The following is a 283862-nucleotide window of genomic DNA, read 5'->3' as shown; positions in this document are numbered from 1 at the left end:
AAAATCAGACATAAAGGCCACATGATGTCTGCTTTTTATGATATTTGGTGTGGGGGAAAGCTCTAGAAATCTAATCAGTGTTCGCCAGGACTTGGAGTAGAGAGAGGAGTGACCGCAGAAGACACAGGGAGCTTTGGGGGGTTACAGAGATTCAATGTCTGGACTGTTGTGGTAACCATACAACTGTGTATGTTTGTCAAAATTCATAGAATGGTATACTTTAAAAGTATGAGTTTGGCCATATATAAATTATACCTCAATAAACCTGCCTTAAGTAAAAAAACAAATTTTTAAATAATTAATAAAAAACTAAATTAGCTCCAATGCCCTGATGACATATTCCAAGGGTTAGTCTCAAAAGAAAGCTGAGTATGGTGCCTCCTCTCTGAGGCTGCCCAACCTGCTTTCTTTAAGTGTGTACTTTTAAATAAAGCTTTCTCACTGCTCAAAAGGAAAAGCATATAACAACAAACAATTTAAGAATTCTGATCATTCCAAAAGCAATAATTCAGTAAAAAGTAGAATAAATTTTGAATAGAAGTTTTAAACAAGGAAGTAGAAATTAGTGAATTAAGTTTAAAACCAGAGAAGTAAAATAAACTGTTTTTTTTAATCAACAAGTAAATGAATCACAAGTCAACCTACTTTTTTAAATGGCAAGACCATTTAAAATATCCAGATCTTTAAATATCCAAAATAAATAATGACAAAATAACAATTACCATCAGAGGACATTTTTAAAAATCATGAGACTGCTTTACACAACAATAGGAAAATAAACTTAAAACCCATTTGAAATGGATAATTTTCTAGGAAAATATAATCCACATTGACCACAAACAAGATAGAAAGTCTAAAATTATTAGGAAAAGGTTTGAAGAACTTCTTAATAAAAGACACTTGCTGTATTAATCAGGGTTGTCCAGATATATACAGAACCAATGGGATATGTAGATTGATAGATGGATAGGTAGGTAGGTAGGTAGATGACAGATTTTAAGGAATTGGCTCATGTGATTATGGAGGCTGGGTGGGCTGACAAACTAGAGACCCAGGGAAAAGCCAGTGCCGTAGTTCAAGTCTAAGGCCATCTGCTGGCAGAATTATTCTTGCTTGGAGAGGTCAGTCCTCATTCTTTTAAGGTCTTCAGCTGATTAGATGAGGCCCACCCACATTATGGAGAGCAATCTGCTTTACTCAAAATCCACCCATTTAAATGTCAATCTCATCAAAAAACACCTCACGGAAACACCCAGAATAAGTCCTGACCACATATCTGGGCATATGGGCCCAGAAAAGTTGACACACAAAATGAGCCATCACAAGTCCACCTCTTGTCAGCCTGTCACCCCTACACATCTTAACTCATACTTAATCCACAAATAAGGACAATAACGGCTATAATTCCACCCAACAGGATATAACTGTCCTGCATACAACCTACCAGAATGTAGGAAAGTGCTCAAAGAATGAGGCAGACATGTCAAAAAGATACAAAAGTCAGTGTGAAGGGACTATCGCTGTTCACATCTAGGATAATCTCATCATTGATAAATGATCAGACTAACAGATTACAACCCACTGAATAAAATAACGTTCATGAGTCCATACTAATAAACAAATGAATGAAAAAAATATACGAGAGAAGGGAATGTAGAATGCCAACAAATGAATGTAGAAGGGATGGTGGAAATGGATCATGATAGGGCAATCATTACGGATGAAGGCGGGCACATCAGTGGAGGTAAGGCTGCTGGTGGGTGTGCGGTGAGGCCCAGGATACTGGTGTAAGAGCGGAGTACCCACAAGATGCTAATCAAATACGAAGTTGAAAATGTTGACTAGGCAAACGCCACCTTGACCGGCTGGCGGGTCACGTGACCGGCAGTGGCCCAGGAGGACATCCTGCTTCCTGGTGTGACCCGCGGGGAAGAGCACCCCCCGGAGCTGAAGCCTTCTTGCCGAGAGCTCAGGGCAGGGCTGGCCTAAGGGGCCAGGGACTGGGCCAGGCAGAGGGGTGTCCTGCGGAATAGCTCGGGTTCCGTAAACCCGGTAAGGACGCCGGAGGCCCGGGGACGCTGGGAGGCTGTCCCGGACCGGAGGACGCTGGTGCAACATGGCACCCCACCCGCACCCCCGCACCTGGGGCTCCTAGAGAGGGGGCCCTGGGCCGGAAAGGAGGCGGCCGGGAGCTCTCCGTGAACGCGAGCCCCTGGCGGGAGGCTCACAGGCAGGCTGGTGGGAGAGGCCCCCCTGCTTTGTGGGGTGTCCTCGCGAGTTTGGAGGCGGGCTTCCCATCGGAGGAGGAATCTGGGTGGGGGGCGTATGTGGCCCGTGAGGTGACACAAAGCCAGGGGCTGTGGTGTCAGAAGCCAGACGTTTGTCGGTTCCTGAGCGCAGAGAGGGAGCGGGGAGCGGCCGGCCAACGCCGCCGGGATGGGCAGCACCAAGGCCGCGGCCGGACAGACGCGTCCCAGCGGCGGGAGGGGCGGGCGCCGCGCCGGGTGGGAGGCGCTTGGGGTCGGGACAGGACGCGGGACCCGCTGGGGGAACCCGGCCCCCGAGCTGTGAGAGGGAGATGCCTGAGCGCGTCTGCGCACGGACGGGACGAAGCGCGTTCCCGTGCCGGCGCGGGGCTGCGGCAGCACCGGGAGGGGGTTCTTCCACCGAACAAGGTCAGACGCCGCTTTAACGTCGGTCATCACGTCGATACACACGCGTGGTGGGCGGCCTCCGTCTTCTCGGGAATTAGGAATGTCCGACAGAGCCGGGGTCGTGAACCTCAAGGGCAGCCGCAGGCGTGATTTCCCGGGAACCTGCCCCCTTCCTCCAGGACGGGGGTGTTTTCCAAACCTCAGGGACTGACACCGCTCTCCCCGCGCCTGCCCTTTGCAGCCGTGGTTGATGACCCAGAACCCGCGGGAGGTACCGGCATTTCCTCCGGCCAAAGGAGGGGACGTGCTCTGTGTCTTCGGTCGGGTGTCCCGGGACAGCGTCCCTCCGAGCCCCGCAGTGCAGAGCAAGACAATACCGTAATGCCCCCGAGAGCCGCGACACGTGACCCCGGCGCGGGGCCGCCTCCCGGGCAGCTTTCTGACGGGGACTCTAGGGGGGGAAGCTTCTGGGGACCAGACAGACCAGGGCGCATCCCAGCACCCGCTCCGGGTCGGCGCTCTCCTCGGAAATGCGGATAGGGATTCAGACCTTGGGGCATTTGGAGCTTAAATGATCCCTTAAATCAAGCCGCGGCCGCTCGGCGGATGGCGCCTGCTGCGCTCTTGCTAACCGCCACCGCGCCTCCCACCAGGAGCTCGGGCTCCGAGAGGGAGAGGCCCGCCCACTGCCCGTTAGCAGCCCTGCTGGGGTGAGCTGGTCGTCTGCGGGTAGAACTGTAATATTTCCAGAATAACTCGCCTGGCTTTAGTACATCTGCATATCAATAGGCGCTCAGAGGTGGACAGAAGTATGGCTTTAGTGCATTTGCATCATTCCTCGGGGGTGGAGAGAAGTTCATCTCCATATCAATGGGTTATTACCTGGGCTAGGAGGCCTTGTCTGTACCTGAGAGTTGAGGGGAGGGCCGGTTTTGCTTCTGGGGGAACAGGAAGGAGAGAAGGCCCGGGACTGCAGTTTCTGAGCAAATAACGGATTCTAAAATTTATTTCTCCCTTTGACTGATTTCGGTTTTTAGAGGTATTTTGCCCCGGGATTTCCTCTACCCGGAATTACATCGTCACCAACCTAAGAAAGAAAGAAATGCAAGTCACAGCGGGGAGGGGAAGGAAAGAGGCTTTTTTTTTTATTTTTTGAGATCTAAGCGACTTTGGGAAGCAATTCATGAACTCTTAACTAGCAGAGAGACATGCTGCCGACAGCATTTTAGTTTATTGTTGATGGATGTGCAAATTTGTACAACTGTGGGAAGCCAACTAGGTTATGTTTAAAATATTAACTATCAAAAATATTTTAGGGCATATAAAAGTGTAGGCAAAGGGTCTGTTTGTGTTTATACAGAGGATCAAAGCCTAATTGGGCTACCCCGAAAATGAACTAAGATACGATATGAAAAAGAACTTCCAACATCTGCACTCTCTGGAAGACTCATGCCAGAAGATGATCATCAAAAAACCCCAACAAAGATCCACGCACTGCTACAGCTGTAGATGCACTCATCCCACCAGCTCCTGGACTTGCCAGGGGAATGAGGAAGGAGATACCTAAGCTGGCCTGTGCATACAGTAAAACAACAAAATTGCACTGGATCTATACTGTTGGAACTCAACCAAGAATTTGGAGAAGTGCAAATTGTAGCGCTCCAAAGTCTTACAACTACAAACTATTTACTGTTAAAAGAACATATGGCATGTGAACAGTCCCCAGGAATGGGTTGTTTTAATTTGTCTGATTTCTCTCAGACTGTTCAAGTTCAGTTGGACAATATCCACCACATCATAGATAAGTTTTCACAAATGCCTAAGGTGCCTAACTGGTTTTCTTGGTTTCACTGGAGATGGCTGGTAATTACAGATATGCTTTGGTTATGTAACTATACTCCTATTATGTTAATGTGTGTGTGCAATTTAAGTAGTAGCTTAAAACCTATACATGCTGAAGTTACTCTACAAGAAGATATATCAAAGAAATAATCAATCTTCCCATGTTTTCTTCCGCCTGCTACTTCTATAGCTTTTCTTCTTCCTTCCTAATTACAACCCTTAAATAGAATTCGTGCCTCATATCAAATTTACCGAGTATCATAATTCTTCCAAGTGGTAAAGATACCTCAAGACAAATGCTGGGCATAGAAGCCACAGGGCATAAATATGCGAAGAAGTAAAAAGCTAACTTTTTCAAACAATAAGGCTTCTCTCTCACTTACCAACTTCACATTTCCCTGTATGGCCCCGGAAGATGACTGGTTAGCCAGAGACGGGTAAGATTCCTCAAGGGAGGAACAACCTAAGACAGACACAGTCGCAGGGGGGCCATCAGGTGAGAAATTGGGGATCAACAGAGGTGAGGCTTAGAACCTCACCCCCCCGTTCTGAGAGAAATCTTCTGCATACGTGGATGTTTTATTGCCCTGGTCTAGCTTGGATTAACACATAGTCTACAGGCACACACCTGATCATCTACATGTGCTCTCTTACAACACTAAACTATGTTTTCTACCTTTATCTTGTATCTACCTACCACTTCAGCATTTTATTAAAAATAATAATAATAAAGAGAGAAATGTGGTATCCACATATAAATCAAGTATAAAAACCAAATGAGTATTCATATTTGAACTGACTGTTTAGAGTTCATAATGCATGAGCAAAACCGAAAGTTTCTGTGATGACTGCCCTTGTGCTGTTCACCATGTAACTTATTCATTATGTAAGAATTTGTTCTACATGTAAAAACTTGTTTGTTATGCCTCAGAAGATTGGAGACTGACAAAAATTAGGCTTGGGGTGGAATAATGATTGTGCATTGAGCATTGACTCCCCTATACAGAATTTTATTGTCGTTAACAACCATTTGATCAATAAATATGAGAGATGCCCTCACAAAAAAAAAAAAAAAAAAAAAAAAGAAGGACAGACTTCCAATGGTAAAATAAATTAGTAACCGGGATGTAATGTATAGCATAAGGAATATAGTCAAGATATTGTAACAGCCTGGTAGGGTGATAGCTGGAACCTAGAATTATGTATATAAATGTTCTACCACTGTGTTGTACACTTGAAACTCATGTAATGTAATACTGTGCGTCAACTACCTTTCAATAAAAAATAATTATTAAAAAAAAAAAAAATCAAATATTCATATTTGACCTGATTGTTCATGGTTCATAATGCGTGATCAAAACCAAAAGTTTCTGTGATGACTGCCCTTGCACTGTTCTCCATGTAAGAACTTATTCACTATGTAAGAATTTGTTCACCATGTAAGAACTTGTTCATTATACTTTAGAAGATTGGAGACTGTTGAGAATTAGGCTTGTGGTTGATTAATGATTGTGCATTGAGTCCCCTATACAGAATTTTATTGTTGTTAACAACCATTTGATCAATAAATATAAGATATGCCGTCTCAAAAAAAAAAAAAATATTTTAAACGTCATACCTTTGACACTGCAAATCTGCTTTTAGGAATTTAGACACCAGTAACGCTTGAACAAGAGAAGGGTGGCTATAAACGTGAGGCTGCTCACTAGTCTCACTCTCCATATTGAAGAGAGACAGAAATCACGGAGAATCATAAAATAAATAAAGGTGCCCCCTGAGAACTGCAGCCCTCTTGGCACACAGCTCCTTGCGAACCCCCACACAGGACAGCCAGGCTCCAGCGCGGCTCCCAGCGGCGTGACGCCCAGAGCCTAGGATGACCCGGCCCCCGGGAAAATGCCTGCCTGAGAAATCTCAGTGCTGCCAGAATTTACTATGAGTTCTAGCCAACACTCAAGGATAGGCCCCTGACCTCCCTTTCTAAAGAGTGTTTACTAGGAAAGGCTTATCATCGTGAATCCTACCCTGCGCCTTTCAGGTGGGTGTGCATCTCCCACAACCCAGGAGTGCCTTTCTCAAGAAGTCGTTCCTTTGAAATGGAATCATCCAGGAAGGGCCTGTCTCCCAGTCTCTGCGGCGAATAGGAACCCTGACATCGATCACTGCCAGACACGGCTGGCCTAATGACCTCCACACGGACCAGCCCTTTGTGATTTTTCACTTGAGCCCCCCCCACAAGCCCCTCCCCGCTCCCTCATTCTCCCTTTAAAATGCCCATCCCCACTGCACAAATCAGAGGGGAACTCAGCATTTCCTGCTGTCAGTAGTGGCTGCATAAAACCTGGTCTCACCGCCTTAACTAATGTCCAGTTGTGTTTATCTTTGACAGTCCATAGAATGGAATAGTATATAAACTTTAAAGAAGAAGGTGCTATATGGAAAACACAGAGTAGTGCCTGGAACATACTAAGTGTATTAACTATTATTAACATTTTCATCTGCTGGGGAAAAGAATTCATTGTGAGTCTATACATTTTGCTGTAGACTTAATATTAATGTATCTTATGCTTTTAACTGCTTGATTAAAAAAGGTTTTAAAAAATGGAGAATGGGTTAAAACTATCTTCACACATAAAATGTTATCCAAGATATATGTTCAGGTGAAACAGAATGCATAATGTAATCATATGTGTGTACACATACACAGTATCCTAAAATGTAAAATCTATCATATACTACTTATCACTCTAGTATTGGGAAAAAGTTAAATGTTCCAAGGACTTCTATATTTCTGGGAAGATCTTGGCATATTTTTACTAATTTTACAAGTGTGCATTACCTCTCTTAAAAATTGTTGTAACCTGTCCATTCAGCATTTGTAATCAGCCCCGTCAGGCTTGCCTTTCAGTTCCCCTTCTCACCACCAGAGGGCAGGAGGCGTGGCCCAGGGTCCTCACCACCACCTCCCCAGCATTTGGGCCTCCTCACGCTCTACTACTTGGATATAATACCCAATCCTGATCCCACTGTACTGTAAATAGAGCACTGTGTTTCTTGACGTGCTCTCCCAGCATAGCCCAGTTCTAAAAGCCTTTAAAGGAAATTAAACTCTGCAGGATGAAAGAAACTAACTAGTTGGTTGCGTTTCTCCAACTTAATAGTCATGGGCTCTTCAAAGCCGGAAGAGAAGAATGTAAGGAACACTTCCTCAGCACCAATAACGTGCCTGACTGTCCCTTTGCACACAGCATCTTTTCAAATTCTCACACGGTGGTAGTGTTGGTCTCCATTTTTCAGATGAGAGCCCTGAGGTTCTGAGGAATTAAGTGATTTACCCAACCTCATTGGCTAGACAGTGGTAGTCAGAAGCAAAATGCAGGCCAGACATAAATCTACAAAGAAGTAAAAAGCTAACCTTTTCAAAGAATATTGCTTCTCTCTCACTTACCAACTTTACATTTCCCTGTATGGCCCCGGAGGATGGCTGGTTAGTCAGAGACAGGTAAGATTCCTCAAGGGAGGAACAACCTAAGACAGGCACAGTCGCAGGGGGGCCATCAGGTGAGAAATTGGGGACCAACAGAGGGGAGGCTTAGAACCTCACCCCCCCCCTGTTTTGAGAGAAATCTTCTCCATCTGTGGATGTTTTGTTGCCCCTGTCTAGCTTGAATTAATACTTAGTCTATAGGCACAGACCTGATCATCTACATTTGCCCTCTTACAGCACTAAATTATGTTTTCTACCTTTATCTTGCATCTACCTACAACTTCAGCATTTTATTTAAAAAATAATAATAATAATAAGGGAGAAATGTGGGATCCACATATAAATCAAGTATAAAAATCAAACGAATAAAAAAAAATGCAGGCCAGAAGCATCCTAAGATCTTGCTTTGCCCTCTACAAAGCCTTCACTTGTCCCCAAGTTTATGGACAAAGAAAACTAAAACCCAGTGTATGTTGGTGGCAGACCCTCAGGCCAAACTCAGGTGTCCAGGGCCACAGAAGATGCCCTTGCTGATGCTCCCTCTGACTTCAAGTCTGTGTGTGCCCAGCTGTGAGCAGTGCAGAAGCACCAAGGCCTGACAGCACCCTCTGATTCGCCCTGTTCGAAGACAAAAAGAACAAATCAGTACAAGTTTCCTTCCAGTCTTTTGCACCCCCCCAAACCCCACAGCATCATCGTCCCACTGATTTTACTCCCTGGAAACAAGTCATGTTACCAGCCTGTGTATCTTTCCAGAAAGTATTTCACATTTATTTAAGTCACTGGGTATTTTCTTCATAGTTGCAGTTCCCTATGGTGTCCCCTAAAGTCCAAAGATGACGTAACCTGGCATTATTATTCTGGCTATCCCTATTCTACAGAGGCAGAGGCAGAGGCCCAGAGAGCTGGGGTGAACTGCCCAAGTCACAGCAGGAACAGCTGAGGGTCTGAACCTGAGAACGGCTCAACCTGCACAGACTCTGGGCCCTTCCCTCCTCCTGAAACCCTGCTCCTCCCAGTGTTCCCTTTGTGTTCCTGTCACTTTCTCCCTCACCCCTCCAGCCTCTCCTCCTTTCTCCCCATTATATTGATCTCTCTCTCCCCGCTGTGATCACTTACAAATTCTCCCCTCCCTGGAGTGTTGCTAAACTGAATCAGAGGTGAGAGGATCTTTAAGACAGAGTCAAACTCCCACATTTTACAGATGGGCAAACTGAAAGGCCCAGAAAGTCTCCTGCACATTCAGATTTCTAAATCCAACTTTTGCTCAGCTATACCCTTTCTCGCCTGCTCCCTCCTGCCCTTGCACCCCTCACATGAACAGGTGGACAGCTCTGGCTGTAGCCAGAGGGACCTTCCCAAAACACTCACCTGATAAGTCCACACTCTGCCTAGCAACCCTCCAAAAGTCAAAAGGCTGGCCCTGCTGTCTTCTCTACTTGCCTGTGACAGGCCAAATCTTAACCTGAGCCTTTCAACCTGCCTACCCGCTCTCACCCTGCCTTGGTCATAAGCTATTTATCCTTCAGTTTCAGATCTCCCTGGGGCACAATCCAGAGGCTCTCCAGCTTCTTCCTCATGTCTCCAGGTGACCATGACCTCCCCTGTGCCTGGGCCTGTCTTGTTCACCACTGTGTCTCCAGTGTCTGGTACTGTGTTCAAACCCTCCACCTGACAATTCATAGGCTCAGTCAATGTTTGATGAATGACAGTTCTAGCAGGTGAATGAGCATGATCCCACCAGGCAGCCTGCCATCAAAAGTCGTGTGCAAGTAGATTGAGGTGTGTGCTGAGGGTTAACTGGGAGAAATGAAATTAGAAGACGCTCTTCCGTCTAATCACTTTTGATCATCTGTGCCAGGCCCTGTGCTCAAAGAGCACCCAGACGAAGTTGGCCCGGTTAGTCCTGAGGAGCCAGTGAGGGTTCTCAGCATTTGAGTCTGATGAACGCCACCCGCCACCAATCCAGAGGCACTTACACAACCTGTTCCTCACGTAACTTGAAGGGGGTCAAGCCCCCAGAGGTCCAGTCAAGGACCACGGCTTAAGTATCCCCAGTCTAGCTGGACCGACAATAATCAAGAGTGCTTGGAGCACAAGCCAGGCCAAGACGGAAGTGAGGAAGGTACCGATTGATTCAGAGGAAGAGCGGGGACCCGGCCTCAGAGGCAGGTAAGGGACGACGATGGGAGGCCCTCGGGTCCAAGTCAGGAAATGTAGGCCATTCTCCACAAACACGGAGGGGAGCAAAACTCTCAGCGCCAGAAGCGCCCTAAAGGTAGGGCCGGCTCTGAAAGATAACGTAAGACCGCGCGAAAATGATCCAATACGCTCCGCTCCGCCCCTGCCCGGTGCATTGTGGGGCTCAGAGGCACCGCGGAAGTCTGAGTATCAAGAGATTCGCGCGGATACCAGAGCTTGGGGTGGGAGGGACTAACAGTTCCTCACCCGGCGCAAGGTACCGCCCCCTGGCCAGGATGAGCCAATCACAAGGCCTTCCCGTCCTGGCTCCGGATTGGCCTCTGGGTTCACATGACCCAGCCACGAGGCACATGACAAGACAGCCGCGTCCTTGGTCCCGAGTTTACCTGCTGCGGCCAGAGAGGTCTAAACCTGAAACAACAACCCTCTCGCGGCCTTCGCAGGGTGAGTTAGATCACTTACTAACTAAAGAGCGCGCCTAATACGTCCGGGGTCTCGCCGTCAGAGTGACCTGCCCCCACTCCCTCGCTTGTGAAATGGGCACGGGGATGCCCAAGACCTGCATGGGGCAGGGTGTGTGGAGATGCACTGCTGCGTTTGAGCAGCGAATGACCTGGCGGAGTGGAGCGGCTGGGGAAGCGGGCCCCACGCCCTCTCTGCTCAGACAGCTGACCCCGGATCAGGATGGGCAGATCCGAGCCCCTGTCCTTGGCTGAAGCAATCATGCATGGTAGGTATGTGGCCCACCTGAGCCCACTGGGTGCAAGTCACTTGTGTTTTGTTATCTTACTGTTAAAAACAAAATGCAGCTGAGTAAATTTGAAGATCTAATTAACTTTCTTCAGTAATTCCTGAATCAGGCAGCATCCCATCTAACAAATAGAAAGGACCTTTGAGGATCTGTGCAAATGGAAAACTTACAGGCAGAAGGGGACGGAAAAGAAGTTTGTGGCAAAGAGCGGATTGTTTCAGGTTCGGTCACCTTCCTTTGGAGGAAGCGTTGTTGGGGGGGAGGGCGTCCATCAGGCAGATTATCTGACTAGTGCAGAACACAAAATTCCAGATTGATTAAAGGTCACTCTGGAATAGGCCGGAACAGCAACAGGGTCTTGGCTCACCTCTGGGGGGTTTTAGCACATGACTCCATTTGGGGCCCATTGTTTCTTTTTTTAACATTTCTGAATCTGTGTAACAGCGGATGAAGTCAGGAGTGTCCTCAAAGCCCATAGATGGGGAAGACTTACTGAGGCTACAGAGCTTGGAAGAGTGGGAGCCAGGTTGGACCCTGGTGTCAGCAGCCTGCTAACCCCAGTGGCTCTTGCATCCTGAGACATGGTGGGCGCGCCCACTGCCAGCACCCCCTTCCATCCATTCCAAATCACCCAAACCCCGATGACACTCTCCCCAGTGCTTCCTGCTCAAGAACCCTGGGGAGTGGAGCCAGCAGCTTCCCAGTCTTCCTCCTGGCTGGGGCAGAACATCTGGGGTCTTGATCTCATTACACCACAGCCAGGAGGGTTTCAGGCAGAGCAAGGAACAGAGGAGAAGCAGAGTGAAGAGCCTAGAAGCCGTACCTGGAAGGAGGAGATTGAGAAGTGGGCCGAGGCCCAAAGAACCACCTGCAGAATAGTTCATTCAATTCAGCGCTCATCTATTGAACACCCTCTGGGTGCCAAACCTTCTAGGCACTGGGGATTTAGTTAAACAAAGATGCAGACATCCCTACCCTCATAGAACTTAAGCCTTCTAGTGCAGGGGCGGGACAGTGAACAAGGTACATAACATTCATACCATGTTAGAAGTGTCGGGTACTGCTGGGAAAAACTAAAATTGGGGAGACGGATAGGAAGGGTCTAGGAGGTGGGGATAAATTTACATAAGGGGCAGGGAAGGCCTTACTGAGAAGATGACTTTGAAGGAAGTGAGGGAAGAGCATCTAGGCAGTGACTCCACCTGTGCAAGGGCCCTGGGTGAGTGGGTTTGAATCGTCCGTGTTGTTAATAAATCGCTGGCATGGCATCTGGAAGCCAGCAGGGGGAGCTCTCGCCCACCAATCCTCAGTTGCAGACCCACCTGAAGAGAGGAACCTTGGCAGGGAGGGGATCGGGCTTAGCTCCTTTACTCCGCAGCAGGAGGGAGATTTCTGCACCCACACGCACACCCCCAAACAGCGAGAGACTGTCACCAAGGTAACGCCACGGGACTCCCAGTTTCCTCAAAGGACTTTTTGTTAGAACAGCCCTCCCAACTCGGCCCTCTGCTCAAGAAGAATGGTCCTCTCTTTTGCATCCCGGCTTACCTAGGCTTTGCCTGTTAGCCTGCTTGCCGTCTTCTGCTATCCGTCCCCCCCCTCCCCCCAAATAAACATTTTTGCTGGTAAAATAACAGATTATTTATTTTCAAAGTTAATATAGTGATGGTCAAAGAGATAACAGGTGGCCCCAAAAAAGATTGGGAATTTAACCATCAGCAAGATACAGCCATTGCCCCCACCCCAACCTTCCTGCTGTCCTTACCTAGCCAGACAGTCCCCCAGAGGCAGTATTGCCCTCTACTTCCAAAGCCCCAAACCACACTGGCAGCTCTGTCATCTTCCCAGGACAGGGCAGGGGCCCCTGCTTAGACCCCCAGCACCCAGCCCTCCTCCTCCCACTTGATGCTCCCGTCCCTGATCCCCACCCCAGTCTGTGGAGTCTGCATGGGGAAAATATGGCCCTGACAGGTCCTGTCTTCCTCTGCATTGTTCAGGGCCCTGGTCTCGGGCGCAAGGCTGCTGTGCAGGGTGTGCTTAGAGGCCAGTGGGAGCGAAGTCACCACATGGCATGGTTTGTCCAAGTAGCACCCAGGACCTGAGCCCCCAGAGGCTCCCCAGTGACAGTTCAGGCTGGAGGTGCAGGGGGCCTTTGCATACCTCCAAGAGGGACTCAACCCTCGTGCATGGACGCTGCCTGTCGCTGGTCCCCAACCCTGAAGTGGGTCTGTGTCTCCATCATCAGTCCCAGTGTCTGCAAAACCGGATGCCCAGGTGTCAGCAGGGCCGTAGTCTTCTGGGCACATAATCAGGGTGCTGGAGCCATCCACACGGTGCAGGGAGGGCCTGCGGCTGTGCTGACGGGCTCGGCCGCCTCAGAACACTCTTTCTGAGAACCCCAAAGCCGCCTGCCCACCCCATCAGATGTCTGGTCCTCAAGAGGGGCTCGCTGACAGATGTGGGCATCGGGACATCCTCTGCCTCAGTTTCTTTTTCAATAGATTTTTTTTAAAAAACAGTTTTAGATTTACAGAAAAATTGGGAGTACGGAGGGCCACTTACTCCACTCAAACCATCGTCTGTATTCACGTCTTGCAGTGGTGTGGTGTATGTGCTACACTTGACGAAACAGTATTTACTAGAGTCTGTCATTTGTTCGGACTTCCTTGGTTTTCCCCTCATGTCCTTTCCCCTGTCGCCTCCCATCCAGAAGCCCACATCACATGCGCTTGTCCACCTCACTCCCTTCCTTCTCCAAGCGCAGCATGGAGAGCAGGTCAGGGCAGCACTTTGCTGCCTCGCTTGCTTGGTTTTAAGTCTGAGCAAACGCAGGGGAGCGGCTGCTGAGTTCTCCTGTCGGTGCTGACCGCTGGGGCAAAGGCAGGGCACAGGGCGCTTCGCCCTCCAGAGGGTCCCTCCTCAGAACTGCTCGCCGGATCAGTGATGGGAGTCACTGTTTCGTGGGTAGAGAATTGGGGATGATGAAAACGCTCTGGGCATGAATAGCAATGGTTGCACAAATTTACTTAATGCCACTGATTATACACTTAAAAATGGCACAAGTTTTATGTATGTTTTACCACAATTTTTTTTAAAGCTGAAGAAATTAAAGATTCATTTAAACAAGACTCTGCCTTTGCTTTTCTATAAAGGAAACCTAAGTATATTTCAAAACAAAACTGTGCCCTCAGAGCCTTAGGCTCCTCGAGTAGGTTTCTCCACAGACCTGGGAAAGGGGTCGGTGTGGACAGTAGTGTTAGTAGGGGCTGTGTGAGCACATTACCGTTTACTCCTCACACAGCCCCAGGGACAGGTGGCTCATTACCTCGTTTAAAGAAGGGGAACTTGGCACAGAGAGGTTTAGGGACTCACCCAACATCACACAGCTGGTATCAGTGCCAGAATCTGCCAGAACCAGGGCTTCCTCACCACCCACTGCAGGACCCACAGAGAAGCCCAGACTCTCCCAAAGCCATCTTAACAGGAGAGACGTGAACTTCGACAACCCTGAGAGCAGCCAGGCAGAGCTCTGGGGCTGGGGAGGCCGGGGAGCGTGGGGCAGCGCCCAGGCCTGTGGGGCCAGACCTGCAGTGCGCACAGAGCAGCCACTGGGTGTCAGGTGCCCCAGGCCTGCGCTCGATGCCCTGAGCTGAGTGACAGCGGCACCTGTTTGTGGGCAGTGTTCTGGAATCCCTGAGAACCCCCAAGATCACGGTGTACACCAAGATCACCATTTAACGGGGAAAAGCTGAAGCTCTGCGAGCAGGCACTGGCCAACATTTAGGAAGGAAGCGTTGGTGGCCCCTCTGCTTGGTGCTACATGGGGGACTGGAAAATAAGACCCAGCTCACCCCCTCCGGTGGTTAAAAGGCTGTAGACACAGGCGGCATCTGACTTTGAGCCCATCCTCTGCCTCTTGTTACCCATGAGACCTGGTGCCAGTTTCTGCTCCCTCCAGTCCTGTTAATCTCCCTGTCTTCAAACTGCGGAGATGGAAACCTGTCTCGTTAGTGTTGTGAATGTTGAGGCAAGGCGTTCTCTGGCGATGGCACGGCTGTGATCGTCACATGCTCAGCTCTCCAGCCACTGAGTCGGGTGTACGGCAACCCCACTGCCTTCATTCTCTGTGACAACCTAATTCCTGGCCCAGGCCCTCTTCCTCAATTCCACGGGCGGGCACATCCCAGGAGCCCATTTCAGAGTTCTGCTGTTTTCCTGAGTCAGAACTCCTGCGGGCACAGGCCACTACAGGGGAGCCTGCAGGCCACCAGTCATTTGTCCACCCCAGTTCCTGCAGCCCCTGGGCCCAACCTCACCTCCTCAAACTGCCACAACCTGCCTTGGCCCGAGGGCCTCCTTGGGCAGCCTGCCTGGGGTCCTGTCACCTGGGCGTCGCACCCCACCCCTCCTACATCGCTCTCTGGAGGCTGGTGGGCAGCAGGCCCAGGACCCCGTTACCTCCTCTCCTCACCCCAGCCCCTGGGGAATCACCCTGAGGTCCACGATGCCCCTTTGCTCTCTGCTTCCCCAGGACACTGCCCACAAGGGACCAGGTTCTTCCTGAGGGCCTGGGCGTTTGGTTACAAGCAGTCCGAATGGCCCACAGGCACCTTCTGCTTTCAGTCCCGGGGCACCAGGCTTGCGCCAGCTCCTCTTTGGAGAGAAGGAGGGTGGAGGGAAAATGTCGTTAGGCAGTCCCTGCTTTGCACGGTTCTAACAGGAGCACATTCTAGTTACCACGGTCTAGGCAGACACCACGAGTCCCCCAACAGCATGCCTCCAGCCGTCAGCCCCCGCCCATCACCGTGAGCGCCGGCGCCAGGTGCAGCCCGCCGAGCGCGTGACTGACGGGTGCGCCCGTGGCCGCTGGGTTCCCGCACAGCCGGCGAGCTCTGCAGCCGTGCGGCCTCCCGTGTCCCCGCGGCAAACCCACGCGCCCTCCCGCACCCCTGCACCCCTAGAGGGGCGCGGCCGACTGCGGGGAGGGCGCGGCTGGAGGCGAGGGGCCCACCCTGGACGTGAGGTCCGAGCCGACAGGGAACGGAGGCACGGACGGGGCTGCCCCGGGGCGCGGGGGCACGGCCCTGCCAGACCCGACGTGCCGGCCAGGGGCGCCGTGTGGGCGGGAACGGGGGCGGGGCTGGGAGGGGCGCGATGTCCGAGGCGGCGACACCAGCAGAGAGCTTCCCGCGCGGGAGCCCGGGGACGGTCCCCACCTGGAGGGACCCTGACGGGCCTCGCGGCTCCGCGGACACGCTCGCCTGGTCCCTCCGGGCCACCGGGGAAGAGGCGGGCACTGCTCCAACTGCTACTGATAGTTTTTTCTTAAGATTGTGCTTAAATACACACAGTGTAAAAGCTACCACCGTCACCCCCTCCAAGTGTCCAGTTTGCAGCACTAAGCACATGCGCACTGTTGTAAAAGGATGGGCTGCCTCGTGGATTTGTGTCCGCCTTGCACAGACACACATGCATCTGTATGGTTTCAACTTGAGTTCATCCGCCGCTTTTGAATAAATAAGCACTTTAATTCTCAATGTTACTGATGTTTCAAGTCAGACTGCGCTAAATAAATACTACTTTTATTCCTTTTTATTTCCCTATATATTGATATCCAATAAGAACGTTTTTAATGTTTTGAAGATCACTGAACAGGCATATTTTTCCCATGGATTATCTTCCCCCCACCCCACGCTCATTAAAAGGAAAAAACTATTTTTGTTGAGATAAAATTCACTTTAAGTATTTTGAAGTGTCTAATTTGGTGGGTTTTAGTATAGTCACAATGTCCCGCAGCTATCCCACGCCTACCAAGACTGCTCGGCGTGATTTCAGCTTGCACGTTGTTACAGCCCCGCACTGCTGTGCAGAGTAAGGACTGCCTGTGGTACAGGGCATCCGCTGCCCCGTGAACCATCATCTCGGCAGCTCGCTGAGATGGCAGCGCGTGCTCCAGCCTTCCAAACCCAGGATGGGGAGCTCGGCCGTTCCACTATGCAGCCGCGTCACTTTCAGCGGGCTACAAAGTCACGCTGAGACTTGGTTGTCTTGTCTGTGAATTAAGGATAATCCTCCATTTATGCAGCAAATACTTACTGCATCCCTGGTCTGTGCTGAGTGAGTCCTGTTCTAGGAGAAGGAGACACAGCCCCTGGGCTGCCACAGCGTGTGCTGGGGCGCCTGCTCCTGGCAAGGTGCACGCAGCCCATGCTCTCTGTACCTGCAAAACCAAGGCCCAGTGAAGAAAGGGCCAGCCGCGGGGCACTGGGGAGGGGTGTTCCTCTGGTAAAGCTCCCTCAAGAATGGTAAGGAATATGTAGCTCTCTGTTTTGATTCTCTTTAGTATTAAATCATAGCTCAAGGAGTCCTATTCCCAAGTTAAATACTCTTTCTTCAACCTGTCACCTCTCCTTTTGTAGCATCCTTCCTGTGTGGTTTATCCCATTACTGGGCAAGTTGTGTCTACATTTCGAATTCTGTTAATATTGTCGCCTGCTGCATTTGGGGTTGATGATTAATAACAAGAAACTGGCAAAAGCCAGGAATCATAAAATATTATTACTGGAGCATTTGCACCCTTATTTTATTTTAACCTCAAATATATAAAAGAAAAATTACATATGAAATTACATTGATTTGTCAATTGTACCAGATACATAGCTTCTTTCAATCCTCATTTTACCCATTTTCTATTTGCAGGAGCTAGAAAACTGTGTGTGTGTGTGTGTGTATCCCCCAGACTTGCAGCCAAAGGTTAAGCTATGGCAATTAAAGGCACCCACAGAAGGGTTGGAAGATGGCCTTTTCAAGGAGACTAGGAGAAGGGTGGCCGCAGCCTCTGGCAGGCCTGTGTGGGCAGCAGCTGCTCTTCATGGTGTGGCAACCAGACCAGAGCAAACCCCTGGCTTCTGGGCGACAGCTGCAACAGCTGGCTTTACAGCACCGGCCCAGGGCAGCCCTTGGCCATCTATACTTCCACTGCCTCCAGAGCTTCTGTGAACATCTAATCGCCTATACTAAATCCCTTTCTACTTAAAATACCTAGAGTGGTTGGTTTTTCCAGACCAAAATGCTAACTGGCTTAACAATCTTTCCATGTAAGGACAAAACCTTTTGGGAAGAACCCACCGATTCAAATGCCGTATCATCTGTCACATACCACTCATACATCCATGATATATCGTGTACCATTTTCAGCCTTAGTTTCATTAAAGTGATGTGGATAAGGTGAAGGTCCTGTGGCCAGGATTCTCACATGGCCCTGGTTGGCTAGCTCACTACACACGGGTGGGCAATACATTGTTACTGACTCTATATAAAGAGCTCCACCCAGTGCTCTGGGCAAGACAGTGGCACGGCTGCAGGGCTGCAGGAGAGCAGAGCCTGGAGTGGTGGCAGCGCCGAGGACAGAGACTGAGACGGCTACGGGGTCAGAGGGGCCCAGGGGCAGAGACCAGCTTGCTGCATGCAGACTCTCTCTGAGTGGACAGGATTCTAGTGATTCACCTGCCACTGTGGGAATAAAGTTGGGTATAAACCCTTTCACCCCCAAGAAAGTTCCGTTGTCATTCCTTGGTCTCATTGAAGCCATAGTGAGCTTGCCCGGGGCTGAAGCCCATTGACAAGACAGTGGAGTGAGACAGAAAGGACACCGTGGGAGCAACGTACCTACGGAGTCCTGGATGTTTGATCCCCTCATCCTTAGTTATCTGACTAGAATGTCATTCAACAGTATTGTCACTGACTTGCCTTTACCTAGAGCGCTCAACTTCATCTTCATAAAAACAACTCTTTCTGCATTCATATGTCACTTATTCATAGGAAATTGAATACTTTCAAAGTTTTCTATTCACATGTGCAGCCAGATATGGACAGTTGTATTTTTCTAAATAAATATTTTTAACAACAAAAAGGTTATTGTGCAGTAGTTAGGCTACATATATTTCTGACATTATATTACAGATATTTTCTTTTTCTTTTTCTTTCTTTCTTTCTTTCTTTATTTTTATTTTTGCTATCATTAATCTACAATTACATGAAGAACACTATGTTTACCAGGCTCCCCCCGTCACCAAGTCCCCCACACACATCCCACTACAGTCACTGTCAATCAGCATAGCAAGATTCTGTATAATCACCACCTGTCTTCTCTGTGTTGCACAGCCCTCCCAGTACCCTCCCACAACACTATACATGCTAATTGTAATGCCCCCTTTCTTTTTCCCACCCTTATCCCTCCCTTCCCACCCATCCTCCCCAGTCCCTTTCCCTTTGGTAACTGTTAGTTCATTCTTGGGTTCTGTGATTCTGCTGCTGTTTTGTTCCTTCAGTTTTTCTTTGTTCTTATACTCCACATATGAGTGAAATCATTTGGTACTTGTCTTTCTCCACCTGGCTTATTTCACTGAGCATAATACCCTCTAGCTCCATCCATGTTGTTGCAAATTGTAGGATTTGTTTTCTTCTTATGGCTGAATAATATTCCATTGTGTATATGTACCACATCTTCTTTATCCATTCATCTACTGATGGACACTTAGGTTGCTTCCATTTCTTGGCTATTGTAAATAGTGCTGCGATAAACATAGGGGTGCATCTGTCTTTTTCAAACTGGGCTGCTGCATTCTTAGGGTAAATTCCTAGAAGTGGAATTCCTGGGTCAAATGGTATTTCTATTTTGAGCATTTTGAGGAACCTCCATACTGCTTTCCATAATGGTTGAACTAACTTACATTCCCACCAGCAGTGTAGGAGGGTTCCCCTTTCTCCACAACCTCGCCGACATTTGTTGTCGTTTGTCTTTTGGATGGTAGCCATCCTTACTGGTGTGAGGTGATATCTCATTGTGGTTTTAATTTGCATTTCTCTGATGACAAGCGATGTGGAGCATCTTTTCATGTGTCTGTTGGCCATCTAAATTTCTTCTTTGGAGAAGTGTCTGTTCAGCTCCTCTGCCCATTTTTTAATTGGATTATTTGCTTTTTGTTTGTTGAGTTGTGTGAGTTCTTTATGTATTTTGGATGTCAACCCTTATCGGATCTGTCATTTATGAATATATTCTCCCATACTGTAGGATGCCTTTTTGTTCTATTGATGGTGTCCTTTGCTGTACAGAAGCTTTTCAGCTTGATATAGTCCCACTTGTTCATTTTTGCTTTTGTTTCCCTTGCCTGGGGAGATATGTTCAAGAAGAGGTCACTCATGTTTATGTCTAAGAGATTTTTGCCTATGTTTTTTTCTAAGAGTTTTATGGTTTCATGACTTATGTTCAAGTCTTTGATCCATTTCGAATTTACTTTTGTGTATGGGGTTAGACAGTGATCCAGTTTCATTCTCTTGCATGTAGCTGTCCAGTTTTGCCAGCACCATCTGTTGAAGAGACTGTCATTTCCCCATTGTATATCCATGGCTCCTTTATTGAATTTAATTGACCTTATATGTTTGGGTTCATGTTTGGAGTCTCTATTCTGTTCCATTGCTCTTTGGCTCTATTCTTGTGCCAGTACCAAATTGTCTTGATTATGGTGGCTTTGTAGTAGAGCTTGAAGTTGGGGAGCGAGATCCCCCCCAACTTTATTCTTCCTTCTCAGGATTGCTTTAGCTATTCAGGGTCTTTGGTGTTTCCATATGAATTTTTGAACTATTTGTTCCAGTTCATTGAAGAATGCTGTTGGTAATTTGATAGGGATTGCATCGAATCTGTATATTGTTTTGGGCAGGATGACCATTTTGACAATATTAATTCTTCCTAGCCAGGAGCATGGGGTGAGTTTCCATTTGTTAGTGTCCTCTTTAATTTCTCTTAATAGTGTCTTATAGTTTTCAGGGTATAGTTCCTTCACTTCCTTGGTTAGGTTTATTCCTAGGTATTTTATTCTTTTTGATGCTATTGTGAATGGAATTGTTTTCCTGATTTCTCTTTCTATTAGTTCATTGTTAGTGTATAGGAAAGCCACAGATTTCTGTGTGTTAATTTTGTATCCTGCAACTTTGCTGAATTCTGATATTAGTTCTAGTAGTTTTGGGGTGGAGTCTTTAGGGTTTTTTATGTACAATATCATGTCATCTGCAAATAGTGACAGTTTAACTTCTCCTTTACCAATTTGGATTCCTTGTATTTCTTTGTTTTGTCTGATTGCCGTGGCTAGGACCTCCAGTACTATGTTAAATAACAGTGGGGAGAGTGGGCATCCCTGTCTTGTTCCCGATCTCAGAGGAAAAGCTTTCAGCTTCTCGCTGTTCAGTATGATGTTGGCTGTGGGTTTATCCTAGATGGCCTTTATTATGTTGAGTTACTTGCCCTCTGTACCCATTTTGTTGAGAGTTTTTATCATGAATGGATGTTGAATTTTGTCGAATGCTTTTTCAGCATCTATGGAAATGATCATGTGGTTTTTGTCCTTTTTGTTTATGTGGTGGATGATGTTGATGGATTTTCAAATGTTGTACCATCCTTGCATCCCTGGGATGAATCCCACTTGGTCATGGTGTATGACCCTTTTGATGTATTTTTGAATTCAGTTTGCTAATATTTTGTTGAGTATTTTTGCATCTATGTTATCAGGGATATTGGTCTGTGGTTTTCTTTTCTGGTGGAGTCTTTGCCTGGTTTTGGTATTAGGGTGATGTTGGCTTCATAGAATGAGTTTGGGAGTATTCCCTCCTCTTCTATTTTTTGGAAAACTTTAAGGAGAATGGGTATTATGTCTTCTCTGTATGTCTGATAAAATTCCGAGGTAAATCCATCTGGCCTGGGGGTTTTGTTCTTGGGTACTGTTTTGATTACCGCTTCAATTTCGTTGCTGGTAATTGGTCTGTTTAGATTTTCTGTTTCTACAGACATTTTCAAACATACAGTGAAGTTGAAAAATTCCACACTGAACAGTCACATACCATGACCTTATAGATTCTAACAAGGTCGTGGTATGCTCCAAACTATGTGTCACTGTAACATTTTCATGTCCCCTCCCTGTGAATTTATACAACCTTGTCCACTGACATTGTGTTTGGCATGTGATTTGTTTCAACTGAAATATGAGTGAAGCTAAGTGCACTTCTGAGCAGAAAGCTGAGGGCCAGTATGTGGTTCTCCACATAGCTCACTTCCTTCTGCCATAGAACAGGCGCTGTGGACTGACTGTGCCCCTTCGAAATTCATAGCTGAAGCCCTAATCCCCAGTGTGGGGGGTGTTTGGAGGTGGGGCATTTGGGAAGTAATTAGGTCATAGGGGTGCAGCCCTCATGAATGTGCCCTTATAAAAAGGGCCACAAGAAAGATGTCTTTGTGTGCCCTGTGAGGACAAAGCAAAAAGGTGGCCGTCTGTAAATCAGAAAGAGGGTCCTCACTAGAACCCACCCCGCCGGCACCCTGATCTCAGACTCCCTGCCTCCAGAACCATGAGAAATGAATGTCTATTGGTTAAGTCCCGCCCCCCCATCTGCAGTGATCCGTCGCAGCAGCCAGAGCTGACTGACTAACACTACCCGCCGCCCTCCAGGTAGGAGCTGTTCCGTCAGCCTGGGCCTCAGAAGAAGACTCAGAGCAAAGCTACAGCCAATCCTTGATGAACATCAGCCGGAGCAAGAACTGAGCTGCCGCTGTTCTAGCCACTGAGACCTGACTGTCATTTACAAGGCCAGCATGACCCAGCCTCTCACGCTCGCCACTCTTCCGCCCCAGGGTGGAGTGTGTTAGTTTGCTCCGCTTGGCTAAGATCCCATGGGAAGCCGCCACTCGGTCATGACTTGGTCTTTGGCTACAAACAGATGGAACAGAGAGGGAGGGCACAGAGCAGAAACTTGCATCCGAGGAATCCCTGAATCACCCTTCAGGAAGTCCCCGCAGGTGGCAAGCGAACTAGCCTTATTCTAGGATGCCCGCTGGTCTGGCTCCTCCCCAGGAGGGGAGAAGACAAATTCTTCCTGTTTGCACCCGCCACTCCTGCCGCTGTCGTCAGAGGGGTCTGGAAGATGAGGCTACCTCTCCAGGTCCATCGCGTGACAAGGCTGTGTTCCATTCCAACATGAAGGCAAATCCCATCATGTCTGCATCGGGGCGCTGACACCAGCACACTGTGATTGCAGGTAAGGAGCAGCCGAAAGGTAATTCCTTCATGCCAATCAGGCACATGGGTCTCCGGCCGTTTCTATTCTGTGGAGGGCACAGCGAGGCTCGCCGATGGAATGGTTTGTCTCACAGCTGTAGGACGTCACAGACAACTTTGTTTCTGGCAGATGGAGTCCTAAGTCCCTCCCATCCCATAGTCTTGAAGCTTCCGTAATGCAGGATAAACTGTCTCTGGCATTAATTTCCTAGGGCTTCTGCAGCAAATCACCACGAACTGGGTGGCTAAAACAAGAGGAATTCATTCACTCAGTGTTCTAGAGGCTAGCCATCTGAAATCCTGGTGCTGGCGGGGCTGGCTCCTTCTGGAGGCTCTGAGGGGGAACCTGTCCCCCGCCTTTCCCAGCTCCGCGTGTCTGTGGCAGCACTTGGCCTTTCTTGACTGTAGATGCATCACTTCAACTCTGCCTCCATCATCACATGGGGGTTTTCCTGTGTGGGTCTATGTGTCTGAGTCCAAATGTCCCTCTTCTTATGACACCGGTCTCTGGGTTTAGGGCCCACCCTGATCCAGAATGACCACATCTGCAAGGACCCTATTTCCAAATAAGGTCACATTGTACCTTACTGTCACAGGTACCTGGAGTTAGAACTCCATCATGTCTTTTGGGGACCATAATCCAACCTGCAAGCAGTCTCCTGCATCCCTACATATCCCATCAAGTGATTCCTCATGAGTATGCATTGAGAACTTTATATTTTGTGTCACCTCTTCTCCAAGTTTTGAGAAAATGAAGAAATGACTGTGGCTGCCATTTTGATCACAATGGAGATAAATTACAAAGGTCTGGGGTGAATTAGACTGGGGACCCATGTGCGCCTGTGGCACGAGAGACACAGCGTGCGTCTGTAATATCCCAGAAATAAACTGTGATGGTTTCTTTACAAATTGGCTCTGATGTGTTGGCATGTAACTTAGTTGCTGAGTAATACTCTTTTTTAAAGTTCTGTTCTTTTACAGTCCCCCTGGAATTCACCTGGAACAGAAGTACTCTTTCTTTACTCAAACCCCAAAGATTTATTCCACACCCACGGCAGGCAAGGCACAGTTCCAAGCATGGACAAGCTAAGATTTGTTGTTAACCAGAGAAAGTCCTTAATCTCATGGAATCACATTCTAGTTGGGGTCATAAACAAGAAGCACAAATACGTGTTGTGCAGAGAAACCTGCTCTGAAGAAAAATAAAGTGATAAATAGAGGGGCCGGTGGTGGGTGCTATTTTGGAGAAGGTGGTCAAAGAAGCCCCTCTAAAGGGTCCACTTGAGCAGATGCCTGCTGAAAAGGAGTGAAGAGCATTCTAGAAAGAGGGAAAGGCCCTCAGGCTGAGGCGTGCCTGATGTCATCAGGGAACAGGAGGTCAGTCAGCCAAGGGCGACAGAGAGAGGAGACGAGCTTGGAGGGCGAGCTGGGGAGACCACGCAGGCCGGAGGAGACAAGCTAAGGACTTTTTCCCTCTTGCAACTGCCCAGGCGAGGGCCGGACGGGTTTAACGAGGGCTGCAGGCAGGGAGACATCTGGGGAAAGCAACAGGGTTTGCTGTGGAGCCAGACAGAGATGTGGGGGAACGAGGGGCGTTTGGGTGCCCCCCAGGGACCCGTTGAGCACCGGGGTGAGTGGGGGCAGTGTTCACAGAGGCCGGGAGCTCGGTGGGGGGAAGGATATTGAGGGGAATCAAGAGTTCAGTTCTGGACAAAGAACAAGTAGGACAAACAAGAAATGAAAAGCAAAATGGTGACCTAGCCCAGCCACATTAGTAATTGTACCGAATAAAGGACAGAGATTGTCAGATAAGATTTTTAAAAAGCAAGAGGCAACTATATGCTGCCTATAAGAAACTTCTTTAAATATGAAGGCACCAATAGGGTGGGAAAAGAGACCATGCTAATACTGAGCAAAAGAAGCTAAAATCAGACAAAGTATATTTTAGAGCAAATAACACTACTAGGAATAAAGAGGGACATTTCAAAATGAAAAAGGGGTCAATTTGTGAAAAGGACACACCAGTGCTATGTCTACACATCTAATAACAGAGCTTCAAAATAAAGTAGAAAACGGATTTAACGGCAAGGACAGACAAATGCACGATCATAATCTGAAATTTCGACACTTCTGTCAAGAACTACTTGAACAGGTGGACAGAAAATCAGTCAGGGGTTATTAGACAAACACCGCTCTCGACGGCCTTGGTCCGGTTGGCATTTCCTAGGACACGCCACCCACTAGCAGGTGCGGAGTCCTCAGTGCACAGCGGTGGTGACTGCGTGGGGCCAGGGGGGTCACCAGGAGAGGCAGTGTTGGTAGAACACGAGCGCAGGCTGAGGGCTGAGCGTTCGGTCATCTCGGCCTTCGGGGCTGGTTAGAGGAGAAGGATCCAGCAAAGACGTGGAGGGCCTGGAGGGCCCTCAGATCGCGGGCACCAAAAGCCAGGCGGGCGGGAGCTAAAGGAGAGCGCGCGGAAGGGTCAGCGCTGTCAGGCCGCCAAGCAAGGGGAGGACCGAGACCTGCCGCTGGGTTTGGCCTTGCGGAGGCCGCGGGGACCTGGACAAGCGCCGGGGCCCTGGAACGAGGGGAGTGTCCTGCAGTCTCCACTACGCTCGTTTTCAAGGAGTTTGGCTGATCAGGACAGCAAAGAGATGGAGAGGGGCGGACAGGAGAGGTGGCAGGTTTTCTTTCCTGTCTTTTTAAAGGAAGGATGCGTTTGTGCAGGTTTGGCACCGCTGGGAAGAATCCGGAGGGAGAGGGAGAATTTCCGGGGCGGTCTTGGACATTCAGGGAGCCGTGACCCAGCCTGGGGCACAGATGCTTCATCGTATCAGCGGCCCTGAGAAGTCTGTCCCTCTGAGAGTGGACAAACCTCTGAACCTTCCCCCATGGGCAGTGGGATGTGGCATTTCTCTTCTGATCTTTGCCATTACTCGCTCTGTGACCTGGACTGTGACCCCGAAGACTTCGGGAAGCGGGGCTGGGCACGGCCCGGAGGGGCCTGGGTATCCGAAGGCTCCGGCGCGCGCCCTCCCCGCACCGCTGGGGGGCGCCAGAGACCGCCCCGCCCCGCCCCGGGGGCCCTTGCCTGGCCCCCCGCCGCCCCAGGCCGGCTCGAGGCCTCGGGGACCGGTGTGGCTCCGGCCTCACTCCACAGGTAACTGAAACAGAAAGGGGGTGGATCTGGGACGTGCTTTCCAGACCGCGACTAGGAGCCCCGTGTGCCACCGGCGATTGGAGGCCACGCTGGCAGCGGAAGGACGCGGCCTGGCCGAAGCCGCTGCCGAGGACAAAATCCAAAATGTGCTCTGTGGCCCGGCCGCGGCGGCACCGCCAGCACCCCATTCCCGGGGGCAAAGCTTTGGCTTCACAGCCGTTACCAAGCGGCCGCGTTGGGCCAGGCTCCGCGGGCTCTGCGGGTGAGCTCTTGGAATGAAAGAGCGAGCGCACCGTGCACGGTGCATCACCAATTGCTAATAAATACAAGTGGCCTGGCAGCCACTATCATCCCCCAACAACTTAGAATGAATTCTCTCTCCAGTACCCCGTGCCCACTGCCACTTGAAAGCAGATTGTACTATGGAGGGGAGATGTGAAAGGGGGAACGTGAGTCCCACCCACAGCCAGGGTCAACTTGGAGCACCCTGGGGGACAGAATCCTAAGGGGCATCTCACAAGAAGATCCCTCCCCACTGAATCCTGGGCAGTCTAACCAGCCACCCAACAAAGGAACTGAGAGTGCTTAGCACCCTGTATACAGTAAAGCACTCGATAACAGTTGATCATTCTTCTTATTATATATTAAACACAGCAAACATCTTTAGAAAACAGAAATGCAGGCAGTTTGGGTCAATGTATGAAAATCCTTAGAGATTGATTGTCAGGTTCCTCTGATTTCCATCTTAGAAATAAACACTTTTAATTTTGAGCCTATCTTACAGGGCTGCAAATCCTGGCTCAGGGTCGGGTTGCAGATGGTCGAGTCTCTTGGATGCCCTAGTGGCTGCATCTCCCAGGCAAAGCTGACTCACCGTGCAGGATGCAAGCAGCCTCTCTACCTCTGCTGGGTCACTGCTAGATTTCTGGGTCTCAGACTGCGTGTGGTCAATTCAGAGTTCACCAGCCTACACCTAAAAGATTTCTCTTTTCATCCCTGTTCCTACCCCCAAAGGACATGGTGGGTGTGAGCCCCCTTAGCAGAGTGCCTGGCATTGTGTGAGCATTCAGTGTTAGCTATTGGTGGCATTATTAGTATTCATCACCATTATGAACATAGAACAGACTCATTGAAATTGCTTTATATTTTTCCTTGAAGGTTATTTGATCTGCTTGGGCGTATCACACAAGGGTGTACTGATGGAGGACAGGAGGATGGAGTATTAATCTATCTGCTCTTCCATGACCTCCTTAAAGGCAAGAATTATCTGATTAGTCTCCATGTTCTAGCATCCCCTGGGGCTTGGCACTGGGTAACTGAACAAGGCTAAGCATTTTCTATGTTCTGCAGTTCTCCAAAGATGATTTGAGAAAATGAGATCATCCCATCATCATTGCACCAATCAGGACACAGCTCTCTGTGCACTTTGATATAAAAATGATGCCTTTTGCTTCCCTTCCTCCACCCAATTTTAAAAGCAAGTTATGAGTTTGAACTTTCAAAGGCCAATTAATGCCCCTTAAAAGAAACTGTCATCTCTAAACCAAGAATGTGGGCAGCCTAGATTCTGGCCTTTATGTCATCTCAGTGTAAGGGAGGTGGTCCAGGAGGATGGGGGTGGGGAGGAGCCCGGGCGGGCAGGCATCTCATCCCTGCCTTGTGAAAACCCAGATTCTGAGGCCCATGAAATGACAGTGCCTGCCCCGGCTGCTAGCAGAGCATCACTGTTCCAGGTGGATGCTTTCACGCAAGTCTGCTCCTGGTTCTCACAACATCCTAGGGGGAATTACTTCGTCATTAGCAACCAGGACCCATAACAAGTTGGCCTTACCCCATAGTTCAGGTGTCATCTCCTGGCATTACCTTACATTGCTCCTACAGTCAGGGCTCCTGGCACAACCTTCAGACTCTCTGCCTTTTTAGAGGTAGTGCCTCTACCGGGGTGTTCCCTCCTCAACCCCCCTCTTTCAGGGCCAGCAATGTGACACTTCCCTCGTGTGCCTGAATACGCCCCTCATCTCCTCCCCCTCTGGAAAACGTCCCCACTCTCCCTATATATATCTAATGACACACATGTCATGATTCTATTTTAGCAGCTAACAGATTGTAGTCATTCATTCATTCAAGGAGAGAACTGGTTAAGTGCTTAGAACATTGTCGGGCACAAGCTAAGTGCTCAAAAAACGTTAGCTCTCATCATTTACGATTCATTCATTCGTTCGTTCAATACTTTGAAGTGTCAGACCCTGAGCTGTTTTCCGTGTCCCTTACCGCCCCCACCCACCCGCGCCAGGGCAAGTTCCTCTCCTGGTGGCGGTTGATGCGGGGACTGCGGCCCCGCCCAGCGCCAGGACTGCAAGGTCCAGAAGAGGCGGCGCCGGGTCCGCTCGTGCGCATGCGCAACGTCGTGCCGTCATGGCCAAGCGCGGGCCCTAGTGGCTGCGGCCTTTAGGGCGGGGCGGCGGGCGGCGGCCTTTAGGGCGGAGTCGGCACCGCTGGGCTCACTCGGCCGCGGGGTAGCGGACGGTCGGCGTTGGGCGCCCGTTTCTTTCCTCCTCCCGCTCGCTCGCTCGCTCTCGCCCAGTCGCGGCCGCCTCCTCACCGCTGCCTGAGGTCGCGAGCGCGGCGCCATGTCGGAGCCCGGGGGCGGTGGCGGCGAGGACGGCTCGGCCGGCCTGGAGGTGTCGGCGGTGCAGAACGTTGCTGACGTGTCGGTGCTGCAGAAGCACCTGCGGAAGCTGGTGCCGCTGCTGCTGGAGGATGGCGGCGAGGCGCCGGCCGCGCTCGAGGCGGCGCTGGAGGAGAAGAGCGCCCTGGAGCAGATGCGCAAGTTCCTCTCGGACCCGCAGGTCCACACGGTCCTGGTGGAGCGCTCCACGCTCAAAGGTGCGGGGCGGGCCGGGGCTGCCGGCGCCCGGGCCACGCGTACCCACGGTCCCCCGCCGCGGCCGGCGCCCCACACCCTGCCAGGCCTGTGCCCGGGTGCCCCTTCCGGGTCGCGGGGACGGACGAGGGTGCCCTGCTTGCCGTCACCCAAAACAATGGGCTCGCTTTGTCTGCTCAGGCCTCAAGATGGCCGAGTTGGGTGGAGACAGCGTCTCCCCGGCTGAGCGCGGGCGGAGGCCGCATCCCGGCCTCCAGTGTCACATGAGCTTTTCGGTTTCGATTTATGTCCAGGCCACGCTTTCCTCGGGAGAGATGTATCAGGGGCAGCTTTCTGTCGTCTGGACATAGGGGAGGTCTTGGCGGGTAGGAGCGGGGGACCCTGGCCGGCGGGCATCCCTGCCCCTACCTGGTGCGGACTCGGATGCCCGGGCCACGGATGGTAGGCCCGCCTCGGCTGCGGGCCGAGCATCCCCGTTCCAGGTGCATGCGCGCACTCAGGTCGGCCTCCTGGCCTCAGCCCAGCTGAGTGGTGTATCGCCCCGTTTCAGGCGCTAGGAAGCTGAGGCTCAGATGAAGTGACGCGTCAAAAGTCACTCCCTAGACTAGACTTCACATCTGTTTCTAGTCCACTGCTTGTTTTCAATTATTATACCTTATATTCATGCAATGCTTAGATCTTGATGACCCTGTGATATCCGAGTCTACTTTGCAGATTTAACAGACTTGGGTTAGGCACCCAGTGGGGGGCGGGGGGAAGGTTTGCGTATTTCAGCAGTCTTCTGAAATAATGACCCCCTCAAAAGTAGAGTTAGATTCCGCTTGACTTTAGGGAGGGCGTCCCCTTGACTCTAAGAAGGCTTGGCAGTCGCCGGTGAGCATATTTGACAGCGCAGGGATGGGTGTGGCACCTTCCATGTGGGAACCTGGGGATGATGTGCAAATGAATGTTAACGTTAGTACCAAGGGATTGAACATGTTCAAAAAATGTTTGCCAGCAAGGTTGTTGTCTCAAAAGGCTGTCTGGTTCTTTAAGTAGGAGAACCTATACTAGCTGTCTCACCCTCTCCTTCCCCACACCCCATACACACTTTTTTTCTTTCTGATAGTTTGTTTGTTTTAAAGGTGCCTCATTATAGAGTCCGTTTTTGCTGGAGTGTTGAAGGGTCAGAGTGTGAAAGAACGTTTTTTTTTTGGATCCACATGTAATGTTCAAAGCAAATGCCCACTCGGGTATATTTTACAGTATTAATGTTGTATAGTGTTTTCTGTTATGTTTGGGGTTATGTTTTCCTGCTTGGAAACCACTAGTGTTTAAAAAAAAAAAATTAAAAGCATCTTCTCTTTTGAAAGGAGCATATAGTCATGGTAGAAAATACACAGATAAAATGAAAATTACCTGGACTCCTTTGACCCAGATGTAACTGCTGTCAGCATTTTGGCAACTCTGTCTTTCTGGTTGTTTTTCAATGAATATACATTATTTTACTAAAATATATTGTTGAAGTGTTGTATTTTGAATAGTTTGGCATTGGCTGATTCTTGATCAGATATTCATTGCACAGTTTATGTATTGAAATAGATGATTTCTAAATTGGGTCTCAATTTATTTTTGTGGAAAAAATTGTAAGTTATTTGCTTCTAGAGTGCTCATCAATAATTATTTTCTCAAACATCTTAGAATTGAACTTGGTAAATAGTTATTGGGGTGGGAGAGAACCCTCTTTCTGTAGTTTGCTCTCTGGTGTAAATCATTTCTGTTTTCTTGATTGTACATCTTCTTTCAGCAAAGCTAATATCCAGGCATCTAAATCTTGGCTCCATAATGACTTGCACTTTTGAATGTTGACTAAGGAGTGAGACTGTTTAAAATTGAAATCGTACCTCATTCCTGTATATGTAAAAGTCCCTGAAGTATTTATAGCAGTTCACCCTGTCTTTAATTTATTTTTCACTTAAAAAAATCTAAGGAAAGACATATATGAGTCCCATCAGTCTTATTAGCATCCTAGCTACACTAGTATAATTTAGATAAAAGTGCAGATCCAGGTCACTCGGTAGGTGGGCTTTCTACTGGGTGGTTTTATGAGTTAGCATTCTAGATTTGTACATTTAATCAAATATGAGTATCCAGTAGTTAATTTAGTGAAATGGTAGACTTGCATCATAATATGGAAAACAAATCTGAATTGTTGAAACTGAATACAGACCACCACCAACAATGAAGTCATATAATATTTTAATGAATGGGTGAAATTACTTTTATTTTAACCCTCTCCCTCCTTTTTTGGGGGAAGAATTTTCCAAATACTTGTAACTGAATATAGGAGCATTTTTAATATGAAGACCTATTTATGTATCTATGTAGATATATTTTTCAACTACCCCAACTAGCTGTAAACATTTTTGTTAAAGTACAGCATTCCTTAAATGTAGAACTTTAAAGGTTGTGAATTTAACAGTCTATTTTGATATTGGAGAATTGGTAGGAAAGGGAATATTGACTCACAGCTCCTTGTTTTAAAAAGAGAAATCTACTTTCTGTAATTCCTGGTCTGTAGAAAATTGTTTTCTTCATAGTGTACTTCTAAGATTATGACCAAAGAGGTGTTGACTACTCACTAGGCATTTTACAACGTTAATAACATTTTGCAGCACTTTTAACCTGAAGTGCACTTTTGCTTGGGTGGCAAAGGGAGGAACAGGTACCGGATGCTCCAGTTTGCAGCTGGTGGAACTTGCGTTTCCAGGACTTGTCTGTGTGACCACCTCGTTAGTGACCAGGCTGGGACCAAGCACTCCGGGTTTTGTATTTTTTTACACTCAGGTGTCTTAGCCTTGAAACTTTGTCTTTAAGACTGAAAGTAGTGACTGCCTTTAGTCAATGCTTATCCTAAGCTTAGAATTCTAGTTTATCCTGAGATATGTAATATAGGGAATTTTAACTTCTCCATTAGTGGACAGATGGCTAGAGACTGGAATGTGAAAGAACTCTCCTGGTTTTTATAGTACTCAACTTCTTAGAGATAACAGCACTGTGGGAACTTTTATGGAGAATATTTCTGTGGACTTTTAAAAATTATTTTTCTGAGGACTTAATTCCCTTAAGGATACGATGACTAAAATATAATCATTTCTGGCCTTTACTTAGCCCCCCAAATGGATAACAAAATGATTACTAAATTAACAGGAAGAATTTTCTTTGCTACTGTGCCGTCTTGGAGCACTAGGCCAGGAGTCCGTCAAATCAACCTGGGCTCCTACTGTCCTGTGCTGTCACACTGTAGGTTGGACAAACCCCGTCTGCAGCAAGATAAATTTAAATGTGCAGTGAAGCACAGTAAGTGAAATTATGTACAACAAAGGGAAAACAGTCATCACTTCTTTTTTTTTTTTTCATCACTTCTTTTAAAAAGTAGATAGTTAGAAATTCTCTTTATTAGCATCATATGTATCAGGCTGGGAGCAGCAGCAGAGATTCAGTCCAGCATCCTCTCACTAGTGAGGAAATCGAAACTCCAGGATTTTAAGACCCAGTTGGGGAAAAGACATTTTAAGGAGGAGTCTGAAACCTAAAAACTGATTTCTCTGTTCAGTTCCTTGGTATCCATTAAAATAAGATAATTTATTTTATACTAGTTATTTCTTTTGAATTAGTGTTAGTCTGAAGTCTTTTGGGCATTAATAATTTACCGGTTTTTTAAATTCCTTATTACCTTTTTTCTGAAAGTATAAAAATAAGCCTCAGTATTTATTACGTTAAGTACAAGTATGTGGGTTTTAACCCTCTTCTCACCCCAACAACATTATCAGTGGAAGCCTTCAGGTTGAAGAGAGACCTCAGATCTTTTCAGCATGTTAACCTCCTGCCAGAGGAGGGAGTGGCTGTGACAGAGATGCCACAGCCCCTCAGAAGGAAGGCAAAGGGTGGACGGACATGGCCGGTGAACAGAGAAAGGCCAGAGATGGGAAAAGGAGACCCAAAGCAACCACGTGAGAAAAAAGGGGAGGACATGTATGACAGTGATTGGCCAAAATAATGTGATAGGAGCATGTTTCAATTTTAAAAGGGAAAGAAAATGAAAGCTAAAGAGAACCAGGAACATACAGCAAGTAGTTTGGTACTGTGTATGGGCAAAGACAATGACTGATTTCATTAGCGGGGTGGAGGAGAGACTTGCCCTGAGGCTGGGAGACCCTGGGAGGGAGGAGGGACTGAGGGAGTGACATGGGAGCAGGAGCCAGGCCACCTCACCGGCCCTCTAAACATTTGCTGTGTCCCTTTGCCAGTTGCCCATCCACCAGACTTTGTGAAAACAGCCAGTCTACCTGGGAGAGGTACTTAGGAGTCATAGGTAATTGAATGTGCATCTTTTGGTATTTCATTAAATGAGGCTTAATTCTCACCTAATTCCCAGTGTAATGACACAAGCACTCATAGTTTGAAAATACATTCAACTAGTCTTTCAATAGAGGCTCATGCTCAGATAGTGCTAAATGACGTTTGAGCATCTCTAGAAATTCAATAAACTCTCAGAAGTTAACCACAGAAATGTCTGCGGGTCACTGTAACGTGTACTGATGTGGCTTGCAGCCCAGGGACTCAAGAGGTGGGCCCAGCACTTCTGTACTGGTACTTCAGCATTTTAATAGGTAGTACAGTACTGGTCCGTTGTGTACTTAAGCAGTAACTTTAGTGGCATTAGGACACTGATTGATACTTAACTGGCAGTGATATTACTCGATAAAACCTGCAGATTGTGTTTATATATAAGCTTCTAAATATAGAAAGATTAATAGCCTCTGTGTTATTAAGAATTAAATATCAAGTGTCCTCCTCCAAACAGTTTTTTAGAAAGTCTCTACAGAAGTAAAATGTCAAATCATTGTTAATTTGGAAGATGTAATAATTTACAGAGAGGCAAAAAGGTTAAATTGTTTGATGGCAGTTTATAAAACAATGTCATAGGTTCTTTATAAAGGAAATCAGACATACTCAGACTTCATTTGCTCTCTGTTTTTATGGGGAATAAGCATTAAGAAGCTAATCCAAAATGTATTCTATAACTGATCAGTAATGACTTCCGTAAATAACTGTCACCAAAAGACGTTAGAATTCTTCAAAGCCGCAGAGGATGCCTGTCTGCGCCTGCCTGTCTGCGGATCCCGTCTCTGGCGTGTGCGCCCGAGCCCTGCAGCGTCCTGCTGCATTGCAGTGCTCCCAGCGCTGGGCGTTCACAGCCGCACCCCGGCAGCCGGACTCAGCGCAGCGCCGGGTCCCTTAGCCCTGTCTGCGGGGGGGTGCGGGCAGCGTGGTCACATGCTGCGTCTAGTCAGCATGTTTCCTGTGTGATTTTTTATTTTTGTTAGGTAATGAATCTTTAGGAGGAAGAAATGATTTAGAGTTAACATACCATATTTTTAGCTATGTCAGTAAGTTCCTTTGGTGATTATTTTATTTTCTGTATATTGTTTGGGTGTTATGTTAATGACATTTTATGTAAATCATAGAATATTATGGAAAGTTCAGAAAATTGAGGGAGAAAATATTTTCATGATCCCAACTCTGACAACTATTTTTAATTTGGGGGTATTTCCTTACATTATTTGTTCATGTTCTTGCATTTACATGTTGTAATCATAACGTGTGGTTGGTGTCAGGCTTTAGGCTTTATCTTGTGTCCCATCCACGTTTCCATAGTTACAATGCTCAATTGATGTGTTTGTTTAGTTGGTTTTTGTGTGTGTGATTTTTGTTTGTCTTGTTTTTTGTTAGTCACTTTTTGAAAACAAATAAGAAGTGCTGCCAATTCCTCCTCCCCTTCCTAAAATCATACTAAAAACAATATTTTGGAAGAGTTTTGTCCTTGTGATAGATAAACTAACATTTTATACTCCTTTATTATGAATTTTCTGTTTGTCTCAGCTTTAAGTTTCTGAACCAGACAGCTTTTGCTCGGATCCTATACAGCCAGATTTCATAGTTTCTTGTACTTGAAGTAATATTTTATACCACCTAATTACCTAATTTAATGCCTCATTCCTCCTCTGCTGTCTGTTTTATATTTCATGAATTGGAGGCAGAAAGATGAAAAATGGCTTTCCCAGGATCACTTGGATAAGTGTTACCTTTGCTATTACATCACAGCTAAAAGTAAAGGTGTGCTGTGCATATTGTGTTAAATTAATCCTTGGGTAGTAATTTTTGTTAGTGCAGGTATTTCATATATGTCATTGCAAAGGTAAATCAGCTGGCGTGCTTAGGCATCTAGTGGGTTAGTACTAGATCTAGAAGGTTTGGATTCTTTCCCAGTCTTGACAAATTTTTCATTTTAATTTTTCAATTTTGATTTTTTACTATTTAGAAATTTTGTTCACGTGCTTCTTGAGCTGTCTTACTGTTAAATTCCAGTAAGCTTTTTACAATGACTACTGTGCTTGTTCGTTGCTGTGTGGGACCCAGCATGGTCCCTGTCCTGCAAGAGGTCATATTGGAAAGGAAGAGGCATTCATAAATCCCCTGAGCAGGCTTTCCAAGTGCCGTGGGAACAGAGGGGTAGGCTAGGTCTCGATGACCCTGAGGATGTTTCTTGATAGCAGTTTTCTTGATGGGGGTTTGCTCTGGGGGTGGCCTTGGCAAGGGAGGCGGGTAGTCTGTGTACTGGTGAGGACCCAGCTTTGGAATCACAGATGTCTGAATTCTCAGTTTGTCCCCTTCCAGCCATGTATCCGAGGGCAATTTACTTACATTCCTTACCTGGAAAACAAGGATAATAATAGTCACGCCAACCCCCACAGGGTTGTTGTGAAGGTTTAATGTATGGCGTATTTGAAGTACGTAGTAAAATGCCTGTCATGTAGTAAGTGTTGAATAAACAACCTATATATACCATATACCTATGACGCTGGGTGGGGAGTGGGGAGTGACTGCTGTGTTTGGGACACAGTGGATGAAACTGCTAGGAGGGGTGGTGAGAACCCCCTATAGGAACACCACCTCACACTGACCAGGGCCAGGCCCTGCTCTAAAGGCTTCGTAGTTGTCAGTTCTGTTCATCCTTCCAACAACCCAGACACATCAGTGTGTTGGATCTACAGACAACCAAACACAGGTGCGGAAAAGTTAACCACCTTGCCCAAGATCACACGGCAAATAAGTGCCCAGGTCAGGAGTCAAAAAAAATAAATAGTAAGGAAAAATAGGTAAAGCCAAGTCACGGGGTTTAAGTGTTAGTTTGAGGTGAGTTGAGGCTAACGTTCTCTAAGAATTTGATAAGTTAAAAGTTGGAAATGTTGGTATGAATTTGATGTAGTATTTATTATGATTTGTAGAGGATGTTGGTGATGAAGGAGAAGAAGAAAAAGAATTCATTTCTTATAACATCAACATAGACATTCATTATGGAGTGAAGTCCAATAGGTGAGTAGCGTGGTACACTATTATCCCAGGTTATAAACGTGTGAGAATTAAATGTAAATCTTAATTGACTTAGATGAAGTCATTGAGAAAACACTCTGCTCTTTAAATTCAGTATCTTATCTTTGATTTCAAGTATTCAAATTAAGAAGTTTTCCATGTCAATATAAGTTCTGAAATATTTTAATTGCTGTATTATAACATCCATTTTAGGTTTGAGCCATAATGTACTTAACGTATCTAATAGTACTCTCAGATTATATCAAATTTTCATTATTACAAATAACCAGTAAATGTTCTTAGATATGGGCCTGATGCTTTTTAGTATAAATCCCTAAAGAGAGCGGTACTGGTTCCGAGGCAGCATGTCATTAAAGTCTTCAGTGCATGTTGCCAGATTTCCCAACCTCTAGAAAGGTGGTGCCAGTTAGTGCCAGTTGACAACCAGTAGACATATCCAAACTTAAATATGTAAATGTTAAACTTCTTCTGCATTGGCCTTTTAAAACTTTATTTTAAATAATTTCAAGCTTACAGAAGAGTTGCTTGGGTAGTATGGAGAACTCCCAGATTCCCATTAACATTAGCCACATTGGCGTTTTCATATTTTTCCTGAGCCATTTGATAGTTAGTTATATATAGACAACCTGTCCCTTATCCCCAAACACTTCAGTGTATTTCCTAAGAACAAGGACATTCTCATTCACAGCCCCATACAGCTTTCAATTCAGGAAATTTTGGTACAGTAGTACTTTCTATGTATGATACATATTTAAATTGCCCCTTGGAGTAATTCTTCAGTATCCAGAACCTAGTTCCGTGTATTTCCTTCTGTGTCAGCCTTTCTGTGTTTTGTGACATTGATATTTTTTATAAATTCCAGTGGTTTTATGGAAGATCCCTTAGTTGGGTTTGCCTGGTGTTTCTCCATTTAGATTCAGGTTCATTCTTGGCAGCAGAACTGTTGTGACTGTTCCCTCTCCATGTGTCACATCAGGAAGCTTCCTTGACCTCTTAGAGCAATAGGAAGTGTTACATAAAGTACTGGCCTGGGAACTAGAAAATTTAATCATTAATTTTCTTGAAGCTATTAATTCAGCCACCTTTGAGCACCTGTTAGGTGTAAGACATGGCAGTAGGTACCCAAAGAAATAAAACTGGTGGGTTCGTGTTGCCAAGAATCCTGTAATCTTATGGAAGGAAGATTGGTAGATGACACAACTAAGTGTAATATTTGGCAGAACTTAGAGGTGCAGAATATCATGAGAACAGAACCCAGATTGCTTCTGGTTAGGGAAGGCCCCAAAGAAGAAGTAATGCTGACCTGGGTTTTGAGGGTTCCTTGGAGTTGCAGCAGATGAATATAGATTTCTTAAGCAAAGATACAGAAGCACATAATGTTTAGAAAACGGGACATCTAGTTCAAGTGGTGTTTCAGGGTGGTGAAGGGATTGTGTAGCAGGAGATGTAACTGGAAGAGTTGGTTTAGGCCAGGCAGGGCAAGCCTGCAGTGCCCTCTTGTCACTTGAACCTATGGGTGACTTTGATTTATTCAAGCTGATATGTGACTTAGTGCCGTAAGTGAAATGGTCCAAATTAGTTTAAGATCAAATTTAAGTATATCATGGCTTGTGACTAGCAGTTGCTAGGCAGGTTAGTTTTAGTGAGGCCAAGATTATGAACTCAACCCATAAATGAGACAATTACCTGCCTGTTTCTGTGGTCACATGCTATTATAGCCTTAACCCTGATGTATGTGATAGTTATATGAGTGAGTAAAAGATAAGCAATATATTTTACTATTAGAAAAGCAACCGTTTAGTCTGTTCTTAATACGATTTTTAAATTACAACATTTCAATGAATTTTTAATTTGTATCCAACACAAAGATGGCTGCAGTTACAAAGACTGATTGGGAATGAGCCTGCTGTTGATTTCTTGCTCTGCTTTCTTTTAGCTTGGCGTTCATCAAACGTGCTCCAGTGATTGATGCTGACAAACCAGTGTCTTCTCAGCTCCGAGTCCTCACGCTCAGTGAAGACTCGCCATACGAAACCTTGCATTCTTTCATTAGCAATGCCGTGGCTCCTTTTTTTAAGTCCTATATCAGAGAGTCTGGCAAAGCAGACCGGTAAAGGCCATTTTCCTTCATTGGTTTGAATGTCTTATTTCACTTAGTGATTATAAGTTGGGAGTGAATGATGGTGTAGAATTTGGGAATTGGGAGGAGGATGCTAGTAAACCAAGAGGATATAAATCCATTGCATTAATAAAATGTATATTATTAATATTTGATGGACCTGAAATAATAAACTCTCTTTGGAGACCAACAGCACTCTAAAGGTTGAGGTGTTTCCTGTCTTCTTAGGGATGGTGATAAAATGGCTCCTTCAGTTGAAAAAAAGATTGCAGAACTTGAAATGGGACTTCTTCACTTGCAGCAAAATATTGAAATTCCAGAGATCAGCCTGCCAATCCACCCAATTATTACAAATGTTGCAAAACAGTGTTATGAACGTGGAGAAAAGCCCAAAGTTACAGACTTTGGGGATAAGGTTGAGGACCCAACTTTTCTCAATCAATTGCAATCTGGAGTTAACCGCTGGATCCGAGAAATTCAAAAAGTAAGACTGTAGAAACTGTCGTGTAAAATGTTTTACTCTTTATTTAATCTCTGTGAGAAAACTGATGTGAGCTTTTGTCAGTGAGGTAAATCCCGTGATGGCTGTTAGCAGTGCCTCTGCTTGGTCCCAGCGCTGCTCCCCAGAGGGCTGGCTGTGGCCTGGGTGGGACGTCAGTGCAGTGTGAGCCTGTGCAGATACTCACCCTGAGAGAGCATTAATCTCAACTGCCTTATACCTTTGAGTTCAAATTAAACCACTTTGTAGGGAAAGAAATCGACTTGAAATGTGAAAGTTAAGTTGGAGTTCATGTGTAGAGTTCATGACAATTTTTCTACCTTTGCTTAAATAGTGACTGCTCTTGAATGCTGTTTTACCTTTAAAGGTGACCAAACTTGATCGAGATCCTGCCTCAGGAACTGCCTTACAGGAAATTAGCTTTTGGCTTAACTTGGAACGTGCGTTATACCGCATACAAGAGAAACGAGAGAGCCCAGAAGTTCTCCTTACTCTGGACATCTTGAAACACGGCAAGCGTTTTCATGCCACCGTCAGTTTTGACACTGACACAGGTACAAGCTAGAATTACTGATCTTATCAAGAAGTTATTGATCTGGCCTTTTGTGAGATATTTCAGATAATATAGATGAGAAGTAATAGATGCAGCGGCTTCCCTGTTTCCTCTCTTGCATCTCATCTCCTCTTTCCCCCAGTTCTGTGTAATGAAAGTGACCTTCCCACATGCCTCTCTGTCCCTTCAGGGTTTTGAGAACATACACCAGTTTCTAGGCCTGAGTATCGAGCATCCTGGGAGTTTCCCTCCTATTTCTCAGTTACTTGATTCCAAGAGTAGGTTTTTTTATACTTCTTCAGTATAAAGTCAAGTGTGCTTTTGACAGTCCAGGTGGGAAAATGGTTTACATTAAGCGGAAGTTACTTGCCCACAGGGCTGTGGAAGGAGAGCTGGTCAGTAGATTCTCTTCCCCTTTTTAATTGCCACTTTCCGTTCTGAGAAGTGGTCAAGAGAAATTTAGTTTCTGAATGGGCAACAGTGTGGGTGGCGCTTCATTAGCACACACTCGGCACACACGTTTGAGTGACCAGGTGTGGTTAGGAATTTCTCTATAACTCTGTGCCCTCAAGAGACCATTAGAATAAGTAATTAGGACTGCAGTCATTGAGTTCTCTTTCTTCCCCTCCAAATAAGGTGCGGTGCCACATTTTAAATGTTAAAAGAAACTCCAGATGGGAACCTTCCAGTTACTTTGATCACACTGCACACATTAGCTGGCCCTCAATAATGGTGAAATGTACACCTTGGATTTTTTTTTTTTTTTTTTTTTGAGAGGGCATCTCTCATATTTATTGATCATATGGTTGTTAACAACAATAAAATTCTGTATAGGGGACTCAATGCACAATCATTAATCCACCCCAAGCCTAATTCTCATCAGTCTCCAATCTTCTGAAGCATAACGAACAAGTTCTTACATGGTGAACAAATTCTTACATAGTGAATAAGTTCTTACATGGTGAACAGTGCAAGGGCAGTCATCACAGAAACTTTTGGTTTTGACCACACATTATGATTTATAAACAGGTCAAATATGAATATTCGTTTGATTTTTATACTTGATTTATATGTGAATCCCACATTTCTCCCTTATTATTATTATTATTATTTTTTTTTTAAATAAAATGCTGAAGTGGTAGGTAGATGCAAGATAAAGGTAGAAAACATAGTTTAGTGCTGTAAGAGAGCAAATGTAGATGATCAGGTGTGTGCCTGTAGACTAAGTGTTAATCCAAGCTAGACAAGGGCAATAAAACATCCACGGATGCAGAAGATTTCTCTCAAAACGGGGGGTGAGGTTCTAAGCCTCACCTCTCTTGATCCCCAATTTCTCACCTGATGGCCCCCCTGCGACTGTGCCTGTCTTAGGTTGTTCCTCCCTTGAGGAATCTTACCCGTCTCTGGCTAACCAGTCATCTTTTGGGGCCATACAGGGAAATGTAAAGTTGGTAAGTGAGAGAGAGGCAGTATTGTTTGAAAAGGTTAGCTTTTTACTTCTTTGCAGATTTATGCCCTGTGGCTTTTATGCCCAGTATTTGTCTTGAGTGGATTTTTTTTTAATACCTCTGAAATCTTAATTTCTTTCCTAGTACTTTTTTTTTTTTTTTTAATCTTATGCCAGAGGAAGCCAAAAAACAGATTAGGACTCAGGTACATCTGTGATTCCAAGCCTTTAACACACTGACCTAACTTGAGCCATGGATATAAAATTTTAATTTTAGTGTTTTTAAAGATGGTAAAATACTAGTTTTTTGAAACTTTGTTGTTATTAGTAGAACCTTTAGGTAATAAAGCAAAAAAGATGAAATCCAAGGGCCTTTAGAGTATGCATGTTCTTAAAATAGCAATAATGAGACCACACTAGGATCATTATATTAATAACATGTTCGTTTTTCAAATATTATAGTATCTGTGTCACTTAATCTTTTGCAGCATCAAAACATTCCATTGCAAGGATATATTTCAGTTTATTCATCCAGTATTATGCCTGTAAGGAATATCCTTTTAGGTGTATTACTTTTTTTTAATTGAGGAATAATGGACAGAGTATAGTTATGTTACTTTACATGAAAACCGTTAACTGTTTCTCTGTTAATCTAGGTCTAAAACAGGCTTTGGAAACTGTGAATGACTACAATCCTCTGATGAAAGATTTTCCTCTGAATGATTTACTGTCTGCCACTGAGCTGGACAAAATAAGACAGGCGCTTGTTGCAATTTTCACCCATTTGAGAAAGATCCGAAACACAAAATATCCCATTCAGAGGGCGCTGCGTTTGGTGGAGGCAATTTCAAGAGACTTGAGCTCTCAATTACTCAAAGTGTTGGGCACTAGAAAATTGATGCATGTTGCTTATGAAGAATTTGAAAAAGTATGTGTTAATATATCAGAAAACCAACCTCAGGGTATTGAGAAGAAACTATGTTTAATAATAAGCTTCCTTTCTTAAATTATACCCTAGGTTATGGTCGCATGCTTTGAAGTTTTTCAGACTTGGGATGATGAATATGAGAAACTTCAGGTGTTGTTAAGAGACATCGTCAAAAGAAAAAGGGAAGAAAATCTGAAGATGGTATGGCGAATCAACCCTGCTCACAGGAAGCTCCAGGCTCGCCTGGACCAGATGAGAAAATTCAGACGCCAACATGAGCAGCTGAGAGCTGTCATTGTCAGGGTCCTGAGGCCGCAGGTATGAATCAAATTCTAAACATTTATGCAGGCATTGTTTTAATGCCCTTCCCCCCAGACCCCCCTTTTTTTTCAGAATTTAGAATTAACTACTTACTTCTTTTTTGTACTGTTTTCATCTTGTCACTGTCATGTTTAAGGTCTAGTGATACTGCATTACATCATTTCAACCCAAGCCTGTAGTATTCTCCATCCAATTATTCCTGCCCCCAAATTGCATGGGCCCTAGGGCCAGACTTCCTGGGTTTGAAGACCTAATTTCACCATTTAAATAACTATGTGATTCAGGCACATTACGTAACCTCCCCAGAATCCTCATCTACAAATGTAAATAATAACTGCATATGCCTGAGATTTATTAAAAGAATCAGATGACTCCTTTCTTTGTACATACTTTTTTTCTACGCTCAATTCACCACTTCTTTTCTTCCTTTAAACAATCCAGTCCAGAAGTAGAATGTGGATTGATAGATGACGTAGAGAAACTGATAAATGGGTAGATGTATGGTAAAGCCAATGTATAGCAATTATTAATTGGCTGAATGCTAATTATCGACTCTGGATGGGGGTACATAGGTGTTCAGTCTGTAATTCTGTAGTTGTTCTAGCCCTCCTGTAGTTTGAAAATTTTTGTAATAAAATGTTACAGGGATTCAGTCTAAAAATTGTGCCACTGAGGAAGCTCTAGCTACTGATTGGGAGTGCCTACTATTTGGGGTAAATTGTTAATAATGAACCCTCAGCATCTTTTTACTCAGTGTCATACTGATTTATATGCATGTGTGTCTGTTGGTTTTAAATGTTAACCCTTTATACACCAGCAGTTGGAAACTAGTGCTGATTCCTTTTGGCATGAGGTTTCTCTCTTTGCCATGTACCTGTTCTCATCATACGTCATTTTTTTTTTTTTTTTTACTTTTTATTAAGGTATCATTGATACACAGTGTTACAAAGGTTTCACATGAGCAACATTGTGGTTACTACATTCACCCATATTATCAAGTCCCTCCCCCAACATCCCATTGTAGTCACTGTCTGTCAGCGTAGTAAGATGCCATAGAGTCACTACTTCTCTGTGCTGCACTGCCTTCCCTGTCCCACTCCCTACATTATGTGTGCGAATTGTAATGCCGCTTAATCCATTTCTCCGTCCCTTCCCACCGACCCCCCGACCCCCTTCCCTTTGATAACCTCTAGTCCCTTCTTGGAGTCTGTGAGTCTGCTGTTGTTTTGTTTCTGCAGTTTTGCTTGTTGTTATACTTCACAAATAAGTGAAATCCTTTGGTACTTGTCTTTCTCCGCCTGGCTTATTTCACTGAGCATAATACCCTCTAGCTCCATCCATTTGTTGCAAATGGTAAGATTTGTTTTCTTCTTATGGCTGAATAATATTCCATTGTGTGTATGTACCACATCTTCTTTATCCATTCATCTACTGATGGACACTTGGGTTGCTTCCATATCTTGGCTATTTTAAATAGTGCTGCGATAAACATAGAGGTGCCTATGTCTTTTTGAATCTGGGTTCTTGTGTTCTGTGGGTAAATTCCTAGGAGTGGAATTCCTAGGTCAAATGGTATTTATATTTTTAATTTTTTGAGGAACCTCCATTATACTTTCCACAGTGGTTGAAATAATTTACATTCCTACCAGCAGTGTAGGAGGGTTCCCCTTTCTCCATGTCCTCACCAGCATTTGTTGTTCCTTGACTTTTGGATGTTGGCCATCCTAACTAGAGTAAGATGATATCTCATTATGGTTTTAATTTGCTTTTCCCTGATAATTAGCATTGTGGGGCTTTTCATGTGCCTGTTGGCCATCAGAATTTCTTCCTTACAGAAGTGTCTGTTCATATCCTCCACCCATTTTTTAATTGGGTTATTTGCTTTTTGGATGTTGAGGCATGTGGTTCTTTATTTTGGATGTTAACTCCTTGTCGGATATGTCGTTTACAAATATATTCTCCTATACTGTGGGATGCCTTTTTGTTCTACTGATGCTGTCCTTTGCTGTACAGAAACTTTTTAGCTTGATGTAGTCCCATGTGTTCATTTTTGCTTCTGTTTCCCTTGCCCAAGGAGATTATTTAGGAAAAAGTTGGTCATGTTTATATTCAAGATATTTTTGTCTATGTTTTCTAATAAGACTTTTATGGTTTCATTACTTACATTCAGGTCTTTGATCCATTTCGAGTTTACTTTTGTGTACAAAGTTAGACAGTAATCCAGTTTCATTCTCTTACATGTAGCTGTTTAATTTGCCAAGACCAGTTGTTGAAGAGGCTGTTATTTCCCCATTGTGTAACCATGGCTCTTTTATTGTATATTAATTGATCATATATGCTTGGGTTTATGTCTGGGCTCTCTATTCTGTTCCACTGGTCTATGGGTCTGTTCTTGTGCCAGTACCAAATTGTCTTGATTACTGAGGCTTTATAGTAGAGCTTGAAGTAGAGGAGCATAATTCCCCCAGCTTTGTTCTTCCTTTTCAGGATTGCTTTGGCTATTTGGGGTCTTTTGTGGTTCCATATGAATTTTAGAACTATTTGCTCTAGTTCGTTGAAGAATGCTGTTGGAATTTGGTAGGGATTGCATTGAATCTGTAGACTGCTTTAGGTAGGATGGCCATTTTGAAAATACTAATTCTTTCTACCCATGAGCACAGGATGTATTTCCATTTATTGGTGTCTTCCTTAATTTCTCTCATGAGTGTCTTGTAGTTTTCAGAGTATAGGTCTTTCACTTCCTTGATTAGGTTTATTCCTAGGTATTTGATTCTTTTTGATGCAATTGTGAATGGAATTTTTTCCTGATTTCTCTTCTAGTTCATCATTAGTATATAGGAATACAACAGAATTCTGTGTATTGAATTTGTATCCTGCAACTTTGCTGAATTCAGTTATTAGTTCTAGTAGTTTAGGAGTGGATTCTTTAGGGTTTTTTATGTACCACATTATGTCATCTGCAAACAGTGACAGTTTAACTTCTTCCTTACCAGTCTGGATGCCTTTTATTTTTTTGGGTTGTCTGATTGCTGTGGCTAGGACCTCCAGTACTATGTTGAATAAAAATGCAGAGAGTGGGCATCCTTGTCTTGTTCCCAATATTAAAAGACAAGCTTTCAGCTTTTCGTTGTTAAGTATGATGTTGGCTGTAGGTTTGTCATATATGGCCTTTATTATGTTGAGGGACTTGCCCTCTATACCCATTTTGTTGAGAGTTTTTATCATGAATGGATGTTGAATTTTGTCAAGTGCTTTTTCAGCATCTATTGAGATGATCACGTGCTTTTTGTCCTTTTTGTTGATGTGTTGTATGATGTTGATGGATTTTCAAATATTGTACCATCCTTGCATCCCTGGAATATATCCCACTTGATCATGATAGATGATCTTTTTTATATATTTTTGAATTCAGTTTGCTAATATTTTGTTGAGTATTTTTGCATCTGTGTTCATTAGGGATATTGGCCTGTAATTTTCTTTTTTTGTGGTGTCTTTGCCTGGTTTTGGTATTAGGGTGATGCTGGCTTCATAGAATGAGTTTGGAAATATTCCCTCCTCTTCTACTTTTTGGAAAACTTTAAAGAGGATGGGTATTAGGTCTTCACCAAATGTTCAGTAAAATTCAGCAGTTAAGCCATCTGGTCCAGAGTTTTTGTTCTTAGGTAGTTTTTTTATTACCAGTTCAATGTCATTGCTGGTAATTGATCTGTTCAGATTTTTTGTTTCTTCCTGGTCAGTCTTGGAAGGTTGTATTTTTCTAGAAAGTTGTCCATTTCCTCTAAGTTATCCAGTTAGCATATAATTTTTCATAGTATTCTCTAATAATTCTTCGTATTTCTGTGGTTTCCTTAGTGATTTTTCCTTTTTCAATTCTGATTTTATGTTTGTACACTCTCTTTTTTCCTTGATAAGTGTGGCTAAGGATTTATCTATTTTGTTAATTTTCTCGAAGAAACAACTCCTGGTTTCATTGATTTTTTTTTTCCTACTGTTTTTGTCTTCTTAATTTTATTTCTGCTCTGATCTTTTTTATGTCCCTCCTTCTACTGACTTTGAGCCTTCTTTTTCTAATTTCATTAATTGTGAGTTTAGTCTGTTTATTTGGGATTGTTCTTCTTTCTTGAGGTAGGCCTGTATTGCAATATACTTTCCTTTTAGCATGGCCTTCACTGTGTCCCACAGATTTTGTGTTGTTCAGTTGTTTTCATTTATCTCCATTTATTTCTTCATTTCTGTTTTTATTTGGTCATTGATATGTTGATTATTTAGGAGCATGTTGTTAAGCCTCCATGTGTTTGTGGGATTTTTGTGTTCTTTGCATAATTTATTTCTAGTTCATACCTTTGTGGTCTGAGAAGCTGGTTGGTACAATTTCAATTCTTCTGAATTTACTGAGGCTCTTTTTGTGGCCTAGTATGTGGTCTATTCTGGAAGATGTTCCATGTGCACTTGAGAAAATGTGTATATTGTTGCTTTTGGGTGGAGTGTTCTGTAGATGTCTATTAGGTCCATCTGTTCTAGTGCCTCTGTCTCCTTACTTATTTTCTGTCTGGTTGATCTGTCCTTTGGAGTGAGTGGTGTGTTGAAGTCTCCTAAAATGAATGCATTGCATTCTATTTCACCCTTTAATTCTGTTAGTATTTGTTCCACATATGTAGGAGCTCCTGTGTTGGGTGCGTAGATACTTATAATGGTTATATCCTCTTATTGGACTGACCCCTTTATTATTATGTAAAGTCCTTGTCTCTTATTACTTTCTTTGTTTTGAAATCTGTTTTGTCTGATATAGTACTGCAACTCCTGCTTTTTTCTCCTTGTTATTTGCATGAAATATCTTTTTCCATCCCTTCACTTTTAGTCTGTATCTGTCTTTGGGTTTAAAATGAGTCTCGTGTAGGCAGCATATAGATGGGTCTTTTTTTTTTTAACCATTCTGTAACTGTGTCTTTTAATTGGTGCATTCAGTCCATTTATATTTAGAGTGATTATCAAAAGATGTGTACTTATTGCCATTGCAGGCTTTAGATTTGTGGTTACCAAAGGTTCAAGGGCAACTTCTTTACTGTCTACCAATCTAACTTAACTCAACTTATTATGCTATTTCAAATACAATCTAAAGGTTCTTTTTTTTTTACTTCCCTTCTTTTTCTTTCTCCTCCACTCTATATATTAGGTGTCTTATTCTGTACTCTTTGTTTATCCCTTGACTGATATTGTAGGTAGTTGATTTAATTTTGTATTTGCTTAGTAATTAATTGGTCTACTTCCTTTACTGTGGTTTTATTTTTCTCTGGTGACAGCTATTTAGCCTTAGAAGCACTTCCATCTATAGCAGTCCCTCCAGAATACACTGTAGAGACAGTTTGTGGGAGTAAATTCCCTCAGCTTCTGCTTTTCTGGAAATTGTTTGATCCCTCCTTCAAATTTAAATGATAATCTTGCCAGGTAGAGTATTCTTGGTTGGAGGCCCTTCTGTTTCATTGCATTAAATACATCGTGCCACTCCTTTCTGGCCTGTAAGGTTTCTGCTGAGAAATCTGATGATAGCCTGATTGGTTTTCCTTTGTATGTGATATTTTTTCTCTCTCTGGCTGCTTTTAATACTCTGTCCTTGTCCTTGATGTTTGCCATTTTAGTTATTGTATGTCTCTGTGTTGTCTTCCTTGGGTCCCTTGTGTTGGGAGATCTGTGCACTTCCATGGCCTGAGAGACTATTTCCTAACCCAGATTGGGAAAGTTTTCAGCAATTATTTCCTCAAAGACACTTTCTATTCCTTTTTCTCTCTCTTCTTCTTCTAGTGCCCCTATAATGTGAATATTGTCCCATTTGGTTTGGTCACACAGTTCTCTTAATATTCTTTCATTTTTAGAGATCTTTATTTTTCTCTCTGTGCCTCAGCTTCTTTGTATTCCTAATACAAAGGAATTCTGTAATTTCTATTTCATTTACCATCTCCTCTACCTCATCTAATCTGCTTTTAAATTTCTCCATTGTATGTTTCATTTCAGATACTGTATTTTTTTTCAAAGCTTCTCTCTTTCTTGAAGTCCTTCCTGAGGTCCTGAATATTTTTCTATAACTACATGAGCATGTTTATGGTTTTTATTTTGAAATCTTTATCAAGAAGACTGGTGATTTCAGTTTCACTTAGACATCTTTCTCATGTTTGAGGGATTTTGGTTTGTACCATGTTCTTTTGGTCTTTCATATTCCTAATGATTACTATGGAATAATAACTCTGTGTAGGCGGTGCCCTCTAGTGCCCAGAAGCTCTACTCTCTGGAGCTGCTCGGTCCCTGGAGTGATGGTAGGGGTCGCAGGTGCATGGCACCAGTGTCTGCTGGGAGGAAAGAGTCCTTTCCTGCTTCCTGGCGGGCAGTGCCTGCCTCCACTGCCAGGGCCAGTGGGCCGAATGTGCAGGGAGGAGCCTCTATGCTACCCCCTTGTAGCTGTTGTAGGCTGGGCTGCCCTCTGGCTGGCCTGGCGCAATAGTGGGTGCAACAGGTTTGCGAGCCAGTGCTGGCCGGGAGGAAGGAGCAGCAGTCTGCATATTGTGGTGGCGGGCCTTGGAGTTGTCTTGTCAGCCAGGGGGATGGAATGCCTGAAGCTCCTGGAAGTTCCCAGCCTGCCGGGATGAGTGCACCAGGACGATTTTGTCCACCTGTCCTTTCTCCTGAGCAGCAAGCTCTGTGCAATCCTTGCCCCTTTAGCAGCCCTCTCGCTGTTGGGAAGTCTTTCAAAGTGCCCGCCTTTCTTCTGTCCCAGAACAGCTAGTTGTGAGTACCTGTCCTCCACAAACAGCTGGAATCTCAGTCTCTCCGAGTATTCTGCCTATCTTTGCTTTCCAAGCCCACTAATCTCCAGAGCACCATGCAATGTAGGTTTGTGCTCCCAGAGCAGATCTCCAGGGGTGGGAATTTAGCAGTCTTGGGCTTCTACTCCCTCCCTGCTCCGTTTCTCTTCCTCCCAACTGGTGAGCTGGGGTGAGGGGAGGACTTGGGTCCCACCGGATTGCAGCTTTGCTACTTTATCCTTTCCTGTGAGGTCTTCTCCCTTCCCCAGATGTAGGCCATCTGTTGCAGTCATCTTTCCTGGCACTTTTTCAGGATTAGTTGTATTTGCTGTATTTTCATGTCATATGTAGTTTTGGGAGGAGTTTTCTGCCTCACTTCTCATGCCTACATCTTGTTTAATGCCTCATACATCATTTTTCTAAAAATAGTATTGTGTGTTTTCTTTCTGTTTACAAATGCATACATTCTCTGAATGTCTTTATCAGAATGGTTAGTCTGTTCACAGTTAATAATTATTGATAATGGCTGTGGGTTCAGATGTGCCATTTGCTACTTGTTTTCCACTTGTGTCATTTTTGTTTTTCCTGTATTCCTCTGCAGCTTTCTTTTGTGTTACTTTTAGTATATCATTTGATTCCTCTATAGACATGTAGCTGTATTTCTTTGGATTTTCATTTGTAGTGATTCCCCTAGGGATTACAGCATGCATCTTTATCATGATATACTCAATATGGACTTCCATTAAAATATGAAAACCTCCTGCCAGTATACAGCTGTTTCCTCCTGCTTGTCACATGTACAGCAGGGGGAAATGCTTTTTTTGTCATATATATTACATCTGTGCATTATAAACCCAACAGTACAGTGTTACAAGTTTGTTTCAAACAGCCATATACATTTCAGAAAAATTAGGAAGAGAAAAATATGTGAACTTTTATGTTTGTCCACGTTTACATTTCCCAGTTCTCTTCATGCTTTCCTAAGTCCGAGTTACTGTCTGGTGTCTTTTCCTTTTAACCTAATGGATTTCTGTTAGTATTTCTTGTTCTTTAGGTCTGCTGGTGACAGATTCCCTCTTTTTTTGTTTATCAGGGAAAATATTTCACTTTTATATTTGAAGGATTTGAAGGATAGTTTCACTGGGTATGGATTTCTTGGTTGACAGCAAGTTGTAAATCTCCCCAGACTTTAAATTCTTGTCAAACTCCCAAGGGTCTCCTATAGTTGTATGTAATTTATTACTGCGGCCCTTCTCAGACTCTGATTTCTGAAATCTCCCCTTTACATGATTGCTGTCCTGCTCCCAGCATCAAAGCTGTGGATTTTCACCACCTGAACTGGGGAATGGTGGGAGTGCCTCCAGGCAGGAAGGCCACTAACTCACCATTCTCACCTGATGTTGTGAGAAAACATGCCTCAGGTTGTTGGCTCCCTTTGGTGTTTTTCATTGTCCAAAGTAGCTGTTTTTAATAATTTTATCCAGTTTCTGACCACATACTGCCATTACCAGGAGTCCTCAAATGTTTTAAATGCAAAATAAAATGCAGATTTACGAAGAACAGTTATCAACAGTTTTGCAATTGTGATCTGTTCATCTGTGTGCTTCTCCATGAAGACACAGAATAGCAAACTAGTGACAGGCCTCATACCGTAGTTCCGAAGTAGTGATGAGCATAAACAAGCTCTCAAGATAGGTACAACTGTAAGGTGATGGGGAAGTGTTTATCTATGATAACTCGTGGAACTGCAAATGACCGTGACCTGCACACATTTGTAATTTAAGAAGTGCTCAGTTTTAGTTAAGGGCTAGTGAAAGTAATGATTATAATTTCCCCAAACAAATTCATAGACCATCTGAACTTCATCCAAGGCATCTGGACCCCAGATCAAGACCCCTGCCTCATGTTATGACTCTGGGGGTGAGTGGGCATGAGACACGTGTGCTTGCAGAGGTGACGGCTCTGTGTTAGCTCCCTGCTCTCTCCAGTGTGTGTACCGAACTGGATGGAGGCTTCTACTCTGGTAACAGTTTATCTGTCTCTGTCCTGTGGTACTTACCCACACATTATAGTTTGAAGTTTTAAAAATCAAAAAGGAAGACTACTTATGTTGGAGACAGAGTGTGTACATAGCACTCCTGTGGGTGATTGAGCTGTCGAATGCAGTTTTCATCATAAACTAAACGTTGAAGCGGGAAGTACCCCAAACCCAGGTTTTTAATATGTTATTTTAGCTTCTTGAGCAATGAAACTACATTGTCAGAATATCTTTATATACATAGTTAAAATATGCTGTGTGGTATATGACATGGCTTTGTTAAGTTCTGCAGTTCTATTTGACTAAAAGTTACGAAGCCATGGAGTGGACCAGTGATTTTGTGTGCCGTGTGCTTGGGCTTGGTAGTCATTCATTAGGTGAATCTCCCTCGTGCGTCCCCCTCTTTCAGGTCACAGCAGTTGCACAGCAGAATCAGGGAGAGGTGCCTGAACCCCAGGACATGAAGGTAGCCGAGGTCCTCTTTGATGCTGCTGACGCGAACGCTATTGAGGAGGTAAACCTTGCGTACGAGAATGTCAAGGAAGTGGATGGGCTGGACGTTTCCAAAGAAGGCACAGAGGCTTGGGAGGCCGCCATGAAGAGATATGATGAGAGGATTGACAGGGTGGAGACCCGGATAACGGCTCGCCTTCGGGATCAGCTCGGCACGGCCAAGAACGCTAACGAGATGTTCAGGATTTTCTCCAGGTTCAACGCACTGTTCGTCAGGCCTCACATCCGTGGCGCTATCCGTGAATACCAGACCCAGCTAATCCAGCGTGTGAAGGACGACATTGAGTCTCTTCACGACAAGTTCAAGGTCCAGTACCCACAGAGTCAGGCCTGTAAGATGAGCCATGTGCGTGACCTGCCGCCTGTGTCGGGGTCTATTATCTGGGCAAAACAGATTGACCGGCAGCTCACCGCCTACATGAAGCGTGTGGAAGACGTCCTTGGCAAGGGTTGGGAGAACCATGTGGAAGGGCAGAAGCTGAAGCAGGATGGAGACAGTTTCCGCATGAAGCTCAACACTCAAGAAATATTTGATGACTGGGCAAGGAAGGTGCAGCAGCGGAACCTCGGCGTCTCGGGGCGCATCTTCACCATTGAAAGTACTCGGGTTCGGGGTCGCACTGGGAATGTCCTTAAGCTAAAAGTTAACTTCCTCCCTGAGATTATTACACTTTCAAAAGAAGTTCGAAACCTGAAGTGGCTCGGTTTCCGGGTCCCGTTGGCAATTGTGAACAAGGCCCACCAAGCAAACCAGCTTTACCCGTTTGCCATCTCACTGATCGAAAGCGTCCGTACCTATGAACGCACCTGCGAGAAAGTAGAAGAGCGGAACACCATCTCCCTTCTGGTAGCTGGCCTGAAAAAGGAGGTGCAGGCCCTGATTGCTGAGGGCATCGCGCTGGTGTGGGAATCCTATAAGCTCGACCCTTATGTACAGCGCTTGGCAGAGACTGTCTTCAACTTCCAAGAAAAGGTGTGTCCCATTTCAACAACCCGTGTCCCAGGAATGAACTACACATAGTAATAGTCCAGTTGACACGTCAGTCCCCTGAGAAGGCTGGCGGGCATGATACAGTGTGAGGCCACGGGCGCTGAGCAGAGGAGCCGCTTTTCCTGCTGGGCTGTTCAGTCGTGTCGGTACTCTAGGGAGGCTGTCGAGTAACACCCCAAATTTAGAACCAGTGGAGAAACGAAGGGCCCATGAGAGCTTTGTTAGACTGCCAGAGCTGCCTGGAGATGGGCTCTAGATCTGCAGTCGTGGCACAGGTGGTCGATTCACCCCTCGTGCTAGTGCAGCCAGACACTCGTGAGCCTCCTGGCCCTGAGCCGGCCACCACGAGCAGCCTGAAGGGGCGTGTCTGGTGCACAGGACAGAGGGCAGTGAGCAGAGCACGCTTATCTCCTGCTCCCAACTTACAAGCCAGAGGCTGCCCTTCTGCGGGGAGCTGTGCTGGGGAGCGGGGAGAAGCTGATAGTGTCCATACGTTACCCTTCCCTCCATGACAACCCAAGAGTGGGGTAAGTGTTCTCACACCAACAGTAGGCTTAGCTGCTTCTGGAAGTACTTCCCTGCCTTGAACATTTGTTAATTGAGAAGAATGTATATAAAAAGTAATGGGATGGAGTGAGTGGGTGTTTAAAGTATTGAATATACCTTCCTTTAGGTGGATGATCTGCTGACCATTGAAGAAAAGATAGACCTTGAAGTCCGTTCCCTGGAAACATGTATGTATGATCATAAAACTTTCTCAGAGATCTTGAACAGAGTCCAGAAAGCCGTGGATGACTTAAATCTGCACTCCTATTCCAACCTGCCCATCTGGGTCAACAAGCTTGATATGGAGGTAAGGAATGGGGTTTGTTTCAGTGTTTTCATTTTTCTACTGTCTACATGGGAGTGGACCCTGCTGCATACATTTATCAGTGTGTCACTGAAAGGCGGTTTTCCACGGAAATTACCAGTGGCTCCTTCCAAATTCCATGTGATTAATGGTAGACATGGACTGCATGATGCTAGCACCAGCCTGGCGGCAGGGGTCTGTGAGGAAGGAGAGTGAGGGCTCTATTTTCTGGATGCTTGACAGCCTCCTTGCCCCTCCCTGCTCCTCTAGTAACTCCTGTTTTCCCTCCTGGCCCTTCCCCCAGGCCCTTCTCTGACCACCCTGCCCCTCTCCACCAGCCAAATTAAAAAGACATACCCAGCAGCAAACTACCTCCCACTTCTGCTGTAGAGATTCGGGGCTCATCCCTGTAGAGGGCTGGGGCGAGGGGAGGCGCACGCGCCTGTGCCCCAGCACATGTGTGTTGGGAGACCGGTCACCACCCGTATGGCTTTCTCTGGTGAGCATCAGAGAATACGTCAGTGAAGAGTCTGGAGAAGGGGTGTGTGTTAGGGCAGAAGTCACTCAGTGGACAGGTGGTGGCCGGTCAGTTCTGAGTAGTTTACGGTTCATAGGTTTTCTTTTTCTTTCTCTTTTAAGTTGGATACGTAAGTTGCAGGGTACCCACACAGTGGGGCCCTAACAAAGGGGATGTTAACAGCCTCATTCTGCTGACTCTACTGAAAGCCCCTGGTTTTTCTCACATCTGTGCATTCCCAGGGTGGTTGTGTGGCACAAGGCAGGCTCTTCACAAACGCGCACAGATACCCTATTTGTAGGAAATCTCCTTGCCTCATTCTAGATCAGAGAGATTTTCTTCCTGTTAGGGAATGTCAAAAACTCTGGTGACAGATGTTAAGTAGACTTACTGTGGTGGCCATTTTGCAACATACATACCTTGAATCAGTATATTGTACACCTGAACTATTATTATGTTATATGTCGATTATACTTCAGTTAAAAAGAAGAGAACAGTTTCACCTCCAGATTATAGTGTTTCTAGTTTTATCTCTGAGGCTGCCAGGAAAATGCTTTTGTAGAGTTTCTATTACATTGAACAGATACTGAGACATTAACTGAATCTGCTGATTTGTTAGTCTCCTTATCACTTAAAGGTCAGGAAGTTGGGGATTCACTTAGTCCCGAGACGGACAAGTTGTGTGTGGCTGGGAGAGTGTCGGGAGTGAGGCTCAGGGTCAGTGAGATGAAGGTTGTAATTAGAAGCGATTTACCTTTCACCAAAAACTACTGGCTTTCTATTTAATGGGTCCTGGGAGCTGACTTTGAAAGAAACACTGTTCCTTGACACTTTCTCTGTAGATTGAAAGAATACTGGGTGTTCGCCTTCAAGCTGGCCTGAGAGCTTGGACCCAGGTGCTTCTTGGGCAAGCTGAAGATAAGGCAGAAGTTGATATGGATACAGATGCGCCGCAAGTTAGTCACAAGCCTGGTGGAGAGCCAAAGATCAAAGTGAGTATTTCCCATGGCATCTGATTTGCTTGTAAACAAAGCAAGTTCCTCCCCTTAAATAGTACCATGAGAAGGAGACCTAAGAGACACCACCTGCCGCCCCAGATGATTAAAGTCCTCATCACCAGTGATGTTGCATGAGTGTCATAGACTAAAGTCAGTGTTTGGTTAGTTAAGAAATGGGAATTTCTTAGTGTCAGTAATTGTAGCACATTAAATGTTAATGTTGGAAGAAGAGTATATGAAAACTCTTCTTACTTTCTTTGCCACTCTCCTGTAAGTATAAAGTAATTTCAAACATAGAAGTCTTTAAAAATGGAAAAGAATTTTTAGTAAAAATCTACACTAAAAATATCTTGTTTTCCAAGCATACACGCAAGAGGTCATTTCAGGAACTGAGTATAATCTGCTACTCGTGAAAGTTTGGACCGTGACCCTAAAACATCATGTTTCACAGAAATCTAAATCAGAGTCTCGTGGAAGAGTGCAGTGGCACAGTGGTCCCCACATTGGTCCTTGTTTCTAAGCCACCTGTTTCCCATTTGTGTGAAGGAGTGCTCAGCAGGAGCCTTGCAAGCTTTCTAGAAATTTCTATTAACTGCAAACACATTCTGTCTCCTGATGTGGGTGGAGGTTACAGTGGTGTCCACTTTACAGAAATTCACTAAGCCATGCATTTGTTTTGTGTAGCTCACTATATTCGTGTTACTGTCAATAAAATGTTTTCACAGGACAGAAGCCTAAAAGAACTGCAGGTAAAAACTTTGATCTGAGAGAAATAATTGGCTTGTTTTTTTCTACCCAGATTTTACCATGTCATTTTTTTCTCTTAGTGCTTGAAATATGTTTTCATTTTTCAATAGAAAGCTATTTATTCCCAGAGCATACTTTTTACAATACTGAGGTGCAGAAAGTAAGTGAGTATCTAAGTTGATATAATTATCTGGCGGAGATTGAGTTGAAATTCTTGATTAACGTGCGTCAGCCAGCATGTGCCCGACAGCTACTGCCAGCCTCATGTCACTGCATTAGTGGCACTGGCTTCTCTGCTCACAGCCACTATGCTGAAAGGTTGTCCTGTGCTTCAAGTCAGGCTCTGTTGAGCACCTGTTCTGTGTTCAACACTCAGGCACAGGGAACCCAGGGGAAGCCTGAGCAGTGCCTGGCTCGGCTCTTAGAGTCCTCTGGTGGGCGGCCACAGACCACAGACATGGAATTGAAAAAGGCTGTGTCTAATAGTAAAGTAGCAGACCTTGTGGTTCAGACTGAAGTAGTTTAGTCATGTAGAGAGAACAAGTGTTAGGCCCCAAAACCATTTTGTATCAGGACTCTTATTGAAATAGATTGCTGATTGACAGCTGCAATCTTTCTTTTACAGAATGTCGTTCATGAGCTAAGAATAACCAATCAGGTCATCTATTTGAACCCTCCCATTGAGGAGTGCAGGTACAAGCTGTACCAGGAAATGTTCGCCTGGAAGATGGTCGTGCTCTCTCTCCCCAGGATCCAGAGCCAGAGGTACCAGGTGAGCCCTCCGGCCCGGCTTCTCCCAGGGCTCCGTGACACCACCTCTCCACCGGGCCTCTTTACATATAGCCCTTGACGGGCCTTTTCCAACTCCAGGCTGCAGGCTGGGCATTCGGAGGGAAAGCTGGAGGAAGCTTTGTGTGACCTGGCACTTCCTTCCAATAGTTACCTTTTCAAATGGTTACAGTTGCACTCTGGTCTCAATAATGTCTTGGAAATCCCCTCCATGAATTTCTTTGGGAGTTTTAATTCCTACTTCCCCCCCACCCCCCGCCAGTCTTTATTATGGAAGCTTGCAAACACACACCAAAGTAGAGGGACTCCCATGAGCTCACACCACCCAGCTTTGTTTATCATCATGTGGTCGATTTTGTTTAATTTATATTCCATTCCCCACTTTTTACCACCAGATTATTTTAAAGCAAATCCCAGATATAACATACTCTTATTAATATGCTTCTAACACCAAAGGAAAACTCAAGATTGTTTGGTCCCTGACCTCTGGGCAATATTATAAACAGGACCAGTGGCTTTCAGATAAACAGATTCCCACAACCTCTGTTGTAACAGGCTCTTCTAGAAAGTGTAGAAGAAAGGCTCTTCTACACTGTGAACATAAGCTCAGTTCTTTACCAGGGTTCTGGAGGCAGCAGCCACTCATGGACTTGGGGTCATGGTGGCGCCGGACCCCAGGCCCGCCCTGCCGGCAGATCCGAGCCGAGCTGAGGCCCGGTCCCTGCACCTCAAGAAGTCTGCGGTCTTCGTGGTGTTTCTTGTCATAGTTGTGCTTTTAACAGGAGTCGTTGCTGCTTGTGTGGTTATCTTGTTTCTCTCCAAATTTAATGAGCTGACCAGCCTCTCCTCTTGTGCACCGGATCCCATTTCCTCTCGCCTGTCGCCCAGCAATTCCCTCTTCCTGTCAGCAAATAAACTTGCCCCTGTTCCCCTCCAGCCATATCTTTCTTCCACTGCTACCAGCTGTCCAAGGTACCAGCATCCCTGCTTAGATTATTAAAGTTCCCTCCTGACCTGTCTCTGCATCTGGCTTTGCTCCCCTAAAATCTTTTTTCAACATGGCAGCCCACGTAAATCTGTAATTGTGTGTTGATGCTGACACTGCTCCTTCCGGAGCTCGTCATGGCTCCCTGTCTCACTCAGCATGAACGCCCACGCCCCACAGTGCTGCTGGACCCCACGTCATGTGCAGCTGCTCCCCACACTGGCCCTGCTCTGGCCACACCGATCTTGCTCTCCTCAGATACGCCCGGCCGACCTGCCCCTGGGCCGTGGCACTTGCTGATCTCCCTGCTCCGAATCCCAGTCCCTGTAGGGAATCATTCACGAGGCTCACTCCCCTCCTCCTGTTCTCTGCTTAAATGTCACCTCCCCAGTGAGGCCTCCCTGGCCTCTCTATTTAAAATACAACCTGCCCCCACCCCACACTCCCTGCTGCCTTTGCTGCTTTTTCTCCCCAGTACTTCTCACCGTCTAAATTTCTGTTTTCCTTTTCCCTGAATTGACCCTTTCCTCCCACAGAATGTAAATCTGGGTGAACAGAGATTTTTGCCTCTTGTGTATTGTACCTGCAGTAGAGCCAGGCATGTAGTAAGCACTCAACGAGTGACTGTCGTCAGTTCCAGCCTCCACTCATGAAAGTATTTGGTCCTGGTTATCTCACATTCTCTTAGGCTCCACCCTCAGCACCCTGCTCGCAGCCGCTGCAGGGTTCAGATCTCCAGGCCCCACCCAGCACCACACCCCCGCTTCTCAGGCCCCTGCGCACTCTGTTCTCCTCTTGTCTATTAGTGGCGCCACGTTTTCTAACCTGTGGTTGGTCTGATGTTCTTACTGGCTTCGTGAGTTAAATATGAGTAGGCTTTGGTCACTTGTGGCTGGGGTAAGTGGATGTTACCCCTTAAATGCCATCTTTATCACAAGCTAGTCTTTTCAGTTCACTTTAATTAAGTAAAAAGTGGCTCTGAGTTTAACTACCTGTGTTCATTTCTGGCTTTGTTTGACTAGGTGGGTGTACATTACGAACTGACTGAAGAAGAGAAATTCTATCGGAATGCTCTTACACGGATGCCTGATGGCCCAGTTGCCCTGGAAGAGTCCTATTCTGCAGTCATGGGCATCGTAACTGAAGTCGAGCAGTATGTCAAGGTGAGAAGCCCCTGATTTCATTTAAATATATTGTATAGCCTCTTTTAAATGCTTATGCGTATGAGATATGATGAATGTGGAGCTAAAAGATTTTGACTACATATGTGATTTGCTTATTTTAAAGCAAAGAATGGACAGTGGGACAAATCTTTTGGGATATTAGTTATCACTTTGGAGAAAATGAATTTTATTTTTTAATGTGAAAATTCTGAGAATTTGAAGGGAGATTTTTCTAACAGTGATGAAAGAACCTGACTCCTTTTAGTGGGATATGAGATCGAGCTGTGATGTTTAACTGTGTTTCTTTACCTGTAGGTGTGGCTCCAGTATCAGTGCTTATGGGACATGCAAGCTGAAAACATCTATAACAGACTTGGGGAAGATCTCAACAAATGGCAAGCTCTCTTGGTTCAAATAAGGAAGGCCAGAGGAACTTTTGATAATGCGGAAACCAAGAAAGAGTTTGGACCTGTAGTCATCGATTACGGCAAGGTGCGCTCTGCCCTCTTGCTGGGAGGTGTTGAGGTAGCTGCCGAGGCAGCGTCTCGGTGTGGCTGAAATGAAGCCGAAGTGTAAGCGCTCCGGCGTGGAAGAGCTGACCATCACGTGCTCGTTCCCCTGCAGGTCCAGTCCAAGGTGAACTTGAAGTATGACTCTTGGCATAAAGAGGTTCTCAGCAAATTTGGGCAGATGCTTGGGTCAAACATGACCGAATTCCATTCCCAGATCTCAAAGGTGAGGAGGCAGGGTTCTGCCAGCGTGATGTGCCTGCCGTAGCCTGGGCTCCGTGTCCCAATTCTGTGCTCTCCCCGGACAGTCTCGCCAGGAGCTGGAGCAGCACTCGGTGGACACGGCCAGCACCTCTGATGCCGTGACCTTCATCACCTACGTGCAGTCGTTGAAACGGAAGATCAAGCAGTTTGAGAAACAAGTCGAGGTGAGCTCTTTGGTTAGGTTCCCACCAGCAGCCCTGCAGGCACTGCTTCTTCAGGACAGTCCGCAGAGACCCTCTCCGCTGGAACCACCTGACGTACTCGTTAAATACAGATACTGGCACCCTGGGAATTTGCATTTTGAAAAGCTTGATGTACTAAAAACATCAAGGTTTGAGAAATATTTTTTGTCTTTTAAAATCTTTTAGTTGTTGATCTTCAAATCATCAAACCGGGATCTCCATTTTAGAGCCTGGGCAGTGGGGTGAAGCGCAGCTCCCCTGATTTAGAGCCCTGCAGCTGTGTGTAGTAACGGGGCCAGGCAGGCCCTCGGGGTGGAGAAGAGTAGGCATGTTGACAGCAGAGGATCTTCTCTGCCTGGGAATCTGACATTGATTTATGTCATTGTACTACAAGAAAAACCACTCATTTTATTTTTTCTTTTTAACTCCGAAAGCTCTATCGGAATGGTCAGCGCTTGCTGGAGAAGCAGAGGTTCCAGTTCCCTCCGTCCTGGCTCTATATTGACAACATCGAGGGGGAGTGGGGGGCCTTCAACGACATCATGCGGCGGAAGGACTCTGCCATTCAGCAGCAGGTGGCCAACCTGCAAATGAAGATCGTCCAGGAGGACCGGGCCGTGGAAAGTCGCACCACTGACCTGCTGACAGACTGGGAGAAAACCAAGCCTGTCACGGTGAGTCTCGCCCGCCGTGCTCAGTTTCTCCCGAACCAAAGTGTGATCAGGTGTCTTTCCTCCCAGACTTGGAGGGCCTTGCCATGGCTTAGCCGTGCAGTGATGAGAGCTTTTCTTCTGTAATCAGCAGATGGTAGGTTTGGAAATACAAAAGCCGCCTTGGACCTCTTTTACCCAGAGCCCCTTTTGACAGTCACTGAAGTCAGGAGATGGTTTCACAGATTAAAGTTTTTCTATTCTTACACACTTTGTGTTACCTTGGCATTCTCAAGAGTGAGAGTTTACTGTGTGGTGGACACAGGCCGAGCTCTGGGCTGTGGCGGAGCAGCTGCTACTGTCCTGGGCCCCTAGGTGTCAGCCTCTCTGTACCCACACACACCCAGCTCTCTCGGTCTGCTCAGCCGTTCATGAGCCCAGCTGTGTTCTAGGCAGTGGGGGTATGCGGTGAGCAGAAGAGACAGGAGCCCCTACCCTCGTGGAGTCAGGCTGCAGTGGGAGAGACATGATAGAAAACGAACAAGGAAAATGTGTGTTTTGAGCAAGGTGGTGACGTGCACACACGGAGGGGGGAGGGCCTGTTGGTGTGCTGCTGTGTCGGTCCCGGCAGAGGGGGCAGGGAGCGAGAACACGAGCGCTAGGGAGCGGCAGGCAGGTAAGCTGGCTTGGAGTGACCCTCGTCTGCTCGGACATGCATACAAATATAGGAAAGAAAAGGGGAAGGATGCAGAAATACTTTGAATGTCCATCTGGCTTTCTAGTTTGGGATATAGGTTTTCCACGATAGCCCTGCTGGCAGACGCTTCACGCCATCCACTGTCAGGCTTTGTCCTGCTCTCAGCCCTGTCTGTGCTGCTGGGCCCAAATGTCCTACTTTGTGTTTAGTTTTGGTTCAAGGGCCCCTGTTTTAAGACCTCTGCTTTTACTAATGCCAGTACTGTAGGTCATGCAGAATGCTAGTCTAGCAGGGCAGTGAGTCTTGATCAGTAGGCAGATTGACCAGATGAAGGAACAGCCGTGGGTTTCAGTACAGTTTGAATATCTCTTATTGTATCACCTTGTTAGTAATATGGTATAATTCTAATTGATACTTTATAGTCATTCTCAAAAGTTACTAAATGGAAAGGAGGTGTGTAAATAGTGTGTGAATGCTGAAGTAGAGGCCATTTCCAGCAAGATCGGTGCCTCGATGTCTTGCTCTGCTCTCGGTAACTGATGGAATAGCCGTGAACCTCAGGGAGGGTGTGCCTGGCAGTCCCCAGGAGCCATGTCTGCTCAGATCAGGGGTGTCCTGCTCCAGGCCCAAATCTGTCCTGACCCCTTTCTTCCCACCTCCCAAAGCACTTAGTGAGACAGTGGCTGAATGGAGAGGTGCTCCGCCTTTCTTAAACTTCTATTCATGGCAAATAACGGAAGTAGAAGGTGCATCCAGCATTGCGCACAAATCATTAGCGCACACTTTGTGGAGTGTTCTGTATGTAGACACGCTCAGGGATCATCACCCCGGCGTCCCCGTAGGCCCCTTCGCCCTCCCAGAGCCAGAGCCTTCACCTGCCCCGAGGCCTGGCACCGCGACAGTCTGCACTCTGCCTGCTTTCAGGGCAATCTTCGCCCGGAGGAGGCCCTTCAAGCTCTTACCATATATGAAGGGAAGTTCGGCCGGCTGAAGGATGACCGGGAGAAGTGTGCGAAGGCCAAGGAGGCGCTGGAGCTGACAGATACGGGACTTCTCGGCGGCAGTGAGGAGCGCGTCCAGGTAGGAGCTGCTCCCTTGGGGAGGGAGGAGCATGGCCCCTTGCCTGGACTCTGCCCCTGACCGGGGCCACCGGAGAGCCCCGCCGGGTGCCGAGGTGATTCTGTTTCCAAAGTTAAGTGCCTTATTCTGAATCACAGGTGGCCTTGGAAGAATTACAGGACCTCAAAGGTGTTTGGTCAGAACTCTCCAAGGTCTGGGAGCAGATTGACCAGATGAAGGAACAGCCGTGGGTTTCAGTACAGCCCCGCAAGGTATACAGTAAAATAGGTGTTTCTGTATACCTTTATATATGTGAGGTATAGACTTAGCTTAGGAACTGTATATTGTGAGTGCACAGAATGTCGCTTAATGGTCATTTACAGTATTCATCCAAAATAACATGAAATTCTTTTAAATCATTTTTTAAAGTATTTCAACATTTAAAGAAATGTGTACAAATTAAATACCATCTTGTGTTTCTCTTGACAGCTTCGGCAAAATTTAGATGGCCTCTTGAATCAGCTGAAAAACTTCCCTGCACGACTACGGCAGTATGCATCCTATGAGTTCGTCCAGAGGCTTCTGAAAGGTCACCTGAAGGTAGGTGGGCTGGGGCTGCAGCCGGGGCCGTCTGCCCAGAACAGCTGCTCAGGTGACTTTGCGTCCTCTTGCCACAGATAAACATGCTGGTGATCGAGCTGAAGTCCGAGGCGCTGAAAGATCGCCACTGGAAGCAGCTGATGAAGCGGCTCCATGTGAACTGGGTTGTTTCCGAGCTGACCCTTGGCCAGATCTGGGACGTTGACCTGCAGAGGAATGAAGCTGTCGTCAAGGATGTGCTGCTTGTGGCACAAGGAGAGATGGCTTTGGAGGAGTTCCTGAAGCAGGTGAGCCTGGACCAGCGGCTCCTTCCGTGTCATCCTGGGCCATGACGTGGATCTGGGCTGTATGGAAACGGAGCTTCATCTGTGGCCCTTGTCCCCGTCACATTTAGTTATAGAACAGCGTGCATGGCCATGTGTTGAAAGTGTGCTTCTTTCTGGTGTCGATTCAGATAAGGGAAGTGTGGAACGCCTACGAATTAGACCTGGTCAACTATCAGAACAAGTGCCGCTTGATCCGTGGCTGGGATGACCTCTTCAACAAGGTCAAAGAGCACATCAACAGCGTGTCTGCCATGAAGCTCTCTCCGTATTACAAGGTACCAGTCGGGACTCCCTCCCTGACCAGAGAGCCCCTCACTCCCCTGTAATGCCTTTTGACTGGGTTACCAGATGCCTGGTAAATACACAAGTAGACTGGCTCTTAATCTGCATTTGTTAGCAAGTTTTTGCATATCCATGAAAAGTTCAGCAGTTGGGCTCTGCCTTCCATCTACCCTCTAGGTCTTCGAAGAGGATGCCCTGAGCTGGGAAGACAAACTGAACCGCATCATGGCTCTCTTTGACGTGTGGATCGACGTGCAGAGGCGGTGGGTCTACCTGGAAGGCATCTTCACAGGCAGTGCAGATATCAAGCACCTGCTGCCGGTGGAAACCCAGCGGTTCCAGAGGTATGGCCTCTAGCCCTGGAACAGCAGAGCTGAAGGTGTTGTGGCTAGAACCACTGTTTACTTAAAGGCTAACAATGGTTCTGTTTTGATTTGTAGTATCAGCACAGAGTTTTTGGCTCTAATGAAAAAAGTATCCAAATCTCCCCTTGTTATGGATGTTCTGAACATCCAGGGGGTACAGAGATCTCTAGAGAGATTGGCCGACCTGCTAGGAAAGATCCAGAAAGCACTGGGAGAGTACCTGGAAAGAGAGCGATCATCTTTTCCCAGGTAAGACAGCATTTGACTTGTATAGCAGTGAAATTCAGTTTCAGTTATGCTTCCTTCTAGCCCTCTTCTCTGCCCTGGCCTCTTTGTTGATCACTTGATACCAAGGGTTTTGTTACCAGTAATCCATTTAATAAATGCTATTTCCCTTTCGTGCAGTGATTCCTAATTACAGCAAATAATCCTTGATTTTCTAACTTGGATTTGTTCATTAAACTTCATTTAAACTGTCACCCACTCTCCTAAACAGCTTATCTTTCTTAACATGTAGCTCTGATTGTCTTCTGTGTGGCATCTCTTCCTTTCTGTTTAGTCTGCATGGTGTAAATCAAACAGGCTTAAAAAAAATAAATTCATGAAGTGAGTTGAATGATATGAAATCCATTGCCTTTGTCTTTGGTGGCCTGCTAGGGAGTAAGCGTGTGTGTTTGCCGAGGCCTGGAGGAAGTCTGGACGTGGGCTGGAGTCAGGTTGCAGACAGCCCACCGTCATCCACACCACTTTCCCTAATTTGGATTTTTGCTGTGGTTCACCTTGTGTATATATAACATTTTAGCAACTTGAGTGCTATTTTAATCTTAGGTTCTATTTTGTGGGTGATGAAGATTTGCTTGAAATCATTGGAAACAGCAAGAATGTAGCCAAGTTACAGAAACATTTCAAGAAAATGTTTGCCGGAGTCTCGAGCATCATCCTGAACGAGGATAACTCCGTCGTCCTGGGCATCTCGTCCCGTGAAGGAGAGGAGGTACTCAGGTTCATGACTGCCCCCGGGAGCTTCTCTCCTCTTCTTGCGTATCTTAATTCTTGACTTTTATGTATTTCAGGTTATGTTTAAAACTCCAGTGTCCATTACTGAACATCCCAAAATCAATGAGTGGCTCACACTGGTGGAAAAGGAGATGAGGGTCACCCTGGCTAAGCTTCTTGCTGAGTCGGTTACAGAAGTTGAGATTTTTGGTAAAGCAACTTCAATTGACCCAAATACCTACATCACTTGGATTGATAAATACCAGGTAACACACAGTAGAAATGAGACGGTCTAAAAGTGGCTGCACTGGCTGGTCTTTAGAACAGCCCCTTGGGATCTGCGTCTTGTGTCTTTCAGGCCCAGCTCGTGGTTTTGTCAGCGCAGATAGCCTGGTCTGAAAACATGGAGATGGCTCTGAGCAGCAGTGGCGGTAGTGGCGACGCGGCACCCTTGCCCTCTGTGCTGAGCAACGTGGAGGTCACGCTCAATGTGTTGGCCGACTCGGTCCTCATGGAGCAACCCCCGCTCCGAAGACGGAAGCTGGAGCACTTGGTTGGTCCCATCCTGGCTCATTCCTTGCCATTAGGCTCTTGTGCCTTCAACTCAAGCAGTTAAAGGAAATCATGCTTGAAAAATATTCCAATTGGCATTAGGGAAAAAGATGGCATATTGCTGTATGGTGGGTGGGCATTTGGCTCTCTGTTCCTGTTGAAACAGTCTCAGTGGAGCACAGGTGTTACCTACATGGCATCCTGTAGAAAGGAAGGGATGAGCTCTGGTCAGAGCCGCCTCACTCTCTCCTCATCTCCTCTGCAAGGAGTGCCTGCGAGCCGGGCCTGCACACACAGTGCAGGGGGCAGACGGGATGGGGTGGCTCTCGTCCCCTTTGATGCGAGCTGCAGTTTTTACTTGGAGTGAGGTGCTTTCATTGTTGTGTGTTTGTGCTGCAGCTCTTAATTCCTCTGCGTGAATGACAGCTTTGTTGTTTCTGTAAGTGAGTTTGTGTCTTGGAATATTTGCCAGAAGACGCTGTACTCAGTTTCCAGTCTCAGTTGAAAAGCCCACTAAATCTCCCACACACCCAGGGAGTGCACTGCATCACTTCACTCTGTGATAGACCCTAAAAGTGATTCTCTTTTCAGATCACAGAGCTGGTCCACCAGAGAGATGTCACCAGGTCCTTAATCAAAAGCAAGGTGGACAACGCCAAGTCTTTTGAATGGCTCAGCCAGATGCGATTTTACTTTGACCCTAAGCAAACGGATGTGCTGCAGCAGTTGTCAATCCAAATGGCAAATGCCAAATTTAACTACGGCTTCGAGTACCTGGGTGTTCAGGACAAACTGGTGCAGACCCCCCTCACCGACCGCTGCTATTTGACCATGACACAAGCATTGGAGGCCAGGCTGGGGGGGTCCCCATTCGGTGAGTCACTCCACAGGCCCGGGCAGGTGGAGCAGGGAGTTATCATGGTTTCTAAAGATTAAGAGAAGGGTTTAAATATATTTCTTATATTGTACATGTACATTCTAAAAACTTAAATTCATTTGCTGTTAGTACATGTACATTGATTTTTTTAAGTGAATTGCTTTTTACACTTCTTTTGAAGCTAAGATATATTCTGTTGAGTAATGGACTCAGATACTATATTACTTTTCTTCAAATAACAGGGCCTGCGGGAACTGGGAAGACCGAGTCCGTCAAAGCTCTTGGCCACCAGCTTGGACGCTTCGTTTTGGTTTTCAACTGTGACGAAACCTTTGATTTCCAGGTGAGAAACTTTGTGGATCCACCTGAAATCTATGGCTTGAGAGGTCAGTTCATACCAGGCTTGTTCCTCTCATGAAGCCACTGCCTTATAGCTCCACACGGCTCATCTGGCCCTCGGAGTCCTGGGGACAGGGGTCTTGAACTCCCTGAGGTATCAGACATACGAGCTTTGACTTTAGCTTCATGTTTTCCAAGTTAACTCTGGTGTAACTTGCCGTTTTTATGAAAGGGCAATTTCTTCATGAAATGGTTAGTGCATTTGTCTTGGAATAAACAAATATTATGGAAAAGCTTTCCTTAATGAACAAAAGTGACAGAACAAAAATAACAGCCTTGTCATTAAGATGTTATTGGCCCAAAAGGAAAAAGGTATGATGCGCTACATGTGTGTGCTGGCCCTCACTATTTTTCATGAAGTACGAGTAGGCATCGGCCCCTGCCACATCTCTGACACCAAATGAGATGGTGTGATTTTCTCCATGTATGTGTATAATAGTAACAATATTATACCCAGCAGTGAGAGCAGTGTAACTCCATTCGGGGTCCCGGACCCGATTCCAGTGTGTGGGAGGGGGTCTTCCCACACATACTGACACCAAGCAGTTCTCGAACGCCAGCAGGGTGTCCGAGAACTCAACTCAATCCTATGCTATCTGCCCAGAGACAGCAGCAGATGCCCAGGTTAAGGGCTCCGTCCTGCAAGACTGCCCTCCGCCCCCACTCCAGACGCTGGTCACAAGCCCAGGCAGTTCCCGGTGCTTCTGATCTGCTGGCTACAGACTGGAGGCTCCCACGACCTCCCCCTTAGGTTCTGTTAATGTGCTAGAGCAGCTCACGGAGCTCAGGAAAACACTTAACGTTCACCAGTTTAATGCAGGATACCGTAAAGGACACAGGTTAACAGCCCGATGCGAGAGACACAGGGCAAGGTCCCAAGTAAAGGAGCGTCTGTCCTCGTGGAGCTCGGGGCCTGGCACATGGAGGCGTTGTGCTTCCCAAGCATAGAAGCTCTCCGACCCAGTGGCAGAGAGCAGGCAGAGAGAGAGAGAGAGAGAGCGCGAGAGAGCGAGCCTCTGGGTCGGGGGTTTTGTGAGGGCTTCGTTGCACAGTCATGACTGACTAAATTATCAGTCATTGGCTGATCAGCCTCCAGCCCTGGCCTTGGTTGGGAGTCCAAAAGCTCATTCATGTGACAGAACACCCAGTTCACCTTTAAGACTCTGCAGTGTTTTCAGGAACTGTGGACGAAGACCAAATATAGCTTGGAAATGTAGTTTGGTCATTTTTATGAGCAAATATGTATTTCTTATAACTCACTGTGACACAGCCCCTCACTGGTATACATCTGATTTCACCTTCATGTCCACGGGGCAGGCAGTGTCAGTTTCCAGGTGGGATTTTCCCAAGTCGGATAGATGGGCCAGGATTTGGGCCCCTTTGAGCCGGCGCCAGAGCAGATGGTTTTAGCTTCTTTCTTTGGGTTTCAGGCAATGGGCCGCATCTTTGTGGGGCTTTGCCAAGTGGGCGCGTGGGGCTGCTTTGACGAGTTCAACCGCCTGGAGGAGCGCATGCTCTCGGCCGTGTCCCAGCAGGTGCAGTGCATCCAGGAGGCGCTGCGCGAGCACTCCAACCCCAGCTGCGACAAGCGTGAGCCTTCTCTTTTTCTTCCACAGACACTTAAGTAGAGGGAGAAAACAGTGGATGAGCTGCCACCTCTTTGATGAGAAATAGTGGGAGTTTATAATTTGGTCCCCGGGACTCACTGTGGCAGGCAGGGTGGTTAGTCCTGGTGACGCGGGAAGGTGAGTGAGACCCAGGGTAACCCTGCGCTGGCAGTGTGCACCCTTCGTCCCAGAGCAGGCCTTCCTCTGGCGGGCGGGAGGCCTGTGCTCCCTCCACGGCATCTGCCCGTGGCGAGTGTGGCCAGTGTGGGCCTCTGTGCTCCCCCTTGCTCCCTGAGTCCCTGCAGAGCCAGCTCCCTGTGCTCCGCCATGGAGCCTTGGGAATGAGCCCTCCGTCACAAGGAGAAGCTGTTCTGAGAGGTTCACGCCAGTTGAAGCCCAGGCGTGTGGTGTGGAGGTGGCAGGGGTGCTGAGGGAAGTGAGCGCATCGATGCTGAGGTTTATGCGTGTGGTGTAACTTCTCGTGTTTTCTTTTATTCCATAGTAATAGGCCCTTGTCTAACTGAACAACTGGCCAGACCACCTAAGTAGAATAAAAGGAGTATCTAGGAAAGCAGTAGCTGGGAGCCCGACACTGTCCTGTGGGGAGTAAATGCACTTTGTCCCCGACACTTAGTTCAGTGTGACGGGGCTTTGTGCCAGTGCTGGGAAAGCACAGTTCTCGGGAGCTGAGCCGGTGGGCCGGGCTGCAGTGACTGATTTCTGTTCTGCGACTGCGGGTGGACTGCACTTTAGTCTTGCACTGGCCCTGTGACCCACAGCAATGCCCGGGTAGATCGTGGGCTTCTGCTTCTGCTGATAGCACGTGGCTCCTGTGTCAGTGAGGTGTGTGAGAATGGGCTTCCCGGGCAGGGCGGACATGCCTGCAGAAAGTCCAGTGATCGGCTACCTGGGAAATGGATGCTTTGTCTGTAGTTTGGGGAATTTGGGAATGTTTTTTAACATGAGTCTTAATGCCATCACCTGGTTTTCAGCCTCTGCCCCCATCACTTGTGAGCTGCTGAATAAACAAGTCAAGGTGAGCCCAGACATGGCCGTCTTCATCACCATGAACCCTGGCTATGCGGGCAGGTCGAACCTTCCAGACAATTTGAAGAAGCTGTTCCGGAGCCTGGCCATGACCAAACCCGACCGGCAGCTGATCGCCCAGGTCATGCTGTATTCTCAGGGCTTCCGCACTGCCGAAGTTCTTGCCAACAAGATCGTTCCCTTCTTCAAGTGAGTAACTTAGGGTTATTCACAATCATGTCTCAGCGTATTTTAAATGTGCCCATCTTAAGTTTATCTCGGTCATTATGGCACTTCTTTCAGAGTTTCCACCTTTGATTCTTGACATCTGACCCCGCTGTTGCTTCATGAACTGTCGTTAACGAAAACCCTTCCTTTTTCAGACTGTGTGATGAGCAGCTCTCTTCTCAGAGCCATTATGACTTTGGTCTCCGGGCTTTGAAGAGCGTGCTGGTAAGTGCAGGGAATGTGAAGAGGGAGAGAATTCAGAAGATAAAGAGGGAGAAAGAAGAACGAGGTGAAGCAGTTGATGAAGGCGAAATTGCAGAGAATCTGCCCGAACAAGAGGTGTGTTCAGATGCTCTGTTAATCCCTCAAACCTTAACCACTATATGAACTCATCTTCTCAATGTGTGAGGCCCACTCGGGGCTCTCAGTGTGATCTGCATGTCCTGGCCTGGGTGGACCTGAGTGGGTGGGGTGTGCTGGGTCTCCGGCAGCTGTGTCCTCCGCACCTTTGGGTGACGCAGCAGGAACACGCGAGCTGGGTTCCCTGCTGCACGGGAGGCTCAGCCCTTTTCTCCCGTGTAGATTCTGATACAGAGCGTCTGTGAGACGATGGTGCCGAAGCTCGTGGCAGAAGACATCCCGCTGCTCTTCAGCCTCCTGTCAGACGTGTTCCCCGGAGTCCAGTACCACCGCGGGGAGATGACTGCACTCCGCGAGGAGCTGAAGAAAGTGTGTCAGGAGATGTATCTGACCTACGGGGACGGAGAGGAAGTCGGCGGGATGTGGGTTGAAAAGGTAACTGGATTGCAGAGGCCAGGGAGGCTCATCATCCGGTTTATGAGATTTGCCTCAAGGCCTGTCTAGGTTTTTTCTTAACTTAAATGTAGAGATAACAAAACTTACCTAAAAATTTCACTTTACATGAAATAGTCATTCCCTGAAAACACCGACTAAGGAGTGATGATAATGGAAGATGTTCATGCCAGCGAAAGGCTTGTTTAAAAGACTTTCCAGTACCGTAGATTCACAACACAAGTCTGCTCATTGATACATGATTTACATTCTGCACTGGCTTCTTTCCTTCCCCTAAGGATGAGAAAAAGTCTGTTATTTATACAGGCCGTGTGCTGAGCCTGAGAGGGGCCGCCCTGGGTTAAGTAAACGGCTCACATCTTCCCTCCTTGGAGGCGATGTTATGTGCCTTTCTGAGGCAGCTTGGTGGGGATCTCACGTTCTGCCAGCTCCTAGCCTTCCTGGTTTGTCGAATGACTCCCACAGCTGAGTGAGAAGGACTTTACTACTTCAGATAGTTGTAGATGTGTCCTGTGCAGTGTCTGCCTGGTAAACTCTTAAGTGCCTGCCCCTGGGAATCCACAGCACGCATCTCCCGTGGTCACGGGAAGTGGCTGGGGAGCCTCGCTTGCTCTTTCTCTGGAATGGCGACCCTGCTGCTCTGCTCGGCCGGCAGGTTCTCCAGCTCTACCAGATCACCCAGATCAACCACGGCTTGATGATGGTGGGGCCCTCAGGAAGCGGGAAGAGCATGGCCTGGCGCGTGCTCCTGAAGGCTTTGGAGAGACTTGAGGGTGTGGAAGGTGTGGCCCACATCATCGACCCCAAGGCCATCAGCAAAGATCACCTCTACGGGACCCTGGACCCCAACACCAGGGAATGGACAGATGGGCTGTTCACGCATGTTCTGAGAAAGTAAGTCCACTTTGATGGTGTTTGCATCCCGATGGATGTAAGGCCTGGGTCCTCGGTCCCGTTCTGGAATAACAGCATATGGTATTTTTCCAACCAAAGTCTGAAGAGATTAAAAAGCCGCTGAAGACACCATTATAGGGTGAGCATTTTTAATTTTAAAGTCTTGAGTTAGCCAGTAGCTGTTTTGAAACCCTTCCACACCAGGATCATAGACAACGTGAGAGGCGAGCTGCAGAAGCGCCAGTGGATCATCTTTGATGGAGACGTGGACCCCGAGTGGGTGGAGAACTTGAACTCGGTGCTGGATGACAACAAGCTCCTGACTCTGCCGAATGGAGAGCGCCTCAGCCTTCCACCCAACGTGCGTAGCCTGCCTTTATGTGTCCTGGGCTAATGAGTCTATTCTCACACCCACTTGCTAGCCAGGTACAGCCCTGCAGATGAGGGTCTGGGTTCTGCACAGTAGCAACCAGCTGTGAAACAGTTTTCAGCGTCAGTCAGAGTCTCCGTACTAGGGTTTTCTATTCCTGAAGCTGGCAAATCCTGTCCTAGGATTTATTGATCTCTCCACTGTTCATTGCATATTAAGTACACTCTGTAATTGTCACTTAACCCTCTCTACAGCCCTGCAATGTGGGGTGGGAGTTAGGATTTCTGAAGTTGTTATGTATCTGGGAAGTGGCAAAGTAAGGAACTTAGACATGGAAGCTTTCAAGGCTGTCGCTAGGGAGTGACTGGACCCCAGTCCTGAACACACCGCCAGGGAACGTGGGCCAGCCTGGCATGGCTCTACATTCACACTTTGACTCAACGATTCTGGAGTGTCATTGTGTGCCAGGCCCTGTTCTGGGTGAAGATACAGCAGTAAGCAAAATAGACAGAACCCATACTCCCTGGGCTTAGAGTCTGACAGGAAAGACAGACAGGGTGACAGTGCCAAGGAGAAAACACCCAAGACAGCGCTCACGTAGGGGACAGGTGGAGGTCGCCATGCCAGAAAGGGTGGCACGGGCTTCCCTGAGACGGCGCTGCTTTCAGTAGCGACTGAGGGGTGCGGGAGTGAGTCCTGGGCCGCAGGCGCCCTGGGCACAGGGACGGCAGGGGGAGCAGTCTGTGCCAGGGTGTGCGAGAACGGCAAGGGCACGGTTGGCCAACAGGGAGAGAAGTAGGAGAGGAAAGTCGAGGTGCAACCAGGGAGGACAGCCTGGCAGCCAGAGCAGCGCCCAGGTCACTGTGAGGGCTGGGGCCTGCCCACTTGGGTCAGGAGCCATGGGCGAGTCTGGGTCAGGGGCAAGGGAGCCTGTTTGCTTACAGGGGACCCCCGGCTGCTGTTTGGAGCATGGCTGAAGGGGGCAGGTGGAAGCAAGGGGCCATCTGCAGGCTGCGTTGGGGTGGGCTGCCCAGTCGGCAGCGGGGAGGTGCCGAGAAGTGGCTGAACTGTGAGAATAGTTTCACACTCGTGCCAGTGGGATTTGCCGGTGGGCCTGACGCGGTGTGAGAAAGGGGCCGGGTGCGACTCCAGGGTCCCGGCCTGAGCAGCTGGCAGTCGCGAGTCCGGACCGTGACGGGTCAGCGTTGGCGGTTGTCACCACCTCAGAAAAAGGCATGGCTGCTTAGAGTTGGTCTGAGAATGAGCCCCCTCTCCAGTCTCAGACTCGAGCCTGCGGCCGACTTGTCAGGTCCTCTCCGGTGGCTCATTAGGTTCTGTTGTCAGAAAGAGACAGACCGTGTGCAGCGTGTTAGCACCGAGGGCGAGGCTGTGGAGTCGGACCACCTGGTTGGCATCGCAGCCCGCTGTTCACCAGCAGGGGGGCCTGGGCAGGCACCCAGCCCTGTCTGTAAAATGGGACTCTGGCATGCCTGCCTCACATGACAGTGAGGACTGCGTGGGTTTGAGCCGGGGCCCAGGGTGCAGCCCGTGCACGTTCACTGCGGCATACCACCCCCCCGCCCCTCCAGGGTGCTGTTCCTCCTGTCCCGCCCAGAGCTTGTCCCTGTAGTCTGACCCATTCGCCCCCCACCACAGAGATTTCTGCCCACACAGATTTCTGCCCAAGTTCTTGGGGAGACAGGGTAGTGATTTGAACCATAGATATTTTTACTTTTAAAATTAAGTATAGAAAAGTTAGATTTACATCACCGTTTCAGTTTGTGTACCACTCAGTTGAGCCCACATCATTAAATCTGCTTAATATTTTTCTCTCAAGGTGCGAATAATGTTCGAAGTACAGGACTTAAAGTATGCCACCCTGGCCACAGTGTCACGCTGTGGCATGGTCTGGTTCAGCGAGGATGTGCTCAGCACAGACATGATCTTCAACAACTTCCTGGCCAGGCTGCGCAGCATCCCCCTGGATGAAGGGGAGGATGAGGCCCAGCGCCGGCGCAAGGGCAAGGAGGACGAGGGGGAGGAGGCCGCCTCCCCGATGCTGCAGGTACGAGGGCGGCGTGCCTCGGCCGGAAAGTCGGCCTTCCACCCCCGAGCGCCCAGAGTCAGGGTCCTGCCCACAGACGGTCCCTACTCGTGTTGAAGCTGGGCACTCCCAGAGGTTTGCACAATCAGTGTTGTCTTACACCAGCTCTGGAGGAAGCCCGGCAGTCGCAGCTGCCAAACTAAAACATACACAGGAAAGCTGAAAGAATCCTTCCAGCCATCTTGCTTTCTCTGCAACCTGGTAAAGGACCACCCTTTCTATTTCAGGGGTGAAAACTAGTGTCCCCATGCAGTGTGGTTTTGAGACCCATCAGGATGGAAGAGTAAGGATTGGTCATGGACGCTTCATTTTATCGTTTTTTCAATCCAAAAAATTATTTTTGGAGGTCATGTGACCCTCTCCTGGGCCTAGGTTAGAAGGCAGGAAAATCTCCTGGCTCTTTGAAGTGGCAGTGAGGCGTCATGTACTCCCTCTCGTAGATCCAGCGGGACGCCGCCACGATCATGCAGCCATACTTCACGTGCAATGGCCTGGTCACCAAGGCCCTGGAGCACGCCTTCAAGCTGGAGCACATCATGGACCTGACCCGCCTCCGCTGCCTGGGCTCACTCTTCTCCATGCTGCACCAGGCCTGCCGGAACGTGGCCCAGTACAACGCCAACCACCCTGACTTCCCCATGCAGACCGAGCAGCTGGAGCGCTACATTCAGGTTGGGGGGGCCACACCGCAGGAGGTGGGCTTGACGGGGGCTGGCCCTGGGTGGCCCCAGCGTCTGAGCCTTGGGTGTAGCCTCTGAACTACACTATCTCCTTCCTGGGAAGAGACCGTCAGGCTCTCCCAGGGGCTCGGAAAGGTGCAGGTGGCACTGTGACCCAGGAGTGCTAGGAACCACTCTTCAGGGTTAACTTGGCTGTGAATGTCTTTCTCGTACTGTTGAAGTTTTATCAGTGTGGGATTTACTTCCTTTCCTAGCGGTATTTGGTTTATGCCATACTCTGGTCCTTGTCTGGAGACAGCCGGCTGAAGATGAGAGCAGAGCTGGGTGAATACATCAGAAGAATCACGACAGTGCCACTGCCCGCTGCACCCAACATACCGATCATTGATTATGAAGTACGTGCGAGGGGCACAGCCCTCCTCCCTTGATTCTCGCCCACTCGGTTCAGTTCATCCTGGAGAAGCCTCACCATGGGCTTTGCATTTCGTAGAAGGATCTCACCCTTTTAGTTTTATGTGGTAGAAGCAATGCAGGTTAACTTGAAAGATCTGATTTGTGTGAAAGTGAGCAAGTCTTGTAAGCAGGGAGACATGAGTTCCAGGGTGACCTGTTTCTGTCTAGGTGTCCATCAGTGGAGAGTGGTCACCATGGCAGGCCAAGGTGCCTCAGATCGAAGTGGAGACGCACAAGGTGGCAGCCCCTGACGTTGTCGTGCCGACCCTAGACACAGTCCGCCACGAAGCCCTCTTGTACACCTGGCTGGCTGAGCACAAGCCACTGGTCTTATGTGGCCCTCCCGGATCCGGCAAGACCATGACACTCTTCAGCGCCCTCCGGGCCTTGCCTGACATGGAGGTACAGCGGCCGGGAAGTGGGCAGCAGGCTTTCTGGTGTTCAGGTACGCACTGGATCTTAACAGTGCATCGCTTGTTTCTTCCCTTCTACAGGTCGTGGGTCTTAACTTCTCGAGCGCTACCACGCCCGAGCTCCTGCTGAAGACCTTCGACCACTACTGCGAGTACAGACGCACACCCAACGGGGTGGTCTTGGCTCCCGTCCAGCTTGGAAAGTGGCTGGTGTTATTCTGTGATGAAATCAACTTGCCAGACATGGATAAATACGGGACACAGAGGGTCATCTCCTTCATCAGACAGGTCTGTTTTTGCCCAGCAATCTCCTCTTCTCCACTGCATTTCTTGTTCGAGTGTGCTCCTGATGTGCTAACCCTCCTGCCTTCCCCCAGATGGTGGAGCATGGAGGCTTCTACCGTACCTCAGACCAGACGTGGGTGAAGCTGGAGAGAATCCAGTTTGTCGGGGCCTGTAACCCGCCCACTGATCCTGGCAGAAAGCCCCTCTCTCACAGGTAACATGAGCTCTGAATACTTCTTGGCCTCACACACACCAGTTCCATGATTGCTTTAAATGTAGCATGACAAAAATCTGGCTTTAATTATAAAAATGCTCACCAAGGGTTCCTCCCGGTCGCTTGCACTGTGTCATACCCGGGAGACACACTTAAAGATACAGCACCACCCGGTGGTGGTGACGAACCCACTGCCCCAGCCCGGTCTGCACTGCCAAGATGAGCCCAAGAAAGCCTGCATCTTCTTCCCGTCTTTGCTTCGTTCTTTGTCAGATTTTCTGAATCTACCATCATACATCAGACGCAGGCCTGAGCAGCTGTGTCTGATCTCTGTTAACTGTGACGCACAGCCTGAGTGGGTGGACTAGGAACAGCCTGGGCCCAGGACAGGGTGGCTCTCCATTCAGGCATCCTGTGCCTCCCCTGGACTGGCTCAGCTGGGCTGTCTTTGCGCAGATTCTTGCGTCACGTGCCCGTCGTGTACGTGGATTACCCAGGACCTGCCTCCCTGACGCAGATCTACGGCACTTTTAACCGGGCCATGCTGAGGCTTATTCCTTCGCTGCGCACATACGCCGAGCCGCTCACCGCCGCGATGGTGGAATTCTATACCATGTCTCAGGTACAGTCCTTCCTCTGCTCCTCTAGGAATTGAATGACTGTTGACACAGGTCTCTTCAGAGCTCTCACTGCGCCTGAGGCTGTCTCCAAAGCCTGTCACCAGGTCACTCCACCCAGGTACCATGACTGCGAGCATTTTCATGCCCATTCCTGCTATCCTGTTACGTGTTACACATGTCACATATGTTAATTTCCTTTGGGAAATTGGGGCTATACTGTGCAGTCCCCAAAAGGATATGTACACTTTTAGCGGTATGATCATGTTAAGTGTGTGTGATTCTTCTACAAAGTGTGTCGTGACTGGGTGTGGCCACCTGCTCCCCAGGCTGGACCAGTTACCCTCCCACCAGCACTGCTTTTCTTCCCATACGACAGTCAAATATTTAAGACCTTCCCCCTCAGCCCATGGATAGAAATGGTTCTCAGAGTTTGGATTTGCATCTCTGTGTGGAGCTTTCCCATCCCAGTCCTTTTAACAGTAGGCAATGAGGGAACCACCCATTCACCACTGGGATGCCTCCATCTGTTCAGTCTTTAGGAGTGCTTGCCTGTTGTACATTGCAATTATTTTTCCCAGTGTTCAGTTTGCTTTTAACTTGTGTAATTGCACGTTTTTCCTACAGAATTATATATGTCATCGAATGCATGTCTTTTTCTTTGTTTCTGCTTTTGAAATCATGCTTAGAAAGGCTTTGCCTCAACTTAGGAATTACATTTTTAGAAGTATTTTCAGAAGAATTTTTTTGTAGTTTCCTTTGTTTAAACATCTAAATCTTTAAATATAATTAATTTCAACGTAAAGTGAGTGACATGGTTCTAACACGTTCTGGACAGTTTTCTAGTTCCAACATTAATTCAGCCTTAAAGATTCTAAAGTCTAGATTCTTTCTAATATAAAGTGTTATACAGCGTTTGTCTTGTGTCAAGATATTTACTAGTACCTTCTGTTTTTCTGAATCCTGCAGGAGAGATTCACTCAGGACACACAACCGCACTATATCTATTCACCCCGTGAAATGACCAGGTGGGTGCGAGGCATCTTTGAGGCTCTGAGACCTCTGGAGACCCTGCCTGTGGAAGGCCTCATTCGGATTTGGGCGCACGAAGCCCTCCGTCTCTTCCAGGACAGGTAAAGCCAAGGATCTGGCTAACACCCGTGCCTCCCTGCTTTTGAGTAACAACCCTCCAAGTTAGGGTCTCCAATTAAGGGCTGGCCTGTCCAGGCTTGAGCCCAGCTGTGCTGGTGACGGAAGGCAGCGAGGGTGGCCTTGCCTCTGGGAGCTGATCGTGACCACCCCCAGTGTAACAGGGTCTCTGTGCATCATGACTGCCCACACTGGTTACCATGTGACCTCGGGCAAGGCTCTTTAATTAACTAACTGATTACCTGTGATGAGCTTGTCGAAACATGATGCTCACGGTGAGTTTACATGCCTTCTAACAACCACCTGGTTTCCATAACCACCACTCCTGCCCCTCAGCCTTTATTCTCGTCGGGGTGTGCATGAAGCTGTGTCTCTGGAGCTTCACCTTCTCGCTTACTGTTGGCCACTTGTATCCAGTCTTGCCTCAGAAGATGTGGTTGTTCTGGTTAAGAGTCCAGTACTTAAGGGAAAGAATTACCAATGGCTGGAGTGATCAGCTTCGATCATAGAAGGTTTTGGGGTTTGAGTCAGAGTAAGTGTCTCAGTTAAAACTTCTTACCTTTCAAGGAATCTCAAAAATTACTGGCCTTTTTTATCAGGACCTTTTTCTTGAATTCTTTATATAGTTAAGTACAATCTTTGTTTACAACAAATTCTTAGTTTTTCTAGCTTCTGCCCTATTGTTTTTCTTTTTCTTTTTCTTTTTCTTTTTTTTTTCAGTTTTTTAAATTCCACATGTGAAATCATGTGATGTCTTTCTCTGTCTGACTTAGTTCACTTAGCATAGTGCCGTCAGGGTCCATCGGATCGTCACAGCTGGCAGGATTTTCCTCTGCGGCTCAGTAATGCTCCGTTGCCTGTGTGTGCCACATCTTTAGTCATTCATCTGCTGGTGGACAGTTAGGTTGTCTTCATGTCTTGGTTATTGTGAATAATGCTACAGTGAATGTGGGAATGTGTCTTTTAGAGTTAATGTTTTCATTTCCTTTGGATTAATATCCAGAAGGAATTACTGAATCATATTATAGTTCTATTTGTAATTTCTTGAGGAAATGTATATTGTTTTCCAAAATAGCTGCATCGATTTGTATTCCCATAAGTGGTACACAGGATTCCCTTTTCTCTACATTCTTGCCAATACTGTTATTTCTTTCTTTTTTTTTTTTTTTTTTTGGTTTCCTTAATATACAATCACATGAGAAACACTATAGTTACTAGAGTTCCCCCGCTATCAAGTCCCCACCACATACCCCATTACAGTCGCTGTCCATCAGCTTAATAAGATGCTATAGATTCATCGTGTATTTTTTTTTAGTCATCATGTATTTTTGACTTTACATATTTTAGCAGTGCTGTCCTCCATAGTCTTTCAGGCTTATTTTAGGTTAGTGAGGAAAAATGTACTTGTGTTGCTTTTACTCTAAACTTCTAATACATAATACACCTTAACTGATTTACTATTTAATGCAGCACCACAATTTCCTGATGCAAATCATTTGAGGAAATGTGCATCAGGTCACTCAACAGAGCAAGAGGGGCTGCAGAGTGAGAGCAGGACGGGCTCTGGCGGCAGGGCAGGGCCCCTTGCTCCCAGGGAAGTACGAGCTTTCCCGAGGTGTCCCGTCCGCACAGGATGCGGTCCCAGCAGGACAGGGTCCTCTCTGGCCGCTTGCAGGCTCCGGGGCAGGTAGTGGGCAGTGCTCAGTAGTTATTCCCCCAGGAGAGCCCAGGGCAGGAGGTTCCCTCCAGACTAGAAGTGCTGAGCGGTTGGCGATTTTACCTCTAGACCAGTTACTCCTGCATCCGGGCAGCTTTTCCCATCCATGCCCTCAAGGGTCTCAGCATATTCTTCGTTATAGATCACTGGTATTCAAGCCGGGCTCCTTACAGAGAGCAGGGAAGCAAGGCAGAGTAAGCAACGGGTTAGCTTTTTTATTTAAAAGAAAAAAATCTCTGCCTCTTTTTTAATTTAAAAAAATTAGCTACAATATAGTTTACACAGATTTCCCATAACAGCAGAGATGAAATTCTGTTTAGGTAGCAATAGCAATTGGGTTTCTAAATTGAGTGGCTACATGCAGTAAGTACATGACTGCCTGACATGCCTTCCCTAGACCTTCACCTGGCAGCCTGCTAGGTACATCCTATATCAGCCTCTCACAGGTATCCCCCCACTCCCACAGTGACAGGTACCGTCTCACCTGCCTGCCTTGTTGCCGTTTCCTTTTTTTTTTTTTTTTTTATGTTTACTAGACTCCCCCCATCACCAAGTCCCCCCGACACACCCCATTACAGTCACTGTCCATCAGCATAGTGAGATGCTGTAGAATCACTACTTGTCTGTCTGTGTTGCACAGCCCTCCCTGTGCTCCCCACATTATACATGCTAATCGTAAGGCCCCCTTTCTTTTTCCCCGCCCTTATCCCTCTCTTCCCACCCATCCTCCCCAGTCCCTTTCCCTTTGGTAACTGTTAGTCCATTCTTGGGTTCTGTGATTCTGCTGCTGTTTTGTTCCTTCAGTCTTTCTTTGTTCTTATACTTCACACATGAGTGAAATCATTTGATACTTGTCTTTCTCCACCTGGCTTAATTCACTGAGCATAATACCCTCTAGCTCCATCCATGTTTTTGCAGATGGTAGGATTTGTTTTCTTCTTATGGCTGAATAATATTCCATTGTGTATACATACCACATCTTCTTTATCCATTCATCTACTAATGGACACTTAGGTTGCATCCATTTCTTGGCTATTGTAAATAGTGCTGCGATAAACATAGGGGTGCATCTGTCTTTTTCAAACTGGGCTGCTGCATTCTTAGGGTAAATTCCTAGAAATGGAATTTCTGGGTCAAATGGTAAGTCTTTTTTGAGCATTTTGAGGAACCTCCATACTGCTTTCCACAATGGTTGAACTAATTTACATTCTCACCAGCAGTGTAGGAGGGTTCCCCTTCTCCACAACCTCACCAACGTGTTGTTGTTTGTCTTTTGGATGGTGGCCATCCTTACTGGTGTGAGGTGATACCTCATTGTGGTTTTAATTTGCATATCTCTGATGACTAGTGATGTGGAGCATCTTTCCATGTGTCTGTTGGCCATCTAAATTTCTTCTTTGGAGAACTGTCTGTTCACCTCCTCTGCCCATTTTTTAATTGGATTATTTGCTTTTTGTTTGTTGAGGTGCATGAGCTCTTTATATATTTTGGATGTCAACCCTTTATCGGATCTGTCATTTATGAATATATTCTCCCATACTGTAGGGTACCTTTTTGTTCTATTGGTGGTGTCCTTTGCTGTACAGAAGCTTTTCAGCTTGATATAGTCCCACTTGTTCATTTTTGCTTTTGTTTCCCTTGCCTGGGGAGATATGTTCATGAAGAAGTCGCTCACGTTTATGTCCAAGAGATTTTTGCCTATGTTTTTTTCTAAGAGTTTTATGGTCGTTTCCCCATTGTATGTCCATTGTTGCCATTTCCTTTTAAGCCCTGTGCTCCAAAAGTATATACACTGCAGTTCCTGATACCTGTTCCTTTAATGTTCCCATGATATTTGGAATGCTTATTTTAAGCAGGTTTAGAAACTACAATTAAATTTTCACTTTTTAAAATGATTAAACAACTTCAGAGGAATTTTTTTAATGTAGTAGGTGTCGTAGTTCTGAGGGTTTTATATTTCTCATCAAAATTGTAGATTGCTGGAGCCATCTTGAGTCCAGATTCTTAGGGTCTTCCATTTGTAAGAAATGAAAGAAATTTCTGGTGCAGACCAATTCCAGCCCCTTGGCATGGCCCGCAACTGTAATGCCTGGTGTCTCCTCACCATGGCCTGTGTTCAGACTCAGACGTGCTGCTCTTCCTCCAACAGGCTTGTAGAAGACGAGGAGAGGCGCTGGACGGACGAGAACATCGACATGGTTGCCCTGAAGCACTTTCCCAACATAGACAAAGAGAAAGCAATGAGCCGGCCCATCTTGTATAGTAACTGGTTGTCAAAGGTAACGAGTTTACATCATTTTAGAAATACTTCTTTTCTGCTGCTTTTAGTAATACCTTTGTCCGGAACCACACCTTAAGTGAAGCTGTGGTTACAGGCACAATGCAGCATGCATTTGCCCCTCCATAATTTAGGGCAGAAAATCTCACGGGGTGTGGCTGTGGCTGCAAGGGTGACAGGTCTCCACCCCAGAGAGTCCATGGCTTTGGCACATTTGCCTGAAACCTAGGCTTCCACTTTCCTCACACTAAGGACAGCTGACTGGATAATGTGTGTGAAAGTGTTTCATATCCTGAAACACTAGGCAGAGCTGCCGTCTCCAGAGTAGCTGAGCTGCCTGTCCTTTGGGATTAGCACGCCACCTTCCACTCCGCCGGCACTGCTGAAGCGGGCGGCCGCAGTCCTCAGGCTGCACGCTGGATGCTGGATGCCAGGAGAGCGGCAGCCGGGAGGCTGGGTCTGGGGCAGAGCTCGCTGGAGCTGCCCCTGGCCTCGGGCCCTGGCGGGGTTTGTAGGCCGTCTTGAAGGGCATCCCAGGAACAGGGCCTGACAGAAGCAGAGGTGCAGAAGCAAGAAATAGCAAGGTGGCTTTGTTCAGGATTGCGGGCATTTCCTCTCTATTTCTAGACTCTAAGTACTAGTCCTCTTCATTTATACAGGCAGCATCTTCCCCCAGTAGCTTGTCTTTTCATTCTTTGTAGTGTCTTTTGAAGAACAAATGTTCTTAAAGTTAGGTCACATAAACCCATAATCCACGAGCAACTTTGTGTATGAAGGGAGCTGTGTGTCTGTTCCCAGCGTTTTCCTGTGGCCGTCCATGGTCCCCTCACTGCTTGTTGAAAACCTGCCCTTGAGTGTCACTCGGCCGTAGTGGGTCCCTTGTGTGCAGGGTCTGCTTCCGGGACTGTCCTGTTCCATCAACCTTCGTTGCCTCCTATGCTAAAACCACATGGTCCTAATTACAGCGATAATCAGCGACAGGCTAGGCCCTCACGCCCAGACCTTCCTGAGGGCAATTTCGACCATCCTTGGCCCTTTTCTCTTCCAAATGGAAAGTAGACTTGTCTCATCACGTTGCACCAAGACCACCCCCACCACCCCCATCGGGACCGTGACTAGGGTCACACTGCGTCTCTCTGTTTGGACGGTACAGGCGTTTTTACACATGTGTGCTTCCCTCTGTGGTTGTGGTGATCTCGTTAGATCTTCTATGGTGCCTTTCAGTGGACTTCAGTTTTCTGTAAAAGGATTTTCCATGTAAAGATAACTAGATCCAGTCCTAGTTAACTTACATTTTTATTGCTGTATTATAAATGATACCATCTTTTGTTGAATTTCTTAACAGATAGTTAGTAAATGGAAATAGAATTGACTTTGGTGTAATAACTAAGATGATATCTTCTCAGTAATTTGGGTCTTCCCTTTTTTTCTGTAGGATTACATCCCAGTAGATCAAGAAGAGCTGAGAGATTACGTTAAAGCTAGGCTGAAAGTCTTCTATGAAGAAGAACTTGATGTCCCCCTCGTCCTGTTCAATGAAGTGCTGGACCACGTGCTCAGGATTGACCGGTGGGCTTTCTGTTGCGAACACCCCGCCCCTCGGCTAAGCTGCTCTTGAGTTAGTGGCGGGGGCTCGTGCCAGGCCTCACACTGTTCTGACGGACTCCCCATCCTCCACCTCAGTCTTCCCTGCCGAGAACCCCCATCTCTTCTTCCTTTCTGAGGCCACCCAACTGTCTAACCCTCCTTCTCAGCGGAACCTCTTTCTGCTTCTCCCATGACCCTCTCTCAGCCTCCTCCTGGAGTAGGGTCTGCCCCCTCGTGTCATCTGAGCATCTGGAAGATGGGACCATGTCTTACGATCTTTGCATCCCCACTAGGCCTGGCAGATACTAATCGCTCAACAAGTATTTTATGTATAAATTCAAGTTAGAACATCAAAAATGTAGGCTAAATCCTGAATAGTTTAGGACATGAGCATTAAAGGGGGAATAAAGCATGAAAGCTTCACAGTTTATCCTTTCTGGTAACGTTTCAGAATATTCCGCCAGCCTCAAGGCCACTTGCTTCTAATTGGTGTCAGTGGAGCAGGAAAAACCACCCTGTCCCGTTTTGTGGCCTGGATGAACGGTCTGAGTGTGTACCAGATCAAGGTGGGTCGGCGCAGTGCCTGATCCCAGCGGCAGATCCGTGGTTTGTGCACACGGTGCCTTGAATGAGAAGGACCTAACCCGCCGCCTGCCTCTGTAGGTCCACAGGAAGTACACAGGGGAAGACTTTGACGAAGACCTTCGGACAGTGTTGAGACGTTCCGGCTGTAAAAATGAAAAGATAGCGTTCATCATGGACGAATCCAATGTGTTAGATTCTGGATTCCTGGAGCGGATGAACACGCTCCTGGCCAACGGAGAGGTAATTGAGTGCCACAGTGCCTGGTGTTGCATGTTACCTGGCATCAGGTTCTGAGGCCCAGTCCGCCATTGTGCCATGTTATTCTAGGTTCCTGGCCTCTTTGAAGGAGATGAGTACGCCACCTTGATGACCCAGTGTAAAGAGGGGGCCCAAAAGGAGGGCTTGATGCTGGACTCACACGAGGAGCTGTACAAATGGTTCACCAGCCAAGTTATCCGCAACCTCCATGTCGTCTTCACCATGAACCCGTCCTCAGAGGGGCTCAAGGACCGCGCGGCCACCTCCCCAGCCCTCTTCAACAGGTACACAGCTCTTCGCTCAGCTCTGGGTCAGAACAGTCCTCCCAGGGGGCAAGCCTGCTCCCGCCAGCTGTTTGAGATGTGGGCATCTTTTTCAGGTGTGTGTTGAACTGGTTTGGGGACTGGTCCACTGAAGCCCTTTATCAGGTTGGCAAAGAATTCACAAGTAAAATGGACCTGGAGAAGCCGAATTACATTGTACCTGACTACATGCCCGTTGTGTATGACAAACTGCCACAGCCACCTTCACATCGGGAAGCTATTGTGAACAGCTGTGTATTTGTTCATCAGACGCTTCACCAGGTGGGTTCAGTTTTGAGATCATTGGAAAGGAAGACCAGCTGTCATACAATGTAAAACTAAACTGAGGTGGAGTAGACCCTGGAGTGCTTCACGGTGGATGCTGCCCCAGCGCCTATGAAGGGGACCTGTTGTCTCCTGTTCTCTCACCTCCTCGTTACCAGGCGTCATCCGACCTTGCTGCTGCCACTGGGTGTCCTTCCTTTGTAAAGCATTCTCTGTGTCGCTCTTTCACTGCTGCTGCACGCTCAGGCCCTTGTTTCTGCCCCTAGACCATGGGTCAGCACACTTTCTCTGCACAAGGCCAGATGTAAATGCTTCAGGCCTTTCGGGCCAGAAGGGTCTTTTATCTCACTGGTTCTGCCCTTGTAGCCAAAGCCTCCGTAGTCTCTGTGCACCAGTGGGTGTGGCTCTGTGCCACTGAAGTTTCGTTTACGGAAATACGCGGTTATGGGGTCTGGTCTGCTGGCCGTAGTGGACTGGCTTTGCTTTACACCCTGTAATAGAAGAGACCAGTCTGCTACCATCCGAAAAGCTTTGTAAAAACCGCTCTGAGCTGTGGGCGTCTGCTCAGTCACTGCCTTTCCATCCGTACCGTACGCAGGCCACCTCGTGCCATCACCCTGGCTGCCCTGCCTCAGAATCTGCCTTAGAGTAGCTGATGCCACGGCTCCTGTGCCGCTTGCTCCTCCTGCCGGCACTGCTTCTCGTTTTGGTACCCTTGAAAATGAGCTGGAGGAGGTGGGGGAGCCTCACTAACACTTACATGGTGACGCCAGCTGTGGGGTCCTTCTTGTGGGAAGTGCATCTCTGAGGTTGCCAGGATCACCTTCCTCATCTCCAACAAGTCTGAGGAGAAATCAGAGGTTTAGAGGCTTCTTGAGATCTTAGAGGCTGAGCCAAAATCCCAGCCCAGGTGTTAACGGCCCCTGAGGCTGGGTCTGTGCCACCATGTCACACAGCAGTCCACCAGGCAGAACAATTAGAGTTCTTTGGGGTTAAGTTGCAGAGAACGTCCTGAAGAGTGAAAATATTGATCTTTATCTCTTTTTTTCATATTTGGCATCAGTTTATTGAGAAGTCTATTGCAGAAAAGATGGCTTGCTAGCAGAGTAACTGGCATTTCTGTTTTGTGGGAGCCCTCACAGAATACATACAGCTGAAGTCAAGACACCCACATAGGTTGTGCAGAAAGCATCTTGACTAGAAAGCCAATCTCTTCTGACTCTGAGTACAGTGCTCAGGGTTCGCCATAGAGCTGCCCAGTTATAAGAGTCATGTTCAGGGAAGTTTAGCTACAGCTTTCTATTTGATTTATCATTGTTCTGGCCCAGACAGAATATACCATTCAGGGTTCACTTTCATTATATGGTGATTTTGCTATGAGGGGACACTTGGCGACACCTGAGGGCTTTGGTTGACCCAGCTGGGGGTTGTTCCTGGAATCTAGTGGGAGGCAGCCAGGGATGCTGCTAGAGACCGTACAGTGCCCAGGGCAGCCCTCCATAACAGAGTTACCAGCCCAGATTGACCTGTATCTTTTAAAAGGCTAATGCTCGGCTGGCAAAGCGAGGGGGCAGGACAATGGCCATCACGCCTCGCCACTACCTGGACTTCATCAACCACTATGCCAACCTCTTCCATGAGAAGCGAAGCGAGCTGGAGGAGCAACAGATGCACTTGAACGTCGGGCTCCGAAAAATCAAAGAAACCGTCGACCAGGTACCTCACTTACCAAGAGGGCTGCAGTGAGGACCCCTTTTGAGGAAATTTCCTGTTTGTTTTTCTGACGTGGTTTTTGCTTCTTAGGTAGAAGAGCTACGTCGTGACCTGAGGATAAAGAGCCAGGAGCTGGAGGTGAAGAACGCAGCAGCCAACGACAAGCTCAAAAAGATGGTGAAAGACCAACAAGAGGCTGAGAAGAAAAAGGTACTTCCTGTGTTCCAGGAGCTGTGGCCTGTGTGCCCTGAGCACCTCAGTCTCTGGTGAGGGTGGGATGTGGGGTCCAAGAGGGGCTTTAGGGGTTGGACAGGTTAGGGAGGGGTGAGGCAGGTTATTTTAGGATTCATTCAGCAAATCACCCAATGCTTAACCCAAAGCTGAGCCATCCGACCTTTCTAGGTCATGAGCCAAGAAATTCAGGAGCAGCTGCACAAGCAGCAGGAAGTGATTGCAGACAAGCAGATGAGCGTCAAGGAAGACCTTGACAAGGTGGAGCCCGCTGTCATCGAGGCCCAGAATGGTATGTGCGCGCGGTCAGCGCCCGCCTTTCCAGGAAGGGTGCTTGCCCTCCACTACTGTAGACTTGAGGGGACTGAACACAAGCTTCCCTCTGAGGTTCTAGGGGTGCACGTGTCCAGAGCATCACTGGTGAACATCTGAAGGCCTTTCTGAATACCTAGGACTGTCCTCATCCGCTAAAGCAAGGTTCCTCTAAAGCTAGTCTGCTTTCACCAGAGTAAAAGCCTTCTCATAAGAGGAAGTTGATAAAATAAGCTTTATGTCTATATACTTTTTTTAAAATTTGGTATTATGTATTTAAGCTGAGAGTCTCTGACCCTTAGCTTGAATTTTACCCAGAAACACCGTGAAGTATTCAGCATTGCTGTCTCACAGTGAACTTCTCAGCGTTCTGGCCTGCCCGGCACTTGCTGCTGTGAGCGTTGGTGACGGCCTCTTCTCATTACACACGAGTGCCTGTGCAGCGCCCCGGAAGTGGGGCCGGAACCGGTCACCCTACCTTAGTCTGCAGTTCACACAGCAGTTAGAGTAGCCGAGACCTGTGCTCCCTTTCCGCCTATTAATTATGAAGCTTTTTATATTGTACCACAAGGTGAATTAAAATGCACTATCCAAACTATAGATTTTCCTTCAAAGTTGGATTTAGATGGGAATTTAATTTAATTCTCACCTGCTGACTGATTACTTTTAAAAAAAAAAGTGTTTTACTAAAAGTTAAGGCTGGGAAACTACATTTCAGTTTGTGGAAGGAAATGTCCATTTTTTTAGAACTGTTAATTCTACACACTCACCTGGCCAGACAACTTCTAAGTTGTGGCATATTGAAAACATTGTTGTTTAAATTATATAAAATAGATGGACAATTAAATTTAAAATTTTCAGTCTTTATGGAGGTAGAGGCATTAATGAGGACTTGTGAGATGTTTTTAAAGGTAATATCCTGCTGTTGCCAGAGTAGTGCAGATCGGGCACACTCTAGTAAGGTCTTCGTGATTATTTCAGATCTGCTATGTAAACTGTTCCGGCGGTGTTCCTCCCACTCATCCAACCCCTAATCCGGTGGTGCACGTTTTCCCCACATGTGTGTCTAACAGTAACTATTATACCCAGCAGTGAGAGCAGTGTACCTCCCGATCCCAGAGTGTGTAAGCGTGTGGGAGGCGGTCTTCCCACACATACTAACACCAAGCAGTTCTCACACGCCAGCAGGGTGTCCGGGAACGCAACTCAGTCCTGACAGTGTCTGCCGGACACAGCAGCAGATGCCCAGGTTAAGGGCTCCGTCCTGCAAGACTGCCCTGCGCCCCCACTCCAGACGCTGGTCGCAAGCCCAGACAGTTCCCGGTGCTTCTGACCTGCCGGCTACAGACTGGAGGCTCCCACGACCTCCCCCTTAAAGGTTGATTAACTTGCTGGAGCAGCTCACGGAGCTCAGGAAAGCACTTAGCGTTCACCAGTTTAATGCAGGATACCGTAAAGGATGCAGGTTAACAGCCCGATGCGAGAGACACAGGGCAGGGTCCCAAATACAGCAGCTTCTCTCGTGGAGCTCGGGGCCCGGCGTGCTGGCACGTAGAGGCATTCTGGTTCCCCAAGCATGGAAGTTCTTTCCACCTGAGAGGTCAGATCGTGCCCAGCAGAGCAGAGCGAGGGAGTGATGAGCTCTTGGGAGGTTTCGGAGGACTTCCCTGCATAGGCATGATTGACGAGATCATTGGCCATTAGCTGATTCAGCCTCCAGCCCCTTGGGTCGGGGTCCGAGAGCTTCCATTAACGTGACAAGGCACCCATTTTACCATTAAGCCTTTTCGTGACTGTGGATGAAGACCAGATAGACCTGGGAAATATTATTTTGTCATATGAGTGACCAAATACGTATTTCTCACAACTCATTATTATCACAGAGCGTTTTCAGACAGAGACTTTCAGGTTCGCTCAGATCCCCCGAGGAGCTGTCGCTTCTCTGAACGGGCCCAGGCCCGGCTGCCGTTGGGCGCCCTCTCCTGCGCTTGCTGCTGCCCTCACGCCCACCCCGCCTCCTCTGTTGCTGCACCCAGCTGTGAAGTCCATCAAGAAGCAGCACCTGGTGGAGGTGCGCTCCATGGCCAACCCGCCCGCGGCTGTGAAGCTGGCGCTCGAGTCCATCTGCCTGCTGCTGGGGGAGAGCACAACCGACTGGAAGCAGATTCGCTCCATCATCATGCGCGAGAACTTCATCCCCACCATTGTGAACTTCTCCGCAGAGGAGATCAGGTGAACGGCACCCAGGAGCAAGAAGTCATTGAGGTGTTGAGAGGTTTTCTCACGGCTTGGTGTTCTGGCAAAAAAAAATGCTAGAAGGCAAAATTGCACAAATGCCTTTGTAGGCCATTTCTACTCAAAGAAGTAGTCCGATTTCTTGCCCTTGTTCCTGGCAGTAGTTTTCTGTCCTTTAACCCCGTGAGCCAAATTCTGTTCCATCCCCACGAATAGCTCTGGGCCCCGTACTGCCCTCAGAGCAAGGGCCGCCCCCCTGCTGCAGCTGGGCGGGCCCTGGAGTCCACCTCCTGCCAGGGGAGGGCAGGGGAGGGTCAGAGTCCTCAGCAGCAGCGCCCACTCTCTGGGAAGAAGGTCAGTCTGGCCCATCTGCAGCAGCCATGGGTGGGTGACAGATGGGAACTGGCCTTCACCTTTGAATTTCCTAAAATCCCTACTTGTCCCTACATGTACTAAGAAATACAATTCCTCTCCTGCAGTGATGCCATAAGGGAGAAGATGAAGAAAAACTACATGTCCAATCCAAGCTACAATTATGAAATTGTGAATCGCGCTTCCCTGGCCTGTGGCCCTATGGTCAAATGGGCCATCGCACAGGTAGCTAGCTTGGCCGGGAGCTCCCATGTGGAAGGGGACCGCTTGTCTAGTCACTTTACAAAAGTAACCACCACTTGCCCCCCTCAGCTTAACTATGCCGACATGCTGAAGCGCGTGGAGCCCCTGCGGAACGAGCTGCAGAAGCTGGAGGACGACGCCAAGGACAACCAGCAGAAGGCCAACGAGGTGGAGCAGATGATCCGGGACCTGGAAGCCAGCATCGCCCGCTACAAGGAGGAGTACGCCGTCCTCATCTCAGAGGCCCAGGCCATCAAAGCAGACCTGGCTGCTGTTGAGGCCAAAGTAAGGCTGTGAGGAGTCTGTAGTCTTCCTGCCAGCTTCCCTGAAATTCTGTGTTTTCGTGGTGGTTACCATGAGATGTTCACGGCCTCATCTGGTGGAGGCAGAGCCTAACGCATGTGAATAGGTGCTGCCTGCACCGTGTGTGTCTCAGCTGATTGGTTCTGTAGTGACTGAGAGGGCCCTGGTGACTCTCCTGCCTGCTTACTGAGTGGCATCAATCAGGATAGATGGGTACCAGTGGGGCAAGGTACAGCCAGCGGGCCCTCTTCCCGTGGTCAGCTCCAGCCCTGTTTGCCCTCCCACCTGCAGCTTTCTAAGTGGCATTGCTGAGGCCTCCTTGTTGGGACCTCCTGCCCACCACTGCTGCCCGTGCTCCTCCTGAACCCTCAGTACGCTGTGATCTCCTGCCGCCAGTGCCTCTTCCCTCCAGGCCAGACCTCCCCGAGCTGCTCCTTTCACTGGGAGGACCCCTCTCCAAGCCCCCGTTCCTGCGCACACACGTTTTGGGCCGACACTCCTACCCACCCGTCTCACACCCGGTGTAGGGTCTGACTTGTGTCGCCATTTGTCATAGGTGGTCTGAGATGATGAACAACTGGAGCCAGTCTCTATTTCTAGCCCACCCAAACCCTGCGCCCAATGTGGAGGGACAGATCTGCACTTCTCGGTGTGAATCCTGTTGGGCTTTCCCTTTAGGTAAACCGGAGCACGGCTCTTCTGAAGAGTTTATCTGCTGAACGTGAGCGATGGGAAAAAACAAGTGAGACTTTCAAGAACCAGATGTCCACCATCGCTGGGGACTGTCTCCTGTCGGCCGCGTTCATTGCTTACGCAGGTTATTTTGACCAGCAGATGCGTCAAAATTTGTTCACCACCTGGTCCCACCACCTACAGCAAGCCAATGTCCAGGTAACAGTCCTTGGGACTTTCAAAGAGATGGTACATCTGTGAGCCCATTCGATGCTCAGTAAACTCAGTCTAAGTTGAAAGCTCTACTGTATGTAGTTCTGAAGAAAAGGAAAAGTAACTTTCCTTGCCGTTCAGTTTCGTACAGACATTGCCAGGACGGAATACCTCTCCAATGCTGATGAGCGTCTCCGCTGGCAGGCCAGCTCCTTACCTGCCGACGACCTGTGCACAGAGAACGCCATCATGCTCAAACGCTTCAACAGGTGTGGGCCTCTCCTCGACAGAGGGCGGGTCAGACGTTCTTATGTGCTGTGATCCATTTTTACTAAGACTTACCCGGAGCCTCTGAAGAGCTGAGGAGGAAGTCGAGGGGTGGGGGAGGTGTGCCGTGCCGCCGGCTCTGTGCCCGCCTGAGGGCGGCGTGTGCTGTGATTCTCGCACCCTGCTGCCTGCATTCTTCTGTAGGGAGTGTGTCTTGTGTAACCTCTGAAACTGACTGGCAGGATTGGGTGCTGGAGTGGACATTAAAACAGACCTTTTCTTAAAATAGTGTAAGAACTGAAAATATTTAGCTAGAAGTAGCGGTAATGGGGAAATTGCTACCTGTTTTCTGGCTTAAGGCCAGAGTAAGAGATGGAATGTAACAGCAGTGCAAGTCGGCTGGACAGTGCTCTTGTAGCGGAGTCCTCGCCACTGGCCCCACATGAAGGCCGCCTGTCTCTCCGAGGCTTCCCCTCCCCTTAAACCCAGACACCCTTGGTGTCTTTAAAAACATATTCCCAGGTTTCCTTTTTTTCCAGGTTCACACATCCAGGTTTCTTTTTAACCTCTTCTAAACCTTTGAACCCTCACTGTATGCCACTGTCCCAGGGACATGAAGGCAGTGCAGACCCTTCCAGGTGTCCTTTGACTTTATGAGCAAACCCTCAGTCCCATGAGTGGTTCAGTGGCTCACCAGACGGGGCTGGCAAGGACACTGATCCGTCCGCACAGTCTCCGTGCAGAACTAGAGTCATTTAAGTGGAAACCACACCCACTTAGGTATTTATTCAGCAGTAGCCTGGCACACGAGAATAAGGACAAATCTAAGTGTTTATGAGGATGGAGTGTTACTAGTAGAAGACCAGAAATACTCACATGCTTTGGCCAGTTAACAGACCACCATGTGTCCCCACCTTGGGAGGCCAGGGCAGGCTCGCAGACCCTGCTGTTCACCCAGTGCCCATGTGTGGAGGGCTGCTCATGCCAAGTGAGGGTGGGAGTGCACCCCATGGACAAGCATGTGTCTGCAAACACCTAGACCTTCTCTGGACAGATGGACCAGAAACTGGTGACCACAGAACAGGGGCAGCGGCAGGTCTTCTCACCACGTGCCCTCTCATAGCTTCTGGATTTTGTACAGGCATGTGTGTATATAGTACTTGTTTAAAATTGTTTTTTAATTGGCTGTGTGACCCTGGACGGATCACCTTAGCCTCTCTGCCTCATTTTGCTCATGTATAAACAAATGTGATACCAATACCCATCTGATAGGCTATTTGGAGGATTAAGTGAAGTCATGTCTAATCGCCTATATTCCTGGTGGTGTTAATATAGCCTGCTAGGAATTCACCTTCTAAAAGAACAGGAGTAATACACAGAACAGCAGTCCTAGCATCTCATACTTGGTGTGCAGAGAATGACATGTGCAAGTGCTGAGAGCAAATCTGTGGCCCAGAAAGGACGGGTTTAACCATGGCCCTGCTCAGCAGGGCCTGGGACTCTTACCTCATTATCATGGAAGTTCTGCAAAAAGACAGTTGTAGTGTTGTGCACTAGTCACACTCATCCCTACGGGTAAACCAAAACCACACGAGTGGTAGGGACAGCCTTTCTGTCATCTTGTTGGGGGCTCTGCCACCTGTTGTGTACCCCGCAGCCTCTAACTGCCCTCCATTGCCTCGTCCTCAGGTACCCGCTGATCATTGACCCCTCTGGGCAGGCCACCGAGTTCATCATGAATGAGTACAAAGACCGCAAGATCACGCGGACCAGCTTCCTGGACGACGCCTTCAGGAAGAACCTGGAGAGCGCCCTGAGATTCGGCAACCCCCTGCTGGTCCAGGTGGGTCTGCTCTCTGGACCCTGCTTCCTGCCGGGTTTTCCCAACACAGTTGTGAAATAGAACTCAATCACATAGTACAAACAGTGATCATTTTTTAACTGTGTAGCATCTCATTTGATACCAGAACAAGGATAAAGCTTTGAGATTATTCTATAAAAAAATGTAAACAGCACTGTTTCCTCTTAAAATTGCACCTGGGTCTAGATTATCTCTATCCATTGGAACATCATCCTTCCATGATGGAAACGTTCTCTAATTTGTGCTGTCTGGGATGTTGGCCACATACGTGGCTTTTGGGCAGTTCATGTGACCAGTGACTGAGGAGCTAAAATTTTCATTTTAATTACGTGGCCACATATGGCTAGTGATTGCCACATAGGACAGTCAGGGCTAAATGGCTGGGTGGCTTCTGAGAAGGTGTGTTCACCTGGAGTAGGAAGTCAGCACACCATCGAAGTGCCGCAAAGTCCTGACCGTTGAGCTTCACGTGTGCACATACAGGACGTGGAGAGCTACGACCCAGTTCTGAATCCGGTCCTGAACCGTGAAGTTCGGCGAACAGGGGGGAGAGTGCTGATTACCCTTGGGGACCAGGATATAGACCTGTCGCCATCGTTTGTCATCTTCCTGTCCACCCGAGACCCGACCGTAAGGAGCAGGGCCCTTCATACGTGAGAATGCAGCATCTTTTGGTGTTACAGCCCAAGTAACAAGCAGGCCCTTCTGTCCCCCCTGGCAGGTGGAGTTCCCCCCAGACCTCTGCTCCCGGGTTACTTTTGTCAACTTCACAGTCACCCGCAGCAGCTTACAGAGCCAGTGTCTGAACGAAGTGCTTAAAGCAGAGAGACCTGATGTGGACGAGAAACGGTCTGATCTTCTTAAACTTCAAGGTGTGTGCCTGGATCTACAGCTTTGAGGTTTGGGGCAGGTTAGGAGGCTGAGCATTTAAGGGACCAGGACAGCCAGGTTTACGGCCGGCACCCCAGAGTGTTCCTTCTGGAAGAACCTAAGCATGAAAGCAAACTGGATGTTTTAACCATTTCAGGGGAGTTTCAGCTACGGCTCCGTCAGCTAGAAAAATCTCTGCTACAAGCCCTGAATGAAGTGAAAGGGCGCATCTTGGATGACGACACCATCATCACCACTCTGGAGAACCTCAAGAGGGAAGCGGCCGAGGTGACGAGGAAGGTAGAGGAGACCGACCTCGTCATGCAGGAGGTGGAGACGGTGTCCCAGCAGTACCTGCCACTCTCCACGGCCTGCAGCAGCATCTACTTCACCATGGAGTCCCTGAAGCAGGTGACCCTCGGGGCCGCGCCACACCGGGCTGGCTGCGCCCTGATGCCATGAGTGCCTCACGGGTGCCACCGGCCGTGTCCTTTCAGATACACTTCTTGTACCAGTACTCCCTCCAGTTCTTCCTGGACATCTACCACAACGTCCTGTACGAGAACCCGAACCTGAAGGGCATCACCGACCACACGCAGCGCCTCAGCCTCATAACCAAGGACCTCTTCCAGGTAGCGGCCCGGCGCCGGCTCCACCTGGAGGGAGGGCCGGGAGGCGGAGCTTCGGGAGGCGCAGAGCTCCTGCTTTTGTCTCCAGGTGGCATTTAACCGCGTGGCCCGAGGCATGCCGCATCAGGACCACATCACCTTCGCCATGCTTCTGGCCAGGATCAAACTGAAGGGTGCCGTCGGGTGAGGCCAGCTGCCCTGCTTCCCGTGCCGCCGCAGAACAGCGGCGTGTTTGGGTTGCCTGCTAGTGTTTGGTTATGGGATAAATTTTTTTTTCTTTAAGCCATTACTATCTCATAGTGATGACGAAAATGGATCTAAGGGACCCTAGCTAACCCGTCGCCCCTCCCCAGGGAGCCCACCTACGATGCCGAGTTCCAGCACTTCCTGAGAGGGAAGGAGATCGTCCTGAGTGCTGGCTCGACGCCCAAGGTCCCGGGCCTGACTGTAGAGCAGGCCGAAGCGGCGGTGAGGCTCAGCTGTCTCCCTGCCTTTAAAGACCTGATTGCAAAGGTTCAGGCCGATGAGGTAAGTGTTCTGAACCCCACCTGGCCTTTTCCCAGGAAGAGGGCAATGAGGAGTTGCATGTTGTGTAAAGGCCAGACGAGGTGGTGTGCACTGTCATGTCCAACGGCCGATGCCTCGGCCTCGGCAGTGCCAGGGGTGGGTCTGCCCCGTGCTGACGCTCCTGGTGTTGTCTCCACAGCAGTTCGGCATGTGGTTGGATAGCAGCTCCCCTGAGCAGACAGTGCCGTATCTGTGGAGTGAAGACAGCCCTGCAAGTAAGCCTGCGTCAAGACCCCTGGCGTGTGCGTTCTGGCCCCAGCTGTGAGACTGGGCTGTGCTTCTGAGGGAAGGGACGCCTCCCAGACACAGTGCTCTGACTCCCAAGAGAAGCATTTCAGCACTGGAACCTCAGGACTTGGTGCAGAAGCGTGAGGGCAGGAGATGCCTGATTCTTGTGGCAACTCTTGCTGAAAGACCAAGACACAGATGGGGAGGCGCTTGCCCAGCATTAGGGGGAAATGGGCCGATAGAGGGCATGTGCTGAGGCCCTGGGCCAGCTGGGCTCCAGGAGGAAGAGGGAGGGACCATGTCTGGCACAGCTGCAGGTCGGTGGCAGGGCCGGCGGTGACCATGGTCTGCAGAGTCTCAAGGGCCGTCAGGTGCGCCCCCCACTGCAGACAGGTGTGGGTGGGATTGTTCACAGTCAGTCACGGCCACCGTGCCTTCAGAGACCTGAGCGGCTTTGCCCTCGGTGTGTCCAGGGGGTTCCCTGAGGTAGGAAGTGGTGTTGATTTTCCTTGGGCCAGAGAGGACCAGAGGCAGGAACGTGATTTTGGAGCCGATCCTTAGGTGTGAGTGTCTGCCAAGCACAGGCTTCGGGCAGGGGGACAGCTCAGGGCCTGTGCTTCACCAGCCCTTCCCCACCTCGCTTCAGCGCCCATTGGGCAAGCCATCCACCGCCTGCTGTTGATCCAGGCCTTCCGCCCTGACCGCCTGCTGGCCATGGCCCACATATTTGTTTCCACCAATCTTGGGGAGTCCTTCATGTCCATCATGGAGCAGCCGCTGGACCTGACCCACATCGTGGACACAGAGGTACCGCAGCCTTGCATGCACCTCCTGGGCCCTGACTCCCAGCAGAACCTCCTCCAAAGGCCATGTGCCTGCTGTAGATCCCGGACTGCCTGGCTCCAGGCACCCGCACCGTGGGCCCAGGTGTCTCCACAAGCCCCGTGCGCAGGGCTCTCCTCTTGGGAAGGGTACACACTGTCTGGCAGGATGATCTCTGACTTCATTCTGACTTCCTCGCCTGCAGGTAAAGCCGAATACTCCAGTCCTGATGTGCTCTGTGCCTGGTTATGATGCCAGTGGGCATGTTGAAGACCTGGCTGCTGAACAGAACACACAGATCACGTCCATTGCAATTGGTAAGAGCTGATGGGTTTCATGGGCTGGCGCCCAGAGTGCATGGTGGGCACTGAAGTCCAAATCTGCTGTGCTGACACTAACTAAGCTTTCTGACATCAGGCTCAGCAGAAGGCTTCAACCAAGCAGATAAGGCAATAAATACAGCTGTGAAGTCAGGCAGGTGAGTCAGGTTTGTTTGCAGAAAGCCTGGGTCCCCAAGAATTCAGTCGGGAACCTGAAGCGTGGCTTCTGCTTTGCCTGGGCAGGTGGGTGATGCTGAAGAACGTTCACCTGGCGCCGGGGTGGCTGATGCAGCTGGAGAAGAAGCTGCACTCCCTGCAGCCGCACGCCTGCTTCAGGCTCTTCCTCACCATGGAGATCAACCCCAAGGTGCAGGGCAGCAGGGAGACGCATTGCCTGGGAGGGTTGGCATGGCATCTGTCGTCAGCATGCATGTGGTTGAGCAGATGCGCACTGCAAACCACAGCGGTGCCGGGGGCTCGTCTTCCTCAGGTGCCGGTGAATCTGCTCCGGGCGGGCCGCATCTTCGTGTTCGAGCCCCCCCCAGGGGTGAAGGCCAACATGCTGAGGACGTTCAGCAGCATCCCCGTCTCGCGAATATGCAAGGTGAGAGTGCTTCCTCCTAGGGCGCCTCTCGCGTGAGCCCGAGAGACGGCGTCCCACCACGAAATGCCGAAGCGGGCTCCGTGCCTTCCCAGTGACCCCAGAACGGCCAGTTGTACGGCTGATTCTACTGCAGGCAAGATCTCCCTCCTGTGAACAGGTTGAAAGGTACATGCAGAGCAATCGGTTGCAGGGGTGTGAGGGTTAGGCTCCCAGGTGAGCAGACTGTGCTCTAGCCAGGGCCCCGGTTCGTATCCCGGAGCCGATGTTGGAGTCCTGTGCTCAAGCACACAGGCCACCCAAGGCCAGCAGTGCCCCTGCTGGACACCCAGCGAAGGCTGTAGGCAGGAGCAGGGGGTTCTCCAGTACCAGTTTATTTGGTGCCATAATCCACTTTTTGTGACATCTTTAGAAAACTGGTCTTTATCATTGTTAGCCAAATAATTTGCCTTCATCAGTACTTTTCTCTTTGCAACAACATCCGTGTTAACGTGCTGCATGGTCAGCCCGAGGGTCGGTGGTGCCGGCGTTCGTGTGTAGAAGCCTCCTTCTGAAGCTCCGATTCTGACGGGGATCCACGCCATCCCCTAGATGGCAGGGGCGCTGCCTCCTGCTGACTTTGTCCTTGGTGACTTTCCTCATCCAGTCTCCCAACGAGCGTGCACGCTTGTACTTCCTGCTGGCCTGGTTCCACGCCATCATCCAGGAGCGCTTACGATACGCACCCCTGGGATGGTCCAAGAAGTACGAGTTCGGGGAGTCTGACCTGCGGTCAGCCTGCGACACAGTGGACACGTGGCTGGACGACACAGCCAAGGCGAGTGTGGGCTGGGCCATGTCCGAGACAGAAGGGAAATGCTGGGAACGATGACGGTGTGGCGGGAGAGCGGCGGCTTCCCAGCAGAGACGGGGGGCCGTCTGTGAGTGGGGGGAGGGAAACGCGCCTGCTGCCTGCTGGGGAGCTGGGCTGTGCGGGCACCCCCTCTCCCCCCACGCACAGGTGACCCGGTCTTTTCTCCCCAGGGGAGGCAGAACATCTCTCCAGATAAGATCCCGTGGTCAGCACTGAAGACCCTGATGGCGCAGTCCATCTACGGTGGGCGGGTGGACAATGAGTTTGACCAGCGGCTGCTCAGCACTTTCCTGGAGCGCCTGTTCACGACGAAGAGCTTCGATAGTGAGTTCAAGCTGGCTTGCAAGGTCGACGGGCATAAAGACATTCAAATGCCCGACGGCATCAGGTACGAGCCCGCCCCGTGCCCCGGGCGGTCGGGACACCGGGCAGTCTCAGGCGGCGCCTTTTCTCAGCGTCTCCACCTTTGCTGGTTTTCCAGGCGAGAGGAGTTTGTGCAGTGGGTGGAGCTGCTCCCGGACACGCAGACGCCCTCCTGGCTGGGCCTGCCCAACAACGCGGAGAGAGTCCTCCTCACCACGCAGGGTGGGTGCCCCAGGGCCCCTCGCCACCCCCCTCTGTGGCTCCGTGGCCTCGACGTCCCATCGGTCAGACCACCAGCCTGCCTGTCCCGCTGAGCTGCTCCTCACTCGGCTCCTCGGGGAGGCAGGGACCGTGGCTCCGGTCAGTCGTCGCTGCAGTTCAGGCTCAGGTCTGGGCAAGAGGCTCACGTTCATGTGAACGAGGAAGACTAAGAACTCGTCCACTCCAGTGATTCTCAAAGTATGGGCCCAGAACAGTGCTATCGGCCTCGCCTGAGTAGAAATGCAGGGTCCCAGGCACGCTGCCATCCTCCTGAATGAGAGCGGGGGTGCCGGGGCCCAGCCTCCGTCCCAACAAGCCCTCCCGGTGGCTGAGAAACAGGCCCAGAGTCACGCAGCTGCTTGATAGGATGGAATCAGGCCCTTCACCTCAGGCGTCGCTCCCGCCTTACGAGGCTTATTCAGGCCAGATCGTGCCTCCCACGGAGGCAACCACGGCCCCCTGGGCGACCAGAATGGGAAGTCCGGGCTGGCTGGCAGTTGAGTTTGAGACCTGGATGCTAAGGCGCTTTGCAGGGCTCGTAGGCGTGCTCTCTCCTAGAGGAGCATGTGCTGGGGTCGGGGGGGTCCTGTCAGCCCTGGGTGTCACCTGCCACGACCCAGCTTGCCCCCCACCCATGACCAGGTGCTTTGCAGGAACGTCACTTGCTATTGTGGTAGCAGCTGAGTCCCTGTGAACACCCCCTCTCTTCTGTAGTGACTTACCTGAGCCCTTGCCACACCAGCACCTGCTGTTAGGGCCGCACCGACAGCCGGGGCGAGGTTTGAGCCCACGAGGGCCGTGGCGAGAAAGCGGAGCCCTGACTTCCCAGGCCAGCCTTCAGGTGGCAGTTCTGCCCCTGGGTTGGCCTTCCAGCACCTGCTTCCGGGTGACCACACCAGGCCAAGACGGGCCTGTGAGGGGGAGCAGGTAGATGTGGGCGGAGTCCAGAACACATGGAGGGCCGCCACGTAGTTCCCACTGGAAGAAGTCATGAGCTGACTGCACAGATGGCCCCCGGCTGGCGCCCAGCGCTCCAGAGCCCAGAGCCACGCTCAGGCTGTTGCTGGGCACTGCACGCACCCTGTGTCCTGAAGGAGCCCCCCTCTAGCCCACTCTTGGGCTGCCAGCTCGTGACATCTGGTGGCAGGTTTTCGTCTGTACTTGCCTCCATTTTTCTGGCCACACCATTTTCTGTGTCGATTTCTTTAGGAACATACCCACTTGGCACCTCCGGGTGACACAGTCACTCCCACAAATGCATGATGTGGCCTTACGTTCAAATCTCTTTTTCCTGCAATCTTGCTGGTGGTGGCGGGACCACGGCCCAGGGGTGGACATGATCAGTAAGATGCTGAAGATGCAGGTGCTCGAGGACGAGGACGACCTGGCCTACGCAGAGACGGAGAAGAAGACGAGGGTGGACTCCACGTCTGATGGGCGCCCCGCCTGGATGAGGACCCTGCACACCACGGCCTCCAACTGGCTGCACCTCATCCCCCAGACACTGAGCCACCTCAAACGCACAGTGGAGAACATCAAGGTGGCTGGGCCAGGGCCGGGCAGGGCTGCCCCTCAGTGCCCGTGGGCTGGGGGGAGGGCCTAGCAAGCTTGGAAGGGCCACGCGTGGTGGTGTCCAGAGCAGGCACGCGTCCCGGCCCACCGCAGGTCAGGCTCAGAAGGGCCAGACCCTTGTTAACCGGCCAGAAGGACCCTAGAGGATGTCTGTCTTTCGCGGGCAAGGCAGGAGCCCCTGGAGGGAGGTGGCCCAGCCGTTCTTCCTCTTCGGAGGCTTGTCTGGAGCAGCTGGGGACCAGCTTCATACAAGGGCTGGTCCCGGAGGGCACTCGAGCGAGGCTGTGAGCCACCCCCGGGTGGGGGGTCTCGGGGCTCCAAAGTGCTGGCCGTCTGACTGGCGGGCTCCCTCTGCAAGAAGCACCACGTCCTCGCTCCCTCTTCACTCCCACCTCCTCTTGTTCTTGACCATCTTAGGATCCCTTGTTCAGATTCTTTGAGAGAGAAGTGAAGATGGGAGCGAAGCTGCTTCAGGACGTCCGCCAGGACCTTGCCGACGTCGTGCAAGTGTGTGAGGGGAGGAAGAAGCAGACCAACTACTTGCGCACGCTCATCAATGAGCTGGTGAAAGGTGTGTGGTCGTGGGGGTGCTGGCCGTGTGCGCCCGGAGCTCAGCACAGGGCCCGGCCTCACATGAGCGCCGTGCGCGCAAGCTTCCGTCTGAGAGCAGCTTGGTGCCCTTGCCTGGGGGGCAGGCTGAGAAAAACCCAAGAACCCATTTTTTCTTACATGCCCGTTTGTGTGGTCGTTACATGACCTCTGCAGTTTTTAGGAGGGCTCAAGTCCCAGGTGCAGGGAGCCCCAAGGCCCCAGAATTGCAGTGGGGGCAGCACCGTATGCTGGGCTCTGGAGCTGGGGTGGCGTTTGGGAGCAGGCGCCCGGAGGAGAGACAGCAGCTGGGTGGAGAGGGAGGCGCGGCCCTGGCCCCTCCGCACGAGGCTGCCAGAGGCGACACCAGTCTGTGGTCTCGGGCTTGCAGGGATCTTGCCTCGGAGCTGGTCACACTACACAGTACCCGCAGGCATGACCGTCATCCAGTGGGTGTCCGACTTCAGTGACAGGGTCAAACAGCTGCAGGACATCTCCCTGGCGGCGGCGTCTGGCGGTGCCAAGGAGCTGAAGGTGAGGAAGGAGGCCTGCAGGTGGGTGGTGGCTGTCCCGGCAGCTTGGGGCGGCGAGCACGGGCACAGGTCTGACCGACAGAAGGGGTGCTGCGCACTTCTCACCTGGGCCGCTCCTCCCCAGAACATCCACGTGTGCCTGGGTGGCCTCTTTGTGCCCGAGGCCTACATCACGGCCACCAGGCAGTACGTGGCCCAGGCCAACAGCTGGTCCCTGGAGGAGCTCTGCCTGGAAGTCAATGTCACCACCTCCCAGAGTGCCACCCTCGATGCCTGCAGCTTTGGCGTGACTGGTGAGTGGGGGCCACAGCTGCTCTCTGAGGGTCCCCTCCCCGCCGCCGGGCCATACTCGTGGCCACACCCACCCCATGTCCTGCCTCCCCTCAGGGCTGAAGCTCCAGGGGGCCACGTGCAGTAACAACAAGCTGTCACTGTCCAGCGCCATCTCCACAGTCCTCCCCCTGACGCAGCTGCGCTGGGTCAAACAGACAAACGCAGAGAGAAAGGCTAACATGGTAAGTGGCTCCTTCCCAGCCTCTGGCCGGGGAGATGGTGTGTATAGTTCTTCAGCGCGCTGAGCCCTGCCGATTCTACCGGGGAGTCCTGCCCCTAACTGCAGGCCAGCAGCTCCGCAGGACCACCTGTCCCTTCTCTGGGGTTTCTGTGCCTCTGCCTGCTCAGCAGTAAGCTGCCCGCCTTCTTGTAGGTGACCCTACCCGTGTACCTGAACTTCACCCGCGCAGACCTCATCTTCACAGTAGACTTTGAAATCGCTACCAAGGAGGACCCCCGCAGTTTCTACGAGCGCGGTGTCGCGGTCCTGTGCACAGAGTGAACCCCCTTTTCTAGCCCCCCTCCTGTAAGAGTAAATCTCAATATTTAACATTTATTCGTTATGAAAGTGTTTGGAAGGATGGACTTGTCAGAAGGAAGTCGCTGGCGTGAGGTTGGGGACAGAACGAAGACTGACGGTTGGGGACAGGAACTCAGAAGGGTCTGCGTATGTACGTGTGTTCAGACGGTCAACAGCATGACTTGTTTGTGAAATAAAACACTAAGCATGACCTGGCTTCTGCCTCTTCTGTCTCGGCTCTAGTCACGGAGCCCTGGGCCATCACCTGCTCTGCCCTGAGCACCCGAGGCACCCGTGAGCTCTGCCTCGGCCCTTCAGCAGGGCTGCGGTGTGGACATTAAGAACCTGGGGGGCCCACAGCACCATAACTGCCGATGTGCCCAGAAAAGTGCCAACATCCCGGCAGGCCTGACCCCGCGGCTCGTGCTGTTGGCCAGAGCCCGTGCAGCCCCTCGGGGTCTCTGTCTCAGACAAAGGTGCCACTGTCCCACCTCCTGCCTGACACCCATTCCCATGGGTCCTGGGGAGGCAGCAAGTAGAGGCGACTAGCAGACTGGCCCTGTTCACGTTCTGATGGGAGTGAAGGGCGTGGCCTCCCGTGAAACAGGTCTCCAGCCTTTCCGGCCTTGTGACACTCCCAGGGCGGATCAGCGACCCGCCTAGGCCTTAGCACAGGCCCTGTGATAGAAACCTGTTTATCCTGCCTGTTGGCCACCCACGACCCACCTGCCCGTGACTGCTGGGCCACCAGCAGTGAAGGCCTGGCCGGACACGCGGGCCCCTGCCCCCATGGGCTCCAGGGGCGCTACCAGGCTACAGGCTTCCCTGGGACGGACAGCCACAGCCAGAGAACCCCCTCCCCACCCATTTCTGGAACATTCCATCAAGGATCCCTAGGTGGTTTGACTGCAATCCAAAGCTGCAATTAAAAATTGGGGCCCTTTTTAAATCTTTTTCCCTGACCCAGTAAATAAGGAGTCAGCTTCTCTGCAGGGCATGCTGACCGGTGCTGCAGGCTCCACCTGAGGAGCCCACGGGACCCCGGCCTGCACACCTGCCCACCCACTCCACAGCGAGGGTCCCAGGCAGAGGCTCAGGAGCACCAGGCGAAGACGCAGCGCAAGGGGAAGGAGCGCAGTCCTACAGACCCGAAAAGCCCGCCAGGAGGGAGTGTGGAGCTGGCAGAAAGGGGCCAGGGGCCAGCCCCCCAGTGCCCGGCCCATGCTCCCCCCCCCACAGGAGGAGGAAGCAGCTCCCCGGGGTGCGCGTCCCTTTTATTGGCAGGAACAGCGTGGTCCTGAGGGAGGCGGGCGGCCACACAGACAAGAGGCTCAGCTGTCACGCTAGCACCAGACTCGTGATTGGTTCGTGCCTGCTAGGAAGCAGAGAGCTCGGTCAGCAAAGCCCCGAGGTTGGGGAAAGGTTGGAGGCCCGCCACCCCTCAATCTTTGAGGTGGGGACCGTGCTCGGGCCTGCAGGAGGAGCCACCGCCGCTCAGAAGACCCTGGCTCGTAAGCAGGAAGACCAGGAGCAGCGATGAGGACCCGCGGCAGGGCCCAGCGGGCACACCAAGGTAAATGCAGACTGTCCTGCAGGGGGACCGGGGCGCCCCTTCCCTCGGCTGGCACCCCCGCCCGGAGGCGGCTGCGTGTGAGCTGGGGGCGGGGCGGGGGCGAGAGCCCCAGGACAGATTCAGGCCACTGGAGAACGAAGGGCCCCAGAGCCGAGGTCCTACAGGTGCGTAAATATTAATAGTAAAGGTAACGACATTCTCGGACTGAGGGGAGGCAGGTTGTATGAGAGCCATGCAGGGCCTTTGCTGAATTGGAAACCCACTTTTAAAGGAAGGGGTGGGCACCCAGGGATTCCCTATTTAAGACATAAAAGGGCCAAGTGTTCCACTGAAGCAACTGTGCATCAGCGCGAGCCTGGCCCCCCAGGCCCTGCGTGGGACGCCTCCCGCACCAACCACTCGCCATGGCCTAAGCCACACAGTGCTGCTTTCTCTTATTTTTTTCAGGCTCTGCAAGTAAAGGTTCCAGTTTCCTCTTGGAGAGTGAGTGCCCCCTCGTTTCTGAGTCTGAGTGGTGGCCGTGCCCTCTGGCTCTGCCCCGTGTTCTTCCAGTCTCGGGGGGCTCCACGGTGAAGGGTGTGGGGCCGGCTGCCCCGGGCCCCTGGTCCTCCTCTGTCCCTCTGAGTCCTCGGAAGACCCAGCAAGCCTGGCTGCCCAGCAGCAGGCCTCAGGACTGCAGGCCTCCACAGGCCGCACGTCCACGCCACGGGCCTCCACAGGCCGCACGTCCACACCACGGGGCCCAGCCGGCACCCTCATGACGAGGTCTGGAACCCTGGGGAGAGGGTCTAAGTTAACCTCTGGACTCGTGGGCCTGAGTGCAGGCAGGTGCAGGCTCATTACAGTCCACATCACCCAGAGACCAGTTGAAGTTGCGGGCAGGATGGCTGAGGGTGTCTTCTGAATTGTCACCATTACAATCTAAAAACTGATGACAGAGTATTTCTCAGCCAGTTAGCAATTTCTGGCAGTGGGCTAAAGTATAACCACCTGATCTGTATATATCATTTCCTCCATTGCTGATGTTGGCAGATTTTGCATGATCCATCTCCCTTGCAAATAAATCTTTAAAAACAAATCACACAAATATCCCACATTGCCACCAAATCCTGAGGATTCACCTTGCTGGGGGCTCAGCCTGGCTCTGTCATATGAAGCCCTCGTCCATGCTGGGCACGGTCCACACAGCAAGCCTGTCACTGGGGTTCTGAGCCCGTTTCCTTGAAACATCCCCTCCAAAGAGCAAGGCGCATGTTCCTCGTGAAGCCAACCTGGCCACCAGGCCCCGCCCAGGCGGGTGTAAACATGCCGTCCCTGCCTGCCACCCAGGCCCAGAAGCTCACTGTTTGCACAGGTGCCCACGGGCGTTCCAAAGGCGTGTCTGAGCAGTGGCTGCAGGTGACCGGCCCAACCCCGGGGCAGCCAGCCGCCTCTGCTCCCCATGACGTGCCCTCCGCGGCCGCCAGCTGAGGGGCTGTGGAGTTTCCGGACACCTAGTGCCACTCTCACCCGGCCCTGGCTCCAGAATCCCCTGCTTCCTACTTGTTTCCTTCCCTGCCCGTGTCAGGGCCCTGGACCGAGCGGCGCGGGGCAGTGAAGGCTCCCCGGCACGTCTCAGTCCCCTGCAGCAACGCTCCGTCCCCCGCGCTAGTGGCGGCCGAGTCATGTCCATGAGTTCAGTGCTGCGTGGAGACGTCCACCCTAGACACACCAAGGACCCCGTGGGGCCCGGACATCACAGGCCGATCAAGGACCAAGCGCGCGCACACCTCCGGCTCCTCCCCTCCCAGCAGCGGGGCTTCGGGTGCACACAGGAGCCAGCACGAAGTCCGTGCAGGGACCCAGGTCCCTGCCCTTAGGCAGTGAGAACCCCCCGAGGGCTCACTGCCTCTCTGAAAGTTGACGCTGTCATTTATTCCAAAAGAAGGTAAAAATGAAAATCCCTCAGCTCCCCAGTCCATAGGCAACTAATCATTCCAGATTCAGAAAGTGGCCAGAATTGTTGGATTCCATGAAGCCTGCATCTTGTGGGCACAGCACAGAGCAGTTAGCGCCCCTGCAGGGCCCCAAGGCCCAGCCTGGGGGGCGGTGTGAGGCTGGGAGGCTAAGGGCCTCACGCCACAAATACGCCAACAGTATCAGTTCCTGCAAAGCAAGAGGCCAGGCGAGGACGATCACTCCCTGCATTAGAGGCCCGACACGGGTCACCTCTGCTGGGCCGAGTCACCACACCGGGGCTCAACCTGGAACTTGACTGCAGTTTCAGCCCCCCCCAGGAACGGAATGGGGATTGCATGGTCAGCACCGATGAAACAGTCTGTCATGGAGTCGGCCCCGCCTCCCCTACGAGAAGACAAGGCGGCCGCACTGCGGAGCCCCCGGCTCAGCCCTCTGAGGACGCGGCCCTGCCCCGAGCAGCCCTGTTCTTCTGCTGAACACTCGCCCCACCCCTGCCCTCTAGTAAAACCTAACGTTTTGCTCCCGCCCTCAGAGCCCGCTGTCCTCGCTCTAGAGGGGAAGCTGCCCGGTTCAGTCGCTCAACAAAGCCAGTTGGCTCTTCAGCCGGCTGCGATGACCGCAGGTTAGAACGTTTGGGTGGGTGACTGAACAGCAGGCACACGGCTGCTCTTCAACATGACCTGGTGTCTTAAAACACTGGGACACCAGGTGTTGACTCACCCGAACACATTACTGAGATCAATTTTCATTTTGATTGATGTTGATTTTGAGATCGACTGATTGCAAACCCATGGTCTTGTCAATCTTCCAGGCAAATGACTTTGAGTCTTTTTTTCCTCCTTGAAAAATCTGAGAGAGGGAAAAACAACCAACTTATATATCAGTTTTTTCTGAAATACAGTAATGCCACCAGGCAGAAAAGAGTTCACACAGCAGGCCTGAGACTGCTCCCCTTGGAAGGAGGCGTCTGGCTGCCGCCTGGGAACTCACTGAGAGGGCAGCCACCGCCCCCAGGCGACCGAGGGGCCGCTGGCTCGCGCCGCGACATACGTCTCTCCAGATGCCGGTGGCAAAGTCCGTATGACTCTTCCTGTGACTGGCCTGGGGGAAAAAGACAACAAAGCTTGAATACTGTGAAAAGCGAAAGAGGGCAGCTTAGTGTCCACAGGCAAAGGACCGAGTACCCGCTGTCCCATCAGTCACTTGCAGGATGGTGGCCCCAGGTGGGTGGGTGACAAGGTCTCCCAGGAGCCTGAGCAGAGGCAGAGGACCCCTGCGAGGCCTTGGTTTGAGGGTCTAAAATGCTCGAAACAGAATAGTAGAGCCAGAAACGCTCAAGGAGAAAGACTCGGCAGCTAGATTCGATCGTATCACACCGGGAAAGGGCGGAAACAGCCCATCGATTCTACACGGCACCCCGGCCCTTTCTGCCCCAAAGCCAGAAGACCGTGGAAGACACCAGACCGTCCATCCCAGCCCCACCGTTTTACAGATGCAGGAGCTGAGGCGAGAGAGGGGCCTGCCGTTAAGAACGTGACAGTCTCATTTAAAGACCGCGCAGCCCAGACCAGGAGGCGGCATCTGCCCTGAGGCCCGGAGCCTTGGGTCACTCGCCTTCCTCGGAATCCAGGCGGCAGCACCACCAGGCCCTGCCGGGAAGCGTAGAGTCACAGGCTCACCACGCGCTCCTTGTGACCCACCCAGGCTTTCCCAAACTGGGCTCCTGGGAACACCAGTTCTGAGGCAGAAGTCCAGAGAAACGGGCAATGCTCCAAACCAGACCCTCAAGCACACCACTCGCCAGCATTTTAAAGGCTAAATCTGCATTTTCTCTTCTCTTTTTTTTTAGTATTAACTGACATCCACACCTTACCTGGGTCCCTTCCATCTTCACCTGCCATCCGCTCTGCCCTGGGACCACCCCCAGGACACCCGGTCACACGAGGGCGCTCGATTTCTGTAGGCCCGTGGCTGTGGTGGCCACTCAGGCTTCCCCTGCTCTGGGGAGGCTGTGAGGAGCGCGTTCGGTGAGCTGTGCCCGTGCAATCCGCTTGCTGGCGTTTCCTTATGATTCTGAGGTTGTGCACTTGGGAGGGCAACTCTCTTGCCGCAAGGCAGCAGGGGCCGGGCCAGCACCAGCTGGCCGAGGGGGAGCCCGCCAGGTTCTCTGAAAGTCACCTTTCTGCCCCCTTCCCCGTCCTCCTAGGGGGTCACCCTGCAGCCCGCACAGCAGTGCACACCGTGCTGACCGCCGGAGCAGGTGTCTGCACGTCCGTGCCCGCGGGAGGCAGCCCGCCCCGTGTGGTTCCACCACTCGCTCACAGCAGCACGCACTCGCCGTGACTGCGCCCGAGCCTGATAAACACCAGGCCTTGCTCTGCCCCGGGCTGGGCTGAGACTGGAGGGGTGTCTCCTGTCCTTTGCAACCCAACCCAACTTTGATTCTGATCCCCACAAGCACACATCCTGGGAGTTACTCAGGACTCTCTAGGCTGAGTTTAGACAAAAGTACCAAAGAGGTGAAATTAGAACACGGAGAGGAACCTGATTCCTCCTCCCGCCAAGCACGGAGTGGGGCTGCTGCCAACCTCACCTGCTCTAGATCAGCTGGCTGGCACCAGGCTGAAAGACTTCCTATACACTTTTTAATAAAAAGGCATTTCATGCACATTGTTTTAAAAAAACAACTATTAAATGACACACAGTAAGTAAACAAGGTCCCGGACTCCTACGGTGGCCCCCGTGTGTCCCCGGGGAGCTGCTGAGAGGCTTCTCCACATGCAGCCTTCACGCTCACCCACAGCATCTACAACTGGAGAGGCAGAAACCTACTTTGTAAACTTCCCATTTGGAATTCGAGGCCGGAAGGGCAGCACCCACTTGGGATTCACCCTGAGCATGAGTCAAGCCAGCAGCCTCATCAGGCTCATGGGGGCCAAGGCCGGAGGCTGGTCCCACTCCTGCCACGTGGCTGCTCAGCTCCCCCTGCGTGCACCCCACCTCCCCCCGACCCTTGCACCTCCCCAGGTGCCCAAGTGTCAGCCTCTTGGGCTCCCTGCCTGGCAGCCTCTCTAGCTGAGCAAAGAGACAGAACTCAGCCATCCTCTCCCCCACTGCCCCTCCCCCCCAGCCTCAAAAGTTACAAGAAAAAGCTCCAGTCACAGAGATTCACTGCAGAATTCTTAGAAATCAAGTCACCTTGATACACAAACCCTTGCAATTCTTCCTGGCCACTCCTGGACCCTTCCTCCTGGCCAAGATCAAAGTGGGCCATGGGGAAGCCCCCAGCCCTCCCCTGTCTGCATTCCTGCCCTCTCCCCGACCCCACCCCGGAACTTGGCTTTCTGCCCCCAGAATGCCACCTGCCCACTGGGCTCAGTCACTTCGGGTGACCAGGTGACCATGCCTTTACCTCCTTTGGCTTCTTTATAACCACCGCCCCCTGCCCTCCACTGACTGTCCGCCTGATCCCAGCCCTCCCCGCAGCTGGTGACTTGGGTGAGCACTCCAGGCCTGATGCGGGCACATTGTTTCTGCAAAGGTCTTCCTGCCTTGAAGTTGGAGAATAGTAGAGCATTCTCCTCTGTTGTATGTGTGACATTGTTCGACTGCAAGTTTGGAAGTCACCACCTCTGTCCTGAGAGCCTCCGAATCTCTACTTGCGAGACACCCCCACGTGCTGCACTTTCCTTGCTGGCGCTTATCGAACATTTTCTGGTTCCTCCTTTTCTGTCTCTGTCTCTGGGATCATCAACCCCTTCAAATGACTCGCCAGCCATTGCCCGGACCTTTTGCTTGTGCCCACAGCTGTGTCCCAAAAGCCTGGCACCCAACTGAGCACACAGCCGGCGCTCAATGAGTACTTCCTGGATAAATGCATGCGTGCATATTCTGAGACAGAGCAGGGAAATGGGACAGGAGTCCCGCCACTGTGAAATCTACTTGGCCTGCAAAAAAGGCCCAGCTTATTCTTTAACTTAACGTACACGCTGTTCTTCCAGCCCCTTAATCAATTAACTTTGTAACCAGGGCGAGAGACAGACCTCCGGAGTGTAAATGAACCTATGTGGATAAAGGCCGAGATGGGATCAACACAGTCACCCAAGTAACTCCATTCTTACAACAAAACTTCAAAGGAATTATGAATCAGCTGTGCATAGCATGCCTTATGCTGACCCCTGCTCCCTGGGGTTGCCCACACCTACTGTCTTATACCAAACAAACTTTCCGTTGCATAAGCCCATTGCAGTCGCCTCTGAACTCCTTTCCATGATAAAGACAGGAACTCTCCAGCCTCCGCCTCTGGGGGTAAATGTCTCTGTCACTTTGCTATTTCTTGCAGCTTTCTAGTCTCAACGCAATCCTTTTCTCTCTCCCTGTTTTACTTCAGACCAGTGAGGAAGTGGAAGCTCTCAGAACATGAACTCACCGCCCCAGTGCTCCACGGCTCCCCCAAACCCTGGGGTGGTAGGGATATAATTCGCACGCCGTGCAGACCAAGTGGGCACTGGATGCCAGGTGACCCTGGCATCAGGAGTCGGCACGGGCTTCGCACTACGCCGACCAGTTCAGTTAACTTCCCTCTCCTCCCCCTGCTCTTGCTTGCTTTCTACCGGCTGCATGGCTGCTGACACTGGCTTCTACTCTCACTTGAATGAATTCCTTTCTTGCTGGCACTTGTTTGACCTGATCAAGAATTCTTTCCCAGTCAGGAACCCTTCCCCATCTGGGCTGAGGTTTCACCTAATGCGCAGGGAGAGGCCTTGTCAGACACAGCTGCCCGGCAACAATTTCACAGCGACCTCTCACCCAGTACGTCCTAAGCGCCACGCTTCCCAAATCTGCCTGCCTTTTGAAGTCTCCATTGTAGCTAAACTAGCTCCACCACCCTCTGAGCTCCCCAAGCTGGAAACCACGGATTCCACTGGAGGCCGAATAGCTAAGAGGTTCACACCCAGACTTTCCGGGCCAAACTCCAGGTCAGCTGCCCATCTGGCTGCAAGGTGAGATGCCTAAAGGTGTCTCAGTCTGTTTCCCCACTGGCAAAATGGGCAACTGGTGCAGGAAGCCAGAACCCAGGGGAGGGCTGCCCGCTGCTCTCCGTACTGATTTATGATTCATCAGAACTGGGAGACACAAGGGTGCATGACACCAAGATGAACTTCCCACTCTGCACAGATCGCAGCCCAAAGGAATCACAAGGCTCAAAGGGCACCCTGCCACTGGAAAAGTGACATTTTAATTCAGTGTCCCCTGTCCTCCGGGTCAGTGGAAGTTGGCATGTGACACAGTATTTTCTTATTTAATGGAGGGTTGCCATCAAAACTTTCCCGGGAGGCCCTGTGCAGTGGGTTGAATGGAGGCCCCCCAAATATGTCCTCACCCACACACCCTGAACCCCGGGACCTATGAGTGTCACCGGGGTTTGCAGATGTAACTGAGTCAAGGATCTCAGATGAAGTCTTCCTGGATTGAGGTGGACCCTAAATCCAGTGACAGGTGTCCTTATAAGAAAACAGAGAGATTTGAAACACCCAGGGAAGAAGGTGGTCAGAAAGGGGACCGACTTTTATTTGAGTTTCAAAATGCAACATTAAAGATTTCAAACATAAAAGGACATATATAGAGTGTATCGTTACGCTAAAAAAGTCCGAGACCCCACCCGGGAAAAAATCATTTTCATAGACCGACCTCACAGGGGTCAAGAAGTCATACTCTGGAACCCTGGGGTTTTAAAATGTTAAAGTTAGGGAGCAGCAAGCCAGCCTCTGGCCAGTGCCCCGCCGCCCCCCGACTTCACACCGCTGCGGTCATTAATCAGGAGCATGAAAAGCCTCAGAGCAGAACCGACCTGGAAGCCGCAGGGTGCACCTGCACCCACAGTCTTCTGGGGTCTCTGCTGGTCACGTGTACCGACGGCCAGATGGTAAATGGTCAGTGTGGTAATTTGACATTTGTTAAAGCTGAACCCTTGGCAAATTTTCCTAACAAAGCTTTAAAAAATGCACTTTGTAAATATGTTTTAATCCTTTAGTAAAACACTGGATATTAGCAAAAAAAGCTTTTATGATAATAAAAAATGCCTCTCAAACAAAGCAGGAAGAAGAAAGAGATAATGGGCCAGGACCTCACCCAGGCAGCCAAAGCCCTAGGGGCAGCTCCCATCCCCAAGGGAGAGAGGGAGAAGCCCAGGTCAAGCCTTGGTCCCTCGCCCAGCCGGCCCTGCGCTTGTCACTGCCCGTGGAGACGTGCCCAGAAGCAGAGGCCCTGGGGGACAAGCCAGTTCCCCAGCCGGAGCCGCCTCCTGAGGGCCCGACCTGGAGCCCAGGTGCCTCCTGGGGCAGAGGCTGCTGACGAGGCAGAGGTGAAGTCCAGAGAGCCGGCCTCCAGGAGAGGAGGAGTTGGGAGGGAGACGCTGGTGTGGAGAAAGGAGGGAGGCATAGAACAGATGCAAAATGGTCTTCTGACAGAGGAACTTAGCAAATCTACCCGAAGATCTGAAAAAAATATATATATATATCGTGAGCCACCTCGTCCCCCACAAGATCGAAAACTGCCCAGCCCCCCATCTCCCCAAAAGCATGGCAGGGATGTTGGAACAGGTGCCCTTGAAGTTAAGTTCAGTGCTTAACTCAATTCTGTATTTCTGCTTTAAAAAAAACTTCTTTTAAACTTGATTTTGATGCCATGACAAAACGGTATCCACTTCTGAGGGCTAGACTCATGTCACCACAACTAACGAAAGATTGATGTATAAAACCAGGATAGTGCTGAAGAGAGCAGGTTTGGAATGAAACAGGCAAGTGCTTGAATCCTGGCTCTGCCATGTTGTTAGCTGTATGATCGAAACGCTTTTTTTTTTTAACCTGCAAAGTAGAGAAAACAGCTTGCTTTAAAGAGGTGTTTTGTGTTTGTTTTTTTAAGCTTATTTGGGAAATGTATGTAAACTGCCTGACATACAGTATGCACTTAATAAATGGTGGCTACAAAAAAAAAACAAAAAAAAACTTCTTTTAAAAAGTTCTCTCAACAACATTCAATAATTAATCAATGGTTCCAGTTCGAGAACAGGCATCCTTTCCTTGCAGTAAAGTTTGTCTCAGACTCGTCTGCCTTGGGAGTGAGTTCTCAGAGCACCGGCCTCACTCGAGGGCAGACAGGCAGCATGGAAATGGCGTGTTGCCCACAGGATGCTCTACCCGCTGGACACCAACACCTGGTTCAGGCTTCAAGTATCCGGGCACCTTCCCCAGCCAGGAACCTGGGAGAGCAGGAGGCCTTTAAGGGGCCCATTTCTGAGGATTTCCACCCCACCACCTACCTCACACACACATACAATGTCCTTTGACACACTCCTAACTAGAAATGACCTGATAGGAACACCTCACCTCTGGGGACACCCTCCTCTTTCCCGTTCCCCAGCCCTACAGCCAGGATGGGTGCTCAGGAAACGTTTATCCAAGTGCTATAGTCTCAGGTGAAGTCAGGAGGCTGAAAATTGCCCCCTTCCCTAACCGCAGATGGAACAAGAATGGACTGCTCCAAATAAGGATGTTCACCCCTTATATGGAAAGGGTCTCCGGGGACTTTGGTGCACAAATCACAGAAAAGGTATTTTTCCTTCTTTCTTTTCTCCCCAGTGTTAGTTTTTAAGATGGACAACTTCATGCCATACTTGGTATTATTTTAACCAGACGCTTTTACTTGTACAGTTATTCTGAGATGTAATAAATTTTAAAAGGCAGTGGATTTTTTTCCCATTTTGCAATCTCCTGTCCCTTATGCCACCTGAAAAAAAAGGTCAAAACTTGTAACTCCAGTTCAAGACAATGTTGATGGAGTTTAAAGGGAAAAAAAATTTCAGATGAAGCCCCTTCTTGCTTTTACCTCCTGTCTGTAAGCCAGTCTCTCCCAAGTGCCTGAGCTCCTACCAAAATCCATCCGATCACAAAGTTCTACAACCGAAAGAGAACAATCATTCATGCTGAAGGAATCCACAGCAAAGCCAGGCCACAGGACCGCTGGGATTTTGTTTCTTATTTTAGATCAGTTTGTTTTAGAGGAAACTACAAGTCAAAGTTGTATTTATTTTGGAGAAATACTGTGTAGCTTTGCTGGCAGACACTAATTAACCCAGGTGCTCTGGAATTCTCTTGCGGGTTTGAAGGGGAGGCGGGTGTCCACACTTGTCAAGCTGAGGCTGTTTACTGTCTGAGGGCAAAGCAGGGGCAGCCCAGGGCCACCCTCGCACCCTCACCTGGGCAGAGCTGGCCCAGGTCACCCCACTTTGGAAGACAGCTTCGGGGTGCAGGGCACCTCTTCCTCTCCCCAATCCCCATACCTGGGGAGTGAGAGACCCCAATCAGCCCCCACTGCACACCGCCCCGCAGGTCCGCAGGTCGGCCTCTGGAGCAGCGATGTTCCTCCACAAGGGGACAGGGAAGGGGGGTCTCTGAGGCAGAGACCCAGACCCAGGCGGTGGGACATCACCCTCACTCCCAACGGCGGGGCGCCCCCAGAGGAGGGGCCGTGTCCTCACTCAAGCGGGGGCTCTTCACTCCCCAGGGGCAGAAACCCCACCCTCTCGGGGGCGACGTCCTCACTCGCTCGCCGCAGGGTCCCCGGGGCTCGGGCGGGGCCCTCCGGGCGCGCCGGGCCGCTGGCTGGAAGGGGCGCACCCCGCGGGACGGCCGCCGCGGGCAGCCCCTGGGCGGCGGGCGGCGCACCTGCGCCCACCGCCCGGAGACCGCGCTGCCCGCGGCCTCCGGCTCCCAGAAAGCGGCCCCCGGTGCAGCTGGTCCCCGCGGGTGGCCGAGGAGGGCGCTGCGGCTGGAGCCGGGCCGCCGGGGCGCGGGCTCGGGCGAGGCGGGCCCAGGGGTGCCCATCAGCGCCGCCAAGGTCGGAGCCGAGGGCCGCGCGCGGGGACGGCCGCCGCGGACCCCCTTCCGACGGGCGTGTCCGCCGCACTCCCGGGCGGCCACCGGCCCCAAGGCGGGCGCGGCGAGCCCACTGCGCCCGTCACAGGCGTCCCCCCGGCCACGCGGCACCCCGGCCTGGGGCTGTGTAAGGACGTGATTTTGCCACTGACCCTTGACTCTCCCGTCCCCGAGGGGACGTCCAAAGCCTTCAGCGGGGCCGCCTGCCTCCCCTCGGAGCTGCGGAACCTCTCCGGCCCACCCGGGAGCGGCCCCGCCACGGGCTGCGGGCCTCCCGCCGCTCAGCCGGGTCCCGGAAGGCTCCGAGCCCGCCCCTCCGCTCGGCCCGCGGCCGGAAATGCTCCCTCCAGCCCTCCCCCACCAGCGGCTTGCTTAACCTTTGCGGCTTGGTTTGGCGCCTCCTCCAGGAAGCCTTCCCTGACCGCCCAGGCCTTGGACAGGAGCCGCCCCTCTCCGCTCCGACGCCGACCAGCCTGTGTGGCTCCCCAGACTCTCACCCTTGAACCTAGGGACTGTCACTCCTAAGCCCCCCTCGGCGCACAGCACAGTAACTGCTCAAAAACAAATTTTTAATGAATGAAATTAACAGAATTGAATCTGGCACAAATCATGTTAGCTGTGCAGTCACTAAATTTTTAGTAATTTTTCAAGTCAGGAAGTGTGGATCCTCCAACTTTATTTTTTCAAGATTGTTTAGCCCTTCGAGGTCCCTTGCATTTCCATGTGATTTTTAGGATTAATTTGTCAATTTCTGCAAAAATGCCAGCTTAGATTTTGATAAGGATTGTGTTGAATCCAAATTGTTGGGTAATATTACCGACTTAGCAATATTAAGTCTTCCAGTGCGTGAGCAGACTGTCTTTTCATTTATTAGGTCTCCTCTAATTTCTTCCAACAAGTTTTGTAGGTTTCAGTGTGTAAGTCTTGCACTTTTGTGAAATTAATTGCTAAGTATTTTATTATTCTTGATAGTATTGAAAACTGCTTGTTTCATTGTTAGTACAGATGCACAGCAGACTTTCATATATTGGTCCTATATGCTGAACCCCTGCTGAATTGGTCCTAATAGCAGGGGAAGGGTGTTTATTCTCCTTAGGATTTTCTATATACAAGATCATGTCATGTACAAATAGAGATAATTTTCGCTCTTTCCCATCCGATCATCTTGACTAACTGCCCTGGCTGAAGCCTCCAGTAGTGTTGAAGAGAAGTTGTAAGAATGAGCATCCTGTCTTGTTTTACCTGTGCATTTAATTATAGCACCAAGCACCCTGACTGTGCTTGAGTTACAAAGGCATGTAAAGTAAAAGATGAAATACTCACAGATGAAATGATGGGATGAAACCCAGAAACTGCTTCAGAAACCCTGAAGGAAGGAGGAGGGTATGTGGGCTGTGGATGGGCCGCACCGGCCATGACCAGTTGGTCGGTTAAAGAAAATTATGAGAATAAGGGCTTCCATAAAGTCTTTTGTCTGCTTGTGTGTATCTTTGAAATTCACATAACTGAAAAGGAAAGAATCAAAGTAAGGAATATTTAGAGCCAAAAACAAAAGAACTAAGGAAACGAAGAGCAGGATATTAAGGGAAGCAAAAGGTCCATTGAGGAACTGGAGCCCTGGGACCCACCTGCAGCCGCCACCACCAAGTGGGAACGCCTTCCTCCCGCGGGGCCACGCCCACGCCCGATCCCTCCCCGCAGGGTGCCAACAGGCCTTCAGGCTAAAACTAGCTGTGGGGCCCCTCACGTGTTTCTTAATCTAGAACTGTTTTGCTTCCATGGACTGATTTGTGGAAGAGACCAAGTTAAATATTCTGCAGAATCTTCTGGATTTGTCTGGCTGTTTCCTCCAAGTGTTGTTCAGGTTGTCCCTATATTCCTGTCCTGTATTTCCTATGGACTAGAATTACCAGGATATTCTCCTGTTTTGGACACCTAAGCTATTTCCACATTTTCAGTCTTGCAAAGAACATTCTTGTACCTTCCTCCTTGGGCAAGAGGGCAAGATTCTCTCTGGGACAAAGCAGGAAGGGGACGTTCTCCAGGAGATGTGCCCAGCTGCTCTCCGGAGTCACTGTGGCGTCATCAGACATGAATTCCTGCCCTCCAGAGGGGTGTGTCTCCCTGTGTGTGTGCTTTCCTTCTTGTGATCACAGTGAGGACAGGCATCTTCTCACAGGTCCACTGACCTTTCAGGCGAAGAAAGGAATCCACACAGAGATGGTACCAATCAGTTTTACTGAAAGGGGAAGTGCAAAATAGCCTAATTTGTTACATCCACAATGAATGGTATCCAAGTGTTAAACGTTTTATTGGTTTCATCCATTCAACTTTAAAAAGTGGCTAGCTGATTTATCAATTTTTTACATTCTGATTTGTTAGAGTTTGTTTTGTTTCTAATCTTGAATTAAATAAACAAAACAAAACGGTGCTGCTTTTTGGACACCATTTCAAACTCTAATCGTTTCACTGGTCAAGTGTTGAGCCCCTGAAGTACTTCCACAGGAAGATGATGTGGCTTCAAGCAGACAGATACACTCGGCGGACAATATGCTCAGCTCGTTGGCTCTGCAGTAACAGAGTCTTTGGGTGAATTAAGAGCACATCAAAACCTGAACAAAGTCCCACTTCCTGGAATGTCCTTCCCCAGGAGGTGAAGTGATGTTCCTTCGTACAGAAGATAATCTGTAATCACACTTTCACAGGTTTGAGCAGATTTAGAGGACAGCCAATCCCTTAGAAAAGGGAACAAAAGCTTCCTAAGTGATACAAAATTATTTAAACAAACTGTGTGCCCACAGGAAGGGGAAAGTGTCAATGGTGTGTAGTTATTCATTCAATCCACAAACATGTATCAGGCAGGCGGCAGAGAGTCAGGAAGACAGGCCACAAATAACCACTGCAGGACAGTTGTGAGAAATGCTTCTCGGAGCGGGGGCAGGGACGAAGGTGGGCCTGGCAGGGGCTTTTCTGAAGAAAGCAACGAGGAACCCGAGGCCAGACGGAGAGGCTTCGCCTGCACAGAGATGCACAGGGAACATCGTGGGTAAGTTACCACCTGATGCAGACAGGTTTCTGTCTGGGTTATGACAAAGTTTCAGAAATCAAGTGGTGATGGTTGGACAACACTCTGAATGTAGTTAAAGCCACTGAATTGTACACTCAAAATAGTAAATTTTATGTGTTTTTTACCACCACTTAAAAAACAAGAGAGACCACCCCAGGTGCAGTGGCTCTGGCTGGTGAGACCTTGACAGGGGACTCTTGTCAGTTTTGAGTCACCCACGTGTGTTCTGGGGACACCATTACCTCAGGAGGCCGGAGGGGAGGCAGAAGGGCGTGAGAGGGCCAGACACTTGTTTTCCCAGCCTCCCTTGCAGCCGGGACGCAGGCGTGGCTAGGCACATGCTTTGAGTGGGGGTCTCTGAGTGGGGAAGCTGGTGTGGGGAAGGCTGACAACTGTGGGCAGCCTATTCGGGAAGTGGGTATTGGAAGAACAGTCGGTCCATGGTTCCACCCTTGCTTGCCATATGACCACTCTGAGCTTGTTTCCTCAGCCGCCAAAAGGGATCGGTAGTGACACCATCTTTGTAAGATTCCAAACTCAAATGAGATCCCCTAACAATGGTGGTTGAAACTGGCTGGTGGGTATCTGGTGGTTCATAAAATAATTCCCTCTGCTGTGTGTGTTGAAATATATATAACATAAATGTACAATCTTAAATTCAAGTTTAAGTGTGCAGGTCAGTGGTATTAAGTGCATTCACACTGCTGTGCAGCCACCCCCATTCGTCTCCAGAACATTTTCGTCTTGCAGAACTGAACCTGTCCACACTCAACACTAACTCCCAGCCCCAGCGCCCCATACTGCTTTTTGTTTCTGTGGATCTGCCTACTCTGGACATTTTATATAAATGGGAACATACAATACATGGGTGGCTTTCATCACTGGCTACTTTCACTTGGCGTAATATTTTCAAGGTTCTTCATATTGTAGTATGAATTAGTACATATTCCTTCTTACAGCAATAATACAGTATTTCAAATAATATTCCATTGTACGGATTACCACATTTTATCCGTTCATCTGTTGAGAGACATTTGGTTTGTTTCCACCTTTTGGCTACTGAGAATCATGCTGCTATGAAGATGTGGGTACGTTTGTATGAACACGTGAACACGTCTTCATTTCTCCTGGGTAGATGCCTAGGCGTGGGATTGCTGGATCCTAGAGTAACTCTTTTATGTTTAACTTTTGGGGGAACTGCCAGACTGTTCTCCAAAATCACCCCACTTGGCGTGCTGCCACAGAGAATTCCAGGTCCTTCACATGCTTGCCAACTATTATCTGTCTCCTTCTACTTATGCATGGTTTCAGAAATCTCTAAGTCAAAATAAGTAAGTAAAGGAGCAATTTGGAACTGTAAGTGAAAATACTTGTAAACCGAAGTGCATAGGCTAATTTCTTCATGCCTGTTTGAGTGCCTGACACATGCCTGACCCTGTAATAGGGACTTGGGTTACCTAAGAGGACAAAACAAACACCCCCAGTCTCAGAACTCAGGACTGGCCATATTGGCTCTTCCTAAACCCGTCTTTGTGGGCAGAGTGGAGCCTAGGATGTTCGCCCCAGTCCTGACTCCAGACCCACTACCTAGAAAGTGCTGGGAGCAGGGGCCACGGCCGAGTGGAAGTCAGCAAGCTTGTGCCCTGGTCCTGCCCGCTCAGCCCACATGGCCCTGTGTTTCTCCATCTGTAGATGAGATGCAGTGGGCTGGAAGGAAATGAGGGGCCACCTGGCAAGAAGGGGGGACAGTCTCATGGAACAGGGTGGTGGAAATGACCTACCAAATCGCCAGTCTTCCTGGTGTTGGGGACAATTTTCAGAGGGTGAGCCCAGGCCCTGCTCTTCAAGAGGCCGTCCAAGCAGACCACCAGGCGAGGTGCTGAGCAGTCTCCAGTCCAGGTCTGAGCATGAGGCTGACGGCCGGTGCTCCAGGCACACAGTAATGATTGTTAGCCTCCAGCTTTCTCCCGCCGAGTGTGGTCTCCCAAGCCTGCTGATGCAGTCTCTCCCCCTGGGAAGCCTCCACTTCCCCCTTTGCTGAGAAGGGGTCAGCTTCCAAGAGCTTCCCCAAACCCTACCCTGCCAGCAATGACCCCCCCTTGCTCTGTGCTTCTCAGCTAGGGCCTTGCTGTAGTTTCCGGAGTTCAGCTTTGCTCCACCAGCCTTCCCCATCGTACCATTTGTTATCTACATGGCTCACTCAACTGTAGGGGCTGGTTCTTTGTAGGTGCTCAATAAAAACTAGATGACTGCCTGGTAGGAATTACTGAAAGTTCAGATGAGACAGAGAGGGCACAAGTAGTCTAGGAAAACTTCCTGGAGGGGGTGAGGCCTAGGCTGGGGCATGCAGATCACACTCCTGAACAACTCATGTGGTAGAAGTGAGCCTCAGTAACCTCAGAGTACTGGGACAGAAGGTCCCACCTGAGGAGACAGTCCTCAAAGTAAAAGTTGTCGGTTATTCAGCACTTTTCATCAGACACCTGCTAAGCCCTCTACCTAGGAAAGTGCCAGAGCAGCCCTTTAAGGTATTCATCTGGTTTAGAACTGGGATGACAAAGCACAGGTCTATCTAGCAAATTGCAGGTCACTTTTGAACACCAGTAGGCTGCTTTCTGTAACTTCCGTTTGCTATTCAACACATCATTCAAATTCACCTGTCTTCAGTACATTTCAAGCCAGTGGATTTTAATAACTATGTACAGTGGTGTAGTCACCACCTCACCACTTCCATTCCCCAAGTTCCCTTTTGTCCCTCGTAGTCAGACCTCACTGGCACTCCTGGCCCCAGGCCACCCAGCTGGCTTTCATCTCATAACGTGAGAATGAAATTGCATAGTAATATGTAGCTTTTTGTGTCTTTTCACTGAGCATAATGCTTTTGAGAAGATCCACTTCTCAGTAATACTGAGCTTTCCAACATTAAATGACATGTCCATGTATCCAGGTCTCTAAATTTCTCAATTTTCTTGAGCTCTGCATACAGGTTTTGCAATGTTTCGCAAAACTTTTTGTAAAATCTTCTACTTAAAGCATGCTATTGTGAATGAAATTTTTATATTTAACTATTTGTTGCTAACGTAAGTCCAGTTGGTTTTCTGTTCTTGGACTTCGCTAAATTCATGTTAATCTGTTTTTGTGAATTTCTTACCGGTTGTCTACAGACAAGCACGTGCCCCCTGTGAACAAAGTAAGCTTTTACTTTTCCATCTGTACACAGCTGCTTTTTAGTCCCACACCCTGTGGTGGATGAGAGCTAAATACAAAAACGTGAGTAACACTGGGCTCCCTGTGGGAGGTGGAATGACACAGCCAGCAGGGTGTTTCAAGCCTCCCCGGGCCCAACTTCTCACCCTCCTGCCACGTGCCTGCCAGGTGGCTGTAAATCCTTTCCCCACCCGCATTGAGGATGTGCTCTCTTGGAAGACCACTTACCAGAAATCTGTTGATTCCCTCAGGTTTGTTTGCTGCTTTTGATATGAATGGAAGCTTCAGCATTCTTACTAGACCTGGGAAAATCATCTCCTCTGCCCTTCAATTCCTGCTCTTCCACGCTGTGACAAGGCAAGCATAACCACACAAGGACCTTCGAGTTAAATTCAGACTCGAATGCTGCCTGTTTGTCCTAGAGGTTCTGCCTCCTACAACTTTAAGGACTAAATGGGACCACTTCCTGGGCAGTTAGCTCCTCCTGAGCCCTAGAGCAGCCGTGTGCTATATGTACGCCCTTCCCCCTCACATTTGCCAAGCAACCTTAAGACTCAAAAGATCCACTCCATAAAGGTGTGCTTCCCAACTTTTCCAAAAATCGCCCAGACTGGGGACAGAAGACTCTAATGTAGCTGTTACCACTCCTACCCATGAACGTAACCAATTCAGCCAACCCTCTATCATCCACCAAGCCCAACTGTTCACAGCCGTAATCACCCACCACAGGCATCTTAGCCAAAGCTCAAAGGCCAAGTTGCTGAGGACCATTATTTAAAGCATAAAGGTTTACAAATACTGCCGAAAAGCACGGACCTGAAATCCTAAGGGGAAAGAAGGTTGTTAGAAAATACACATGGATTTACAGAGATTACATGTTGTCGGTCACAGCCTCTTCTGCAATAGACTTTCACCTTGTTATCTGTGGAGGGTGTCCTGAAGAAGTCACACGAAAACTGGGAAGAAAAAAACCCCACCATGTACACCTTTCCTCCAATCTTTTAGTAGGCAAGGTTTTTATAGTATGGGACCTCCCCGACATCTGTGTGTAACCGCCCTTCCCCAAATAAGACCATTTCCACCAAATTTTTTAATTTAATTGTATTTGTTACCTTTTAAAGCAAACATAACTTGAGCACTACATTTCCATTCACAAAACTTACTTTTTAAACAGCTTTACAACAAACACGTAAGTAGGCTTGTAATTTTGCTACTCTAAATACTTTTCTTTGGATACAAGCCCTATGAATACTTCCATCAAGTTGGTTCAGTAAACATACTAACTTCTAAAGGCCTGGTACATGCAGTTGGTCACTACTGAGGATTAAAGATTTAAAAAGTAGGTCTTAGAAGATGAAAGTTCTTTTAACCAGTATTTTTCTTTTAAACAAGTTATACTTCCAAACACTTCAGTGACAGGATATTTGGTCTAAGGGGTCAGCTCAACGCTTTTAAACAAAGTTAACAGGTCACGTACATCTCACAACAAACGCTACCTTAATCAGTTAAAAGCCAAGGTGAAACCAAGAAAAAAAAACTAGCTCTGCTTTAGTGCCTAAAGTATCACAGTATCACACTTAGAAGTCTAATCCTCCCCTGAACTTACTGTCATGCTGTATAGGTTTGAAACATTAACACAAAAGAACATAATCCTTGGAAACAGATCAATGCTCCAGGCAGACTTAGTCGACTTCTTCCATGCGGGACGTGTCGTCGTCACCCTCGAGGGGCGGCATCTCCTCGGTCACAGCGGCACTGCCGTCATCAGCAGTGGGGTCATCTTCATCAATACCTTTTGGAAGTAAAAATCTATTAGATTTCTTGAAGCCAGCTCCTTATACTTAGCCCAATGCTACTCATCAATGCTCACTTTCAAGGCAGAGACTTAATACTGCTTAAAACCCCCTTGCAAGCCTTTAACACATACAACTTCATCCAGTTTAGGAAAACATTTGTTAATCCGATTTTGTGGGATGAAAAACTAAGCCCTTTTAACAGTCCCGTTTTCCCTTCCCTGGTACAGTGGCAGTGTACAAGGCTTACCAAGACCAAGTTTGATCATCCTGTAGATCCTGTTGGCATGCGTCTGGGGATCTTCCAGACTGAAGCCGGACGACAGGAGTGCGGTTTCGTATAGCAAGATGACCAGATCCTTCACAGACTTGTCGTTCTTGTCAGCCTCTGCCTTTTGCCGCAGGGTCTCAATGATGGAATGGTCAGGGTTGATCTCCAGGTGTTTCTTTGCTGCCATGTAGCCCATTGTTGAGTTGTCTCGTAGGGCTTGAGCCTTCATGATTCTCTCCATGTTTGCTGTCCAGCCGTATGTGCTTGTAACAATGCAGCACGGAGATGTCACCAATCGGTTTGACACCACCACCTGCAATTCAAAGCATTAAGTGATGCCTGGGCCTAAAAAGACAATCTAACTTTTCATTACCTCCGTCTAACTTTATTCTGAGACTGAATCTAAGGAACTGAAGTACTGATGAATCAAATACTATGTGCAAACTGAAGTACCCAAAGCTTTCCCTGTACATCCCACACGTTTCAGGTCTTTGAGAATCTTAAGAGACAGCCATCACTAAATGCAAGGGCTGAGTGGAAAGAACTAAGGAGAAAGGGGCTACTTGTAACTCAAGTTTGAGACCCGTAACACTGCCTATAGGAAGTGATTGGTAATTGGTAATGTAGATGAAAAAGGACATTGTATTCACGTACCTTTTCTACTTTTTTCTCCAAGATGTCCTTCATGATTTTGCAGAGGTTTTCAAACTTAGTTTTTTTCTCTTCTTGTTTCTTTTTCTCCTCTTCATCTTCTGGAAGCTCCAAGCCCTCTTTGGTGACTGACACCAAAGTCTTGCCCTCAAACTCCTTCAGCTGTTGGACACAGTACTCGTCAATAGGCTCGATCATGTAGATCACTTCTAAGCCATGCTTCCGCAGACGCTCCACAAAGGCAGAGTTTGCCACTTGGTCCTTGGTCTCCCCTGTTAACACAGGCAGCGTTAGACCTGGTTCCTTCCTTCTTCCACCTAGTCAGCCCTAACCCAAGGCTGGGCTCACTGTAAGATCATGGGGGCATAAAACACCCACAGTTCCTAGGTCACCGAAAACACCAGGAGCATAAAAATCATCCACTACCTGTGATGTAATAGATGTGTTTCTGGTTTTCCTTCATTCTTGTGCAGTAGTCCTTGAGGGAAACCATCTCATCACCAGAAGCAGATGTGTAATATCTTAACAGCTCTGAAAGCTTCTTCCGGTTTTGAGAGTCTTCATGTATTCCAAGCTGAAAAACAACATTTGCTTTAGAAAGACACCTTCTGCATTAGAAAGGCATATAAAGCTTGAAAAGCCTGAAAAGCCTGTTTGATCACTGCTGAAGGTCAATGAAATACCAACCTTAATATTTTTGGAGAATTGCTCATAAAACTTTTTATAGTTCTCTTTATCTTCAGCCAGTTCAGTGAAGAGTTCTAAGCATTTTTTGACCAAATTCTTTCTTATAACTTTCAAAATTTTGCTCTGCTGCAACATCTCACGGGAAATATTTAGAGGGAGATCCTCCGAGTCCACCACACCTCTAATGAAATCTAAAATAAACACCAAATGCAGTCATTCCAAGGCAAGTAAGTATATGTGACCTCCCCCTCCCCCAACCCCCAGAGTAACACCAAAGATTCAGGATTCCCTGCAACATCTCACGGGAAATATTTAGAGGGAGATCCTCCAAACTCAGCTACTCAACAGGCTCCCTCTGGAGTTCACAGGGTCAAACGTTATAACCAGCGAGTTCTTTATAACCCACCACACTCACTCAGATATTCAGGGATCAGCTCCTCGCAGTTATCCATGATGAACACTCTGCGGACATACAACTTAATGTTGTTCTTTTTCTTTCTGTTTTCAAACAGGTCAAAAGGAGCACGTCTTGGAACAAATAGTAGGGCTCTGAATTCCAACTGTCCCTCAACTGAAAAATGCTGTAACAAAATAATACACGCTAAATGATAGTCAACTGATACACAAAAAACTCAGCTACTTAACCGACAGGGAAACACACTAGGAGAGGGGATTAGAAAGCTGCCGCAACCAGCCTCCATTTAACACCAGCTTTGAAGCCCTTCGTCACTCACCTTCACTGCCAAGTGGTCCTCCCAGTCATTGGTCAAACTCTTATAGAATTCTCCGTATTCCTCGTTAGTTATGTCGTCAGGATTTCGGGTCCAAATTGGCTTTGTTTTGTTCAGTTCTTCCTGATCAATGTACTTCTCTTTGATCTTCTTCTTCTTCTTCTTGTCGCCATCTTTCTTTTCTTCCTCCTCTTCATCAGAACCAACATCTTCTATTTCAGGTTTGTCATCAGACTCCTTTTCCTTTTCCTCTTTTTCTTTTTCCTCCTCTTTGTCTTCTTTTTCCTCGGCCTCATCATCGCTGACTTCTTTATCACGTTCCTTCTCCACCTTCAAAAGAGGACATGAAGTCACATCACCTCTGCATTCTTGAACTAAAAACCAGGCTAACTGGAGTGGCTGTACTTATACACCGAAGCCTCCATCAGTCAAGCCAAGCTGAGAACCATTAATGCAGCCAAGCCTTTCAGCACAATCTGATTAGCCAAATCTTAAGTACCCTGCCACCAAGACAGTAAGTAACAGCTCAGTAAATATGAGTTTGAGGCCTCTTCCTTATTGTTCTACATATAGGATGCATAGAAACTCACAAAGAGAGTGATGGGATAGCCAATAAACTGAGAATGCTTCTTCACTATCTCCTTTATTCTTCTTTCCTCCAGGTACTCGGTTTGATCTTCTTTCAGGTGCAGGATCACCTTCGTTCCACGACCCATGGGTTCGCCTGAAGGAAATGGAACTCAATTTCAGTCTCAACATCAGTGTCAAGCTTAAAAAAAAAAACCCAGTTACCCACCCCACGCCATTCCCAGATTTTGAAGTACATAGAGCAGGGTTATCGTTACTTCAGATAACAGAGTCCCACAGCAGTTACCTGCCTTGCTAAAATTAGTAATACAAGGTCACGCTGTCGCACTACTGGCTTACTAGCTTAGCTTGCTCCTGAATGTCAGCGAACAGCCTGAGCAAATTCCACAACCCCCGAACCTCCAAACGACTAACCCCGTGATGTAACTGCCTATCAGGTGCCTACCTGTGTCAGTCCTAACTGTGAAAGATCCTCCCGCGGAAGACTCCCAGGCATACTGCTCATCGTCATTATGTTTGGTGATCACCGTCACTTTCTCAGCAACCAAGTAGGCAGAATAAAACCCGACACCAAACTGGCCAATCATAGAGATGTCTGCACCAGCCTGCAGTGCTTCCATGAACGCCTTGGTCCCAGACTTGGCGATAGTACCAAGGTTATTGATCAAATCGGCCTTGGTCATCCCAATTCCAGTATCCACAATAGTGAGAGTTCGATCCTGTTTGTTTGGAATGAGATTGATGTGCAGCTCTTTCCCAGAGTCTAGTTTACTGGGATCTGTCAGGCTTTCATATCTGATTTTATCCAGAGCCTGTTATAAAAGACATACACATAGTCATTAAACACAGAATCCCAAAATGGTGAAATTTACACTGAAACCCAAACCCACTGCCCTCCACTAATAAACGTACATCTGACGAATTTGAAATAAGCTCCCTCAGAAAGATCTCTTTATTCGAGTAGAAAGTGTTGATGATCAAGGACATCAACTGGGCAATTTCTGCCTGAAAGGCAAACGTCTCCACCTCCTCCTCCTCCATCGGCTGGTCTTGGGTCAGGGTCTCCTCAGGCATCTGCAAAGACACGCCGCCAGCTTGAACACCGCAGGCCCCGACACCGCGCCGCGCCGTCCAGCCGCCTCCCCCAGGCACGCCTGGGCGCCCACGGGAGAAACACGCCAAACCGAAGCTGACCCAAAGCGGGAGGCCGCCGACAAAGGGATGACCTCATTCGGGGCCGCGGCGGTGCGACGCGCATGTGCCCGCCGCGGAGGCCGCGCTCCGGGGCGGGGGCGCAGGCCCGCCAGGACGCCCCCGGCCGGTCCGGCGCGCAAGGGCTGCGGCGGAGCATCCCTGCGGCCGGGCAGACCACGCGGGCCCCCCGCACCTCAGAAGCCCGGGCCAGGCCCTCCCGGGGCGGCGGCCGCGGCAGGCCCAGGGCGCCCTAAGTGCGCAGCGCCCCTCCGCAGCGGGCCGGGACCTTTCCCGGCCGCCCAAGACCCACCGCTGGTCGCCCTGCGCCCGCCCCCGGCCCTAAGGGTCCCCGACGGACCCCCTCACCTTGGTTAAGGGGCCGCGCGAGCTCTACAACGACACCACACCAGGACGCAGAAGCAACTGGCGCTCCGCCCCCGCGCCTCCCTTATATAGACGCGGGCCCGCCCGGCGCGCGGCGCCTTTTCCAGAAGCCTCCCGAACCTTCCGGAAGAACCCTCCCTAACCGCCGCGGCGGCGGCGCGCCTGCGCCTGCGCCCTGGCCCGCCCCTCCCCCGGGCGCGTGGACCCACGCAGGGAACGGCCGGGGCGCCCCTCCCCCAACGGCCGCCGCGCGCGCCCTGCGCCCGCCCTAGTGCGCCTGCGCGGCCCGGAAAGCTCGGGAAGGTGTCGCGCCTTCCCGAGCCTCCTCCCTCCAACGGGCCTCGCGCCCCGTGCGCGTCCCCGCCTCCCCCTTCCTAACGTACCCCTGCCAGCAGCGGCCGGAGGACGGGAACCGCGCCCGAGCGCGCGCTCGTGTCCCTGCGAAGTCCGCGAAAGTAAACTTAGTTCTTGGCGTGTCTCCCTTCTGTGGAAGCTGCCCTCACTAGAGGCCGAGCCCAGGTTCAGGGGCGCGGTGCCGCGTGTCCACGCCTGAGGCTGTGACTACACGTTCGGGGCTCTGTTGAGGGTTTGGGGGCCCGGGGCCGCGCCTTTCTGCCCTGGACAGTGACGGTGGGTTAGGGCCCTGGGATTTGGGCCCCAGGCATCTCCCAGGGCCTCGCGGCCCAGAACGGGGTGCAGGCGAGCGGGGGCGACCCCGGCTTCCTGCCTCCATGGGAAGGAGCCCCGGGAGGCGGGGGTAGTGTCTGGACGAGGGGGCCCCCGGGCCTCCGGCGGCCCCGCGCGGCCGGGTCTGAGACGGAGTTGCCCGGGGCGCGGACCGCCGCGCGTAATTCCGAGGGCCCCGCCCCGCCGCACAGCTGGGGCTGCGTCAGCCCCGGGTTCCCCAGCCCCGCGCCGGCCCCTGGAGACGCCTCCCCGAGAAGTCCGGTTCGCACTGAAACCACGGCCTTCCCTCGCCGAGGGCCCCTTGGTCTGGAGCCCGGGCTCACCCAGCTACACCCATCATGATTTTTTGTAAAGCCCATTTTTTTTTATTATTTTAGGTAACTTGAGGTATTTATATGAACGCTCCAATTCATGGTTTAGGTGATTAAACTTGCCTCAAAAACCAAATTCTAAATGGGAATTCTAAAAGCGTTTTGAACGCTTCCAGGTCAGAGTTGTAAGGCTCCGGGTGTCCAGGGGAGTCCTGGTAAGTCGCCCGGCTCGGTGGCCGCGTGCTTTTGGGTCCGGGAACTGAGGCCCAGGGCCCGCAGGGCCTTTCCTGGGAGAAGCCCCTTCCCGGCGACTCCGCCCGCATCCCCCCCCAGCAGGGGCCGCCTCCCCAGGGCGCGGCGCTCCGGAACCAGCCGGAAGCCCCTCCCGAGGTAAACAAACGTGACTGAGCTCGGCTCCCTCCACCTTCTCGTCTCCAGGGAGACCCTGCTTTTCCAGGAACCGGGTTTTCAAGCTCGGGCTCGAGACCCGTTAGGATTGTGTGAAATCAAGCAGGGCGTCCGACTAGCGTTAAGGCAGGAAAATCAAGGAAACTCCCAGGCACATGGGAGGGGTCGGCCACGTGGTGCGCGTAGTTGGTTCTTTGTGGGATGGACCGCCTAGCCGTGCGGAAGCTCTGCCTGCAGCCCTGGGACCTCCTGCACCTGTGGCTGCCCGCCGCACTCCCCTCCTGCCTGGAAAGCCTGGCCCCCTCCTTCCTACCCCACTCTGCCATGCCCCACGAGGTTTAAAATGTAGATAAGTCATTCAAAGCTCCCCCTGTGAATTTCCCTGTTTCTGGTTCTTCACCTCCCCTCTCCTTTAGAAAACTTGCACCAAGGCCGCTCCAACCGTTGCTTCTCAGCAAGGTCCAGCTTTAATATCTCTCCCTCCTTCCACAACTCCTGTGCTTCCAGCTCACCGCTGCCTGCCTCAGTTACTAAGAAACCTGCTGTTTCTCCCACCTGGACACCATTCCCTCTCACATATTTCCTTAGGGCCCCCTCTTACCCCCACTGGCCTTCCTGCCAGGCCCAATCCCGGTAAATAGGTTCTCAGAATGTGGGGCCCCCAGCATGAACGGTCCCTGCTCACCCTTTCAGTGGGCCGTCCCACCTCAGCTGTTTCACACCGGCTCGTTTTCTCCATCCAGCTTCGCCCACCTGCTCCCTCAGCTCTAACGTATCTCCAAGTCCTGCAGATTGAGCTCTTAAACCCTTGCTGAACTTGTTCCAAAGTAGTCTTGCTGTTTGGGAAACCTGACCACTTCCCTTCTCCATTTGAAATCTCTGGGTCGCTCCACTAAGCTGGGACACTAGGCATGGACACTGGATCCAGGCGCCTTGGATTCAAATCCCAGCCCTTCCACTGCCTACCTGTGTGATCTGGGCACATCACTTTCTGCTTCCAGGAAACATCTAAAATGGGCATTAAAAAAATCTTCACAGGGTCGTTATTAGGATTAAATGATGTACTGCCAATGGGTTTCAATCCCTGGCCAGTTCACTATGGATTCAGTGTGACCAAAGAAATGACAGTAGAACGTTCTTGGGGTGAAAGGGTTATACCTAACTTTATTTCCATGGTGGCAGGTCAATCACTAAAATCCCATCCACTCAGAGCGAGTCTGCAGGCAGCAAGCCGGGCTCTGCCCCTGGGCCTCTGTCCTCTGCTCTGCGCTCCTGCAGCCTTGCAGCTGTGCCGTGTTGCCCAGAGCACCAGGTGGAGCTCTTTTATGTAGAGTCAATAATGATACTGCCCACACGTGTGTAGTGAGCTAGCCAACTAGGGCCAGATGAGAATCCTGGCCATAGGAACTTTCAGATTATCCACAAATAAGCAGTCTGTTTTTGGAAATGGCCCAGATCAGGGCCTGATGCACAGTAACCATTATATACATATTTATTAATGTAAGTAACTCCAATTTCCCTTTTGATTTCTTCTTTGACCCCTGGGTCACTTACAAATGCATTAGTTTCCAAATATTTGGAGGTCTGATTTCTAAGACACCTAATTCCCTGTGGCCAGACAACATACTTTGCATGATTTGAATCCTTTCAAAGGTATTGAGACTTGGTTTTGGCCCAGAACACAGTCTGTCTTGGTAGATGTTCCGTATGCAAAATAATTACACTGAGGGAAAGATGCCAGTCATTTATACAATTTTAGAAAACAAATTATAATGACCAAAAGCTGATTAGGGTGGTGCTGAGAGGAGGTGTTCACTCTCCACTTCAAACGTGCAGTTTATTACATGTCAATGATACCTCATAAAGTTGTTTAAATTAATACTGTTTAGCAAAGCCTAAAAGAAATGTTCAGAGTCAAGTTACAATTACATAGGAAAATTCAGTGATTCATACTTTAGAAAGAGGCAGTCGATTGGGGGAGGATGGTGTCAAAGCACAGGTCTGCAGCTGGACTGTGAGCCTTGTCCCTGCTGTGCACTGACTGTGACTTTGGGCAAGCTGCTCAACCTGTCTGTCCTTCAGACTCTCAACTAGGCATGATCCTAAGGATATGGAAAGGTGCTGCTGCGAGCTGATCCCAGGGAAGCTCCTAGTGCCTGGCGTGCAGTGTGTGCTCAGACGATGGATGTGCTGGTCTCTTCATAGAGAACGGGGAGACAGGGTGACCCGTGCTGGCAGCCATCCAACCACCGTGATGCTGTCCTGTGCTTGTGGCCACCCACTGGGTTTACCCACTGAAAGTAAAGGTGCCAGACCATGTAAGAACTTGTTCGTTATGCTTCAGAAGATTGGAGACTGTTGAGAATTAGGCTTGGGGTTGATTAATGATTGTGCATTGAGTCCCCTATACAGAATTTTATTGTTGTTAACAACCATTTGATCAATAAATATAAGAGATGCCCTCTCAAAATAAATAAATAAAAATAAAGGTGCCAAAGGAAGGGATGAACTGTGCAAGCTAGGGAAGGTGATGTGATGTGGCCGTACTCTTTTCTGGCCATGTGTGTTTTAGAGTTGTCCCTAAAGTGGGATTCCACAAAGTGAACCACTTTCCCCATTGGCTATAAACACTACCAAAAGTGTTCTTCATTTGAAAGTTTTAAGCCATCCTTCAAGGCCCAGCGGGTAGCCACACCTGGAGTCTGGAATGGTACTGCTCACTTCCCTGTCAACACATGCTGTCAGCAGATGGGGGCACAGCAAACACTCCCTTCCCACTCCTCTCCGGCTGTTGTCAGCACCTAGTGAGGCTGAAAAACGTTTGGCCATTTTGATACGTCAAGCAGTGTCCTGTTGGTTAGTGAGCAGCCATTCATTTGATGCCTATTGACTCAAAGCCCACGTCCAGGCCTTGGGACACAGTCAGTGTAAAATTGGGCTGCTGCCTCATGGTGGAGACAGCTGTGAAGCCACCCCACGTACATACACGGATTTATACCCTGAGGAGTGCTGGGAGGCGTGGGGGCACAACTCAGCTTGGGTCTCCTGGAGGCCTGAGAGCTGAGGAAAACCAGTGTTAGCTGCTGGGGGCACAGGAAGGGCATCCCAGAGACGGAACAGTGTCTGCAAAGGTAAATGTAGAAGGAATGCTGGGAGTCACAGGAAAGTGTGAGAAGGCAGGGCTGGAAAGGAAAGGAGGCTGGGAAATCCCATCTGTGAGACGGGCAGGTGGAGGGACACAGCCTGCCTGTGGGTGGCAGGGAAGAGTGAGAGGGGGCCAGGTGCCAGGTCCTGCAGTGTGCTGGGCCAGGGGCCTCGGAATGTGGCCCAAGGGTCGCTGGAGGCATCAGAGGCCATCCTGGGGCCCCGGTTAGCCCTGCCTCCACCCACTCTGACTGTGGTGTGGGTCAAGGTGGGGACCAGTGAGGCCCTGTGCCCAGAGCTGGTGGGCAGGGAGGGGCAGGCTTGGGAGAGACCAAGGACCAGGTGACAGGCCAGTGAGGTGAAGGAGTCCGCAGGATCCTGGGGGGGGGCACTGCAGTCGCTGTGGGAGCTCCAGGGGAGGGCGCTGTGAACTGGCTGCCTGGGAAGGGGTTGCACTGGGGCTCTGGTGGCCTCCTCTCACCATCCCCTAGGCCACCTTAGCCTCACTGGCAGAAGCCCCAGTCGGAGTCGGGCAGTGGACGGGTGTGCGTTAACCCCCCCAGGAGACACACAGAGCTGGACGAATGTCGGCACCCCCTCAGGAGCTTGCATTCAGGTCGGGAGGGGCAGACCATAAACAGAGAACAAGGAGGCGGGTGGGTCCGGGCCCGAAGAACCAGCAGTCCTGGACAGACTCGAACTTCTTCCCGGAAGCACCACCACTTTCCCTTGAACTCACCTTCAAACCTTCTGAGTCATCTTTGACTCATCCCTCAGCCCCCACATTCTGACAGCTGCCAAGTCTGGTGGATTTTTCCTTTAAAATGTCCTTTCTCTCCAGGCTCAGGGGCCCACCCTGACCCGGGCCCTCAGCCCCCACACCCTGGCTGCTGTTATCTGGCCCTCTCTGGGTTTATCGGTTCTGCATTCCTGTCCCCATCGGCCCACCTCCCAGCGCAGGGGTGCGCAGGCCCGGGTGCTGCCGGTGGCCTGGAGGGGGCGCACCAAGCATTTGCGGCGGCGCTGTTTCCAGGTTCTGTCCCGGCCCCCGCCCAGCCCCCACAGGCAGCAGGGCTGCCTCGCTGAATGCACGTCAGAGGAAATATCAGCGCTTTCGTTCATTCACTGAACAAAGATGACGGCAGCAGCTCAAGGACTTTGCCTGGCCCTGATCTTCTTCCCAGACCTCCTCTGTCCACTCAGCTGTTCCCAAGGTGCCTGGAACCTCAGGCAGTTTCCTCCCAGGAGACCCTTCTCTTCTCCAGGCCCACTTTTGTCTACCAAGCTTAGCTGGGAAATCACCTCCCTCAGGCTAAATTCTCTCTAGTTGCCTCCTCCACAGCTCTGAACCCCCTGGGTGAACTGCAGTTAGCCTCTGTCTTTATCACCTCTTTATCCCCGAAACCCAGGACCCAGCCCTTGGCAGGCAGCCGTGCACCCAGGAGCACGTTTGGAGGCACCGGATTGGAGCCCTTTGCCCCAGTGCAGTTAGCCTTTGGTGCCATCTACTGGCCAGTTGATTGGCTGTTTGTGGCCTTCGATTGGAAATGGCTTTTGGTGTTACGGGATTTCACATTTTCTCACAGACCGGAGTTAAAGAGAATTATGTGAATCCAGTTTAGATCACCATCATTAATGTCTCACCTTGTGACAAAGCTTCTAGGCTTTCAGTGAGTTCGAATGAAACAGTCTCTGTCGTAAGAGAACAGAAACAACAAAACATTATTAAAAAATTACCCCCTTTAAAAAGAAGAGTTGGCCAGCCTCTCAACTGTGTTTTCCCTTTTGAGGAAGCACGGTAGCAGTGAGGGGAGACATCCTCACAGCAACTCCCCTCAGGATGCGGGTCCATCATACATGACCCTTTGAAGAGGGGTGATGTTAGCAGCTAAGTACTGGCCACATTACCAGTAATATTGTGGTACTGTTTGACCATGTATGTGTGTGTATCCTTAAATGATGGATGTGTTTGAACTTAAAATAAATGGTCATTACATGTATTCTGTGACTTTTTCTCAACACTGAAATTTATTCCTTTGGACTTGTATAGGTGTGGTCGGTTCCTTTTCCCTGCTGTGTAATATTCTACGATGGGACTATACTACAGTTGGTGTCCGTTTTGTTGGTAAACATTTGGGTTGTTTCCAGACTTTTGCTGGAATGCTGCTTCGGATGTTCTAGTAATGTTTCCTGGTTCCACTGGGTATTATCCCCTTTAATTTTAGCAGATATAGCTGAATTGTTCTCAAAATGATATTCTCAGCTGACTCTCCCAGCACAGAATGAGTCTTGCTCCTAACACTTGGTATGCCACATGAAAAATGGTTTCTAATCTGATGGGTGTGAAATGGAATCTCATGGTGATTTGAATTCACATTTACTTGATAATCCTGTCTTTACTGGTCGCAGGTTGGAACCCCTGTTCCACTGCCAGGCTATGTGACCTGGGGAGACTTAACTTCTGTGTGCCTCAGTTTCATCACTAAAGATTTCCTCTAGAGAAAGCAGCTCCAGAGATGTACAGATCCTGACATGGGGAGTGTGGTCCTCCAAGAAACCACTGGTCCTTACCCACAAGTCACAGAACTTCCATCAGTATTTGAGTACCTGCCTCTGCTGTTCAAATTTCTGCATGCTGGATACCGCACTGGCCGGGACTGGGGCTAGAGGTGACTACGGCCAGCAAATGCCCGTTCATCTGCTTCCCACCACCCGGAATCTGCTTCGCCCTCCTGCTGCATTCTCCTCTCTCGTTGTGTGGCTGCCTGAGATGCACACGTAGAATCTTTACTGTCACATGTGAGGGGCTCTGAAAGGAGCAGAGGTGAGCACAAATGTCCCACCCAGTATGTACTTCCAGGCCGGGGGGACGTTCCAAGGCACCATTGTGATTGTCCCTCCACGGCTCACCCCCTTCAGGGGTTCATTCTGACCTTAGGGTCAGCTCCGAAGTCCTCCACGCAGCCTGCCTAGACCCTGCCTCCATTTCCCCGCTCATCTTCTGCCACTGCGCCCTCCCAAGATCACCGGACCACCCCCACCTGTGCCTGTCTCAGGAGCCACCTCTCCTGGGAGCCCCAGGAGTTGTGCTGTCTTTCTCCTCTTCTCTCCCACAGCGCTTCTGCATGCATGCACTCTAGCCCTGTATTGTTACTGCTTGTCACATGTACTCCAGGCAGGGACCTGGGACCCTTGTGGGCATTGCTTGGGCTGGTAGGGGGCCCGGAGGAGATGCTGATGCAATGGAAGAATGGGCAGATGAGGGGGTGACAAGGTAATGACACTGTCCTGCCATTCTGTAGCCCTCACTGAGGGTGGTGGGATGGCTTTAGCTAGAAATGTTTAGGATAGTAATTTGTACCTTAGCCAATGTACTGTTAGCAATAGAAGCAATACAAATGGTCACAGATCCTCACAGACCTTTCCCTGTGCTGTGGCTCCAGCTGAAGCCCAATGACACAGTGACATGGAGCACAGAGACCTGGAGGAGCTGTTTCCAGAGACAGACTGATGCCATGGATCTAGACATGTCTGACACTGGGGAACGTGTGCTTTGGCTACTAGTGAACAAGCGCCCTGCAGGCGCACAAACACAATCTTTTGGCCTCCCAAGCTAAACAATAGAACCAAGCAATAATCTGTTGGTAAACTTAAGGCAGCGCCCAGTGATGGGGGTGCCAGGATTTCTCCAGGTGTTGGTAAGAAAAGTGTTCAAGCTCAAAGGACAGCAACAAATGGGAGCCTCCCTGGGACGATGGCCAGCAAGTCGCCTAGACACAGCTGGCAACAGAACAAACGCTGGCTCAAAGGAAGGGAACCCTCCTGAATTAGGCAGAAACAGGTCTAACACAGGTACTGAGCACCTGCTAAGCCAGCACCTTGGGGGCCCGGGGTGAATGGGGGCCTGCTCTTCCTTAGACTTTCCCCATAACTGTCCAGGGGATTAAAGTGTGTGGCATATTCTCTTCCTGCGTGGGAATCCCCATGAGGGACTGAAAAGGCAGCCAGAGTCAGAGTCAAGGGAGCTGGGGGACTTCAGAATGTTCGACTCATTCCCGACTGACTTCTGAGCTCTGAGGAAGGTGGCACTTCTGGACTCGGTCAGGGTGCTCTCTCGGTCTGGGTGAGAAGGCCCACAGCAAAAACTGGAGCCTGTGGCTTTTTTTTCCCAGGCTCCACGCAGAACTGTGGATGGTACAGGTGAGCCGCACCAAAGGGCCTTGAGTTCTGGTTGGTTCCAGAGTTAGTAGGCCAGGCAACTCCCCCGAATGCCCCTTAGGAAGGTGTCGTCTGACCAATGGGCTTCAGCCCCGGGGAAGTTCGCTATGGATTCAATGTGACCAAAGAAATTGAGAGCAAAACATTCTTGGGGTGAAAGGGTTATACCCAACTTTATTTCCAGGTGGCAGATCAGTCACTAAAATCCTGTTCACTCAGAGTGAGTCTGCATGCAGCAGGCCAATCTGTCTCTGGGCCCCTCTGTCTGCACAGCCGTCCTCTGGGCCTCTCTGCACAGTTGTCCCTCACAGCCATCCTCGGGGCCCCTCTGCCCACACAGCCATCCCATACAGTCGTCCTCTAGGCCTCTGTCCTCAGTGCTGCCACCACTCCAGCCTCTGCTCTGCTCTCCGGCAGCCTTGCAGCCATGCCACCGTGTAGCACCCAGAGCACTGGGCAGAGCTCTTTATATATAGTCAACAGCCATGTATTGCCCACAGGTGTGCAGAGAGGTAGTCAATCAGGGCCAGGTGAGAATCCTGGCCACAGGAACTCTCATTTTATCCACAGCGTCTCACTGGCCTGATAATGTTGCCTCTTTGCAGATGGGTATGAGCAATGGCTTTGCCTCCAGCCTGGGACTGGCAATGGTTCTTCTCTGAGCATTGGACAGGTGGTTAAATTGACTTTAGAGGCCAGCATGTATGAAGAAACAAGGCTCCTAGTTCATCAGAATCACATGAGGTTGTGGCCATGATAATCAGGACCCAGGGTCACAGAGGTGGTGTGGCTCCTGCACCAGGTGCTGCATATACTTCAGTTAAGTAATCACATCAGTGACAAGAGTTCCCTGTAGGTCAGATTTCCACTCTGTACTGAAGGACCCTGGAACCAAAACACCTGGTCCTGAGAGTTCAGGTTGGCACATACTTGCCTTGGGAGAGTTTCTCCTCATCAGTTGATATAAAATAATAATACTGTTGTTATTTTGGGGATTAAAAAGATGGATGGGAAAATGCCTGCTACAAGTAAATGCTCAAGAAGTGGGAGTGGATTTGGTCTCAGAAATAGCACGATTACAAACAACCTCTTGGGTTTGCAAAGGGGCAACACTTATTGCAAAGAAGCTCTTCTCCTGAACAAGCCACTGTAATAAGTTGGGGTTTTCCCAGAAGGAAAAACCTATATTAGGAAATAGGGCCGAGCTAGGGACCAGGAGAGGGAGGATGTCCCCTGCTCCGAGGATCTGGAGAGGGAATCCCGGGAAGGGGCTGCTCTTGGCACAGCAAGTGGCCATGGGACACACCTCGGGGGAAGGATGGCGTGTGCCTGGGCCCAAAGAACTGTTTGTTGGGACCCCAGGGTGAGTGTAGACCCTCTGGAGTGGTGCCTTTGCCACATCCTGAGGAGTCACTGCTCACGGAGAGCGGTGAGGACAGAGTCTCATGTGCAGCCCGAAGAGTCTGCAGCACATCCTCTGTGGGGAAAATGGAAGTTCCTCTGACCAGGACCCTCCCCTGCACCTAAACCACTTGATGATGTAACTGGTGTACTGCTAGGCTACCGCTTCCACGCCTGAAGGCAATAAGCTATTACTGACTGAGTCACTATGCAGAGAGCTCTGCCCAGTGCTCTGGGTGGACGCAGAGATGGAGGAGGATCATAGGCCTGCAGACTGTTGGATGCAGATGTAATTCTAGTGCTCGACCTATTGCAGGGAGAATAAGCCGGGTATCAACCCTTTTACCCCAAGAACATTCCATTGTCATTCTTCAGTCTCACTGAATCTATAGTGAACTTGCCCAGAGCTGAAACCTATAGGCAAGACAATTGGTGATACCAGCAGGATTCATTGGTGACCGAGAAACAGAAGAGGCTGCCCTTGTGGGAGGGGCGTTTCAGAGGGCTGCCCCTATGCATGGGGAGACAAGTGAGTGTCCCCCAGTGGGTCTGTGGTCTGATGAGGCTTGTCTCCTAGAGGGCTGGGCCCCACCCCAGGACCAGACGCAGGTGGAGGGGACACCTGAGGCAGGAGGGGTGGCCCTTGGTATAGTAAGGAGGTCCTTTGAGAAGCAGAGTGCCGTAAGGCAGTGAGAACTGTGGGTCAGCTGTTTCTCACAGTATTAAAAAGTCTACAGATGAGAAGAACATGCTCCTGAAAGAGACGCAAGAAATGGCGGCACGAGAACGAGAGCCGTGAACTGCTGTGGATTCCCTGAATACTGACTGAAATGGCATTGGTGCGAGAGGAGGCAGCACAGGAACGCCGGCTGCGAGGTGCTGTGGAGGAAGTAAAAGATTTGTTAAAAAATGAAATGGTGTTGCTGTGAGGTACTGTGGAAGAGGTAAAGGCCATGAAGGAGAAGGATGGACCCCTGCAAAAAGCACAGGAAGAGGCAGTGCATGAACGTGGGCTGCGAGGTCCAGTGGAGGAGGTAAAAGATTCCTTACAGAATGAGAGCAGCGCTGCCAGGTGCTCTGAAGGAGGAAAAGGCCACCGAGGAGAAGGACATACTCCTAAGGCAAGCACAGGAAGAGGCAGCACGAGAATGCCAGCTGCGAGGCCCAGTAGAAAAGGTAAAGGGTGTAGCAGAGGAGGCACTCGGGGGAGGGGAGAGAAAGGTGCCATCAGCCCCGGGAGCGGAGGAGCTGGGGAAGGACAAAGGGGTGGTGCCCCCTCTGTTGAAAGCACGCCCAGTGGTCGTAAAGAACATAAAGACACAGCAACTGAGGGTTCCTCTGGGAGAGGAGCAGCCCCCTCCCCAGGTCGTGGAGCACTCTATGCTCCGCCCCACACTCAGGCTGAGCTGGTGGATTTGGGCTCCTGGCTTAGGCAGAAGCCCTTGGAGTCAGTATCAGCTTGGATCCTGCGTCTGTGGGATTTAGAGGTGGATAGAATTGTTCTGTCTGGATCAGAGGTGGGGAAGCTGGCCTCCTGTGTATTCCTGGAGTAACAGCAGAGTGGCCCCCAAAGATCACAGTAGCATATCTTAAATGGCCAGAAGGTAGGAGCATCTTATCAGGGAGTTTTGTTTTATCATTACGGCCAGTGCATGCACCTCCAGTAGCACTGTAAATAGACCCTTCAGTAACCCCCACGGGGAAAGGAGTAAAAGTATGGTATACTAGACCTGGAAGGGACCCCCTTCCTACTACTGCCCTATCACAGGACCACTCTCTTGCATGCATCCTACCTGATGGACAAGATTTGCCTATGTTGGTGTCATTAAAACATGTCTTATTGCCCTTAAGGTCTCTGTGGATTGGGCACACACTCTAGCAAATAAACTGCTACTCACTGGGGTGCATAGAGCTCCCTATCTGTACCACTACTAAGCGTGAGTCATGAGCTGATCTGAGTAGAACTGTTTTGAATATAGCTGAAATAACCTCCTCAGGCTTAAGGATTATTATAATCTTTGTTACCTGTATCAAAATTTTGCTGTATCTTAATTTTTGTTATTATCTCTATGTTGTTCTCCTCTGTTGCTTCTGTGGAATCTGGTTACAAAGCTCCAGCTTTCTCACACAGGGACCATTGCAGAGGATTGAGAGCGTGTAGATTATGAGGTGAAAATCCTGGAGGGGTGGAATGTGGAGAAAACTGAATTTCCTGTGGCCAGGATCCTCCTCTGAACCTAAACTACTTGACGATGTAACTGGCCTGCTGCTAGGCTACTGCTTCCACACCCGTAGGTAGACAATAGGCTATATTACTGACTGAGTCATTATATAAAGAGCTCTGCCCGGGGCTCTGAGAAGAGGCAGAGATGAAGGAGGATTGCAGACCTGCAGATTGTTGGACGCAGATGTAATTCTAGCAGGCGACCAATTGCCGGGAGAACGAGCTGGGTAATAAACCCTTTTATCCCAAGAATATTCCATTGTCATTCCTCGGTCTCACTGAATCTGTAGTGAACTTGCCTGGGGCTGAAACCCACTGGCAAGACGTGGTCCCTCTCCTGCAATGGCTTTGTACATGGGGAGGCAGGGGTTCCAGCGGCAGTGGTGAGTCAGCAGGGTGATGAGGCTGTGGAGCCCCTGCCGGCTGGTGGACAGCTGCTGCTCACCCTGTGCTCACTCCCTCCTGTTCTCACTTGTTGTCACTTTGCTTCTCTGGGACACCCCCTTACCCATTCTACCTGGCTCTAGTGGGGTGAGCGATCTCAGCGCCCACAGGGTGGGCACCTGTCCCGGTGGGCCAGTGACTGTCTGACGGCTGTGGACGTCAGTCCAGGACAGGAGCAGACTGAATTGGATCCATCAAGAGTATTTCCCTGAGGTTTTTCTAACTAGAATTGGAGCTTACTTTCCCTTTCCTATTCAACGTTACAGGATGTGAGCCTGGAGCTGTTGACGCCCTAAGTCTGGTTCCTTCTATGAGGCAAGAGATTTCATTCAACCTTAGTTCAAAACACACTGATCTAGGTCTGGGGATCCGGAGATCCACAAGACCCAGCTGCTGGTCTCGGGAGCTCACCGGTGGGCAGACAGACACAAGAATAGGTACTTTTACACCCTGACCTAAGTGTAATGATAAAAATAGGCCCTGGGTGTTATGGGAGCACAGTGAGGGTCACAGAAAGAGTCCCGATGCCAAATGACAGCTGAGTCCAGTCAAAAGCAAAAGCTGGGCAGGGAGGAGGGAAGATGAGCCAGACGGAGGGGACTGCGCCAGAGGTGTAGTGGTGAGAAGCAATGTGTGCTGGAAGAGGGCCTGGGGCTGCATGCGGGGAGCGTGGTCTCTCTCCTGTAGGAGACAGAGGGGAACAGGGCAGGCCACTTGGAGACTGGTGTTCTAGTAGGTTTGGTGGCCTGGTGGAATTTGGGTTTGAAGGTCACAAGCCTGAGCACAGGGAGACAACTGGAAGAGTTGCAAGAGTCCAGGTGGAGAAGGGGGGAGTTCCATGCATTAGTGCATGGCAGGGAGTCATGAACATCACATCTGTGCACTGGTGTGCGGGGAACCCGCCTCTCCAGTTCTTTGTTCAGAAACAGGCCTCCCTGTCAGTGATTCTTGACCAGAGAGCAGCTGTGTGCACAACTGCGCAATCACCCCTGGGAGTTTTTTGCTGTTTTCATAGCAATGGATATAAAAATTCGTTTTGATCAAAGTACTTTACTAGCTTTTGACTTTCAGTGAGCAGAAAAGAGCCACCATTTCATCAAGAACCTTTTGTTCTGCTATCAGAGAGCTTCTTTAAAAAGTACTGATTCTACAATGAGGAACGATCATGATGAAGATGAGAAGGGGAGGTAACTCGGGGACGGGGACTGGCATGCCAGCCGAGCTCACTGCTGAGCTGATTCCTTGATGGGGGACAGAATATCAATGGAGGAAACCATAGAGGCGTTCCTGGAGAATACCACCAGGAAGCTGGGGCTGTGGTTTGCCAGAATCCTAAGGTAAACAAAAACGGTCTTTAAAGTTATTTTAAAGTAAGAACAAAGGGGCAGGTCCACTGCCTAGGGGGCCATACAAAGCAGAGTGGCACCAAGGGGAGGCAGAAAGTGTCCCCGGGAAGGGGGAGAGAGTGGCTCTCATGCAGCGATACCTGCCAAGGCCACACCCTGTTCCTGATAAGCTCAGCCTTTCTGAGCGCCTGGGGGTGTGACTCTGGAAACTGGAGTAACACAGGTCGGGGAGAGGACTGGCAGTCATGGCACACGCTCGTTTCTATGTGGAAGGACTTCAGCCTCAAGAACTATAAGGAATTCTTAACCTTTTGGACGTATTAGTTTCCTGTGGCTGCTGAAACAAATTATCACAAACTGGGGGGCTTAAAATAACAGAAACCTATTGTCTCACAGTTCTGGAGGCCGGAGTCCACCACTGAGGAGCTGGCAGGGCTGGAGCGGAGGATCCTTCCTGGCTTCTTCCAGCTTCCAGGGGCTCCAGGCCTTCCCGGCTTGTGGCTGCATTTTTCCAACCTCTGCCTCCATCTTCACAGGCGTCCTCCTCTGTGCCTCTTGAAGGACATTTGTCATTGGATTTAGGTCCCACCTGGATCATCAGGATGACCTCAAGATCCTTAATTACATCTGCAAAGACCCTTTTTCCCAGATATGGCGATGTTCATAGGTTTCAGAGATTAGGACAAGGACACGGTCTTGCCAATGGGTTTCAAACCTGGGCAAGTTCACTATGGATTCAGTGTGACCAAAGAAATGACAGTAGAAAGTTCTTGGGGTGAAAGGGTTTATTACCCGGCTTGTTCTCCGAGCGGAGGTCAAGCACTAGTATCTCTGCCTCTGCCCAGAGCACTGGGCCGAGCTCTCTGTATAGCGCAGTAATAGCTTATTGCCCACAGGTGTGGAAGCAGTAGCCCAGCAACAGGCCAGTTACATCATCAGGTGGTTTAAGTTCAGTGAGGATCCTGGCCATAGGAACCCCAACTTCCCCACAGGTACATCTTTTCTAGGGCTACCATTCAACCCACTACAGGATCATAAACCACTTTCAGAATCTGATCAGAGTTAATGAACCTTCAATTAGGTCACACTCCTGGAAGCAGAGCCTGAGGCAGGGGTCTCTGTACAAGTGACTTATGGAGGAAGTGCTCCAAGGAGGAAAGGATGAGGGAAGCAGGTGAGGGTAGGGGAGGAAAGCTAAGCCAAGAAGTGGTCTCAGCACACTAGCCTCAGCCTGTCTCACGGGAGGCCCTGGAGCATGGACTGTACCAGGCAGTTGTTCCCACCTCAAGGCAAGGGGGGCGGCCTTTGTACCCCATGTCAGTCAGTGTCCCCTGGTAAGGGGCAGGTATAGCCTCTCTGGCCAGGAGCTCCGGTTTGGCCAAGGAAAGCTCATCAAAGGGGGGCGGCTGTGGGTCATCAGCCAGCACACACAGCAGCCTGGGGTGGGGGGCACGTTTAAAGGGATCTGGTCAGGTCATCCACAACACCTGCTGTCCCATCTGATCGTAACAGGGCAGCTGAGATGAATTCTAAGGGAAATCCCTTTGGCCACAGATGTGTAACTCCTAATCAGCCTTTCACTAATAAAGCTAAGAGTTAATCTCCATCTGTCTAACTCTTGTTTCTCCCAAGAAGTTCTGAACTCAGGCAGGGAGGTAAGAGGATGCTTACAAGCCTCCTAAGACCCCCAAATCATCTGGTAAAAGACAGAGCTACTCAAAGTGTGCTCTGTGGATGGCTGGCAGTTCGCACATGGTGATTTGACTGCTGCCCCGGGACATAATCAGCACACCAGCGCTTTCATCGATAAAGCCTGCTACGAAGAAAAGGTTCGCTGAACGCAACAGTATGCGCAGCAGCGGAGATGATTTACGTTCTGGTGGAAGCTTATCTCCTTGCAGCACTTGACCTAGGCAATGTTGACAGCCCCGGACGGTCGGTCGGACCCAGAGCCCAGTGAGATAGGTGGGAGCTATCCGAAGGGCTCTCATCTGAAACGGAGGACGGGACAATGAGCGTTGTTATAAAGAGGCAATATTTGACTCAAAATAATGTAATGGTAACAAGAATTATTAATCTTAAGTGCCGAGAGCCTTCACTGCTGCCGCTGCACTGCCAGCTTGGATGAGGAGGCCGGTCGGGCACGTGGAGAGGAGTGGTCTTGGGGAGGCGAAGGCTGCGTGGGGGAGGACCAAGAGGCACTTGTGGGGAATCGAGTGGAGAGAAGGGGAGGGGCTGAGAGAGAAGTCCCAGGGCCAGACGTGGCAGTGCATTCGTGATGGTAGTTGAGTGGGGTCTGGCATGTTTTGGGAGGCAACTGCCACTCATGGGCAGAGAACCAAGCAGCGGGGGATCTACCATGGAGCAACCCCCACTTGCACAGGCCCTTTGGCAAGTCCTAACGCGGCTCATGTTTTTGTAAATTTTTAAAAATTAAGCTATCTCACCAGTGTTTAAGACCACTTGCTGTTCCATTTTCACTGAACCCCCCTCTCATTTTAGTCCGCTGTGGGTAAAATTGTAACATTTCCAGAACATCTCACCTGGCTTTGGTTCATCTGCATATCCTCAGAAGTGGAGAGAAGTTCATCTCCATGTCAATGGGTAATTACCTGGGCAACCGAGGGCGTGTCTGAACCTGAGAGGATAAGGGGAGGGGTTTGCTTCTTCCTGACCAGGGGAGAGAGATGGTGCTGGACTGCAGGTTGTAAGCAATCAATGGGTTTTAAACTTTATTTCTCCCTTTGACTGACTTCAGTTTTTAGAGGTATTTTGCCTCACAATTTCCTCTCCCTGGACTTACACCTGGCAGAAGCCAGCAGGGTTCCTCTGAACCTGAAATCTGTCATAACAGGTGCGACCTTTGGGAGGGCTGCTCCTGTGGGCGGTGCGGAGGCCACAGCAGGTGCAGCGGCAGAGGGTGCCGCGTCACCTGTTATTATCCCCCCAGCTGTGGGGCTTCCAATTTGGGAACCCCTGGTGGGGAATTGGTCTAGGGTAGAGTACCTCCTAGAGGGTGGGGCCTTCCCCAGAACTGGGGTGGCAACACCAGAAACTGCCGAATTAGCCCTCTGTGAGTTGGAAGACTGCATGGAGACCTTAGGGGGCCGTGTAGCGGCTGGCACTGTAGGGTCTCTTTTCATCGAAACAGTGGAAAATGTTATACAGGAGAAATAGGATTATATAGAGGGTTAGTGAGGAGAGAGGGACACACTTCAGCATCGCTTGGAGGAGCTGGGCGATAATCTATGGGATGCTGTTAAAGAAGGGAGACAGTTACTGAAAAGGCAGGTCATGCTCCTAGAAGACTCCCTGGCAGCAGCGAGGGGGAGATGGCAGGAAGAGCCGTGTTGCAGGAGGCCATAGGGGAGGGGGAGGAAAGAGTAGAGCCTTCAACCCCTGAAGTGGTGGAGGAGGAGCCGTTGGTGCAGGAGCCCGAGGCAGAGGAGGCAGGGCCGTTGGCAGGTCTGCTACCCAGGCCACCCCCAGAGGTACCATCTTCTCCTGTTTTAAAGGCCCACCCAGCTGTAATTAAGAAAATAAAAACAAAACAACTGCAGGCTCCTCAGGGGGAGGAGCAGCCCTCCTCCCAGGTTGGGGAGCACTCCATGCTCCGCCCCATGCCCAGGAGGAGCTGGTGGACATGAGCGTCCGGTATAGGCAGAGGCTGCCTACGTGGCTTTTAAGTCTCCAGGATATGGGGGTGGAAAACATTATTGTGTGGGGTACTGAGATGAGTAGAACTGCTTCCCTGACGACTCACCCTTTCCTCCAGCAGCAGTTGCAAAATGCCCGTCATGCCTCAGGGAATCAGACACTCCTGGAATGGCTGCCATCAGGATAGTCTGGCCTAATCAGGGTGATTTATCATATTTTCCCAACAGTTCGAAAATGTATGCAGAGCTCCAACAGGTACTGTGGGAATTGGGTATGAAAAATATCATCTATAATATGGACCTCCAGGGCCCTGATGAGGAGGTGTTCACTGTAGGAATGAGAAACCTGGTGCTCCCTACAGCTCCCACATCTCTCTTTGGGTCCCTAGTGAATACTCTTGCCCCCCACCTAGGGCACCCCATAAGTGAGGCTACTCGTGCTTTAGCAGATCTGGGGGAGGCTGAAACAATAAGGGCATGGAGGGAAGTATGGGCCACAACTGAAAGACGTGCAAAAGGCCCCATGAAGGTCTCGAGGACCCAGGTGTGGTTGATTTGATAAAGGCCAGGGTAGTGAGAGAAAAACTCGATGGGCAGCCCAACAGAATATTGTTAGAACCGTGGCACCAATTAAAGCCAGAGCAGCAGCTCCAGCCGCTGAGGTCCAGGACACGGAAACCAGAGTCAAGGCCACATGCCTGGCCTGTGTCCCTGCGAAACTTCCTGGGGGACAGTACTCAGGATTCACCTGGGCCCTCAGCCCCACAGGAGGATGACTGGGCATTGTGGTTCAATTGAGGGGGTCAAAGTCCCCACCTTGGGGGACATGGTGGGGACCAGAGGCCACATGTAGAATTAGCAGTTCATTGTTCTCCTGTGAATGTACGTGTCCTGGTGCCGGTGGGCACAGGAGCTGAGTGTTCCCTGATTCATGGCAACCCTGAGCGTTTTCCTGGGACCCCTGCTGTGATAGGTGGCTATGGGGGGAAGGCAATTAGAGTGAAGAAAGCCCAAATCTCATTGGGGATAGGGCGTTTACCCCCAGAGTATACTGTGTTAATTTCTCCCATCCCTGAATCTATTTTGGGGGTAGACATCCTGCAGGGCCTGTGGTTACAGACCATTGCAGGGGAGTTCAGACTGAGGGTATGTGTGGTAAAGGCAGTTCTGAGGGGACATGCTAAGCACCCACCTGTAGCTCTGCCTGTACCTCGGTGGGTGGCAAATATTAAGCAGTATAAATTGCCTGGGGGGCACAAGGAAATTGGAGAAGCTCTACAGGAGTTGGAGAGGGTGGGCATCATAAAGCCCACTCATAGTCCTTTTAATTCCCCAGTGTGGCCATGAGAAAGCCAGACAGCTCCTGGCATATGACCGTGGACTACAGGGAATTGAATAAAGTCCCACCCCCTTTGCATGCTGCTGTCCCCTCTATCGCAGACATTCTGGACACCCTCAGCCATGAACTGGGAAGGTATCATTATGTAGTAGACCTTGCTGATGCTTTCTTCTCTACTGACATAGCACAGGAAGCCAGGAACAGTTTGCCTTCACGTGGGAAGGCCGGCAGTGGACATTCACTGTCCTTCCACAGGGACATCTCCACAGTCCCACCATCTGTCATGGGCTTGTAGCCCAGGACTCGGCCACATGGAAGAACCACAAACAGTGAGGTTGTATCACTACATAGATGATATACTCACGTCTGATTATCTTTCATGTTTAGAAGGGGCAGTTCCTAGACTGCTGCAACATCTACAGGAAAAAGGATGGGCTGTGAACAGCACCAAGGTTCAGGGACCCGGTTTGTCTGGAATTCTTGGGGGTTGTCTGGTTGGGTAAAACTAATGTTGTTCCTAAAGCAGCCATAGACAAGGTGCAGGCTTTCCCCACCCCTACCACTGTGGCAGTATTACAAGAGTTTTTGGGTCTTTTGGGCTACTGGAGAGTGTTTACCACATTTGGCACAAATTCTGAAGCCCTTATACTGGTTGGTATGAAAGGGCATCAGGTGGGACTGGGATGAGACATGGGCAACTGCTTTTACTGCTGCCAAGTGGCCAGTCAAGGCTGTACAAGTCTTGAATGTAATGGACTCATCAAGGCCCTGTGAACTAGACGTTCATGTAACTGAACATGGTTATGGATGGGGTTTTTGGCAGCGGCTTGAATGGACATGCCAACCTATTGGATTCTGGTCACAACTATGGAAAGGAGCAGAGTACACCTTGATAGAGAAGCAACTGGCTGCTGTGTACCATGCCTTGCTGGCTACGGAGCCCATTGCCGGAATAGCTCCAAACAAGGTAATAACCACCTATCCCATGGTGAAGTGGGTGTGAAACTGGACCCAAAGGCCACGGAGTGGCGTGGCACAGACACCTGCACTGGCCAAATGGGGCACATATTTACAGCAGCGCAGCACCCTCTCTACTAGCCCCTTAAGTGGAGAACTCCAACGCTTTTTGGGGCCAGTGACCTATACCAGTGGAAAGCGGGAAGAACTTGCTTTTCAGCCCTTGGTAGCTGAGACTCCTTATCAGGAGGGAAAAGCCCCTATACCTGAAGATGCTTGGTACACAGGTGGCTCCAGTCATGGGCAGCCCCCAAAGTGGAGGGCTGTGGCTTTCCATCCTAAGACTGAGACAGTATGGATGGAGGATGGAGAGGGGAAGAGCAGCCAGTGGGCTGAGCTGTGGGCAATGTGGCTCGTGATCAGCCAGGAGCCCTCCCCCATATATGTCTGCCCTGACAGCTGGGCCATCTATCGGGGCTTGACCCTGTGGCTACCCACATAGTACCATGCCAACTGGCTGGTTGGTCACTGGCCCCTTTGGGGGCAAGAGTTGTGGCAAGACCTATGGGCCTCTGGTCAGACTAAGACTGTTACCGAATATCATGTGACTGGCCATTTGCCTTTGGCTTCCCCAGGGAATGATGAAGCAGACACTCTGGCCCAGGTGCACTGGCTACAAGGAAAGCCTGTGTCTGATGTGGCCCAATGGCTACACCAGCGTCTGTTGCACACGGGGCAAAAGACAGTGTGGGCTGTAACCCCTCGGTGGGGCTTGCCACTGACCTCTGAAGAAATCAGCAGAACCTGGAAGGAGTGCCTTGTGTGCTCTAAGAGGGACTTACACCGAGTCCCATGGCAACATGGTGGTGCTGGGGTTCTTGTTCATGAAAACGAAGAATGAGCTTCACAAACAGTCAAGTAGGAGAGCCAGGGTAGAGGCTTTTATTTAGAGATAAAGTGAAAGGACAGAGCTCCCGGCTCACGCCAGGAGGGGACAAGAGAGTCCAGAGTGGTGTGTTGTCTAAGGGGTTTTTTAGGCAGTTGAGGATTTTTCAAGAACATGAAAAAACTTAGGGGTGGGGACTTGTATCACCTGTCCTGCCCTGAAGGTGGGCTGGGTCATAGTCTGATTGCCAGGGCTGACAGTGGAGTTACGTGTTATGCCGATACCCTTGCAGAACACTTAAACATTCCAGGCCAAGTTGCTCCTGGCCTTTTGACCTTAACTGATCTCACTGAAGATGTCTATATCTTTACCCTAGAGAATTAGTGTGACCTTGACTTTGCATAATGCTTAGCACAGACTTTCAATAGGGACTTCTTTGCCCATTGTTACATTGCTCTGACTGTAAATATTCCACCCTGCTTTTCCTGGAGGCCCTCACCCTACTCTGACTACACCCACTGTCCCTGTCTCAATGGGACAATAGTAAGGGGGCCAATACCCCTTGTCAGGTGGCAAATAGACTATACTGGGCCTCTGCCCATATCAGAAGGATATCGGTATGCCATGACTTGTGTGGACACAGCTACTGAACTATTGGTTGCTTTCTCTGCATGTCATGCAGATCAACAAACCGCCAAGAAGGGCCTGGAGCGTCTCTGTGCAGCCTATGGCTGGCCGCAGGTGATGGAGAGTGACCAAGGCACCCACTTTACTGGGTGCAGCAATTAGGAATAAAGTGGAAGTTTCATGTACCATATAACCCTGCTAGGGCAGGCATGATAGAGAGGTACAATGTTTGCTGAAATCTGGCCTGAGGTCAGACAACAACAGTCTACAGGATTGGTCAGTTCGCCTATGGACGGTGCTGCGGCGTTTGAATGAGAGGCCACGTAAAGGAGCTTTGAGCCCTGTGGACGTGCTCACACACCTTGCTGCCTCTCCTATACAACTGTACGTCCAAACCAAAGAGGAGCTATTGAAGCCAGGATACAGCCAGCAGAGCAACAAACTGCCGCCAGCCCCTGCTGCATTAAGCCCTGGGGACACTGCTGAGTGGACCTGGCCCTGGACGTTTCGACACATGGACCCGCGATGGCTGGCCCTTCTGGCACCTTGGGGGAAAGGCCTGGAAGCTGGCCTCCTGTGTATTCCTGGAGTAACAGCTGAATGGCCCCCAAAGGTCACGGTAGTGTACCCAAAACGTCCAGAAGGTAAGAGCATCTTGTGGGGAAGTTTTGTTTTTTCTTTATGGCCAGTGCATGTAGCCCTGTATATCGACTCATCTGTAACTCCCACAGGGAGGGGGTGAAAGTCTGGTAACTAGACCAGGACGAGATCCCATCCCTGCCACTGTTTTATCACAAGGCCACTCTCTTGCATCTATCCTACCTGATGGACAAGATTTGCCTACGCTGGTGTCATTAAACCATGTATCTTATTGCCCTTAAGGTTATTTTCTCCTACAGTCCTTGTGGCCTGAATGCACCCCAGGGCTGCAGCTGCCGCGTGATGATTGCTCTGAACCCTCGGCTAATGCCTGCCTGGGGAATGGACGGGCTATGGACCTAGTCTGCATGGGACTTTGGACCTAGCTGAATCCTCCGGCTTGAGGATGGTCATGATCTAATTGCTGTTGTTACTGTATGTCATCAGTCTGGTCACAATACTCGTTTTCTCGCCCAGGGACCAGTGCTGGGAGAAGGGGAACAAGTAGATTGTAAGGTGAGATTTCTGGAGGGGTGGCCTGTGGGTAAAACTGTAACACTTCCAGAGTATCTTGCCTGGCTTTAGTGCATCTGCATATCCTCAGGGGCGGAGAGTTCATCTCCACGGCAATGGGTAATTACCTGGGCAACCGAGGGCGGGTCTGAACCTCAGAGAGTTTAAAGGGAGGGGCTTGCTTGCTTGCTTGCTTCTTCAGGAGCAGAGGAGAGAGACAGCCGTGGACTGCAGTTTGTAAACAATAAATGGGTTTTAAACTTTATTTCTCCCTTTCACTGATTTCGGTTTTTAGAGGTATTTTGCCCTGGGATTTCCTCTCCCCGGACTTACAACGACTATGTTCAGTTTGGGTCTAATGGGCTGCTGTTGATGTGGTTCAATCACTTCTCTGTGTAACTGAGGGTGCAGGTCCAGAGGGTTCAAGGAGATGTGCATGTGTCCCATGTGCCTGGTCACAGAAGTGTGGGGGAAGCAAGTTTGAAATACATGAAGCCAGAGTTAGCTGGTGGAAAATTCTTCCAGTTACCAGAGATGTGAGATGTAAATGAAGGATTCAGCTCTCATCAGTGCCTAATTTAAACAGGTCTCCTCTGTTAGGAATATACTCAATAATGCACTGATCACAATTAGAAACACATTGCATATTTTTTCTTTTTTGCTAGGAATTACTTTAAATAGATTTGATCAGAATTCCTGTGTCCTATGCAAGAACCAGCAGCAATACTGCAGAGAGTCAAGGACATCTGTGTATGAAGGCATGTGTTTTCTATACCCCAGTCTAGTGGAGTGCAAATTTGCCTATTTGACGCACCTTATCCTGACGAAAGCAAAACTGTCCCAGAAGCAGCACAACATCCTCAGAAACAAGTGTGCCTATGACAAAGCTCTCACATATTCTCATCAATAAGTCAATGTATGAATCATATGAATAATTTGATTACAATAATGTGGCACAATAAAACATAGTGGCTGAAACATGTTTGTTATTTGTGTGTCTTAATTTCATATTAATTTGGTATATCTTTTCTGAATTACTGGTCACACCAAAATCCAAGTATCATGAGGAGATAACCTAGTGGAGGCAAGACATATAAAGTGAAAGAAAGTAAACAGAAAGATTAAAGCATTAAATTATCATTATATCACATCAGACACTAAACATTCATATGGTCAGAATAATGAAGATAAGGAAAAGAATCATGACAGCCAAGAAAACCAGATAATGAAACTTAAAAGGACAGAGATAAAGATTAAGAATCAGAACATTCCCAGGGAGGGAACAAAAAGGCACAAGGAAGATGAAATCATAAAAGTTTGTATGTCCAGCAGAACATACATGCACGTCAGCAGCAGCCTCCTTTTGATGAATTTGTTGACTTCAATACCATAATCTTTCCTCATGGCCCGTTACAATGAGCAATCATATTTTTAAAATTTGGCAATGATACTTTTTAATTTCCAAAAGCTCTTCCTTACCTAGGCTTTTGACCTGGGCAATTATGTGGGTGGTAGTGCTATCGTTTATGGAGATGCAGAGAACTGGGGAAGAACGGGAGCTCTGTATTGTTTCACACCAGAGCACTCATGAATTACAGGCCATCTGTATGCTACTAGGTTGTCACACAGTGCTCCTGCTTTCTGGGCCTGCCTGCTCTCTCGTCGCCATCTGCAGAAGACATGGAGATGCGCCCCTCAGATCCCCCTTCAAAAAAAAGGCTAGTTGCCCAGAGGCAAGGAGTGTGGTTGGCTGACAGGCTCCAGCTGTTCTCTCCTTCCTCCTTCCATCTCAGCTATCATACTGGGGTCACACTCTCTTCAGGGCCTCTCCCAGCCGATGACTGACAAGGCGTGGTAGCCAAGGGCACTGTCTTCTCTGGGTTCGGTCCCTCGTCAGGGACTGAGCCGGACAGCAGTACGAGGGTCCAGCCATTCCCCCGACGCAGGACTGCTCTACCAGCCCTCTTTGGAGCGGGCCGACTTTGCCAGGTCAGCACTCACCTTTCCTTCTTGCTTCACAGGTGGTATTCTCCAGGAAGCCTTCTGTGTTCCCACCTCCACCTCAAATTCTGCTCAATGGAGAACCCGACCTGGGACACCGCTAGTGACGAAACATCTCAGTTTTCGACTCTCTGCCATCTATTAGTAAGATCACAGGGAAGATTAACTTGGAGCATGTACTGGCCCCCTGCTGGGTAACGGCAGCACCGGAGCTCAGAACACAACAGTAAGCACATTTCTTGCCCACGCATATGAGTTATCAGGGGCCACTCTGCTTCAGGCTGCAGGTCTATGGGGCAGCTCTGTTCCATGTGTCTCGTTCTGGGACCTGGGCTGAAGTTACCAGAGAGAAGCTCTTTTCATGGCAGATTATGAAAGAGAGCAAGGCCAAATGCCCATGTACAAGCACATTTCAAGCCTCTGCTCACACCATGTTCACTACTACTGACCAAAGCAAGTCACGTGGCCAAATCTGCAAAGAAGGGGTAAAGAAAAACCGAGGCCACAGCAGAGGATTTGGACGTGTGCCACCTCTACAGGGCACAGTAATTCCCTACCACCAGTAAGAGCTTATCAGTTGTTCTAAGACTTGACAAGACCATAAATGGTCTGCTCACACTTCTGGAAGACTGTTAATGCTTAGGTACAGGGTTTTCTCTGGGTTTAAGGTACATTTAGGGATATTTGGACGGAAGATAACAGATAACTGAAGATTTCTGGGGGAGTCCTGAAGCTTGTTCAGATTAAAATGTTTTCTGGGTATGCAAAGGCAAAATCTAATGTTCTTCTATTACCAATGTCATGTAAAGACTAGAATGCTTAGTTCCTTGAAATTTGATTCACATTTTTGGTGGAATACCTACTGTGAATCTGTACCGCTGTTAAGTTGCTGTTTCAGGATATACACTTAAAGCACTTCATTGAGGTAAGTTTGCATACAGAATGCTATTCTTATTTAATGTACACAACTTGGAGAGTTTGTTTCAGGGTATACTGACAGACATTTTTCTAATGGGAGGCTTGATTTACTGTCAGTGTGAAAATGGGGACCTCTCAGCTCTCATCTTCTCATGTCCCTGAATCTGATCTGCTGCATGGATCACGCACACCTATCCTGAACAGAATGATTAGAATATAGCATAATTTTCAGATCTTGTGATTGCTTTTAAAATTCTTATCACAACCTAAAATTATTTTTTCTAAGTAATATGTAAACAGTTTAAGAATAAAATTGTTCTAAAAGGCTTATAATGAAAAGTAGCAGCCCCCTGCCCTACCACTTCCCTTTCCTCTACCTGCTACACAGAGGCAACTTCTTTAAGCTCTTTTAACAGTTTCCAAGTAACAGGACTATACAGCTATTTAAAAAATTACCAATAGGCACTACTGGGTTTCTGTTGCAATAAAGATTTAGCTCTTTTTACCACCAACACCTGTTTCTGCTTCCCTATTCTATTAAAGTTTACAATAAATTTTGGTTAAATCAATAATCAGTGTTTACATTCACAAGGATATGTAAGAACCACTTAGTGACGAGCCAGGAAAGCTGCCATCACATGCCTCACTGCCTAGGAACTTTTAGTTATTGTTAATAATTGCCTTGTGCTTACATTCTCATTTTTTGTTTTATACAATTTTCCCCTAAAGTCTCCAACAGATCTCTCAAATATCTGTCCATATAATATTTTCAAAACACTTAAATACAGTGGATCATGTATTGATTTCCTGGAATCTTTCTTTCCACAGCCTTGCATCCTTCTGCTCCTGCTCCAATCTACACCTGCTGCACATCCTGGGGATTCCTTTGGCCATTTTCCTTGATTAGAATCCTCGTTTCCTAGATCCCAGGTCTTCCTCTTTCTTGCTTTAGCCCCTAGTTTTGTAGACGCCCCCTTCTTTAGGAGACATGGCAAACACTAGCAAGGATGCTGGTCAATGTGTCTGCTGGGCAGCTGTTCTGGATAGCCACCTGGCAGTTTTCATCAAATGAAAAATACATGAACCCTCTGACCCAGCAGTCTTGCTCTTGAGCACAGGTCCTAGGGAACTGCTCATATGGTGCATAAGAAGACACGTGTGAGAATGTTCACTGTAATGCTGTTTGTGTATTTGTGTGCACAAAGCCTTCTGATTTCTGTAGATAATTTTATACCCTACCAACTTCACTGAATGCTCTTAATAGTTTTTTAGTTGATTCTCTTGGGTTTTCTGCGTATTTGATCAGATCTTCAACAAATAAAAGTTTCACTTGCTTTTGTCTGATTTTTATAGTTCTACTTTCATCCTCTTGTCTGATTGCTTTGGTTAATAACTTCAGTACAATGTTACATGGAAGCAGAGACAATGGACGTTCTTGTGTTGTCCTGACTTTAGTAGGGCTATGGGAATTACATTTAGTTTTTATTAGACAATTGGGTTTATTTTTTAAACATTTTTTATTGAGGTATAACTCACATAAAGTGCAAAAATCCTAAGTGGAGAACTTGAAAAAGTTTTACATTTGTAAAGACGCAGATCAAACTAAAGAATTTCCAGCACTCCAGAAGGGCCCCTACGTCCCCGTCATTATTTCCCGCACAGATAACCACTAGTCTGACATCACTGATTAGTTTTATGGTTTTAACTTCACATAAATGGAATTATATACTTTCTGTCTGGCTACTTACACTCAATATTATGTATGTGGGATTCATGCATGTTGTTGTGAGTAGCAGTAGTTATTTTTCATTGCTATGTAGTATTCTACAGAAATATGACTATACCACAGCCTATTTAAATAACCATTCTACCACTGAGAGACTTTTGTGTTGTTTCCAGTTTTTTGTATTACAAATAAAGCTATTAAGAACATTTTTGTATTGATTTTTTGATGAATGGAGTATGAATTTCAGTTAGATATAGACCCAAGAGTGGAACTGCTAGGTCACAGGGTATATGTGTTTTAGCTCATTTGTGTGTTTTTTTAGATACTGCAGAATCATTTTCCAAAGTGGTTGTACCAATATATACTTTCAGTAGCTTCATTTCCTCATCAACACTTGGTTTTGGTCCTTTTAATTTTAGCAACTCTGGTGGGAGTGTAAGGACTTTACTGTGCTTTTATTTTGTATTTCTCTGGTAAGTCATGACTTTAAGCACCATTTCATGATTATTAGCCATTCAAATGTCAAGTCTACTGCCCATTTAAAAAATTGCGTTGTCTTTTTCTTCATTTGCTTTGTGCATTTAAGTTTCTCATAATGTAAAACGCCAGAAAGTTTACATCAATTAACATTCCTAGAAAAATCTATGAAGATGCTAGTTTTGCCAAACACTCTCCTATGTTGAATATTATCAAACTTTTTAATGTTTGCCAATATGGCAAGGGTCAAATGGTATTTCATTATTACTGTATTTTTAATTTTCTTTTAAAACTGTGGAATTCATACACACATGTAAACATACAAAAGACTGTGTGAAATGTATGCATTGATTAGAAGATGAATAAAGCCAATACCAGTGTACTTATCACTCAGGTTAAGAAACAACATTGTCAAAACTTAGAAGTTTCCTGTGTGCTTTTCCCTAAGGCAGCTACCATCCTGTCTTTTGTGTTATCATTTTTTATTAGTTGTGTGTGTGTGGGGATGAAGTGCCATAACAAAGATATTCAACATTGCATTCAGAAATGTAAAAGTATTTCTCCTTTATATACTCGCCCAACATGAACAGTCCAGGTTGGTAGGGCAGCTGTTGCTCTACGTGGTCATTCAGGGAATGAGATTCATTACATCTTTGTTTCCCACTGTCACTAGGGCATTTATTATGTGTGGTTGAAGGGTGCCAGCCAGCAGGAATGGGGAAGAAATGATGGGAAAGACACCCTAAAGTCTTAGCTCCAGACCCAGAAGAAGCACATCACTTCTACTTAGGCTCTGTAAGCAAGACCTCAGTCACATGGCTGTACTTAACCTGGGCGGATGTGGGTGGGTGAGAAATGCAGTCCATCTGGACATCCATGTGTTCAAGTACAACCCTGTTATCATAGGAGAAGGGGTAAATGGGTTTTGGAAGACAAAACCCACCACACATTCCCTTGCTTTCCTTTGTGGTTTTACCACTTTGGTGTGTGCCTCTCAACATCTTTCAGCAAATAAAAACAAAAACTAAATAGCAAGCACATACTGTGTCAGAGCAATATCATCACTATCTGATTGAAGGTTTCCAGGGAAATATAAACTAAATAGAGGCTGTACAGAATAGTCTGGCTTCAGCTTCCCTAATTGTTTATGGGAGCCTCTTCTGAGTAAGATCTGTGGGCAAATGTGCAGAAGAGAGATCCCACAGCAGGCTCAAGGCTGCTCTCCTTAGAAAGTCTGCTCACAAGGGTGGCCTCTGGCTGGTTTGTGGGAACTTGGATTTCAAGAGTGTTCCTACCGTTCCCTGAATGATAACAAAGTGTGGCCCTTTGTGCATGAACTGTGCAAACAACATGGTTTATGTTGGACATCTGCTTTCCCTCTGGGACTCCGGAAGTTTCGTATATGCTAGGCAGAGTGCCTACAGGACCAGCCTCCAATAAAAATCCTGGGTGCTGAGTCTTTGATGAGGTTCCCTGGTTGATACACTTCACATGCACTGTCACAGATTTGATGCTGGAGGAATTGTGTGTCCTGTGTGACTCCACTTGGAGAGGACAACTGCTTCATGCCCGATTTCCTCTAGGCTTTGCTCATCACATTTTACTCGCTGATTTTGCTTGTGTCCTTTTGCTGTAATAAAGCAAAGCCTTGAGTACAACTATACGCTGGGTTCTGTGAGTCCTCCTAGTGAAAAACTGAACCTGGGGGTGGTTTGGGGAAACTATATAGCAAGGTTATGCAAGTCTGCTAGGAAGCATGGGGTCACCACAGGTGGAGCAGTTGGCTTAGTATAGCGTGGGTCAGGTTCAGCGTGTCTCTCAGGAATGGTGTCAAGATGAGTGGGATTTGCTGTATCTTCTGCCTCTTAATCTTGCCCTACCTCTTACTCTCAGGAGTAGGTAAGAGCAGAATGTTTCTATGGAATGAAATGATCGCTGTTAATTCAGGTGGCAAGGGATGGAATGCAGGGCAGGACACTGATGAGTACACAATGCAGACAGACTAGGTAGAGGTAAGAGTCTGGGCCAGGATAACCAGATCACTCTGTTCTTAGGCAAAATGGCATTATGATGGCTGTGGGCACTAGTGGCCACTCCTGTGCTGTACATCTAACGCAGAACTATTACCCTGAGATTTCTTTTCACGATCTTCCTCAGGGTTCCCTACGTGTCTTCCCTAGAATTAGACTGTTTCCTGTTTTGCTTGACTTTGGTTATGCTCTTGTTTTTGTGCAGCTTAACCTCTGATAACTTCCTGAGAAAGAGTACATAGAGGGTAAACTGTTTGAGACTTTTCCAAAGTGTCTTTATTGTACCCCATTATTGATATTTTGCATGAGCTTTGTTACAGGCTGGAAGTAACTCTTCTTCAGAATTTTCTAAGTATTTCTTTGCTGCTCTCCTTCATTCAACAAATACTTACAGAGAACCTGATACACACCTGGCACTGCCTCTAAGCACTTGGAATACATCAGTGAACAACACAGACTAAGACACACAGAGCCAAAGTCAAGAGCTTTATACCTCAGTTTGTGTTCTGGCTTTTGGTATAGCTGCTGAGAAGCCACTCTGATTTCCGATCCTTTATGTGACTTTTTCTCTCTGTGCAAGCTTGCAGGATCTTCTCTTTATTTCAAGCTTTCTAAAATTTCACAATATTGTGCCTCATATACATTTATTTTTATCCATCTTGTTGGGTAGTTGGTGGGCTCATTTACTATGTAAACTCATGTCCTTAAGTCCTGGACATTTTTCTTGAATATTTGTAGGTGATTTCCCCTCCAGTTTTCAAGGATGACTTACCTCTTCTTCTGACTCCTCTTTGTCTTGTTGCCCTTCCTGGGAGATGTTCTCTTCTTTTCCAACCCTTCTAGTGTTTTTATTCCTGCTATCATGTTTTTTAATATCCAAGAGGTCTTTTAAAAAATTTTCTGAAGTCTTTTAATAAAAATGTCATCCTGCTTTTATTTCATGGATCAATATCTACTTACAGAGAATTTTAACATTTATTTTAAAGTTTTCATCTCCTTGCATAACCTGTTTTCTCCAACACTGCTTTTTTACTACTCATTTGTTTTGATCTGTAGAACATATGAAAGCTTTTCTCAGATGTATGGATAATCCTTGGTTATCTGTTTATGATTAAGAGCCTGGCACTAAAAAGCTGTCTGAAAGATCTCAGCACGTGGTTTTAGGACTTTCAGATTTCAGAATTCACTGTAGGGTTATCTGCATGGGCCAACTGTTGGGAAACTCCTACACCTTATCTTGGCAATTGTCAGATTCTCCAGAAAAGAACCTTCTGAAATTTCTGCATGGAGAATAAAGGATGAAGATCCTAATATTTCAGTAATCACATGCTCACCTAACCTTCGTTTTCAAGACACTACTTGTGACCTTAATTGGCTTAGTATTCTCTGCATAGAAACTCTTAGTTTTGGCTTTTCCAGAGAATAAACTTCCAGATTTCTGCTAGAATGCGGTATTTTGATTTGCAAGGATATATGTAGGATAACCTCTAAGAAGTGGAACTGCCAGGTTGAAGAGAACATACATTTTAGATTTGTATTAGTTACTGCTTGTATCAACTTATACAACCAGCAGCAATACATGAGAGTATGTTTCCTCATGCCTTATAAAATTACCAAATTTTTGACTTTGAAAAAAGGTGGAAAATATTTTATCAATGTTATTTTAATTTTTAAGATTGATAATCTTTTCATGGTTGAGAGATATTTCTGTTTTTTTCCTCTTCAGTATTTATTCACATCCTTTGCCCATTGAGTTATTAGTCTTTCTTTGATTTCTAGGAGCTCTTTACTATTTCCAGTTTATTGTTTGTTGGTTTTTCTCATAGCAGTTATCAGAAAGGAAAGTTTTTTCTAAAAAAAACAAAGCAGGGAAGAGGACTCAAGATGGCAGCATGAGAGGTGAAAAAGAGAACTTCTCCCAAAATCACATATAATACAAAAACATAGTTAACACAACTAATCCAAAAAGAGCAACAGGAAAGAAGGCTGTGCCAGACTGCACACACCTGGAGAACAGAGCAGACCTCACCACACAGGGTAACGTGCCCAAGCCTTGATCCGTTGGGACCCAAGCCCTTCCCCCACCTCAGCTCACAGCGGGAGGAAGAGAAACAGTGGAGAGGGGGTGGAGGCCTAGGACTGCTGAACACCCAGTCCTACAGACCTGCTTTGGGAGCACAAACCTACATTGCATGCTGCTCTGGAGACTAGTGGGGTTGGAAAGCTAAGACAGGCGGAATACTTGGAGAGACTGAGATTCCAGCTGTTTGTGGAGGACAGGGATCCACATCCGGCTGCTCTGGGACAAAGGAAAGGTCGGCGGTCTAAGAGGCTTCTTAGCAGCGAGAGGGCTGCTGAAGGGGCGGGATCTGCACGGAGCTTGCTGCTCGGAAGAAGGGATAGGTGGACAAGGTCGACTGGGTGGGCTCTGCCCAGCAGGTTGGGAACTTTCAGGAGCTTCAGGCGCTCCATCTCCCTGGCTGGCTACCCAGCTCTGAGACCCCTGACTGTGATACGCAGCCTGCTGCACCTTCCTCCTGGCCTGCGAACACTGGCTTGCAAACCGGCAGTCCCTGCCCTGGCATCAGGCCAGCCAGAGGGAGGCCCCATATATGGCAACTACAGACACAAAGCACAGAGGCTTACACCTGTGTGCTCGGCCCATGGGTTCTGACACTGGAGACAGGCGCTGCAGCTGGGAAGGAGGAAACAGCTCTTTCCTCCCCCGAGGCCCCAGCGCCACTCCCCTGCAACCCCCGACATCACTCCAGGGGCTGAGCAGCTGCAGGGACTAGAGCTTCTGGGCACTAGAGGGCGCCACATACAAATATGAAACTTCAAAGGAACCTGCTTCAAACCAAAATCTCACAAACACCAGAAAAGGACCAAGTGAAACTGAACTCACCAATCTTCCTGAAAGAGTTCAAAATAAAAATCATAAACATGCTCATGGAGGTACAGAAAATATTCAAGAACTCAGGGACGAATTTAGGACAGAGATTCAATAAGAAATTCCGTATCTGAAATGAAACATAGTGGAGGGATTTAATGACTATTATTTGATTACCATATATTTATATAGTGTATTACTGTTTACAAAGAGTTTTTGTATATTTTGTCTTTTGAGCGTTTTCCCATATATTAGGTATATAATAATACCCTAGCTTTAGGCACAAGAAAATAGATTCTGAGAGGTTACTCTCTTAAGTGAAAAAGTACATAACGAAGTCAGTTTTCAAACTGAAGGCTTAAAAAACCCTATATGTAGTATATGTTGTAACTTTTCAGAAATGGGGTCTTATTGTACATACTCATCTGCAGCTTTTTTTTTAACTTAATATATTTTGGACATCTTTCCATGTCGGTACATTTGGGTTTATATATTTATATTTTAGCAGCTGCAATGTATGGCATTTCCATAATTTATCTAATTCTTTACTGATGGGTATTTAGGTTATTTCCAAATTTTCACTTAAGAACAAAGCTTCAATGAAAATCCTTATGTACATAAACTTTGTACATTTGTGAGGGTAAATTCCTAGAATTGGAGTTGTTGAGTCAAATCACATAATTACAATAAATATTTTGACAAAGGTTATCAAAACACCCTCCAAATAGTAATTTACATTCCTACCAATGGGGAATAAAAGTGCCTGTTTTTTAATACTTTTACCAACACAAAAAATCTGTGGCCACATTATCACCAATTTTATATTGATTACTGATATTTTCCAATATGATAAAATGTTTTATTTTGCATTTCTTTAAATGTTAGAAAAGTTAAACATCTTGGAGTAGGGAAGTTCTTTCTAGGCATGATAGGAAACTCAGTAGTCAAAAACAAAAAGACTGAAATGTAACTTTTGTGAACTGTTTATGTCCTTTGCCTTTTTTAAAAATATTGGGTTAGTATTCTTTTCTAATTGATTTCAAGAAGCGTTTTTACTTTTAGAAATGTTATCCCTTTGCTACATATATAGGAAATATTTTTTCCCCAAGTTGTCTTTTGAAATGATATTTTGTGCCATGCAAGATATAGAATTAAAATACCCCATGCCTTCTTTGTTTTGGGCTATGTTTAGAAAAGCCTTCCGCAGTTTAAGATTATAAATAAATTTGTTCAAGTAAGTTTTTTTGGACTCTTATGGTTAATTTTTATATTTAAATCTTTGATTCATCTGGAGTTTATTTTGGAATGACGTAAGTAGGAATCTGTATTTATTATAAATGACTAGTTGGCTGTTCCAACACCTTTTATTAAATTATTCCTATATTTATCATGTCCATTTTTATTGGGATCTAATCTGTAGTCAATCTATTCCACTGACATTTTAATTAACAGGTTTTATAATACATGCAAATATTTGAAAGGCAAGTACAACATTACTCTTCTTTTTCAGAATTTTCTGTAACGATTCTTAAATATTTATTCTTCCAAATGAAATTTAGAATCGTTTTGACAAGTTCTAAAGACAATTCTGTTGATTTGGATTTGGATTGCATCCAAGCTATACAGTAATTCAGAAAGAACTGTTATTTTTACAGTGTTGTCTTCTTACTCAAGAATGAGGTGTTTTAATCATTTATTGAGTTTCATAGTTTTATAGTATTTTCCAGTAGTTTCTGAAAACTTTCTAAGTATATTCAGAGACACTGTGCAGCTTAACCCCAGGGGGTGCCATTCACACTGCAGTCAATGATGAAAGCCACTGCTCTGCTATGGGTACCAGCAATCATGAGTTTATTCCTGTATCTTATTTTGTTATTGTGAGTGTGGCATTTTCTTTTGTTATATGTAAATTAGTTCCCATTTTTACATGAGGAAGTTAGTGATGTTTCAATGTTAATTTTATAACCTGCTACCGTATGATACCATCTTATTGTTTCTTAAGAGTTTTTCAATCAATCCTCTTAGGTTTTCCAACATGTAATCATAGGTAAGTAATGATATTTCATTTTGAACTTTTACCTCCTGTACTTGGCAGTACTTCCAACATAATCATAAGTAATGGGAACATATTCATATCAAGTCTTCTGACTTGAAATCTAATGTTCTTTTTGGGTATATATTCAGTCCACTAAACAGTTACTGAATACCAATTACCTATAAGGTACTGTTATATTTGAGAAAGAGACAATAATGAGAAAAAAAAGGTAAAAAGAAAAAATTGTTCAATGGCCAAGTTCACATTCTTTTCTTATTCCAATAAACATATTTAGAGCCCTAATAAATATCCAGTTGATAATTCTTATGCTGTCAAAATCTCTCCAGCAAATCCAGGATTCCATACTACTAAATTGAGATGTGACCCTAAAGAAAGATATTTCTCCAAGGACAGGGCAGTGTTGTTTTTGTTTTGGGGGAGAGGGAATTGAACTTAGAGCAGGTACTAAGTCAGTGATTAAACAATGGGCACGCTAAATAGGTATTTACTTGAAAGCCAAATTCATAAGGTAACATGGCTCTGAACCCCACCCCCTCAAGAAAGAACTAGTAGCAGAGCTATCTCAAAGCCCAAGTGATGTGACCCCCGAAGCAGAGTTTAACCTCAGGGGTAAGGTATGAGAAAAGAAAGCACAAATGAGCATATTTTCAAGTATGTGAATGGTAATCATGTGTACTAACAATCTAGTGAGATGAGACAGCAATGTAGCAAATGTCATAATTAAGTATGTAATTTAGCACAAAGTGCTAAAAGTTAGAGATACTTCTCAAAGGAGGTGAATCATTCATTCGGCAAATATATACTGAGTACCTATTGAACACCAATCCCCACGTTAGACACAAAAAAAGACTGGATCCATGTTCTCAAAGAGCTTACAATCTACTGGGGGAGGCTGTATGTAACTTAAGTAGTGTGGGTAAAGTATACATTATTAAAAATTATGTCAAGTGCTATAAAGGAAATAATGCTGAGCAAAGAATAAGGAGACATAACTTAAATTTGGGGTGTCAGGGAATACCTCTCTGACATCTTAAAGAAAGCAGCCTTTCAGTTGAAACATGAGGGATGAATAGGCAGAGTAATGAGCTTTAAATCCAGGGAGAGGAAATCCCAAGGCAAAATACCTCCAAAAACCGAAATCAGTCACAGAGAGAAAAAAAGTTTAAAATCTTTATTGCGTACAATAAACTGCAGTCTTGGGCTGTTTCTCTCTTTCCTGCTCCAGCAGAAGCATAACCGGCCCTCCTCCTCACCTCTCAGGTACAGACAAGCCCTCTGTTGCCCAGGTAATTACCCATTGATATGGAGAAGAACTTCTCTCCACCCCTGAGGAATGATGCAAATGCACTAAAGCCATAATTCTTTCCACCTCTGAACACCTACTGATATACAGATATACTAAAGCCAAGGGAGAAATTCTGGAAATATTACAATTCTACGCACACGAGCATACCAGGCAGAGGGGATTTTTCAGTCAAGGTTTAAAGGATGAGGCAGCATTCTATTCCCTCCTGAGAAGAGGGGGAAGAGAATCTAGTCTAGCTTCTGCAAAGGCATGAAAGCCCATTATGACAGGTATGAGGAACTGCAAGTACCACAGCTCAGTGCGGGAGCATGTGGAAATGGAAACACCAGGAAGAGGAAGGAAAGACACAACAAAAATGTAAGGAAGATAAAAAGGAGAAAACTAGAAATTCAATTCAGTATGTGCATTTACTTTGCGCTTCATGATACAGTAAGGGATTCTTCTGATTCTAAAGAGTAAGAAGAATGGCTCCTCTACTCAGTAAACTCAGTCTAACTGGGTTGATAACAGAAGCATTCTCCTTTTAAGACAACCTCTCAGATACGACCCCTACCTTGTCCTAGACTAGATCTTTTTAATAACATAAACTGTACTCTTACTTTCCCAAACAGCAACTCCTTACACGGATTTTTTTTTCATTTTTCTTTCTTTCTTTTTGTCCGTGTACCTGTGGTATCTACCTATCCCAAATTTCACAAACCTCTCATAATGAACTTTTATAAATTAATAAATTCCAGTAATAAACTTTTTAAAATTTATTTTTGATATTGTTCATGTACAATTACTTGAACATTATGATTACTAGACTCCCCCTATTATCAAGTCCCCCACACATACCCCTTATAGTCACTGTCCATCAGCATTGTGAGACACTATAGAATCATTACTTCTCTTCTCTGTATATACTGCCTTTCCCATGTTCCTCCATCACCTGATACATTATGTGTGCTAATCGTAATGCCCTTTCCCCCTTATCCCTCCCTTCCCACCCATCCTCCCCAGTCCCTTTCCCTTTGGTAACTGTTAGTTCATTCTTGGGTTCTGTGATTCTGCTGCTGTTGTGTAACTTCAGTTTTTCTTTGCTCTTATACTCCACATATGAGTGAAATCATTTGGTACTTGTCTTTTTCTGCCTGGCTTATTTCACTGAGTATAATACCTTCTATCTCCATACATGTTGTTGCAAATGGTAGAATTTGTTTTTTCTTATGGCTGAATAATATTCCATTGTGTATATGTACCACATCTTCTTTATCCATTCATCTACTGATGGACACTAGGTTGCTTCCATTTCTTGGCTATTGTAAATAGTGCTGCAATAAACATAGAGGTGCCTATGTCTTTTTCAAACTGGGCTCCTGCATTCTTAGGGTAAATTCCTAGGAGTGGAATTCCTGGGTCAAATGGTATTTCTGAGTTTTTTGAGGAATCTATACTGCTTTCCACAATGGTTGAACTAATTTACATTCCCACCAGCAGTGTAGGAGGGTTCCCCTTTCTCCACAGCCTCGCCAATATTTGTTGTTGTCTGTCTTTTGGATGGTGGTCATCCTAAGTGGTGTGAGGTGATATCTCATTGTGGTTTTAATTTGCATTTCTCTGATGATTAGCGATGTGGAGCATCTTTTCACATGCCTGTTGGACATCTGAGTTTTTTCTTTGGAGAAGTGTCTGTTCAGATCCTCTGCCCATTTTTTAATTGGCCTGTTTGCTTTTTGTTTGTTGAGGTGTGTGAGCTCTTTATATAATTTGGATGTCAACCCCTTATCGGATGTATCATTTATGAATATATTCTCCCATACTGTAGGATGTCTTTTTGTTCTACTGATGGTGTCCTTTGCTGTACAGAAGCTTTTTAGTTTGATATAGTCCCACTTGTTCATTTTTGCTTTTGTTTCCCTTGTCCAGGGAGATATGTTCATGAAGAAGTTGCTCATGTTTATGTCCAAGAGATTTTTGGCTATACTTTTTTCTAAGAGTTTTATGGTTTCATGAATTACATTCAGGTCTTTGATCCATTTTGAGTTTACTTTTGTGTATGGGGTTAGACAATAATCCAGCTTCATTCTCTTACATGTAGTTGTCCAGTTTTGCCAACATTAGCTGTTGAAGAGGCTGCCATTTCCCCATTGTATATCCATGGCTCCTTTATCATATATTAATTGACCATATATACTTGGGTTAATATCTGGAGTCTCCATTCTGTTCCACTGGTCTATGGGTCTGTTCTTGTGCCAGTACCAAATTGTCTTGATTACTGTGGCTTTGTAGTAGAGCTTGAAGTTAGGGAGTGTAATTCCCCCTGCTTTATTTTTCCTACTCAGGATTGTTTTGGCTATTCAGGGTCTTTTGTCATTCCATATGAATTTTAGAACTATTTGTTCTAGTTCACTGAAGAATGCTGTAGGTATTTTGATAGGGACTGCATTCAATCTATAGATTGCTTTAGGCAGGATGGCCATTTTGACAATATTAATTCTTCCTACCCAAGAGCATGGGATGAATTTCCATTTATTAGTGTTCTCTTTCTCTTAAGAGTGTCTTGTAGTTTTCAGGGTATAGGTCTTTCACTTTCTTGGTTAGGTTTATTCCTAGGTATTTTATTCTTTTTTGATGCAATTGTGAATGGAACTGTTTTCCTGATTTCTCTTTCTGCTAGTTCATCGGAGTGTATAGGAATGCAACAGATTTCTGTGTATTAATTCTGTATCCTGCAACTTTACTGAATTCATAAATTAGATCTAGTAGTTTTGGAGTGGATTCTTTAGGGTTTTTATGTACAATATCATGTCATCTGCAAACGGACAGTTTGACCTCTTCCTTACCAATCTGGATGCCTTGTATTTCTTTGTTGTGTCTGACTGCTGTGGCCAGGACCTCCAGAACTATGTTGAATAAAAGTGGGGAGAGTGGGCATCCCTGTCGTGTTCCCAATCACAGAGGAAAAGCTTTCAGCTTCTCACTGTTCAGTATGATGTTGGCTGTGGGTTTGTCATATATGGCCTTTATTATGTTGAGGTACTTGCCCTCTGTACCCATTTTGTTGAGAGTTTTTATCATGAATGGATGTTGAATTTTGTCGAATGCATTTTCAGCATCTATGGAGATGATCATGTGGTTTTTTTCCTTTTTGTTGGTGTGGTGGATGATGTTGATGGATTTTCGAATGTTGTACCATCCTTGCATCCCTGGGATGAATCCCACTTGATCATGATGGATGATCTTTTTGATGTATTTTTGAATTCGGTTTGTGAATATTTTGTTGAGTATTTTTGCATCTATGTTCATCAGGGATATTGGTCTGTAATTTTCTTCCTTACACAGATTTTTAAACTAATAAATGCATCTTACTTCCTGTCTCAGGCCTCCAACCACTACTCTGCAGAAGCTAATGGCTAGAAATCACTCAGCTTTGCTAGCTGCTTCTCAACAGCTCAATAATGTTGATGAGGCTCTCCAGACAGTAACCAAGCAAGTTACTATATCAAGTAAACAGCATGTTAATTTATTCTTTACATATAGCATACCAACTCTTTTTTTCATTTTCCTTTTCTCTTTCCTGTTTTAGATTTAAAAAAACTTAGAAATTGTTATTGTGGCTGTTATATTTGAACGTCCTCATGCTAATCTCTAAAGAAGATAAAACCCACAGTATTTATTGGGCTGCTTGGAAAGGCTGTCACTGAACCTCTAACTGAAACTTAACAATGAAAACAAAGCCATGCAAATTCTATCTACAGAAAGTGATGTCCTAATTTGGGTGTAGCTCTAATACTCTAAGTAATAATTCAACTGGTTCTGTGTCTGTGAGTGATGGAATGTCACAGCCTTGTGACAACTGATTCCCTCATTTTCTTTCTGTATTTTTTTCCTTCATTACTATGGTTTTGGAACCCACAGTTTTGTCTTACCCCTGGAGATTAAGACAATTAAATCAGGACACAAGGAGTCCTATTTAAGTGAGGGGGTGGGAAACAGCTGTGAGTCTTTAAGGTGGGGACTGGAGAGATTGGGTGATAGGGAGAGTATTTTGTCGCCAACGACCAGCACTACTGCCAAACTCTCAGGCAGGACTGACCACCGTTTACTCTTTGCTGCTATTTCTTGTTTATACTTCATGGAAGGAGGCAGTGGAGGCAGTGCAGTGTGGGAGTGCCCAGGGGACAGGAGCATGGTAACCTAGAGGAGACAAGAGGTACTTATCATAGTGGAGAAATTAGTTTTGAAAAGAAGTTTAGAAAATTAGTTGATCACCAAAGAAAAGATTAAGAATGGGTTCAAACAGAGATAAAAATGCAAGTATAACTTGGAAATCGAGGGAGTTTTAAGCCTCATGCGGAGACTCCCAAACTTTCTTGGTTCTCAGAGCCCTAACAGTTCTGTTTATTAAGTAGGTCTAAATAACCTAATAAGTATTTATTCCTAAAAATTTAGTAACTGTTTGAAAAATAAATTGGGCACTGTACAGTTTGCTCTAGTTCTGATTTAACAGCACATAAGAGTCACCTATTTAAAGTGTATAATTCAGTGGTTTTTAGTATACTGAGATTTGTGCAACTATCACAATCAATGTTAGAACATCTTTTTCACCCAGAGAGAAACCCTGTTAGAAACCCATTAGCAGTCAGTTCTCCCTCCCCCTCCCATCTCTAGGTGACCAGTAAACTATTTCTGTCTCTCCAGGTCTGCCTGCTTTTGCACCTCTTTTCATTTGCATGTCTCTGATGACCCTGATGTTGAGCATCTTTTCACATGCTCATTGGCCACTTGTGTACCTTCTCTGAAGGACCATCTGTTCAGATTCTTTGCCCATTTTAACACTAGGCTATTGCTTTCTGAGTTGCAATTTTTTATATATTCTACATACAAGTACTTATTAGATGTATGATTTGCAAGTATTTTCTCCAATGTGGGTTGTCTTTTCTAGTTTTGAGTTTAAAAAAGAACTTTAAAAACATGCCTGCCTCACTTGAATTGCTATTCTTCCTCTTTGGGTCATGTTTAGTTTAAAAATGAGTGTATTTTGTTATTTTTACTTCAGGATGTTTCTTTCTTGAGACCTGAATTCAAATTTTTTATGTGCTGATACCTAGCTCTAGGGTAGTAACTCAGACAAGTCATTTCATTCTTAGTTTTCTTTTTTGTAAAAAGGGTTACCCCCTTATTACTTGTACCTACTTTATAAGGTTGTGCATAATGACGGCATGAATAAGCACTGAGTGGGAAGACCTCACAGTGGCACTCACAAAATGTGCTAAGACCGTAAAAGATGTTTTAAAAACACTTACATTTCAATATGTGTGAAATATTAAGTATTGCATCCACTTAATAACTGTTATCTATAACAGAGTAAGATGGTCCCTACAAGATCAATTTGTACCTAAAAAATCATAAGTTAGCCATCCTTATGGTGCGTCAGTTTCACTATTACTGAAGTCTGAGGCAGAAAAGTAGGGGTGCTGTATTAAGGACACTGTGTTATGTGATGTTTCCCAAATTTGTTTTCAAGTCCTATGATGGTCTTATAAGTAAGTAGTGAGTCAAATGTATTAACAGAATAAGCTCATCCAACAAGAAAAATCTGATTGGTTACATAGTGAGTCAGTAAAAATTCCAAATGTGGTTCCTAAAAGATCACCGTGGTACTCATTCTCCTTAAAGTAAACACACACGCCACATGCTTTTCAGTATCTTAATGGACTAATCTCTGAATATGAAAAACAAGTTTGGCCCAGAGTGAACATTCCATATGTATTAAGTTACAAAACAATGGTATGCTTTAGATCATCAGCAAATATCCCTCCTCCTCTCCCCGAACTCCTGGGTACACTCACTCCAGGCTTTATGCAGTCTGCCAGCTGCCACTGCCCGCTGGCGGCTCAGGCTTCTCTCCCCGCTTGATTATCAACTGTCTCCAGGACAGTTCCCCCAAATGCCTGACAGACAGCTCACACTCAAGTTCAAACCAGACTCCTGCTCTTCCTTTCCTGCTCCTCTCCAGCCTTCTCGGCTCAGTTAATGGCATTTCCATCCTCAGGTGCTTATTACGCCTATGTTGGAGTGTTTCTTGACTCCCCCATTTCTCCCACAAGTCACGTCTGATCTGCTGGAAAGTCCTATCGGCTTAACCTTCAGAATATATCTAGGATTCTCTAACCTCTCTTAATCCCAACTGCTACCACCTCTAGTCCAAGCCTCCATCATCTCTCGCCTGGATTACTGCAGTTAGCCTCCCAAGTGGCCTCCCCCTTCCACTAGGGCTTTCCTTAGTCTACTCTCAAACCAGCAAGCAAACGGACTCTTAGGCCCCGTGATGACTTCCCTACTAGCTCTGCTCTGCCCACACTGGCCGTTGTGCTAGTCCTTGAACATGCTGGGCACACTGCTGCCTCAGGGGCTCTGCCATGGCTTTTTCAAACTCTGCTTGGTCAGCTTTCCTCAGACCTCTTCCAAGTCTTTCTTGAAATGTCACCTTCTCAATGAGGCTAACCTTGACCACCATATTTTAAACTGCAAGTTATCCAGCACACTCCCAATCTCCCTGATCTTGCTCTACTTCTTTTTCCTACCATTACTTATCTGTGTTTATTGTTTATTCTGTTTTCTCTTTGCAGGAATATCAACTCAATGAGTGGGGGATTTTTGTTTGGAAGAGAGTGGCACATATGGGCATTCAAGCAGATTTGGGTATACAAAGAATTTTAAGAAGGTTCCTCATATTCTTGTGTGCATACAATCTGGTTGATAGGTGGCATGTAAATACTCAAAGATAAATATCAATATAAGATAATTACCATATGCTGATAAATACCAAAAGGAGATTAATAGTTCAGGATGTTACATACAACAAATGAAAGCTCACAGAAGTGCCACATAAGTTTAGAGAGGTAATTTTTAAACTCTGGGGAAAGGTGGTCATGCCTCTTTGAAAATGTGATGAAAGCTCCAGACTCCAATGATATAAAGAACATGTACACAAAATTTTGAATACAAATACAAGGAGTTCCAACATCCCCTGAAGCCAGCCATGAACCCTGAATTGAGAATGAATTATGTCTTTATTACTCAGGGCTTGGGAAGGCTTGAGGAAGATGACACTAACTAGTTCTTGAAGAATAGGCTATAAAGGATAAAGGATAGGAGGTCTTTTTGAGCAAGAGGAGCTAAGGGTGATAGCAGAACAGTATGACTGGAGTGTAGGATGTGTACAGTAAGTAAGAACACAATGAGAATTGCTTTGTGTATGACCTAAACAACCTGGATGTTGCAAGTCATTGAGATTTTGGGCCAGAGAATGTAATGTCTAAAGCATTATTTTAAGAAAATTAATTTGCTCTGGAAGACTCATGCCAGAAGATGATCATCAAAAAACCCCAACAAAGATCCACGCACTGCTACAGCTGTAGATGCACTCATCCCACCAGTTCCTGGACTTGCCATGGGAATGAGGAAGGAGATATCTAAGCTGGCCTGTGCATACAGTAAAACAACAAAATTGGACTGGATCTATACTGTTGGAACTCAACCAAGAATTTGGAGAAGTGCAAATTGTAGCACTCCAAAGTCTTACAACTACAAACTATTTACTGTTAAAAGAACATATGGCATGTGAACAGTCCCCAGGAATGGGTTGTTTTAATTTGTCTGATTTCTCTCAGACTGTTCAAGTTCAGTTGGACAATATCCACTATATCATAGATAAGTTTTCACAAATGCCTAGGGTGCCTTAATGGTTTTCTTGGTTTCACTGGAGATGGCTGGTAATTACAGATATGCTTTGGTTATGTAACTATACTCCTATTATGTTAATGTGTGTGCGCAATTTAAGTAGTAGCTTAAAACCTATATATGCTGAAGTTACTCTACAAGAAGATATGTCAAAGAAATAATCAATCTTCCCATGTTTTCTTCCGCCTGCTACTTCTATAGCTTTTCTTCTTCCTTCCTAATTACAACCCTTAAATAGAATTCGTGCCTCATATCAAATTTACCGAGTATCATAACTCCTCCAAGTGGTAAAGATACCTCAAGACAAATGCTGGGCATAGAAGCCACAGGGCATAAATATGCAAAGAAGTAAAAAGCTAACCTTTTCAAACAATAAGGCTTCCCTCTCACTTACGAACTTCACATTTCCCTGTATGGCCCCGGAAGATGACTGGTTAGCCAGAGACGGGTAAGATTCCTCAAGGGAGGAACAACCTAAGACAGGCACAGTCGCAGGGGGGCCATCAGGTGAGAAATTGGGGATCAACAGAGGTGAGGCTTAGAACCTCACCCCCCCTGTTCTGAGAGAAATCTTCTGCATACGTGGATGTTTTATTGCCCTGGTCTAGCTTGGATTAACACATAGTCTACAGGCACACACCTGATCATCTACATCTGCTCTCTTACAACACTAAACTATGTTTTCTACCTTTATCTTGTATCTACCTACCACTTCAGCATTTTATTAAAAATAATAATAATAAAGAGAGAAATGTGGTATCCACATATAAATCAAGTATAAAAACCAAATGAGTATTCATATTTGAACTGACTGTTTAGAGTTCATAATGCATGAGCAAAACCGAAAGATTCTGAGATGACTCCCCTTGTACTGTTCACTATGTAACTTATTCATTATGTAAGAATTTGTTCTCCATGTAAGAACTTGTTTGTTATGCCTCAGAAGATTGGAGACTGACGAAAATTAGGCTTGGGGTGGATTAATGATTGTGCATTGAGCATTGACTCCCCTATACAGAATTTTATTGTCGTTAATAACCATTTGATCAATAAATATGAGAGATGCCCTCACAAAAAAAAAAAAAAAAAAAAAAAGGACAGACTTCCAATGGTAAAATAAATAAGTAACCGGGATGTAATGTATAGCATAAGGAATATAGTCAAGATATTGTAACAGCTTGGTAGGGTGATAGCTGGAACCTAGAATTATGTATATAAATGTTCTACCACTGTGTTGTACACTTGAAACTAATGTAATGTAATACTGTGCGTCAACTACCCTTCAATAAAAAATAATTATTTAAAAAAAAAAAAAAGAAAATTAATTTGGTAGTTGTTTATAGGAGAAACATTGAGAGAAAAAGTGAAATTAAGGAAGTCATTCACAAAGCCATTATATAATGCTTCTTGTTTGAAGAAATGGAAAGGGACTGACAAGGTTTAGAAACTGATGAATTTGAGGGACAGATCCATTTAGAATCGCCTTAAAGTGAAAATCAGAAATGCTCCTTAGGTTTTGCCCAGTTATAGAAATTTGGGTGTTATTTATTGATTCCCTGTCTGGGGAAAAACTACAAGAGAAATATAATTAAGAATAAAGATTATTCAAAGGCTTTGGATGGGACAAAGTATTAGTTATTATATATTTATGATTATAAATATTATTGTGATCACACTAAAATATGTTGAATTTACATAGAACAAAACCTTAATAGAATGCCTAAGGCATACAGATAATTACCGGTAATTGAAAGTTGTGGTTAAATAGGGACTAATAAAATATTTTTGTTTTAAGTTTTGCTTGCTGAGTATTTTTTCCCCTCCAAAAAGTAGTATTATGCTTTTTTTCCACTTGATAACTAGAGAACACAGCTGAATTATTTTTAGATGATTCAGAATGTCACTATCCTTCAAGGTGATCGTTATAAATACTCATTTTCAATGCAACATAACAGTTATAGGACATTGGGATAAATCCATGGTGACCACAGAATACATTCAGGTATTCTAAAAGATTTCTGCTATTTATTTGACTTTTAGGAAGGGCAGACAACATCAAAACAATAACAAATATTTTAAGCATTTCAAGGATCTATTAAATAGTAGGGTTTTACTCTACTGCCTTTTTGCCAACATGTACAAAGGACACAGGATGTTAGTGTCAAATGCATTATTACATCATTGGCACAGTGTTCACCAGCAGCTACTTGCTTTGTAATATATTAAGATGTTTATGCTCTAGACTCCTCTTAACTTTAGAACTTACCTCCAGCCACTTTTTTGATCCTTCAGCTGATTTAAAGGAATAGTCCTTGGTGTAACAAATGTTGGCTTTCCCCGTCCTGGAATTCTATCAGAATGTTTCTGTCACTTTAGAAACTTGCTTATTCTAGTGCAATATGCCAAGAAGCTCAGGTACAAAACTGTGATTGCTCAATCTTCAACACGTGTGCCTGTCTCAGTATCTACTAACCCAGCACAGTATATGCACACAACTATGCCTAGGAAACAGTTTCGCAGATTCCACTTGAGCCTTTTTTTTTTTTTAATCAGTGGCCTTAACTTCTCTGAGAGGTCTTAATAAACTAGCGAGCAAGAGAAGTGAATCCGCTTAGGCTCAGTCTGGTTCCCGCAGCCGTCCCCCGACTGACCCTGCGCCCTTTTCTCTGAATGCCCGGTGAAGACAAACGTAAACAAGCGCCAACACAACCTGCTTTCCTTAAAATCAGCCAATGCTTGCTCGTTAGGTATTCAGATGTATGACTTGCGAATACATTATGCACTGTGTATATGTACTTACATACACGCTCCTCTCCCCGACCCCGCCTAAACTGAGGTGCTTCGGTACCTTTTGGGAAACTGACATGGGAGGTGCAGGGGGTTTCCGGCCGCGGGCGTCCAGGCGGTCTGCGCAGCGGCCGGGGGACGCCCGGGAAACGGGCACCGCCCCTTCCAGCCTGGGAGCGCGCCCGCACCCCGCCGGCTGAACGCTGGAGCTTCCGCGCTCGGCTCCCGCCCTCAGCCCCTCAGGGTCCCGCGGCCCTCGGGGCAGCCGCCCCGTGCCCACTTCAGCGCTGGCCGCCGCAGGGTTCCCGCGGCTTCCTCTCCCGAGGTCTCCTGTCCCAGCCGGGGGTGCGGCAAGGAGGCAGGCTCACCCCCGGTGCCCAGCCAGTTCACCTGTGCTGTGGCGGGGCCGCCCCGAGGCCGCGCCCGGGGGAGGAGCCTGCGCATGCCCCACCACGTGGAGAGCGCCAGGTGAGCACGCCTGCGCAATCAGGCCGTAAACAAGCCCGCCCCTTCCCTTCGGCCGGCCTCCGCGGGGACGGCTAGCGGGTGGGCGGGGCCAGGAGGAAGAGGCGGGGGGAGGGGGAGGGCCAGTACGGCGCCTGCGCGGTGGGCGTGATCCGGGCACTTAGGGCAGGATGAACGCTGCTTTCCAAGATGGCGACGGAGGGAGGAGGGAAGGAGATGAACGAGATTAAGACCCAGTTCACCACCCGGGAAGGTCTGTACAAGCTGCTGCCGCACTCGGAGTACAGCCGGCCCAACCGGGTACCCTTCAACTCGCAGGGATCCAACCCTGTCCGCGTCTCCTTCGTAAACCTCAACGACCAGTCTGGCAACGGAGACCGCCTCTGCTTCAATGTGGGCCGGGAGCTCTACTTCTATATCTACAAGGGGGTCCGCAAGGTACCGACCCGGGCGTCACCGGGGCCCGCCAGCGGCGTGGGGAGAGGCCGGGAGCAGGGCGGTGACGGCGGGGGCCAGGGTGACCGAAGAGGGTGGCCGGCGCCCTTACTTTGGAGTGGGCCGGTAACTCCGCTGGGATGCTCCGAGGAAGGGGGCTCGGAGTGAGGAGGGCGGTGATGGTGGTGTCCCGGCGGGGCGGGGGCGGTGGGAAGGGACCGCGGGCGCGGGGCTCCGTCTGGGAGGCCCCACGAGGGGCTGGCTGCCTCTCCTCCGGCAGGGTCCGGCAGGCTCCCGACACGGCCAGGCAGCGGGCCTGCGCTTCCCCGGAAGGGGTGGGGTGGCCTTGTCTGTCTTGGCTGCCGCGCCTCCCGGGAAGGTTGGGAATCCCCTTGTGGGTTGGAGAACGGGGGCGCAGAGCGGCCTGGGAAGGTCTGTCTGTGGGGCGGAACCGGGGCTGGGAAGCGGAGGACTCGAGACCAGCTCAGAAAGGACCTGCTCGGCGCGAAGGGCTACTCCCCCTGCTTCCGCACCGACACCTCCTAGGAGCCTCTGCCTCTGGTGTTAACACTTTCTATTTCCGAAAACACCCGGGGGAGGACGGCTGTCACCGTCTCCGCTGGGGGAACCTCTTGAGAGATTGTTAAAGAGGGTCATCTTGTCCCGTATAGCTTGGGGAAGGGCTGAGTACGACAGTTGGGAGGTCGAAACGATGTTTTCATGTGAACTAAGCTGGTTCACAGGGGTTCTGTGTGAGCGTGCCCGAATCATTCTTGTCCAACAAGTCAGACTGTGTCCCAAACAGGGAGGGATATGCCTTAAAACCTACTTTACAAGCACCATTCTTCTTGGCGGGCGACTTAACAGTAATTCTGTCAAGCATGATCATGCTTTAAAAATCTCTCTTTAAAAAGAAGCAACTTATTAGAGCTTTTCTTGTATTGGCTACCTAACATTGTTCTCGCTGAGAACGGCTTGCTTTTGAGATACGTGGTCTTTGACTTGACTCTTGGAATAGTGAGAAAGTGAATACACTTCACGGTTAGTGTGAAAATAAACTGTACATATTTGAGAGTGAAAGTTCTCTAGGATTTACTCTCCAGAAGCAGTACTTTTTTGCTTGGTTGTGTGAACTTGGGATTTAATAGTGGTATCTACATGTAGCACGTTGTGTCATTTGTTCAAGGTGAACATTTTTTGTTAGTAAGTGTATGCTATTGGAAGTTACTCAGTAGATCACTTGACTTTATCTTTTCTCTTTTGGACTTGGGAAAGTGTGAAGCAGTTAGTCCAGGAGCTGAAATTTTAGTCCTACGCCCAGCTTTGTCACTGACTTGTTGGGTGACTTTGGACGAGTTATTTAACTTGTATCTGCACCTCTTTAAAAAAATATTTTACTGCACACGTTGTACTTTATAATATAATGACTGCAATGAACTTTAAAGCCCTGAAACACTCAGTAGATGTAAAATATAGTTAAAATGAGTATTAAGAGTAACCCAAATAGGAAGCTGCTATCTTGATATTAATGCTAGGGCTGAAAGGACCAGCTTTTTCTCTGGAAATACATTTAGAATTTTATTTAAAGTTATTTACATAAAAATTAAGTGCTTAAAAACTAAATTTAGTAGTAATTACTAGTATAGGCATTACCATTAAAAACTTTTTTTTTTAGTATATTATTTCTGAAGCGTTCTAGTGGCAAACCTTACCTGGATGTGGCAGCCCCAGTTTGCACCATAAAAACAGGCCTCTTGCCTGTTAGTATCGTAATAGTGTTCTCTTTTAGTGGGATACTCACTGAAGGATAAAACTAGGAGAGCTTTTCAAAACTGTATAAAAAATTATTTTAAACAAGACATCTGAAACGTAACTTTGCCTTCAGCTGCACAATTTATTTGAGCACTTCAGCTTTTTAGTAAAATTTCAGTTTCATGTGGTAATATCTTGTAGATACATTCACATTATGTGGTAGACATTTCAGCTCTCTTTTAGCCATTGTAATTTTTTAAAAGTTTTGTTTCCCATGAATGAATTCTCATTTATTTACTGTTATTTCTGAGTATAAGTGATTGTTTTTGAGACTCTTTTCTGATTTTAAAATAGAGGAGATAATTTTCTTTAATCAGAAAACCAAAATTTGCTTTTTGGGGTTAGGAGTTAAAAATCTTGTTTTGACAATTGGTCATTCTGATTTTAACCCCCCCTTCATATTTTCTTTGGGGCATATAAAGCTTTACAATAACTATGCAGATTATTCAGGAGATACAACTTGGATGAACACGTGCAACTTAAATCTGCATGTAAAATGAGTGGAAAATAGGTTCTTATAAAAAACGTAAATCAGGAACTTTGTGCCTGCCATTCAAGAAAAGAAGTATGGAGTCATTGGGGAATGGAGTGGATGAGGAGGTAGCTAAAATCTGAGGAGTGTAATCTTGGCCCTTTTAAACATCTGCCAGTCAGTCTCTGGAGCCAGAGACATCCTTGGAGTTTATGCAGCCTTACGCTGTGGAGAAAAACCAGGGCTAGGGAAGGTGTGCGCACCTGTATTACAATTTTTTCTCTTGGTGAGGAAAACGAAGCACAACTGAATCTGAAGATCTGTTTTAGTGAGAAGAGGCTGACCAAGCTTTTTGGTCACAGGCTACCAGATACCCCAAGCTCTTCAGGGTTTACCCTAGCATTTTGCCGTATACTCTCTCACTGAATCTTAGTGTCAATCCTGTGAGGCAGATGAAAGCATCTTTTCTTCACAAAGTTCGGAGTGGGATTCTTGTGTGAGGAGATGTAGTTTAGTGAATTTATTTTGCTTATCTAAAGATACATGAACATTGATTTAATACCGGCACTCATTATTTGAGCAAAGTTGTGAATGACTGCTATGATAATTATACGAGGCAAGATGATGTAGGATATGCAAAGATGAGTAAGACCTGTTACTCCCCCCAAAGAACTTTCAGCTACTAGCTTTCAAACCTCTTTTTAACATATGTAGCTTTATTCTATTTTAAAAAGAAGATGTTTTACAATAAACATGCCAAATGTAGCTGGGCTTATTGGACCGACTCTTTCATTTTATGGAAATCTATTTTACAAAAGTATGAGTGGTCACTATTCAGATCTCAGTTTAAACATCACTTCTTTAGCAAATCCTACTTTGAATTCCCAGGCTAGGTCAGTTTTCCCTATTACGTTTTTCTCATAGCATCTTGTACTTTGTCTTTCTAGTGCTTTTCTTGATTTGTAATCCTCTGGGCAACAGTCTGACTTACCTCTTCTATAAACAAAGCTCCCTTAAAATAGGGACCATATCTTTTCTGCTTTCTCTGTCTTTCCTAGTGTCTAGCACTGTGTCCAGCATAGAATAGGCTCTTACTATATATTTACTGAGTGAATGACTAAATAAAGCGTCTGTGTCCATCTGTGTCATACTTTAAAAAGATCTTTAGGAGCTGAAAAATTCAATTTCGGGCCCAAAAGTAATGGGTATTTTTAGTAGTTCAAATCTTTTTAAAGACATTTAAAATTACTGTTAATAGGTAGCAAATTTAGCTTTCTGGGAAAACTGGGAACTTGTATAGTAAAAGACAATGAAATAATGGAAAGTAACCAAATGGTGCAGATTACTTTTGATCTACTACTGTCAAACCATTACCTGCCAGATCTGTGTAGTACCAAACAGCTTTTTAAGCTGTACGCAGAATTACTTAACATTCAAGTCAAAAAGCCTTACTTTTTCCCCCATCTTAAGATTCTAAGCGACAAATGTACTGCCCCACAGATGATATTGAAGCAATTCCTACAATAGGTGGGAAATAGAATTGGTGGCTTCCCTTTTCAGCTGTTGAGATTGTATGATTCTGTGCTCAATATTTTTTTTTAATAGAAATGAACTCATCTTCCTATTGGGATGTCTGCATGTCTTGGATTCATTGCCTACTTCTGGAATGGGAATTGGGAAAAGTGGGATGTGTTGTGAAACCAAGTTGAAAACATCATGATTCTCTAGGTCTTTATGCTAGCAAAAGCTTTGTACTCATGATGAGATGAAGCCTGGGCCACAAAACTCAGGTAATAACATCTAAAATATTTTTAGATCTGTAGTTGTTTAGGAGGGTAATGAGTTGACTTGGAGAGAACGAGAATTCTATATGGGAAGTATTCTGTCTCTTAAAGACTGCAGGACCACCTATTGATGACTGAGGAATTCATGCTTTGTGTGGGAAGGTGAACTAGATAGATGCCTTTTAATATTTTTTCCCCATAGACTGATTTTGGATATTGGACTGCTCCAGAGAGGGTCATCTTCACACCCTTCTCCCCATTTGTAATTTGCACACATCTCTGCTCCCCATTTATGGCTTAGAAGGAGGATTAAAAGTTTAGAACTTTTTATATCTAATATACTTTGAGAAATTTTGTATTTAATTTAGTATGCCACATGTGGAATGAGATGGAAGCCTGTATTTTTCCCATTAAGTGCTACTTAATAATTTCTCAAACATTGATACTTAGTTATTTGAATGTAGAATCTTATGCACTGAGGGGAAAGCATCTAAAGTTATCACTTAAAGCAGGCTTGAGAAACTTTCATATGATACTTTGGTTGCCTTGACCTTGAAGAGGAGGATGGTGATGAGATTTTGAAAGACTCCATGGATAGACATGAGCAATGATAAGAATCCCCCAGAATGTTAGTGAAATCCATGAGATGGTTATGAATGTCATGCTTTAAGTAAATACTTATGGGGGTTGCCCACTAGATATGAGGTACTATTCAGGATGCTGGGTGTAGACAGTCTCTGCCCCCAAGAAACTTTTCGCCTATACTTAGTATTGTTGAATTAATCTGGTGACTTTATTTAAGAATGTACTTTGGTAGGAAACTTGAGGAAGAATCAAAACATACTTGGTGGATTTTGTCACTAGTTTGGCTATATGCCCAAAGAACCTTGTTTTAAAAATAAATGTGAAGATTTTTGTAGTCTGGTGTTTGATGTTTCAGAGAATAGTTTTATTTATATTTCACTAAGGTTAGCTTGTGCAGAAATGTGAGATGTGGTCCTATTTGGTTATTTAGGAGTAGATATCAAAAATAGACATAACTGGTAGACAGTCTCAGTTTTAATTTTCAGGACAATTTAAAGTGAGCATATTAGTGACAAGTTACCTTATCCTGTGAACATTTGGCATCTGTTTTTCATAATAGAGTACAAGTATGTCTAGCTTTAAAATAAATAACCCTCATTCATCAAGGGTTCATTGCAGAGCTGTTATGTACAAGGTGCTGCTGTCTGTTGTGGGTGATGTGAAGGTGAATTAAGACACCTTCTGTCTCTAAGGAGCATGTATCTTGGTACCAGTAACTGTAGTATAAAGTAGAAGGTGTGTGCTCTGCACATGGCATAAGCAGTACAAGTATCAAGTGGAATTGAGGACTAAAGGTGAAGTGGAGAAGTATTTCTCTGCCTAGTAGGAGAAGAATATTGGATTGGATTTCAAATGATTTGTCTTGAAATTTAGTATACAGATCACATTTTTGTAAGTTTAAAAAAATCGTAGCCTTATATTGCTGATTTCAGAAGTGCTTTATATTCACTTCTGATTGACCTTTAGTTGGTAGTTGCTCTTAACCTTTTAGCATTTTTCTCAGCTTTACAGCTTCTCTGCCAGTTGGTACTTTGTAAAGTTAGTAATGTTTTGCATTGATTCTATTTTGTAATACAGATTTTTTTTTAAAGCTAGGTGTATTGTACTAAAAACCATACCAGATCAATCAGTGCTACACTTTTATCTTGTTTTGTAGCAGGAAAATGTACTTGAAACTGTAGATTTTATAAGAAGCAAAAATTGTTGATGAGGAAGGAATTGTAAAGTTTTTATATTTGAAAAGTAATAATAGGAGTATGTCAGCATATTCTCAAGTAACCAAACTGTAGATGGTCTGTGACCTGGAGCTGCTTTTCCTTTAGTTAGTACACAGCCAGCTCATTGCTGGTCTGTGCTTTTTTCCCCCTGCTACAGCACATCTGGTCCAGGTGCTCCTTCTTTTTACTTTGACCTTCATTTCAGAGGCTCTGTCTTGTCTTAATGTTTCATCTAATAAATATTCGAGTGGTTTTGTGTGAAAAGCAGTATACTAGGCTGTGGGAAATTAAAGAAGTATGAGATATGATCCCTGACCTTGAGAGGACTCTCATCGAATCAAAGAGACAAGATATTTCTACATTCATTCTGTCACAAATGTATTGAGTGCCTGCTCTATATTGCGTTGAGACAATCTCTGCCATTGAGTTCACAGTCCAGCAGAATAATAAATTACTTATTCATCTAACATTTATTGAACCTGTAGACTTGAAGACAAATAAGACACAATCCCTGGCCTAACTGCCTACAATCTAGTGGGGAGATATGCAGGCAGTGTCTGCTATTTTAGACAATATTCACTTGTTAGGGGTTCTTAATTTGAATAGAATTTAGGGGTATGTCAATCTAGATAGGAAAAAAATTTTACATGTTTATTTTTACAACCTGTAACTGAATTTTAACACAGTGTTCAATTATGAATATAGGCAACAAATTACAGTAGTAACAGCTCTATGACTTTATCACCAGTGAAAATCGCAGATGTTTGCATATCACATTATGGTTGTTATAAATGTATCAAATGTCACTTACACTCATCACTACTTTGAAATTACAGTAGTTAGTGGATCTGCTACTAGAGCTTATTATTCAACATGAAGAAAAAATTTTAAATCCTGAACTTGTTTAACTGTATTTTAATATAATTGATGTCATTTGTAATTTTTTGTATTTAAAAACACTATGAGAAGGAGTGCATTGCTGAAGTACAGAATTCCGACCCTGTGCAGACTTACTGATTCAAATCTGCATTTGAAGAGGGTCCCAAGATGGCTCATGTGCTAACTGAAGTTGGAGAGACATCAGTCTCTCCTTGCTTTCTCTACTTCTTTCATTGCCTCTTCAAACTTATTCCAGTCAAATTATTGTGCCTTCCTGTCATCTATTTTAAGTGTACAATTCAGTGATTCTTAGTAAATTTACCATATTGCACAACTGTTACCATAATCCTGTTTTAGAAACATGAGAGCTTGCTTACAAATTTAATTTTGTATAAATTTCAGTTTTGCTAGATGAATAAATTAGATCTGTTGTATACCATAGTGCCTGTAGGTAACAGTATGGTATTGTGCACTTCAGAATTTGGTAAGAGGGGTAGATTTCATGGTAAGTGTTCTTACCACAAAAAACAAAGAAACTTTGGGAGCTGTTGGGTATGTATTTTACTTTGAACATGTTGATGGTATCATGGATATTACATATGTCCAAACTCATCAAATTGCACACAGTATGTGCAGTTCCCCATTAATCAGTTATGCCTCAAATCTGTTAAAAATGAATTTAATTTTGTGTTTTAATTATATAAAGCATTTATGTGGTTCCAACATCAGTACTCTGAAATAAGGTTCTTTTCAGAGGTCTAGCTTCCACTTCTGTACTCCCCCTCAGTTCCCTTCTTTTCCCTATAACCATTTTATTTGTTTTTGACTCATCCTTCTGTTGTTATAAGAGAGAGATGACATTTGAGCAGAGATTTGAAGAAATTGAGGGAGCATACTATGCGTGGTATTTTGCATTGTGTTTTTTTCTACTTTATGATATATATTGTAGGTCTTTCCACGTTAGTAAATAGCTTCTTTACTATACACTCTTATGCTATACATACACTCTTATGAAGGTTTCACAAGAAAAACAATGTGGTTACTACATTCACCCATATTATCAAGTACCCCCATACCCCATTGCAGTCACTGTCCATCAGTGTAGTAAGATGCCAGAGTCACTACTTGTCTTCTGTGCGCTACACTGTTCTCCCCATGATCCCCCCCACACCATGTGTACTAATCATAATACTCCTCAATCCCCTTCTCCCTCCCTCCCCATCCAGCCTCCCCACCCCTCCCCTCTGGTAACCACTAGTCCCTTCTTGGAGTCTGTGAGTCTGCTGCTATTTTGTTCCTTCAATTTTGCTTCATTGTTATACTCCACAAATGAGGGAAATTATTTGGTATTTGTCTTTCTCTGCCTAACTTATTTCACTGAATTCTTCTTTACTCTTATAATTGCTTTATACTCTATGCTGTGTATGTATTGTAATTTATTTAAGATGACTCTTGATAGTCTTTAAAAAACTTTTATTGCAAATAATGCTGCAGTAAATAACTTTGCATGTATGTTATTTTGCATGGAGGCAGGAATATTTCCGGAGGAGGTACAGCTGGGTAAAAGGGTAAATGTGTATATATTTTTGGTAGATGGCATCAAATCGCCCTCCATAGGGAGGGGTCGTACTATTTCCTACTCCCATATGAGAGCAGCTCGTTCCCCACAGGCTCACCAACAGGGCATGTTGTTGAACTTTTGCATTTGATCTAATAGGTGAGAAATTAGTGTAATTTTTGTTTGTTTTCACTTGTGATAAAAGAGCTTGAGCATCTTTCTACATATTATGAGTGAAATGTATTTCTTTTTCTGTGAACTGTTTCATATCCCTTGCCTGTTTTTTTATTGAATTGTTAGATAATCTTGATATATGTATATATTTTAAGGTGCTCTTTATGTGTTAGGGAGATTAGCCCTCTGTCTGTAATGTGAATTACAGATTTTTTTCTTCCCAGTTTATCTGTCTTGTAACTTTGCTTAAGGGTGTGTTGTGTGTTTTTTTGTGTGTGTTTCTGTCATGAAGAATTTTCATATTTTTTGCAGTTTAATTTGTAAAAATAAATTTGTATAGATAATTTTGAGCCACAGTTTTATTATTTAAGTGCTAACCAGATGACATTCTCCAACATTTCAATAAGAGGGAAAAGATTTACCTTTTATTAGTCAGGAATTAAATTTAACTAAGACTTTTCTGGAAGCAAGAGGTGAACATTGGAATATGCTGTAAAAGGAGCTGGTACCACTAGTAGTTTTTTGGCTTTAGCATACCTTGAATATATTATAATGTTAGTGATCTTTTGGTTTGCAAGTAACAGCAAACCCAACTGAAACTAGTTTAAACTTTAAAGGGATTGCTTGGCTTATGTAATTGAAAATTCCAGAGGTAAGGTGGGCTTCAGGCACGGTGTGATTGGGGTACTAGCTCTGTTTTACTAAGATGCTCTTGGTTCTGCTTTCCACCGTGTGGCAGCCTGGCTTACATGGCAAAGTGGTGGTAGAGGTTCTGGGCTTCACATTTCTGTACCATATGGACCAGATCAAGAGCCAGTATCCAGGATGAGAGTGAATAGCTCTTCCAGTCACTTTCTCAAAAAATTAGGAAGACAATTTCACACAAGCCCCCAGCAAACCTCCTTCGACTTATTGCTCCAAATAGGATTACCAGCCCATTCTGGTGGCCAGGGAAATGGTATGCACTGGTTGACCTGAGTTTTAGCTAACACACACCTTTAGCAAGGGGATTGGGTTATCCAATACCCTGATTGCTCTGGAGCCCACTCCAGAGCTGCAGTGTAAGAGGATAGCAGACAGGAGAACAGACCTGTAACTACAAACTGAGTAGGCAACCAAGTGATGCAAACTACACTGAGGGTCTTACACTGGGGACCCAGATGTGATAGATGCAGTTATTTTCTTGAGAAGAACGAGTGGTGAGTTGAATCAGTAAAGTAGGAATTCAGCACACTGTAGTTAGTGCATTGAGTACTGCTTGGGCTGCATTGTACTCTTGCGTGGTCTAGAAACCTCTTTCCTTTGCTCTTGCTGTTTGACTACTATGAATGCCCTCCCACCTTTTCACATAATTTTGTGATTTTTTGTTTGAATCTCTCCCTGACTAGACTGTGAGTCTTGAGGGCAGAAACCATCTTATTCATCCATGTCCATCACAGTGCCTATATATAGTAGGCACATTGTGTTCAATTTTAGATGAATGAAATGGTTGAGATTATAGTCCTCTAAGGATTTCCTTTAAGTAAATCAGATATCTTTTCAAAATCCTTGGCACAAGTCAATTTGATCAGTGTTAGTTACCCAGGCACACAGAGGTAGTCTTGCCAGCCCCTTTTGCATTGGTTGAGAGACTTTTAGAAATAAGTCACAGCCTCAAGTCTTGTGCTGTTGGAGTTGTTCTGGGCTAACCCTGGAGGAGGCTGCATCCAGTGTCTATTGCTTGAGCTAGCTTTGTTTGGAAGCTACATCTTCCTTATCCTGTTGTCGTGGGAAAAAGTGCTCACACGCTGCCTTCCAGGTCTTCTCTCGGGTTCACTGTAGGAACTGCACAGGTCCTTACATGGTGTTTTTCTTTCCTCAGGAGTTTGAAATAGGTGTACATGTAGCTAGCAGAATGGAGGACAGTATTAGCTCAGCCAATTAAAAAGTGGTGGTGGTTACGCTGAGGGCTTTCCTTGGTGCTCTAGCAGTTTGCATTTCCCGATAGCTCAGAGTAGGGCACAGGTTGAGCTGGAAAAGCTTTGCGGAATCCTGACTACCACACTGCAAAGTGCAGCACCAGATCAGATATAGGTCCGTTTGCCGCTCCTCCTGGCAACCCCTTTGACTGCCCTTTGGATTCGTGCTGCTATCTCTCCTTCTCCAGGCTGTAGACTGGCTTCTTGACCACCAGTGCTCACTGAAGACTTAGGTACCTGCCTCACAGCCTTCCTCTCCACCCCAGTTCTGCCCTCATCTTGGGTGGTTTCCTATCCACTGCAGGACACCCATTAAGCACCTTGGCTTCTTGGCTTCCAAGTCCACCCCAGTGACCTCCTGTACTCTACTTCTGGCACCCTTTCCGTAGTGACACGCTGGGTCTTACCATCAGCTGAATGGCGTCAGCTCCAAAATTACTAATTTCAGATAGAAACGGTTGTCCTTCACTCCCATGTCACCTGGGCTCCCACTGCTCTGATTCTCCAGGATGCTGGTCACTCAGCTTCATGCTGCCAGATCCATGGAACACCAGGCTGCCCACAACTTCCTTGACCTCTCAGCAGTGTTTGACACAGCTGATCATCTTCTGTTTATTGAAATACTCTTTGTCATGACACTTAATCTCTTCCTGCCTTTCTGGCCCACCTCTCTTTGGCCATTCAGTGCTTCACTCTACCTACTCCCTCACTGATTTTCTTACGACATGGCCCTGTTCCCTTTTCCTTTCTCACTCCCATCTTACGTCTACTGTATCTGTGTCTTTTGTTCCTAAAATTGTTTACCCCACCCCCCAAAGGAAAAAGTATTTATTGCAATAAATCAGTGTGTATTCCCTTGAAAGCACAAATCCATTTTTTAGGCGGAAGTTAGAACTTCCTCATTCTAACTTCCTCATTCTAACGTGTGCTCCAGCAAAGTTCCAGCTCTGTCACTGTCAGCTGTAGATCCTGCTTCTTGATAGTCACTTTTGCCAGCTCCTTTTCTCTCTCCTGTTGCCCTTTTCTTTCTAGGCCATCAGTTCTGTGGTCACGGACATGGCCATCACTGATTTGAAACTGTGGCTCCCTTTTGTAGAGCTGTGACCTATTCTGGAGTGGCTGGGGCACTAAAGATTCTGGCTTTTAAGCAGCTGCTGGGCTCAATCACTAGCAGAGCTTCAACCCCATCATTCTTTTTTTAATTTTGTCTTGAACAGAGTTGCAAGATTTTGTCAATTAAAATTTTGTTTCAAAGAATCAGATGTTTCTTTGTTTTCTGTTTTGTTAATATGTTACCTTTATTTCCTTTCTATTTTCTTGAGGTTTCTGAATTGAAAACGGATTTCAAGCCTTTTTAAAAAAATTATTGTTGATATACAATCTTTTGTTGATTTCAAATATACAACACAGCGGTTCAGTGGTTACCCATATTATTAAATCCTTAACCCCTCTAGTGTGGTTACTATACATCAGTATAGGAAGATGTTACAGAATCATTAACTGTGTTCTCCATGCTGTACTACCATCCCTGTGACCAACTTATATCGTGATTGTAAATTATTGTGCCCTTTTATCCCCTTCACCTCCTTCACCCTATTCCACCCACCCCTCCCTCTTGGTAACCACTAGTCCCTTCTTAGTGTCTGAATCTACTGCTATTTTGTCCCTTCTGTTTTGCTTTGTTTTTATACTCCACAAATAAGTGAAATCATATGGTATTTGTCTTTCCCCACCTGGGTTATTTCACTGAGGATAATATCCTCTAGTTGTTGCATCCGTATTGTTGCAAATGGGAGGATTTCTTTTCTTTTTATGGCTGAATAATATCGATTGTGTATACGTACCACATTTTTTTAATCCACTCATCTACTGATGAACACTTAGATTGCTTCCGTATCTTGGCTATTGCAAACAGTACAGCGGTAAACATAGGGGTGCACATGTCTTTTTGAATCAGGGATTTTGTTTCCTTCGGGTAAATTTCACGCCTTCTTTTTAATGATGTGCTCAAGGCTATAGCATTCCCCCTAAGTATTGCTTTAACAAAAGTCTTCCATATGTTAGATATGTGGTGATATTGTCAGTAAGATGTAAATGATATTTTGTTTTTTCCATTTTTATTCCCTCTTTAACCGTTGAGCTTCTAAGAAGGCATTTAAAAATTTCTATTTATAGTGCTTAATTTGTTATTAATTTATTTGCATTGTATGGTCATAGAATATGTTTTTTGATATTAGTTACTTGAAATGTGATGAGACTTTTTCTTTGTGACCTAAAGTGTTCCAAGAGTATATCCCCTCTAATTGTGAGGCTCAGGGTGACATGTGCATGTGTGTGACTAAATTGTCCTGTTCATATTTTCCATATCTTTACAATTTTTATGACTGATATTTATCAAATTCTGACAGGTATGTTAAATATCTCCCTGTGGTTCTGAATTTTTCAATTTCTCTTTGTTGCTTTTTGCTTTTTATTAAATTCAGAATTGTTAATTTTTGTAGATTGTTCTTTGTGTTTGTATACTCTACTCTACTCTAACCTCTATTTTTGCCCTAAATTCTATTTTGAGAATTGGAAAAAACTTAATTTTGTTAGTGTTTGCATGAATGTCTTTTCTATCCTTTATTTTCAACTTTTTAATGTAGTTTTGTTTTTGCCTTTTGGCCCTCTTACGTGTTTTCTATTTCATTGCTGTCCATGACACTTTCTTCTCCTCTACTCCTCTTCCTTCCCCACCTGGTAACTTGGTTTTATATCCGAAGTAGATCTTGAATACATCTACTTGTGTTTTTGTCGCCCTCACTCATCTCAGCTGGGCACCATGCAGTCGTCTGATGGTGTCCTGTTTTACTGTCACTCCCTATAATTTATTCTCTATACAGGAGCCAGAGTGATCTTTAAAATATGAATCTGATTGTCATTCCCAGGGTTATCTTTTACTGGCTCTCATTGCTTTTAGCATTACAGATGAAGAGATTGACGTAAATAAGCTCCTGTGCTGGCCTTAGTTACCTCAGCATCCTCTCCCTTTTCTGCATCTTTCTGACCACTGGCCTTTCAGCAGCTCTGACAAGCCCTTCCTGCCACAGATCCTTCCAAGTGCTGCTTCCTATACCTGTGAAGATGCTTCCACTCCTCTTGCTCCTTCACATCCGAGCTCATAGGTTCTTTTTGTCAATGCCTCCAACCCGGACCCCTAGAGTAGGTAAGGTCTGTTACTCTACCAGATCATCTCTCTAGCATATGTCAAGTCATGATGATAATAAAATAGTTTCAATTTGAAATTTATTGCCCCTCTTCTCCCCACCTCTAAATTGAAACCTCAGGAGGGCTGATTTTATCTAATTTGTTGCTGAAATCCCTGTGTCTAGCTCAGTGCCTTTGATGCATTATGGGCACTCTAGATATTTGAATGAATGGATAAATGTGCAAGTGACTTTGTCATTTGTCTATTGATGAGGTAGACTGCAATTATAAGCCTATTTTCTTATATGTAGTTGGTATTTGGTTAAATATTTTAAATCAATCTTTCTCTCTGATCTTTTGCATCTATGTTTTGTGAGATAGTGTATGTAAAGAACAGCACGCTGCTATGTGTACCGCATTTCTCCCTAATTTATTCCTCACCTCCCCCTTCTCCCATACATACATCTTACCTTAGTTCTGATAATAAGTAGAGGCATGAAAGAAAACAGAAATCTGTTCAGTTCTGAAGGTTTTCTTACAAGGAAAGTCTGTTGATCATTCAAATCATTTATAAGTTTGCATATGGGAATTTTCCCTTCATTGGCTGCAGTAAAAAGGAAAGATATTTTTACCCTTGTAGTTAAAAGTAGGGTATGTTTGTGATAGAAAATTTGGAAAATTCAGGAAAAAAAATACAAATTTTAGCATCTGCACTGTTTTGCCCCTTGTTTTTATTTTGTTTTATAAAATATGTTTTGGAGCTTATTCTGTCAGTGTGTAAAGAGCTTCTTTATTTTCTTAATAGCTGCACTATTCAATTTCTACCAATGTACCATGCCTCCCCCTTTGATGGACAGTAAAGTTGTGTTCAGTCTTTAGCTATTACAAAATATGGTGGAGTAATAACCTTATGCATATATATCATTTTGCCGTGGTGCTAGTATATCTGAGGAATAAATTCCTATGTGTGGAATTGCTGGTCAAAGGGCATGTGTGTGTGATTTTGTTAGACATATTCAAATTGCCTTCCACAAGTACCAATTAATGCTTCTGGCACAGTGTACTACTATTTGATCTTTGCCAGTTTGACAGGTGAAAAATCGTGTAATACTGTAGTTTTGTGTTTGTTGTACTATGAGTTAAACATCATTTCATATAGTTAAGAGCCATTTGTGTTTTCTGTGAGTTGTCCATATCCTGTATCCATTTTTCTCCTAGGATTTTGGTCTTTTTTGGGGGTGAGAGACTTTCTGGGGAATGCTCTCTTTTATGTAAATTAGCCTTTAATCTATGATCTGAGTTGCAGACAATTCGGTTTCTGTTGTCAGTTGTCTTTTGATTTTGCTTATGGTTTTCTCTAGGTGGAAATTTTATTTTTTAATAGATAAACATATTAGTCTTTTCTCTTATGGCTACGGGTTGGGTCATACTTAACCTTCCTATTTTATTTTTTTTAATTCTCATTTGTTTCTTCTTGTACTTCTTAGGTTTCATTGTTTACATTTGATATTTGCTATGCTGAGATTTATCCTGGTGTAAGATGTGAGATTGGGTTTTAAGCCTCCCACCACCACCCCTTCTTTGGGGGGAACAATTTTAGGATTTCTTGATCTCTTAATCTTATATGGAGAATAATCTGTCAGCAGTTTTCTGCTGAACTCTGAGGAGTATAGAACAATGAGCTGTGTGTATTTTTTTTAATTGTAAGTCACGGTTATCTTTATCTTAACAATGTTGACCAAAAATTAGTGATTAAAGTACAGTCTATTTGTGAGCATGATTGTGAAACAAATCTTGCAGAATTTTCAGTTGGTAAATAAAGATTGATAAGATCATTAACAATAGGTGCAGTGATAAGCTAATTAATATTATGCCCTACACTTAAGTTTTGATAAGTTATATAAAACAAGAAGAGATTTTCCTCTCATTTGAGTGAATCACCTTTGAGATCTCTTAGCTCCTTTGATTAATGCCTGATAATGCCAAGCTAATAAATAATAGGGTTTAATGGGGCTTGATTCTCAAATCTCTTTCTCATATCTAATAGATTCCCTTTATGGGCCATCATTCATCTAGCGGGTGAAGGTTCCGAAGGTCCTGGCTGTAGTGAGAGTGGGTGCTCTCAGTGGGAGAGAGCTGATGGGATCCCCTGCGCCGGAATCACTGATGGTCCTTCACTGCTTCCAGTCTTTTCTTCCTGTTTCTATACCACTCAACCATTGTCCCATCTCTGCTTGCTGTTGCCTTTGTCACTTTATGGCTCTTTCCCAAGATTTGTAATGGTTTACTTTACTAAAACCATCAAATCCAAGCTGAGCCTACTAAGAAAGTTACTCTGCCAGTGGCTCCTTCAAAATGTGTGCTTTTCATGATGAGGTGCCTCACACAGATAGTTGAAGTCAGGATGATGCCTTGGGGTCTTTCCTGCACATGTGCTATGTCTATTTGTCTCTGTCTTCACCCAAGTGCCATCTCACCTTTCTACTTGACGATACCCTTGCCTAAATATTTGAGTTCTTACATTTACAAAAACTGTCAGACTCCTCTTTCTCTTTCCCCTTACAGCAGTGGTTCTCTTACTTACATGTGTGTGGTACTCAACCAACAGCTGTAGCATCTTTAGAACTTGTGGGAAGACAGGTTTCCAGACCCTACTCTTGACCAACTGAATCAGAAACTCTGTGGGTGGGGCCCAGCAGTCTGTGTTTAACCAGCTGAGGATTCTGATGTGCTAAATTTGAGAACCACTGCCTTCTGGGATCTCATTCAGCTCTCCTCACAGTAAACAGTAAGTTACTGGCTGTTTAATAGTTATTAATTTGTGTATCATCACAGCTGTGATTTATTGAACACCTACTCTGTGCTGGCACTAAACAAGAGGTTTTTATGTGTATTGGGTCATCCTCACAAACACTGAAGTAGGTAGTGTTTTGCTGCTTTATATATATAGAATGAGAAAGGGAGGCTCTGAGGAATGCAGTCACTTGCCAAGGCTACCCAGCTGGTAAGTGGTGGGTGAGAGTTCAGCAGGGTCTCTCAGGTGCCAGAGCCTGTCCTTCTTAGCCTCCACACTGCCTTTCACATAAACCTTTGTTCTCAAAGAGGGCATGTGATGATGCAGCTGTCACAGGGTCATATCACAAATGGTTGTAATACCCATATGTTTGGATTTCCCCCATCATGTTCTTAACTCCATATACTAAGCAACAACCTATCAACTTCTTTTCAAAAATAGAAATAGAGTATTTTATTTCCTCTTCTTAATATTCGTTTACTTAAAAGGTGTCAGAAAAATGAGAGGTAGAAGAGGCTTTGAGATTATAGTCCAGCCTTGGCATTCTTAGTATTTAGCCATCACATCACATGTGCTACTCCGTATTTGTGTTTCAGAGATTAACTTGTGCTTTTGTTGAGGTATAAATCAGTATACTACACAGCTCTGGCCTTTGAACTTACATTATTTTTACAACTTATACTACATTGAATTTAGTAAAATCTTAATTGGTTGGAAAAAGTAACTTCGCTGGCTTTGCTTCAGCCCAGTTGTGTTATGAAAGTGAAGTGAGCAAGTACCAGCTGGTGGAGCACTGCTTTGACCCAGGGGACAGCGCCGTCTCGGTGAGGGGGGGGCATGTTATTTAGGCTGGGTGCTCCCTCTTACCTCACTGACCTTCCCCCCTCTCACTTTCAACACCCTCACACACACCCCCCCTATGCACATGTGTTTGGACAAGTAGCTAAATAGAAGGATCTATTTTTTAAATGCCTGTGAGGAATCAAATGCTTGTTTCCCTGTTCACTGTGCTAACTTAATTTGAATGCATTAGCACATGTAAATTGATATTATATACGTAATAGTGATAACTTTCATAGCACTTTGTGTGGGTACTCTTCTAATCACTTTACATATTTTAACTCCTGTATCCTCAAATACTGTATATGGTAGGACCTGTTGTATCACCCCCATTTTCCTGTTCTGTAGAAATGGTAGTGTGGAAGGCGAGTAGCTGTTGGAGCTCACAGGGCTAGGAATGGCAGAACTGGAGTCAAGCCTATACATACCGTCTGTGGTCCTAACCGCCCCGCAGAGTGTAAGTTAGGTTTTCAGCCAGGGCTTTTCCTGTAATTTTGAAATGGCGCACTATTCAGTGTTTTTGTTACCCAAGTTAGGAGGATAGGATTGATACAGGAGTCATGTAGAGAAATAATTCTGGTCCTGTAAAAATGTTAAATCAAAGAGTTTGCCAGGGACTCAGGCAGAAGAAGTGAATCCGTGACTAAGGAAAGTGGTCTTCTGGAGTGGACAGTCCTGGGCTTGAGCACCAGCCTTGTATTGCACCAGGACGGGCCCTGGCTGGCTGTGTGCTGTGCCATGCGCTTTTTCCTTGGGGCCCTTGGGTGCGCTATGGTTTCTCACTGCCAGATATTCATGTATGGGGCTTGAGATGCGAGAACTTTGTGAGAACAGCACAAATGCTCAGACTTGCTGTGGACAGCAAGGAGATTTGGGGATGTTATACTATTGTGTGTCTCTTAAACGAAAGGACAGATCTAGTGCAGTACTCCACGTGGGGAGAGGCCAGAGCTCTTTCCGTGCCACTCTGAGGACTCCTTTGGTTTGTAGCCATCCTGCTGGTATTTGGAGTCTCAGCCTTTGTCACAGCCATTATGCACCACCCAGCTGAGCTGCTGGCCTGCATTTCTTAGCTTTCAAGATCTATCCTGCCTGGCTTAAAATTGATGTCTGTTTTTAATGCATTCTTTTTGTATTTGCATACAAATTTTTCATACATCCCTGCTGGCCAGAATTTGATTAGTGGGCATTTGGCTCTGCTGCAGATGGAAGATATTCTGGAAGACAGGGGCTTTGGAAAGAGCTGTGGAGTGGGCTTTGGCCTTAGTTGCTTAGGGCACAGCCAGCTTGAGATTCATCAAGAGCTAGGCAACTCCCTTCTCAGCCTAGAGAAGACTAGCAGAGTTGAAACATATCTATGAACTTTGCCCCAACTAAAAGTGTCATTTGGCTTATGCTAAACTTAATGAGTTTTGTAGTCTTCTGTATTTCTTTACTCTCTGTTATAAATAATATCATACCAAGTTTTGATAACTAGTTCTTACTGTCTGTTGTAGAAGCAAGAAGACTCCAAGTAGCTTTTCCTGCATTTCTCGGTGACTCAAGTGCTTTTCCTGCGTTTACAAGGTCTAGAGCACCCAGAGGAGTGAGACCAGAGCCCCAAGTTTAGCTGCAGTGTGAACTGATTGTATGATTTTAGGCAATTATTTTCTCTTAAATTACAGCATCTTGAGAGCAAATGTGACTTTTTAAAAAGCTTTGCTCCAGCTTGTTCATCCTCTGATTCCATGTATGTAAGACTTAGGTACACTCATATAAGACTATTGTGTATAGAGATGTACTACAGAATTATTCACACTGGGAAACGAGTTGCTTCTTCAGTCCACTTCTCTGTGAATAGCTTTAGCTTTTTAAGCTAGTGTTTGCAAATTTTTGACTAGTTATGATTCATTACATGAGATAATTAATGATTAGTACTCAGAGTGAAGCACATGTGCAGTTGTTGCCTGATGTTAACTTCTGTTCTTCTTGATTTCAGCCTTCAGTGTGGAACTTACTCAGTTCCAAGCTTGTTGGCCTGTTAACCTACATTTGAAATACAGTACTGTTTCCCATTGCGACTGAATACGATACTGTCCCTATTGTGCCTAATATTTTTATTTCAGGCCTCAAGATTTTGACTTATAAATGCTAAAATATTACTGTTGTAGAAAAACAAATTCCACTGTGTAACCTTTTACTATTTCTTCTGGATTAAGGATAATGTAGGATTGAGTTTTCTCAGAATCTCTAGAAAAGCATGGGTTAATGATAATTCTCAGTTCAGTTCTTGTGAGAAAGATGGGGGTTCAATTTTTAAATCTACATTAGAGGAAAAATTGGAAGGTAAGCTTGGAACACATTGGATTTTCCAAAGAGGACTCTGGGAACAGATATCTTTATTTGCCACTGTAGCAAATTAGGAACACACAGTGAACCCTTCTAACATTGTAGCACTATTTGAAGAGTGAAACAATAGAACCATCCAGGGCATCCTTATCTGCCCTCTGAGCGGTTGGCCTCTTTAAAGAATTTTCCTGTCCTTTCTCATCTCTTTGAGTAATGTCACTGGTGCCACAAAAGCATGACTAACAGGCTCCAGCATCCTAATTCATGTGAAACTTAGGGTTTTGCTAGTGCAAAATGTATCTTCACCTGTTGGTGCTGTTATCATTTGGCTCATGCATTTACTTGATGTTGCAGTAAGCTTCCTTTTATGGTGAATTTATTGTTCACGAAGGCATGTATTTTTCTGCGACCCTGTGCTAGGCCATTACATACTTTTAAAATACTAGAATAATTTTGAAATAGTTTAATTTGGTTTTTTGGCCTGTTTTTTTTTTTTCTATTTAAAAAATTAAACAAGCAATATAGAATTTTTGATGCAGTTTGAAAGGAAGGCAAAAAATTGTCACATAAATGCTACCTACTCCTCTTTTAATAACCATATTTAATATTTTGGTGGATATCTTTTCAAATTGGTTTCTTTGCACCTGTGTGCATAGAAATAAATACATGTTCCAAACAAAATTATACTTTTTTAATTGTGGAAAATTTCCAGCTTACTCAAAAGTAGAGACTGGCATAAAGGACTTCATATACCTGCCTCCCAGCCTCACCAGCTGTCAACATGCAGCTGTCTCATTTCATGTTACCTCCCTTACTGCATTATTTTAAAGCAAATCCCAGCCATCGCATCTGTGCTTCAGTACATGGAGTGTTTGGGGAAATAAAACAACATTTTCAGATGTAAAAACTTACATTTGAATACAGTCTGCTCTTTGACAGATTCATAAATATTCATAAAATCTTTACAGTTTCTTGATGTAAGGATCTTTTTAATTACATAATTTATTTTTAACCTTTTAATTTGAAATGATTATAGATTCACAGGAAGTTGCAAAAAATTTGCACACAGGGCCAATGTACCTTCACCCAATTTTCCCCAGTGATAAATTTTGCAGAACTGTAGTACAGTATTAAAACCAGGAAATTGACAGAGCTCCTTCAGATTTCACCAGTTTCACATGCATTTGTGTGTGTGTATGTACTTCTGTGCAGTTTTATCCCATGTGTAGATTCATGTAACCAGTACCACAAATGTTACTTTATAGTTGGTTTATTCAAATTTGTTTCCAAACAAGTATAGCACATTGTATTTAGTATGCATCCTCTAAGTCTCTCTTAAAAAAATTGTTTTGCTTATATCACACTTACAGAAAAGTGACAAGAACAGTACAAAGATCTCCCATATGGCCATCACCCAGATTGATTGTTTAAAATTTGCCTGTTTGTTTTATCATTTGTGTGCTCCCCATCATCTATCCTTACACTCCCGCACCCTCTCCCTTCTCTCTACATGTGTGGACATGAATGTATATAATACATATCATTGGAGAGTAAGTTGTAGGAATCACGTGAGCCCATTTGTCCATATAAACTTGTTTGTTTTCCAACAGCAAGGATTTTCACTTGAACAGTCACAAGTACATTTATCAAAATCAGAAATATAACATTGATGCATTCCTCTTCTCTAATCTACAGTTCACATTAAAATTTTATCTGTTTTAAAATTTTATCTGTTTCCCAAGAGCCACCCTTTAATAGCCATTTTCCCCTGGTTGGGATCCAGTTCAGGTTCACACTGCAGTTAGCTGCCGGCTCTTTAGTCTTGTTCAGTCAAAACCTGTTCTTAGCCTTGTCTTTGTTTCCTTGATGTTGACAATTTTTGTGAGTTCAGACCAGTTATTTTGCAGAGTTTCTCTCAATTTGGATTGGTCTCATATTTTTTCATGATTAGAGTCATGGTCTGCATTTTGGGAGGCATACCACACAATCGATGTTTCGTCCTCAGAGCAACAGAGCAGGAGGCCCATGGTGTTGATTTGCTCTCATATTGATGATGTTAACATGGATTAAGGTTGTGTTTGCTAAATGAATCCATTGTAAAGTTCTGTTTTCTCTTTGTGATTGATATGTAATTTATGAGGGAATTCTTTGAGACATTACACAACTATTGTGTTTCTCATCAAACCTTCGTATACAAGTTTTAGTTCCATTGGAGATTTTTGGCTGAATCAGTTATTACTGTATTACCGCAATGGTTGTAAAATGGTAGTTTTCAATCCATTACCCTTTCCTTCTACATTTATTGGGTGTTGGTGTACTGTAAGGGAGAGCTTCCTTTTCTCCCTGCTTATTGATATTAGTGTGAACTCAGATTCTTATTTTATTCTAGGAAAATTCTATAGTATTGTTTTGATGTTTAAATTGCCCTGTTTTTGGCCATTAGTAGTCCCTCACCTTTGCCTCCTGAGTCTTTTGGACCCAACTTTGGTAGGCTTTGATAGCTTTCCTGCTCAGAAGTATAAAGGCATGTTCCAGATTCATCTTGTCTGTTTCCTGCCCCACTTCCAGTATCAAGGCTCTGGAAACTTAGTAACTTTTAAGTGACATAGTTTTTGTGGCACAGTCTGGGTTCTACAAGTTCCTATTGCTATTTAGTCATCACTTCTGTAACTTTTTACTAGACAGAGCTAAAACATGCTTTTCTTTTTTTTTTCTTAAATTTTTTTTTATTTTGGTATCATTAATCTACAATTACATGAGGAACATTATGTTTACTAGACTCTCCCCATCACCAAGTCCCCCCAACATACCCCATTACAGTCACTGTCCATCAGTGTAGTAAGATGCTGTAGAATCACTACTTGTCTTCTCTGTGTTGTACAGCCCTCCCTGTGCCCCCACTACATTATGTCTGCTAATCATAATGTCCCCTTTTCCCCCTTATCCCTCCCTTCCCACCCATCCTCCCCAGTCCCTTTCCCTTTGGTAACTGTTAGTCCATTCTTGGGTTCTGTGAGTCTGCTGCTGTTTTGTTCCTTCAGTTTTTTTCTTTGTTCTTATGCTCCACAGATGAGTGAAGTCATTTGATACTTGTCTTTTTCTGCCTGGCTTATTTCACTGAGCATAATACCCTCTAGCTCCATCCATGTTGTTGCAAATGGTAGGATTTGTTTTCTTCTTATGGCTGAATAATATTCCATTGTGTATATGTACCACATCTTCTTTATCCATTCATCTACTCTTGGACACTCAGGTTGCTTTCATTTCTTGGCTATTGTAAATAGTGCTGCAGTAAACATAGGGGTGCATATGTCTTTTTGAAACTGGGCTCCTGCGTTCTTAGGGTAAATTCCTAGGAGTGGAATTCCTGGGTCAAATGGTATGTCTATTTTGAGTTTTTTGAGGAACCTCCATACTGTTTTCCACAGTGGTTGAACTAATTTACATTCCCACCAGCAGTGTAGGAGGGTGCCCTTTCTCCACATCTTCACCAACATTTGTTGTTGTTTTTCTTTTCAGTGGTGGCCATCCTTACTGGTGTGAGGTGATATCTCATTGTGGTTTTAATTTGCATTTCTCTGATGACTAGTGATGTGGAGCATCTTTTCATGTGTCTGTTGGCCACCTGAATTTCTTCTTTGGAGAACTGTCTGTTCAGCTCCTCTGACCATATTTTAATTGTATTATTTGCTTTTTGTTTTTTGAGGTGCATGAGCTCTTTATATGTTTTGGATGTCAACCCTTTATTGGATCTGTCAGCTTTTCTTTTTTAAGAAAAAAAAACGCATGAATTCATATTGGTCTTTCCTAATCAAATTTAAGATTAATGATTTTACATTTATATCCCTTATGTGGAGAATCTCGGTTCCTAATGATATTCATGTATAGTTAACATTGTTGCTCTTTTCTATAAGTTCAAAATAACAATACACTATTATTACGAGCAATATGACTACAGTATGTACAATTTTAAGATTTCTCTATTATTTGTCTTTAGAATTTTTTTTTTTTTTAATATGGAACTCCACGAATTTGAGTGTCACCCTTGCACAGGGGCCATGCTACTCTCTGAATCACCCCAATTTTAGTATATGTACTGCCTAAGTGAGCACAGAATCCTATTTTTTTTATTGTTGCATTTTCACTTAAGGAAAAGTCTATAATGTCCTTCTTTGCTTATTTATTTATAAGTAAATATCTTAATTTTAAATGGCTACATGATATATATACCCATTTCCTTTTTGGACAACACAGGATATTAATAATGTTTTGTTAAAAACAAAACATCTTTGTACATGTGTTTGCTCATTGAAATTTTTTAAAATTTAAGGATAACATACAAACAGGAGTATGTATAAGTGTAAAGCTCTGTCAACTTTTCACAAAGTAGAATCAACCCCAGATATGAAGCAGTATTCCTGTTCACCCAGAGCTGCCTCTGTGACCTCTTCCCCATACTGACCTCACTTGCAGCAACACAGATTAGTTTTCCTTATTTTTGAACTTCATGTGAATAATTTTTCAAGATTTATCCATGTTTGTTCTCAGTGCAAGGTATACCATGAATAGTGTTCTGTGTGTAGCCCACCGTTTAACCTGCTGTCGATGGACTTTTGTGTTGGGCCAGTTTTTGGCTATTACAAATAGCTAACACACTTGAAAAATGTTGTCTGAGGATACATTCCTAGGAGTTGTATTTGTGTTCAAAGGAAAGGAAGCTTTTGCTACATGTTGCTGAATTGCCCTGCATAAAGGCTGTGCCAGCTTACACTCCTGCAGTATTTAGGAGAGGCCAGCCTCTTCACATTCCTGGATGTGCCAGTCGTACTGATCCTCATTTTGAAACTGGCAGTGTTACTCGTTACTGTGTTACTAGGCCTACACCAGTGTGTGGTACATTGTAGGTGCTTCAAAGGGCTTTTTACTGTGGTGGGTTAAAATATCACAAATGTCTGAGTGGTCACCTATGAAATAGTTATGCCCTAAAATTTTTGGATTAGCTGGGAGATAAGGTACACATGAGAAATGACTTATACTAGTGCCAAGCGGAGCAGTTCCAGTGACGCTGTAAACTTCCAGTGAAGGAGCGCCCACAGTTAACTGTGTTTAGAATAGTCAGCTCTCTGTCACGTTCACTGATCTGAGGCTGCTTTCTTCAGCTGAGGCCTGGCTGGATCAGAGGCTGTTTGAATTACAGAGGCCAAATCGAGTATTTTGGCTACCAGATTGGTTGATCTCCCTTCATTTTGTAAGATGAGTGTTCTTTCATTCTCTCTAGCTCCCTTGCTTCAAAAACAGCTGTGTACTGGCTCCAAAATGCTGTCATTTTATGTAAAATTATTGGTATATTTCAGTGTCATTCTAAAAACTTTCATGTGTTACAGATTAAGTTCATTTCACTGCTTCAGTTGAAGCTGAGTGATTGAAAGGGTAGCTTCATGTGGTCAAAAACACAGTTCTAAGCTCTGAAACCTTGGGCATGTCACTACCCCCCCTGGGCCTCAGTTTTTGTGTAGGAGGAGGAAATGAGGGTTGGAAAATTTCAGGGCCTCTACACAATTGAGGATTTGGGGCTTTTTTGCTTAGAGTGGGAGCTCCTCTGCAGATAGTTGCTTGTGTTACTCAGCAACTTGAATTGGAAAACTTAAAAATCATCTATGTGCTGTGTCAGACGCAAGCTCATGGATAATCTCAGTGTCAGGAGAGCGGTAGCATCGTAGGCCACATACAGAGCTCTCACTGCCTTGGCATGATCTTTAGTTTACCAATGTTGTCAAAACACTTTCACAAGGTCATAGAATTCTCCCCAAAGACCCCTTCCAGAGGGAACTTTAAAAAATTATATTCTAAGAATTTGAAATGAGTATTTTTGGCAGAAATGAAAACATCTTGTCCTTTCTTCCTTTTGACATGTTGGTATTCTCTTAGGAAAAGGAATGCATATTTTTATGCATATTAAACAGAAAATTTAATAAAAATAGGTCATTTGAATATGTCAGCATTTTGATGTGATGAGACCTGGTGTTAGACTGTGTGCAAATTGAATTTATATAATGTTTATTCATAGTTTTTCTGTAATGAAGAAATCAGTATTTCATTAGCCTATAGGATGCGCCACAACAGCCATTTGTAGTGTTCCGCGTTGTGCTGAGACTTGACCTGAACGTGGAGTGCAACATAAGACAATGAGAGATGGCAGAGATGTTGTAGTTTAGCCACTTGCTCATTCTCATTCTTAAAAACTACTTGGAGGGAAAAAGAAAAGACTTTACATAGCTAACAGTGCCAGGCTGCCTTGGGAAAAAATGACACATGATAACAACAGAAGCTTGTTATTTCAGCAGATATTTGACTGGAACAGGGAGAAGATGTTTGATGTCCTCTCTGCCCTGCATCTTCCAGGCGGCCACCCCCACCCCCAAGGCAGATCTCCAAAGGAGGAGCCTCACCGGCTCCTGTGAGAAGCCTTTTTTCAGGGAACAGCAAAAAGTTCCACAGACCATTGCTGTGAAAACTCCACTGAACACATTTTATGCATTTTGTGACTGCATCTCTTCCTGTCTTGGGAGTGCATAATGGGGACACCCCTCATGTTTTGTATCTCACTTGCCTGTATGCTGGTGGTGTCTGGCTTTCTGTCCTTGCCTTCTTTCTCCCTCCATGGAGTCCCCTGACCCACTTCTCATGGCCTTGCTGCTGCCATGCCCGTGAGTGGGGCTTTAGAATTTGAGTGGCGGATGCTCATTCCAGGGTCCGAGCTCAGCAGAAGCACACTACCAGGTGGCACACCGACGATTTGTGTCAGTGACGGGAATAGGTCTGGAGGGCCGGTGCCAGTGTGGGCGTCGGCCAGTATGTCTGAGAATGAAGGAGGCACGGGAGCTACGAGAGGGAAGGTGCCGTCTTGTTTTGGAAAATCATGTCTGAAGAAAAACATGCCCTAAACTTGGCTTCTGCTGTTGTCTTTCTCCAGGAAACAGGGTAGAAAGAAATGCCACCATTCTTCCTTATTTATATTTCTTTGACCATATTAAGAATGGTGAGAATTTTCAAAGCCCCTTTGATAAGCAGCAAGTCTTCATGTATGCAGAAGGAGTAATTCTAGTTTAAACAAGGGGAACTAACTTCCCAAGTACCTCTTAAGTGTCAGGCAGTGCTTGGGACTTTGGTTTATCACTCCATTTTAATAAAACAGCCCTGCAATGCAAAGCATTGAGGAGTCAGTTCTGGAATCTGGGCCAAACTGAGCAAGGCTGGAATATTTGATTCCCACTGCAGCAAGCATAGGAGCATGCAGTCACACACCGACAGAATTTTAGAATGCGGTGCTACCTCAGATGCTGTCTTGTCAGCTTCCCAGCACAGCAGCGTGGCATAGGAGGGGCAGCACAGGGCTGGAATTCAGGCAGCCTGGATTCCATCATTTGCTTCCTCTTGACACTCACTCTGTTTCCATGTTTATAAAATGGGATGGGCAATAGTACATAGGGCACAAGTTTGTCACAAGGTTCAGAAGAATTGATGCACGAAGGAGCTTTGTAAACCATAAAGTGACTGACTGGTATTTGCTGACAGCAGTGGTTTTCTTTCACAGAGGGATACCCAAGAAGACGTTAGTCATTAGGATTTTGGTCAGCAAAAGGATCGTATATTTGCTCCTATATATGTCTAACTGTGGGTCTTTTCTAGTTCCTATCACTTCACTTTTCTTTCCCTCCATTTTCAGAACTGTTTCTTTTCTGCAGTACATTTTTAATGATCCCTTCTATGTGCCAGACTGTCTGCTGGGTGTTGGAGATAGAGCAGTGAATAAGACAAATAAGTTTCTGTCCTGTTTGAGACACTGAAACTATACAATTGACTGACATTTTTTTTCCCTCCTGTGGTAAGTGATCCCAAACCTGACTTAACACCTCTGCTTTTTAAAATTTTTTATTTTTATTTTTTTATTTTGGTATCATTAATTTACAATTACATGAGCAACATTATGGTTACTAGCACTTTTAAAAAAATAAGTGTTACACTCTTTAAATACCATTAATGCCAATTATGTAGATATTTTGCATGTAACTATTGAATTGAAGAAACAGAAATATGGATTGTGTGGGTGTCTCACAAGATGAGCCTGGTTTTGTTTCTACTTCAAGGGCAGGTGGGTTGGACTGTAGAATTGGCATCTGTGCAATGCTGTACAGCTGATCATCAGTGCTAAACCATTTACCTGCGTGTGAAGTATGCTCACTGAAGGTGTTTGAAAATCGTTGTTTGGTATTTTTGTCATTAGAGCTAGGTTATTCTCCACTGTGTTGAGGAAAATTTTGGTAAAATAGTACATTTAACTTTTGTTCATAAAGTGAATATATCTGAGCTCTGAGTGGTCAGAGTCTCACTTCCTTCATTCTTGTGATTTGGAAGGTTGGGTGTTTCCCCAGGTTTCAGCCAAGATGAGCCGTTAGGTTTGGACCAGCCCCTGTCCGTGGGCAAAAGGCTCCCCCAAGAAAAACTGTGAAACAGTCTTTGTAATGTGGCTTATTTTGGATCCCAAGCCTTCAGTTAAGATTCCAGTTGTTCCTCTTCTTTCCAGCTAGGTGACCCTTTGTGGTCCTGGGAAGTAAGTCTGTGTTCACTCTTGGCCCTTCACTGGGTCATCCATGATGCTGTAACGAGGATGCTAAGAGGCAGCACTGCATGAGCTCTCTTCTGACTCCCCAGTGCCACGATGGAGACCCTCTGTGCCACTGGGGCTGCTCTGGTGCTTCTGGATTAACCCATTCAGGATGGGAGTGACTTAGGAAAGTGTGGGAGCAGCAGGCTTTGAGAAGAAGAGAGCAGTCTTTGCTGTAGCTGTGGTAAGCCTCTGGCCTTGGGTATTTGGCAGCTGTTCGTATGCCAGGAAAAAGACCTTGGGGAATGGTTCTCTCTGAGGTGATTCTCAGATGGTGGGGGCGGGGGGTGGAGAATGTGACAGTCAGGGAAAATAAAGCCCACCTGTATTACCTACATTGCTCCCCCATATCATATCATGACCTGATATATCATAATCTGATGTACATTTTTCAGAGGAGACCCTTCTGAGTTATTTTCCGTACCACATCAGATGCGCCCAGGCACTCAGGAGTATCCAGTCACAGGTTCCCACGAGCGTGGCTTGGCACAAGCTGGTGTGCCTTTTTTGAGTTCTTCTGCTGACTGACAGAGCACCAAAGCCCTGGCCTGTAGAGTAGGCCCACTGAGCCTGAGGGGGCCCCTTTCCTTTGGTGGGCTAGACCCTCACAGGTTCAAGTCCCTCCTCTGCATTCCCATTGGCTGAGCAGCATTCCCCTGCAGGCCAGGTGGCGACCTGGGGTGAAGGTGTGAGCTGGAACCAAAGGGTTTCTTTTGCACACCTTTAATGCTGGAAAGAGAAACATGACATTTTAGTTTGGTCAAGGACTGTACTGACTGGTCAAAGATTTTGGTAACCAGTGCTGTTTAGGAATAGTAGGACTTTTTAGACCATCATTTAAAATTTTCCTGTTGAGAGTGAAACACTGAAAAATTATTTGTAATCATCTCCTTATACAGAAACTAATGAACACAATCATAAAATGTAATCTTGCAACTGAAACACTTTGGAACAATTGCAGTTTCATTCATTCAACAGATACTGTACATCTGTGACATACCAGTCTCTGTAGGGGCTGAATAACCAAATATGATCTAATTCTTAAAATAGGTAAGGGTTTTTAATAAATTGGTTCTGCTGTAAATTCATCTTTAAGAATTCAGATAATTGGCAATAATTAGGATGCAGGAGCATCGAAAAATTCCCAAAGTGTCAGTAACCCCATCTATGCAGAATCCATCAGAAAGCTGGAAAACAAAAATCTAATTTTGTGAAACTATGGAATGATGACTGTTTAGTAAAGAAGTTCTTCTAAAGTTTTTTTGGGTAATTTTGTATTATAATTGATGGTGACAAAATACAGTAATCGTATAAATGATTAAATACTAAATTTTGTGGAGCAAGTTAAGTACTTGAAAATTGAGAAAAAGGAGCCAGCCCAGAGTGTGGCAGGACTTAACACTCATGGCCAAGATTCCTGGGAGGTGGGCAGAGGAGACCATCCCAACTGACAGGGTGGCCTAATAAAGCCAGGAAGGAAAGGCTTTGTGCCTGCACCACACACAAGATGTGCACTGTGGAGCGCAAGCAAATGGAGTGGCAAGGCAGTGCAGAGCGGTGAGCACAGGCCCTTGACCCTTTAATGCCTTCTCAGGTTCCTCAGCTGTAAAATGTGGATAATGTAAGTGCTGGTTTTGAGGAGTGGCTGTGAGATTGAGTGAAATGAGCATGAAGGTCCTGGTGCATAGGAAATGTTCAGTAGGCAGAAGCTGGTGCTGCTGGTAGGGAGGAGGGAAAGGGCAGATCAGGGAGGGCACGACTGCTGGGTACAGTGTGACACGCAGTTGGGGTGGATATTAGGAGGCCTCCGGTGGATTTGACCAGAGGTGGGATGTGACAGGGACAAATCATTAATGGGCAGCTACTATTTGAAGGCCTCTTTGTGCTCTAGGCTATATATGTCCATATCTGCCAGCCTCACCACTCCCTTCAGGGGAGCTAGGGGTCTCTGTTCTTTGAGGCTCTGGGAGAGGAAACAAGCACCTTTGCCCAAGGCCAGCAAGCTACCAAGAGACAAGGCAAGGTTTGAACTTAGGCCTGCCCGGTGCCAGAGCCTGGGCTCTTCTACCAGACTGCCTTTACCTGGGCCACCCAGCAGGTGCTGATAACCCCATGGGAGGAAGAGGGGCTGACTTAGGTAGTTTTACTACTGCTCCTAAAAAGGTGTGTGAACTCAAAGAGTACAGGTTAGTACCCCCCACCCAAAACAAAAGGAAGAAGAAGAGGAAATAGGACAGCAACATAGGAGAAAGAGAGACATAACTTGGTAATTGGATGTGGAGCAGAGGACAGGATGAGTTGGAGATCATGCTGTTTGAAATGAAGGCTGACATCAGTAGTCCTGACTTTCCTCAGGATGGGCGTGGGCCCCAGAAAGCTCGGGCACCTATGATGCAGTCCACAGTTTCACAGAAGCATAAGTTCTTGTGGGTACACAACCGAGTGGTCACTTCAGGTTTCACAGGGATTCCTGCTTGGTGTAGGTGAAATGTTGCCTGGTCAGCCTTTTGGTGTTCTAGTGCCATCAGCCATTGGGGGTTACCGAGGGGAATGACCCTACGTAAGAGCTATTCTCAGTGTTCCTTGGACCAAGGTCTGCTTCGTGCCTTTTAGGACAGTGCTTTTCCCACCAGTGTGGAAGGACCTATTTTTAAAATGCCCAGTCTGTCTGGACTGATACTTTTGTAAGATTAAAAAAAAAAAATTACTAGAAAAAGAAACTGAAAATGACATGCAGAATTTTTTATTTTTAGATTCAAAGATATAAAATTACTCTGTCATATTGCCATAAAAGTTTATAAATGCTTATTCCCAGTCTCTATTTAATTTTGACTGCAGACTAGTAAGCTATTCATGGACTGGTACACTTTAACAGTGATCTAGGAAGAAAGTTTGTTAAACAAGTTAGTAAACGAGATGTTTTTGAAATATTTATATGCTTTAAGAGTGAAAATAGTCTTTCAAATGGCATTTAAAATACTTCAGATGTGTGTTTATGTATGGTCTAATTACAGATGACAATATATCGGTCAAGTTCCATGTTAGGGGGCAAAGATGTACAATAAGTATACCCAGAACTGCAGCTAGTGTAGTTTTTATGTAAGGTATCCGTCCATAAGTTTAACTCTCAGCTATCAGCAATACTTGGAAAAATAGGCCCTTTTACTTTTCTGTTGTTTATAGAACCATTGTGTTTTTTTGCTCTTTTAATTGATACTACTATGTTTTTTTTCTGCTGGTTTTTGGCTTGCCTTTGGATTGCTTTTTATATTTTGGTGCATATTTTTAGGTATATCCTTTTAAGAGGAAGTTCCCTAAGCAAACTTAAGAACAAAGTCTCTGGAGTTAATGTATGCTGATAAAGAGATCACGTTATAATTCAGTAGTTCATATTTCAGATTTTATTTTTGTCTCTAGCTGCTAGTGTATTTTATTTTATATTTTGAGATATGTCTTCTTTTGTGGATGTCTTCCTTTGTCCTGATACAGTTTGCTGTGGTCCCTTAGCTAGGCTTCTCCTTCCCTGCCTTTAGGGCCCAGCCCAGCAGCCACTTCCCTCCTGCGGCTTGCTGGGCACTTGTTGCAGACTGAGCGGCTCGCTCTTCGACCTCCGCTGAACAGCTCCCCCTTGTGCAGCACGTGATTCCCTCTCCACTGACCCCTTTCCCGCCTGCTCCAAGTGGGACTTCCTTTTGTTTTGTATTGTACTTCATATTACACTTTTTATGGCTCTTTCATGTATATACTCTCTTATTTCATCCCACAGACAGTCCCCTGAGGTTGAGAGAACAGATTCTCATTTCGATCTTAGTGGAGGTGAGGCCGGGAGAGTCCCTACTGGGAGTATCTTCCTTCGTTTGCCCTGGGGCTTCCCTGCAATACCAGGTGCAGACTTCCAAATGCTCAGGTGCTCGGTGTGCTCAAAGATGCTTGTAATTTTGAAGCCCTCTTTTCTGATCAGTATTTGTATTTGTTACTTGAAAGACGAAACATTGGAGTACTCAGTGCAGCTCCACAGTCCTCTTTGGAAGGCAGAACCTACTGCAGGGGATGGCAGTAGAGGACTGCAACTGTGAGCCCCGGATCCGCGCACAGGGCTGCAGCAATTGTTTTAAAGGACATCCTCGGCACCGAGAGTTGTCTGCCCCTGTGATTTTAACACAACAGTGGGAGGGATTTCCCAGAACATTTCTCATGAAGAAAAGAATCCTGTTTTAAAAGGGAGAGGCACATTCATTGAAAAATACCTTTTAGCCCAAGTCAGAAGTCATTTGCTTTTGACACTGGGGTGTGTGGGTGTATGTCCTCCCTGTCCCCTTTATGGTCAAACAGACCTGGGTTTCACATCCAGTCCTGCCACTCACTAGGTAGGTATGTTGATCTTGGCTGAGTTATTTAACTTCTGTAAACTTATATTCTCATCCACAAAATGGAGGAATTATCTCCTTTGAAGGAACATTGTAAGGATTAAGATAATGCATGTACTGTAAGTGCAAGTTACCTGAAAGCTTATGCAGCAGAGGGACTGTGGCTGGTGAGGGAGCGCCTGCTGACAGTGGGCTGTGGCTCCCAAACCTCAGTGGGCATCAGAGTCACCTGCAGTGGGGAGGGGCTTGAGGACTTGTACACCCGAGTTTCCAGGGGCTGCTTCTGCCACCACTGGTCTGGGGACCCCATTTTTAGTCACTGCCCTTCAGGTAACTTAGGGGCTGTAGATATATTTGGAAGCTGAGCTTTTATGTGGTTAGAATTACTCTGTTAGAAAATGCTTGGAATACATTTTGCAAATACTGAATTTAGTAGCTTGAGGATTTTTTCCCTCCTGAAGTCCAGGAATCTTTTTTACACATATTTGAAGAAGAATATGTTGCAAAAGTAACAGTAATAACTTAATATGGGTAGTCTGATATTACCAGATTGGCTAAGGTATGTGAAAGTGCTTTTATAAAATGCTAAAAACTGAAAAGAATACTTTAAATACCTTTGTTTTTAAGATTGAACATCATCATAAAGGAGTATAAAATAGTATGACTTAGATTTCTCATCTCAATGTGCTGTTTACCGTGTGTATTTTTCTCTTTCTCCTCCAGGCTGCTGACTTGAGTAAACCAATAGATAAAAGGATATACAAAGGAACACAGCCTACTTGTCATGACTTCAACCACCTAACAGCCACAGCAGAAAGTGTCTCTCTCCTAGTGGGCTTTTCCGCAGGCCAAGTCCAGCTAATAGACCCAATCAAAAAAGAAACTAGCAAACTATTTAATGAGGAAGTAAGTAGCATCCTGTCTTAGCTGTTAAGAATCCCTTTAAGAGTTTCTCCTTTCCTACCAAGGGTAGTGGGCCTTATTTTATACTTTGAGCTAAGCCCATTTTTCATTCTCTCAGCTGTCCTACCGGTACCCAAGTTTAATGTGCTGAGTTAACTTACTGACTTTTACCTGTTCTTTCTTGGGGTAATTGTTTTTTTTGCATTTCTTATGGAGCTTGCTCAGGTGTCTCTAGGTGGTGCTTAAAAACTCTTTTATAGTGGAGATTGGGACAAGATTATAGCTTGATATTTATAGCTTAAATAAGAAAATATAGAATTCCTGACTTTGTTCAAATCACCAGAATATTTCATGCAGATCAAAAAAACTTGGTATGTCCCTTAGGCTGCTTAAATTGCAGCTAAAGTTTTGTGTGTATGTTTGACAGACATTTGGATAAGGAGTAGTTCTCTTTCTCTTGAAAATATTTGTTGTAAAATAACCTTTGACATAGTTTGAAATCCTGGCGCTTAAAATTGGGTCACATGACACAGTTTTCACCAGTTTGTATGTACTGGGGTTTCTAGTATCTTCAGTTTCATTCTGAAAGGCGCTTGAGATAGCTGTTCAGGAACTTGTCAGAGGTGTTGGACATGGCAGAGAGAAGTTGCCAAATAGACTGTATTTATTAAAGCTATTGGAATAGCTTTCAGCCCCAAATACACCATTTCATATTAAATGTTCTTTGTTTCAGCATGACTTTCCTAGCAAATGGGGAAGATTTGATAGGCTGGCTGACTTAGAAGCCCTGCGTTCCAGTCTCTGCTTGTGAACTCAACCCTGTTGTGACAAGAGTCAGGTTACATGGGCTCCTCTCAGGAAGGACAAGTGGTTTTGCATTGTTGCATGGTTTTCATGTCATTAATTTGGAACAGAGGGCATTTTATATTCTGGTTTTTAAGAAATAGTTTTGTTTGGGCAAGTATATTCAACTTGACAGATCATTGTTAAAGTTCTGATCCTTTTGCATTCATTGCAGTATATGCTCTCCATTCATGTCCAGTGGCCATCCAAGGTGCGCCTGTTTGACACTGCCAGTGGGCTTGGGCAAGTCTTTGGAACCATGCCTTCTCTTCTAGTTTCGCCTGGGTGGACTGGAAACAAAACTTGCCACCCGGATTGACAAACTATAGAGGAGAAGTATTTAATCCCATTTTCTGTTAAAAAAAAATCTTAAAGCAGAAAAGTATTCTGTTTACCTAGATGTTTTATTAATGTTTATTAATATCACCTGAGAAAGTAATTTCTAAGTAGCTGGATGATTTGGTGGGGTGGGGCAAAAAAATAGCCTTCTCTGCACTTTTAATAGAAATTGTGAATTTGGAGTCACTGTGTAGTTTTGTTTGTGTTTAGGTGAGGCTGGATGTGTTACTGAGGGGGAAGGGATTAGAACCATGCAAAGGGCTGTTGGTAAACAAGATCGGGAGGCTACTGTGGCTCAGAGGATGGCACAGAATGCCTCTTAGAGAACAAGAAGGGTTTGTGTGTCGTCCCTGGGGGAGGGCAGGAGTCTGAGACCGCAGGTCCCAACAGCCCTGGGACGCATCCCTCACTCTGGGCAGCTGGGAGCTGGAGGCGAGAAAACAACTCCTTACTCTTAATGATTTGAGCATGAGTTATCTCACTCTTTTTACATTTTATTTGAAAAATGGCTGTTGAAAAGGCTATGACTGTGTATGCTTTATACCAATTGGCATTTACGCTTGAGGCTGAAATTGGTTGCTCTTCCCAGTGAGGATTCTTTGGCTGTGTAGGTACCATTTTCATCAGATCAGTCAGGACCTTTCAGAGCAAGGGTCCCCAGAGGTTTGCCTCTCAGTGCCGGGGATGGTCGTTGAAGCAGTTGTCTCACCATGCTTTGCATTGGTAGGAGTTTTAGAGGTTTCTGGGTGTTTTTTGTGTATCTTCTGCATGGGAAGGGAGGCAACTGTTCCCATTTTACAGATGAGGAAATAGTAAAAGAGAAGGTAAGTGAATTGTCCAGTCAGTTAGCAAGTTGATGATTGAATTGGAACTAGAAATGAATTCCACAAGCCCTACTGATCATAGACTGTAAGCCCCATATGTATGGTTGCCATATGGGTGGCCTTTGTCTTCCCAGGAGCTCACGTGTAGTAGGATGGGTACACAGGCCACTGGTGTGTGTCTTAGCACAGTGTTATGGACAGAGTACTAGGGGATACCTGTTAACCTCATTCTTTAGTTTGTGTGAAGTATCTTGAAGTAACAACAAAAGTTCAGTGAAGGAAGTTTGAGAAGGTTTTGAAGGTTTCCAGAAGGTGGCATTTGATCTGGGCCTTGAAAGATGCATAGGAGTCGGAGGAGGGTAAGAAAAGTCTTCAGAGCTGGAGAAAAACAACATGGCTTGTGGAGGAACCAGTGGTGGTCAAATCACTGCATGTGGCCTTTGGAGTGGCAAGAGTCAGAGCCGGACAGATAATTGGAGCCAGATTATAAAAGCCCTTTCATGACGTGCTAATAAATTTGGATGTGACACTGGAGGCTGTGGGGGAATGTGTGGGCTTTTCATCAAGGGAGTGACAGATCAAATGTGTTTTTTTAGAACTCTTGTCAGCCCTTGTGGAAGGTGGATTGGAATGAAGAGAGAATGGAGGTAGCAAGACCAGTGAGGAGGCTCTAGTAACTGTCCAGGTGAGAGCTGAGGGCTTAAATTAGAGTTGTGCCCATGTTTTCATTCATTTGATGGACCTTGACTACCTGCCACGTGCCCTGCACTGGATCTGCAGCGGCAGGTAACACCTGCCCTGCCGTTACCCCTCTCAGAGAGAAAGGCGGGGGGGTGGGCATAAGCCATAGCACCACCCCCTCACACTCACAGCAGATGGTGACTTGTGATGTAAGAGGAGACAGCAAGGCCTGAGGGAGCGCAAGAGAGCGCAGTGCCCTGAGAGGAACACGGAGGCCAGGCGGCTCTAACGGGGAGGGGAGAACGGCTCAGAGAAGTGGTGTGCTGTAAGCTGAGCCTTGCAGGAGAAGGAGCCGGCTGGGTAAGGACCCGGAGACAGAGCGTTCCCACGGGAGAGCCGCCACAGGCCCTTGGGCAGACCCTGGAACAGGAGGCCCAGAGGACGGCGTGTCTGGGGAGGAAGGATGGAGCGGGGGCTTGACATTGCAGGCCATGCCACTGAGGGCCTGGCTCAGGTTTGCTTCTTTGCCTGCGTTGCGGGACACCGTGGAAGGGAGCAGCACCAGGCAGGTTGGTGTCTTCACACCAGAGCCCGGCTGCTGCTTGGAGACAGACCCAGAGAGGGCTGAATGAAGCTTGGATTCTGGCTGTCACTTACTCTGCTGGGTGAGACGGAGCAGGAGCAGAGCTGGGAACAGAGGGAAGGGTCAGAGCTCCACTCTGTACCTGTAAGCTCGACAGGCCAGCAGGTGATTGAATACATGGATCTGGAGCCCAAAAGTGGAGGTAAAAATTTGGAAGTCATCAGTCCTGTTTCATCCCTGAGACTAGATGAAAGGTCTGTGGAGAAAACCTAGTGAGAGCAGGCAGAGTGCCAAGGACCAGGTCCGAATTAGTGCCCCGAGGACCCCGTGCAGCGTGAGTTCGTTACCCTGAAATTCACAGACTCGGCCAGGTGGTAAGAACGCAGATCCTTGACACCAGTGCCTGGGGTTCAGATACTGGCCCTGCCGCTCCTGCTCGCAGGATGTGGGTCTCTTCCTTTGCCCTCCTTCCTCAGCTGGAGAGCGGTAAGAACAGTGCCCGCTGGCAGGTGTAGTAGGGGTGAGGCATTTGTCAGAGGCCCGGAGGACCAGCCCTGGTGACTGCTCAGGACGGTCTGGGGAGACGGCAACTCCAGCGGGCTTCTTTCTTCAGGGGTTGGAAGGAAAGCCTTCTTGAGAGGAAAAGTACCAGCGGTTTTTAGACAGAAACAAGTTATTTTCCAGGATAAGAAGTAGGAAGAGGGCACCCTAGGCAGAGAGGGGACCTGTGTGAGGCAGGGGATAGGGGACTGCTCATCATGGCAGTGCGGTGTCCCCAGAGCACTTCTCCCAGCTGTGCACGTGTGCACACCACCTTGGATTGGCTATTTTAACCGTTACCTCCTTTCTAGAGGTTCCTGGTATTTGAAAATACATTAAATGTTTATATGGGTGGGTGGATAGAATGGAATTAAAAGTTCCAGAAATCTACCTGAGATTAAAAAGAGATGGAAATTTCTATCTGGGAATCAAGTGTATCTTAGAAGGTGGCTTTTTTTCCCATTAATTAAAAAATTTTAAGAACTTTAAATGCTTCTTTATAGAAAAATTGGAACATAGAGAATTATAAAAATGGGAAAACATCACCTATAAATCCCAGTGCTCACTGTCAACTTTATTGTCTTTGTAATTTTAATTTTTTTTTAATGAGGTGAGACTGTTAGATTCCCACCTTCCACTGGAGGTGCCAACAACCTTCACCTCCTAGTAGGCCTCAATCCCACGAGGTTAGTTAGCAGAGGGGAGCACTTCTCTCCTCGCTTCCCAGGGTGTCCCAGTCCCACTGGGCCCCTGCCTGCTGCACCTGCTCCAGCGCAGGAGGAAGGGAAGTACCTGGGCCTTTCTAGTCTCCCTGCGGGGTGGTGGCCTCACATCCCCGGTCTCTGCTTTCTCCGATCATGTAGAGTTTAGGTTTCTGTAGCATTCTGCACATATTATTCCTTTAAGTGTCTGATGGGCCTCTGCTGAGAGAATTTTGGCACATCCGATAAGCTCCAGAGCAGGGAGCCTGCATGTGAGATCCTGAAAGGACCGTCCCCCCGGTCAGTGGTCAGCCTGGGAAGGTACCCCAAAGGGGCGAGGAACTCACTTTTTATTTCCAGTGGTCACGGTGTGCTGGGAAGGAGGAATTGAACTAGGCCAATTTCTATATGATGATGAACTCAGCCTTGTTCGTCTTTGTAAAAATCCTAATTATTTCAGGGTTGTATCCATGTAATAGTAACTTGAAAGGATTTTCAAGTATGTTTTGATTGTTGAGTAAGATATAAAATCCACAAGAAGCTGTCATCGTTGCCTCTTATTACTGGCACGTACTGAGATCCTCTGCCTGACCTTCAGCTCTGCCCAGGCTTCAGGGCCAGGGCCCACACGCTGGACAGGGCAAGCCCCACTGGGGCGCCCATGTGCCTGGCCCTGCCTCCTGGGTGGCAAGAAGGCCCAGCTTGACTCATGCCACCAGCCACAGGCTCCTCCTGGGCTCCGTGCTCGCAAGTCGGGCTGAGGGAGGCTCACCTTGGCCTGTTCCGTCTGGTTCAGGAGCGAGAGTGGTTTTGTTTTTGTTGCTTTTTTTAATCAAAGGAAGGAAGTGAGTACATGATGAACTACTCCTTTGGGTTTTGACGTTGATAAAGATGACATCTGATCCTCTTTCACACGGCTTTGGAATACCCTTTGCTAATACTTCCTGAGGGAGGCAGCTCTCTTTAAATGTGTTTACATTATCAAAGCCCTTAGTTGCCATTTTTGCTTGTGGCTGCATTATGGCCTTTCCAGCAGCTGCTGTGGTTTTAGAACTGTTTTAGTGTTTTTGTTATAAATTAGTGTCTGCATTGTAAAATAATGCAAAATAAACGTTCCTGCTTGTTATGTCAACAGTAGTAAAGAAAAAAAGAACTGCTTCAGAAAGCTTCATTCTAGCAATGCCTTTGTAATGTGGTTACCAGATGTATTTTTGTTCTTGCTTCCTTTTAACTAATTTAGTATAGTTAGGAAATCTTGTCTGCTGGTGCCATTAATGATGGTCGTTCTGGTGTTTGACTGTCCTTGGATTAAAATCAGAAAGAAGACCATTTTTCTGGCATTCAGAACGGGAATGTGGGCTTCGCGGGTGAGTTCTGGGCAAGGATACCGAGTGTGGGAGCCGCCTCCCAAGGCAGGTGTCTTCGCACACAGAAATGGCATATTGCTATCTGGACTTTGGTGTTGGTTTTTACGAAAACGATTATAAAAATAGGCCTTGGAACATTCTGGAATTGGACTCTGTAATGGAATGCCCAGTGGCTGTGCCAGACAGCCTCACAGACTGTTGGAGCTGCTTCTTCCCTGCCTACCCGACTCCTCCCGAACACCTGCCGGTACCGCCGCCTTGTCCCCGCTGTGCTGTCTGCTGGGAATGCGACTCACTCTCAAACCAGAGTCCAGGCGGCTGCCTGCCAGTGTTCCTCTCAACTCTCCTCTCCGCTCGCGAGGAAGGGGACAGGGCCTTTCTTCCCCGTGACCCCTCCCCATGCCTCTCCCTGGCACCCCGGATCTGCTCCCTGCATCCTCCTACAGAAGCCTTCCTCTCCCTCCCTAAGCCTCGTCTCCCAGGTCTGTTAACAGCCCACCTCCAAGGCCCTGTCCCCCGAGGAGGGAGAAGGGGATCCTAGGCAGAGCTCCAGGCCCGCTGGGCCGCTCACTGAGCACCGGCTCCTTCCTCTCCTCACGGGGCTCCTGGGGCTTTTTCTCTGCTTTCCCTGCTTTCCTGGTTTTTATCCTCCCTCTAAGTAGGTTTTCCCAGAGTTTCACACTCTCCTCCTCTTGCTCTACTTCCTTGGATACCCTAGGATGTCACACATCTGGCTCTCATTGTTCATACCTGATTTGTCTTCCCTGGTGCTTGTCACTAGCTGCCCACTGTATGAGGACCCTTGAGTTCCTCCCCCATCCATCATTTTCTGTCACCACCTTTCCAGTCACTGTAGCTCAGAGCCCAGAAGTCTCCCCACGCCCCGTTTATCACACTGCCTCCCCACCCAGCCTAATCCATCGTGACGCAGTCCATCCTTCCTCGCTGCCGCAGGTCAAGCTTACGACCTTTTTGTCTGTGGGCAGCTGTCAGAGCCTCTGGTTACTTATGACTGGTTCCTTCCCAGCGCGTGCCATCTTCCCATCTGTACCTGCTGTGGGGATTTCACTTCCCTTTTCAGGAACCTTCGTGCCCTCACTGTCTGCAGCAGCACTGCCAGAGAAATAGAGTGAGCGCCATGTGTGCAATTCCAAATGTTCTAAGGGCCATGTTACATAAGTAAAGGTGAAATTAAGTTTTATCTGATATATCCAAAATATTTCACATATAAGCAATATAGAAATTATGAATGAGATCATTTCCATACTCTTCCATGTCTTCAGAACCCATTGTGTATTTTACACTACAGCATGTCTCACTTCAGACCAGTCACATTTCAAGCTCTCGGGTCTGTGGGTTTGGGCAGCACAGGGCTTCAAGGTCACAGGCCAAGCCCCTTAACCTAGGCTTTTACAGCCCTGATTCCCAGCTCACACTTCCAGACCTAATTCCCTTGCCCTTCTTGGGTGCTCCAGCCAAAACAGGTGCTGCCTCGTCCTCAGATCTGCCGGGACTGTTCTTTCCAAAGCCTTGGTTTGGCTGCCCCCGACCCAGCATGGGTGCTTAATGCCCCGCCTCTCAGCCTCCAGGCCCCAGCTCTCCCCAGAGCTCCTCAGCAGGACCAGGGCTTGCTGAGGTTGTTTTCTCAGCATACTCATAGCAATCGGGGCCCTTCTGTGAGTGAAGAATTCAGGCCCAACAGGGAAGTCCCATTCCTTAACACTGAGCACTAACTATATTCTTTACTTTTTGTAGACATTTTCTAAAACAGAAATACACCCTTCTGGTGCGGACACTGGGCCACATTCCTTATATTTACTGAATAAAATGTTCCAGGTGTTTCTGTTTCATAATATGAAAGACTGAAGTAAAATGTTTTCTGTTACCTTCCTTTTATTCAAACCCAAACCAAATAATAAGTAGAGCAGTTTAAATGCAGTGATTTGTACTAGCTAGCCCTAGAGTCATGCCTCTCACCCTGGCCTTGGGGTCCGAGGTAGGCCGGGCCTGGGTGGAGAGCGTGCTGAGCGGCCCTGGCATAGGTTGATGCTGCCCCAGGCTGCCCAGTGCTTCATTCCCACCGCAGTGCCCTTGCAAGCAGCTGCTATTCCCTCTGTGAGGACGCCCTTCCTCACATCCTCCTGGCCTGCTGTCTGCTGCTGGCAGTTTTTGCTCAGCTAGGCCTGACCCAGGGAAAGCCTTTCTGGGCCCTCCTGTTGAGATCCAAGTCACGGTAGTGCCCTTCCCCAGCACTTTGTCTTCTCTCCCTAGTTCCATTTTTTTCTCCTTTGCTCTTCTTACTGTCAAGTCTTACAAGTTCCACGCTCTGCCCATTCCACCTGAATATACATTCTGTGCGAGAAGGGATGTCTGTTTTAGTCAGGGCTGTATTGGTGCCTGGTATGCACATGGTACACATGCAGTAAGAGTGAAAGAACAATGAATGAATGAGACCACGAGTATGTGAACGATGGATGAGTGCCTGGGACTTCACGCAAGTTTCTTGGTGCTCAGCCTCTGTTTCCTGGTGGGTAATACAGCGATCACATCTACCTTCCTGTGGGGAAACGGGCATCTTAAGTACATTCCTCATGGGAATATAAAGTGCTGTATCTTACATGGGAGGTAATTTTGCAATTTCTGTGAAGGTTATAAATGTATATACCTTTTGATCCAGCTGTTCCACTGGGAATGTATCCTGCAGGTCTATTCATACATGTGGAAACTCCATATGTACAAGGTTATTCATTGCTGCATAAATGAATGTCCATTGTATGATGGACATAATATGTAATGTCCGTCAATGGGGACTTATCAGATAAACAACAACATATGAGTAGAATCGAATACTCTGCAGTGTTAGCAAAGAATGAGAAGGCGGTCTTTGTGCTAGTCCAGGCAGACGTACAAGGGGATTACTTGAGGAGGAAGCAGGGGTGCAAACAGGGCACACTCGCTCTTTGTTGGGCAAAAACAGGAGGGTGGATGAATCTGTATCCGAATTGCCTTGTCTGTACACAGACACGGTGGAGAGACAAACAAGAAGCTGGTAACAGTGACTCGGGGGACAAGGGATCTGGAACAAAGTTGGGGACATGGGTGAAGGCTTTCTGCTGTATGCTTTTATATGAACTAGGAATGTATCACTATTTAAAAAAAACAAAAGCTTATGTTGCAGGGTGATTCTGAGGATTAAAGAGCATGTGTGCAGAGCCTTTTGCCCAGTGCCTGGCGCGCAGATGGACCCTCAGGTAGGGAGTTAGCACTGCCGTCTTGCTGCGCCTGCCTTGTGCCCCAAACATGGGAAGACCCTGGTACGCCCAGATGCAGCAGGCTCTTTCCCCACGCTTGAGCACGTGCTCTGGTGGGGAGAACCAGTGGTGTGGAACGAGTGAGAAACCCTTTCCACGGCAGAGTTGGAGTCATGGTCCTGTCCTTGATTTTGGTTTGCAGTTGCTTAAACTTGTGTGCCCAAGGATGTGGCTGCAGCATCTGCCTAGGTGCCCCATGGGGACACAGCAGCTGGCTGGGCTCAGGTTCCATCCGTAAGTTACTCCCACGTGTGTACTTAAACAGTAGCCTCTGTGTACCATCTGACTGTGGGATAAAGTCTTCAAATGTGTTTTGCCACCCAGTAATATTTATTTTAATAACGGTGCTATGGTTATTCATCTTCATACCTCACAGTTGTAGAGCAATACTATTTTTACTTGACAATATTACAATTTTTAATTCTTTAGGAATTATTTTTGTTCTGTTTCTTTAAGCCAAAAATAAAAATTTCTCTTAACCATAGCCCTAAAAGTTTTTATGACTATCCTTGAAATTTTCCACAGGGTAGAGTGACAGTGGAGCTATCTCAGAAGAATTGACACTTGCTCAGTTTGTGGTGAAACATCAGGTGCAGAAATGGACAGCCGCAGTGCTGGCGGGATAAGGACATGCTCCCAGCCTGGCTTAGCTTTTGGAGCCACCTGGCAAGACTACTGAGTGAGCCGTGGTGACTCTTAGACACTGGGCCAGCAGGCCAGTCACCTCTGTGGAATGAGGGGTGCTGGGGCAGCCTAGGCCTGGTGGGTACAGCAAGAGCTGATGGGTGGGAGTAGGCGCCCCCCAGGAACAAAAAGCCCTGACCTGGCTTTGTAAGTCACCACTGTCGTCTTGTAGAAGAAGTCGATGTCTAATGAAGTCTGTGCCCAGGTAGTGCTCAGCCTTGATCGTGACACTGGCATGGGTCAGTGCCTATGAGAGGCAAGTGTGACAGGGGAGGGGAGAAGCCTGAGATGGAAGTGTTGGTTTTGTTCCCAGGGCTAGTTTGCCACGTCTGCTGATTTTAAGAGGGTCAGCTGTGCCAGCCTATGGCTGTGACGCTAGAGCAATAAGCAGTCCAGTCCCTGAGCCCTGGGCCCTGCTTGCTTTGCAAGGACAGGCCTCCCGACTTCCCTGGCAGGGGTCAGTTGTCAGCCACCTACCTCCTGGGGTCTAATTTTATGTAACACATGGCCCATTAATCTCTGAAAACAGGTTTTTCATATTCTGTGATTTGCTGTAAAGATGAGGCCCCCAGAGCAGACACACTGTGTGGAGTCGACTAGGCAAAAGGTGCCTGTTGCTTGGTGGGTCCGCAGCCATGAGCAGCAGGGCCCTAGGAGGCTTGAGTCAGGGACGCAGCTGGTTCGGGAGGTGGTAACCGCTCGCTCGCCCAGAGCCTGTCGGGCACCCGAGGCTCCTGGTTCCTGGAGGGTGGCAGTTTCTGAGAACTTAGGAGTCCTGGCAACCTCTAGATGGTTTCTGGTGATGTGACTTTGGGACCAGGCAGCCTGGCAAGGGGGCCCCCTTATGGAAGCCACCATGTGAGAGCGCCCCTCAGGGAGGCCTGCAAGCAGGGACACATGCTTGAGCCCTTGGGTGGCTTTTATTTCTGGCCTTTTGTTCTTTTGGTTTTAAAGGCAAGACTCCTGATCTCTGCCCGTTAAAAGAAACAGTCAGCTAGTGGACCAGAAATTCGCTTGGAGTACCGGGGCAGGGCTAGGCACGTACTCCTGAATGGGCCTCTGTTTCTCTCTTTAAACACACCTTACTCCCAAGAAGACTTGCAGGCGTTGCCTATAAAATGTACACAGGACAGTGAATATGGGCACAGAGGTGCCGTGAACTCAGGGCTGAGGGGGGCCCAGGAAGTGAGGATTGGCACCCCACGTGTTGCTGGCGGTGGCTACACGCTGGCTCCCCACCTTGGAGCAGCCAGAGCAGAGGGGCAAGAGCAGTAGGCCCAGGACTGACCATGTCGAGGAAATGCAGAGAAACCTGGGACACGTAGCTCTCCTGGCCGTGTGGACCGCGAGAGTTTTCAGGGGCCTCAGAGAGGGATTGCTGTGTGTGTGTGCAGTGAGTCACAGTCAGACTCCTGGCGTGAGAAACGACCAGTGCCCGAGGGCTGTCCCCCTCACCGGTGTGTTCCAGCGCCTGGGACAGTGTCTGGCACACAGTAGGCTCTCAACAGTGTTTGTTGAGTGACTGACTCCCTCTGAAAGCCAGTGGCCTAATACTCAAGTGCAATTCTAGAAAGTGATTCTACAGGGGCCCAAATGTGCTGCGCTGGCTTGGCTGACTGCGGGCTAGAATGTGGAGTGCCTGGATGGATCCGTCCCTTCTCTCTGAGAAGCAGACAAGTGTTCTTGCTGGAAAAGTAGACCTTTAAAACTTCTCCATTGTGATAACGTGTTCTCCTTTGTCTTCACAGAGACTAATAGACAAGTCACGAGTAACCTGTGTCAAATGGGTTCCCGGTTCGGAAAGCCTTTTCCTAGTAGCCCATTCAAGTGGGAACATGTACTTGTATAATGTGGAGCACACTTGTGGCACCACAGCCCCCCACTACCAGCTTCTGAAGCAGGGCGAGAGCTTTGCCGTGCACACTTGCAAGAGCAAATCCACAAGGAACCCTCTCCTTAAGTGGACGGTGGGCGAGGGGGCCCTCAACGAGTTTGCTTTCTCCCCAGATGGCAAGTTCTTGGCGTGTGTGAGCCAGGACGGGTTTCTGCGGGTGTTCAACTTTGACTCAGTGGAGCTGCACGGCACCATGAAAAGCTACTTTGGAGGCTTGCTGTGCGTGTGCTGGAGCCCGGACGGCAAGTACATTGTGACAGGCGGAGAGGACGACCTGGTCACAGTCTGGTCTTTTGTAGACCGCCGGGTGATAGCTAGAGGCCACGGGCACAAGTCCTGGGTCAGTGTGGTGGCATTTGATCCCTATACCACTAGTGTAGAAGAAAATGACCCTATGGAGTTTAGTGGCAGTGACGAGGACTTCCAAGACCTTCTTCACTTTGGCAGAGATCGAGCAAATAGCACACAATCCAGGCTCTCCAAACGGAACTCTACAGAGAGCCGCCCCGTCAGTGTTACGTACCGATTCGGCTCCGTGGGCCAGGATACGCAGCTCTGCCTGTGGGACCTAACGGAAGACATCCTTTTCCCTCACCAGCCCCTCTCGAGAGCAAGGACACACACAAATGTCATGAATGCCACAAGTCCTCCTTCTGGGGGCACTGGGAACAGTGTCACAAGCCCGGGCAACTCTGTGCCCCCTCCGCTGCCACGGTCCAACAGCCTCCCCCATGCCGCCGTGTCCAGTGCCAGCAGCAAGAGCAGTGTGGCGGATGGGGCCGTTGCTTCTGGGGCCAGCAGATTCGCAACGCTCTCACTGCACGACCGGAAGGACAGGCACCATGAGAAGGACCACAAGCGGAACCACAGCATGGGGCACATTTCTAGCAAGAGCAGCGACAGACTGAACCTAGTTACTAAGACGAGAACGGACCCCGCCAAAACTCTGGGAACACCCCTGTGTCCACGAATGGAAGACGTTCCCTTGTTAGAGCCGCTCATCTGTAAAAAGATAGCACATGAAAGGCTGACTGTGTTAATTTTTCTTGAAGACTGTATAGTCACTGCTTGTCAGGAGGGATTTATTTGCACATGGGGAAGGCCTGGTAAAGTGGTAAGTTTTAATCCTTGATGCTGCGCCAGAACCTGAGTAGGCAGTGACGCTTTCCTACGGGAGGGGTGGGGTGTACGATGAATGTGAGTGACACTTCTTACCCTAATGTAAGTCTAAATGCATCAGAGCCATAATTTTGGATACTGCATGCCATGTAATTCTGAATCATTTGATAATTCACCTTAGAACATTTAAAAAAATATAATCAAACTAATTGCCAGCCAGTCAGTCACCCTCCTGGGAGTATATAGAGCCCAAGGCTAGCGTTCCTGTATCAGACAACTTCAGTTTTAGGAGAATCATGACAGTGTGGGAAATGACTTTAAAATAATGAAATTAAAATTTCTGCTTCAACTGGAATATTTTTGCTTAACTACCCAGTTAGAATATTGTATACCTGATCAGAGCGTGCTCACTATGGACGGCCATTAATTGTCATTTATAGTCCAGTTTTTTATCTTAATCATAAAATGTTTAGGAATCTATGAAATTTAACTTTAGGAACAAAGCGTTCAGCAGGGTTGATTGATAACTCTTTTCACGTTGTTCTGGCAATCCACAGAAAAAGAAGAGCCTTAATTTTTAAAACCCATTTTAGTCATTTTATGACAATTAAAGTTGTTTAATAAACATCTTTTTCAAAGAAGCAGTTTGTAGCACTCTGATTGAGATTCGGTGCACTCCATAAAATGCCACAGTCCTCAGAGCCTAGACAGCTAACGAGCTGCAGGCTGGGGGCGCCACCTGCTGTTGTGAAGTGCCTCTCGCCACAGAAGCCAAGATCTTTATGTCAAATGCGCTTTATGTTTTTTTTCCAACAAGGGAAAAGAGGTTTTGTTTTCTTTTGTTTTTTGTGGGTGTTTTTGTTTTTTTTCGTTTGGTCAAAAAGGCACATGGCTGCAGGCCCCAGGCAGACCCTCAGCTTTGCTTTGTGAAGGCTCATTGACGCCACTGCGAGCGTTTCCTGAAGGCACTGGTCTGGGTTCTGTTCTCCCTCCAGAGGGGAAGCACCAGAGCAGGTTTGCCCCCTTTTCTTATTGTTGGATGGCTGTCAAGATTCCAGGATCATTCTTGGGACACTGAGGCTGACCTGTCCCGTGGGCTGTGTCCCTGGACCAGGAGCACATCACCCTGCAGCCTGGGTAGTGGCTGCTCAGGACACGGTGTGCTCACACCCCTGCAGGAGACCCGGTTCCCTGGGAAACTGCAGTGTGTGACCCTCATTCCTTAAGATCCCTACCATCTGGGTGAGGAGTTTCCAGTTCGTTTTCACAGTGGATGAGATGGTTCTTTGCGCTATATATTTTATGTCAAGTTGACGATTATATTGTTTGTTAACTTATTTTGGTATTTAGGTTGTTTTTCTATTTTGCACACCTTTGTAATTAAATAGATACTGATTGTTTATCCTTGTTTGAGTAGTGAATGCAATCCAGGGAAGTGAAGGCTGGGAGACCGGCACCACGGTGAGGGGGCCGCAGCAGCTCTGCGCGCTCTTGAGCACTCCCCGCAGGCCAGGCCAGGCTGGGGTCTGCGTCCTGCTCCCGCACGCGTCACACTGGGCATGCCCTCCGCACCCATTGTGCTCCCTGGTGTGTGGGTTTCTGTTACCTGGTAGCCGGCGCAGTGTCCTGCCACGTGAAAACCATAGTGGCCTTCCAGGTGCACCTCAGCCTGGTTTTGCTTCTGGTCCTTCTTATTGTTAAGATATGGTCCTTTGTTCCTAAATGTTAACTAGTCTAAGGTGGCAAAGACAGCCATCCTTGTGGATGTTTCAACTTTGGAGGCTAAATTGGGCTGTCGGGTGGAGAGATTAGTAATCACTTCTCCACATGCAATTATATGTACCTACAAAGTTTCGGAAATTCAGTGTCAAATGCTTCTGAGGCATTGAGTATGCAGTTTCAAAATTCAGGACTTTGTATTTGGTCTAAGTGAAGAGGGGCTGATCGGAGGTAAGTGGCCTTTATGGGGAAGCTTACTGCAGCCTTTCGACCCTGGTGCCAGCAGTGGCCTGGCTGTGGACATGCGTGCCCTGGGGACCCACGCCGGAGCCACAGGCGCCATGCGGATCCTCCAGCCCTCTAGCGTGCTCAGCTAGCAGGGGGTCAGGCCAGACCGTGGCCAGGCGACTCACCTAGGAGGCCGTCTGGTGGTGGGGGTTGTAGGGGGTGGCAGAGGCCAGAGGAGAGGATTACTGTGTCCTTGAAAACAGGCTCTGAAATGTGCCAGTGGGAAGAAGCCTGTGGTGTCCCCCCACTCGCCCCTCTGCCTTGAGAAACGACGATCATGACACAGTGGAATCTGAGGCTTGGTCACAATCTTGTTCTTCCGTTTCTGCTGGTGAGTGTGTCCTCAACATCTGTCTGGTGCCCTGTCTGAGCCCCTTGCTGGAGGTCAGGTTCCGGGGACGCTGCATGGCTGACCCCTGGCCCCGCCACACCCTGCTCGGTGCTCCGCGCCCCTGACACCTGCCCCCTTTCTTTGACGGCCAGCAGAGCACTTCTCCTGCAGGCAGGAGCACAGAATGCAAGGCGTTCTCCGAGACCAGGACTGAAGTGGCCGGCATCTTGAGAAGAGGGCACTGGAGGGGGTGGCTCCCTCCTCCCCTGGATTCACGCCTCAGTGGGGGCCCTTGTGGACCTGGTTGGGGGGGCGCGGGGCCCGATTTCAGGTGCAGGGGGAACCTGGGGAGCGTTTCTGTCATTTTCTCACCAAACTTTGAGCTTCATTGAAATTTGCAAAGTTTTTCAGCTTAAACATCCTGAACAGGAATATGTTTTCTAATTTAACCTCTGGAATAAAACAGCTGTTTGGGGAAGAGGAGGCTCTGGCCATTTGGTTAGTGTGACTTTTCTCTTGTGAGCTGAAACACAGGTAAGAAAAGCACAGCCAGAGCTCGGCTCCCTCCCAGCAAGAAGGGCCTCCCTGTGTGCCCAGAGCCCCCCCAGGGGCGCAGCGGGGCGGGGGCCTGTCTGCCTGCCCTGCTCTGGCTCACCTCTCTTAAACTGGGAACCCCAGAAGCCAGGTTTCCGCTGGGCATTGGTGAGGCAGGTTCCTGAAGCCCCCAGCTGCCCCTGCTGCAGCCCTTCTCAGAGATCCTCCTGTTGTCCAGGGGCTGGGGAATTAAAAATCCCCTGAGAGGGCTGGAGAAGAAAGCCTTTGGAAAACCTTGCCTTCTCCTAAAAGCAAATGTGTGAGAGGGAGTAGGCAGACTCTTTAAAAATAACCCATAATGCTGGGTTCTAAATTTACTTAAATAGTGGTAAAGAATCTTAATTTTGTCTTTGTGTTGATTGAACCTTCTGGCATTTTTGAAGTGTTCTGTGAGCCATTGGCTTGGGACTTAAAGGCCTATGATAGAAAAATGGAGGCATTGAAAAACAGAAATAAGCTATAACAATGACTACTAATTGCCTCTGACACCCAGAAACCAAGAGGAACAAAAATGCTTTGAAGCTTCACCAGTTTCACGGCACGTACACAGCCCCCAGGTGCGGTGCAGCGTTCTGCTTCACTCACTTAACATCCGAGTCCTGGCAGAGAGCCAGGCAGCCATTTCTTCCCAATTCCTCTACTTCCTGTGGGGCAGCTTTAATTTTTAAGAAATCGTCAAGTATTGTGTTTGCACTGAGTTGGCGAAGCCACTTCTCAGGTGTCTGCACCTGGGTACAAGCTCATCGTCTCGTGCTTGGAGGGAGATGTTTATTTCTTTGCCGAGGAAGCTCAAAGTGTGAGGGGAAAAGCGAAAGGGTCAGGGAGGCGCCACGTGCTGTGCAGCCCTGTCGAGGAAGGGCTAGCAGCGGGGCTCAATTGCTGATTTTCCAGAAGAGACGCACGGAGCGCAGCTTCCCGTTCTGCGTGGGAGGGCGACCTGTGGTGGCCGCCACGCATAGGTGAACAAGGGGAAGCAGTCGCCTCTGACTGGCAGTCCCATTGTGCTGGGGGTGTCCACTGTTGGGGTTCCCCTCGGCAGGGAACCTCTGCGGCCGTGTGTGGGCCTGAAAAGTCACCTGGAGATGTCTGCTGCCTGGGGCGCACAGCAGGGAATAGTCCGCAAGGCCCTCCCCTTGGGCTGCTTTGGGTCGCCAAGGGGCTCAGCCCCATGACCCGGGCATGGCCAGTGAGAGCAGCCTGCAGCCTGGAAGGTGAAGTCCAGTCACATTAACAAGCACTTGTATTCAGCTGTGCCCTTTGAAACAGAGACCCCAAGTTCAAACCTACATGAAAATGCTCCTCCGGGAGAGAGAAACCGTCCCACTGGTATTGACTTTCTGTTCATCCCTGCATCTGTTACATGAACTTTGTGTCATAGTTAAATTGCTGTTTCTTGATTTTAAAGTGTAAAAGAAGAACTTTCTCCATTTTTGATTTCTGTATACTTAAGTTTATTAAAGATTGCTATGTTAGGTGACACTGTATAAAGTTGTATGAATATTTACCTTCAGTGAAAATCAAAAGTAAAATTCATACATATTTCCTTTTTTTCACATTTTCATCTAAATTCTTGACAGCTTGAATAAATTTCACAAAGAGCCTTCCTAACATGAAATGTTGATAAATTAAAGTTCTTAGCTGTTGCAATATGAAGCTTTAATTATCAGTATTGTCAACTTATACTTTTAAGAAAACCGTGTTTGTTTGCTGCTTTGGTTTTTAAGTTGTCACTCACTCTCGAAGGTAGAGACTCACTACCTACTCGATAATGCTGAAGTGCTTGGGGTTGGCCTCTGTATACTGACATTAAATAAATGTGTGACTGAACTGTAAATATAGGTAATTTTTAATAGTCATTTTCACATTTAAAAAACTTTAAAAATCTTAATTAACCAAAAAAGAAAGCTTGTAAGTGCTGTCAAATTAAGGGCCTTGTTAATGTTCATAGAACAAATAGCCACAGGTACTGCCGCCTTATTACTAATTCTGAGTTTCTCATAATAGAAACTTACTACGTGAAACGTTTGCTGTGGGTATTGAAGGTGTCGCCTTACGTGGCGCTCATCTACACCAAAGCTGACCTGGGGAGGGGGACGGTTGACTTTCAGCCGAGCCATCTCAGGCTCTGTTTAGTGAGGGTGCTGACATTCTGAAGTTGCCCTGGGCTGTGCCCTGGCTGGACAGCGCAGACTCAGTGCCCCAGCTGTGGGGCCAGCCGCCAGGAGGGCGGAGCACACGCTAGCAGGCTGCTATAGGAGCTCTTTTCCCAGCGAGATCGTTGTTTTCCTGCCCTTGATCTTGAAAAGTTTGCTTGAGGCTTTGTGATGGCTGTTGAGGGTGCCCTGCCTTGGACACGGGGCCCTGAGGCTCCACTGCGGAATGGCTTCCTAAGCAGGGCAGTGGGAGATGGTCCAGGGAGGGTGGGAAGAATTAGCGATTTACATTGTCCTGCTGTGAAGTGTCTCCTCACTCTGGCAGACGTGAGTGGTGTGAGCAGCACCCTGACGTCTTCATCCCTCAGGGCTTCAAGGCCGAAAGGTGCAGCTGAGCTGTCCTGAGACATAGCCCCTGGCAGGTCCCGTGCTCCTTAACTCCACGTCCTGCTGCTTTGTAAGACATCGAGCTTGGGGCCGGCCAGGCCTGGGGACCCCCCCTCCCAGCTGCCTCTCCTCCAGGTTGGCAGCATGCCTCAGGGGTGCCCAGGGGTCCAGAGTCTTCTGACTGCTGTCCCCCCGGCCTCCAGCACCCACGGGCCTCCTGCCCCAGGAGCAGTGGGTTCCTTGTTTCCTTAGAGCGAGTAGATGTTAAGTCCCAAATACTGCTAGGTTGGCAGAGTTTAAAAGGACACACACACGTTTTGATCTTTTAAAAATAACTAGTTTGTCCCTTCAAAAATACTGTTTTTCCTTTCTTCCCTTTGTGGCCGCCTGTCAGAAGAAACAGTTGATTCTGACCCAGTGAGTCTGGGAAGCGACAGAACATCTAGGGGCCCCCAGGGCGGTGGGTCAGGGCAAGGCAGGGTGCAGAATGGCGCTGGTGTTGGCAGCCTCTAAACCCGCCTCTTGTTTTGGGTGGGGCCTTCATGGGCAGATGCTCCTTAAAACGACCCAGCTAGGAAGGCATTCGCAAGACCTAGGGGGTCACCTCCTCCCGTCCCACAGAGCAGAGGGTTCTCAGAAGGGCCGTTACCTGGCTGTGTGACAAAGCCTTTTTCCCAGAGAGACCAGGTTGAGTGGCCAGAAAGCGTGCCACCTTCAGTGTGGCCAGTCATTGGCGGTCCCAGGCTGGCAAAGGGACATGGTCAGCCACCCAGCAGGAGCCAAGGCTCCGGGCGCACCACGAGCAGTGGGGCAGGGCAAGGCAGGGTGCAGAATGGCCTGGGGGTGGCCCAGGGAAGCAGAGCCCGGTGGCAGCCCTGCTGGGCAGGGAGGCTGTGCCACACCTCTGAACCTGGCCCATCCGACCCGGGGACTTCGGCCTCATGTGCCTCGGGATGAGGTGGCGGCTGCTGTGTCTTCCGCCTCGGGCAGCGGTCTGGGTAGTGTGAGTGGATTCCTGGGGCTGGGGCGGCGAGTACATCTGTAGGCAGAAGCGTGCCTGGTGGTACTTACCACTTTGGTGCCACCTGAAAGGGCATCACCTGACCTCGTGGCCTCCAAATGAGATGCAGTGATGGGGGGCCCGCTGCTGGGGGAATGAGCGGCTCTGTGGAGGCTGCCGGGATCGGAGGCCAGGCTGCCAGGGAGGCCGGCCCGGGTGGCCTCTGCAGCACTGCCCTTCCCCCCGGGCGCTCCCGCACCGGCTCGGGAGACGGGCTTTAGTCGGTCGGTCTGTTTGACGTCAGCCTGTCCCTGCCGGTGTACGGGTCACTTTTAGTTGGGGTGCGGAGGGTGACCTGAGGGAGTCAAGTGGCCAGGCTTTGAGGAAGGCCCGGGGGTGACTGGGTGAACCCACGGGCAGCCCAGACTTGCTGACCTCCCCCCACAACTGCCCTCTGGCGGCCTGAGGCCTCCGATCCCACAGCCAAGGCGAAGCGCTGGAGTCCGCTGAGATGGCCGCCACGTGCCCGAGGGGACTTCAGGACAAGGCCTATCTCTGACGTGGGTCCCTGTGACCCCCGCGGCCGCCTCCTGCCGTCAGGGTTGACGATCTCTGCAGTGCCCACCAGCACATGCACACCCTTTGTTGTAAATTGTTTTTTTAACCAAAATATTATTTTTCCCATGCATTCTTGTGAAACAAGGCTTATACTACTACCTGAGCATTACAAATCGTAACCAAGCCCAAAGTAAGAGCTGGAATATTCTATCAATCTGCAAATGAAATCTCTTGCAGGAATAAAATGGAAACTCTGGTGAGAACAGAGCAGCGTATTAAACAACTGGATTCAAGAATTGTCACTGTTTTGATAATAGGCTTCCTCCCTGGGGGGTGGCTGGTGTTCAGTCTTGGCTGGAGAAATCTTTTGCTTAATTGATATTTGTAAAGCTCTTAATTGCCAGCTGCCCGTGTCACCCCCAGCGACCATGCCGCTGACACCTGGGAGCAGGCGTTGCCCATCGATGCCTGTTCTTTGTTCGTTCCTCCCTGAGAAAAGTAACCAGGGAGGGTGCGGGGACAGCAAGACTGTCTCCCAGAGGAGGCGGCTGGGGCATTGGTCCCCGTGCTGCTGCCCACACCTTCAGGGGCCGTCTCCCCACAGCAGCCGTCCCCGGTGGGCCCCACTCCGTGCTTTGTGTCAAGGTGTCCAGCTGGGCTTCCTCTTCAGGAGTCGTCTGGAGCCCCGAGGAAGGGCTATAAGGCTGTGTTTTCTATCTGCTCTTTGATCTCCAATAAGGTTTCAACTAATGCACAGTTTATAGAAATGAGGGGACTTTTCACATTTAATTTTCTTTTGAATGGCTGTGTTTTCCCCACTGCCTCCACTGTCCTTCACAGCAAAACAGTTCCATCTTCAAGAAGAGAACAGGTATCAGGTCAGCATCCCATTGACCACAGGCCAGACAGGGTCCTCGCCCGGGTGCTGGGTGCTGGACCCCAGGGCTCAGGCCCCGGCCCTCCTTACCTGGGGAGTTAGGCAGGTAGGTGGTTCAGAGGGTGTCGCCCTCTCCTTACCTGCTGCTGACCTGGAAAGGCCTTGCCGAGTCCTTGTTTCAGACCCTTCCTCACCCCCACACCTGGACAGCCACAAACCCACACCTGTGCAGGATGCCCCAGCTCTGGAGCTCGTGTGCAAGGGCCCCTCGGGGGTGGGCTTGGGTAGTGCCAGAAATGGGGCTGAACTGCCGGTCCTTGTCCCGCCTCCCCGCCTACTCCCCTCTGCTCTGGTAGAGGGGCCCCTTGCCCAAGCACCCCAGGTCCTCAGGACCCCTCTGTGGCCAGGCTGAATAGCTCAGGCTGCCTCCTGGCTCAGCGCCTCAGGCCCGGGCCCCTGATTGGACCCCAGGGGCGCTCTGCTGTTCAGAGTCCGTGCTGAAGTAGTCCACCAGGGGAGACATCGTAAAGGCTGACCCTGTCAACCAAAGCCCAGTCCCCCGGATGCTTAGTGACCAAGGGTGCAAGTGTGGACCACAGAGGCTGGAAGGTGGGCCGAGGGTGGGCACTTGCTTGGATAACCTTCCATCTCTTTGAACGTGGGCCTCTGTGGACAGTAGGATGGCAGCGGGGGGTGGTTCTAGCTGGCTCCCCACTGCTGTCAAAACTGGGATTAGGGCTTTAGCCAACACAGACTGGGGAGTGGGTGTGTGTGTTGTGTACAGAAGCATGCAGGGGTGGGGGCGCTTCTCAGGGATAGGGAGATGGGCAGCCCGTAGAGGCAGTGTGTCCCCACTGACATCACATCAGGACCAGTGCCTGTGCCACCTCTGCCTTGGCACCCACCTACCCTTGGGACAAGGAAGGGGCCCAGTCGTCCAGGGCTGTCACTCAGAATTGGAAAAAGCCCATGGCAGGGGAGGCTGGGCTGGGACAGCCAGGCCTGTACGTCCACCGTGGCAGTCATGAGTGACCTGTGTGCGGCCCCTGAGCACTAGAAGTGTATCAAAGGCTTCAAAAAGAATGTAAAGTGTCAACAACAATTTTCACACTGATTACATGTTGAAATGATAACATGGGATATATTGGGTTAAATGATATATTAAAACTAATTTCAACTGTTTTTTAACTTAAATGTGTTACTGGCATGTCAATTCCTTGCTTACATGGCTTGTGTGGTCCTCGTGCTGGACGGTGCTGCGCTCAGAGCCTCCTCGGCACGTGGGGAACTGCGCTGCCCCAGGGTGGCGTCCCGGGGGCCAGAAGAGGGCCCGAGGGGCGGCCTCCCGGTCCCTGCCCCGCCCCGCCTGGGTCCTCGTTCTCCCTTTGCTTTTGCGTTGGGGGTAGGGGTGCCCGTCCCTCTTGGAGACCTGGCACGGTTCCTGGACATCCCTTAACGCTCGGAAAGCAGTCTCTTCAGCCCTCTCGGACTGTGTCTCCCTGTGAAGGCAGAGAATTCCCGTGGGGAAGGCGCTCCCCCAGGCTGTCCTGCCCAGTGGGGCCGAGGCGGGGCCGGCGGGAGCAGTGCGGGGCCGCCACCTCTTGCTGTGCAGGCCTCATCGCGGTGGGCTGAGGGGGGCGCGGAGCATTCTCCCCTAGAAGTCGGCACAGGTGGGGCCTTTTCAGCAGTGACTCCGGATACGAGGAAAAGAGCTCCTATAGATTCTGAGCGGGTCTGTTGCCTGCACAGCTCTCTGCTTCCTCATCTCGACTAGATGAACAGAGGCGGTTTTAAGGTTAGAGACTGGAGAGAAATGACTCGGAGAGGACAGGGCCCCTCCCCTGGGGTGTGGGCGAAGCCAAAGGTGGATTTCAGACTGTCACCCCTCCTTGGTATCAGCACAAGTCCAGCATGTGGAACCGCAGCCTGTTTGCGTAGAGTTGAAGGCTCGTCATGTATAAACAATACTAACAATTGAAGCATTTTTCAGGACAGCTTAGGAAGAAATTTGTGTTCAAAAAGCTGAAAATGTGTAGCTTCAGTGTTGCACTATTGTAACCTTAGACTTATTCTTAATAAGTGAATGCCAAACTCCGACTGACCACATGCATCCCAGTACTAAGTACAAAGAAATGCAAGGGCTCTTTGCCTTATGAGGTTAACCCCCTCAGGTTCATCTGAACTCGTGCCCTTGTTGCCAGAGGCCTCCCCCCTCAGTAAGCGCCGCCAGGAAGGGACAGACGTCCCCTTACTGTGCAGGAGGGACGCAGCCCCAACACCAGGCTGCCAGCACGCTGCAGCCAGGGGCGCACTGAGCTCTGTTCCACGCCTCCCCACCCCATGGCCCAGATTCTCCTTTCCTGACCCGCTGGCCCTGTACAGACGCTGGTGCTAGAGCCGCAGGGGTGCCACCATCACGTCACCCAACCAGAGAAAGGACCCCTGGAAAGGAGACTTTTAAAAAGTGCCGCTAAGCTCTGTCAGTGGAGGCTGAGGCTGGCCCTGGAGGGCAGGTGTGCAGTGCGGAGGGGCAGGTCGTGGCCCCGCCCCCTGGGAGCTGCCGCTCGCCTGGGGGCCACCCTGCTCACCACATTGCCCCCAAGCAGGGGGCCAAATTCAGTGGGTCCGATTAGTCAGGAATGTTATGCAATCCAGTAGGTGAAAAACGGAGGATTTGTTAAAACACTGGCTTCCAAACAAACAGAAATCTACCTTGATCATGTGAAATGGCTGGAGAAGTCTTTGCTGGATTAATGTGAACTGCTTTGTTTGCAGGGTGTATTGTCATCCCCAAACCAGACCAGGCCTCCGGGCGGAACTGTAGTGTAGCGACCCTACTACTGCTCGAAAATCCCGCCCCGCCAGCCGCAGGGAGGGGCCTCAGCGGACGCACGGAGCCGCGCTTCGGCTTCAGCCTCCGCCCCCGGCGGCCCACGCATGGCGGGAGGCAAGTCACCTGGCGGGGGGCAGGCGCAGGGCTCGCTGGGCACCCGAAGAAGTTTCCAGTTTTAAATCGTTCTTTTGGGGCTGCCATGAAAAATAAGAAGCCGGATTTTCTTGCTTTTTATTTTAAAATTCAGTGTAATTAAGATCTCATAAATACACACACACACACAGTGTAAAATAACATATTTCTTGGACAAGAAGTGCCCTTAAATTCAACTGTTAAAACCTGTACTTCACTCTGGTTTTGCACCGATTTTTTTTATACGTTTGGTGGTCAGAAGACAACCTGGAATGCAGTCATAATGAGAAAGTTGTTACTTTCTAACTTCAATATGAAATTCAGGAAAACATACTGCAATGACAAATTGTTTTTAAATTGTTTGCACTTAAAGTAGTTTAATGCTGTTAGAAAATCACTTTGAATATGACCATGCACGGTGGCTGCATGGCCCTCCAAGGTATGGCGTGAAGATACTCTTTCTAATCTGTTACATTTATTTTAATACTGTTGTTCCCAGTGCAGCCAACTCCGTGTTACATGTGTACATAATGTAATTCTGCTACTAGGGGAAATGGTCACTTCACTAGTAATTTTCACCATTTAAGAGTGGTATTTCTAATTCACAGAACAGTATTAAAACTATCTTGAATATACCATTTGCTTCTCTTTTGTTAAACTGGCTCCATTTTAATGTCCTTTTGAATGAATCTGGTGATGTGGAATCATGCTGTCAGTGCGCCGCCCACCAAAGCCCTCTCCGCAGCCCAGCCCGCAGAGGGTGCGGCCGTGTGGGACTGTGCTCACCTGCAGGGGGCTCTGGGCCCCTTCTCGCCGGTCCGCAGCCATTGGGGGCACGCGTGTGCGATACTGGGGGGTCAGAGACTCGTTCTTGCCTTGCTGCCTACAGCCCACGCATCCACCTTTTGTCATTGGAAACGCCTGTGGCCACGAACAGCTCGGTCCCTCTGGAGAGTGTGAAGGTGGTTTGCTAGCCACGCGGAGACGTGAAGCACCCAATGGAACTGCATGGGGTTTGGTCTGGTGGAAGCCAGCTCACGAGCAGCTGAGCAGAGGCCACCCCGAGTGGGCTCGAGGGGGTTTTAGAACGGCAACCCTGGGCAGCTGCCACAAGGAAGAAATGTTTCTCAGCTTAAAAACTCATGCCCAGTGGGACCCTTGGAAGACTTGCTGCTTTGGTGGCGCTGCGTCATGAAGTCTCTGAGACACGTCTCTCTCAGCGATCGCATTGAATCAGACACGTCTGCATGACTTCAGGTAGAAGCCTGAGCACACACCTTTCATTTTCACCCTTCGTGGGACTCAGCAACAGGGCAATGTTGCTGTTTCCAGAAAAGTCTCATCGGCCTTGGTCTCGGCTTCGCTCTCCGCGGAGAGGTCAGTTACAGCTGAGTCCTGGCCTGGCCACCACAGGCCAGGAGGGCCGCTCCTCTCGGAGGCTCCAGTGGCTTGCTCACAGTGCGATGGACACACCACAAAATACTAAGACACCTACTGCTTTAAGTGAAAGAACCAGAATCTATGTAAAGTACACATTCAGAATGACCTCTAATTCATATTAAAATGCAATGTTAGCACATTTTAGATAGTTTGATATTTGGTGTTTCTGCCTTTTTAGGTGTTGTAAGTTACACGGAAAACCCAATCCATGCAGGTCCAAGAGACAGACGAGGAGGCCACACATATTTCTGGAGATCACAAAGGGCTGCCTCTGAAAATCAAGTCCAGAATTCGGGATCTCACGGCCTCTTGGATCGTCTATTTGTAGGAAGTGGAGGTGGGCACCTGCCAGGCCCCAGGACAGTGATGCGGGTGAAAATCCAAGTACAGTTTGGCCATGGCTTCCTCTGGCCAAGGTCTGCGTTGTGCCAGGTGGACACTCCTGGCTCTGCCCTCCACCGCTCGCCCCTCGCTCAGGCTCTGGAAGGCAGTATGCAGCCGACCCCCTGCACTGATGCTGTGGGGTGTCCCAGTTTTCTGCAGGTGCCTCTGTGCTAGGAACACTACGTGGCTCTGTTCCCAAGACTGGTCCCTGGCCAAGTGGGCCAAGAGGGCTCCCCAATCAAAAGCCCCCCAGCCACCACCACCTCTGTGGACACTCAGCACTCGGCAGGCCCTGGACAGACAGCCTCACTCAGAAGCTGTGGAGGCCGTGGACATTAGCGCCAGCACACCTGGTCCGGTTTTTGCTTTTCCTTTCTTCCTTGAGCTTTGTGTCGGAGTTGGCGAGTGCGTGCTTCCCTCCTGGAGAGGCCTTAGCAGAGTCGAGGGAGGCGGGCACTCCAGGGAGCTCTGGGCGGCGAGCTCGTGTGTGGCTTGGCTTGGGCCAACACGCCCCTGGCCTAGGCACCCTCACGCCGGCAGTGTTTCTGCTCCGTGAGCTGGTTCACATAACACCGCCAGAGCTGGGATCCTTGCACGGAGGGCCTGCTCACCACCTCTGCCCAGACAGCACACCAGGCCCACACAGCGAGGGAAGCAGCCAGGCTGGTGTGCTTCTGCCCTGGGTGTTCCTCTGGTTGAGATCAGGAGGGTGTGGTGGGTGGAGGAGCCGGGCTGGGCACTTGGCAGGTGCCTGTAAACACTGTGGAATGAGTGAATTTGGCAGGATGGTGCAGCGGTGGTGAGACTGGCTGCTTCCCTTCCGGATTTCTGTGGCGACGAGTCAAGTGCTTCAGGAGCCACTCAATAGTTGCCCAGAAAGGCTTAAATGGCCTTGTCGCCTTTGAGTCTTGCCAATTTGGAGTGGGCAGAGCCCCCACCAGTGCTCTGGCAGCCGGCCCAGGTGACCATCTGTGCCCTCGCAGGCCAGGCCGATGGAGACCAGGCGCAGAGCTCTGGGAGCCACGTCGTCTGGCAGGTGGCTGGCTCCCCTGCGCCCGGCAGGTGTGGGAGCTGTGCTTGGAGATGAGCTTTTTCTGCCCCCCAAGTCCACGGGCACACGGATTTACCCTTGCAAGGATGATGTGCAAGTCACGCTGAAGGCCCAGGAGCCCTGTGCTGCTCGGTGGGGGCAGGTGGGCGGCCGGGACTGGCACTGCCCACGGCAGGCCTGCTGGAGCTGCCATGTGGGCTCTGGTGGGGCTGCCTGGCGGGAGGCCCTGCTGGGCTGGGCGGTGGGCCAAGCTCCACACTGCTGAGAGTGTTGATTCCCAAGACCAACGTGAAAGTGAAGGGCCTTGTTTGGTAGACAGGGCAGGCCCCCGAGCACACAGCCCTGCCAGCCCGCCACTGGGAGGGATGCATTTGCTTTCTCAAAAAGGCACATGGAAGAACTTCAAAGATTCTTCCTTCGAATTTTATACAAAGGAGGTAACAAGTTTCCTGAACACACAAATACCCCTCAGCCCTTTGGTGTGCCCCTGGAGCCTGTGCTTATGGACAGCGCCCCCTCTTCAGGCCCACACCCCCACTCTGCCTCACTGGCCCCTCCTCCCACTGGGCCACAGTGCCCCTGTTGCTGGTCTCCTCCTGGTCCGTGAAACTGCCCCGGGTTCCCAGTGACTTGGAATTACCAGGCCAGGCTTTCTGCAAGACAGGATGGCACCTTCCTGCTCCCCAGTGCCACTTCCACAATGGGGCATCCCTGAGGCCCTGCCAGGGTCTCAAATGGGTTCAAAAAGAAGCTCTTTCTAACCCCTCCCCCTGTGCACCCAGCTTGGACCGTCACCTTAAGCCTCATTCCTGGCCTGCTCTGCCCAACAGCCAACCCACAGGTCTCCTTCCTACTCCTCAGCTGGCTGCAGTAACCCACTGGGTCCTGCTGTCTGCCCTGGGGCTGCAGCGGGCACTCTCCCTGGCCCAGCCGTCCTGTTGCTCCTGGGTCAGCATCTCCACCTGTTAGGGTGCAGAGGCGACTGCCACTGGAGAGCACATGAAGAATGTCACAGACGGGTCCCGAGAGGAGAGGGACAAGACTGAAGCTGATGTAGGAAACGGGCTTTATGTTTAAGTTGGAGAAGATAAAAGGAAGGACCCGCCCACTAGCAGGTCACATTCCAAGCCAGAAAGAGGCTCCCCTGCCCTCAGGGAATCAGGTCCTTTTTGGGCCCAACTGATGGCTGGCTCCCCAGAAATGAGCTCAGCACCACAGGAAGCTGCCTTCTGTACTCAAAGGAGGAAGCTGGGCCCAGGAGCTGCAGTGTCAGGCCCCAAAGCCGAGTGCCGCGCCTGCCACAGCCCTGGAGCCGCCAGCACAGGCCTGGGCTTCCTCAGGGGCTCGGCTCTGCCTGGGAACAAAAGCAAACCACACCGAGGTAGTTCCCCAAAGATCTACCTCCTAATGCGCTCATAAAACGTATGTAAAGGAACCAAGAGGCAGGACACGTGTTTAAGTCAGAAGATATAAAATAGTGTGACTGTTAGCTTATTCTTTAATAGAAACCAGGGGCTCCAACAGCAGCATTTGTAAGCTGCAACTGGCAATGTAGTAAAAGCACAGCATGCAGGGCCCACAGGGAAACCACGTCTAAATAATACATAATGTAAATTCTAATTTCTGTTCTGATTCATATACAAAATTACAAACTATTCCCTGCCCCAAATTCTTAGGTTATGAAAATGAAATAAAACCCCAGAATGAGGTGGTCTTACAAATGTATTTGACCGGTGCAGACAGCAGAGCTGCTCTCGGGGAGCAAGTACCCGTGGGCTCGTGGCTGCAGGTCAAGTGGGCGTGCCTGGTCTGCGGGGCAGCGCGCTGGGACACCAGGCCTCTCCCTGGAGCGCATCCCCGCCTTAGACGCCATACGCCGGGCCGGCCGGGCTCGAGCTGCGGCAGGTGAGGGGGCGTGGGGCTCAGCATCCTCCGCCCTTCCTTTCCAGCGTGGGCAGGCGACACTGTTTCAGGTTAGGCTTTATGTCTTTCTGCATATCTGCCTGTTAAAGAAAACCACGGCGCGTGAGTGCAGGCCAGGACGGGCAGGGGGCAGCTCGCTGACGGGGGCGGAGCCGGGCTACCTTCTGCTTTGTGCCAGCACACTGCAGGGGTCTCGGCCCCGGGGCCTGCCCGTTCCCTCCGGGTCCGAACACGGACTGCGGCGCCGGGCTGGAGTACGCGGACAGTTTAGTCACCCCCGAAAGCTTAAGTTTGGGCAGTTCCTTTAGGTAGGCCGGTCCTGGTCTCCTGGTCAGGGCCTCTTGCTTTAGGGGCTGTTTGTTAAAACAAAACACAGGTCTGCTGAACACACGACGGCGCCCCCTTTCCGGAGACCAGGGAACGGGTTTCTGTGCACTGACGCCCAATACAGCTGACTTCCGGACCCTAAGACATGGCCACACGGCGGCTACACAGCACACCCCCGTGGCCAGCCGCTCAGAAGTGAGGTGGCCGCTCGCTAGAACTCTACACGCCCCCGTCCCTCCGGGCAGCCACTGCGCCGGCCGACAGGTGACACCCGACTTGGCCCGGACGAAGGCAGAGGCTGTGGCGACACCGACGTGACAACTCCCCGAGGTCGGCCGGATCGGCCCGCCGCCTGCTTGTGTGGCTGGGGCCCGAAGAATGGTTTTACATTTTTTATTAGTTGAAAAAAATTATATGAAATTTGTCAAATTTCAGTGCCCAGAGTTTTACCGGAGCACAGCCCGACCGTGCACTTACACCCCAGCACGGCCCCAGAGAAGAGGGGGCCACTGTGACAGGGAACCCAGGCCCGCAAGGCCTCAGGTGCCCCCAAGCGGCCCTCAGACAGGTTGGGGCCTTCGTGGGGCTGGCAGGAGTGACACGTTCGGACACCTGCGCTGCAGGGAGAGGAGGCCGAGCACGGGCAGCAGTTGGGAGGCAACATGCGGCGGCTCAGGGGCTCCCGAGCTGCTGAAAGGAAGCTGCCTCCGTGCTTGCTGGGAAGGCGCGGGGAGACGCAGGGAGTCAGGTGTGGGCAGGATCGCCCCTTAGACAGCCAAGTGGAACCACCCAGCAAACGGCGGGACACGAGTGCGGAATTCTAGAACGCAGCCTGGCTGCACGTCCATCCGCGTCCTCAGCTCCGGGCACGTGACCCCCCCCCCCCCACGAACGCTGCGCTGACTGGTGGGAGGGGGCCAGCCCGGAACGTGCAAGTGGTGGCACCGAGCACACGGGGCCGGGCAAGCGGCACCGCCACAAGAGGTGCCCTTTTCCACCGGGAAGTGTGCGGACAGAGCGCCCACCGGGTGGGGGGCTAGGCGGCGAGAGGCCGTGGCTGCCCGGGCGGGCCAAGCCCCCCGATAGGCTCGGCCGACGGGGCACGGCCAGGCGACGTCCGCAGAGCGCCCGGGCACAGACCCCGCACCGGCACGGGGAGGAGTCCTACCTCGCCTGCGCACCCGGGATGTCCTTGACCCTTAGGAGTGGGGCAGAACGGGCGGAGCCCTCGGAGGGGATCCCGCCCCCCGCACAGCGCCGGCCTCCCCCGCGGGGCGCCCTAGCGGGGCAGACGCAGCTGCCTCGGCCGCCACAGGGGGCGCCCTGCTCAGGGAGACGCGGGCCACCCCGCTACTGGGGCCCATTTCCAGCCCGCTGACCTCCCAGTACCTGCGTTCCGCCGTCGTTCCAAACCGGGCAGTTGTTCTGCAGTTCGGACGCCACAGGGCGCCCTGGGAGGAAAGCTTTTCTGCGGCCGCCCAGAGCCTGCCTTTCAGCTGCCCTGCGGGGGACGGAGGGAGAAGGGCGGCCCCCGCTGAGGACCCGCACAGCCACTAGCGCGGGCGTCTGCGGTGTCTCCGCACTGTCAGTGCGCCGTCCCACGAACTGCCACAGGAGCCGTTTCTCCTTTTCTGTCTCCGCGGGCAGCCCCTGGGCCGCACGAATGAACCGCGGGCACTGCCCTGCGGCCGCCCGCGCCCGCCCAGCCACCTGAGGCTTGGGTCGGACTTCACCCCCACAGTCACAGATGCCCTCGGGGCAGGTGCTGCAATGCCAGGTGCCATCCACCGGGCCTCCAACCTGACAGCGATCTACCGGTTTACACTGACGCCCACCAGGCTCCCCCCAAGTCTTAACCGGAGCGTTGGCTTGGGGACAGAGCGGCCACAGAGCCGCCGGAAGTTTAGCGTGGGGCCGCCAACAGCCTCCCTGGGGAGGCCGACCTGATCTGAGCGGCCGGGTTCGAGGAGGCCCCGCCCCGCTGGCGCGCTGTTGTTCGAACCACTTGCCCCTCGCGGGCGGCGCGGTGTGCCTACCTCTGCTCCTGGAAGTAGGGATGCTGCAGGGCCTGGTGGGCAGTGATTCTGTCATCGGGATCATAGGCCACCATTGCGTGCAGGAGGGAGAGGCATTGCGGGGACAAGTTGTCTGTCAGTAGGGGTATTCCTGATCCCTTTTTAAAAGGAAAATCAAAACTCATAGCTCTCGACCTGTATTAAAAGCCCAATGATAATAAAGATCACGCCATTATTTAGAGCACGTGGCCGGCCCCTCACCATGACTCTCCAGGGGCCTGTGCTGAAGGCAGCTGCGTGTGATCTAAGAGTGGGGCATGACTGTGCAACTGCCCAAACCCGTGGTGCGTACGACACAGGGGTTCCCCCTTGTGTAAGCTGTGGGCTCTGGGTGGTGATGGTGCAGCCCTGTAGGCCTGTCAGTCATAGCAGCTGTACCACTTTGGTGCCATGCTGACGGCGCGGGGCTGGGCCTGGGCCGGGCAGGAGCACTGGGACATCTCTGTGCTTTCTGCTCACTTTTGCTGTGAACCTAAAACTGGTCTAAGAAATAAAGCCCATTTTTTTAAAGTGTGTGTGGGGTGTCACCAAATCTATTATGTTATCAATGTCAGAAAACTTTTCCTCGAAAAGACTAATAGCACATTCCCACCTGAGAAGAATCAAATGAAGTTTAAAGAAAGAAAAAGAACCCCAAATAGCTGTCATGCCCTTACGTTTGAGGGCCTAGGAGCTGCCGGGTGCTGTGACCCCCAGCCCACAGGGCTTTCCTGCCGAGGCCCCCACTCCCTGCCTCAGCTTTGACCCAAACAACCTGATAAGGCTGGCCTGGGTGTCAGTGGGTGGTGGCTGCACAGGGTCCTCACTGCATAGCCCCTGAGCCTGGGTAGCCTGTTTAATATTCAGGGGTCTAACCTGACTGCTGGGCCCTCAGGGGACTAAGGCCTCTTTTGGGGAGCCTGAGGAAAGTACCCCTCTCGGCAGGTCCTTGGGGGTGGCAGTTCTGAGTAGCAATGGCACTGGCACCTGAGGTGGACTGAGGGGCTGCAGGGGTAACAGATGCCACCTAGCCAGCCTTCAGCCCACTGCTGCCGCCAGGCCCAGGAGGTGCGGGGCAGGCCCACATGGACTCTTACTGTTTGAACTTGGTGAGGGTCTTCTCAGCAGGTGTGCCAATGACGTCGTGGATCTTTGAGATCTGGTCCAGCTCACTGGCTCCAGGGAAGAGAGGCTGCAGACTGGAAGTATGCAACAAGGAGCTGCGGTTAGGACGAGAGGGTCCTATTCACCCTGGGCAGTCAGCCTCCCTCTGCTGGGTGGCTCGCTCCCGGGAAACCCAGGGACACAATCCCACCTGCACGGTAATCCTCATTGCTAAGGGATCTCCAATCCCCCTTCTGTTTGGGCCTATTTCCGATTTACCAAGGTAGGTGTCTTGCTAAGAGACAGCCACATTCTCTCTGTACTCGAGAGGCTCGCAGTAAAATGTGAAAGCTCATATGTAACCTCCCCAGTGGGCCTCCTGACAGTCCACAGGAGTTTTGTGGATGAAAATTCAAAGTAGGTCAGGTCAGGTTTTGTTGACAAATGAATTCCAAGAAACTCTTTGGTTTTCAGAGCTTCTATGGATTTTGGAATTGTGAATAAAAGATCTCAGGCTTATGAGAAGAAAACATATCCTATCCTTCTCAACAACACGGATGGAGCTGGAGGGTATTATGCTCAGTGAAATAAGCCAGGCGGAGAAAGACAAGTACCAAATGATTTCCCTTATTTGTGGAGTATGGGGGGGACTTGATAATATGGGTGAATGTAGTAACCACAATGTTGCTCATGTGAAACCTTCATAAGAGTGTATATCAATGATACCTTAATAAATAAACAAACAAATAAACAAATAAATAGGTCTCAGGCTTATATAAATTTAGGTCATATTACATGCCACAAAGAAGACTTGAAAAACATAGGTCTGGTAGGAAGACTGTCAATACCCTATGGCCACCGGAGAGAAGAGGAAAACACAGGTGAGCAGGACACAGCTCTGAGGTGGGGGCACTGGGGTGGCAAAGCACAGCATGCTTTACCCGTGGGTTCCCCACAGGGTACCCTACATTCTGATCTGATGCCAGCAGCCATCATACCCAAATTAATGCAAAGGATTTAGCACACAAGTAAGGACTGTCTGTTGGTACTTTCAGCTTCACTGAAGTTGCCAGTCAGCTTTCCAAAAACAACAGATTATCAATGTGAATGATCTAGAGTCAAAGGGTGTATCCTGAGGTGCACATATGTCTCTAATTATGAGGTGGTCAGCTGAGTGGGTGGGAGCAGACAACTACGTGGGGTCCTGCTGTTCCGAGGCCTGTCCCCCAGATGCTGAATTCACCCAAATGTCTTTAAAGGTCCACCACGAGCAGAGGCTGCTGCCCCACCCTTTCTGTGGGCTTCTTCAGCCTGACCCCCCACCCACCTCTGAATGGGACAAGCCCACCCTTCCTTCTCGGCAGGCCACCGCTCTGCCCAGTGGTGGAGCCCAAAGCCTGGGGGTGGGAGGCCGGGAAGGAGCATTAGGACGAGGGCTTCTAGAACCCCGCTGTGCCAGCACGTGGCTCATCCTCACACCTGTGGCCAAGGCATCCTACCGGATGTGACTGTACCTCTTAGGGTAGGCCCCAGGAGGCTCCCGGCCACCCCTCCCTGTGGCAGGCCCCGCAGGGGGCAGTAAGCACGTTTCCACTCTGTTTCTGAACTCGGGAGGCCATCACTTCACTGAAGCCTACTGAAGAGCCCCACCGACCCAGGGCTGAGATGGGCCAGTAGGAAAGGAGTGACCAGTGGTGTGCTGTGCTCCATGCCAAGCAAAAGCAAGGAAAAGCATTTGACAAAAAGTAAAATGAAAGCCTAGTACACTTTCTGTTATGTTAAAAAAGTCTTATCACAAAAATGACCGTAAAATCTTTACTGTAAAGGAAGGCACTGGCCTGAGGCCTCGCCGTGTGGCCTGCCTTAGGGCATTCACACATGAGCGGGGATCCGCAGACAGACGGCCACCTCAGCCCAACCTGCTGATCTCGTAGAGCACACAGCCAGCGCTCCACAGGTCCATCTTGTAAGTGTAGAACCCGTCAGTCAGGAGGCACTCTGGGGCCCGGTACCAGCGGGTGGAGATGTACTCTGTGTATGGCTGCTTGGAATAGACACTCCGGCACGACCCGAAGTCCCCCAACTTCAGGACATCCTGCTGCAGGGGGAGAAAAGCAGGGACAGATTCACCTCATCAGGCAACTGCTGTAAAACAAACCATCTCAAGTATTTATGCACTAGCGGGAAAAGGACCAGCATCTAAACTCGCTGGTAAAACACAAATGACAGGCTTCACAAGCACCTGAAAGTGATTCTAACAGATGCGCAAGTAGCGTTTCCAGTCAGTGGAATCCGTTTGTAAATATTCTGGCTATGTTTTACAAATATTTCCAAACGTCTACAGGTTTTGGGAAATTTTAAGTCACAGTGTGAGTCATGAATGAATTTTACATCACCGTTGTACGCCCTATTATGCCTCAAACTTCCCTGTGTCGGCCACTGGAGGTCGGGGAGAGCAGGTTCAGGGGGCCAGCTCACACCCACGGCTCTTCAGAGGGTCACACCGACCAGGCATCTGGGTTGGAGATATTTCTTCAGTGTTCTCTATGCCTCACATTCAGGTAGTAAAATAGAGGCTGGCCATGAATTTGAAGCCTCTGACACTTACAACTATAGCAAATATTAAGCACAGCACATTTCCCAGCCAGGTTATCAAGAAACCTCACTCTGATGGTTATTTACCTCCATCACCATTACCCAACATATCATATTGGACTTCCAACAAAAATCATAAGGCATGTTAAAAAGCAAGAGAAAACAGCCTGAAGACACAAAGCGAGCATCAGAACAGATTCAAGTATGGCACAGACTTTAGAATTACCAGACAGGGAATTTAAAATGACTACGGTTACTTTGTTAAGTGCTCTAATGGAAAAAGTCAATGACACGCAGGTTCAGGTGGGAAATGTAAGTGGAGAGATGAAAATCCTAAGAAAGACTCAAAAAAGAGAGAAAGAATGGCAAAAACAGACCAGAACACCCAAGACCTGTGAGATGACTTCAAAAGCTGCGGCACACATACCACAAAATGGACAGATCTCAGCAGAAAGACGCGGAAGAATCCAGACCAAAAAGAGTGTGTGCTATGGAATTCCATTTATATAACATTCTAGAAAACACAAACTAATTTATGTTGACAGAAAGCCAGGCTTTGCTGAAGAACAAGGAGCAGGGAAGGAGGGAAGGAGGAAATTCTGGCGTGAAGGATTTGTTCATTAATTTGATAATGATGGTTTCATGGGTGTATACAAATGCCAAACTTATCAAATTGTATACTTTAAACATGTATAAGTTTAAGTGGCTCTGGAGTGAGACAGACCTGAGCTCAAATCCTGCCTCTTCAACTTTTGTATTTAGAGTGTTTAGGACGATAAACTAAATGAAGTTTACTTTTGTATATAGCATGAGAAGGGGCCTAAGACTATTTTCTACCAGATGTAGTTATGTTGATGGCATTTCATTAAATGAACCATTTTTCCAAACTGGGAAAAGAAACTATAACAAACATGGTACTCAACTATCTGGTACCGAAAGCATAACCAATGGCAAGTTTGTATATTTTACCTTTATTCTGATACCAATTTTTCATATAAAAGTTCTTACCTTTATTAATATATTTTCTGGTTTTACATCTCTGTGAAATATTCCATTTCTGCATTCAATATAAAAGGAAAGATAGAATTAATAGTACCTCATTTGTTAAAATTCTTTTACCTTGCCTTTTGAATGACTGTTACTCCGTTTTATTCATTTGAGATCCGCCAAGTGCCCCAGAGCATACCTGTGCATATGGTCAAGGGATTTACATAACTGGTACATATAGTGCATGATTTTTTTCCCCGATAATCGCTGTCTTCTCCCTATGCAATCAAGGAAATAGCCAAATATGGTTACCAATGGTACTATGGTACCCTAGTTTTTGAAATAAAAAAATAGAATCCAATTTTATTTAATGATGTGAGAAAATCTAACCTCCTCTGGAAAATAACCTGAAGTAGTTCTAGGAAATATGGAGCATATTAGACCACTTAAGATCCTACCTACTGGCAGGATTTCATTTAAAATCACACAGCACCAGCTGTCTGACTGCCTTGGGAAAGTGCTGAGTAATGACCATCAGGGGGGCTTGTCTGGTGAACCTGACACAAGCCTCAAGGTGGCCTCGAGGACGTTCTCCCTCAAACTGTTGATTATGAAAAGGGAGGAGTCATCTGAAAGTCCAGTGTTTTCCTTGGCTTCCTGTCTAGGTGGCTATGTCCATTTTAAAGGGGATGACAGATCACCGTTCAACAGAAGTTCCTTTTTTAATCCAAGAAGACCAATGGCTGCTCTGTGCTTCATGAGTCACTCTCTTCTCTGCTGGAAGGCAGTTCCCCCAGCGCCCAGCCATGCACCCTGTTCTCTGGGATCCTTGTTCCAGAAGATGTCACATTTTACTTGATTTTAATTTCAAAAACATGTGTTTTTAAGTAAGCTTTAAATCTGCAAAATAACCATTCCCACCTAACAATTCAAAAAACCTATTTCCCCTCCATGTGAATACAAGTATCTCATTTGACATATTTGGCTTTAAGTTTGCTATTTCTGTTCACAAATAAATTTACTATTTTTCTCACATAACTTAAGAATGTTTATAACATGTTAATGAAAAGTAATTTGAATTATAAAATATCTAAGTGCAATTAACTTCTTGTAATACTATAATCTTTTAATTTTGTTTCATGTAATTTATCATCCATTTTCTAGAATTTAAATTAAAAGTATTAAACTAAGTTTTTGTCAGCTTTCCCTAGTTTGAGGAATTCTAGAATTTTATTAAATCTGTGTCTGTATAAAGGTGAAAAGAAAGGCAAATTTCCATTCTCTTGTCACATGTGCAGCGCATGAACTTCCTGAAGGTCAGTGGTCATCCTGCAGGGGGTGCTCACTGCCCACTGAATTAGTCTGACCCCTTCCCTCCTATCACAGGGGCTCCCAGGCTCCAGGGAATCCCCTGGCAGCTTGTGAAGACACAGAAGGCCCCCCCATTTGGCCCCCAGGCATTTCTGGTTCAGCAGGTCTGCAGTGGGGTCCCCAAAGTCGCCTTTCTAATAAGTTCCCAGGAGTGGCTACCAGGCCTGGGTCCTCACTTTGAGAACTATGCCCTGTCACAGCCCTCATTTATCGAATGTTCCAGCCAAATTCACTGGTGGGTGCCTCCGCATATGCTCCGAAAGCTCTCTTCACACGCTTATTCATGCTGTCCTATTCCTAGGAGCACCCTTCCCAGCCATGTTCCCACATCTATATCTTCCTTACAGCCAGCCTACAGTGGTCATTACAGTCATCTGAACTTGAACTCAGGAAAGGTGGAATCCTTTAGGAAAAGTCTAATCCATCCAGTCTCCATACTCACCTAAGGGTCTTGATTCTAAGGCCCGAACCCAAACCTAATGAATCACAAATCTGGACACACAGGCCAAGAATCTGCATTTCCCAGCTGCCCTATGACCCCGGTGTAAGAACCCTCTCTTTGGATGCCGGCCCTTCCTTTCCTCCTTGGCCCCCATTATTTGTAGTCCTGGGAGTAAGGGCATGGCTCTCCCCTCCCCCTCTGCAAGAATCCTCGCCCACATGAGGGGGCTGCTGATGGGGCAGACCGTCCACTCTCCACAAGTTTTTCCAAAACAAGATCCTATCTCTCCAGGCCTGAGATTGTATCTGGTTCCCACTGGATTCTTGTTTTCAAACATCTTGAAAGAAGTAAACATAATACAGTGAATAAGCCACTCACAAGTTCCCTGTGTGACCCTCTACTGAATGTCTGCAGACCACAAACAGTATTTCCCTGTCTCAACCTATTTATCTCAACCAAGTTAATTTTTACAAGTTAGTTCTTACCAAATATCCTCATTAAGGTGATTCTAAAGAATTTCACATAAAATACTAGCAATGTAAAAAGATTTTAAGGGACCACATGATAAACTGTGGCGTTCATCGTCAGCACTAACTGACGGAATACGGCTGACAGCGTAGCTTGCCCTGTAACAGAATATCCAGCACACAACGCTTCCCACAAGAGAGCTGTCCTCAGGCATGTGCCTGGTTTGCCTCGTGAAGCCTGGAAGTGTACGCCGGTCCACCATGGTGCAGCCAAATGGCCCCCACGTACACTTGGCCCAGGGGCTGTGCGCTGCAGCCTCCGTGTATGCTGCATATGCACTGTACACTGGGTGGGCACATGCCTGCCCCTGGCATTTTCCAAAGGAGAGCCTTGCATCATAGCCCACAGTTCTGAGAGCTTAGAAATCCTGACCTGCAGAAGGTAGCAGGTGGGATGTCAGACTCAGGTGGAGCCCTCTCCCATCAACCATGGCAAAACTCAAGGATAACATCCTCTCAGGTGTGCTCTCTGAAGCTGGCTCATCTCAGGCAAGTGCTATAACTTCTTTAAAATTCAATTTCCTCATCTCTAAAAGGGAGTTGAGCACACAGAATTGGGAAGATCGAAGGCAGTAACAGAGCAGCATAAATGGTAAAGTTGTAGTAATAATAATGAGAGCAACCAATATTTACTGAGAACCATGCAATCCAGGCACTGCTGTCAGCACTGCACACGCTGAGAGTCAGACACTATGGCCACCCCACGGCACAGACGAGGACAAAGACACAGAGAGACTAACCGGGACCCACCATCATTAAATATGCATGATGTGGGAGATTTGTGCTATGCCAATACAGCCCAGCTGGGCCCATGCTTCCCAGAAGCACCAGCCTTAAAACTAAAGGATAGAAATGGTAAGGAAGAAGTGAAATTGTCACTATTTGCAGATGACATGATACCTCATATAGACAACCCTAAAGAGTCCACCAAAAAATTATTAGAACCAATAAATGAATTCAGTAAAGTTGCAGGATACAAAATCAATATAAAGAAATCTGTTGAATTTCTATATACTAATAATGAATAACAGAAAGAGAATTAAGAAAACAATCCCATTTACACTTGCATCAAAAAAAAATCCTAGGAACAAATTTAACCAAGGAGGTGAAAGACTTGAAAAATGTAAGAAACTATACTCTGAAAACTATGATACTAATGAAAGAAATTGAAGATGAACAAATAAATGGAAAGATATTCCATTCTCATGGATTAGAAGTTAATATTGTTGAAATGTCTATATCCAGAGCAGATTCAGTGCAATCCCCTTCAAAATACCAATGGGAGGGGCGGAAGATGGCGGCGTGAGTAGAGCAGCGGAAATCTCCTCCTAAAACCACATATATCTATGAAAATAAAACAAAGACAACTCTTCCTAGAATAAAGACCAGAGGACACAGGACAATATCCAGACCACATCCACACCTGAGAGAACCCAGCGCCTCGCGAAGGGGGTGAGATACAAGCCCCGGCCCCGCGGGAGCCGAGCGCCCCTCCCCCCAGCTCCCGGCGGGAGAAGAGCAGGCAGAGCGGGAGGGAGACGGAGCCCAGGGCTGCCGAGCACCCAGCCCCAGCCATCCGGGCCAGAGTGCAGGGCCCTCGATACTGGGAAAACAGGGCAGCAAGAACAGTGAGCAGGCACTGGAGGCTGGGCGACAGAGGACATAAGAAAAGCGCGCGACCATTTTTTTTTTTTTTTGCTTTTTTGCTGCTTTGTTTTGGCGAGCGCTTTTTGGAAGTCTTAAAGGGACAGGGACCCCAATACTAGGGAAACAGGGCAGAAAGACCGGTGAGCAGAGGCCTGAGGCTGGCACCGGAGAATAAAGAAAAACGAACGACCACCTTTTTTTTTTTTTTTAATTAAAAAAATTTTTTTTTTAATTAAAAAAATTTTTTTTCTTGTTTTTTTTTGTGGTCGTTGTTTTGTTTTGGCGGGTGCTTTTTGGAAGTCTTAAAGGGGCAGGGCGGGACACTTAATCCAGAGGTAGGGAATCCGGGATCTCTGGGCACCCTAACCCCTGGGCTGCAGGGAGCAGGGAGGCCCCTTACGGAGATAAATAGCCTCCCAGCAGCTCCTGCTCCAACGCGACTCCACCACTTTGGAGCAGCTGCCCGAGCCAGGCCACGCCCATAGCAACAGCGGAGATTAACTCCATAGCAGCCGGGCAGGAAGCAGAAACCCTATCTGCGCGCAGCTGCGCAGCACAAGCCACTAGAGGCCGCTGTTCTCCCAGGAGAGGAGGGCCACAAACCAACAAGAAAGGAAGTCCTTCCAGCCATCACTCGTCCCAGTTCTGCAGACAATTCCTATCACCATGAAAAGGCAAAGCTACAGGCAGACAAAGATCACAGAGACAACACCAGAGAAGGAGACAGACCTAACCAGTCTTCCTGACAAAGAATTCAAAATAAGAATCATAAACATGCTGACAGAGATGCAGAGAAATACGCAAGAAAAATGGGATGAAGTCCGGAAAGAGATCACAGATGCCAGAAAGGAGATCGCAGAAATGAAACAAACTCTGGAAGGGTTTATAAGCAGAATGGATAGAATGCAAGAGGCCATTGATGGAATTGAAATCAGAGAACAGGAACGCATAGAAGCTGACATAGAGAGAGACAAAAGGATCTCCAGGAATGAAACAATATTAAGAGAACTGTGTGACCAATCTAAAAGGAACAATATCCGTATTATAGGGGTCCCAGAAGAAGAAGAGAGAGGAAAAGAGAGGGAAAGTATCTTAGAAGAAATAACTGCTGAAAACTTCCCCACACTGGGGGAGGAAGTAATCAAACAGACCACGGAAATACACAGAACCCCCAACAGAAAGGATCCAAGAAGGGCAACACCAAGACACATAATAATTAAAATGGCAAAGATCAAGGACAAGGAAAGAGTGTTAAAGGCAGCTAGAGAGAAAAAGGTCACCTATAAAGGGAAACCCATCAGGCTAACGTCAGATTTCTCAACAGAAACCCTACAGGCCAGAAGAGAATGGCATGATATATTTAATACAATGAAACAGAAGGGCCTTGAACCAAGGATACTGTATCCAGCACGACTATCATTCAAATATGACGGTGGGATTAAACAATTCCCAGACAAACAAAAGCTGAGGGAATTTGCTTTCCACAAACCACCTCTACAGAACATCTTACAGGGACTGCTCTAGATGGGAGCACTCCTAGAAAGAGCACAGCACAAAACACCCAACATATGAAGAATCGAGGAGGAGGAACAAGAAGGGAGAGAAGAAAAGAATCTCCAGACAGTGTATATAACAGCTCAATAAGCGAGCTAAGTTAGGCAGTAAGATACTAAAGAGGCTAACCTTGAACCTTTGGTAACCACGAATTTAAAGCCTGCAATGGCAATAAGTACATATCTTTCAATAGTCACCCTAAATGTTAATGGGTTGAATGCACCAATCAAAAGACACAGAGTAACAGAATGGATAAAAAAGCAAGACCCATCTATATGCTGCTTACAAGAAACTCACCTCAAACCCAAAGACATGTACAGACTAAAAGTCAAGGGATGGAAAAACATATTTCAAGCAAACAACAGTGAGAAGAAAGCAGGGGTTGCAGTACTAATATCAGACAAAATAGACTTCAAAACAAAGAAAGTAACAAGAGATAAAGAAGGACACTACATAATGATAAAGGGCTCAGTCAAACAAGAGGATATAACCATTCTAAATATATATGCACCCAACACAGGAGGACCAGCATATGTGAAACAAATACTAACAGAGCTAAAGGGGGATATAGACTGCAATGCATTCATTCTAGGAGACTTCAACACACCACTCACCCCAAAGGATAGATCCACTGGGCAGAAAATAAGTAAGGACACGGAAGCACTGAACAACACAGTAGAGCAGATGGACCTAATAGACATCTATAGAACTCTACATCCAAGAGCAGCAGGATATACATTCTTCTCAAGTGCACATGGAACATTCTCCAGAATAGACCACATACTAGGCCACAAAAAGGGCCTCAGAAAATTCCAAAAGATTGAAATCCTACCAACCAACTTTTCAGACCACAAAGGCATAAAACTAGAAATAACCTGTACAAAGAAAGCAAAGAGGCTCACAAACACATGGAGGCTTAACAACACGCTCCTAAATAATCAATGGATCAATGACCAAATCAAAATGGAGATCCAGCAATATATGGAAACAAATGACAACAACAACACTAAGCCCCAACTTCTGTGGGACACAGCAAAAGCAGTCTTAAGAGGAAAGTATATAGCAATCCAACCATATTTAAAAAAGGAAGAGCAATCCCAAATGAATGGTCTAATGTCACAATTATGGAAATTGGAAAAAGAAGAACAGATGAGGCCTAAGGTCAGCAGAAGGAGGGACATAATAAAGATCAGAGAAGAAATAAATAAAATTGAGAAGAATAAAACAACAGCAAAAATCAATGAAACCAAGAGCTGGTTCTTTGAGAAAATAAACAAAATAGATAAGCCTCTAGCCAGACTTATTAAGAAGAAAAGAGAGTCAACACAAATCAACAGTATCAGAAACGAGAAAGGAAAAATCACGATGGACCCCACGGAAATGCAAAGAATTATTGGAGAATACTATGAAAACCTATATGCTAACAAGCTGGGAAACCTAGGAGAAATGGACAACTTCCTAGAAAAATATAACCTTCCAAGATTGACCCAGGAAGAAACAGAAAATCTAAACAGACCAATTACCAGCAACAAAATTGAAGAGGTAATCAAAAAACTACCAAAGAACAAAACCCCCGGGCCAGATGGATTTACCTCGGAATTTTATCAGACATACAGGGAAGACATAATACCCATTCTCCTTAAAGTTTTCCAAAAAATAGAGGAGGAGGGGATACTCCCAAACTCATTCTATGAAGCTAACATCACCCTAATACCAAAACCAGGCAAAGACCCCACCAAAAAAGAAAACTACAGACCAATATCCCTGATGAACGTAGATGCAAAAATACTCAACAAAATATTAGCAAACCGAATTCAAAAATACATCAAAAGGATCATACACCAAGACCAAGTGGGATTCATCCCAGGGATGCAAGGATGGTACAACATTCGAAAGTCCATCAACATCATCCACCACATCAACAAAAAGAAAGACAAAAACCACATGATCATCTCCATAGATGCTGAAAAAGCATTTGACAAAGTTCAACATCCATTCATGTTAAAAACTCTCAGCAAAATGGGAATAGAGGGCAAGTACCTCAACATAATAAAGGCCATCTATGATAAACCCACAGCCAACATTATATTGAACAGCGAGAAGCTGAAAGCATTTCCTCTGAGATCGGGAACTAGACAGGGATGCCCACTCTCTCCACTGTTATTTAACATAGTACTGGAGGTCCTAGCTACGGCAATCAGACAAAATAAAGAAATACAAGGAATCCAGATTGGTAAAGAAGAAGTTAAACTGTCACTATTTGCAGATGACATGATACTGTACATAAAAAACCCTAAAGACTCCACCCCAAAACTACTAGAACTGATATCGGAATACAGCAAAGTTGCAGGATACAAAATCAACACACAGAAATCTGTGGCTTTCCTATATACTAACAATGAACCAACAGAAAGAGAAATCAGGAAAACAACTCCATTCACAATTGCATCCAAAAAAATAAAATACCTAGGAATAAACCTAACCAAAGAAGTGAAAGACTTATACTCTGAAAACTACAAGTCACTCTTAAGAGAAATTAAAGGGGACACTAACAGATGGAAACTCATCCCATGCTCGTGGCTAGGAAGAATTAATATCATTAAAATGGCCATCCTGCCCAAAGCAATATACAGATTTGATGCAATCCCTATGAAACTACCAGCAACATTCTTCAATGAACTGGAACAAATAATTCAAAAATTCATATGGAAACACCAAAGACCCCGAATAGCCAAAGCAATCCTGAGAAAGAAGAATAAAGTAGGGGGGATCTCACTCCCCAACTTCAAGCTCTACTATAAAGCCATAGTAATCAAGACAATTTGGTACTGGCAAAAGAGCAGAGCCACAGACCAATGGAACAGACTAGAGAATCCAGACATTAACCCAGACATATATGGTCAATTAATATTTGATAAAGGAGCCATGGACATACAATGGCAAAATGACAGTCTCTTCAACAGGTGGTGCTGGCAAAACTGGACAGCTACATGTAGGAGAATGAAACTGGACCATTGTCTAAGCCCATATACAAAAGTAAACTCCAAATGGATCAAAGACCTGAATGTAAGTCATGAAACCATTAAACTCTTGGAAGAAAACATAGGCACAAACCTCTTAGACATAAACATGAGTGACCTCTTCTTGAACATATCTCCCCGGGCAAGGAAAACAACAGCAAAAATGAGTAAGTGGGACTATATTAAGCTGAAAAGCTTCTGTACAGCAAAAGACACCATCAATAGAACAAGAAGGATCCCTACAGTATGGGAGAATATATTTGAAAATGACACATCTGATAAAGGCTTGACGTCCAGAATATATAAGGAGCTCTCACGCCTCAACAAACAAAAAACAAATAACCCAATTAAAAAATGGGCAGAGGAACTGAAGAGACAGTTCTCAAAAAAAGAAATACAGATGGCCAACAGACACATGAAAAGATGCTCCACATCGCTAATTATCAGAGAAATGCAAATTAAAACTACAATGAGGTATCACCTCACACCAGTAAGGATGGCTGCCATCCAAAAGACAAACAACAACAAATGTTGGCGAGGCTGTCGAGAAAGGGGAACCCTCCTACACTGCTGGTGGGAATGTAAGTTAGTCCAACCATTGTGGAAAGCAGTATGGAGGTACATCAAAATGCTCAAAACAGACTTACCATTTGACCCAGGAATTCCACTCCTAGGAATTTACCCTAAGAACGCAGCAATCAAGTTTGAGAAAGACAGATGCACCCCTATGTTTATTGCAGCACTATTTACAATAGCCAAGAATTGGAAGCAACCTAAATGTCCATCAATAGATGAATGGATAAAGAAGATGTGGTACATAAACACAATGGAATACTACTCAGCCATAAGAAAAGGGCAAATCCAATCATTTGCAGCAACATGGATGGAGCTGGAGGGTATTATGCTCAGTGAAACAAGCCAAGCGGAGAAAGAGAAATACCAAATGATTTCACTTATCTGTGGAATATAAGAACAAAGGAAAAACTGAAGGAACAAAACAGCAGCAGAATCACAGAACTCAAGAATGGACTAACAGGTACCAAAGGGAAAGGGACTGGGGAGGATGGGTGGGTAGGGAGGGATAAGGGAGGGAGAAGTAGGGGGGTATTAAGATTAACATGCATGGGGGGGTAGGAGAAAACGGAGGGCTGTACAACATAGAGAAGGCAAGTAGTGATTCTACAACATTTTGCTATGCTGATGGACAGTGACTGTAAAGGGGTTTATAGGGGAGACCTGGTATAGGGGAGAGCCTAGTAAACATAATATTCGTCATGTAAGTGTAGATTAGTGATAGCAAAAAAAAAAAAAGGGCAGTTCCTGTGTGGTAACCTCCAACGAGTTCTACACAAGGGTATAAAGGGCATATAAAAGTGTAGGCAAAGGGTCTGTTTGTGTTTATACAGAGGATCAAAGCCTAATTGGGCTACCCCGAAAATGAACTAAGATACGATATGAAAAAGAACTTCCAATATCTGCACTCTCTGGAAGACTCATGGCAGAAGATGATCATCAAAAAACCCCAACAAAGATCCACACACTGCTACAGCTGTAGATGCACTCATCCCACCAGTTCCTGGACTTGCCATGGGAATGAGGAAGGAGATATCTAAGCTGGCCTGTGCATACAGTAAAACAACAAAATTGGACTGGATCTATACTGTTGGAACTCAACCAAGAATTTGGAGAAGTGCAAATTGTAGCGCTCCAAAGTCTTACAACTACAAACTATTTGTTAAAAGAACATATGGCATGTGAACAGTCCCCAGGAATGGGTTGTTTTAATTTGTCTGATTTCTCTCAGACTGTTCAAGTTCAGTTGGACAATATCCACCATATCATAGATAAGTTTTCACAAATGCCTAAGGTGCCTAACTGGTTTTCTTGGTTTCACTGCAGATGGCTGGTAATTACAGATATGCTTTGGTTATGTAACTATACTCCTATTATGTTAATGTGTGTGTGCAATTTAAGTAGTAGCTTAAAACCTATACATGCTGAAGTTACTCTACAAGAAGATATATCAAAGAAATAATCAATCTTCCCATGCTCTCTTCCGCCTGCTACTTCTATAGCTTTTCTTCTTCCTTCCTAATTACAACCCTTAAATAGAATTCGTGCCTCATATCAAATTTACCGAGTATCATAATTCTTCCAAGTGGTAAAGATACCTCAAGACAAATGCTGGGCACAGACGCCACAGGGCATAAATATGCAAAGAAGTAAAAAGCTAACTTTTTCAAACAATAAGGCTTCTCTCTCACTTACCAACTTCACATTTCCCTGTATGGCCCCGGAAGATGACTGGTTAGCCAGAGACGGGTAAGATTCCTCAAGGGAGGAACAACCTAAGACAGGCACAGTCGCAGGGGGGCCATCAGGTGAGAAATTGGGGATCAACAGAGGCGAGGCTTAGAACCTCACCCCCCCGTTCTGAGAGAAATCTTCTGCATACGTGGATGTTTTATTGCCCTGGTCTAGCTTGGATTAACACATAGTCTACAGGCACACACCTGATCATCTACATGTGCTCTCTTACAACACTAAACTATGTTTTCTACCTTTATCTTGTATCTACCTACCACTTCAGCATTTTATTAAAAATAATAATAAAGAGAGAAATGTGGTATCCACATATACATATAAATCAAGTATAAAAACCAAATGAGTATTCATATTTGAACTGACTGTTTAGAGTTCATAATGCATGAGCAAAACCGAAAGTTTCTGTGATGACTGCCCTTGTACTGTTCACTATGTAACTTATTCATTATGTAAGAATTTGTTCTCCATGTAGGAACTTGTTTGTTATGCCTCAGAAGATTGGAGACTGACAAAAATTAGGCTTGGGGTGGATTAATGATTGTGCATTGAGCACTGACTCCCCTATACAGAATTTTATTGTTGTTAACAACCATTTGATCAATAAATATGAGAGATGCCCTCACAAAAAAAAAAAAAAAAAAAAAAAAAGGACAGACTTCCAATGGTAAAATAAATTAGTAACCGGGATGTAATGTATAGCATAAGGAATATAGTCAAGATATTGTAACAGCCTGGTAGGGTGATAGCTGGAACCTAGAATTATGTATATAAATGTTCTACCACTGTGTTGTACACTTGAAACTCATGTAATGTAATACTGTGTGTCAACTACCCTTCAATAAAAAATAATTATTAAAAAAAAAAAAAAGCTTACGGAAAAAAAAAAAAAAATACCAATGGTGTTTTTCAATGAGATGAAACAAATAATTATAAAATTTGTATGGAAACCACAAAAGACCCCAATAGCCAAAGCAATCTTGAAAAAGAAGAGCAAAACTGGAGTCATCATTCTCCTTGATTCCAAACTACCCTACAAAGCCACAGTAGTCAAAACAGTTTGGTCTGGCTCAAAGACAGATCAGTGGGACAGAACAGAGAGCCCAGAAATAAACCCATGCATATATGGTCAATTAATGTACGACATAGGAGGCAAGAACATACAAAGGGGACAAGACAGTCTTTCCAATAAATGGTGTTAGGAAAAATGGACAGCTACATTTAAAAGAATGAAAATACCACTTTCTTATACTGCACACAGAAGTAAACCCCAAATGGATTAAAGAGCTAATGTAAGACCAGAAACCATAAAACCCCTAAAAGAAAATAGAGGCAGTAAACTCTGGACAGCAGTGTCAGCCATTTTCTTCTGGATATGTCTCCCCAAGGAAGAGAAACGAAGGTAAAAATAAACAAGTAGGACTACTTCAAACTAAAAAGCTGCTGCATAGTGAAGGAAACCATCAACAAAATAAAAAAGCAACCTAGTGAATGGGAGAACATATTTGCACATGATATATCCAACAAGGGGTTAACATCTAAAATAAATAAAAGAACTCTTACAACTCAACACCAAAAAAGCAAATAATCTTACTGAAAACAGGCAGAGGACCCAAACAGACATTTTTCCAAATTAGACATGTAGATGGCCAACAGGCACATGAAAGATGCTCATTAATCATGATGGAAATGGAAATCAAAACCACAATGAGATGCCACTTCACACCAGTCAGAACAGCTAATATCAAAAAAAAAGAAAGAAAGAAATAACAAGTGTTGATAAGGATGTAGAGAAAAGGGAACCCTTGTGCACTGTTGGTGGGAATGTAAATTGGTGCAGTCACTGTGGAAAACAGTATGGAGGGTTCTCAAAAAACTAAAAATAGAAATACCATACAACCCAGTAATTCCATTTATAGGTATTTACCCAAAGGAAACAAAAACACTAATTTATTTGAAAAGATACATGCACCCCTATGTTTATTGCAGCACTATTTACAATAACTGAGATACAGGAGTATCTATCAATAGATGAATGGATAAAGAAGATGTGGTATATATATGCAACGGAATATTATTTAGCCATAAAAAAGAATGAAATATTGCCATCTGTGACAACATAGACAACACAGACCTAGAGCATATTATGCTAAGTGAAATAAGACAGAGAATGACAAATATCATATGATTTCACTTGTATGTGGAATCTATAAAAAAACAAAGAAACAAACAAAATAGAAATGGGCTCATAAGATACAAAGAACAAACTGGTGGTTGCCATAGGGAAGGTGGATGGGGGTGTGTCTGAAATAGGTGAAGGGAATAAAGAGGTACAAACTTCCAGTTATGAAATAAGTAAGTCACAGGGATGAAAAATAGAACATAGGGAATATAATCATAATATTGTAATAGCCTTGTATGGTGACATACGGTAACTACACTTATGGTGGTGAATATCCATAGCATAAAGAATTGGTGAATCACTATATTGGAACACAATATTGTATATCAACTTTACTTCAATAAAAAAAATAAGTGAAAAACAAACAGGATGGTGTCATAGGCTTGGAAGAAAATTGCAGTGACAGAAATGTTGCATCATTCCCACTCTGAATGGCATAGAGACTGACAGTGTAAGGAAAACAAAGACATCAAGGAAGTATAGGAATGCTGTAACAGGGTTAACTTCTACCTTCTTTTTTATATATGCACAAGAGCGATATAGGGGAAAATGTCTAAATATATCTAAAAGAATTCATTTAATAAAGACAGAACTAAAACTGCTAACTGCTAAGAAAGCTAAGTATCACAGCTGAATTGACAATGTTTTCTTTTTAGTTGGTACATAACAAATGGTGCCTATCACACTTAATGGGTCAGAGTTGATGAAATACAAAAATACAACTGAGTTGATCAAAGCAATGTGGAGCAAAATAGTTATCATGTTGCATGGTAATAAGGCACACTGCATAAGCTACTCACGGAAATGGACTGTAATGCTATACTTACAGCCAAACCAAGCTTGTTTTGCTGTTGCCTACTTGATTCACTCCCCATTATCATGGACTTATTTCAGGGTGCCTTCCCCACACACTGCCTCTACAAGGTATAACAGTAAGGTGACAAGGCCGGCCTGCTAAACCTGGAACAGCCAGTACTCCTGAAGGCAGCCAATAACTGGCATTTCTGGGCCTGACCCATCTGCTGACAGTGGAGGGCCTCAGGGTCTGAGTCACCAAGTTCACCAAGAGAGGAGGAGGAGGACAGGCAGAGAAGCAGAGGCAGGGAACCATGTGGCTCAAGGCACTTTCCTGGTTTCTGGCTGGAGGCCTGACTGAGCTTTCTGCAAGAGACCTGTGGTTTTACATAAACTCCCTCCGTTGTGTGTGAACAGGCTGAATGGCATGTGCTCCTTGAAATGAAAACAGTCTAAACACAAAGCTCAGTATCTTTCATCATCATCCAGGTGGACAACTGACACCTGTAGCACACAGGGAACAGTGATTGGCACTAAGAAGATACCAATGATGGGCTGACAGGCCCCACTGTCAGAGAGCGAACATACCAGTGGACAGAGTGGGGAAGACAATAAAGAACCAGATACATGTCAGGCCTTGTGTGTGAGAGAAACAAACAAGAGAGATGCAACAGAGGCAAGAAGGTGAGGAAGGCGCAACCACTCCCAGGCCCTAGAGCAGGAACCGGCAAGGGCAGAGGCACAGTTAACTCTCCATTCTCGAAAGCAAGGTAACTGAACTTGAAACAGTTAGAAAGGACAGCAGATCAGACACAACCCAATGAGACAGTAGGTGCCTCTATAATCAGGTTATAATCTTAACAAGTTCTTCCTTATAAACTCCAAGACAGCCTTTCCTGCAGATGGCATGAGCCCAGAGCCATAAGCACAATGCACCCAGACAAACAAATCAGAGCTGCTGATGGTGCAGCCAGTTCTCCAGTCACTCACTCTGACGAAGAACTCCGTGAACACTCTTCCTAAGTGAGTAGCTAGAAAAGTACCTTTATTGTGTGTCACTGGTCTCCCCACCACCATCTGCAGCCCTATGGCACACATAGCAGACCTCTTCCAACCCCAACTCCCATTTCATGACTTGAAAGCCCAAAATGACATTCTTCAGGTTGGCTTGCAGCTGGGGGTTCCAAATGGGATTCAGGTTCTGCCTAAATCAGAGAAACAGGATTCAGGCGTGATCCTCAGAACGGGACGGGCCTGGGTGCACAGCACCCCCAACGGAGACCCGTGGTATCGAAGACCTGAGCTGGCTCCATGTCCCCTGTACCATCCTCACCCACATCAGCTGGCCAGCTGCAGGCCTTGTGGCTTTACTTCTCATTTGCAGCCATGCTCTGGGTAGACTAGTTTGCCAGAAAAAAACCTTCCAAGATTGAACTGGTCCAGTACTATATATTCATATACAACTACTGCACTATGGTGACTAATGGTTTCGAGAAATAAAACTACAAGCTTTAAAGAAGATCTTAGAATAGCTTGCAAATTATTCTACATACCTTGTATTAGCTCATAAATATTCATGTCCATAAGTTCACATATTAGTGCAAGAGAACCAGATTTTCTGTCACTGGAGAAGAAAGAAGGTCTTTAAAATATTTTTCTCATCTTAATCAGAAAGTATAATAAAAAATTAATTCATTTGTAAACATTTCTGGTATACATAAAGCTCCCCCATGTTAGACAAAGACCTATGTGCAATGACTGAAACAGAACTTTTGAGTTTTAATCAATATTTCAGGTAAAATTAATTAAAAATAATAAAACTCTACTTCAAGTAAAAATTCTAAAAGCTGCCCCCCCTTTTCAGAGCTGTATCTTAAAAATATAAAAATAACCATTAGCAGAAAGAAGAAATGAGGTTAAGGAGTCAGCTAAGCAAAACAATCAAAGCAAAAATAATTTAATTCATACTCTGTGACTGTAAATTTAGTTTTAATTTACTTAAACTTCTTCCATGTAATGGGATAGATTACAATGCCAGGGAGCAAAACCCAAACACCAGTCAAGGGAAAAGGGAGACGAGCTCATGCCATGCTAGCACGTGCACAAAGCAGGGACAGAGGCCTCTGGCCAAGCCACCAGCTTCTCCTGAGTTCCAACAGCCCTTAAGGGACCCCTGAGCTGGGCTGGGGAGCCCATATAACCCCAGACCCTGCCTGGTGTGCCTCCGGTGGGTCTGGAAAGGGTCTTTGCTGTCTCTCAGGGCTCTTTGGAAGCCCATGTGTGATCCTGGACAGAAGTGCTTTGTAAAGCACACGTACAGCGGCTCAGTGACTGCATGCAGGCGACACGCTCTGGGCCTGGCCGGAACCGACAGCTCAGAGTACTGCAGGCCAGGAGGCCATGTGGTTGCGCACAGCGTTTTATTCTTACTTTAAAACTACTCAGTGCTCTGATTAAAATCTGCTGCACTTTAATTGTCAGACTGTTGTTTCTTGGCTGGCTCTGAAGGCCTGGAGGGAGCAGCAGAGCGCTTCCCACACGGGGCACCCCTCAGCTCAGTGCCGCCCCAGCCCACGCAAAGGCAGGGCCTGAGCCGTGGCTGAGCACCTGGCTCAGCGTCAGAAGTGCGGGGCAGAGCTGCCAGCACGCGCGGACGAGCTGTGCGCTGCTTCCTGATCAGTAAGTAAGCCTTATAGAAACTCTCCCGTATTGGAAATGCAAATCCCCTGAAATCATATCAGTTATAGTTAGAAAGGCTACATGAGCCTGTGCAGATAGCAAGCTGCAAGGACAAAGCACACACTTCCTTCAACTATGGCAACAGGGCTTTCTGCCAGATCCTAATTCCCACCCGTGGCCTCCGAGGCCCAGCCACCTCCATACAGAAACGTGACTAAGCTACAGGGAGGAACCTCTTGAATCATGTGTACTTTCATGCTATGGAGTCATCTACATGAAGGCATTTCCACATTAGGAATCGGATACACATTTGTCCAAATAAATATGTAACTTAAGATAAAATGAAAACTGCTCTCTGAGCAAATATTTTACATAACTACTATGGTTTTCTTTCTTAAAAAGAGATTTAATCATTATCATCAAATTTAGGTACTTTTTAAAGCTCTGAATATACTTACAAAACCACTTCATGCAATGTGAGGATGTTTGGGTGTGGACTCAGGCGCCTCAGTGCTTGTACCTCCCGTAGGCTGTTCACTTGCTCAATACTACCGGGCAGGTAAAGATAAACAACTAATGTATAATTTAAGTCAACTTTAAACTTCAAGTTATTAAATCTTTATTATCTATGATCACAACTGAGAAACTCACAAACACTTCAAGCAAGTTAACAAGTTTTATTTCTCCCATTAGCAGTTTAACTTAAGCATATTTCATTTCTGCATCATCCTATAAAAATCCAGTTTCTTACTGCTTTGGACATATATTCACATTTTTCCCACCTAAGCTCTTGAAAGAATACCTTGGTAGTTTCTTTTACAATTAATAAACACAGAAACAGATACAAAAATTTCCTACTAATTTATGGGAACTAGCCTACTAAATACCACATGAAAATAAGCATTTCAAATTTCCATGAAGAGATCCACCCTTCCTTCTTACCTTTAATGAAAGCTGTTCTTTTTTTCAATTTCATCCACTGTCGAGTGGTGTCCTCGGCAGGTGTGTCTTACTGCAGGCTTTATGAAAGCTGCTCTGCCTGACACTGTATCCACATTCAAAACCACGCCGCTACAAATGTGACACAAGCTGACAGCCTGAGGCTGGCTGTCACCACCCTCCAGACAGACCCCTTTTCAGGAGACACCCCTGCCTATGGATGGGCCCGATGGCTCATACTCAGTCGAATGACCCAACCAACAGCGACTTCCATCTTAAATGCTCTAAAAGAAACCAGTTGTGGAAATATTCTTTCTTTGAACTGGCAAAACCGTTCTGCCAACTTCTAACATAAAGTGTAAAGCTCTACATTTTGTTTGGTTATTCAAAGAGTAATTATAGTTATATCCAATAGTATATTATTATTATCCTAAGTCAATATGGATGAATATTTTCAGTCTCTCTCCTGTTCTAGCCAACAAACGGGGGGCCTGATATATAAGAAGAGCCTGAATAGTCTGGGTATAAAGATAATTCTGACTAAAAGTTTTAGACCCCTTTTTCATTACTCTCCTTTATCACCTCTCTCACACCCAGGATGGAGTTCAAAGTGTTAGCCGTTTATGTGCCATGGTCAACAACCAACCAGAAATGAAGAGCCCATAATGGTGGAACAGGGTCCGAAGTGGGGGGCAAAGCAGGGGAGAGTTTTCGGAACCAGGCACAGACTCTGTAGCTGCTGGAGAGAGGGGAGGTCTGGGGCCAGGGGCCAGGGGCAGGGCAGGGGGGGAAGGGCAGCACTTAAGAAGCTCAAGGATGGCAGCTATTTACCACCAGAATATGAGTCTTTCACTATTTTAATAACCATCTCAACAGCCATACTGGTGTGTAAAGAAACTGATCCTGACTTTCTCCATTCATTACATGAGCCTGGTACCCACCCTACCGCCTGTTCCTCAGCAGCACCCTAGCCCGCAGAACCAGCGCCTGTCCTAAATGCCTCTAGAGCGGTGCTTCCCAAAGTGTGTCCCACAGAATGTTATTTCCCTAGAGAATGCTTTGAAGATATTTCATGAGTTTGAGACAGGTCCACTCTAGTTCCTTTTGGAGAGTCACAATTTATAGTTGATACTAAAGCTTTCAAAAACCCTACAAAATTAATAAAACAGTTTACCTTGATTTAAACCAACATTTCCCAAACCTTTTGTCCCCAGGACCCATTCTTACAAACTATCTAGTCACCATCCCTTAAAACTAGGGTTCCAGAGAATGCACCAACTCCAAACCATCCTTTGAATGACATGATAGAAATAATATTTTTCCTTAGAGCAGGGGAGATGATAAAGACACAAATAAGGCAAAAGGAAGGAAAAAACATCAAGTGAAACATTCTTTGGGGAGCACGTAAGCAACTGATTGAAGAGAACCTTTCCATCCCCTTCTCGGGGGCTGCTTTGGAAGAGGCCACCAAGGCTCTTCTCAGCCCCATACCTTGAGGGGGTCCCTGACTCAGGAAGAGGCCACTGAAGACCCCCACCTCTGCCTGGTGTCATGCATCTGCCTATATATAACACGCCATGAGTCAGTAGCTCTCAACTGGGGGACCTTGCCCCCAGAAGACATTTGACAATATCTGGGAACATTTTTAGGTGCTGCACGTTGGAGAGGGAATGATAATGGCATTCAGTGGCAGCAGCCGGTGATGATGCTAAATACCTTTGCTAAACACCTTATATTGCAGAGCCCAACAAACACTAAGCCAGGCCCAAAAGTCAATAGTGCCAAGGCTGAGATACCCTGCTTTAGGTGGAAACAGCAAGAAACAAATTGGGGCCAGCAATAATTCTAGCACCCTATTTGAAATTTAATTCTTGAACACTCTGAAAAAAATTAATTTTTAAAACTAGGTAGTCAGCCATGTCATTTAGACAAACAAATATCCACTCTTCTCATCTTTAATATGAAAACTAGTTATCTTACCCTGAAACACATTTTACTTATTGCACACAGAATCCTCCACAGGCATTTGACCAGTACATTTAGAAAGGCATATTTCTCTAGGTATTGCTTGTCTTTGTTCAAATATCAGTGCTTAATAACATCCACATCAACTCTGTTCTCTCTTAAAAATCATGAAAAAAAATGTAAGATCTAGAAATAACCACTTTCCTTTGCCTTGAAGTTGTTTGAATTTTGTGATCAGGGGACATTCAGTTTGTTTTTCATTCTGTTAGAAATAGAAAATATCATGGAATTGAGCATAGAGGAATGCAGGCAGTCCCTGCTTCAAAAAGAACCAGATGATATCTGTATCTACCAAAAATGAATTTTTTTCTACAATTGGAAATAATTATAATTAGCAGGTCTAAGTCTTTAAAAAATAAAAATGGTTATTTATGAAATTTCAACATTTTGTTTCATCGAAAGTATTTTATGGGAAGTAAGATTACCTAACCAATCCAATCTGTAGGAATGAAGTCCTCAAGGTGAAGGGGACAAAGAAGTGGCTATATTAATACTAGACAAAACCAATTTCAAAATAAGGATTATTACTATTTATGATTTCATGAGGATAAAAAGGCCCAATACATCAGGAAGACATGGCAATTATTAAGTGTGTATGTGCTAAATAACAAAGCCTCAGTACACATAAAGTTAAAAACTGACAGCACTAAAAGAAGAAAGTGTTAGAGGTCTTAACACTGCTCGACCATAATTGGTAGAGCAATTATTCAAAAAATCAGTCAAGATACAGATTGTAACAGTAGTATTAACTACCTTGACCTAACTGACAGTGTATTCAACACCTACAGATAAAATATGCTTTTCAAGTAGATACAGAACACTCACTCTGATAAACAACGTGCTGGATCCAAAGATAAGTTTCAGTAAATTTAAAAATATTAAAGACTTACAGAACATGTTCTCTGACCACAATGGATTTAAATTAGAAATCAGTAATAGTAATAAGCTACCTAGAAAGGCCCAAATGTTTGCAAATTAAGTAACATACTTGTAAATAATTCATGGGTAAAGAAGAAATTACAAGAGAAATCAGAAAACATTTCAAACCAAGCAGTAAGAAAGCACATCATATCAAAATTTATAAGACGCAGGTCCAACAGTGCTTAGAAGGATATTTATGGCTTTAAATGCTCATGTTACAAAGGAAGAAATGGTTTAAGTCAATTATCTAAGTTTTCATCTTAAAACAGAAAATAAGAGTAAGTTAAATACAAAGTAGAAGAAAAGCAATAATAAAGAAAAGAACAGAAAAGGTGAAATGAATAAAGAAAAAAGAGAACAGAAATCAGTGAACTAGAAAATAATAAGAGAAAATCAATAAAGCCCAAAGTTGATTCTTTAAAAAAATAATAAAATTGATAAACCCATGAAAGACTAATGGAGGAAAAATGACATAAAGCCCTAATGCCATCAACCTATAACAGGAATGAAAAAGTAGATATTAAAAAGCAAAAAGGAAATATTATGAACAACTGCATGTCAATAAATATGACAATTAAGATTAAATGGACAAATTACTTTTAATCTAAAAACATTTAACAAAAAAACATAATTATTATATGTTTTGGTGTTTTCTTCTTCCTTGGATACCTTGTATTGGAAGATCTGTTCACTTCCATGGCCTGAGAGACTATTTCCTTCCCCAGATTTGGGGAAGTTTTCAGCAATTATTTCCTCAAAGACACTATCCCTTTTTCTCTCTCTTCTTGTTTTGGTACCCCTATAATGTGAATATTATTCCGTTTGGATTGGTCACACAGTTCTCATTATTCTTCATTCCTAGAGATCCTTTTTTTCTCTCTGTGCCTCAGCTTCTTTATATTACTGTTCTCTAATTTCATTTACTGTCTCCTCTACCTTATCTAATCTGCTTTTAAATCCCTCCGTTGTATGTTTCATTTCAGATACTGTAGTTTTAAAAGTTTCTATCTTTCTTGAAGTCCTCCCTGAGATCTTGAATATTTTTCTGTAGCTCCATGAGCATGTTTATAATTTTTATTTTGAAATCTTTATCAAGAAGATTGGTGATTTCAGTTTCACTTAGCCCTCTTTCTGGTGTTTGAGGGTCTTTGGTTTGTACAGGATTGTTTTGCCTTTTCATATTTCTGATAAATAATATGAAATAATGACTTTTTGTAGGCAGCACCCTCTAGCGCCCAGAAGTTCTACTCTCTGGAGCTACTCAGCACCTGGAGCAATGGCAGGGATTGCAGGTGAGCGGCACTGGTGCCTGTCAGAAGGGAAGTGCTCTTTCCTGCTTCCAATCTGCAGTTCCTGCCTCCATGGCCAGGGCCAGTGGCCTGAGCATGCAGGGAGTACCCTCTGCTTTATGCCCTTGTAGCTGCTATAGGTGGGGCCACCCTCCAGCTGGCCTGGCACAATAGCGGGTACAGCAGGTTTGTGAACTGGTGCTGGTGGGGAGGAAGGAGCAGCAGGCTGTGTATTGCAGTGGGGGCCTCAGGGCTTCACTGTTAGCCAGGGAGATGGAGGTATGAAGCTCCTGAAAGTTTCCAACCTACTGGGCTGAGTGTGCTGGGATGATTTGTCCACCTGTCTTTTCTCCTGAGCAGCAATCTCTCTGTAATCCTTGCCACTTTAGCAACCCTCTTTCTGTTGGGAAGTCTTTCTAAGTGCAAAGTGCCTGCCTTTCTTTTGTCCCAGAGTGGCTGGTTGTGGGTATCTGTTCTCCACAAGTAGCTGGAATCTCAGTCTCTCTAAGTATTCTGCCTGTCTTTGTTTTTCAACCCCACTAATCTCAGAACACTATGTAATGTGGGTTCGTGCTCCTGGAGCAGCTCTCCAGGGGTGGGTGTTTGGCAGTCCTGGGCTTCTACTCCCTCACTGCTCTGTTTCTCTTCCTCTGGCCTGTGAGCTGGGGTGTGGGAGGACTTGGGTCCTGCCGGATCATGGCTTTGCTACTTTAACTCTTTTCCATGAGGTCTGCTCTTTTCCCCAGATGTAGGCCATCTGTTGCAGTCTTCTTTCTGGTCACTCTTTCAGAATTAGTTTTATTTGCTGTATTTTTGTCTTACATGTGGTTTTGGGAGGAGGTTTCTGCCTCACTTCTCATACCACCACCTTTTTCCCTGGTGCTATTTGATTCTTTAATATTCCATGGTACAGATGTGCCATGATATTATTACCCATTCCACTACTTCATTTTGTTTTCAGCTTTTTACCACTATTAATTATGTTGTAATGAACAACATGGGGGGTCAGGGGAGAACCTCCCCACAAAGAAACTTCTAGGCCCTGATGATTTCACTAGAGAATTATTTCAAACATTTAAGGAAGAAATACTCTTACCCATTTCACAAAAGGAGATACATGAATGGGCAATAAGCCTATGAATAAGTAGTCATCATTGTCAGTCACCAAGAGGAAGTAGAAACTAAAACCACAGTCAGATAACACTACACACTCACCAGAATGGCTACAATTTAAAAGACTAACAACATCAAATGCTGGTGAGGATATGGAGCAACTGGAACTCTCCCAACTGGTGGGAATGTAAAAGTATAATCACTTTGGAAAAAGGCTTGGCAGTTTCTTATAAAGTTAAGCGTACACCTACCCTTTGACTCAGCGATTCTATTCTAGGTAATTACCTAGGAAAAATGAAAGCATATACTCCAACAAGTCTTTTATGAGAGTTTTGAGGCAGCTTTATTCATAACAGTGCCAAACTGGAAACCACCCAAAAGTCTATTAACAGGAGAACGTATAAACAGACTGGGCTGTAAGTTATAGACTGGAATGAATTCTACTGGGCAGTAAAAAGGTGTGAACTATGGGGACAACAGTACAGATGAATCTCAGAGACTTTATATGAGGTAAAGGAGCTGGACACTCGAGTACATACTGTGAGATTCCATTTAATAGGAATTGCTAGAAAAGGATAAAGGAAAAAAACACAGAACAGTGATTGCCTGGGATGGAGGTGGACAAACTGACTGAAAAGGAACATGAAGGAACTTTCTCAGTTGACAGAAATGTTCTATATCTTCATTATATAAGAATATCTATTTGCCAAAATTATACAATTAAGAAATATGCATTTCAATATATGCAAATTTTGCCTTAAAAACACCATATAATAATAACAAAAAGGGAAAATAGACTAGAGGTAAAAATTAAATGAAAATCACAGGGTTGTTGATTCCAGCTGCTGGGTACCTGGGAGGTTCATTATACTGTTTGGCTTACTTTGTTTGAATTTTTCTATATATTACTTTTAAGTTAAAATTTTTTTTAAAAGTTCATGAGTCACTCATGAACTTCTTTATTTTTATTTATAACCTTACAAAGCAGACTTCATGTTTTTGTAAAAGTAATTTGAGGGCCAGTTAGTGATGCGACTTGGGACAAACTGTGTACCAAGTCAGACCAGCTGGCTGCGTTACATCCTGCAGCAGTGACGACCACTGGGAAGAATACAGGCCCTTGGACCTACACAGATTTGGGTCCCATGTTCAGCTCCACAGCTTGCCAGCTGGGTAACACCGGGCAGGTTAGGGAACTCACCTCTCAACACCATGACCCCCTGATCTGCAGGAAGGCAACAGCAGTCCTTCCTCCCGGGGCTGCAGCAAGGACTACATGGCATGCCCACGGAACTCACTCGCTGCTGGGCACGGCACCACATTCTCAGTGAGCAACCGCTGCAATCTTCATTATTATTATTTCTATTATCTCACCTCGGTTTTCAAAACAGTCTTCCAATCTTTCTAACTTGCACTAATGTTATTCTGCAAGTTGCTGTATTACTGTGTACCAGCACTGTGCCTGCATTATTTACCCCTCATAATGACCCTGTGCGGAGAAGACCAGTTATCTCCATTGCATACACAAACAAAGGCACAGGGAGATTAAGGAATTGCCCAAAGTCACACAGCTGAAAGTGGGAGAGCTGTCAGTTCTACCTTCAGACTAGGATAAGCACATGTGTTAATCTTACCGCGTCAAGACAAAAAGATCCTATAAACATCAAGACTAACGATTTTTTTAAAAAACAGACTCATTCCATTTCTTTATAATATTTCTAAAGGAATAATACAGGGTACAATCATATCATAGCAAAAAACCCCAGCCTCTTATCAATTGTGTACTTCTGGTATGTTCAGGTTGGGAGACATTGTGAAAATATACCAAAAAAGGTATCAAAGGACTTGGTCATGTTGCAGGCCTTGGGCAAATAACTAACTTCCCTATTCCCAAACTAAGGCTTTGAGCAACACTAGAGGAAAACATTCCTCAGAAGCTGAAAGTACTCTTTCTGATAAAGTAATAAGGCATTGATGTACTTAACCTTACCTGGACTTTATATTAGTAAGGTTTTTTGCAAAAGCTCTCAATTTCTATTTTAGTAAGAGCAGAAGGAAAGGAATGGAAGTAGAACTTGGAGGAGGAGGACATCTGAGACTCCAATACCAACCTCATTCTGCCTGCATGACTCAGTGTGATTTTTCCTGTTACCGCTCCTCGTTTGTCATACCACCCACACAAACTGTGCAAGTTGATTTCAAGGATTCACTTAGATGACGAGTAGAACAGAAATGGATTTTTAAAGGAACCTAAAATTATTCTTCAGATGAATAAGATTAAATTGTTTAATAATGATGATAGATAATCCAGAACTCTAAAAAAGCTAGACATGTTATTTTCATGGTTATAAACAAGACCAAAGAACCAAACCAGCATTAAACTTGTGTATCAAGTACCAGTGACACTGGAACATCCAAAGGCGTATAGGCATTCTCATTCCTAGACCTGACACCAAAGGCAGTTGTCTTTCTTCTGGAACTTTCTTTTATAAACTATAAAGTCACTTCTTCCTATAAATCAGAAACCATAGCAACACCTTTAACAATGGAAGCAGCTTATGAGCAATACAAGTCATTTCAGATTGCTTCTGGTTGTTTTATAGTTTGGTTTGGTTTTTATTTTTTATTTCGAAATTGTTTTAGACTAACAAAACAGTTGCCAAGATAGTACAGCAAGTCCCTGTCACCCAGCCTCCCCTAATGTTATCAAACATTTATCAAAACTAAAAGATTAACATTGGTACAACTATTAACTAGACACTTTCTTTGGGTTTCCCTAGTTTTCCCACTGATGTCTTTTCCTCCTCCAGGACCCAGGATACCACCCTGCAATTAAGTGGTCGGGTCCCATTAGGTACCTCCACTTTGTGACAGTTCCTCAGTTTTTCTTTGTATTTCATTACTTCAATAATTTTGAGAGGTCCTGGGCAGGTATTTTACAGAACGACCCTCAATTTCGGCTCATCTGATATAATCTCATAGTTAAACTGAGATTGTGGATCTTTGGAAGAGAATACCATGGGGGTAATATGTTCTTCCTGTCCCATTATATCAGAGGATATATGATATCAATATGTCTTACTACTTATAGCCTTAATCTTAATCATTTAGTTAAGTGGGATCTTCCAGATTTCTCACTGTAAAGTTATTATCTTTCCCTTTCTCTTTTCTGTCCTTTAGAAGCAAGTCACTAAATTCAAGCTACACTCAAAGGAAAGGAAATTAAGCTCACCTCTTGGAGGAAAGAATATCAATCTATTTGTGAACATTCATTAAAACCACCACAGTAGTTAATATTTGGGGGGAGTTAATTTGAGGCTGTGTAAGAAATCCTGTTTTCTCTAAAGTTTCCCTAACTTTAGCATTCATCAGTTTATCTTGCCTGCAGAAATTATTACTGTGGTATTCTAATGATTTCTGTGGAATTCTATTTTCTTCACTCCTATATTTATTAACTGTAATTTTTTCTGTAAGGAAGAATTGTCCCCTCATCCCAATTCATTTATTCAGTCAGTTATTTATTTATATCAATATGCCCACTCACAGTAACTGGGGGAGAGATAGATACGTGTCTACGTGGATTAATATACACTCATACTGGCTGTGTCTGCTGAAGAGCGCCAGGAGGCATTGGCAGTCCAGTAGCAGTGAGCACAGCTGGGGTCACAATCTTACTTTCTGAGTACCTTTCTCCAACCAGCGCTCCTTAGACAAATGGAAGATTTTAGGGGCAGGGAAAAAATACATGGTAAGTCTCAAGAATTTTTGCAGTGTTAAAAAAAAAAGAAAAAAGCAAAGTGTTGAAAAACAAAACAAAACAAAAAGGATGGGGCATGTCAAAAGAGCAGAGCTGACCTGAAAGAGCCCCCCATGGCCAGAGCTGGAAACATTTGAACTGCAGAAATTATTAAATAAGTAACGATAGTACTGGATTGAAATCTCCTATAGTTTTGAACATATGTATCAAGAGCAAACAAGAACTCACAAGAAAAAATCCAAAGTCCAATTCCCCTTGGGTTTGGATTACACAAGCTAGGAGATACCTGTGCAAACTGGCTGGAGAATCTTTCACTGATTCTGTACACTAAACAGCCACAAAATACTAAAAGCCCAGAGTAAGTGAACTTTCTCTTAGGTAAAGCCAGTATGTGGAACCGTGATTTATACAACACACCCGAAGCCTGCTGGTAATCCCTACCATACACAAACTAATTAAAAAAAAAAACCCGGCAACACAGACTTAGTGATATTTTATTAAAAACCTTTACTTATTATGGGTTTTTAAAAGGAAAAAGTGTATTCTAATTAACCACTTTTTAAGTTAAGACAAAGAGCATTAGTTTTCGCAATACAGTTATGATGACTACACATACAGTAATCAACGCTACCATCTCTTGAACATTCACCATGTGCCATACCTTGCTAGCTACTTTCTGTTTTTCTTTCATCTTCACTTAGCCAGTACATTTATTTATTTATTTATTTATTTATTTGCTTGCTTGCTTGCTTACTTTTTTCTTGCTAGCTACTTTCTAGTCATTCCCTTGTTCAGTTCTCAGGCACCTCATGACAAGGAAGCCGCGGCTTGGGTAGGCGAGGCCCTTGCAGTGTGTCGGGGGCCTGGCAGACAGCGGGCCCGGGATGTGCTCCACCGCTGGGAAACCGCATCCCTTAGGTCTCCAGAGGGACTGAGGTTACAGGAAGGTCCTGCTCCAGACACAGTGGGTGCCCCCTGCCCCTCAAAGCATTCTAATCTTCTTTGATGGAAACCTTTCTAAAATTAATTACAGACACCTCCACCTTCCTGAAGGGCACATCTGTGACCAAGTGCAATTTCTCTTGACAACGAGCTCAGCATAGTGACCCTGACTATGAATATGCTGACACAGCAACAATCTCAGAAGGGCCTGAAGCCTGTAGGCTGCTTGTCCAGTCTCCTTTCTGTGCTTCTCTCTTCACCAAAATACAGCTGGCAAGTCTTGTTGTTGCTTGTAAGGACATCTGACCCTGAGCCTGACAGTGGGACTTGACAGGGATTCTGGTCCTTTCCTAAGGTGCAAATGGGTCACGTCCAGCTGCTCAAAATCCTTTCTGGGCTACTCTGGGTTTGTGATGCATTTCCCAAAGATGGCTGTTTAAGTAAGTTGTTATTTAGATATGGCATAATCAGTACACTGTGCATCAAATTCTTTATCCTAAGTAGTTTAAAGGTAAAGATGGAGTTGAGGGAAATGAAACATAAAATGCAGAATACACAGAGGAAGAAGTGTCAGAACAGAGGAAAAGCCAAAGACCCAGTAACTTCAGAGTCACAGCAGTGGTGGGTAAATGGCCATATACTTTGGGTAGTGAAGGATGAGGATTCTGACCCTGTGAAACCTGGGTTTAAACCTGACTGTGCCCACTTAGTAACCTAGAGTCAACTGTCAAGCTACATCACATCTCTCAGCACTTCTCTTCCTGTGCAAACAGGGACACCTCTGGGGATGTCATGGGAGTGAAACCGCTGTTCCCCACACTCCTTGACACGATTAACTGCCCTATACCTCTTTCTGGTCTGAGAGACAATTTCTCAAACTAGGAATCTAAAATAAAGGTCGATACTCCAGAACACTTCATTTCAGAAGGCTTGGCATCAATATGAAGGACTGGCTGTATTTTTGAAAAATTTGCTTTGATATTATGTTTTTTTTTTAAAAAAGCTAAGCTTCAAACCTCTTTATTGAAAAGTTTAACAGCTGCAGTGAAGCCAGCATCTACTCCATTATTTTGATAGTTCCTTAATCACATCCAGTTTTTGGCCGTTGACGTCACATGTGCCAAGAAACTGCAAACTTGAAGACTTAAGCAGATGCTCTGAGGGAAAACTCCACCACAGTCCCCCAAAGGATAATCCAGAACTAGAGAGACCCCTCCAAAAACGGCAACTGATCACTCCATGTATTTCTCTAACCCTACCTGGAAATTATTCTTCACCATGTTAACTGATTTATAATTAAATTACAAGGCCCTCTAATGTATTTAAACTAATATATTTGAACTATATTTATAAAAGTCCAGCATACATACAACTTTTAGGGACACATAAACTGCTTAAACTAAGGCATATGTTTATAATATACTTTTTCTGTAATTATTAATCATTGATATTACAGTAAAGCTAGACATGCATAAAATCCAATATGATAAACAAAATGAACCATTAATCCTCACTGCCCAAAGAAATCTGATTGTATCTTACCTATTAGTACATGAATACACTTTCCCCACAGATATTAAGCTGCCTCACTGATTTAAACCTGTATCTGTATGTAGCCTGACGTATGTCCCTGACCACCTACCTTTCAAAGTGCTGTTTCATTTGTTTACACGCATAGTAGTTTCCATCTCTCAGGCTCTGCACCTTCATAACTTCAGAAAATGTTCCCTCTCCTATCTTGCCAATTGCTCTGTAGTCTATAAATGAAGAGTTACAAAAATAGAGTTTTATTTATGCATATATCTTGTACTCAAAACATTTTTATCTGTAAGATAACCCAGTAGCAATATGTTGAGGACTGCTCTCCTATTTCTGTAAGGTTCAGTGTATCCCTCATTTTAAGAGAAGCTGTGGGGGAAGGGAGCTGGAGTAAGGTGGGCAAAAGGTAGAAACTTCCAGTTATAAGGTAAGTGCTGGGGTGTAACGTACATGATGACTAGAGCTCACACTGCTGTATGGTTTATGGGAAAGTTATTGAGAGTAAATCCTAACAGTTCACATCAAAAAGAGAAAGGTTTCTTTTTCCTTTTCTTTTTCCTTTTATAATGTCTTTTCTTTTTATTGGGTCTATATGAAAAGGTAGCTGTTAGTCGAACCTAGTGTGACAGTCATTTCACAAAGCATGTAGATCAAACCATCATGCTACACACCTTAAACTTATACAGAGATGTCAAATTATTTCTCAATAAAACTGGGAGAAAAAATGAACAGGATTTTCTCACATGAAAAAAGAAAAGCAAAGCTGGGTGGTGTGCTACTGGGGAGCACCAAGTCCCTGCAGTCTACGGCTAGGAGGGAACCCCGAGCCCTGGCCAGCGAGGAGAGGCTCAGTGGCTCTGTGGAGCTGGAAAACAGACAGCAGTGGAGGCCAGGGGCCCGCTGTGGCCGCTCCCGCTGGAGCTGTATGCGCGGGCCTGGGCATTCATTCAGCAGCCGTGACAGCACTGGCAGCCTCCGGGCACTCTCCTGGAAGATCACCACCCCTGCTCCTGCAGAAGGCCTGGCCGAGCTGCAGCAGGTTCCTGCAATTCTTATATTTTCTGAAAGCTGACGGCAGCTTTCCCTGGCTTTGCCTCCACTGCCATCACCCCAGCACAGATAACAGCCTCATAAGCCTCTACTTCACTATGTAAAATCTCTTCCTGGCATATACAGAAATGAGTATCTTGAAGTGGGGTACTAGTAACAGAAATCTAAAAAATGCACTCAGGTGGCAAGGACCAGGCTGGATGCCTGCAGAGCCTGGTACATCATGACAGAATACTGCCCATGAGAAAGACTCCTGCAGTAGCTGCTGCCTTTCAGGGACCAAGAGTCCGCTGAGCCTGATGGCCTAGGGCAAGTGTGGAGAGAGGACGACGGGCGCTCGGACTACCACTGGCTGCCTCAGCAAGGTGTCTCAAGACGAACAGGAGCTCAGGAGAGAACTGCTACTTTTCAAGCAGAAGTGGAGGGAGTAAGAAAAGCTCAGAAGGCAAAAGTCTCTCACTGGGTTGGAAAAGCTTCTGCAGCCTAGATAACGGGAGAGTAAGACTATAAGAAAATCTTGACAGAAAGCAGTCTGCGAGACCTCACGTCACACACGCGGCTGAGCCCTGCACCAAGACCGCAGCAAAGCAGTTACTCCCCACCCCACCCAGACACCGGTTTCAGAGAGACTCAAGGAAGCCCCCATAGACTGAGACAGAGACACATAAAGCAAAGCCAAAGAGAAGTAAGGCATGCCTGAGAATCAGGTCTAGGAATGACGTGAGTGTGGGACTGACCAGAAGCCAATAGACCAGAAACAGGCCAAAAAAAGCCTGTCACCTTTGGGTATCAAACCTGCAACAGCACAGGGTAGGCTTGTAAAATGGCACAACTCCAGAGGAGGGCAACCTCCTCAACCCCTCTTCTAGATAGGGCACATTTTAAATATCTTGTGTGAATTCTGATTTGAACAAAGCAACAGTAAAAAGGCACTGTTCTTTAGAAGTGATAATGTTTTTGAAATATGTTTAAAAATGAGGAAAGTCCTCATCTGTTAGCAAAAAATGCTGAAGTATTTCCAGGTGAAATGATATGATGTTCAGGATTTGCTTTAAAAATACTCCCATACATTCCATTCATTACTGCTGAAGTATAAATTGGTATAGTTATTTTGAGGGCAATTTGACAATATCTATTAAATCTTTAAGATGTACATATACTATGACCCAGAAATTCCAATTCCAGAACTTACCCTGTAAAAAAATACTGGCTGAAGTATATATGATATGAGGATGTTAGGTCAACATTATTTAATAGGGAAAAACTGATGCTCCCCCATACAGGGTATTTGATATGGTATTATTCTTATTTATAAATATTCAAATACAGGTAATACTGGTTTTAAAGCCACCTTTCAATCTTAATCAAAATAACAAATCTCAGTGTACATTTTCAAATATCTTAGCTCCAGGCCATGCAAAATGGAAAATCCTGTTTGTAATTACAAGTTTGTAGAAATTAGGAAACATACTTTTCTCCCAAAACATCATCTAACCATGTTGTGACCATTCAAAATGCTATATGCCACCAGCGTACTGTAGTAATGCCACAGGAGGCCTACAGCTGCTGTGCATACAGAAGATATTCAAAAGCTCCTGAAGGAATGACTGAAGAAGCAATTGTTAAAGCTTCTCACAAATATTTATTTTCCAAAGCTGGTTTCTAGGCAGCAAGATAAAAAGCACTGAAAGTGTGTAGTGAGCTGAAGGTGGTCCCCAAAAGCTATGCTCTTGTCCTAACCTGCAGGACAAGAACTGGTGAATGTGACCTTACTCAGAAGGTCTTTGCAGGTGTAATTAAATTAAGGATTTTGAAATGAGAACATTCTGGCTTATGTGAGTGGGACCTAAATCCAGTGAATGTCTTTATAAGAGACATACAGGGAAATCAGAGAGGTTGCCAGCAGCTGGAGGGAGGGGGAAATGGGGAGTTTCAGTCATGCAAGATGAAGAAGTTCTAGCAATTTGTTGTACTCAGCGTACATATGGTTAACAATACTATACACTTAAAAATTGAGGGTAGGTCTTACTTTATGTGTTTTTTAGCACAATAAAAAAATAAGAGAGAAAGACACGCACAGACACAGAGAGGAGGTAGATACTGGAGCAATGTGGCCTCAAGCCAAGCAATGCCTGAAGCCCCCAGAAGCCGGAAGAGGAAGGAAGGACCCTTCCCCAGAGCCTTGGGAGGGAGCACAGTCCTGCTGACACCTTGTTTTCAGATTCCTGGGTTCTGGAACTGTGAAAGGATATATTTCTGTTGTAACCCACCAAATATGTGGTAATTTGTTGGGGCAGCCCTATGCCATTCTAATGTAGAAGGTAACTAATATTTTTTTAATCTAAGGAATCACTAATTATTTCATTGGAAAAAGGCTTTCTAAGTATAACAAGGTAAGAAGTCACTCAGAAAGGACTAATATATTTGACTACATAAAAATTTAAAACTCTAGCACCTCAAGAAACACCCTAAGAAATAGTTAAATTATGAAAAAGCCACACAAAGGAACCTTACGTAGCAGATAAAAAGGAATAAGGCAGCTCTCTAGCTTCTGACAGAGAATAAACTCTCAAGATATATTATTAAACAAAAAGGCAAAGATAGGGTGTAAACTACGTTAACATTTGTTCAAACAGAAAAAGCATACACACTTGTCAGGGAGAACAATGACCACATCCTAATCCCAGGAGCCTGTGGACATTAGGCTGCATGGCAAGAGGGAATCGAGTCTGCGGAGGGAACTGCTAAGACTGCTAATGAGCCAGACTTCAAATAAAGAGCTGACCCTGGCTTTATCGGGGTGGCTCGAAGCAATCACAGGGTCCCTGAAAGTGGCAGAGGAAGGCAGAGGAGGCAGAGTCAGAGAGAGCCTGGAAGATGGGACACTGGTGGTTCTGAAGACAGAAGAAGGGGCTGCAAGTCAAGGAGTGCGGGCTGCCTGCAGAAGCTGTTAGAGGCCAGGAACCAGGTTCTCCCCTAGAGCCTCCAGAGAAGCCAGCCCTGCCAGCAACTTCATTTAGCCCAGTGAGATTCATTACAGACCTCCAGGATTCTAAGATACTAAATTTGTGTTGTTTTTAAGCCACTGAGTTTGTGACAATTTGTTACAGCAGCAATAAAAACTAATACACACACTCACACACATATGCTCATTATCCTTTAGAAAGAACACAAGAAAGTGCCAAGAGTGGTTGCCTCAGGGGAGGAGCCCTGGACGGCTGGAGGACAGGCACAGAAGGCAGACTTCACTTTCACTCTAAAGCCATTTGTGCTTTTTTAACATCATACTTTGTATATGCATTATTTTTTAGAAGTAATTAACTAAAAACAACTTAAGGGTTGAAGGGATAGTTTCCTCCTGGTTCTTTTAAAGAAAATGTATTATAAAATTAAAAACTAAGTATTTTTATATAATACCATCTTAAAGCAAATAGTAATCTATGAATAAAAATAATTTATAAGAAAATTAAAAATAACAAAAACATAAGATACCACTTCACACCCACTAGGATAATACCAAGAGTTGGTGAGGATGGGGAGAAGTGGGAACCCTCATAAATGGCAGGTGGGAATGTAAGATGGTGCAGCCAGTGTGGAAAACAGTACAGCAGTTCTTCTTACCACAGGACTCAGCAACCCCACTCCTAGATATATACACAAGAGAAATTAAAACATATTTCTGAACAACAACCTGAACACCAGTGTTCACAGAAGCATTGCTCATAATACCAAAGACAGAAATACCCAAATGAATGGATAATGAATAAACAAAATATTGTACATCCATACAATGGAATATTATCCACAGAAAGGAATGACATTCTGATACCTGCTACAACATGGATGAACCCTGAAAACATGCCCAGTAAGAGAAGCCCAGCACAACAGTAATCAAGACAATTTGGTCCTGGCACAAGAACAGACCCATAGACCAATGGAACAGACTAGAGAGCCCAGATATAAACCCACACACATATGGCTGGTTAATATACAATAAAGGAGCATGGATATACAATGGGGAAATGACAGGCTCTTCAACAACTGGTGTTGGCAAAACTGGACAGCTACATGTCAGAGAATGAAACTGGATTATTGACTAACCCCATACACAAAAGTAAAGTCAAAATGGATCAAAGACCTGAATGTGAGTCATGAAACCATAAAACTCTTAGAAGAAAACATAGGCAAAAATCTCTTGAATATAAACATGAGCAACTTCTTCCTGAACGCATCTCCTCAGGCAAGGAAAACAATATCAAGAATGAACAAATGGGACTACATCACGCTAAAAAGCTTCTGTACAGCAAAGGACACTATCAGCAGAACAAAAAGGCATCTTACAGTATGGGAGAATATATTTGTAAATGACATATCTGACAAGGGGTTAACATCCAAACATCCAAAATATACAAAGAACTCACAGGCCTCAACACCCTAAAAGCAAAATTTTAACCCTATTAAAAAGTGGGCAGAGGATATGAACAGATAATTCTCCAAAGAAGAAATTCAGATGGCCAACAGATGCTCCACATCGCTAATAATCAGGGAAATGCAAATTAAAACCACAATGAGATATCACCTTACACCAGTTAGGATGGCCAATGTATAAAAGAATAGGAACAACAAATGCTGGCAGGGATGTGGAGAAAGGGGAACCCTCCTACACTGCTGGTGGGAATGTAAGCTAGTTCAACCATTGTGGAAAGCAGTATGGAGGTTCCTCAAAAAACTAAAAATAGAAACATCATTTGACCCAGGAATTCCACTCCTAGGAATTTACCCTAAGAATGCAGGAGCCCAGTTTCAAAAAGACATATGCACCCCTTTGTTTATTGCAGAACTATTTACAATAGCCAAGAAATGGAAGCAACCTACGTGTCCATCAGTAGATGAATGGATAAAGAAGAGGTGGTACATATACACAATGGAATATTATTCAGCCATAAGAAGAAAACAAATCCTACCATTTGCAACAACATGGATGGAGCTAGAGGGTATTATGCTCAGTGAAATAAGCCAGGCGGAGAAAGACAAGTACCAAATGATTTCACTCATCTGTGGAGTATAAGAACAAAGAAAAAAACTGAAGGAACAAAACAGCAGCAGAATCACAGAACCCAAGAATGGACTAACAGTTACCAAAGGGAAAGGGACTGGGGAGGGTGGGTGAAAAGGGAGGGAGAAGGGGAATAAGGGGCGTTAGGATTAGCAGACATAATGTAGGGGGCGGGCACAGGGAAGGCAGTATAGCACAGACAAGTAGTGGCTCTATAGTGTCTTATTACGCTGATGGATAGTGACTGTAATGGGGTATGTGGTGGGGACTTGATAATGGGGGGAATCTAGTAACCACAATGTTGCTCATGTAATTGTATTTTAGTGATACCAAAAAAAATCATTATTATAAAAAAAAAAGAAGCGCAGCACAGAAGTTCATTTCCAAGAAATATCCAGAGCAGCAAATCTTCTCACACAGAAAGCTGGTGCAGGGTTGCCTCAGCGGGAAATGGGGAGTGACTGCTAAGGGGCACAGCTTTCTTTTGGGGATGATGAAAGTATTTTCACAGATCATAATGATGGTTGTGCAACTCAGTAAAAGTACCTAAAATAATTGAACTGTGTATACTTTAAGTGAACTTTACAGTACATGAATTGTATCTCAACAAAGCAGTTAAAACAAAGAAACCTGTGGTGTTAGAAGTCAGGACAGTGGTTGGCCTTGGGAAGCGGTGTGACTGGAATGTGCTCAGTGGGACTTCCAGAATACTGGTAATGCTCTCCTGATCTTGGAGCAGGTTACATGAGCATGTTCACTTTACGAAAATCACCGACCTGCACACTTATAATTTGCACAGTTTTCCATATGTATGTTATACTCCAATTTCTAAAAAACTATAAGAAAAAAATCAAGCCGGAATTAGGAATAAGCAGAAAGCATAAGGAACATAAGGTACAGAAAAGATATACAGCAGAGAATATACTCAGGGAAAGGCACAAAGAAAAACAAACTGAGAGATCATCTAATGTCAGAAAACTCATGTCCACAAATTCCTGCTGCTGAGGTCCAAAACAGGTCAGGGAACTTCAATGAAGATGGCTGGAACCAATTATGTACTTGGCGTCACAGGGAAAATTAAATTACCTGAATTACTAAACCTCACAAAAACAAAAATGGACATAAAATTAATCATAAACTCATTAAAAAATTTAGGTTTCACCCTATAACCCACTAAGTCCACTGCTAGGAATATGTGCCACTGATAATAAACATTAAGAATTTCTCAAAAATCTACATTCAAACATCTCATCGAAGGATCATCCTAGCAAGTTGTGGTACAACATATTTAACATAATCCCACTGAGTTTGGGATAACTATTCAAGGGACAAATCCATATCCATATGTGTATGTATACACATCCACATGCACGCAGAGAATATGCAATTTGCTGAAGTACATATAAGAAAACGTAACAAGGATTAACTGTTAGTAGAGAGTCCTGAGACTAACTTAAAACCTTTCACTGTCTGAATTTATTAGAAAACCAATATTATCTTTACTTAATTTTGTTTTAAAGAGAAAAAGTTGCTAGTTGATGCATCTATTTATAAAAACAGATGATGATATATATACACATTAGGAAGGAAAGAATGGAACAAGATTATTTGAGGTACCCTGCAGCTTTGATTCTATAAAAACACATTGATGAGGAACAGAAAGCTTGCAATTACAACAGATAATTTTAAAAAGTCTCTCTGTGATATAATAGCAAACTGAATGCCTTTAGAACATGTCGGGATTCTTCTCTTTCTATAGGTATGTTTGGAATAATCCATTATGAAATTCGGACAGGAACAAAATGGGCACTTCCACTAGATTAGATAAGGGTAAGACTTTTCCAAGTGAGGATCTGACTGACGTTTATCATTCTTTGCCCTTTTACATCCCTGTCTTCCATCCACTGGGACAGCAAATAATAACTCACAATTTACCATTTACCAGACGCTACGCTATGAGCTTTACACAGATTATCCACTGAATCTTTGAAATAATCCTATAAAGTAGGTATTATCATGCATGTTTACAGACGAGTGTGGAAGATTTTATTTTCCAAAGATGGCAGCCTCTAGATATTCCATCCCACATCCTCATTTTATTCTGTGTCTGCTGCTCCTCCACCAAGAGGTGGGATCTATGTTCTCCCTCCTCAAATCTGGGGGATGCAGATTACACTACGTCATTTCTGAGGCCAGATCAGAGAAGGTAATGCTCCTTCTGCCTCTCACTCTTGAGATGCTCCCCCTCAGAATCCAACTGCCATGCCCATAGAGACCACGTGCATGCAGTGTTCGCGCTGAGAGCCCAAGCCGAGGGCCCAGTGGACAGCAAGCATTGACTGCCAGACCTGTCAGTGAGGAAACTTGAGTGACTCCAGCTCCAGCCGCAATCTCACTGCGACTGCATGAGAGACTCCAAGTGAGACCCGCCTAGTTGAGCCCAGGCCACCCACAGAAACATTAGAGAACAATAATTATTGTTATTTTAAGCCACTAAATTGGGGTGATATATCATGCAGCAATAAATAACCAGAATGACACGGAAACCAACTTAAGAAAAGAAAGGTCAGTAACCTGCCAGAGGCTGCCTTGTCTGCCTGGCTCCAAAGTCCATGCTCTCAACCTCATGGTGTTACTCTTTGCTGCCTACTACTGCAAATGATTCAAAACAAGAGGAGGAGGTCAGGAATCATCTACAGGATAATCAGTATATCTCCAAATACTTGGGCACTGCCTAGAAAACAAGTAAGAAAATACACCAGAAAACCCTGAGACACAAAAGGCAGGATACTGTGCCAGATTAAAGGAGACCAAAGAAATACAGCAAAATACAACTTGTGATTTTTGACTGGATCCCAGAATAGAAGCACCTTTGACAGATGTTATTGGGAGGGAAAATTTGAAATATAGACTGTATTTTAGATAATAGTATTGCATCAACATGTTATTTGTACTGTGATTATGAGGGAAGAACATCCTTGTTCTTAGCAGATATTTGCTGAAGTAGTGGTAAAATGCAGTGACAGCTACCACAAATTCTCCAAAGGTTCAGTGACAATAAATGGATAATTTAGAAAGAGAGAGCGCTCACAGGTGAGCAAGCAAAGGCAAAATGGTGCATCTAGGTGAAGGGATTGTAAACATTCAATGAAGTCTTGCAACTTTTCTGTACATGTGAAAAATTTTTAAATAGTTGGGAGGAAAAAAACGAATATAGTAAAAAAATATATATATATAAGTCCACACTGTAAATAGAAGTGAAAACCTTTTGCATACCTTGTATTCAAACTACAGCTTTTGGTGCATTAATGAAAAAGATAAACATGTAAACAATATCCACCAAAAGAAAATAATGCCTTGTACACTAGAAACGAATGTAGGATTGTTTATCAACGATACTTCAATTTAAAAAAAGGGTGCCTTGTAAAGGGTGAATGAATTATTTTAAATATCTTGGTTGCAGAATTTATGCCATATACAATTACCAATTGACAATTAGGGTACAATGCAAATTTAACATTATAACTACACCTAACATAATCTTTTCCCAGCAAAGAAGGTCGGAATTTTTCTGCACCTCTGGCAGAAACGGAACATCTGTACTGTTAAAAAAAAAAAAACATTCTAGGTGGTTCCACTTGGACTGCCCATAACCCACAAATTCAAGCTTGGGTAACTTTTTTACCAATTAGACTTTCTAGGATGACTACCTCATCCCAACTTCCCAGTAACACTATTTCATTTCACCAAAAGGTTGTTTCAAAAGTCCTATAAAAATAGTTCAGATTAAAAAAATAAAACAACACAGCCCAGCTTTCCTCTCAATTGGGCACTACATAGATGTCATCAAAAGGCAGAAAGCCACACTGTAACTACATCACTGCCGAATGTCCAAGAAAAAAATCTCAGGTTCAATCCACCATTTAAAAAACAAAACTCACTCACCTCCCCAAACTCTAACATGACCACGGCACCAAAACGTGCCTCAGCGGGACGCGAGTCGCCGCGGAGACCCCACGGCCCCGGGCCAGCCCCGCACCCCTGAGCTGCCCCAAGGGAGCCGGCTGCCGACAGCGCAGGGAGGTTCGGGGACCCCACACGCGGCGCTTCCCGCGGGCCGCCAAGAGGCTGCAGAGGGGCGACCGGGCCGGGCCCCCAGGTCTTGCCGGCCCCTGCGCCCCCTCCGCTCACCCTGGCGTCCCCGCCTCTCCCGGGCCCCACTCACTCTGCATCCCGGGTGAGAAGACGACGACCCCTTGCCGACACTGCACGGAGAAGAAAGGGCAGAGAGGGTGGCCCCCGACTTCCACTCCTCTGAGGCAGGGTCCCGAACTCAGACATCTGCGGTGGTCCCTCGTTGGAGAGCGTTAGGATCCGGCCGCCATGTTGTGTCCCTGTCACCCTAGCAACGGTCCAGTCCCGAGAGCCCCGAGCTGCCTCCCGCGCGTGCGCAAAACACCTTCCCCGTCCGCCGGGCTTCCGTGTACGCGTGCGCAGTGCGGCCCTCCTCAGTCTGGGCGCTAAGTAACCGCCCGTGTCGCTTTAAAGCAATTCCGGGCCTGGAAGTGTAGGCGATCTTCGCAGGGATCGCCATGCCCAGCCATCCTGAGAATTAACGACCCGACGGCAGCCTCGAACTTTAACTGGGCCGGGGACACACTGAACAACCGTCATTTGATAGCTGTTCTTTGCAGTCCCGTCCTCCAATTGAGCATCTACTAACCAGTCTAGTACATTTCTTGAGTTTTTCTTTCTAATTCAACAAATATTTATTGAGAGCCAGGCCCTGTTCCAGGCATTGGGGATATGAAGGAGAGCAGTGTGGACAAATGTCCCTGATTTCTTGAAACTTACATTCCAGTGTGACGTTGAGGAATGAATATATGAATTGCCCACATGCAAATATGAAGACGGAGCAGGCCAGTGTCCTGGCCCTCAAGGAACTACAGTGCAATAAAAATAACAACCATTTATATTATTCGTACAGCATTTTATGAAACTCATTGTCA

The 283862-nt window shown here is 46.8% G+C and overlaps 5 protein-coding genes, 1 long non-coding RNA gene and 1 other non-coding gene across 14 annotated transcripts; 4 read left to right on the top strand and 3 right to left on the bottom strand.

Annotated features, from left to right (window-relative positions):
• Positions 1-1720: 1720 nt before the first annotated feature.
• On the top strand, positions 1721-7674 carry LOC130679631 (uncharacterized). The gene is made up of 3 exons (XM_057488961.1): positions 1721-1744; positions 2034-2675; positions 6141-7674. Exons 1-3 carry the CDS (start codon positions 1721-1723, stop codon positions 6156-6158), a joined length of 684 nt encoding a protein of 227 aa, XP_057344944.1. The 3' UTR covers positions 6159-7674.
• Positions 7675-10338: 2664 nt separating this feature from the next.
• Positions 10339-12536, top strand: LOC130679448 (uncharacterized). The gene is made up of 2 exons (XR_008992389.1): positions 10339-10915; positions 11381-12536. It is a non-coding gene; the product is annotated as an uncharacterized LOC130679448 (long non-coding RNA).
• A 16154-nt stretch (positions 12537-28690) lies between these two features.
• Positions 28691-102089, top strand: DYNC1H1 (dynein cytoplasmic 1 heavy chain 1). Its single transcript, XM_036882250.2, has 78 exons — positions 28691-29086; positions 36416-36503; positions 38458-38631; positions 38869-39124; positions 39507-39693; positions 41796-42067; positions 42158-42385; positions 51630-52706; positions 53398-53577; positions 54934-55083; positions 56462-56608; positions 58633-58773; positions 59089-59265; positions 59398-59508; positions 59591-59710; positions 60163-60402; positions 62000-62155; positions 62293-62406; positions 62624-62734; positions 62812-63021; positions 63189-63335; positions 63520-63686; positions 63783-63956; positions 64536-64701; positions 64781-64969; positions 65062-65256; positions 65847-66129; positions 66375-66475; positions 67962-68121; positions 69131-69374; positions 69548-69731; positions 69975-70187; positions 70861-71099; positions 71304-71460; positions 73307-73534; positions 74014-74244; positions 74508-74648; positions 74875-75108; positions 75201-75407; positions 75497-75618; positions 76075-76240; positions 77205-77368; positions 81251-81380; positions 82815-82948; positions 83418-83532; positions 83630-83791; positions 83879-84093; positions 84189-84393; positions 85939-86112; positions 86200-86319; positions 86512-86632; positions 88689-88884; positions 89367-89484; positions 89572-89787; positions 90484-90696; positions 90832-90959; positions 92647-92800; positions 93302-93448; positions 93540-93690; positions 93846-94099; positions 94186-94320; positions 94406-94500; positions 94671-94845; positions 95024-95099; positions 95759-95919; positions 96140-96251; positions 96352-96412; positions 96498-96621; positions 96745-96858; positions 97502-97672; positions 97879-98096; positions 98190-98293; positions 99661-99872; positions 100322-100475; positions 100884-101026; positions 101150-101318; positions 101413-101540; positions 101732-102089. Exons 1-78 carry the CDS (start codon positions 28831-28833, stop codon positions 101858-101860), a joined length of 13941 nt encoding a protein of 4646 aa, XP_036738145.1. The 5' UTR covers positions 28691-28830; the 3' UTR covers positions 101861-102089.
• Positions 102090-121702: 19613 nt separating this feature from the next.
• On the bottom strand, positions 121703-127099 carry HSP90AA1 (heat shock protein 90 alpha family class A member 1). The gene is made up of 11 exons (XM_036882192.2): positions 126902-127099; positions 126254-126415; positions 125787-126153; positions 125344-125477; positions 124757-125083; positions 124438-124603; positions 124023-124213; positions 123762-123909; positions 123339-123607; positions 122664-122997; positions 121703-122412 (listed from the first exon to the last, which is right to left on the bottom strand). The coding sequence occupies exons 2-11, from the start codon at positions 126413-126415 to the stop codon at positions 122303-122305; spliced, it is 2208 nt and encodes a 735-aa protein (XP_036738087.1). The 5' UTR covers positions 126902-127099; the 3' UTR covers positions 121703-122302.
• A 47140-nt stretch (positions 127100-174239) lies between these two features.
• WDR20 (WD repeat domain 20) lies at positions 174240-225282 on the top strand. The gene is given in 5 exon segments (XM_036882054.2): positions 174240-174541; positions 207881-208063; positions 210663-210708; positions 210711-210751; positions 219682-225282. Coding segments are annotated over 5 exon segments (1797 nt in total). The 5' UTR covers positions 174240-174292; the 3' UTR covers positions 220960-225282.
• LOC118910953 (U6 spliceosomal RNA) lies at positions 198136-198237 on the bottom strand. The gene has a single exon (XR_005024268.1). It is a non-coding gene; the product is annotated as a U6 spliceosomal RNA (small nuclear RNA).
• Positions 225283-236168: 10886 nt separating the features above from the next.
• Positions 236169-283281, bottom strand: MOK (MOK protein kinase). 8 transcript variants are annotated; one of them, XM_036882056.2, is made up of 12 exons: positions 283079-283246; positions 272851-272965; positions 260681-260770; positions 259097-259167; positions 243883-243961; positions 243705-243753; positions 242021-242199; positions 240095-240196; positions 238980-239153; positions 238333-238444; positions 236778-236969; positions 236169-236696 (listed from the first exon to the last, which is right to left on the bottom strand). In XM_036882056.2, exons 1-12 carry the CDS (start codon positions 283083-283085, stop codon positions 236616-236618), a joined length of 1251 nt encoding a protein of 416 aa, XP_036737951.2. In that variant the 5' UTR covers positions 283086-283246; the 3' UTR covers positions 236169-236615. The 8 variants fall into 8 exon arrangements, with proteins under 8 accessions (XP_036737951.2, XP_057344116.1, XP_036737953.2 ...); XM_057488133.1 differs by lacking the exon at positions 272851-272965 and having other exon boundaries at positions 283079-283281; XM_036882058.2 differs by lacking the exon at positions 236778-236969.
• Positions 283282-283862: the final 581 nt, after the last annotated feature.

Source organism: Manis pentadactyla, chromosome 11 (genome assembly GCF_030020395.1).
Source record: "Manis pentadactyla isolate mManPen7 chromosome 11, mManPen7.hap1, whole genome shotgun sequence".
Lineage (NCBI taxonomy): Eukaryota > Metazoa > Chordata > Mammalia > Pholidota > Manidae > Manis > Manis pentadactyla.
The sequence above is the reverse complement of the archived record's forward strand: the minus strand, read 5'-3'. Positions and strand labels throughout refer to the sequence as shown.

What these genes read in the sequence shown, in the direction of transcription:
- LOC130679631 (XM_057488961.1), top strand. Translation starts at nt 1,721, where the DNA reads ATGAAGGCGGGCACATCAGTGGAG. An exon ending in AGGCGGGCACATCAGTGGAG is followed by an intron (nt 1,745 to 2,033) that starts GTAAGGCTGCTG and finishes CCTGCGGAATAG; the next exon opens with CTCGGGTTCCGTAAACCCGG.
- DYNC1H1 (XM_036882250.2), top strand. Translation starts at nt 28,831, where the DNA reads ATGTCGGAGCCCGGGGGCGGTGGCGGCGAGGACGGCTCGGCCGGCCTG. An exon ending in CGCTCCTGGCCAACGGAGAG is followed by an intron (nt 83,792 to 83,878) that starts GTAATTGAGTGC and finishes ATGTTATTCTAG; the next exon opens with GTTCCTGGCCTCTTTGAAGG. An exon ending in GCACAGTGGAGAACATCAAG is followed by an intron (nt 99,873 to 100,321) that starts GTGGCTGGGCCA and finishes TGACCATCTTAG; the next exon opens with GATCCCTTGTTCAGATTCTT.
- HSP90AA1 (XM_036882192.2), bottom strand. Translation starts at nt 126,415, where the DNA reads ATGCCTGAGGAGACCCTGACCCAAGACCAGCCGATGGAGGAGGAGGAG. An exon ending in ACACATCTATTACATCACAG is followed by an intron (nt 123,608 to 123,761) that starts GTAGTGGATGAT and finishes CTGTGTTAACAG; the next exon opens with GGGAGACCAAGGACCAAGTG. An exon ending in TGGAGAAAAAAGTAGAAAAG is followed by an intron (nt 122,998 to 123,338) that starts GTACGTGAATAC and finishes TTTGAATTGCAG; the next exon opens with GTGGTGGTGTCAAACCGATT.
- MOK (XM_036882056.2), bottom strand. An exon ending in CCCTACTTCCAGGAGCAGAG is followed by an intron (nt 238,445 to 238,979) that starts GTAGGCACACCG and finishes CGTCCCCCGCAG; the next exon opens with GGCAGCTGAAAGGCAGGCTC. An exon ending in GTGCTGGCACAAAGCAGAAG is followed by an intron (nt 236,697 to 236,777) that starts GTAGCCCGGCTC and finishes TTTCTTTAACAG; the next exon opens with GCAGATATGCAGAAAGACAT.